The 250,197-nt window shown below is 37.8% G+C and overlaps 14 protein-coding genes and 1 long non-coding RNA gene across 23 annotated transcripts; 8 read left to right on the top strand and 7 right to left on the bottom strand.

Moving 5' to 3' along the window:
* The first annotated feature begins 17,407 nt into the window (after positions 1-17,407).
* Positions 17,408-20,650, top strand: LOC109043768 (succinate dehydrogenase assembly factor 2, mitochondrial). Its single transcript, XM_019061080.2, has 3 exons — positions 17,408-17,580; positions 18,537-18,667; positions 19,292-20,650. The coding sequence occupies exons 1-3, from the start codon at positions 17,530-17,532 to the stop codon at positions 19,569-19,571; spliced, it is 462 nt and encodes a 153-aa protein (XP_018916625.2). The 5' UTR covers positions 17,408-17,529; the 3' UTR covers positions 19,572-20,650.
* Positions 20,651-22,669: 2,019 nt separating this feature from the next.
* LOC109043752 (poly(A) RNA polymerase gld-2 homolog A) lies at positions 22,670-39,346 on the top strand. 5 transcript variants are annotated; one of them, XM_072299958.1, is made up of 14 exons: positions 22,670-23,060; positions 24,683-24,828; positions 25,640-26,694; positions 27,702-27,890; positions 29,295-29,436; positions 30,109-30,230; positions 30,995-31,094; positions 32,387-32,488; positions 33,302-33,470; positions 33,836-33,979; positions 34,471-34,599; positions 35,270-35,447; positions 36,226-36,341; positions 36,855-39,346. In XM_072299958.1, exons 3-14 carry the CDS (start codon positions 26,321-26,323, stop codon positions 36,998-37,000), a joined length of 1,911 nt encoding a protein of 636 aa, XP_072156059.1. In that variant the 5' UTR covers positions 22,670-23,060; positions 24,683-24,828; positions 25,640-26,320; the 3' UTR covers positions 37,001-39,346. The 5 variants fall into 5 exon arrangements, with proteins under 5 accessions (XP_072156059.1, XP_018916601.1, XP_072156057.1 ...); XM_019061056.2 differs by having other exon boundaries at positions 22,670-23,153; XM_072299956.1 differs by lacking the exon at positions 22,670-23,060 and adding an exon at positions 23,269-23,287.
* Positions 39,347-42,133: 2,787 nt separating this feature from the next.
* LOC109043753 (putative odorant-binding protein A10) lies at positions 42,134-74,419 on the bottom strand. The gene is made up of 3 exons (XM_019061058.2): positions 74,190-74,419; positions 47,417-47,600; positions 42,134-43,666 (listed from the first exon to the last, which is right to left on the bottom strand). The coding sequence occupies exons 1-3, from the start codon at positions 74,202-74,204 to the stop codon at positions 43,527-43,529; spliced, it is 339 nt and encodes a 112-aa protein (XP_018916603.1). The 5' UTR covers positions 74,205-74,419; the 3' UTR covers positions 42,134-43,526.
* Positions 74,420-82,350: 7,931 nt separating this feature from the next.
* Positions 82,351-90,713, top strand: LOC109035006 (uncharacterized). Its single transcript, XM_019048452.2, has 6 exons — positions 82,351-82,375; positions 82,719-82,983; positions 83,936-84,083; positions 85,232-85,424; positions 87,434-87,611; positions 88,432-90,713. The coding sequence occupies exons 2-6, from the start codon at positions 82,740-82,742 to the stop codon at positions 89,250-89,252; spliced, it is 1,584 nt and encodes a 527-aa protein (XP_018903997.2). The 5' UTR covers positions 82,351-82,375; positions 82,719-82,739; the 3' UTR covers positions 89,253-90,713.
* Positions 90,714-91,490: 777 nt separating this feature from the next.
* On the bottom strand, positions 91,491-95,309 carry LOC140224522 (uncharacterized). Its single transcript, XM_072299955.1, has 2 exons — positions 93,797-95,309; positions 91,491-92,919 (listed from the first exon to the last, which is right to left on the bottom strand). Exons 1-2 carry the CDS (start codon positions 94,222-94,224, stop codon positions 92,760-92,762), a joined length of 588 nt encoding a protein of 195 aa, XP_072156056.1. The 5' UTR covers positions 94,225-95,309; the 3' UTR covers positions 91,491-92,759.
* A 138-nt stretch (positions 95,310-95,447) lies between these two features.
* Positions 95,448-106,117, bottom strand: LOC109035009 (epimerase family protein SDR39U1). The gene is made up of 6 exons (XM_019048459.2): positions 105,925-106,117; positions 102,544-102,650; positions 100,447-100,654; positions 99,107-99,259; positions 97,990-98,180; positions 95,448-96,634 (listed from the first exon to the last, which is right to left on the bottom strand). The coding sequence occupies exons 1-6, from the start codon at positions 105,980-105,982 to the stop codon at positions 96,389-96,391; spliced, it is 963 nt and encodes a 320-aa protein (XP_018904004.2). The 5' UTR covers positions 105,983-106,117; the 3' UTR covers positions 95,448-96,388.
* Positions 106,118-106,473: 356 nt separating this feature from the next.
* LOC109035007 (RUN domain-containing protein 1) lies at positions 106,474-124,856 on the top strand. Its single transcript, XM_019048453.2, has 14 exons — positions 106,474-106,634; positions 107,889-108,021; positions 108,617-108,722; positions 109,657-109,791; positions 112,401-112,563; positions 113,363-113,457; positions 115,354-115,444; positions 116,727-116,872; positions 117,284-117,417; positions 118,501-118,699; positions 120,011-120,217; positions 121,932-122,029; positions 122,654-122,748; positions 124,641-124,856. Exons 2-14 carry the CDS (start codon positions 107,894-107,896, stop codon positions 124,745-124,747), a joined length of 1,704 nt encoding a protein of 567 aa, XP_018903998.1. The 5' UTR covers positions 106,474-106,634; positions 107,889-107,893; the 3' UTR covers positions 124,748-124,856.
* A 287-nt stretch (positions 124,857-125,143) lies between these two features.
* Positions 125,144-136,188, bottom strand: Coq6 (ubiquinone biosynthesis protein COQ6, mitochondrial). Of its 2 annotated transcripts, none has more exons than XM_019048457.2 (9): positions 135,896-136,188; positions 133,251-133,441; positions 132,233-132,472; positions 131,263-131,370; positions 130,624-130,689; positions 129,273-129,380; positions 128,421-128,730; positions 127,398-127,564; positions 125,144-127,075 (listed from the first exon to the last, which is right to left on the bottom strand). In XM_019048457.2, the coding sequence occupies exons 1-9, from the start codon at positions 135,996-135,998 to the stop codon at positions 127,049-127,051; spliced, it is 1,320 nt and encodes a 439-aa protein (XP_018904002.2). In that variant the 5' UTR covers positions 135,999-136,188; the 3' UTR covers positions 125,144-127,048. The 2 variants fall into 2 exon arrangements, with proteins under 2 accessions (XP_018904002.2, XP_018904000.2); XM_019048455.2 differs by having other exon boundaries at positions 128,409-128,730; positions 135,896-136,184.
* A 1,659-nt stretch (positions 136,189-137,847) lies between these two features.
* On the bottom strand, positions 137,848-158,774 carry LOC109035021 (vesicle-fusing ATPase 1). Of its 2 annotated transcripts, XR_011899792.1 has the most exons (15): positions 158,540-158,774; positions 156,525-156,616; positions 155,323-155,538; positions 154,637-154,782; positions 154,336-154,474; positions 153,741-153,883; positions 152,548-152,747; positions 151,110-151,334; positions 149,620-149,919; positions 147,922-148,078; positions 147,102-147,235; positions 146,049-146,233; positions 144,275-144,433; positions 138,506-142,970; positions 137,848-138,254 (listed from the first exon to the last, which is right to left on the bottom strand). XR_011899792.1 is itself a non-coding variant. In XM_019048479.2 (14 exons), exons 1-14 carry the CDS (start codon positions 158,540-158,542, stop codon positions 142,832-142,834), a joined length of 2,238 nt encoding a protein of 745 aa, XP_018904024.2. In that variant the 5' UTR covers positions 158,543-158,774; the 3' UTR covers positions 137,848-142,831. The 2 variants fall into 2 exon arrangements, 1 of the variants encoding a protein (XP_018904024.2); XM_019048479.2 differs by having other exon boundaries at positions 137,848-142,970.
* A 541-nt stretch (positions 158,775-159,315) lies between these two features.
* Positions 159,316-172,122, top strand: LOC109035027 (histone H2A deubiquitinase MYSM1). Its single transcript, XM_019048488.2, has 13 exons — positions 159,316-159,530; positions 160,595-160,832; positions 162,314-162,523; positions 163,486-163,622; positions 164,139-164,367; positions 165,747-166,103; positions 166,828-166,978; positions 167,513-167,679; positions 168,627-168,803; positions 169,641-169,833; positions 170,516-170,735; positions 171,241-171,412; positions 171,879-172,122. The coding sequence occupies exons 1-13, from the start codon at positions 159,460-159,462 to the stop codon at positions 171,993-171,995; spliced, it is 2,439 nt and encodes an 812-aa protein (XP_018904033.2). The 5' UTR covers positions 159,316-159,459; the 3' UTR covers positions 171,996-172,122.
* A 1,855-nt stretch (positions 172,123-173,977) lies between these two features.
* On the top strand, positions 173,978-184,078 carry Tango4 (transport and golgi organization 4). Its single transcript, XM_019048500.2, has 10 exons — positions 173,978-174,126; positions 175,256-175,362; positions 176,024-176,151; positions 177,250-177,473; positions 178,300-178,449; positions 179,522-179,716; positions 180,421-180,539; positions 180,996-181,197; positions 182,446-182,577; positions 183,847-184,078. Exons 1-10 carry the CDS (start codon positions 174,118-174,120, stop codon positions 183,904-183,906), a joined length of 1,326 nt encoding a protein of 441 aa, XP_018904045.1. The 5' UTR covers positions 173,978-174,117; the 3' UTR covers positions 183,907-184,078.
* A 1,962-nt stretch (positions 184,079-186,040) lies between these two features.
* On the bottom strand, positions 186,041-191,736 carry RpS9 (ribosomal protein S9). Of its 2 annotated transcripts, XR_011899789.1 has the most exons (6): positions 191,578-191,736; positions 190,180-190,422; positions 189,190-189,308; positions 188,485-188,552; positions 187,491-187,847; positions 186,163-186,292 (listed from the first exon to the last, which is right to left on the bottom strand). XR_011899789.1 is itself a non-coding variant. In XM_019048475.2 (5 exons), exons 2-5 carry the CDS (start codon positions 190,400-190,402, stop codon positions 186,118-186,120), a joined length of 585 nt encoding a protein of 194 aa, XP_018904020.1. In that variant the 5' UTR covers positions 190,403-190,422; positions 191,578-191,736; the 3' UTR covers positions 186,041-186,117. The 2 variants fall into 2 exon arrangements, 1 of the variants encoding a protein (XP_018904020.1); XM_019048475.2 differs by lacking the exon at positions 187,491-187,847 and having other exon boundaries at positions 186,041-186,292.
* A 1,342-nt stretch (positions 191,737-193,078) lies between these two features.
* Positions 193,079-196,692, top strand: LOC140224520 (uncharacterized). Its single transcript, XR_011899790.1, has 2 exons — positions 193,079-194,233; positions 195,901-196,692. It is a non-coding gene; the product is annotated as an uncharacterized lncRNA (long non-coding RNA).
* A 2,123-nt stretch (positions 196,693-198,815) lies between these two features.
* Positions 198,816-211,706, top strand: TyrRS (Tyrosyl-tRNA synthetase). Of its 2 annotated transcripts, XM_019048472.2 has the most exons (9): positions 198,816-198,971; positions 200,207-200,420; positions 201,501-201,939; positions 202,879-203,064; positions 204,132-204,353; positions 206,505-206,654; positions 208,011-208,161; positions 209,025-209,169; positions 210,239-211,706. In XM_019048472.2, exons 2-9 carry the CDS (start codon positions 200,214-200,216, stop codon positions 210,350-210,352), a joined length of 1,614 nt encoding a protein of 537 aa, XP_018904017.2. In that variant the 5' UTR covers positions 198,816-198,971; positions 200,207-200,213; the 3' UTR covers positions 210,353-211,706. The 2 variants fall into 2 exon arrangements, with proteins under 2 accessions (XP_018904017.2, XP_018904018.2); XM_019048473.2 differs by lacking the exon at positions 200,207-200,420 and having other exon boundaries at positions 198,845-198,971.
* Positions 211,707-212,513: 807 nt separating this feature from the next.
* Positions 212,514-227,138, bottom strand: LOC109035017 (uncharacterized). The gene is made up of 3 exons (XM_019048474.2): positions 226,534-227,138; positions 215,832-216,312; positions 212,514-213,966 (listed from the first exon to the last, which is right to left on the bottom strand). The coding sequence occupies exons 2-3, from the start codon at positions 216,251-216,253 to the stop codon at positions 213,564-213,566; spliced, it is 825 nt and encodes a 274-aa protein (XP_018904019.1). The 5' UTR covers positions 216,254-216,312; positions 226,534-227,138; the 3' UTR covers positions 212,514-213,563.
* Positions 227,139-250,197: the final 23,059 nt, after the last annotated feature.

Here is a 250,197-nt window from a genome sequence, read left to right as displayed (position 1 = left end):
TTTATTTTTTTTTGTTTTTTGTTTTTTTTGTTTTTTTTGTTTTTTTGTTTTTTTTTTTGTTTTTTTTTTTGTTTTTTTGTTTTTTTTTTTGTTTTTTTTGTTTTTTTTGTTTTTTTTTTTTTTTTTTTTTGTTTTTTTTTTTGTTTTTTTGTTTTTTTCGTTTTTTTTTTCTTCGGCAAATTCACTTCACTTATCGGGTTCCACGCTGTGATCATCCGCACCACTGACCATCCAAATCCTATGCAGTGACCATCCTCTTCTCCTTTTCCCATCTCGAGTGTACTACTAGGGTGTTTTTCTTGATCCATCGTTGACATTTGTTGCAGAAAAGTCACAGTCCTGGCTGTTAACAGCTAGCACATTTGAGTAAATTAAGGTGCTTCTGACAGAGGTAAGTCCTTACAGGCTACAAAAACTCTCCATTCCAGCCGTCGAATTCATCGACAAATTCCTCAGAAAAGTACTGGATACGCTCATCGAATTGGTGGCTCTGCAGCAAATATTTTTAAAGTGAAACGCTCATGATGACATGTAGTCCACGGCGAAGAGCGCCGGTCTTGCTGAAATTACGAATAAAAGGTCCATGGACGTTGAAAAGTATCAGTGGATGCGCATTTTCTCCAAGCGACTAAATTGTGGAGTCTCTGATATTTCAGACGTAAGTTAGCGAGCTGATGTTATTTGTCTGAAAAAATATGGCTCGCCGTGATTCCAATTCATCGTGCTGTGTCACCAGCAGTTGCTACAGTCCATGTTGGGGCCATGTTTACAAGGGCAATTTGCAATCAACTATTGCTTGTTCCTTAAAAGGAAAAAGAAAAGGCCGCAGCGCTCGGCTTGCCTGTGTAAAACAGAAAAAGGCCACTATTCTAAGTCAGCTTGCCTGTTGACAGGGAGAGGCTGCTTCAATTAAGGGACCAGCATGCCTGTCAACGGGGAGAGGCTGGCTTAGCGCACAGTGCCCTCAAGTTTCTGTCGTTTTGTGTTGATTTGATCAATGGTCCATGTGTCACCAGCCGCTGCTACAGCCTATGTTGAGGCTCTATTTACGAGGAATCTTTGCAGCCCACTTGCTTGTTTTTTGAAAGTAAGAAGGAAAGGCCGCAACGCTCAGCTTGCCTGTGAAAAACAGAAAAAGGCCGCTATTCTAAGTCAGCATGCCTGTTGACAGGGAGAGGCTGCTTCAATTAAGGGACCAGCATGCCTGTCAACGGGGAGAGGCTGGCTTGGCGCACAATGCTCACAGGTTTCTAGACGGTTATGGCTGCAAGGGCGCTTCTAGAAATCGCAAGGAAGGAAGAAAACAGGATCTTATCCAAGGACGTTGATGAATGTTTGTAGATGTGCGGAGCATTTTTTCCGTGCGATGAAATTGCGGCGTCAATGAAATTTTTGACGAGTCTCGGCGAGCTGAAGTTCGATTTCAGGAAATAACGTGCGTTGATTTCAATATATTGTGCTGCATTGATTTGATCAACAGTTCGTGCGTCATTGGTCGTTACTACGGCCCAGTCAGCTGAAACCTCGGGCCTAGAATTCAGTAGACTTAAATTCCTGGACCAGTTATATTTTTCAGCGCACAGAGTTGGCAAATGCGAAATTTCAATTTTCCAATTGACATTTCAAAAAAAATTTGACGGACTTGAATGCCTCGAGAAATGCACGATCAACAATTTGATGAAAACAGAAAAATCTCGGGATGAAGTTCGGGACCCGTCTCGTCTCCTGTCCGGATGCCGTGATTTTGCACAGTCATGCAAAATACCAACGAAGTGAAGTCAACATGAACTGTTTGGAGCGTCTGCAACATCGTATGAGGACCTCCAACATTGTACCATCGAACGCGAAGATGCGCCAATTGCCTCACCATCGAGGCTACGTCAGCGTGTACCGTTTGGAGCGCCTGCAAAGTCTAATGAATACTTCAAGCATAGCGTCATCGAACGCAAGGATGCGCCTCGAGTAACGCCATTACCGGCGAAGGCTGCTATCTGAACAGGATATGTTCACAATGCTTGTGAATTTTTCGCCACCTCGATGATTTTCCGCGACAATTTGACTTTGACTTGAAAAGAATTTCACAAGATTTAGCGTGAAATTCAACCAACTGGAGATCAGAATATATCCTTGTAGTGTTCACATGAATTTTGTAAGAAACGCATTTCGTGAATTTGTGAACGAATGTGATCTTACGACCATTCCTTCTACTAAGAGCTTGACAACGGAAAATATCTTCTTCAGGATACGTTCATTGACCAAATTGAATCCAGTTGCCTTCTTCGAATAAAAATTCAAATAATTGTTGCAACGAAGTCCGGTTAAAACTCCCGTGAGCACACGTCAAGAGATGGGAAAAGGGCTGGAAACGTTGCGACGATAGGGATGATTGGCATGAAACCCACGGACCGAGAATAAACGACACTTATTTATACACAATTTACAACACTGCCATGGGAAGGGAAAATAGCCGCATGACCATCCAAATGTTGCCTCACCTCCCCCTTTTAAACATTCATTTTCGGGGAAAGTTATCGAAATTTGTTTTTGAAATTTTCAGAGAGAGTAAATTAAGTTGCGAATGAAATTCCCTGGGGAATTGAAAGAAAAATATCCACAAGCTTCCTTGAAAACTGGTACTTTAACGGAGGAGATTTGGCAACATCAGAGGGCTTATACGGCATTATTCTTCAGCAAGGCAGAAAAATGAAGCTGCAGACAGCCCCTGCAGACTATAGGCATTTATACACTTCAAAGCCACGAGTACACGAGAATGGAACTTAATTTTGGAAACACGAGCTAATTTCTGGCTTTTTTTCAAAGACAACGTGCGTGCCATTATAGTTCCCTCATCTAGATAAGGTGCATTAACAAAATATTTAGAGATATTGATACTTAGTAATTGCAATCAAAAATAATAAACATAGATTAGACAGACTCTTCCCTCCAAAATTAATTTAAGCAATTTTTTCAAGCTCGTAGTGAAAGGTCTCAAGTTATGTTTGAGCTAAAACCCTCTCTGGTTGTCATAATCAAAATCGCTTTCTGTACTGTATGTCAGAGGGTTCTTTGATGTGTGAATTACATTGCTTTACTTAGGTACTATTTTTTTTTTTTATTTTTTTTTTTTTTTTTTTTTTTTTTTTTTTGGGCCGTAAAAATGTTGCGTTTTGGAAAGAGCAGGAAAGAAAATTTTTCTTTTGAAAAAAAAAAAATCTTCCTTAAATAATAAAGCAAGCAATTATGATCATTATGAGACTAATCCCTTGTCCTAAGCTCATTCTGAACTCGAACCATTACTCGCATAAATTACGTCTAAAACATGATCAAATTTTAATTTAGGTATGTCTATGTACTGCGCCAGGTTGCGACCAGTTTTGACCAAAATTCCGGCAAATTTAATTCATAGGTGTTTCATATCAAAAGAAGAAAAAAAGAAAAAAAGGCCAGCTATCTGACAAAAAAAATTAAAGTTGATTAAAAGCTGGAGAAAGTAACCCTTAAGCGTGGCAGATGGGAAAAATTAGCTTACAATTAGAAGCGCCGTTATCAACACTGGTAAAAAAAAAACCTCTTGGTTCAAGAGTGCAGTTTCTTGTCGCCGGATTTAAGAGTCTGGACTCTTGTTTCAATGCAAAATCCGCTTGAAACAAGAGTTCAAGACTCTTAAATCCGGCGACAAGAAACTGTAGGTACTCTTAAGTCAATGCAATGCGGCATTGGTCCAAGAGGTTTTTTTTTACCGGTGAGCCTTCACTGAATGCGCGAACAACTGAACGTACAACATGCGTTACTTAATGTACAACATTGAGCATTGACGAATTTTTATTTTAAGTGGAAGAAATAAACTTTTTGCAAGTTTTCATAGATACTTCAGTTAAAATCATACATTACAAACATTGCACACATATTTTAAAATCATAAACATAATCAGTTTCAGTAATGCCGCAACGTGGCAGAGAAATTCATCATCACCATAAGTACGAAACTTGTTTGAACGTTACGATTTGCATAACTTGCCTGCCGTCTACTCTACATTTCCCTCGAAATTTTAACAACCGCGTTTGAGTATACGCACAGAAAAAACATACTTATAGCTGATGTTTGCATTATTCGCAGAGCGAAAACTTGACGAGGAAAATTAGGCGTCTGAGTCAGTGTCAGGCTTGCTATGTCGGAATAAAACGCAAGACTTAAAAAAAAAATTAAGAGTCTATTCATGCATAATGTCAGTTACATTACGATTACCAACAACAGTGTAATGTAACACGATTATATGATTAAAGTAATTTTCTTGCAGACTGAGTTGCAATATTTTTTGACAGCGAGGCGTCAATAAACTAAAGGAGTTGCTAGCACCGAGAGGATCCTGACAAACATTAGAGTTGCTAAACAAGGGTTGGAAGGGGAACATTTTGCTAGGGGGAGGGGGGGGGGGGGTTGTTGCAAAAGGATACCTCGTAGAGGGAAGTCAAGGGACCTTAAAAAACACCCCGCCATGGAGAATGGGTGGGATTCCGCAGATCTATAGAGACGCTCGGGGGATTTCTCGAGCCTTAAAGGGGATCTGGGGGGGGGGGGCCTCCCCGCAAGAATTTGAAAAATAGAGTCGTCTCAGGAGCAATTCTGAGCTGTTTTTACGATCAAATTACACAACACCCGATCTTATGTAAATTCCGCTCATGCTTTAATGATTTCTAAACAACGGAAACGCCTTCCGAATTGAGAGCGAGGAGGGCAGGGAAGGGAGTAAATTTTTAGTTCAAAATTCTCAGATTTGAAAGTCTAGAAAACCAACGATATTAAGAAAACCCCAAAAAACTACCCTCTGTCAAATCGACAGCCAATCTATGTTTGTTTAGATTCCTAAGCTTAAAAGTCATGTTGAAAATTAAGGATGTCCTTCCTTGAAGAACTTGATCCATATAAAATTTACTCTAAAATAATTATTCTCGCCAATTAAGTTCAAACTTTATCCTAAACTAAGTGAGTTCCAAACGCAAAAAGGGTCTAGTTTCATGATGCAATTTGGTATAACTAAGTTTGAAATAAAATTCCTGATTCACATTAAATCATTGACAGAACAAAAGCTCCGACACCGATGACACGAAATACTTCATAGTAACCTAGAAAACTTTGAGCGTAAGAAGACGCGTGACCAAAAGTTAAAGGCGGCTGAAACTAAAGGCGGCTAGAAAGTCGAAAAATCACCCAGGAATGTCCCTGTCTATGATAAAAGATAAGAGGGGGAAAATTCTGATTTTCCTAAATTGTTTACTCATTTTTCCTTGATAAAAGGATGGACTTAGCCATTCTACTAATATTTCTAGGGGCAAAATTCTGATTTTCCTGAATTTGCGACTCGTGTTTCCTTGATAAAGGATCGACTTAGTCATTTTACGAGTATTTCCATCCTAAATCATGAATTGGGTTCAAGGCAATTAAACGACAGTTGATCGAAATCAGAACCATCCGAGTGATCAAAGATAGAAACTTTTTTAAAAAACAAAATGAAACGTTCCGATCCCTTCTCCATAGGCGACCTTGAATGATACTAAGTACTTGGGATTTTTGCCACCTTCTTTGAGCCTCAAGGTGTTTAAATTCAATTTTTTAAAGTTTGACAATATTCCGCTTATCTCTGCCTTTCTTAAATTCATTATTGAAGTCCGGGGCGTGGATGTCCATTAAGCATCAGGATGCAAATCGGTGTAATACAACTATTCCTCGTTGACAAGTTTTAAAGTCTTTGGGAGCGTTCATAAATTTTGTAACGATCTAGGGGAAGGATGGGGGAGAGGGGGAGTTATGAGTTTGCGTCACGCTGTGTTATAAGAGAGAGGGGGGCCAGTGCCAGTGTTAATAAACCCTCTCTGTTGGTTAACAACACAGAAAATCTTAAATGTATCATTCTCAATTCTTCACGGTTCTTTGTCACACTATGTATCTTTACAAATAATTCAGTTATCCAGCTATATATTCAACAGTCTCCCACAATTTTTGGATATTAAAGGGGGGGCGGGTCCTGTGAAGAGTTACGTAATGATTAAAAAGGCCCGTGGTTGCGTTATAAAGCATTACAGGGGGAAGGGGGGGGGGGGTAAAAGTCGGAAAAGTCGTTACGTAACTTATGAACGCTTCCTGCACTACAACTCAAGATCATTGGAAAAAAGTTTCAAGTGAGCTACGATCTCTCAAATCAATTTAAACTGATTAATTGAGTTATTTGTTTTAAAAAAAAGAAAGGAATTCCGGGTTAAAATTGGAAATATGTTACCTACATGAGCTATTAACTTTGTTCTAACTTTAAGTCCATGTAAATTTGTCTATCGCGCTATTAAATTAGCGAAAATTAAAAGGACCAAATCAAGCTTATCTACATATTAATCCAAACTAGCAAGTACACGTGTTCAGGAAATGCGTAGTGCTAAGAGACTCTTCGGTGGACAGTGCAAGAAGCAAAATACATATATGAACTGCATGTCTAACGAAGTCGTCATCGGTCAAGGTCCAGAACAATGGCGAACCCAATAAACTGTCTTGAACTGGAATCTATGATAATGAATCTCTTAAAGAGCGTCGCGGACGACTCGAAAGTTTGAAAAAACTTAAAAATTCTCGTGGAATGAAAAATAATCGTGATGATTTGGAAGAGCGATACTTCAGTCACCGCATTCATTCTAGATGACTTGTTAGATGGATATCACGAGAGTATGCGCTTTGAAAGATGTGTTACATTTAAAAACTATGACATTCATTTTTATATAAACCACTTCTTGTAGGGACCAATATTTAGTGGGGAAATAAAGTGCCGGGAACGGAAATTAAGTAGCGGGAAAGTTCAAGCAAACGTTTCCGGGAACGTTCACAGCTGCCTGGAGAATTTGCACGAAAACATTTTACCTATTGCTTCCACTAAGAATGCTTAGTGAGCCGAACTCGTAGTATTTTTCTTGTATGGGATATTGTTGAAAACAAGATTTAAAATTGAAAAATTAAACGCTTTGTGATGTTATCAGGCGGCAATTCCCAATTAAACACAATGATATTAGCAGATTGGGCCATTTGATTATCATGTCTCCTCCAACAACTGTTCAATTTAATAACCAACAGTATTCTCGTGCTCAGTTTGGTCAGTAGTTTCCTCTTAAATAAGAAATTTATCAAATTTTAGATACCCGCGAATTGTCCACTACCGGTATAAGATAAAATAAGGTAGAGTCTCAGAGTAAGGAGAACAGGGCCGCCGAAATACAAGATGGGCCCTGGGACGAATTGAAGTGACGGGCCACTTGTGGGTCGGGGGGGGGGGGGGGGGAGCCCCCGCCTAAAAAAGGGGAGGTCTAGTGAAACTCTCCCCGTGTACATTTTTGTATTGAGGTAAAAATAGATGCAATTTTGAACTTTCTCGGTGTTAAATATTTCAAACCTTTTCGATAGCCCTGATTGCCAACCATGGCTAACATGAATTTAGAGATGGATCAGAGGGGCCCGTAAGACTGCAAGTGAGGGCCCGTACTTAAGACTGCAAGTGAGGACCCCAAACTTAGTTAATACGCAAAAATTGTGCTTACTCAAAAGACTCAGAGACGGATGAACAAATTGTTCCGGTGCCTCAAAAATTTCAGAGCCACTTCGACCCCAGGCCCCAAGATTAGAGACCCTATTGCCCCCCTCCCCCTCCGCATTCACCTCCTAGGTGGCCCTGAGTAAGTGTTGGTAAAGTAATAATGGTATTTGTAGTAGTTGTAGTTGCAGCAGTAGTAGTAATAGTAGCAGTAAAAAGTGTACACAAATATGTAAAAATTAATATCGGAATAAGAAGACAAATTCAATAAAATGTTTAAACAAATATTTCTTCAAGGGCTGCATCCGACTTAGGACTCACTTGCGTCCCGAGTTCCAAAATAGAAAATGCGAGTAGCTGCAAGGCTACATCTACCGCGTGACGCAAGTGAATTTTCCCATTATTTTTAAGTCGGGACGCGAGTGAGTCGTCGCTCTTTTTCCCTAGGACACAGGTGTGACAGTTAAAACTACGGACGCAAGTCGGATGCAGAATTTTTATGAAAGTAAAATTTGGTGCCTTAGTAACATAGAGTACAATAGAGTCGCAATGTACTGGAGCGCCGATGAAGTCAATCCAGGAACGAGCCTCTCCGAGCCGCTTGTGCTCCGAAAAGTGTGACCCAAGTGTGAACCCAACGGCACCTATTATCACGGTGGCATATGGAGCAATCAAGAGCTGCTTGTGTTTTTTCGACATTTTTTAATTCAATCAGCATTAATTTTTGCAAATTTTGCTATTAACAGGTAGTCAAAACCATAGTGGATCTATTAATATATCATACTCCTGGTTAATATTCAAAAAGGGACGTAAATTAAGACTTAAAGTGTGAACCGACCAGCATTTTATATCACGGCGGCTTACGGGAAGAGCAACGACTGCTCGTGTCTTTCCGACATTTCTTAATTTAATCGATATTAATTTGTACAAATTTTACCATAATTAGACAGTCAAAGCCATAATGAATCCATTGATAAGTTCCTGATCCATTGATAAGTTTCCATTCCTTTCACTCCTGGATAATATTCATACAGGAATTTAATTTCTGACTTATACCAATAGTGTGAACCAACCGGCATTTTTTAACACGGTGGCTTACAGGGTTGCCAGCCAAATTATTTTTTTCCATTCCCTGACTTTTCCCTGACTTTTAAGTATGGATCTGACGCAGTCTGTTAAAGTGAAAATGAGAGCTATTTACGAACGCAGTAGTCAGTTGATCCCGCAACGCGAGCCAGAGACCGCCCGCGCCTAATTCCACGAAAAATCAGAAAAATCCCTGACCAACACCGAAATTCCCTGACTTTCCCTGACTTTTCCCGGTTTTCCCGGTCGCTGGCAACCCTGGGCTTATGGAGAAATCATCGACTGCTTGTGTTTTTCCGACTTTTTTTAATTCCATCGATATTATTTTTTGCAAATTTTGCTTGAAATAGATATTCAAAGCTGTAATGAATCCATTAATGTATGTTACTCCAGGATAATATGCTAATATGGACTCAATTGCAGACTTATTACCGGCCTGCTTAGCTGGTTCTCAATGTGTGTCTGACTGAGACGTTCTGCTGTAGCGGAGCCGAGTTGGAATTGGGAAGCGCTGAGCGCGAGTCTCAGCGCATGCGTCATCGCTAGTCGCCGCACACTAGTCTCTGGAGTACCGGACAAAACGGCCTCCAAAAGTGACTTCATCGGCGCTCCAGTGCATTGCGACTCTATTGTACTCTATGCTTTGTAAAGGGTGAGAGGTGCATTCGGCCCCAGAGAAGTTCCGTTTGACCCGCGTTCCGTTCCGGCTCCCCCGGAACGGAACCCGGGCCTTTTCGCCGCAACTTGCAAATCACAGCAATGCCGCCCAACGAAACGATCGCAGGCCAGCGCCGGCGGGAGTTCGAACCGCAGACTTTGCCACTCGACGGCAGTGTGCCCAGGGTGGATGGTGCATAAAGAAAAACGGCTTCCCAGGTCACCACCATGCGGAGCGCTCGCTGCATCAACAGGATACGAGCACACTCCCGTCAAAATGAAGTCATCGCCGACCACATAATGATGGGAGTTTCTGATCGTAACCTGATGGTGCGACGAGAGCCAGGTGAGGCCTCGCGATTTGTCAGACCGTCAGATGGGCAGTGCGGCGAACGATCTCTCGAAAGCTTTTTCCGGGGAAAAAGCGATCGACAGATCGCTCGACCAACTGCCCACCCGACCGTCCAACAAACCACATGCACTCACCGTTTGTCAAACCGCCAGATGGACAGTACGTCGAGCGATCCCTCGAAAGCTTTTTCCGGGGAAAAAACGATCGACAGATCGCTCGACCAACTGCCCACCCGACCGTCCAACAAACCACATGCACTCACCGTTTGTCAAACCGCCAGATGGACAGTACGTCGAGCGATCCCTCGAAAGCTTTTTCCGGGGAAAAAACGATCGACAGATCGCTCGACCAACTGTCCACCCGACCGTCCAACAAACCACATACACTCACCGTTTGTCAAACTGCCAGATGGACAGTAGGTCGAGCGATCTCTCGAAAGCTTTTTCCGGGGAAAAAACGATCGACAGATCGCTCGACCAACTGTCCACCCGACCATCCAACAAACCAGACGCACTCAATCTCAGTCCTGTTTTCCTACCACCCCCCCTTCTAAGACAACATCCACGCGGGAGGGATCAACAATCACCCTCTCTTGATCTCAATGAAATCATCTGATTGTGCGTAAAATTTCGTGGAAAACAAAATGGTGCCAATTGTTTTCTCTGAAATCAATTCCCAAGCCTAAAAATACTCTCTAAGGTCAGTCCGTAATCAAGAGGATGCCCCACGCAACGTTGAGAGTCCACCTCTACATTTAGTCAAATTTTCCATGCAAGATAGGGAGCAAATGCATTAGCAGGATTGCCGTGGTTCCAACTTTGAGTCCCCAAACAAAGTGGCAATTCTGCTTATGTATTAGTCCCTTATCTTCGCATGGAAAAGACTGGATATAGAGGTGAATTCGCAACGTTGCGTGTGATATCCCCTCCATTATGGCCTCAATTTTGAGAGCTTTTTTTGAGCTTGGGAATGGATTTTAGAGAAAACCAGTGGCACCATCGTGTTTCTAGCGAAATTTTACTCAGGAATAAGTACTTAAATCTCCAATCCCTGACGCATGCAGGAGCTTCATTCCTCGGGTGTTTCTACATTTCACAATAATATTGTTTTCTATACTTGCTCCTTTAGGTACTTCATCAAAGTATCTAATTTTTTCTTCAGTTACCTAGTTGAAGTGAGAAAAGTACTTAAATCTAAGACATGCAGAAACTTAATTTAATTAATTAGTTCATTCAAAGGAATTTTTTTTAAAAATATTTAAAACACTAAACATAAGATAAGAAAAGAACAGAACAGGAAAAGAAAGAAACAAAGTCAAGAAAGATTTAATGTTGTGGGATCTCAATTGCCATTAGTGGGGAAAGTGAATATAGGAAAGGTAAAGAATGGCAAATATTGAACGCCATATTTTTTGCCAGAACGACATGCGATATATCGCATCGATTGGTTCCATTTCTTTAGCTACTCATTATTTTTCTCGAATTTAAGATCGCAATTCTGTTGTCAAGATACTAAAGAATTCACTTGCCAAATTGGACGAACAAATCAACGTAATAAAGGCGTAGTTTTTGTAGAAGAAAAATATCGCATTCGATTCTGATATCGAAACTCCACACGAATGCGATATTTGACCTCTAAAAACACCACGCCTTTATTACGTTGAATTCGTTTGTCAAAATTGATAAGTGACTTTATTAGTACCCTGACAACAGAATTGCGATACCCATCAAAATTCGAGAAAAATGACGAGTGGCTGAAAATGGAACCAATCGATGCGATATATCGCAGGTCGCTCTGACACAAAATATGGCGTCTATCAAGTCACATTAAATACGAAAAGAAAGAGGCTATGGGAGAGAAGTAAGACATGCGCGCCTACGGGAAGGGGAGGGGGGGGGGGCTACCAGTAAATTGTTAAAAATCCGAACAGTGCCATCCCATGATTGAATAGAAACAAGGAAAAGGAAAATGGGTGAGGGGGAAAAGATATGCGGGGAGGAAGTATTAAACGCTTCTTATCTGACTCTAAGGAGACTAGCAGGAAGGTTGAGCTGGGGAAAACCCATGTGTTATTGGCAAACGATGAATGAACGATTCGACGAAAAAGGGTGTGAGGTCCCAAGTCTGGCTGAAATCTGCGGAGCCTGAAAGAACTCCGGGAAAGATTTGTCTGTGTGAGTGCCTCGGCATCCGGTTCGGGCGGGCACAGGTGTGAGCTGAGCGGGGAGGCTTACCTCGCTTCCCGCCATCTCTTTACTCCCCTCTCCTTGACAAAAAAAAATCACTTTTGCACCCGGACCTAACGAAAACCCTCTTTCCATTGATGCACTGTTGTAAAATTAGAGAAGCAATAATCTAATGGAGATATATTTCCTGTGGCCTTATCTACTTGGACGTGGACAAATGTTTTAATTTTTATTTATTTTAATTTTTATTTCACTAGCTTCAATAGCCCCTTTTCGCTAATCCCACGCTTACCACCATAGCCCCAGATGACCATTGTCTGAGACTATCAAACTCAAGACAAAAATAACTTGGCCTTATGACAGCAAATTAAAATTATTAAAAAAAGCGGGGCAATTGGTGACTCCTCTCGACCTTAGAATCATCAATTTTAACATGATATGTAAGTTGCTACAACTCGCACTTTACAAGGGGGTCATTTGGGCTGGGGCAAAAGGGAGTAAAAAGGCCCTTCCCCCTAAAAGAGCAATTTTAAGCGTTCTAGATATTATCCGGAGATTTTTCTTGGCAAATTTCGCCACTTCCGAACAACCTCCCCCCGAATTTAGATGAAATGGCTCTTGACACTTTAGTCTCAATTTTCGGAAGAAATGTTATCAGAAATTTTCAGGAAAAATAGGGATAAACATTGGTGTGTATCTAGATCAAATTTCGGGGGGGGGGGGGGGGGGGGGAGCTGCTTTCTGGGAGCCCGAATCTTTCCAGCACAACGGGAAGTTTCAGAGGGACTGCTTCAGGAAATCTGGGAATTTTGAATATCTTTGAGATACAATTTGAGGCCCCTCTCACACCGAAGGCTGTAAGCAAATTTAAGGTAAAATTCTTGTGACTTTGGAGGGGCATGGATGTTCGCTCTCTCCTTCCGCCCCCCCCCCCCCCTTCGTCTTTCCTTCTATTTCTCTCTTCAATTTCACCTGATGGGTCTAGTCGACGACAGAGGACACTCATGTAATAAGTTTTAAAAATAAAAAATAGGTGATACGTAAAGAAACCTAGGGTTAATCTCTTCCAATGCTCATAGGAACCATCTCAAGATTTTTCCTTATTTTAATTACATGTACTTAGAAAATCTACTTTGGAACTTCCCAGATTGTACATGCATGAGGTGGTCAGGGGGCAAAAGAGAGGAGGGGGGGATGCTGAAAATCAAGAATTGAGTGCATATGAAAATTATCAGACTCCAGTCTCAGGAAAGGCTATTGCTGCCTAAGATTACCTATGATGTAATTAAACTGATCTGGTTCCCCAATCAAGTCGTGAACGAAGGCTCAAAGAATAGTTTTAGTGTGAACTTTGCCAAGAAAATTTCATGAACCATAGAGCGTTAAAGGAGAGGGGAATGCATCAGGTTGTTGTATAGGTACAATATACCCGAGTGCCTATTTAAAAACGTCTGGGAAAATAATCATGATCACGATAACAGTACAAATCGATGACTTGTCCGAAAATTGGAGGCATCATGTTCTTTAGTGTGGAATCATTTCCATTAATTAGTGTAAATAGACGATTGAAAACCTGAAAATTTACTACCTGTAAAATTAGAGTGTTAACAGACCTCGACTCAAAGCAGTTTAATCAGAGGTCTGGAACCCTCTCATTCTCACGAATACGTACCTACAGTTCGCTCAATGCTGTTGGAATTTTCGACTAATTTTAGATCTGAACAATCGTCTCTTGAGCTTATGCACATGTGCAAAAAGAGGTGCTAAAATAAGACGAGAAATTTCGAAAAACAGATCTCTGTAGATAACTTTGAATTGGGTTCAACTCATTGTCAAACACCTAAAAAAGATTTTCCCATTAATTATTACTTTGTCTGCACGTACAATTAAGACATTTGTCTGCCTAGAAAAAAGGGATGGCACAGTACTTAGCTTACGGATTAGAAGTACCTAGCTAAGGAACTAACATCAAGATTCACCCATGAACTAGCACTTGGCATTTATAGACGGATAAGAACTGTAAAATGAAGCACAACAGACGTAAAAAAGACAGGACGGAAATAGATAGGTGAAGGAAGACGAGAAAGAGGTGAGTAAACTATTAGTAACACACAATTTTGAAATGATGACACCTAATCTGAGCAGAATCTAAGTAAGTTATGTGCTAATAAATCTGATACCTGAATCCAGACCAACGCCAAGATATACACGCACCAAAGGAAGCTGTGGCCAGACATCTGACTCCTTCAAATGGTAAGGAACAATCAATCAAATTAATAGTGGTGGGTAGATTGCGAAGGAGACGCGGACACACTTCAAACGCGGAGCCGATACACAAGAAACACCGCAACGCGCACGCACACATAGAAATACGCCGACACGACTCACGAGGGACTGCAAACATCATCCCGAATCCCCACCCCCGCTAAACAGCACTGAACGAAACAGAAAATCCCGCACGAATATGTTCATAGGAAAATGGAGAAATTCATAGGCACGCCGAAAAAAAAAGGAAATCCCGCGCGAATTTGTTCAAAGAAAAATGGAGAGGTTCATACAGGCACACCGAAACACAGGAATCTACGAAAATCGGGGAAAATTTTGGGTATATCAAATATCAATTACCCTAATTCAGTTCACTCGAACGCCGGGCACGAATTACCGAAAATTTCGAGAAAAAGAGGAACTCTCAATGGCAGCCATTATCCAATTCAATGACAAATTGATAGACACGATCGTTTTCATGTCCTTACGAAAAGAGTTTTCTCGAAACACAGGAGGTACCGAGCCACGCACTGCGAAAGTAAATTCCGAGAACGACGATACGATATATAAAAGTAAGAAAATTGATGGTAATTTTGGACATCAGCTGCCCTCATACGATTCACTCAGACACCGGGCACGAGTCAGTGACTTTCGAGAAAATGAAAGACTCAATTCAAGCGACGAACTACTTTACACGATCGTTTCCACATACACCGCAGAGTTTTCGCGAAACAAACGAGGTAAGTTACGAGATGGAATGTAAAGAGTTCTGAAAGTCTTAAAACCTTTCATGAAAAGAAAATTACTGCAGCCATGAGGGCTTCACTCCGACCGAACGCGAGACGTTGCAACCAACTCGTGCGACCACCAACCGAACAGTGAGAGTGCCGACCGCCGAAATCTGATGAATGAATCTGCATGGAGTGGGGGGGGGGGGGGGCGCGGAGTTGACTGCTCCCGATCAACACTGATTTTGATTGGCTCGCGCGAGGGTGCCTGCACCTGCAGACTGCTGTCCTGTGTTGGCGTCGGAGTGACGCGTCGCCTGGGCTTTTGGTTTTCTTTTCCTTCGAGAACTAATTACAAACGCGTGCCGCCGCCCGAATTCAGACAGAGAGACGTCTGGACGTCTGTTTCCCCCCTCTTCAGTCTGCAAGAACCCTGTTCGCATTTTCTTTTCACTGCACGCCGCGCCGCCCGATTTTGTGAGGGAAAGCATTAGCATCCGGTGCAAACGTCGAAACCTGACAATTCGATCCGCTTATCTAGAATCTTTGAACGCCGATTTTCTGCCTGAAGTTATCTTCTTAAGTTATCTGCACTATTTTACCATTTGAGCTGTTTGCGATATCAATTTAAAAACATGCACGTCGATGGCTGTCCATGGTCGAAAAAATGCATACCTAGCTTCAGTGTACCACATTTTGAAATATTTTATATCTTCATAAAAACTAAGTAAAAATGCCTCTGATTTTTCTGTGAGTCTATCGATGCGTAGAAATAATGTGCGAAAATTTACATAAAAGCTAATGGCTGGTTTTTTCATGGAAAAATAAAATGTGGGCGGAACATGCAGTCACGCAATGTTTTTTTTTGTTTTTCTTGTTTTTTTTTTTTGTTTTTTTTTTTCTACTTTAATTACAGTATAATTGGACTGCATTTTGCGAGAGGGAAGTACCATTAATTTCTGGCTCATTCGTAAAAACCCTTATGTGCATAAGGAAATTAGTGGTACACACGTCCTTCATAACAAATTGAGCAAGACATTGTAGTTCCTAATCGCCAAATGTAGTTCAAATTATGAAACTGCCCGAGATTGATAGATTTCGTAAATTCTTACCACCTTCTAGGTAATTACGAGTGAATAAATGTAGTATAAAAGCCTTAAGTGTAGCCTAGAGTTTCGTGTGGTGACGGCGCAAAGGCTGAAACATTAGTGAAGGGGGGAGGGGGATTTGCGCTAACGAGACGACGACGGGTCTGAGCATAGTCTCTGTCCGCCTACCCAAGATTCTCCGTAGGAAAAATTCTGAAAATTACTCCTGAAGCGGAATTTTTTTTTTTGCTTTTAAAATGAAATATCATCGTGTCTTTTTCTATTTTTAAAAACAATCCTGATAAAATATAGGTCGAAAATCGATAAATAATTATTTTTTTCGTATCAATGACCACTTCGAGCTTTTTATCGATTTTCTTTTGATCGCAAATGGGGAATTAAAATCGACCATTTTTACTGTGAAAAAGCAGTTGGTTTTACTTTTGAATTCAGAGTTAATTTAAAAAATTTTTCAACATGTCTCACGTGTTGCTGTTGGCTTCACCCTGTTTATGGTCAGTTTCCAGTTTCGGTGGGGGGGGGGGGGGCACAGGAGGATGTAGAACTTGGACTAAGGGGGTCTGGGAGGACTCCTTCACCTGCAGAGGGGGGCAGGGGGACTTTCCGCCGAAAATTTTTGAAAATAGGAACGCTTTGAGAGCAATTTTAAGTCATACTCAATGACAAAAAATAATTTTTAAAGATACTACTTTTCCGGAATTCATTTCATACCCAAACTACTTACTAGAATTGAGGTAAAGGGCGTAGGGCATGTAATGTATATGAGCCTAATCCTAATATAATCGATCAAGGATGTCAGAAGATGAATATTATATAATAGAGCAGCTTCATCCGAGTAAGGAACGTGGAATGTAGTTTGACTGTATCCAGTTGTGGTTTTTCGCGCATTTTAGCGCAATACTTTTTTCCACTAGAGATACATTAAATTAAAACCCACAGTAGGATATGATATTTTTAAAAACAAGTCAGCAAAATTTCTTTCATCTGTAATATTTATTTTTTGTCATTGAGAATGGCTTAAAATTGCTCTTATAGCGTTCCTATTCTCAAAAATTTTCGGCGGAAGGCCCCCCTGCCCCCCTCTGCAGGTGAAGGAGTCCTCTCAGACCCCCTTATGGTCCAAGTTCTACATCCTCCTGTGTCCCCCCCCCCCCACCGAAAATTCCTAGTTCCGCTCATGAGTGGACAGGCAGAACCGCTGAGGGCTACGGGTTTTAAATATGTGGATTACCATTTATTGTCCCACAAGTATTCATTTTTCCACTTACATTTTCTACAACGGTTCTTTTCAGTCTATCCTTAATTTTTTTCGAGTTTTTTTCGAACACGAAAGGGGGGAGGGGAGTGCTGGCATTAGTCGCTCTGGTATTGGCTATTCCGTCGTACCCACAATGCATTGTGATATTTGGAGGTTTCACCCAATTGGCTAACCGCGTCTACTCTTCCGTCTGTGACGTCATTTTTTATTTTGATTGCGCAATCAGGCATCATTGTTCAATGTCAATGGTTTGTTTTGGTCATGCCGTTCTGATAAGCTGATAAGAAATTTCACACCTTATTTTCTCTAAAACGTCGCCGTAAAATGTCGAAGTTTACCTGTCTTGTTCCTTTCAGATCATTTTTGGTTACCAAGGTAAGAATCGCGATATCCTTATGTGAAATAACGCATCTTTTTCAACTGAGTTACAATTTTACGAATAACCTCAGTTCCTCCAAGACCAATTTCTCAACGAGAATGATCTATAGTAATGCCTGTATATAACTAAATGAAGTTTTGGCCATGGATAATACGAAGAGGAAATTTCTGAGGTTTTATATAAATTTTTCTGTCGGTTAATCCTGCTGTGTCTCGATTACTTATTTCAACTCAATGAGTGTGTACCGGAATCATCACAAGTAGGTCCAGAGAATAAGTTCACAGTACCTAATTGTGAACGAGTCGTTCAGTTAGTAAAGTAGCCCTCTTTATGAAATCTATTAATGATAGTAGATCGATTCCAATGTGTGTGGTCTCATTATATCTCTCAAGATATTTGATGGAGCCAAGGAAGAGGGTCAATAAGTGGGAAAGTAGTAGAACGAGACAACAATATCGCTGCTTTGAAGAGACAGTTAGGTTATGTGATGATAATGATATAATGAAAAATCCCAATGATGGTAACATCATCACTAAGCAACTTGAGTGGAGAGTATTTAGCATCAAGTATTGAATATAATTTTTACTTCAAATTGATCTTTTTGCTGTCCAGCGGACCGATTATTGAAATTTAAACCAGCCCGGTAAGACATCGAATTGCGATATATTGCATGGTTAAGATAGGGCTATGTCTTGTCGTGTCAGGCTGACATAGTTTCAATAATCGGGCCGCAGGGCAGCTTAAGCTCGTATCTCTATGGCCCTTTTTCCAAATATCAATCCATAAGAATCAGAAACAATACGGCTGTGATAGTACTCAATAAATTATCAGAATTCATACTCTCTCTCCAAAATGCCATTAATTTTTCATTTAATCCTGAAGTTATGCCTTCTGCATCATTTACCTCAGAGTCTCAATTTTACTACTGTTACACCTCCTTTGTCTGTAACAGGTTGATGTCCTTCCATCAGCAAAACGTGCCTTTTCCTCAACAGCTGTAAGGCGCAGCCATGACCCGATGGAGCCAGAAATTCCTCCGTACCAAGAAAAAGTTGGGGAGGCAATCAGCACCAAGAAAGCAAGGTGAGATTAATAAATTGCAACTTAAATTTTGCAAGAAACTTTATATTGCCAGAGTCATTTCATATGGCTGAACAGCTGTAATAGATTTCAGAGGTAACACCTATCTACTCAATGGGCATTTCACAAAATGCCTGCCCCTTTCACATTATAATGAATTATAAAATGAAATTGAAAAGGACGTACATAATTTCTAAAATCTTTTTTATTTCAAATCTGAGTCTAAATGAACTGCGTTGAACAGAAAGGAACCAAGCCACATCAGCTATTGCCAAATTTAACAGGGGAATTTGATTTTTTACGAGAGAACGATTGTGCGGATTCCTTTAACAATTTTAAAGAATTTGCTTTGTATTATGGAGAAAATTCGTTGAACTTTGCACAAAAATCCGCCCAACCGTTTTCATGTAAAAAATTAAATTGCCTGTTTAAATTTGGCAATAGCTGATGTGGCTTGGTTCCTTTCTGTTTAACGCGGTCCAAATGATACTGTATCTAGATAAGCAAGAGTCCAGTGCATATGAAAACTCATGGTCTGTCATCGATGACTTGCAAAATTATGCTTGAATCAACTTGTTTTGTTTTCAAACTTGCATTTAAAACATATGTTTTTTCTTACTGTTATAGATTGTTGTACCAGTCTCGAAAAAGAGGAATGCTCGAGAATGGTCTGCTATTAAGCACTTTTGCCGACCGTCATTTGAAATCTATGACCCCTGCTCTAACGGAGCAATACGATAGGCTTATAAACCTGCCCTCCAATGATTGGGATATTTTCTATTGGGCAACTAATGTGAAACCAACCCCAAAAGAATTTGATAATGAGGTGATGAAAATGTTTAAGGAGCATGTTAAGAACACAAACCGAGAAGCTCGTTACTATCAGCCAGAAGTCATTACTTTTTAATATTTAAGTTCTTGATGCTAGAACGTGTTACAGGAGTAGCCACATTCAATTTCCTCTCGAATTTTAATGAAGTCTTGTTTTGAAGTTTCGATTTTCTCATGGCACTGTAAATTATTTAATGAAACCTTTTGAAAGTATACGATATTGACGAATAATGAACATGAGAACTCTAAAATCATTATTTTTCAAATTTTAGGGTAACCTCTCACATCTTTCTGTGCATTAATTTTTGAAGCATCGGAATCCATGAAGATTTCTTTGAGTTTTCTGCTTACCAAGCAGCACTATCATTATTGTTACCGTATGTTGGATGTGTATTGTTACATTTTACAGTATCCTCAGGTTTAAATGGCAAGTGTTGAGCTTTTAATGGTTATCATTCAATACTCTAATTTTTGATCCATTAATTTTAAAAGAAGGATGATCAGTTTTGATCTGCAAACAGAATCTAATATTCCAAGTGGGTCTGTAGAAAAATACCTCTATGGTTCATGTATCGCCAGATCAATCGATTTCCTTCCCACTGCATGATGCATTGTAGAAGGTAATATGTGGCATTGAGTAACCTCAGCTATAATAATTAACAACTATGCTGTTAGAAAAAAGAAGGAAAAAAAGAGTGAAAGGTAGGTTAAGTTTATTATAGAGTCCTCACCATTCTACAAAATTATCCGAGGATTGATTTGGTTATTCGAACATTATTACAACACATTTTTAAAAGTAGTCCTGATTCCTGTAATACTTGTACCTTCTTAACCCCTCATTTTGTATCGTGATATTTTGAGAATGCAAAGATATGTGCAATTATCAATTTTAGATCCACTTTATCATGTCATGTGTGAAAGCTGAGCCAGCTTTTTTCTTGTTATGTTTAGGCTCTTTGTGAATGGTATGGTAGTTTTACTGTCATTAATACAGACTCTCTGATAAGAAGCTTGTCAGAAGCATGTTAAAAATATCCACCTTTTTAAATTTTTAATTTCCTAAGTCTTATCATTTAAAGTAAACTTGTCACTAAGGTGAAACAGTATTTTATTGTTAAAACTTTCTGAATAAATTATATAGTTTTTGTGCTTTAAGACCTGTCATGTATTTTTTCTTACTGGTCTCATAGCAGTTCCAAGAAAGTCTCATCATTTTCACTTGGTCAAAATTGTATTTTTAATGAAACTCCATTTTGTTGATGCTGTGATCTAATTTTAATTTATATTTTAAAAAAAAATAAAAAAAAAAGTCAAAGAATGTAGAAGACAAAAGAGACAAAATCCTAGAGTATAGACATTTTGAAATACCCTTTCCATCAATTGTGAAGGCTAGGAGGCAAAGTGTGCCTTAACTTCGAAACTCAAATTTTCAGTGCAGCAAACTAAGTAACCAGTCTGACATCAAAGCTATTGATTTTCAGTTTGCAATGTTGAAAACTTTCTAGAACTCTCAAGAGTAGTGGATCCCAAGCTTTCATTAGCATTATTAATGATATTGTTTATTATTATCAACCCTCCCATTTTAAACCACTTTTTACCTCACCATGTTACACTCTTTTTTTTTTCTTTTTTTTTTTTTTTAATTGGAGCATTCTCAAGTTTGGCAAAGTTACGAATTTTTCCTGGATGATGACAGGAGGGTGGTAAAAGGTACTTTGAAGTTTAAGTACTTATAACTGCAACAGGGTTATACTTCAATATATTTTAGGTTTTAACCATCAAAAGCATTGAAGCTTCAAAAATATTTTAAAACTCTTGAAGAAACTATTAAAACTCCCAAAATAAAAATGCAACCTTTTACTTCCATAGGGTTCTCATATATATTTTGATTCATAAATGCTGGGCAAATATTTTATGTGAAGTATTTGTTTTGTTCATAGCATCGAAGCTTCATTTTGCCTTTCACATCAAAATGAACGATTTTTAGAATGAATCAAAAAACAGTTGAATATAAACTGTTCTCAAACCTTTTTGTTTTCTCTTTTTTTTTTTGATTTTTAGTGATTTTATCTCATATTGTTGTAGGTAGGTAAAGCGATTGAAATGGAGAATTATAATTACTTTCGAGATCTGTTGCTTTGTTCCCTAATGTTCTACCTGTGCTGATTGGGAGCTTTAGCGACCCTGTAATGTGTCTTCAACAGCCTAATTTTATAGCAATGATGTAGAGTTTCACCTGTCAACTTATCATTTTAAAAATTTACAAGAATAATTTTCGCAGAGTCTTAAAGAAAATTCACTACGAATTTGAAAGAGAAGCTATACCGTTCTTGAGTAAATTAAATAAATTTTTCCGTGCTACTCAGCAATGTTTCAGTGCAATTTGCGATAGCGGGACGCAGTGGCGTAGACGGGGGGGGGGGGGGGGGGGGTGTGTGTGTCAATTGTACGCCTCGTCAATTGTACTTTTTTTTTTTACTTTTGGAGGGCAGACATAAAATATTATCAGGGACGTATATAAAGTAGTAAATGGACCCCCCCCCCCCCCCCCCAAGAAAGAATTCTTAGTTACGCCACTGGCGGGACGGGCAGATGGTATGAGACGATGAGAATTTCTGTATCACCGGTAGCCGTTTATAGAATTGAAGGCGCGACGAGCATTTATCAGTGACTGTGAAAGAAAACGAGATTCGTTGGAATTTCTCAGCTTTCGTAAGCCATTATGAGCGGTGATAATGTTTTTCCCTGTTCTCAATATTGGTAGCGGCTTTCCTTGAAATTAACACACCTTTACTATACCGACCTTGCCAAACGCCAATTCATACCATCGCATCGCGCAGTCATGCATTTCAAGCAGTGGTGTTAATTCGGCAACCTTGCCACCCAAGCTGTAAAGTTTCAGCTTCCGAGCAGATCCGAAGCTGATACGTGAAACAATTTATTAAAACCGGACATGTCCTTTATTTGATGAACCCTGAAAAATGGGTATGCTAGTGAAGCTGAGAGCTCATCATGAAGACGGGCATGCTCGGTTTTTCCGTATTCAAGTGTGCGTGCGGTGCGACGAATGCGAAAAAATAGGAATGGGAAAAGCTGCAAGGGAGTGGAAGTTCGCGGGGGTGTTGATGGTTTGATGAGTGCCGCAGCCACGGAAAGAGGAGGGCTACCGAAAAAGGTGGAGTCAAGTGAAGTTACATCAACCAGCCCAGCCGTGTCAGTGTCACTGATCCCTGATTTACCCATTTGACCGATTACGAAAGGGAAGCGATAGGGCACCGCGCCGCAGATCGTGATCCAAGCGTGCTTAGTGGCAGTTCATGATTTTTTTTTACACCGGTTGAATGAAATGTAAACAAGGTATTCGTGCGGGTGTGGTGTCTCAACCAGAACAAGATTCAGAGAATTTTCACGGTCTCAAATCCTCGAATCTTTTTAGAGCGAATCAAAAAATTAGGCGGAAATCAGTGCGTCCTTGATTGATCGGATTTTTTCACATTTCCTGTGATTTCGCGCCTTTCGACAACCCTATCGCTTTCCCAACCTGCGCACAAGTAACCGTTTTTAGGTTAGTGTCAGGAATTTCTCGAAGTTTTTTCAGGAATTATCTCAATTCTGTCCTGTATTTGCGTGACATTTTGATGATTGGATATTGGATCAAGTACGTATTATTCGTGAAATTATCATCCCAGATTTGATCCTTATCTCATGTCTTTTTCTGTGGACAAATTATCATCTCTCACCCCTACTGTTGAGGGTTTCTTCTCTTCTCTTCCTCGTGGACTGTTTTTCCCCGTACGTTTCTGTTTCCTAGAAGGGTTTCAAGAGGGGCAGCAGAAGATTTTTCAATCCAGCAAGCCGTTTTTCAGGGTCCATCCTGAATTCTAGATTGAACGGACAAGTGAAATGTCCTCCACCTTCATTATCACCACTGTTGGGGAGAAGTGGGTTCCTTTTTTTGACTGAACTGTAAGCCTAATAACAAGATCATTTTAATTTAAAATTTGAACCACTGCATTCATGCCTACGATGCCTGTCCACCTCGTGAATCACATCACTTACATACCAAAATGAAATTCAACCCCTCCATTTGGTACATATATTCTCGTCACTACTCATACTAACTCCTTTGGGCACATACCGTCACGTGTTTCTTCTGCTGTCCTCCACCATTATTATTCTAGTGTTCTTTTATTGTATTTCTTGGTCGTAGCTAAGCTGAGCATATCATATATTAGTCCTGTCTTGTCTATTAGACCGCAGTATCCTAAATAATGGACAGAGATCATCAAATGTATGATTTTACTTATACCATAACCAGAATTGATCGCATTGAACCTCTATCACCACATCGTTAAGTATTGTCACAAGCAGATGATGAGTCAAAAGTTTTGATTTAGCAAATAGCTGAACTCTGCACGCAGACAGAACCAAATTCCTTACTCTTGCACTACGATATTTTTTCACATTTACCCCATACACCTGTGGATCAAGCATTCTATCTAAGTGCCTTTTACTCATCTATGCCAATACAGCTACATAAGGCTGTGTCAAAGACAGCTGAAAACTCCTGAAGCACTAATCAGGTAGAGATTATTTGGATATGTGTGCATTAGGGGCATTTTGGTGAAAGAAAGATGACGCTGGAGGGGCCCAGAAATCGGTAATAGTTTTTCGCCAAGATATGGTGTTTTATGGCAAACAGTTGCATTCAAACAAGTATTTTACCTATTCAACCTCACTCATTATTTTTCAGCGTAGTAATGAATAAGAGGCATGAGATTTGCGGAAAACTATTTTACACAATTTTAATAGCAGTGCTTTTATACCGTCTCATTTTCTAACTCATTCTCAAAAGGCAACAGGTGACCAGGGGCGCAGAATGTTCCAAGTCATCTCCCATTTCTAATTCATGATCAATATCCCCTGAAGACTTCAAAAAATAAAAATAACAGCTTCTCTTGAATAATTAGGCTTTCCCTCTGCTGAGACAGGAGCCACTGTGTAAACATAAATCTCGCAAAAATTCGACAGGGCTCAGATGGCTCAACTAGGTCGGAACTTTCTGCACTCCTGCAAGTACATTGAACTGATACTTATTAAACTGAATATTTCCAGGATAATTAGGTACGCCTTTGTCTTGGTGTTCATTTACTAATGCCTCTCTGTTGTGTCTTGTTTTGTTTCTAGAGTTGCAATCAAATAATAAATCGTTGTTCTGCATTGAAAATTGCAACCATTCAACTATCGTGCTGGACAAACTCTACCTTAGTACTATTCATCGAAGCACTGATCTTGTTCCCAGCTCGTCACTCTAATCAAGCTAGGAACCTCAAGTAAGTAGATGGTTTCTTTGATTCATAATAATCCTAATCTTCTTGATCCTCAAGCCTTCCTTCATCATTTTTGATGCAGTCTCCTTATGTGAAGAGCTTACACTGATGTTTTCATCAGTTTTTGTGTTTAGCCTTATCAATATACATAATTTGAATGGAATTTTAAGGAGTTGTTAGTTTCTCTGAAAGATATAAGATCAATTTGTGCACAAGAAAATATTTTTTAACCATCTCTCCTTGCGAACTTGATTCATTTAATGTAGACTATCTCCTTTGGAACTTTCAAAGAAGACTTTTGCGCAGAGTGATCTGGGACTGCTAAGACATGTTCGATAGGGACGCTTACAGAATTACAGTTATGTAATAGAAGAACAGAGCACTAGCCGCTGAAGGGTGTGAAGCCTCCATTGAAAGTTAAAGGCAGTTAGAAGATTATGACACTCCTGTAAATAGATCTTTTTAGTTTAATGTAACTCCAAATTAAAGCAGTATTTCATGGATAAAATCTGTCCACAGTAGAAATGCGGGAAAAACCCTGTATCTGTTCCATGTTGAGTCATGTTTTTTCTCATCTTTGGCTATTTTTATGGTAGTCCTTGGACTGAAAATTAGTCTTGCACTAGCTGCCTAGCTCCAATCCTTATAGGCAAGCAATCAATCCTGTAAACAATTGAATTCTCCAACATAATTAGTAGTTTTTCAAATCAATGGGAAATGTTGTTTAATTTGAAGTAACTTTACTTATCCCTGTCTTTCTTTTCATCGCATGATTCTGTACCCTGTTAATGATTTATCTTCACTTTCTTTTCAGATTGTTCGTCTTTATTAAATTCATCCATCTGATTATTGTGCATCAATCTGTAGAAATTTGTTTGGAACTGCGTTTGCAAGCTGTCAATGGTTATTACTTTGATGATATTCTGCACAACTGTTATAAGAACTGGAACATCCTGATAAAACATCTTTGAAGTGAAATTTTGCGCCAGAAAGTCATTTATGCACACCAAGTAGTACTTTTTTTTACTTCTCTTGAATTTATTAATAATAAAAGCAATAGGTCCCAAAAAAATTTAAATAGAAGAAAATTTAATAGCACAGAAAAAATCTGGAAATTCCTTTGTGTAAATAGCTCTCATTCATAGAAAGATAATATTTTAATTTACTAGCTTTTGAGTAAATTTTGGATTTCGTTCGTTTTTCCATTCATATTTATTTTCATTTATTTATTTATTATTTTCTCTTTTTCTTTTGTGAATAATTTGTGCGTCCCTCTTTTAGTATGGTTCTATCATCGGGTGCTGACTTGTGATAAAATACAAATTAATTGTCTTTGTGAGCCCCTTGGACATTACTAGAAATGAGAAGTGATATTTTTGTGTGATATTAACTGTAGCCAAAAAAAGAAGGTAATTGTACTTATGTAGCTTAACCTCCTAGCAAGTGTAAAAAGTAAATTTTTTTTTTAAAAAAAAGATTCTAGTGGAGTCACTCCATGATGTTTCACACTACGTATCAGCCCCACTTTGTGTTTCAAATGCCAGGACATCATCCTAATCATTTCAACGATCGCTTGCCGCGTCCTCCTCTTGATATCTATCCAATGATGGGATATGAAATCACGCCAGTACGCCAAAGGCAGTACTGGTCAGCCCAGCCAAAAGTCAATGGCCGATGGCGGGAGTTCGAGATGCCACCACCTGCCTCTGCTCCAGGGCCGCGCCACTCTAAATTTACAAAACCCATGAATCATCATCATTGGAATCATCAGAATCATGGCAACAACAACAATTCAAACAATTTAAACCATGTTAATCATCAAAACCGTAGTGATATCCGCAATTTCAAATCCTCTAATCACTCAACGAGGTCAGTGCTCAATTTTTTTATTTTATTTAACATTTTTGTGTCAAATCTGAAAATGGATTTAACTCAAAAGAAATGTGCTAAGTCGTATTAAGATAAGAAAGAAAAAATAAGTTGAAAGACTTCTCCATCTAGGTGACACTCCAGTAATAATTGAATGTCTTCATGGCTGCACTAAAAAATTTTCTTGTTTTTGTTTATATTTAAGAAGAAAAAAACAGAATTTCAGTTAAGTAGGTAAGCTCATAGTTACTTATTACCCTATTTTTCCGAAAATTTGACTTTCGAAGTTTAAAGCTGGTTATTTGGAATACATCCCAAAAAATGCTCAATTATCTAACTGCATGGAATTCTGAAATCATGATCAAGTACAGCTGAAAATATGGAAACCAGGGATAGTATTTCCTGTTTTGTTTAACTACATGTTCCAAAGTGCCTCCAGGAATACATTCAATTCTTTTCTTGTCTTTTTTTTATCTTGCTGAAGCAAATTAACCTGCTGGTGGATCAATTAAGGCTTCCATCAATTCTTGTTTCTCATCTGACATAGTTTTTTTAATAGCTCAACACATTCAGAAGGGATACCTACAATTGTTTCTTTATCCTTCTTCTTATGTCCCAACTTCACTGGTGATGATGCTGTAAGATTTTCTGTAAGTAATGGCACACAATAGGGGTAGCCAGAGTCATCACCTTAAACAGTTTGAGGGAAAGGCGGTTTTTAAAAGGAGGAAGCTACTTCGAAAAATAGGGAAGCTTAGAATTTACTGCGACTCAGTTTTTTGCTGCGGACAAGTTCAAGTGCGGACTCTTGTTTTAATCGTAATATGGCCTCTAACTCAATGAAGTTTAGAATATCCGAAAGTAATTACTCCTTCAATTTTTTCATAGTGTATAACAAGTATATCATTAGACTCAGAATGCCGCTTTGAATAAATTTTGCTCTCTAACTGATTTTAATTTTGTTTATCACTCATCTATTAATTTTCATTAACTGATTCAATTTTCAGAACAAATCAGACTCATGCAAACAACAATAACAACCAAAATCAGAATCGAGGAGATGATTCAAGCGACAGTGGTGTCTCATCAAGATCCCCAACGCCAAACAACTGCACATACCTTGGCTGTAGTGAAGGTGATCGCCTCGACAATACCTCAGAAGACTCTACGTCTGCTGACTCATCCAAAGATGTCAAGTACGTGTTTTTTAACATTTTTCCATGTTTTTGTGTCCAATGAGACAGCCCAATGGAGATGTTGCGTGTCGGAGGAATTTGCGATTGGACTATTGATTACCATGTAAAAGTTTGTGAGAAACATGATGGTGCCACTGGTTTCTCCTGAAATCAACTCCCAAGCTCAAAAAAAGCTCTCAAGTTGAGGCCAAAATGGAGGGGATACCCCATGCTATCCTAAGAGTCCACCTCTACATCAAAACAAACTCTTCATGCAAAGATAGGGAGCAAATACATTGACAGGGCTGCCACTTTATTTGGGGACTCCAAAACTGAAAACACGGCATCCCTGCTAATGTATTTGCCCCCTACCTTGGCATGGAGAGTTTGTTTTGATGTAGAGGTGGACTCTCAGGATAGCGTGGGATATCCCCTCCATTTTGGCCTCAACCTGAGAGCTTTTTTTGAGCTTGGGAGTTGATTTCAGAGAAAAACAGTGGCACCATTGTGTTTCTGGCAAACTTTTACATAAGAACCAACAGTCAAATCGCAAATTCCTCACACATGCAACATCTCCATTGCATGTGTATGTTTCAATCTGAAAACATATCTCAAAATGCAGCATTACAAATTTTCTACGTCATCATATTTTTTTCACAGAAAAGTAATTTTTCACTTTTCTTGAAATTTTCTCTCTGTTTTTGGCCTGTCCTAATGTTTCTGTAAAATTCTCAAGCCGTAATATTTGTTGATTTTTTATTAAGAAAAACAAGCTGTGGACAGAGATTCTGAAATCTTAATATTGTATTACATGTTCTTAAAATTTAGCCATTTCATTTACCAATGCCTAATTTCCTTCTCTTTTTTATTTTTTCAACCAATATGCAAACAATGTGACGCCTACCAATTTTCTGTAAATTTTCTTCAGGTCTTTTTCCCATCAAAACATGAAACATCATTGATCAGAGGGTTCTTTTTTAGTAAAATAGAGTAGAGTCTTCTTCGAAAAATATCCGAATGTTCCCAGATTTAAGTTTAATGTAATTTTCGGAATCGTTTAATTTGCTAGAACTTCTCCCGGATGCTGTAGAATCAAAGTTACTCTGACAGTTTTTTCGCCATTTGTGTAACATGTGGGACTCTCTTCTAACGCTTTCAGAGGTTCCTGCATTTTTCCATGAAATTCTTCAGAAAAATACCCTAGCCATTAATCCAGCCAGCCATGCCATTGCCGGTAATCGTAAAGAGAGGTCAAATCGAGCTGTATAAGGAAGGGGGAGGGAGCAGAATATACTTAACTTAAGATAATATTCTTCCCACGAAAAATATGGGTAACAATCCAGTAACCAACTACAGTTTTTCCCTGATCCAAAGAAGTATGTCTCATTCTATTCTTTATGACTATGTTTTTTGTTTTTTTTCTAGACGATTAAATGAACTGAACGGTTCAGCACCAAATAAAATTATGAATGGTGAGCTGCACTTCAACGGCTCTAACCCACAGTATCGCAACTTCTCGGTGAATCGAGGCTATAGTCATTCGAATATCCTTCACATGAATTATCAGGTTTGTCAGAATTAGATGTATTGTTTCTGTCATAACTTTTTTAATTATTTTAATCATGTTAGTATCGGAATAATACCAGAAAATAATTATAAATATGTTGACAACTGAAATGGTCCGAAATCATTGTATCAAAGGAAGGGAAGTCCTTTTAATTCAAGAGCCAGGTGTTTTTCATGTCATATTGTGTGCCCAATGGTATTTTAGTCAAGAAATCACTTAATTGAAACGTAGACCATTTGATTAGGAATGTTCACGAATGAATCAAGAAAAAAATCTCTTGGTTTCTGCTCACGTCTGAATGATGCTTGGTAAAGGAATTAAATGAGGCTACCTGTTTCCTTTAAAGGTCTGCAAGGGGAAATTGTCAAAAATTGCTGGGTACTTGGCAAGCATCTTGTGGTAACTGGCTGTATTAAATAAATCAATCTAAAAAATATTTACAAAACAAAAAAGATGGAAAAAATTTTCCAAATAGAGCCTTAACTGCTCTGTTTTTCTGGTTACTTATCAGTCGGCATTTTCTACTGTAGTTTCATTCGGCAAATTTTTTCCTTAAAATTAGTCCTCTCCCAACTGCTTAGTATGTATTCAAGTGAATAAGGACCAATTGAACTAATTTGAACAATTTGAACCAATTTGAACTAATTTTGTAATCACTGTTGCCTTTTCTAGGGTCAACCTAAAAAACGTGTTCTTGTTCAGTATCATCCACCTTTTCAACAAAATAACCGTCCGCCCCCTCTGCGAAAAATATCCAGCATGGGATTTCACACTCCGCCTCCAATAGTATCAAAGTAAGTCACTTCAATACCTAAAAACAGGAATAAATATTGAACTAATAATGGAAGTAGTTAGTCTGGAGTTCAATTAAATTTAGCATAATGTTGTATTACTTGAAGGCAAACTAAGAACACACGAGCTTCAAAAGGGCCCTTTTTCTTTCCTACAGTCAATTTCAACCAATCTAAGTGTTCATCTCTGATAGTTTAGGCCCCAAAGTTTCAATTTTTCATGTTATCTGATGTTTTGTTTGGATTCACCTCAGATCTCAGGAGAGATGCAGAGCATAATTGAATCCATTAAGTCGCTGAGAGGTGCTATCTGTTGTCGAAGTATTGATTTTGCACTTTCTGAGATAGTTAAAAAATGTCAAATAAAGCATTGATAATGCCTATTGAAGTATTAAGGTACTATGATGATGTTCTCTTTTGATAAAAAAATTAAAGGAATGTGCAATCTTGCTTAAAAATTCGTAAATATTATACTTCATACTTGAATTTTGGTTTTTCAAAATTCCATGAACTTTTCTAAGCACCTAGGAGAAAACAAAAATGTTGATTGATGTCTTTTAAATCTCCACTAATTGACTGGTCATTAACTGACAGATAACAGTCTCTTTGAAAACTATTTAAATGTGATCTCTCACGCTCTTCATCTCCATCAAAATGAAACTAACACTGCTTTCTTGATGTCTTCCAATGATCTTTTGATGGTACAGAATGCAAATATGCATTTGTATCAATGAAATCACATTGACCGGTTAACTTTTAAATTTCAGATCGCCCATATCTTACTACTCACCTGATAGATTTCTTGCAAGATCTCATTTAATGGAAATCAAAGATCAACCGAAGCATTTAATAGCAACAAATGACAATGTAAGTTCCATTTTCAATTTTTTAGCATCAGAATTTCTTGGTATCCTTCTTTCAGCATAACCATGAAAGTAATCCTTTCAAGCGTGCCCATGCGTATGGTACACTTATTGCCATCGCCAAGAACTCAGCTGTACGATATCTGCAGGTCGATCGTTGAATTGTTATCGAATTATCATCGTAGCAATGCTTTTTATCGATCATAGTCATTCAATATCGATTCAAAAATTGAGCGGCTGTATCGAGTCTCATAGCTTGTTTGATTATTTTTAAGCCATTTTTGTGGTGGGAACATACTTGAATTTTCGCATCGTGATGTATAATTCTTGAGAGCATTTAGATTGCTGGTAATTATTTTTTAATCAATGCTGTTATTGATAGAACCGTTCAGATCTTTTTCTGTGCCTGTAAAGTTCTTTAATTTTTACTTTTTTGAGTATTCATTTGCTTCAAGCAAATCGCGTTTTAAAAAACTATGAGCAAAATTTAGGTTAGGATAAAGAAATTCGGCTCCCATAGTTTCATTGGACACTTACAGTGCATTATGTGCGAAATGAACGATTGTTCGCTGCTTTCAAATATATGAACTCGCTTATTGTTTCCGATTATAAATAAAAAAAAGCTACACCTTCCAATACGGAACTGAGTGTCCAGATTCCAGTGAGTTTCATGGGATTGTACAATTTTAGTACCTTTGTTCTTTTCCAAGTGACTAGTAGTTGAAAGTCACCTTTAACTTTCATTCATACCCATTCCTGCTGGCCTGCTGAACCGTCGCAATGCCTGTAGAGAGACTCAAAAATCTGTGTGAAAATACTTTCACAGTTGAATGCAATGAATTTTTTATTTTTTAACTGAAATTGCAAGATTTTTACACCATCTGGTCAGTAAGTGCAAGAAGTAAACATTCAATCAAACCTATTCCGCACACTAGAAAGGTAGGCAATCTGGAGTAAAAAAGAGCCTAGGGTGTCTATTAGAGCAGTGAAGTATTAATAAAGACTACCTCAAGATTTTAGGGCGATTATAATTTGTTAGCCAGTTAGGAAAAGCTTAATACTGAGTATGATAATATAGATATATTTTTAAGGCGTGCTCTTCCAACACGACGTGTTGGATTTACCTGCTTGTTTTCCTCCTTAAATCTCAAGATAGTCATTTTTTTTCTTTCTAAAAAGAATCTAGTGGCATGAAAGAGCTCAAATGATCACATAATATGATCTGAACCAATTCTTTTGGCTCTTCCCTCTTTTTTGTCGTGCGGTTAAATCTCAATTTTGCTCTCTCTGTTTCAGTTATCCAAAGCCATTTGGGAAAAATTTGTGTTCAATCAGCAGTCAGAGGACTTGTACAGACGAAAAGTTTCTTTTTGGAAATATCTCTACCAGTTCATTCAGGTATTAATTAGTCGCATTCTTTACCTGTAATTGTTTAAAAAATTACAAAGGAACAAGCTAGGTTGGTTTGGTTTAAGAACAGTTCTCTAATTTCATTTTACATCAATTCATGTCTCCGCCTGATTTCTGATCTTCTTATTCTCGTTTTCTTAACTTATTCATGATCTTTTAAAGGTTCTCAACATTTACAGACTTCCTGTGTCAGGAAAATACAGTAAGACCTCGAATTAGTGGATCGTAATTTAACGGATTTGGCCCCAGGTCCCGTGGAATCCGAAAAATGGAGGTCTTACTGTAGAAGTTTTCCTTCACCTCGGGGACAGGCAGAATCTATAATCTCACTCCTGTCCCATTTTTTCATTTTTAAGACAACACTCCGTACAGTATCCTGAAAGGCCATTTTAGTGGAAAATTTGTATTTTGTATAAAATTACCGTGAAATAAACAGTCCCCCCAAACTTCCTGCTGAATAGTAGTATAACTGCAAATATTTACAATAAATATAAAGACTTTAACTTCAATTTACATTGTATTACTGTACCCCTGACTTAATTTGCTTCCTCCTCCCATTGTATCTAGTAAAGGCACTGTGAAATGGGACTGTGCAGCAGATGCAGCTGGTTTTTACATGCTGGGCAAGAGATTATCTGAAAGAATAAATTTGTGTAGTTTTTCCTTTTTTTGCTAATGCAGTTGGTGTCAAATTGTAATTTTATCCAACTGCGTCTACTATTCCTTAAGGTGTCTTTTCAGGTGTGTTGTTTTGAGGACAAGAATATTTATCAGATTTTATTTTGTTTTCTGTTGTTTTAGAACAAGTTCCCAAGCTATGGCCTGTGTTTAGTGGGCTCGACCATGACTGGCTTCGGAACTAATAAAAGTGATATAGATATGTGCTTAGTAGTTCATAATTCCGAAATAGACCAGCGGAATGAAGCTGTTTACCATCTCGGAAATTTACTCGAGTACCTGTACAAACTGCGTAAGTAATTCTTAATCCATTGACAAGAACTACCGAAGAGCCCCAATTTTTCCACCTATCATTTTTGCCGGAGTTGACAACATGATCCTCATTATGAATTGAGTTACAGCTTTGACGATTGCGATTTCATCCAGATTCACTTAAGACAACACTAACAAACTATGACCTTGGAGCAGGAAGGAGGTACAGTTCATCAGTAAATTTCAATCAGTGATGATGTTCAAAACCTAGTGCTGTCAGTCGATATCTATGTATCATTCGGCAGAGGCAGAGATGAAATTAAGTAAAAATCTTCCATTTATTTTTCCGCCCACCAAAGTTTACATTTTTAATAATCTCTTTTCTTTTTCTGTCTTGTTTTATAGATTTTGTGGAAAAATTAGATTTAATTCATGCCAAAGTACCTATTTTGAAGTTCCGGGTTGCTAAAGAAGGAATTGATGTTGATTTGAACTGCAACAATGCTGTTGGTATTCGTAATACCCACCTCCTTTACTGTTACGCACAAGGTAAGTAACCCTCTTTATTTTTGTCAACTAGCAATAACTCAACTCTCATTAAGCTGAGTGACATGAAAATAATCTTATCTAGGTAGCTGAAAAAGTGTCTGATTTTGATCTCTGCTCCAATTTCAGAATTAGCTTTGAGACTAAATCATGTAAACCAGCATTTCAGCTTAATGAAACAAAATCTTTAGTGAAAGAAAGTCAGAAAATATTTTTTTTTTTTTTTTGTATAAAATCTAAAGATACTTGCACAAGCTTGACTTTTCCATAAAATAAATCAATTATTGACTTTGGACAACATATTCTTAAGGTAAAAAATGTAAATTCATCAGCGCATGTTTTTCTCCTTTGAAGGATTTACTGATTTTCCTTTTTGATTTATATTTCCAACTGAAAAACTTTTTATTCTGTGTAATCATCCTCTTCAGTAAGTAATAGCTATTTAAATAGACCTATTAAGACCAAATCTCATTATTTTTCTGTTTGCTTTTTAGCTGACTGGCGAGTGAGGCCTCTTGTGATGATCATCAAATTATGGGCGCACCATCACAACATCAATGATGCCAAAAACATGACTATCTCAAGTTACTCCCTATCCTTGATGGTCATCCATTTTTTGCAATGTAAGGAAAAATGTTCTCTTCCTCATAATTTATTAATTTTGATATTGATGGAGGTCCTTAAGAAAAGGAAACTTTGTGCCAAACAATACCAAATTAAGACTTCAGCACCTCATCATAGTCCAAAATATAAAATCATAAGAGCGCCGCATAATGCCCAAGGCATGAAGCGAATTAAAGGGTTAGACTGCCAAGCTGTCTCATTTGGTTTTTTGTTCAATTTTATTAATTGACTCAGCATTGACTTACTTTTGGCTCATTTCAATCGTTTCACCAGCCTTACCCTTCCTGAGGACTTCGTTTCGTGCATAAAAAAATGTTGTCAGCAAAAATAGTGGATGTCAAATTTTTTTCAAATCGCTGTTACTCCTTCAATTTTTCTTTTTCATAAATCTTGAAACGCATGTCTTTTACAGGAAGAGTTGCTTTTCATGAAAATCTCTATCAGTCTTCTCTCAGTTCTACGGGCAGCTAAGTGCAAAGCTTTGAAAACTTCAAATTGGATTTTCTCACAATGTGAAAACTCGACACCCGCTATTGTTACATTTAAGTCCTCTTGTACCTACGTTTCACAGGATGTTTGCAAATTTAATGCATTTGTAGATGCTATTTATCTCTTCTTCTTTGTTTTTTTATTTTTATTTCTAAATCCATTTTGACTTGATTTTTTTAGGTGGTGTAAACCCTCCCGTCCTTCCTTGCCTGCACAAAATGTATCCAGGAAAGTTTTCACCTCAAATAGACATATCGCAAGTTGATATGCACGAAGACCTCCCGCCTTACAAATCAGCAAATAAGATGACGTTGGGTGAACTTCTCATAAAATTCTTCCATTACTACGATACTTTTGAGTAAGTTGTCTTCTTTCTCAGGAATGATCTCCCACTTTCTCCTTGAAGATGTGCTGTCAAATCTTCTTTTTCTCCCATGCCCAATTTTCAATTCTTGAGTTTTAATCTTGCAAGCTTTCTCAGTTGGAACATGGCACCATGAATGAACTGTTATGCTCATTGTTTATAAAATGTTTGAATATTCCATGCAACCATTATAAAGTTTTTATATCACATCACTGAATGTTTTAAATTTCTTGGAAGCAACAATCATACAAACCTGAAAAGTAATTTGGCTGATTTCAAGTTTCAAAAATCAATCAATTTATTTCCAAGGACTATGAAGCTTTTGAAATGAAATGGTAAAATTGTTTGAATACATTGATTAAGGGTTCTGAAAAATGTTCATTTCTACTTCACCAGAGGCCTCAGGCTTAGCTCACTAAAAGAACTTGTATTTATTTCCCATAATGCAGCAAAATTGGGAGATGTATTTGCCAGCCTAAAAAAGACCAATATTTCAGCACACATTATCTTTAAAGAAAATGTGTCTGCTCCTTTTGACAAAATTAAAAACGAAGCTAGGGATTTGCTGCTTTCATTTTTTAACTTGTGAATACATTTGTAAATCCTCGACTGTAAGTCATTAAATTTTTGAAGAAAAGAAAGAGATAAAGAAGAATACTTGTCCATCTTTCAAAATGTTTGTACCTAATGGAAAACCTTCATAGTATGTACCTCCTCACTCACCCCATTTATTACTCCTTCCTGACGTAATATTTTGTCTCATTCATTTCAGTTTTGTTCACTCTGCCATCTCAGTTAGACTTGGTTGTCGCATTCCCGCAGAAGATTGTAGGAAAAATCGCTCTCTCAAAAATGAACCTCATTCATGGAAGTACTTATGTATTGAAGGTAAGCTCTCACTTTTTCAGTGTTAAACGTCTTGAAAAGTCCCTAAGTATTATTGATTTAATTTTTAGAATTAGCAAGTCGTTAAATATCCTTGAAGTTTTGGCGATTACCCAAATCCATAATTTGAAAGTCCTCTGTTCTCAGTTCTTCAGGAGCTCTTTTATTTAGAGTGGCAAAAAGCTCTCAGCATTCCTATTTTTCATTCAGCCTTTTCATTTTCAAAAACAGTAAGTTTTCTAGTGGCAACATTTCTTTTTTGTTCTATCCTTAAAATTACAAGTGAACTCACCAGTTTAAGGCATGATTGAGGCTACCCTGCAAATCAGGTTCCCTACTTTAACTTGCAAACATCAAAAAGTTTCTGCACCCCTGCTATTATTGTACCCAGGCTCTAATTATATCTGTCAAATTGTTCCTTACAAAAACACATTTGTTAAGTATTTAAGCTTCCTCCATCATGTATACTTAACACTCTGTGCCGTTTTGTGATTTCTTGTTCTCCATGTGTTTCAGAGCCGTTCGATTTAACCAACACTGCTCGGTCCGTTTTTGACGCAGAAGTATTTGATCGAATCAGGAATGTAATCAACTCATCCCACAAAGCCCTGAAGAACACGCGCAAATTGGACTCCATCTTTAGGTTAAATTTTCTCAAATGATCTCATAATTTTATTTCTTTCTCTGCTCCTCTCTATTTATTTATTTCTTCGTTCGTATATTTATTTATTCTTTATTTCCATCATCTTGCCTCTTTTCTTTACTCTTTCTTTTCCAGTGAGGACCTCAAGTTTCTATTCCAAATCGGTGGTTTCTCACTGCCTCAGGCTTAAACTTTCCTTGAAATTCTGTATGCATCATATAAATAAAATAAAATAAAAAATGAACAAAAAAAGTACCCAAAAATGTATGCATGTACGCATCAAAAAGATCAAAAAGTTTAAAAAAAAATTAGGAATTCCTAAGAAAAAAATAATGGGAAAAAAAATTACAAATTTTGGCAGTATATAATAATAACTTCAGGAAAAGCACTTTTCTTGGCATTTTATAAAGACATTTTTTTTTATTTTTACTGCAGAGAAATCAATTATTATTGGTAAAGTTTTTCTCAAAATACCACTTTAGTATTCTGGCTGTCTTCTCTTTTCTTTTATTTTATTTTCTCTGCCTATCTGTATTGTTATGTTCAGCTTTCTTCTTTCTCTCCCTTTAGTATAGTTTTTATTGTTCGAAGACTGATTTTTCTGGTACGTAGGTGCTCCTCAAAATGCAATTTTCCGATTTTTTTTTCTTTTTTTTTCCCAATGGAGATTATTTTTATTATCATTATTTTTCTTCTTCTAGAGCTATTAATTTCAACTTGCTCCAATAGCCAGTATTCGTAGAAAATTGAATTTGAGGTGTGTGCTCTCTTTCAATGTATATCTTCAACATTAGTTTTTATTTCATCATGATGTTATTTTTCATGGAATACCTGAAAAACGTACAATTCAAAACTTTCAAATTGCAAATGGATATTCTTAAATGAAGTCTGCTTTCTGAAAACAGTCAAATAACTAACAGTCAGAAAACCCATAAATGTTATAAAAAAAATTAAAACACTTTTGAAAAATGTTAAAAAAAAATTAAAATATAAAAAAAACATTTTAGAAAAAAAGTATGTAAAAAAACACAGAAAAAAACTTAAAAAAACAAAAAACTAAAAACTTAAAAAAAAAATAATAAATTAAAGAAGTTTACCTTCGCCCAACTTTTAAAATCTACTGTTTTTTTGTTTGTACCAGGACTCGGGCTTCTGTAGTCCCAAAACGTTATGTACAGCTGTAGCTGTTTCTTTAATCATTGCCAAGATCTTTAAAACTCGATGCCTTTATTATTTATTGATTTTTTATCGTCCAGGCTGAGAGAACTGGGCCTTGCTTGTGCCCTGTATCTTAATCATTTCTCTTTCTTTTTCTTCTTCACCAACCTCCCTTCAATGGCACCTATGATGAGGCGGAATTGGTGGTAAACAATTTTTGCAATCATCGATCCTCGTCTCATCAAATTCGTTCTAGTCGTTTTTGTGTCCGACAAATGAAAATGAACCAAACATCTCCTAGAACAGACCCACTCTTACATTCCTAGAGCATTGTGCTCAAAATAAACCAGTGTCCAGTTTTTGCCATCAATTTTCAATAGCCCTCCTCCCGGTGTTCCTCAGTTTTTGAGCTTAACGAAGACCTTGTAGGATCATCATAAAAACAGTATCCGTTGATTTGCAGGAAAGACAAAAAACTGGCACTTCCTCGCAAAAGCTTAGTCTTTTGGATTAGAATCTTATTTTTTTTATCAAAAATCACCATTCCTCAGGGCTCTTGCCTCCAACCATTGGGGCATTGCAAAACAAGATTTGCATTACTTACTCCTAGACACAAACTTTAGTCATGATGAAAATTCAGGATCCGAAGGAATTAAATTGTTGTTCAGCCCATTTTAATTCATTTCATTCTACAATATTTTGATTTCTTCAGTTCTCTCCTCTGTAGTTGACAACAAGTCTACATTTCCTCTTAATTTGTATCGGTGGAAATCAAACAGTCTGAACGCAACTCAGTGCTGAACCGGTTTATTGTATCACAGATAATTTATTTTTTATTTCATTTTTTTTTGCTTCGTTTAAAGCATGACAGATCCGTATCAGCACTATTTTTTTCTGCTCTCCCCGTTTCAAAACCAAGCAACGCAGTTATTTTTATCAATCATGAAGTTGAGATTTGCATTTATTTGTAGTCCCCAGTCTCATCAAACTGCTCTCGCTCATTCCATGATGGGGCCTAATCTGCGCTGTGAAGTGTTTATTAAAATTGTTTAAGTTTTAAATACTCTATCTGTTCCATGTTGAAAGTATTAGTCCCTGTATTTGTTTTCAAGTTGTCATAGTTGAAATCTTTTGTATCATCTTTTTTACTCAACTTGTTGCAAAAAATGAACCCAAAAACAAATAAAGGAAGATAATAACTACATAAGCTTTTCTTTAGAACTCTCTCTCTCCTTTGTTCAAAGTGAAATCGATTGAAGTATAGGAAGGTTGAAAATCAGGTGTAGCCAGGAAGTAAAGTTTGGTTTAGAAAAATGGAAGGGTCAGTATCTAAGTTTAAAACTAAAAATGTTCATACATACATACGAGTCGCTGTTATAGCGCTCTTTGGCGCTTTGCGACACCTAATCGCCACAAAGCTCGGTCTTCCCACAGGTTATCAGGGAGTTGACACTCCCTCATCTCACTTAACACCCCCTGTCGCCAACCTCTCACTGGGCGTCCCCTACGTCTCCTCCCAGGAGGAACCCAATCAAGCATCTTTTTTGGCAGCCTCTCTTCCGTCATCCTATTGACATGACCATACCAAACAAGTTGTTTGGTCATGACGTCGAACACGATGTCATTTTCGACTTCCATTATCTGACGCACTCTATCATTACGGACCCGATCTCTCCTAGAAATTCCTGCTGACCTTCTCCAGAAATCCATCTCCGTTGCTCTTAGCATATCCTGTGTCCGTTTCTTCAGCTGCCAAACTTCACATCCGTATGTTAATATACTTTTGACTACAGCGTTGTATATCCTCCTCTTGTTATCTTTGGAAATCCGCTGATCCCAGAGGATTCCATTTAACATCGCTATAGCCTTCCTTGCTAAGGTGTTCCTTTCCCTGATAGCTTGATCCGTCCTTCCATCCTGGGTCAACCGCACTCCCAAGTACTTAAAGTGCTCGCAGCCTTTGATCTGCTGCCCATCATCCAACTCAATGCTTTGCTGATCACCGCCAAAAGTCATCTTCTCAGATTTGGATATGCTGACTTCCAGACCCCACTTCCGATACTCTTCTACTAGCTTGCGCATCATGTATTCCGCGTCATCTTGATCTTGAGCAACCACCACCTGGTCATCAGCAAAGCACAGAGTAAACAGAGTTTCGAGATCACCCAAGGGGACACCCATACCAGAGCATTTCTTTTTCCATTCTTTCAGCACGCACTCGAGATAAATTTTAAATAATGTTGGCGACAAACAACATCCCTGTTTTAAACCCTTAGTCACATAAAATCCCGCTGACAACCCCCCATGATACTTAATTTTGGTAAAACTCCCTTTATAAAATCGCTTGACCGCATCAATCAACCCCCCGTTAAAATTCGATTTTTCCAAGGCCTCCCAAAGTTTCACCAACGGCACACTGTCATACGCTTTCTGGAGATCCACGAAAATTAAATGCAGCTCCTGAGCTACGGCCATTTTCTTCTCAATGACCTGGACAATAACAAAGAGGTGATCTATCGTAGACCTGCCAGCTCTAAAACCAGCCTGCTCCTCTGCTTCGTGATCCTGCCATTCGTCCTCGATCTTCGCTTTCAGTATCTTCCCGATTCAGATAAATCTCAAGAGGCAAAAACATCTTATATTTCTGTCGTCTAAAAAGGCTGAAGATAAAGTTGCTTACAGGAAAGCTCAGTCTAAAGTTAGGAGCCTCATAACACGGAAGAAGAATGAAGCTTGGGAAAGCAACTGTTCTAGAATTAACACCTACCTAGGGGGAGAAAAAGTGCTGAGAGCTGGAAGTTAATTAAAGGTTTACGTAGAGACATGAAGCGCGACATCGTTTCTCCGATATCACTTAAAAAACTGGAGGATCATTTTAAAGATCTTTTGACGGAAAGGCGCCCAGAGTTTCGAGACAGCAGCACGGACAACGGAAGAATGAACAACTTGGAGATTCACACTTGTGACATAATTAAAGCGGTTAAAGAGCTAATTAATGATAAAGCGCCGGGTCCTGGCGGGATTCCTGTTGAGTTGGTCAAGTACGGGACTGCCAAGCTCTTTGAGTGCCTCAGGAAACTGATGCAGCAATGCATCAGGGGTGACGAGGTACCAAGGGAGTGGAAGGAGTCCTGGATCAAGGCCATCTACAAAAAGAAGGGAAGGAAGGACGACTGTAACAACTACCGGGGGCTCTCAGTGACCGGGACAATAAGCAAAGTGTACGGGAAGAAAATGTTCATACCCTGTGTTAATAATGTCTTTACGAATAGGCTACATCTGTCTCTCTCTTCTCAAGTTTCAGTGATGAAGATGAAACCTATTCTGCAGGCAAAAATTCTTAAGTTGGACTGCAAGATAGTAATTTTGTGATGAAAGCATTTGGAAAGCTATTGTAGTAAAACTCGCATTTTATAGGGAAAAGATTATAGTATTTTTCAGAGAACAGATTGTCTTCTCTAGATGGTTCAAACACAGAAATGCCATTTTAAAGATTTGTGCGAGAGGCTGTGAACCGTTTAACTAAGGCTTACCAAAAACCGATATACCCCTTGTTTGATGCACTCATTATAAGCATCGAAAGAACGAATTACTAGTAGTTTTTGTGTAACAAAACATCTTTCTACGTCAGAGAAAAATGAGGTTTGGAGTCATGGCATTTTTACACAAGATGGAAATGCTTGTCGGTTTTTTTTTAAAAACATATCTTTTAATGTGCATTTCGCACTCTGATTTTTTATTAAGTTCATTTAATTTTGCCTTTGGAGTGCCTACCTAATAATAACTTTTATTTCACAGCATGAACCCCTTTTTTTGGTTCACCTGTGGTGTAGTGGTCTTTTTTGTCAGGAAATCAACCTGAGTTTGATAGTTTCAAATGGGTTGCTGAACAAGGATTGAAAGAGATAGGACTGTAAGTGCAGGATTACCTGGGTAAAGCTGCAGAAAATGGTAATGCTTATTTTAGTGGATTAATCAACTCTCACAATACTAATAATAATTAAATAATGGTATATTGACTAAAAATTATTTTACAAAATTGCTGTCTTAAAATTTAAAAAGATTATGTACATAAAGTATTCTCTTAAATGAGGCACCTGAAAGATGGAAACAGCACTTTAATTCACAAACTGACGATGAGAATCAAAATTCAGCTCATGATTTTTAATGCTCCAAACAGTTTTGTCACATAAAATCATTTAGTGTCTCAGACTTCAGCTCAGTTTTTCTCTGAGGAAGGAACTGACTGTACAAATGAACCACATCAAGCAAGCAGGAAGGAACAAAGATGCATAAGCAATTGCCACACATTGGATGACTTATTTTCTATGGGAATACGGTAGCGCAGATTCTTTTGAAAAAGTCTGGGAATTTCCTGTGTGATGCGAATCAAATGCCCTGAAATTTTCAAAAGAATCCATTCATACCACAGATCTCCTGTAAAACAATAAACTGTCAGTAGTATCTAGCAATGACTCACATGACCTGGTTCCTTCCCGCTTAGTGCGGTCCAAATGAGAACATAGAATTAGCATGCACAAACCCCAATCTTTATCTAAAATGAGCGTCTCACAACTTTTTGAGGTATGCTCGCAGCAATGCAGCATGCGTGCGATAGGGTGGGGACGAGACCCTCTAGTGTTGACCTTACCTCTCAGAATAAGTTTCTTTAGTTTTGAATCCAGCACTGTTTTTTTTTTACATACTAGCCTTTTTGGAGTAGATTTCTGATTAGATTCGACAGTTCAAAAGTATCTAGAATTCTTAATACCAATTTCATAAATAAATTTGCTCTAGCAACTAAGTTATTGTACAATTGTTGGAGTTGTAACTTAACCTTAAGCACTTTTAACTGCATTTCATTGCGTTTTTAGAAGAAAAAGCTCTAGGATTAAAAAATTGCAATGCACCGGCAAGGGAAACGTTAAGGAAGGAACATTTAAAGTTAGCTCTATCCTTTAGAGGTAAGGAAAGACCATAGATTTCCTCCATCTTTTTGAATAAAATGGTTTGCCCTAGGATTGGATTAATTGGAATTTCCAACTCTAAAACGAAATGCCTCCATTTTTTTTTTTCCCAAGAAAATTTTACTAACATCTCACTTCTACTTTTTCTATAATTTTTCCAGTGTAAGGAAAAATAATCAGCAAGCACTCTTACTTTCAACTTTAAAGATTTCATGTGTTTGAAGGCAACGCTTTGAAAAATTATAGTCAAAATTTTCTTTTAATAAATTCGAATGGAAGAAAAAGTACTTTTCCAACGGTCAGCGCTTGTTCTTAATGCTGTTTCAGCAGTAAATTTTCCTTGGGACATTCTGTTTCTTTATTTTTCCCAGAAATATTGAAGTAATAAATTGCCGCTTCGTTGTCTATCCATCAAGTTCCTCAGCTTGTGAATTGTTTGACTATTTTTGACCATTCTTTTGGATGATGCCGCTGAATGTGTGAAAGGACCTTCTGGATCTGTCGGGTCTCAGTTGGGGAGCATTGTGGGCAGGCACCTCGCAGAACGAGCGGCGCGAATGCTGCAATAAGAAAGCAATTCATTAGTTGTTACTCGAGGATTATTCTGACCAAGACTAACAGCAATTGAGTGCTATGTTAAATTTCAATGGTTAAGATTTTGCAACTTCCTCCAGCAAAAAAGCCCGAAAGTTTAATAAGTTCAAGCAGGGTAGCCAAAAGTCTGGAAAACCGGGAATTGTCAGGGAATTTGTAACGACCGGGAAAATCAGGGAATTTTAATCCGATTGCGTTTTTGTCCTCTGGCACCCAAAAGCTTTTTTCTGACTACCTATCTCCTTCCCCCACTGTGCAATTTTTCATGTCACTTGGACTTTTTCATTTTTCCGAGTTGGTTCTTTTTCATTCTAACGAATTCAATTATTTCATGCAGTGACGGGAAGTGTAGGTAAGTCTGGTCCAACCATGGGAAGGTGAAGGTTTTTAATTTCCCAACTTTGTTTTTTTCTGCTGTCTTACCTCTTAAGCTAAGTGCGCATCGCAATTTCACTCAAAAAGTCGGAAAATTTCTCATGGAAGGTCTAGGAATTTTAAGATTTAAATTTAGGGACTTCTGACCACCTTGTGAGCTCATCATTTCAAAGGAAGAAGAAGAAAAAAATACAAAATTGAGAGAAATTAAAGCAGGATTCTTCTTGGAATAAATCGTTTTATTTGATGCGAAGGTCGACAACTGTAACAAATGCTACGTTATTTTAAGGAAGACTCCTGGGTTCATTAGTCAAAATTTTGCCATTTTTTTGGTCGAGAATGATCTTGTAGGCTCATGCGCAGGGGCCATCGTCCCTTATTTTGGCTAAAAAGTCAAAATCTGCCGAAATTTTTGACTCAATCGATGCGATGTATCACGCGCCAGGTGGACTACGTCAAGAACCAGGGACGAATCGTCTAAGGTGTTGCACCCGGTTGGTTTGTCGCGCGTCCAACTTGGCGTCGCGCGCTTGTCTATGGAACCGTAGCCTCACCGTCCCTAAAGTCGCTTCGACGCCGAGTCCTGATTTCTAGCATCTATAGCTATCAATCTGTGTGACAATTTAAGTGCCTGGAGCTGTTAATACCCTTGTCAAGCCGTTAGTGTGGCCCGTGTTTTGAAGCTCATTATCTCCAGTCGAAAGGGAGCGGATAGCCCTCGTGGCCTCCTTATTTTAATTCGGTCGCTCGGAAAAGGGGTCAGCAATCCTGTTTGGAAGACCTTAGGTAACGTAGGTACCTTGCCCGATTGAACACTAGATTCACTGAGAAATCAAGCATTTTAAAGGCAGGTTCTCTCATCAAAATATTAACTTTAGCAACGCGACGTGGTGTCTTTTCCGGAAATAACGCTGCAGACTCCCTTGAAATCACATCAGGGACTAACTTCAGCCGGAGCACAGTGGAGCGAGTCAGTAGGAGAGGTCGGACAAAAATTGGAAACTTTAAACGCTTATAACTCCGTTCATTCAAATTCTTGGGGTTCTGAAAGTGGTTCTATTGGTTTTCTTGTGAAATTTTTTTCCAGAGGCTCCCCTTAAAATTAAAAGTTTGACTAATTAAACATCAAAATTTGCAGTTTTAGTCAAAAATTTCATGTCCGACCTCTCTAATTGACTCAATCCACTGTGCGGAGGCACAAAAAATCCCTATCTTGCTTTCCACGAATCGCGGCAAACGTGAGGCAATTTCCAAGTGATAATCTTTTTACTCCTTTTCTTTTTACTTTTACTTACCTATATATTTATTTTTTGCTTTTTGTTTTAAAAAAAGTGGGGCACATCGAAAATTTTCAGGAAACATGTTCTTTTCATTAAATCGGATATTTTCTCGTCAGGCCGAGACTCCAAGAAAGGAAAAGAATCGCGGGAAACTGTCGGCATTTTAGAACTTTGTTTCGCCCCTGATAAATGCTCGGATCTAGCTCCAAAGGCAAACTAGACCGAGTTTAAGAGAAACACACCAAGTCGGACTTCGAATGAAAAATCAGTTAAGAGAAGTTTAGAATTCTACTGATCGTAAATTTTCTCTGTCAAAAGTTCAAAGTCGGAAATTTTTTTTTTTTTTTTTTTTTTTTTTTTATGAACGTAAAAATTCGCAGTTACTGAACTCAGACCTTCTAATATTGAGTCCCATAGACGTACAAAACCTTAAACCATCTTTCCTTGCCTCAAACTTGATGTGACTAGGTCGTTTTTGTTTAAATCGGTCAGTAGTGCGTCTTGTCACCTTGATCAGCCGGCTTATTATCGAAATTGATAGACAAATGGGAAATGGTGACATCCTGTCGGTGGAGATGGATGGTTGCAATGGACAAATGAGCTCAGTAATAGACTAAGTAACTAACGGCAGCCTACTAGAGACCCCATAGTTAGTCCATTATTTCCCCCGTAGTCTCCAAAAACTATTCGACGGTGAAACTACCAAACCACGTATCTCGGTTTGCGACGTCGCAGACTTCCTGTCATTCTTTATTTTTTAAATGAAAAACTACTTAACGTCCAGTCTTGAAAATTTCTGTGATTTTTCCTCTTCGTGCGGAGAATATTCTGTGAAAATTTCAAGGAATGATATTGATTTGGTCTACTTCAAAAAAATAAAATGCGAGCGTAGATTTTTAAACACCGCAAACGAGATACGTGGTTTGGTAGTTTCACCGTCGTAACTCGTTTCGACCAATGTACTGCCATGCCAAGGAAGAACGCCGTATGAGCCTTTAGGCGTCGCCAATTTCATTTGATGAAACGCGAATTTCCCGGTAAACATATGAATATTTTTTTTCCTAATTTTTCCGATAATTTTGTTCGCAATTTCACCTAAAGCTCCTGAAAATCTCAAGGAAAAATATGCATCACTTTCCTTAAAAATAAACGTTTCATCGAAATCGTTTGGCAAGTCTCGAACGTTCATACGGCGTTCTTCCTTAGCACTGCAGTATAGGATCACTCCATTTTCTCTTTATCTATGAATTTCAATCATCAGCCCTCCCTCCTGCCCGCACACGGAGAAAAAAACTTCGTGCGTGGGACCCGAAGTTTAGGTCATATGGACCTCTGAAGTTTTCGGATTGCGACGGTGAAACTACCAAACCACGTATCTCGTTTGCGGTGTTTAAAAATCTACGCTCACATTTTATTTTTTTGAAGTAGACCAAATCAATATCATTCCTTGAAATTTTCACAGAATTTTCTCCGCACGAAGAGGAAAAATCACAGAAATGTTTAAGACTGGACGTTAAGTAGTTTTTCTTTTAAAAAATAAAGTATGACAGGAAGTCTGCGACGTCGCAAACCGAGATACGTGGTTTGGTAGTTTCACCGTCGATTGAGCATCTGAACACTGCTAAGGTTTGGATCACACATCTGAAGTACTTCGGTTTTCACATCCGAACAACTTCGGTTCTCACATCCGAAAAACTTCGGTTCTCACATTGAAGCACTTCAGATGTAAGAACTGGAGTTTCAGATGTGTGATCCGAACCTCGACAGCTAGACCTAAAAAGTTCAGATGCTCAATCCGAAAACTTCAGAGATCCATATGACCTAAACTTCGGGTCCCACGCACGAGGTTTTTTTCTCCGTGCAGGATAGCTTTTAGAGCGAACTCGGGCGAGGCACCATAGGAAAGGTTCAACGAAACCCTTTCATCTAAACCTTATGGTGGTAGGTCATGTCGAGATGGGTGAATCGAGTGCGGGGAGTTACGTCGCTGTCGGCAGGAAGTGGAATGAAGCACGGAGAGGACTTAATGGCCTCGGATAATAAAAAGTGTCGGTGACTCACTTTTAAGCCGTCGGCCAACTGGGTCACAGACCCCTTCTCCGAGCGCGCATTTGAGCTGGCGCATGAGGTAGCGCTTGTCGTTGAGCGCCGATTCCAAAGCCTCGTCCGAAATCGTCGCCCTCGTCGTCTGAGGGGCCGGCATAGCCTCCGCCAGTAAGACCGACAGGCACAGGAAGCTCAAAATCTGAAACAGATCAAAATCAAACCATATTAATTTAAATCAGGAAAAGTAAGCCATGTTGGCCAGAATTACTTTTATGGAGAGGAAAATTGAGATACCTATGCCTATAGGTTAAATGATTTCAATTTCCGCCGCGCCACGCAGACCGCACCGTGTTTGGCGTAATGCGTGAAGTATTCCGGCAGTCTTGTAGGTATTATGATTTTCACGCCGACCGCTGCTGAACGCACTGTGTTTGACGCAATGCGTGAGGTATTCATGCATTCTTGCAGGCGCTATCCGTTTCACGCTGACCGCAGTGACCGCACTGTGTTTGATGCAGTGCGTGAAGTATTCGTGCAGTCTTGTAGGCGCTAATATGTGTTACATGCCGATCGATCGCCGCGCCGAGGGCTTCTCGTTTTCATCTCAAGTCCTCGTCATCATTTCTCTCCAAGTCGCGCCGTTCCAGGCCAAATTGCGTGTTTGGTTTCTCTCTTAACTCGACTAATTAAAGGTGCTGTCACTTGTATCACTGAAAAAGGACAAAATTAGAAATTACTATACTCTCAGGAAATGAGAGATTTTGTCGCCTTTTTTCGTTTGTAATTTTTTTTTTTTTTTCTGAATCCGATTTTTTTATACCTACGTTTAAAAAAAATTGCAAAATTTGCCGCCCCCTAGATTTGCCGCCATGGGCCGCGGCCCATGTGGCCATCCCCTTAATCCGGCCCTGCAGTTCATTTGATAACACGATCGCTTCCAGCTACTGCGGCTAAACCGCGACTCGGTTTTTGCTGAATACCTTCAAATGGATGCCCAGCGGGCTGATTGTTAAAATTGATAGACTAAGTAATAGATGAAGAAAATATATAGTATGGAACGATTCTATCGGTTGAAATGGTTGGTTTCAATAGACTAAGGGGTAAAATGATGGACTAACTATTTTAAAATTTTAAAATACCGATTTCCCGGACCCTCTTATTACGGCCGCCATTTTCAATTTTAACTTTCCTGAGGGGTGCTCCGGGGTCAGGCCATTTTTAACTTTTAGGAAGTTGTTCAGGGGGACCTACTGATGACGATTACATAGGGAAAGTTTGTTACGCAATTTTTCCCGGTCAAACCGCACTTTCCCTTACTATTATAGCACGATCCTGCTTCTCGAGCCGTACACTTTTTGGAGGATTGTGCAAAATTGTTGGAATTTTTTTTGAAACTGAGGAAGTTCTGATGACATTTGCATCCTTAACACTTGCCTGCAGTTCATTTATACCCTCTTTCGACTTATTTTCGTGAAAAATTAGTCTTTTAAACCTCTACTTTGTAGGACCTCGGAAATTCTGAGGACCAAAAAAATAAATACCGAGTTGAGTTTTTCTAGTTCAATTTGATTTTTATCGGTTATAAAGACCTTCCCCTAGTGTAAAATTTCATCCTCTACAAGTCGAGTTCTTTGGCATTTTTCTCGTAAACGCACGATTTCAGCGTAAAATCGAGTTTTTTGTACGAAATCTAGGTCTAAACCAAAATATCATAATTTCATCACAAAATTGACCTTTGGCACCATTAAAAATGGTTGAAATTGGCCCAAATTTTGGCAAACATGTTTTTTACCAAACGTCATCGATTGCCGCCTGGGGAGCGGAACATTTCAGACTTTCATTTTTTTTGACGCACCCTAAGGATCCCTCTATATCTCTTCAGTCTTCTCTGTCCATGGCTTTCTATCAATTTCAACAATCAGCCCGCAGCTTCAATTATTAATTAGAAACGAGCGATGCGTCCAACTGTCAGGCCTAAACCTGAACCATGTCCTTTTTCCCATGGAGCGTCCTCTGGTTTCCCGGGGCTAACTCCGTCGCCGAAATTCCCCACTGGCGCAACGCACCTCTACGCGGCGCGCGGTTCGGCGGCCTAGATGTCGCGCACGTTCGAGTTTTAGTAAATGGCTATTATGTCCACTGCATATTATGATCGCCACTGCCACCACAGCCACACAGCCCCTTTCATCAGAGCGCCAGCGCGCCCGCGCCCGCTTGCGTAATCGCAGCCTTCGCCGCCGACGCGACACCATCGTGGCTTTCCTCGCACGCTTGTACTCCCGGGGTACAATCGGGGGTCGAATTTCCTTGGGAAAAACGGGAGTTCTTGGATATTCTTGGTAGTTCTCTACCTTCCTTGGGCGCCATGCGCGTGCAGGGTTGTCGGCGGTTTGGAAAACCGGGAAAATCAGGGAAAGCTCTGGATTTGCGGCTACCGGGAAAAGTCAGGGAACTTCTGACACAACTACTGATCATTAAAACATTTATCTATAATCGTCCAACTGTTTTTTCCCCGCATGGCTTTTTTAAGGCTTGTCATCTTTTATGCTGAATACTTTTTTCCATGCTTTGATCGATCTCTAAACAAGGAAATTAAGTCCAAAGTTTAGCAAAAGTCAACTTTTTTTTCTCTTTTTTTCTTGAAGTGGAAGTTTTGTCCGAAAGTCGGGGAAGTAGAATAAGTAGATAATTTAAAAGTCGGAAAAAAGTGGGGGCTAAAGTCAGGGAAAGTCAGGAAATTTGAAGATGAAGAAATTATGGCAAGCACGCATGCGCCAAATATGCCTCAAAATCGAGCTTTTTTGGCGCCTAAAAAATTGAGGGACTGGGCGGCATCGTGGCACTTAGAAAAGTTGACGTACCCCGTCGATTCATTCAAACTCGCATAATTGCAAAACAGCGGTAGCACATGATGCGTTTGCATAAAATTATTTTGCGGCCCAAAAAACTGTATATGACTTCTAAAAGTTGGACTTTCCGGCCAAGGTACCTCCTAAAATTTAATGGGGGAAGCCAGAACGCGGTTCTAAAGATGGGTCGCGGCCACACTAAAGTCCGTTTTGAGGTTTCCGATTGGCCGACGCTACATTGTGCCAGCTTATCAGTGAATGTTGGACTTCAGTGCAAGTGCAGACAAATTTCGGCCCTAAGCGACTTCAGCAACATACGTCGTCCACAATGATGACGTCAAGCCTCTTTTTTCCGTCCTCGCCGCTACTTCAGGTATATACATACAAGTTGCGCAGTGACTGATCCCACTTCGAATTACCCTTGGTCGACCTTCCCTCCCACCCCCATATCACTCGCTGAAAAGCGGCGCTTTACGTCATTTTCGATCGGGATTCTCTTTAAATTGGGCGCTTCGTGTGACCGTGGCCTAATGTCAGTCCTCGATGTCTTATGTTACATTGCCGTAATGTTAATGCAATATTACCAATCAAGTATTGCTAGGCAATTCTTTTGGCGATTCTAGAGTCATTGCTCGTGCCGGATGACATGGTGCTTTTGTAATCGTGGATCTCCAAGTTCTTTTTTTATTCATTTGCAGGTAGGTATCTAATTAGCTCATTAATGAACCCGCGTAGGCTGAGTTTGAATCATCTGGCCGATGCTCGTCCGTTCGGGTTATCGTGATTTGTGGCCGTAAATAATGAATCGAGACAGCATAAAATCCTCGTAAAATAGTAATGATTCGCCTGTCTCTCTCGGGTTTTGATGAAATCTTCGCCTGTTCTTTTGACCAGATGACTGAGTTCCCAATCCCTAGTAGCAGAACAAATTTTTGTTTCTCTAAAAAAAAGTAAATAAAATATATCTGTTATCTAAATGGCAGTTTTATATAAAAAACGTGTAACGCATGTATAAAAAAAATCAAAGTTCACACCTGACCATAATACATAGGGTGTCCCAAAACAACTGAGACCAAGTCTGTAATTCGGAAAGTATGATAGATATCGAAATGCGGTTTGTGAGAGGTTGTAGTCCATACTATTAGCTATCAAACCTCAAAATTTGAGCTTATTCGGTTGAAAACTCACCGAGTTATAACATTTTTTCGGGGACGAGTTGAACAGAACCCTCCACTATTTTCGAGTAATATTTTTCATTTCGCGAACTGTTCGTGAGTGGCGCTGCAGATCGCGACGCTGTGGATCAGGTGGAGGGATGAAGTGGTCACTGTTCTGGATGCAGGTTTTATCCTGTTAACATGTGTTTTCATCGCAATCGTCCGCGGGAAAGCTCAGTGCAGCCGAAACCGTCAAGCGTGACCGAGTGTTTTCTCGCGAAGCGCAATGAGTTCGCCCGCTGAGTTGAAACAAGAACAACGTTATGCCATTCGCTATTGCGTTCGCCGTGGCCTTTCTGCCTTCGATACTTTAAATGAGATGACAGTTGCTTATGGACTAAATCGACTTGGAAAAGTACCATTCTTCGTTGGCATAAATGCTTTTCCGAGGTCGAGAGTCGGCAGCTTGTTTCAACTCAGCGGGCGAACTCATTGCGCTTCGCGAGAAAACACTCGGTCACGCTTGACGGTTTCGGCTGCACTGAGCTTTCCCGCGGACGATTGCGATGAAAACACATGTTAACAGGATAAAACCTGCATCCAGAACAGTGACCACTTCATCCCTCCACCTGATCCACAGCGTCGCGATCTGCAGCGCCACTCACGAACAGTTCGCGAAATGAAAAATATCACTCGAAAATAGTGGAGGGTTCTGTTCAACTCGTCCCCGAAAAAATGTTATAACTCGGTGAGTTTTCAACCGAATAAGCTCAAATTTTGAGGTTTGATAGCTAATAGTATGGGCTACAACCTCTCACAAACCGCATTTCGATATCTATCATACTTTCCGAATTACAGACTTGGTCTCAGTTGTTTTGGGACACCCTATGTATATGAAAAATGACAAAAGCTAGATACCTAAGGTATTTTTTTTTTATACACAATTTGTTTATTTTTTTTTATATAACGCACGCATACGAAAGTGTTAAAAGTGAACATTATTATGTAACTATTAGTATATAAAAAAAGGTCATCATTTTCGTGAGCTGTGTCCGGGCCTCTTTTTTAACTTTTCTCCCGAATCTGAGCGATACCTCATTGGCAGCATATAGCAGGGCATTGAGAACTCACGCTTCGCGTCATCGCGCCTTCAATTTTTCATATGCAGCACGGACGTCCATCGAGTACGAATAGTTGTATCTCTGCGCCGTCGTTAACGCGCATCCTTTCCCTCGTTTTATTTCCATATTGTGTTTGTTTGCGTTTGTCTTATTCGTAATGGTGCTTCAAGCACTACGTGAATAACACAGCCGAAGGTAGGAGAGATGTGTTCGGGCCTCTTTTTTAACTTTTCTCCCGAATCTGAGCGATACCTCATTGGCAGCATACAGCAGGGCATTGAGAACTCACGCTTCGCGTCATCGCGCCTTCAATTTTTCAGATGCAGCACGGACGTCCATCAAGTACGAATAGTTGTATCTCTGCGCCGTCGTTAACGCGCATCCTTTCCCTCCCTGTATTTCCATGTTGTGTTTGTTTCCGTTTGTCTTATTTGTATAATGTTGCTTCAAACTAGAGCAGAGCATTGCGAGTTTACGACTTACGCCATCGCGTCTTACATTTTTCATATGCAATGTGGACATCCATCTTGCGAGAACAGTTGTATCGCGTTTACACTGTAGATGTCTCTTACTATTGAATTTCGAAATAAAGTAAGGTTAAGTTTGCCCGAGATATGCTATGATATGTCCAAATCAATAGTCATTTTGAAAAGGAAGAAATATGTTTAAGGTCTCTCAAGAGGTCTAATAAAGTGTGCGTATGTCTAAAATCGGACCGGCTATCGCTTCTACGGGAGTTACATGTAGAGAATGAAGGAGGGGGATGATAAAGCGCCTGTATGTCAACAAAAAGGTGACAATTTCACAGAAAAGTGTTTCTTCAGGAAGTAGTTCTTAGACCTCTGTTCACCACTATGCGTAAAAGCACCTCTCTTCACTCCTAACTCTCTCTTCTTCTGTTCATTTAAGAAATTTGCCGCATTCTCGGTCGTAATTTTTTTTTCTCTTCTTATTTTGCTATCTGTCAGAGGGGCGCGTTTTTGGCGCGCCAAGGGGGCGTATCTGCCAATGGCAGATTGGCCTTATGGCCAGTCCGAGCCTGCGCACTGTCTAGGTATCAATTTCAATAATTGCGCTGGTCTTGGGATGAAGACCCGCTCGGCGAAAAAGTCAACCTACGTTCGATTTTCGCCACGAGGATGCAAACGTTGAACTCCTTGGCGATGTTCGGGAGATTGAACGCGTGTGATGGAGGATGGCGACCCTTAGACGAATGCATAATCGTGTCCTGGTCACAGCCTCAGGTGTCGAGGCAACAGTATGTGTGTAAGTATGTGCACAGTCCACTCTACCGCATGGGCTTGGGCTTGGGGGAATACCAGATTAAGAGAAAGTCCTCTTGAGTTGAGTCGTCGCGTCGCGTCGTTGTTGATCGCGCGCAATGTTTGTATTCACGCTCCGACCGAGGAAGTCCAATGAGAATCGAGCAACTTCCACGTAATGAAAATCACCTGCCCACTCACTTACGTCATGGCGCAACTTCCAAAACCAGCGGCTTGATCAATAGAATTGATAGACAAAGCGATAGGTGAAGAAGACGAATGGAAGATGAGGCCATGCTTGTATCACGAGACAAACCAGTGAGCGCCTTCGTGGTTGCATGTATGCAATACGGACGGTCGTAGAACAGGAATATCTGCATCCAGCGTTTCAATCCCGGTGTCCAAAAAAAAAAACTAAATTAAAGTTTCCTTATATAGAAGAAAAACCAGCGAGCGCCTTCATGATTTCACGTATGTATTAAGAGCAGTCTTATAGATCAGGATTTAGTCGCTTTCATCATTTTAGTTCCTATGGGAAGGGGCAGTATTTAAAGCTCCCTAACGAAAGAGAAAAACTAGTCTCTTCCCTCATATTTTCTCGATTGTATACGGACAATTGGTAGGCAGGATTAGAATCTAACTTTCAGATCCCATGTCGGAAAGAACTTTATTTTAAAAAACAAGTGGCCGGAGAAAATATCCTTTGAAGGATAACACCAACTTTTCAATCTCGAGATTATCCGTATCGAAGTGTCTTCTCCAATTGACGGTTACATATTCTCTAACTCACAGCCTTTTCCCCCTTTTTAAATCATTTACTTTGTTTTTAACTCTATCATCGCCTGATTAAACGCCCTTGACTTCCAAATCCAAGAAAAAACAACGAAAAAATACATCCATCAAAAGGTAAATCAAAGCATGTTGGTAGCAGTCTGCCGACTCGTTTCGAATAAAAATATTTGCTTTTTGTCTCGACTTGGCTGCATACCTATAACAATCGACCTCGGCGAAATTTAAAAGAATTTCTCTAATGCTTCTGTTGGAGATAAGAAGAATACAGTTTGAGATCTAAGTGCCCCTGAAATATAACCGCGAGGCCATGCTCGACAAATTATTTCCGATTAATCGCGGTTTTTGGTGACCTAATTTGGTTGGTCAGTATCCAACTGTGCAGCGTTGCGTGGACTTTTGGAGTCGTCCGAAAAATTCGCGGTATGATCAATATTTTAAGCGGACTCAGGATCCTGGGGAGATTCTCAATGATAAACTCGCGATAGCCAAAATTGGAACTAAAATTCTCTGAAATTGAAAAAAGAATCCTGTTGGAAACAGAAAGTTCGGTTCGTTTTGGAGACCAAACTGTTTTAGTTACCTGGACCGAAAAAATTCGATACTGCTCAATTTGAACCAAAGCTCAGTAAGTATCTACTACTGAACTTTGCCTGTCAGCGCTCCATCTCGATATTCGCGTTGTTCCATTTTATGAAGGGCCGTCCTCATAGTCGCTCCATACAGACCTCTATTTCACTTTTACCCATTTTGTAATCAAGAAAAATAGCCGCATCCCATCTCGGGCCCTGGTACCAGTTTTAGGGCCGGGACCTCAGCACAGAGCCTCCGGGGGTTCGAGACGCCTCCTCCGGGAAATTTTCGATTTTTCAAAATCTATTTGGACGCATTTTGAAGCTCTCATGACGGAGATTTTTCATCAATTTCTGCAGAACGAGTTACGCATTCTTTTTTACTTTCAGCACAAAATACTTTCGAATCGTTATATTCAAAACATCTAGATTTTTTTTTTTTTTTTTTTTTTTTTTTTTTTTTTTTTTTTAAGGGGGGGGGGGATAATACCATTTTCAATTCTAGGGGGAGCACGTCAGGGCCGGATTTATCTACTTGCCGCCCATGGGCCGCCTGTATTTTGCCGCCTCCCTCTCATTCGTTTTGAAACATCAATAAAAACCATCTGATGAACGTGCCAGGGGGAGGGGTGCATAAGACGCGTTTAATCGTGTTTAACACATTTTTTGGGAAAGCCCTGCCAACACTACTAGCAAAAGTTCACCGAACTTTGCGCGAAAGTTAAGTTTCGTAAACCTATCTCTGTGTGGACAAAGCCTTGCATTCATAAGAAATGAACGAACAAATTATGAAAGAACAAACGATGTGGATTAATGATTTTAACTTTCGCTGCTGCGCCGTGCAGAACGCACTGTGGTTCTTGTTGGCGCAATGCATGAAGTATTCCGACAGTCTTGTAGGCGCTATACGTTTCACGCCGACCATTGCTGAACGCACTGTGTTGGACGCAACGCGTGAAGTATTCACGCAGTCTTGAAGGCGCTATGCGTTTCACGCTGACCGCACTGTGTTTGCCGCAATGCGTGAAGTATTCATGCATTCTTGTAGGCGCTATCCGTTTCACGCTGACCGCAACGACCGCACTGAGTTTGATGCAATGCGTGAAGTGTTCGTGCAGTCTTGTAGGCGGAGTCATCGAAAACCTGGAAAATCCAGGAAACTCTACCTAGCCCCGCGAAAAGATCGCGAAAATTTAGAAAATATCACTGCGGAGCCTTTACATTCTTCCTTTCGGTTGAAACGTTTAAATACAGAACGTTTGCCTTTGGTTGTGAGTTCTCAAATTTTTACTTTTATCAATTTCATTAGACTTCGTGCTAAAAGTTTGCCGAGAATATTCTTTTTTTTATAGTAATGCCCTAAAAAAAATGAAAAGTTGAGAACTTTAAGTTCAAGCTACCAGAAAAATCACAGACAATAAGTCATGCAGGAAAGTTTCAAATCCAAGGAAACTTAAAACCCTGAGGTAGATATCATAGGATTTCCCCCTCCGCCCCCCTTTATCGCCCCCTACATCTCGCTCCTCCTGCCCCCTCCTCTTGCATGAAACAAACTTGACAACAACGGCGCCAAAGTATTGAATGAACTTGGTCTTCTAGACGGATTACCGTAAGTTGCTGCTACCGTAATAGGCAGGTGTGACACAATTATATCTTTTCGACCTCGGGCACCGATGCGATGAGACGGATGCCATAGCCATATCAATTACTGCCGCGCCACGGCTACTGTCTTCCAGATCCGTACATTAATCAATTCGGAGCTTCGTTCCGCAGCTATCCCAGTCATTCGAAGAGTCAAAGTTCCGATTCAGGCAAAAATCTGAGAAGACCCAAGAGGGGGACGCTTACACAGGGTGTTTCGAAACAGCGTCAGGATCAGAGTTCTAACTTCAACTGGCACTATGCACTGAAAAAAAATTCCCGGCGTTTTTACCACGGTCCGTTGGTACCTTTACCAACTCACTTTTTTTACCAATTATTGGTAATTTTACCAAGACAGACTGGTAATGCATACCTAAAAACCGGTATTTTTACTGGGTTTTTTTTCAGGTAAGAATACCTACCACTTTTATTGGTAATCAATTCCCGGTAACTTTGCCATTTTATCTCGGTAATTCTACTACTGTCGATAAAAAATATTGGCGTTTTTACCAAGGTCCAGTAAAATTACCGAGAAAGTTCAATAATTTCACCGAGCTTTCTCGATAAAATTATCAATTCCAAAAATGATAATTTTACCGAGAAAAAACTGGGATCAAATAGAACCCTGAATTCTTGGTAATTTTACCCTTTTCTTAGGAAATACACCGAGATTTTTTTTTCAGTGTGCAGGTCCCAAGCGCTCCTGAAGTTCAGGCTTCGATGCTTGATAATGAGGTGCACTGCATTAAACGGGGCGCCTAAAAAAATCAGCGCAGTATTCCCAAGTATAGCACGGGTTGCGATAAATTGCGAGCACATGGGGAAATCTATGATACTGCATCGGAGTGTTGAGTATATTGCCTATACTTTAACTGAAGGGGCTTTTTTAAAATCGTAAAATTGAAATACGGTACGGTAGTATGGACTCTCGATTATCTGAAACTCGATCATCCGACACTTATTTCACTGGTTCAGCGTGGAAATTCCGGACACGACACGTCGAAAGCCGTTTTTTTTTTGCTAAAATTGAATGTATGTATGGTTTTTTGTATCATTTTTCAATTGAAAGACCATGTTTTACCCATACGATAGAAAAGTTGAAAGAATGCTTTCTGGCTATAAACAGAGCCTGAAATGGCACTTCATCATTATTTTTATATGGTCGTTTTGATGATCCGACATCCCCGACCACCACATTGGGTCAGTGGCGTGGCGTACTTTGGGATACATAGATTGATCCGCCATTTATATCTATGGAAAAGGATTGATATACAGGGTGTTCGTGACGAACACCTTAATAATCGATTCTTTCCTATGGCTCCAAATTGGGAAATATCGATGATCGATCATTTACGCCTCGCCACCTCATTGTGTCGGATGATCGAGAGTCTATTGTAAGTTGCAATTTTTCTTCACATTGCAAAGTGTCCATCATTTTGATACAATTTTTGTCGCTAATTTCAAATCTCCATTTACTGTTCAAATAGTATAAATATATCGGAATTTTATAGTAAAAAAAATTAAATTAACGAAAAATAGTGAAATTTTCAATAGAATACAACTTCATTTCAATATCATTATTTCACTGTGCTACCTCGGTCGATTCCTATTGTACATTTGGATTACATTTTGCAATGAGGAACCACTATTTCTGGCTCTCCCATAAAAGCACTTATCTGCATAGGAAAACCAATGGCATGTATGTTGTTTCTAAAATGGACCAGAAATAACGGTTCCTTGTTGCAAAATGTAATCCATTCGATCCTCGCAAAATTTTCCAAGTTGAATTTTCCACTAATCCGAGTATGGCGTTAGTTAAATCTTCTGCGTGGGACCTCTTCTTGAGATCATTGGTCGGACCAGACTGGCCGACCAGACTCAATATAGTAGTGAACGGTCATTTTTAGGAATAGATAACGCACATTATCATTAAAACTAAATCAACAGCGTCGCGATCATTACGGTGCGTTGACTTGCCTGCTTCCAGCTACAGTGTGATCCAGAACTGAACCGAGTTTAGCAGAAAAGAACCGAGTGCGCGGACCGATGTATTAAAGCTTTACCATGCATAGGAAAATTAATGACGAATTGAGTAGGTATTTGGGGGTAGGTAAACGGAGGAGGCACAATTTCGAAAGTCGGGAGACATTGTGCCCCCCCCCCCCCCCCGTTTACCCCAATGGGAGGTTAGGGGGGCTTCGGGACCATGAAAATCGGATTCCTCGGGAAACCCTCTTTTTCCGGAGGATTTACGTCATTTTTTGACCAATGGGAATATATGGAGGGGGCGGTTGTCCCCCTCTTTAAGGAATCATTTTTGGGCGTAAAGTGGTTCGATTTTGAATTTTTAGATTTCAATTTCACGTGAAATTCTCCGTAATCTTCAATTTTAATGCAATTCTATCGAGAACCTCGACTTCGGGGATCGTAAACCCCACCCTTTAACCCCAATGGGTGTTAAGGAGGTTTCGGGACCATGAAATTCGGATTCCTTGGGGTCGATTCCCTATTCAACCCCGCGGTCCCCGACTTCGTGCGACCTAAACCAACCGAGAAAAATGCCTAGTACGGGTGGTCTGGGGTACCCTATAGACTGGATGAAAAACAATTTCCAGCAAAATGAAGTTCCCGTTGAAATTGAGAGTGCCCAGGAAAGAGTAGTGAATACCTTAAGTCAAAAACAGCCCCCAGAGTTTCTTCCCTCGTACAACTAATATAATCAATACGAGGGCCAGTGGGGCGGGGTGAGGGGGGTGAAGAGGTTAACCAAACTTCAGGATCACCCTATACAGTACACTGCGGGAACAAGTTTGTTTACAGGAAATAAAGACATTAGCAGTTACCGGGGTTATGCAATTAGTCTCAAACGTACGACTGCCAAAAATTGCCTTTGCGTAATATCGGTGACCGGCCACTCGTCAACGAACGCCCGTTTTGGCCGTCGTGTCCGATCGCTACTTCCGTCGAAAATCAGTCGTTAATTGTACTTTAAATACAAGAGCATTCTTGTTTATCGTGCATCTGCAAATACGCGCCGAGGTGATAATGGGTCAACATTTCCTGGGATGCAATCGCGTCGCTCGCTGTCGAATTCAAAGATTCTCAAATCCGTGAAAACGAACTCGTTCATCTTGGATCGAGATAATGAACGACCGTCATGTGCCGAATCCACTGTTTCTACGGAGAGCACAGAAGCTACCGATTTTTCAAAATCGAAATTTCTTGAAAATCCCAAGTAGCAATGATCTTTCACAACATTATTCAAAAACTGTTAAAAAACGGTAAAAATGCTCGTATTAGGAAACCCTTTTTAAATATTTTTTTTAGTAAAATTTAAGGAATAAGGTGTTAAAAAACTCTTAAAATATCTTTGCAGCTTTTATCACATTTTTCAAACATTTTTAGTGTTGAAAAACGACAATTGAGTGTTCAGGAGTTTTTCAGCTCTTTTTTACTTGAATTGTATCGCTCGTAAATTTTGCTTTAAAAAATACACCTAAAGAGTTTCCTAAAACGAACATTTTAACAGTTATTTTAAGAGTTGTCTTTTTTAAATTTAAAATTTTTTTGAGGGTTCTTTTGACGGTCGTTGCCAATAGAGATTCGACCAAATGATGGGTATAATTTAAATGAAATCTATACTAAATTACGAAATTAGTTCTGATTTGCAAAATAGGTAACGGGAGTTACCAGATAGGAGCTGTTGTACTAATAAGGTGTGCAAAATTGAAATCATTTTGACTTGAGGACAGTAAGTCCTCGAGAGAGGTTTTGCTGGAAACACAGAGTCATTGCTTCACTTGTTCCTCTATTTCAAATGTAGTTAATACGCGTAATATTTAATATTTGAGATTTCTGTTTTAACGCCACGGATTTATTTCATTTCCTTTTTTTCATTTTTTTCTTTCATTATTATTGTTATATTGTTCAATTTCGTTCAAATTGGTCCAACTTTTAAGGGGTGGCCTCCTAGCGAGCTTAGTAGGTGCCTAACGCAGAGAAAGGGTCAGAAAATCGGGATCAGTACCTGATAGCAATAGTTGGCGGCCTCTCATCACTACTAACAGCGATCTTTTACAAATTGAGCAGGCGTTTAGAATACCTATGACCTCACACTGAAGCGCAACCTCTCAGATTTCACATTAACGTCTATGTTTTTAATGCACTAACGCCATGCTAACGCAAAGCTTACTCCCTTGCATGTGTATTTATTTTTAAAGTTTTCCCAGAGAGCGTTTGATTGTGTCCCAACGTAAAACGTATTGCTGTAATTAAAGCTCATTATAATCCGGCTCATTAACTTCCATCAATGATTTTCATTCCTGATCAAGCGCATGTCTCAAGCCACCTCTATCATGCATTCGCATTTTTTTCTTTCTTTCTATTTCTCACTTGAGAAATGCCACTGGTAAAAATTGGCGATACGAGCTGCGTTTCAAAATACCATAGGAGTTCTTATAACCGACTGAAGAGGGCGATAGAAAATCATATAGCTGGCTGTAGAAAGTGGAAAAAATCATACGGCCGGGCTACACGAAGCGATAAAAAATTATACAGCCGGGCTATAGTTCCTATCGCCGGGCTTTGCACTTTATCGCCTGGCCATTGCTTTTTCGCCATCGGCTATAAAAGGCTATAAGAAAGTGAGTAGAAATTCTTGTGCTTTGTAAATCCATAAGTTTGTACGGAATCACCTTAATATTTACAAAACGCACATTATATTTTCCTTTACTACATATTTTCTTTCATCAATTAAAATGAGAATAATCCATACAGAGTGTGCAAACATTTCAAAGTCATGAGTTGAAAAACGCTGACTCCGCGAGATTAAATTTTAGAGCCTAACACAAAGCGGAGCGGCGGCGCACCGGCGCCTACAAACCTAACAGGAATACTTCACGCATTGCGCAATGCGTGAAGTATCCCTGTTAGGTTTGCAGGCGCCAATGCGCGTTCAGCGCTGGCTGCCCGCCCGCCGCACCGCGCCGCAGCGTACCGCGGCACTTGAAGCAACTATTTCACACCATAGGTATTGCACAGTATCATATGAAAGTGAAGGCGCTCCAACATATTAGGAATGTCAGGCATCCTTCAAAAGAACGGAGCTTCCCTCGGAAATTAAATCAAGACACTGCGGCTCAAAAAGAGAGCGGTAGTCCAAAAACTCACTAAGTCCTAGCATCCGTAGTTAGTAACGTTTAGCATACACTTTATCGCCATCGGCTATAAAAGGCTATAAGAAATTGTGTTGCCAGCTGTAGAAGCTATTGGAAATCTTACAGCCGGCTGTAGGTCTATGGTATTTTGGAACACGGATTCTACTGCCAATTTTTACCAGGGGCAGAATTGTCATTTCTACAGGGAGAAAAAAAACTCGTGCGTGGGACCCGAAGTTTAGGTCATATGGATCTCTGAAGTTTTCGGATTGAGCATCTGAACACTTTAGGTCTAGCTGTCGAGATTCGGATCTTACATCTGAAACTTCAGTTTTTACATCTGAAGTACTTCAGATGTGAGAATCGAAGTTTTTCGGGTGTGAGAATCGAAGTTGTTCGAATGTGTAAACCGAAGTACTTCAGATGTAAGAACTGAAGTTTCAGATGTGTGATCCAAACCTCAGCAGCTGGACCTAAAGAGTTCAGATGCTCAATCCGAGAACTTCAAAGATCCATATGACCTAAACTTCGGGTCCTACGCACGAAGTTTTTTTCTCCGTGTAACAAAATCTGCTTCTAACCCCCGTAGCACATAAGAGTATTTTTTGATGGGAACAGTAAGAAGCCAAAAGCGCGCACTGCAAACTGATTATTGAAATTGATAGACAGAGCCATAGACAAAGAAGACTAAGGGTAAACGCAGCGATCAAATTTATTGAAACGCGGGTGGTTGTTATAGACGAAGGTGAAAAATTATGACATTATGGATCTTGCTTAGCAAAAAGGAACCAGCGCGATTACAGTGTTGTAAAATGTTGCTTCTTCATAAGTATTTAAAAACCCTCCGAGAATAGCGAATGATTTAGCTTTCCACCGAAAAATTGTTAATTTTAAAGTTAAATAATTGTGTAAATTGTAATACTGTACATTTATTAAGTATTTTGAAGAGAAAAGGAGAAGTTGCACGATTTTGAAAACAGTCATCGCGCTGGTTATTTTTTTCCAAATGCGATCCATATGGTCTCTCATGGTTCCCCTACAGTTAACTCGCCTCTTTTGTCCACTGTAACTGCATCCACCAATACAGGATCGCTCCATTTTCCCTTTTTGTCCAGTGGCGCGGCGTGATTCGATATATATCGATATTTTCACATTTGAGGCTACGGTGAAGAATCGATTATTAAGGTGTTCGCTGCGAACGCCCTGTTTATCGATCCTTTCCTTAGGTTTAAATGGCATAACAATCGATATATCGCAACTCACGCCACGCCACCGTTTTGTACTTTACCTACAGTTTTGTCCATCAATTTCAGCACTTCCGGCGGCTGCAGGCTGAGGATTTTCCGGCACGACCTCCGATTTCCGGCCGTGACGCAAGCGCGATCGGGCGAGAAAGCCCGGATCGCGGAGCCGGGAAGAGGAAGCGGAGACTTGCGGTTTGGCGCGCTGAGCGAAACGGAAAGTGAAAAGAGCATCTGGACTTGCGTGGGTGCTAGCTGCGCCCCCCCCCCCCTTCTGGCACCCGGGAATTCTTAAATGCCGCGTGCTGAGCTGAGCTGATCTCGTTACAGCATTGCTGACGCTGGACCGCGAGGCAGTGCGGAAGAGCACCGCGGGAGCCGCCGCACAGTGGATCGAGTCGAGGGAAGAGCTCGGACAAAATTTGGAAACTTTAAACGCTCATAACTTTGTATGTACACAATTTTGAGGTTCTAAAAGTGGTTCCAACGGTTTCCTTGTGAAATTGTATTCTACAAGCACCTCTTGAAATTTAAAATGTGACGATATAAACATTAAAATTTGCAGTTTTAGAAAAAAATTTCATGTCCGACCTCTCACTGGAAAAAAAAAAAAAAACACATTGGATCTAGAGTCCAGACTCTTAAAAACATCGACAAGAAAAAAATACTCTTGATTCAATCGGATTTTTGCTTCCATCAAGAACCAAGCCTCTTAATTTGAGCGGATTTCCTTTTGATTTAAGCTTAAATCTGATTGAATCAAGAGCATTTTTTCTTGTCAATGTTTCCAAGAGTCTGGACTCTAGATCCAATGTGTTTTTTTTTTTTTTTTTCAGTGAGGGGAGAGGTCGGACAAAATTTGGAAACTTTAAACGCTCATAACTTCGCATATACACAATTTTGAGGTTCTAAAAGTGATTACAACGGTTTTCTTGTTAAATTTTCGTCTACGAGCACCCCTTGAAGTTTAAAATGTGACGAAATAAACATTAAAATTTGCAGTTTTAGTAAAAAATTTCATGTCCGGCCTTCCCAATTGACTCGATCCACTATGTGCGCCGTGCTAAGTAAAAACGCCGCGTGAGCACTCTAATCTTACCTAATTTCTCGGCGAAAATAGTTATTTCTGAAGGAGGTTATGAATATTTTCTCTCGAGCTATTCAGACTATTTGGATCAAATCACGAGAAAAATTATCCGGAAATTTGGAGGAAAAATATGTAAAAGTTTTTCCGGAAGTTCGTGATTTGTCTGAGGAAATTTGGCAACATTCGCTGGTTCATACGGCGTTCCTACTTAGCACGGCAGTATTGGCGGAAGACGCCGGCGGCGGCGCGCAGTAGCGTGGGTCAATGGGAGAAGACAGATATATGATGCGTATGAAGTCAAATTCTTATATGCTCGTTTACACGAAACTTGGAAGTTTAAAATGGGTTCCAGTAAATCTTTAGGGAAATCTTTTTAAAGCGTCATCTCGTATTTATGTATAAACATCGAAGTGTTTAGTTTGAGTTAAAAATGTCTCGTTCGACTTCTCCCGGTGAGTCGTTTTCTGTGCGGCCTGCGGCGGAGACTTGAACGCGCGGTTAGGAAGAAGGCGACGACGGTTGCATCTGCATCTGAAGAGTAGCGGATTTTTAGCGCCACCACCGCACTGTGACACGAGCCACCAGGAGAAGTTAGACAAGATGTTTGACTAAAATTGCAAGTTTTGATGTTTATTTCATCATATTGTATATCGACGGTGAAACTACCAAACCACGTATCTCGGTTTGCGACGTCGCAGACTTCCTGTCATACTTTATTTTTTAAATGAAAAACTACGTAATGTCCAGTCTTGAGAATTTCTGTGATTTTTCCTCTTCGTGCGAAGAAAATTCTGTGAAAATTTCAAGGAATGATATTGATTTGGTCTATTTCAAAAAAATAAAATGTGAGCGTAGATTTTTAAACACCGCAAACGAGATACGTGGTTTGGTAATTTCACCGTCGATATGTTAAAGAGTGCCATACTTGAGAGAAGAAAATCTTACAAGACAACCCATGGATCCACTTTTAATCCTCTACGTTTTGTATTCACGAAGATATAAGCAGCAGTGGAGTTAATTGGAGGAGGGGGAGGTTAGGCAGAGGGGGCTACTCTCCTTCCCTACGTTTCAGGAGGTCTGAATGGAAAACGAGGAAAATGATCTAACTTGCCAAAAAATTGATTTTTGAATCTAAACTTGAATCAAAGCGACGAGAGAAGCTCTCGTTGCGACGTAGACGGGAAAGAAGCAAGCTAATTTTTTTTGGAGCATTATACTTACATATTTTTTACGTTTATGAAAAAGTGGAAGTAGAAGTCTATAAGATTTATTAGGCTCTTGGATTTACTAAGGGGGGCCTGGAGCCCCCTACTCCCAGAACTGAAATTAGTATCATATCTACCCCCCCCCCCCCCCAGGATTTTGGTTGGTGGAAAAAAACCTTCTTCGAGGATATTTATCTCTTTTAGTGTAGAGTTTTAAATGAAGGCACCATGCTCATTCAGTTAGTATTTTTTAAAATTTGCATCATGGAAACCTCAAAATGCGTCCAACTCCAAATAGAGTTAAAATTTCAAACATGTTTCGGAATTGTTAACTCATAGCACGATTTTGCGCTGGAAGTAAAAGCACAGTGAAATTTTTTATCCAAAACTAATGGAAAATCTGCGTCTTGGAAGCCTCAAAATCCGTACAATTAGATTTAAAATTAGAAAAAATTTCCGGATCTATTTAATACAGCAATTCGAAAGTATTTTATGCCGAACTTATGTAAAGAGTATAATTTCTCCGCAGAAATGGAAATTCTGCGTGGCGGAAGCCTCAAAATGCGTCCAAACAGAGTTAAAATTTCCGAAAGAGGCCACTCGGCCTCCCCTCTGAACTGGGGGTATGGCAATTATGGCATACCCTCCAAACTCTCCGGTGGTAGAGGGGTCAGGTCCCCCCAGCAAAATGACCTGATTGGACCGGCAAATGTTTAGACTCCAAATAAAGCAACTAATTGCTATAAGACACCTGAAGTAGTCTGAATAAATGTTATAAACCCTAGTTACACGGTTTATTCACTTCGGTATCATGTTGACAATCCCAAAGAAAGGTCACCCCCCCCCCCCCACGCCAGGTTTTGGTGGAGTGACGCCATTGGTGAAAAGCTTTCTAAGTTTCCAAATTTTGTTCGACTTCTCCGAAAGGCCCGTTCCACTATGCGGCGGCGCGGCGGAGACTCGAACGCGCGGGTAGGAAGACGGCGACGATGGTTGCATCTGCATTTAACGAGTCTCCTTGCGCCGCCGCACGGAGGATCGAATCAATCAGTGAGATCGGACATGAAATGTTTGACTAAAACTGTAAATTTTCATGTTTGATTGGTCAAATTTTAAATATTGAGGGGCGAATCTGAAAGAAAACTTTACGAGAAAACCAATGGAACCATTCTTAAGACCTCAAAATGTTGTAAAATCGGAGTAATGAGCTTTTAAAGATTCTAAATTTTGTCCACCCTCTCCCATCGACTCGATCCACTGTGCGTCGCCCACGGCCCGGGACGATTTCGTGGACGCCTCAGCCGCTTAATTATCGAGCCCTTACGACCGGATCCGGATGCAGCAGCGAGACCGTTCCAACGTTACGTCATCGAGCTCTTCGAGGAATAGCTGGCAGTACAGAATGAGCTCGTTAATCACGAGCTTTTCAATTCGGAAAGTTTCATAATGCGATGGAAAAGTCGGTCTCCCAGGGAAAGTTTCCTTATTTCGTCGTTTTTCAAGCGAAAGTACGTAACTATCCTTTAACAGCAAACAATTTTTACTCGCAAATTTTAAGTTTACCAGGCAACCGTCGGACATTCTCATAAGATAATTTTACTGATTTTTCCTTCCGATCACACTAAAAAATCAGCCAAATTTTCAACAAATATTTGCACAATCATATTCTTGTAAAAAACTAAATGAATATAATTCGTTGTTCGCCGAAAGTTAGTCTATTACTCACCGGCTTGATCTATCGCAACCACCCGCTGTCATCGATACGATCGCTTCATTTCCCCTCTGTTTTCTTTGTCTATCGGCTTGTCTATCAGTTTTGATAATCAGCCCTCTATTCTTTGTCGATTTGTATTTCTCCTTCCTTCAACACGAAACCACGATTCCGTGACACAACCGGATATTAATAGATAGGATTTTCCGTACGATTACTAGGTCCAGTCATTCTCTAACTCACGCCTAGCAGCCCCCCCCCCCCCCCCCCCCGGCCCTTGGTGTCCGGCTAAGTGACTAGAAAGTCAAATCCATCCCTGAAACACCTTTCTCCTTGGTGACTGTTCTTGATGGACAAACTCGAATCTTGAGCCAAAGTGTGCGTTCAAAAAAAACCGATCATGTCTGTTAGTTGACGAATCCTAGAATACCAGCATTCCGATGGAACTCAAGGTTCATCAGAAAATTGACTCTTGAACATATACCGATGGAGTCCGCTTCCTGTATAGCGGTTCAGATCTAATGGCCGAGAGAAAGAACGTCCATCGAAGTAATTCGAGACAAACTTAATTGTTAGTGGCTTTGGTCCATGCCGCTGCAACGCACTAAGGAAAAGTGCCGTATGAACTTTCGAATGTTGCCAGTTGGCAACCATCGGTTTCTCCCATATAAAAACTCGCGGAAAACAGTCTGTGTATGCTTTGAAGCAGACAGCCGCAACGAGAAGACTTTAGGACTTCGAACATATGTCAGATGAGGACACATCATAAAACGGAAGAAGGAGAACCAGAACAAGGGGAAACCAGAGATTATAAGAACAGGAGGAACAAGAAGAGGATGGACATGGAAATGAAGACATCAAAGAATATGAACATTAAGAGAAAGGAGATACAAAAGATGAGGAAATGATGAACGAAAAGATTAGAGCAGAGTAACAAGAGGGAGAAGTACCTACTAAAAAGTAGAGAAGAATGAAGAGAAAGACGCGCGAAAAGAAAGAAACGTAGAGTGGAAGATGAAGAAAACAGAGGAAAAAAAGAACAGTAAGTAGGAGAGGAGTGCATATAGTGAAAAATGGAAAAGAAGAAATGTATTTTCCTCTTCTTTCTTCTTATTTTCACTTTTCCTTTTCTTCGTCTCCTTGCTCTCCTTCTTTTTCTCCTTTCTCTTCGCCTTCCATTTCGAAACCAGATTCAAGATAAGGAAGGAAGGAAATCTATGTTGTTAACTTGTAAGCACCGCGAGAATCTGGGAAACCAATATCCGATTTCTTGTTTTCACGAAGAACCAAAAAAGTTAGTTCATTTTAGTGCAATGCTGCTCAAGATAGGCGTTACCATGTGCACATAATTAGGTACCTACTCTCGACAAGTCCCATGTGCAAAATTACAAAATTATTTTTGTCAGGGTACCTACAATAATTAATTTCGGCCACTATCTATCGCAATATTTGCGGTTGTTAATCAACTCAACAAAAGAGAAGGGAGCGCAGAGCTCTTACAATTTTCGGCAATGTGCCGCGCCTCACTGTTCGTTGTTTCCCAATTCTTTTTGTTGACCGAATAAAATAGAATGAATGACCGGCGAGAGATGAATGGACAAGCGAAAACTCTTGCACAGTCTCGCGAAAAGAAGATTATCGGATTTTCCTATGAGGCAGCCAGTGCAGTGGCCTGTGCTAAGCTTGAAGGCATTTTCCACCAATAGAGAGCAATGATCGCGTTTTGTTGCGATCCGATCGTTATGAATTGTAGGAACCAAAAATCACGAGGTATTTCTAGAAACTTATTCTTAAAGACTCTAAGGGTATTTTGTTTTCCATCAAAAACTCAAAATTAGAATATTTTACCCAACTTGACGTGTCAAGGATAGCTCCCTTAAAAATCCCTCCCTTGTATAATACAAGGTCCCTTTTTCCACGTACGGTTCCCATGTAGCTCAGTGCGACGAAAAATCGCAATTCCGATCGTTGGCCTTTCTAATTTAATTTCTTTTTGTTTGATTCCAGTGAACAATAAAAAAATATCGTTTTCAAAGTAGGCAACCTGCAAAGCAACTCTAAGCATTAATTTAGCTCGATAAAATTGAAGCCATGTGGTATTGATTATGCTGCAAAAATTACAATCTCCAATTTTTTGTTTGTATAGGTACATGACTCTGTAACGCGTTCTACGTGGATCAAAATTGTAAGAGAGTGAGTGCGTATAATAATAACGTCAGCATCATCACAACATAAAATTATTTAGAGGGTTGGAACAATCAAGGCACCCCCGCGGCCTCGCGGCCTCTTTAGTACCTCCGAAGCGACGAACACTGCCGTGCTAAGGAAAAACGCCGCATGAACCTTTATGCGTTGCCAAATTTCCCTTGATAAAGCCCGAATTTCTTGGTCAACTTATGAATATTTTTCTTTCAATTTTTCAGATGATTTGGCTCGCAATCCCACCGAAAAGTCCTGACAATTTCAAGGGAAAATATTCATAAGTTTCCTCGGAAATGAACATTTTATCGAAGGTAATTTGGCAACCCTCGAATGTGCATACGGCGTTCTTTCCTAGCACGGCAGAAGTAACACGACAGCGATACACGCATCAATGACGATAAAGCTTTGATACAACTATTCGTGCTCAGAGGACGTGCGCGTTGCATACGTACTAAACTGAAGGCGCTTTGGATACCTATCCCATGCAGCAGTATGTACGGTAAGCCTTTAGTCCCGTACTACCCTGTCAATAAAAAATGTCGTATTATTATTTTCAGGCTGCTAACTTTCTTTTCATAAAATATCCATTTTAGAGTGAACGTATAATTACTTTTTCATTTGAATTTTCAGATAAGCAAGATTTAAATGCGAATAAAATACTCTGGAAGTTTCCATGCAAGAATATTCATAAATTCCTTAGGATATTTGTATTTTATGAGGAAAAATATGACAATGTCCAAACGATCTTACACCTGTTCTTCCTCTAGCATGGCAGCATGGGACCTCCGTGTCAAAATACACAAAACTGAGTAAGTTATTGATACCCCTTGCAATGGGATGTATTTTTCAAACACTTTCATTTGAATAAATAATGACAAATTCCAAACCCCCGCCGAATTCTATTTTTTTAAAGTTGTAGTTCAAAAAAGATGGAAGATCTTTAAACGAAAATTTCGACGTATATATAGGTATGACCGGTGTGCTTACGCTATGTCCAGTTTTTGTTATCTATGTAGAATTTCTGGATAAATGTGGCGGAGCGGCAAGAGTGGAACGGACTTTCTTCTCTTAAGCTAATAAGCTTGGTACGACGGATAACGACACGTGACCTTGCCATGCTGTTCGATAAAACGTGTGAAAATATTTCCAGCCCTACCCGAATCTGTTCTCACGAGAGGTGGACGCAGGCGACACTGGCGCCGTAACGCAGGCGTCCTGGTATCTCTGTTCGTGTCGTAACGACAAGCATTTCCAGGAACATACCATTCCGAAGAAACTCTTTCGAGTTCTTCCGTGTGGCGGGATTTTCGAAAGTGGACGGGATGTTTTTACACTGAGAATTTTTCCGAAATTCTCATGCACAATTTTAGTAGCGTTAATAAATTTTAGATAATTCGCAGAGGTAGTCGCAGTCGGTAAAGGCGTAGCGAGTAGGGTCAGAGATCAAGGAGCAAGCGAAAATCAGCCAAGATTTCACCCCAGCCGATGCAGAAATATGTACCTAGGCAATTTGAAGTTATCATGTGTGCAAAATTCTTGAATGTTCAATACTGACACGATACTTCTCAATTTTGACGATATCATTGGAGCCAACTGAAATAAAATGACGATTTTATCGATAGGAAAACATCGGGTATGATTATTTAGAACTCATGATTTTATCGGGTTAAGAGGGAATAAAATCGCAACTTTTTTCAATACTTAGTTTTTTCGTTGCAATAAATGTTTTCCAGAAAGAAGCTCATCTTAAACTGTCTCTTAGATAAAATCGTTTTGATAACAACATATATTATCACTCTGATATTTGTATATTATATTCTGATTTCACTCTGGTATCAGGCCAATGTCAGGATAAAGTCAAAAGGGCTTGAAGGACATTCAATGGATTCGCTTTTCCGTTTCATGAGAAGATGTCTGATCAATCGAACTTTGGATTATCTCACTTTTTATCATGGCATATATTCGTATGTCTCGTATTTGCTACTGCGTTTGCTTTTTGACCCAGCTCAATGTACTCATCAGCTTTTCTTTTAGAGCTTTATTCTGCTTGAACGTTGATTTTAAACAAAACCACCGACGTTTAGTGGCTTTTTTGATTGATTCGAAGGAGGCAGGATTGACACGAAGAGGGTGTGGTCGTCATGTTGCTACGTCGCCTTCAATTGTCGAGGTAGGCCAAAAACATTCTCCGCGCAGCAATAGTTATTTGTCCGAAAATTTGAGTATATTGCTATCCACAATGTTACCTCGCAGTGAATTGCGTCAAACTTCAACCCAACTATATTTTTATGCCACCTCCGGGCTCCTTCAAGTCACAGTAAATATACCCAATTAAAATACCTATCAATTTACTCCCAATTTTTAATGGGTAAAGAGATAGGTAACTTATAGGGGAGGGGAACCTCAGGTTTCCCTAGGGGAACCGACTCTTCCCCTAGGGAACAATTTTGGAAACAAGTAGGTACATCGAAATGCGATGTTCAAAGTTCTCTTCGTATTTTAATCGAGAGACCGAAATTTGGTTTCTGTGTAAAAACCGATTTTTACACAGAAACCAAATTTCGGTCTCTCGATTAAAATACGAAGAGAACTTTGAACATCGCATTTTGATGTACTTTTTTTCAAAATTATTCGTCTTCAACGCACGTACCTAGGTGCGTACGTACGTCATACCGACGTAAGTATTGAAAAGTTCAATTTTTGTAGCCTGCAAACGATACAGCACCTGCGGACTGATTATTGAAATTGATAGACAAAGCGATAGACAAAGAAGACATAGAGAGTAAGAAGCGATCCTATTGGTGGAAGCGGGTGGCTCTTATAGACTAAGGGAGAAAATGATGAACTAATTATCGGGTCTCTCGTGGGTTGCCGTTAGTTAGTCTATCACCTACGTCTTTTGTCCATTGCAACCATGGTCAATCATCTACCCTCTTCGTCCATTGCAACCACCCGTTTCCACCAAAAGGATCCCTCCACATCCCCTCTATCTTCATAGCTTCGTCTCAACAATCAGCCTGCTGGACGTGTTTTGCAATCGGTTACGGAATAAACAATCAATGAAAGTGTCCCGTCATCCTCTCAGTCATTAAGAACCCATAACCAAGGACGTAACGAGAGCCGAACGCGCAAGCGATTAGTCCCAAAGCTCTTGAAACCGGATATTGAAACTAGAAAGGCCGCAGTTCTGAATGTAAACCTCTGCGGTGAGAATACAGTATCGAGGTATTCGACGTATTAAAATATATACGAAATGATGCTAAGTAATCTGCAATCACAAATTGCATATTATGCTTCCGTAAACAATGCGGAGGAAAAACTCAAAACATAGTCCCAATTGGACTTCATTTTGCAGTAAAGAACCACTGTATTTCTAGTGCATACTACAGGGTGTCTACAAGTCCGGAAAGTCCAAAAATAGTACTGATTTTTTAAGGGCAGTCCGGAAGTCCTGAAAAAGTGCGGAAATTTCGCAAGGAGTCCGGAATTTTGTTTCATTTTTTGGGCATTTTTGTCGCAATTTGAGCGAGAAATTCAATTTTTTTAAATTTGTCGAATTTCGTCAAATTAAGGTACTGAAAAAGGTCTGAATTTTTCTGTCGAGGAGGTACTGCATTTTTTGGGAATGTCCTGAAAAAGTATTGTAAAAGCAGTACTGATTTTTGACCAGCCTGTCTTGGTAGACACCCTGTTAGAAACTATCCATAAAAAGTGCTACGATAGTTTCCGCTCATAGATATAGGTGCTTTTATGGGTGAGCTAGAAATAAAGTCTTCTAATAGCAAAATTTAATTCAACTTTCAGATGATTCGAACGTGTCAGTTGTAAGAATTAGATATTTTGCTTCGTAAAAATGTTCTGCGATAGCTCGAGGTGTCTCCGAACTGAGGAAAAGGTCGATATTTTTCAGTGGTAGATTAAGTCAAGTTTACGTGTTTTTTCTCCTTATTTCCTCGTCTTTAAAGTGTGAAAAAACACAGTTTATTCAGTATTTTCAGGCACACAAACATGTGAAGGTTGTAGGAGAGGAATATCGATAAAACTCTTTCAAACACGCGCAAAGAAAAAAATCAGTATTAATCTGATTGTATATTCATAGTCGCATTACACGCCTAGTTCAAGCTGCTAACGAAAAAAAAAATAAACCTAGCTTCGAATCGCTCGAAATCTAATTTCTAGCAAACCTTGGCAAACATTGCTCCTGGAAATATTTACCTAAAAATTTAGGCAAGTCACCTCTCTCGCAAACGATCAAAATTTAAGAAATATTCTCACTAGAAGTTTTCAGCATTACCTATTATTATACATTTTATCATTTCTTCTTTTATTTATTTATTTATTTATTTTATTATCATTAATATGCGAAACACTGTCACTACTGTTACCTCTTCTGGTACCTCTCCTATAAAATCTTTTATAACCATAGGATGGTTCCAATTAATGAAGGGGTTTTACAGAAGAAGTTTCATTATATATTTTTGTTATTTTTTAATTTACTTAAATAGGTATTAAAAAAAAATATTCTACCATATCGTGGTGTGCTATTACCGCCCATATATTCATTTTGAGCTAGCCGATAGGAGGGTCCCTGATCCTAGAGATGGTCCGATGTATAAATGATGAAAAAAAAATTCCGCAATTTATTTAATTTTCTTTACAACTTAAAAAAAAAAAAAAAAAAAAAAAAAAAAAAAAAAAAAAAAAAACTACATAAAAAAAATATTAATAATATACTGCTGCGTTGTGGAAGAAAATGTCACGTTTCCAGCGGTAAAAATCGAGAAGTTGGACTGACCTGTACGTAAATCATGTTGAAGGATGCGTCTGGCGGGGAGTATAACTAGAATAAGACTGGAGGGCACGGGCTGGCTAGACCTGGTGTCGCGGAGTTACTGAGAAAGTTTATTCGTTTTAATATTTGAAGGGGAAAGTAGTGTGATTGAGAATCGGACCCCACTACTGCTCGCGACTCGATCCTAATGATCAACTGATCTGTTCATTCATCAGTCCTAACACTAGCCCGCCCCGCGTCGTCACCGCCGTAGTCGCACCACTCGGCTGCTAATGGCCAGTCGAGAACCTACTATTCGTCGCCTACGCGTAACTACACTCTGCAATGAAATTTATCCTCCATACAATTCAATGCTTTTCCGGGCTCATCTGAATGTGAAGTTACGCCCTTACGTCAGCCAAGCGACGTATTGATTCGAGGAGAAACGATCCAGACGATGCTTATGCAATCCGCCGCTCCAGTAGGTACCTACCTTAACTAAGGAATACCTTGACTACCTAAGTAGCGGATTGATTGTTGAAATTGATAGACAAAGCGATAGACAAAGAAGACATACGGAGTATGAAACGATTCTATTGGTTTCTAGCGCGGCAGTATAGACCAAGGGAGAAAAATGATCGACTAACTATAGGGTCTCTCGTGGGTTGCCGTTAGTTAGTCTATTACCTACCTCCTTTGTTCATTGCAACTACCCTTTTCTACCAACAGGATCCCTCCATACCCCGTCTTCTTTGTCTATAACTTTGTCTATCAATTTCAATAATCAGCCTGCAGATTGCAATAAATCGCGATTACCTGATGAAATTATTGCTACTGCGTCGGAGTGTTGTGTATGTTGCCTATCTACTGATTGAAGGCACACAGCTCATCGATATTTATTGCAGTAAAATTGGAACAAGTTGCAGTTTTTCATTGCGCTGCATATTGCCTACTTTTCTGATTCATGGAACTCACTTTTCTGATCGTTTAAAATCGGCATCTATTGACCAAATGGTGTAAAAAAAATCGCAATTTCAAGATAAAAAAGTTTCGATTTTATTGCATTAAATCGGAATTTTATTTCAGTTTTTTTCACTGCACTGTGCTAGTTCGGCATGTCGACGGTGAAACTACCAAACCACGTATCTCGTTTGCGGTGTTTAAAAATCTACGCTCACATTTTATTTTTTTGAAGGATACCAAATTAATATCATTCCTTGAAATTTTCACAGAATTTTCTCCGTACGAAGAGGAAAAATCACAGAAATTTTCAAGAATGGACGTTAAGTAGTTTTTCATTTAAAAAATAAAGTATGACAGGAAGTCTGCGACGTCGCAAACCGAGATACGTGGTTTGGTAGTTTCACTGTCGATGTGTCGTATATTCACGCATAGTCGTTCTTCAGACAAAACTCCTTTCCCCACATGGCTCGCATGGTTTTTCAACCCTGGTAAAAATTGGCGATAAGAGCTGCGTTTCAAAATACCATAGGAATTCTTATGGCCGGCTAAAGAAGGCTACAGAAAATCATATAGCTGGCTGTAGATTGTGGAGAAAATCATACGGCCGGGCTATACGAAGCGATAAAAAATTATGCAGCCGGGCTATAGTTCCTATCGCCGGGCTTTACACTTTATCGCCAGGCTGTTGCTTTTTCGCCATCGATTATAAAAGGCTATAAGAAATTGTGTAGAAATTCGTATGCTTTGGAAATCATTAAGTTTAATATGGAACCACCTTAATATTTACAAAACACACATTATATTTTCCTTTAGTACATATTTTTTTCATCAATTAAAATGAGAATAATCCATACAGGATGTGCAAACATTTCAAAATCATGAGTTTAATAACGCTGACTCCGCCAGATGAAATATTAGAGCCTAACACAAAGCGGAGCGGCGACGCACTGGCGCCTACAAACCTAACAGGGATACTTCACGCATTGCGCAATGCTTGAAGTATCCCTGTTAGGTTTGTAGGCGCCAATGATCTCTGCCCGCCCGCCGCGCCGCAGCGTGCCACGGTGTCTGAAGCAACTATTTCACACCAGAGGTATTGCACAGTATCATAATAAATTGAAGGCGCTCCAACATATTAAGAATGACAGGCATCCTTCAAAAGTACGGAGCTTTCCTCGCAAAATAAATCAAGATACTACGGCCCAAAAAGAGAGCAGTATTCCAAAAACTCAAAGTCCTAGCATCCGTAATTTGTAACGTTTAGCATACACTTTATCGCCTGGCTGTTGCTTAGTCGCCATCGACTATAAAAGGTTATCAGAAATCGTGTAGCCGGCTATAGAAGCTATTGGAAATCTTACAGCCAGCTGTAGGTCTATGGTATTTTGGAACACAGATTCTACTACCAATTTTTACCAGGGAAATTGTGATTAATTTTAGGGAGGCTCAAAGAATGCCTTAAAAAAGCGTCACAAAAAGGACAATTATTGCGAATCCCGAGTGAAATTCAGCGGTATAACTTTAGAAAAGAATAACCATGATTTACCACCACTAAAAATAGGTACACATTGCGGAATAAAATAAAATGCGGGTTTAGTAAATTGTAAGGTAGATTCGCACCTTACTTTAAAGTTTGTCAAAATTCTCCCGTATTTTGCACTTTTTACGGCAGCGAATCATTGTAATCCCTTGCAATAATCCATTTCTAAAGTAACCAGTTGGTAAACACTGTCAGTCGAATAGCAGTTGTTCTTTTGTCGGCTGCCTAGCTAGCTCTCGGGAAAAACCGGCAAGTGCCCCTTCATTTTTTGGGTAAGCAAATTTCACTACTAGCAAGCTCGAACAGTTTTGCGCTCGAGCCGGGCGCTACCTACATTCAAAGTCACGTTATCGTCCGTCTTTGAACGAGTTTCCCCAAGTCCTCCGTTTGTGACCTATTAAAATCTCATGTCTAGAGTTAAATCTGAAGGATTTTCTACAGATTTAACATAAAAACGATATCGCTCGCGCGCTGACGGGTAGAGAGAAAACATTGAAGAGGGGTGAGGGGGCAGATTTTTTATTGATTATTAACTATTATAATCTTTTAGGGCATTATGCCATACTCCTGGAATGAATTTTCCGTATATTTATTATAGAAACAGATAGAGAGAAGCATTATCAATATCAACGAGAAGACGGTAAAACTTCAAATAATTCAGGATGACCATTTAGGCTTATGTTTAACAGTTTTTTTTTCTTCTTTTTTTTTCATTTTGCATTAACACAAAACATCTGAATGACCATATATCATATCCCTATACACAAGTATAACTCGAGAGTCGTGAGAGGAGGTCATTGGCGGGGCGTGAATGATCGATTATCGATAATTCCCCATTTTAAGCTATGGTAAAGAATCGATTATTCAGGTATTCGTTGCGAATACCTTCTTCATCGATCCTTTTCCACAGGTTTAAATGGCAGATCAATCGCTTTATCGCAAAGCACGCCGCGCCGCGCCACCGGAAGAAGTGCATGCCAGCCTGTCATTTGGTAGATGACAGAGTGCAGAGCTGTAAAAAGTATATACAGCCAACGACTTGTCAACCTGTAATTTGGTAGAGCGCAGAAATCAGAGCTGTAAATATACTCAGCCAACGGACTCCTTCCTCTTGAGAAATAACAACGAAAGAGTTAGCAGGCACTTCTGGGTGAGAAATTTTTATTTTACATGGCACGACTCTGACACTTTTTTAACATCGCGTTTAGAAATTATTAGAATCATACCTTACTGGGATCAGACAATTTGTATGCGCAAACGGATAAATAAGTAATGAATATATAATTGAAAATATAATCCATGTAATAAATAAATAAACAAATAAAAAAAACTTTCAAGGCTTAACGTTAGGCTCCCCCCCCCCCCCCCAAATACGTTTCTGAGTGTGCTTGAGCGCTCCTCCAGATCGTGCATAACAAACAATGAAAAGCATCGATTTCTTCACAGCTTTCTCGTGAACATGCAATGCAATACGTTTAATTCCCGACCAATATTCCATTGTATTTTTGTTACCGTTTTTAATCGATTACCCAGAAATGTACAGAAAAGATAAAAACAGCCGACATAGCACACGGGAGAATTTTATGAGCCGCCCTGCGCCGTCCGCAGCGCGCATGGCGCACGATCCGCCTTTCATTTTTACACTTCATCTAGCGGTGAGAGTTCACTAATTATTTCACACGACCAATGTGTAATTTTAAAAGTCGAAAACTAAAAAATAAAAATAAAAAAATAAATTACACGATACACGGGTTTCTCCGCTAGGAAGCTCTCCCCGCAAGAAATCGGTCACCATTCGCCAGAAGGAGAGCCGCGGCTATGGCATCATTTCCGTAACCCAAGAAAGAAATATTTTACTGTGGAAAGAAAAACTTTTTCACAAGGGGAAAAACTTTTTTCACTGGGGAAGAAATTTTTTTTAGGAGAGGAAAGAAAATTTTTATGAGGGGAGAAACTTTTTCTACGAGGAGAATAACTTTTTTTTACTAGGAGAGAAATATTTTTCTTGGGCTAGAGAAAAAGTTTCTTTCTCCCACATGAGAGAAAAACATTTTCCCCCGGTCGAACAAAAATATTTCTCCCCCCGCAAGAAAAATGTTTCTCCACGCGCTACAAAAAGTATTTCTTTCCGAGCAGTGCTTCGCATAGTTGCCAAACCTAGCAGGCGGGGGTCGAGTTTAGAGAGCGCTGCCGCTCTCCGTGCTGCTACTGGCTGTCTCGTCATTTTGGGACGTCACGCGTAAGTTTTTCACGAGCAGCGGTTTGCGGATCTTCACTAGAGCAGGTCTCTGGAATTTTGCCGGAATAAGTTAGCGGAACTTTTCCGGAGCATGTTTTGAAAAATTTCGTCCTAATTTTCTACGAATAACGTTGAAAGATGAAAGACGAAATGGTCAATGGCGCTTCCTCTGCAGTCAGTAGCAATTCTCACTATAAATCCATTTTTAATGCATACATTTGGCCCAAATTTAAAACATAGGTACTGGTATTTAATGCAGATATGACAGGATATAATGGATATTTTAAAATGAAAAAAAGGTACTTGAACTTCAAAAATACAAATTTACATAAGAACACAGTTTATAGATTGAATTTGTGAGCAAAAAAATAAAATTTAAAATAAGGCCAAAAAATTTTCTCGGGATAAATGAACAATTATTATCGTATGCAATTTTTTATTTTATACCTTGAAAGCAGCATAATAGCCGCCGATTTAAAGATCCGCGGTGGTTTCATGGGTGTGCTTGGCAATTCAACGATTAACCGCCAGGCACAATGCACCTTAAACGTTCTTTAAGTCTATCCGTGATTTCTTCGCTTACATTATGCGTGTAACGAAGTTAAGTTTGCATGCGCTTATATTCAGTGGCTTGTAAAAGTTGAAGGTAGCAAGTACCCAAGTGCTACATTATTTGTTGAGATTAATACTCGAACATATGTAGTGGTGCCTTCATCCTCCCCGAAAACTTATGCATCCATACGAGTTCCTCTTTAATCTTACTTCATTGAACTCCCCTCACTGAGGGAGTTTGGAAGGTATGAAATACTCCCAGGTGAGGGGGTTGAGGGGGCTTCGCCTGGAAAATTTTGAAATTTCTTATGTTGTTTGGGGCAATTTGAGGCAATTCCTGCAGACTTTCATGTAAATTTTGAATATTTTCAGTTCATTTAACTTTCTGTTAAAAAATGAAATTAGCTTCGAGAGAGGTTCCACATTAAGACCACGCAATCCACGCAGGCACACTGAGTTATAAGGTGCAAATGGATACCTGCCTAATCTAGGCGATTATTATTGATTTTTGACATGCGGAATTTTTTGATCGAAGATCGAAGAAGAAACTCAGGAAAAAGACGAAATTCAAGGGGGAGGTCTAACAAATGTAAAGTAGGAGAACTCCGGGGGGGGGGGGGTGGCCATACTTCAGAAAAAAATCAGGGGGAGGTCTTAATCCCTAGAGGGAGAAGGTAAACCACAAGATATCTGCGATGGGTTTAACAAATTTTCCAAAAAGTAAAACGACAAGAATAAGAGGAAGAAGAAGCGCAAAAACACAGGACAATTTTTGAGGGGCGCGTGTTGTCTCTGGGCGCGTGCTGTTAATTTTCTTTTTCTTTTCACTTTTTAGGGTTAGAAATAAAAGACCGCGAACGATAAAACAACAAATGTTCCAGGAAAGTTCTGAAAAATGCAAAAGATCCGGCATAAGTTCCGGAAAATTACAAAAGTTCCGAAATTTGGGAAAAGTTCCGGGAAATGACAGCACTGATCGTTCACGTGTTCTGTTTTTGTTTTGGTTCGTTTATCATCGCGTTCCGCGGTGCGCGGTGTGTTCCACCTCCCGTTCCTCGTGTGGGAGCACTCCAGTTTCTTGTCGAGTATATCAGCTAGGTTTGGCAACTATGCGAAGCACTGCTCGGAAAGAAATACTTTCTGTAGCGCGTGGCGAAACAGTTTTCTTGCGCGGGGAGAAATATTTTTGTTCGACCGGGGGAAAATGTTTTTCTCTCATGTGGGAGAAAGAAACTTTTTCTCTAGCCCAAGAAAAATATTTCTCTCCTAGTAAAAAAGTAAAGTAAAACGACAAGAATAAGAGGAAGAAGAAGCGCAAAAACACAGGACAATTTTTGAGGGGCGCGTGTTGTCTCTGGGCGCGTGCTGTTAATTTTCTTTTTCTTTTCACTTTTTAGGGTTAGAAATAAAAGACCGCGAACGATAAAACAACAAATGTTCCAGGAAAGTTCTGAAAAATGCAAAAGATCCGGCATAAGTTCCGGAAAATTACAAAAGTTCCGAAATTTGGGAAAAGTTCCGGGAAATGACAGCACTGATCGTTCACGTGTTCTGTTTTTGTTTTGGTTCGTTTATCATCGCGTTCCGCGGTGCGCGGTGTGTTCCACCTCCCGTTCCTCGTGTGGGAGCACTCCAGTTTCTTGTCGAGTATATCAGCTAGGTTTGGCAACTATGCGAAGCACTGCTCGGAAAGAAATACTTTCTGTAGCGCGTGGCGAAACAGTTTTCTTGCGCGGGGAGAAATATTTTTGTTCGACCGGGGGAAAATATTTTTTTCTCATGCAGGAAAAAGAAACTTTTTCTCTCGCTCGAGAAAAATATTTCTCTCCCAGAAAAAAAAAGTTTTTCTCCTAGTAGAAAAAGTTTCTCCCCTCATGAAAATTTTCTTTCCTCTCGTCAAAAAAATTTCTCTCTCAGTGAAAAAAGTTTTTCCCCTTGTGAAAAAGTTTTTCTTTCCACAGGAAAATATTTCTTTCCTGGGTTACGGAAATGATGCCATACGCGGCGGCGCTGACAGCGCGAAACGCGCACTGACGCCTACAAACCTAAAGGGCTACTTCACGCATTGCGCAATGCTTGAAGTATCCCCTTAGGTTTGTAGGCGTCAGTACGCGTTTCGAGCTGACAGCACGCCGCGCCGCGCCGCGCCGCAGCGGACTTGCCCACAATTTATAGGTCAGGGTGTTAAAATGCAGGCAATTTGACATCAAATTCCAAATCAGCGACTCAAGAAAACATCAGTTTCGAAACTTTCGTGATCTTTCAGTCATTATCCCACTTACTTCTTCCTATTCATGAGTTTTGGACCATAAAGCGCCGCGGGCGGCGGCGTTCAAGAAATTCTCCCCTGTGCAGTGCTCAATCGAAAAACAGCGTTAATCCCCGTTATTTCGAATTTCGCGCCGCCATCGTTGGATAACACTGCATTGTTTATGTTGTTTGGTGGTTTGGTTGATGTATGAATCTGAGTAGGTTATGTGGTTTTAGTTCCCATGTGAGTGAATAATTATTCTTGTTGCCTTAGTGTTTCACACTATTTTCATTTCCTCCTTTTTCACCAGAATTTTCGTGAAAAAGTACATATTCGTGTTTCCCCCAACGCATTGTGCATTTAGTTTATTTTATTAATGAGGTGGCGTTTGTTTTACTCTCAATTTTTGTCACCTTATTGTCACAACAGTTTTTTCATGTCATATGTCTTTTGCTGATCTAGCTTCAATCATGATATAGTCTAATATACGGATACATTGAGACACATATCATTTTTCTAACATCAGTTGGTAAGTGAATGTCCACTGCAGTATTGTTAAAATTGTGAACATGGTTTATGAAACAGCTGCGACAGCAAGTCAAATGCCCAGATAAGTAACGGAGCATGAAGGAAGCAATTTGGAGGAGAGGTTGGGTGCAAGGCAAGTAAGAGCAGCCCTTTTTCCAAATGGAATGAATCCAATAAATTTGCTTCTATATCGGAATATTGGCATTTACAGAATACAAATGGTTCTTAGTCACATTTGGGTGATGTTTCCACTCTATCAAAGAGTCCAAGACAGTCACTACTTTAGCCTCAGTATGATTTCAAAATAAAATAAGCTTTTTGTTATATGCCTGTATGGTTTTCAATTTTTTTGTGTGGAAAGCTTCCTTATAGTATTCGTAGACCTTTTGTCTGCATCTGAATAATTCTGACTCAGTAAAATAATTCAAATAATTCAATTTGTGAGAGGTAAAAATTGTTGTTTTTATTGTATATTTTCAGAAATCTGCCTCAAAAATCATCATGTTCTCATCGAAACTACTGCCAGGCTCGACCTACATGGCTCAGTATTTCAAGTATTCACCAACTTACAGATCTACCCTTTCTCAACAATTTTCCTCTAAGCCAGGACACCTCGAGAGCAGACTTGTTAAAAGGGGCAGTTTAACTGAAAGTAGAAGAGGTCAAACTCATTTTTCAGATAATAAAGGCCATCAAAAGAGAAAGATTCAGAATCCGCTGTCTTCTTTTGCAAAAAGAAACCCAGGTTAGTACCATAGGGTTCAGTGGCAGAAAATTACTTTTCCTCACTGAGTCAGTAAGCTCTTGTACAGTAACCATCGAAACACACCTTTACCTAGTTGCACTATTACTTGGGGACCAGATGAGGAGCAGATTCCATTCTCAAACTTGTTTAACTCAAAACCAACTCGTTTCCCTTTTTTCCAGCAAAGTATTCAATTTCACATTGAATTATTCAATCTTTTGAATCATTAGCGATACATTTTGATGTTTTACACCATCTTCAGTAAAAAAATTAAGCTAAAATTCACTACAATTGCAGGGTATACTTAAATTGTAACTTTTGGACAAGAGACCCTGTTTGGGTTGGTTTTATGGTATCATGGTGTTATGCTGCAGATCATCGCAAATTTTTGACTCTGCTCTGATGGGGCATTTTCTTTATTTTTTTAATTTAAAGGCTTGGAAGACAGGTGAGATAAGTGCAGTTTTTGCTGTTCAAGGAATTCACAGGTAAAATTTTAAAATTACATGGAGCCTTACCTATGGCAGAAATCGAGTTCAGGCTCACATTTTGATGCTTCAAAATTGAATTTTAGTAATGAATTTTTCACAGAATATATTATAGGATCAGTTGTATACATGAAATCATTAATATCTCAAAAAACTGCATGTATCCCACTTGTCTTCCAAGCCCTACGATTATTTTATAATGTCAATTAATCATTTTTTATCAAATTAATTACATTTTTAGCCTCGGACTTTTCATTATCTAAGGATAACCAATTTAATTTTTTATCATAATTCTAACCATGCTCATTGTACATGTTCTTTGCATGTCCCTCTTTTTATATGATGCCGACTGGCAATCTATTTTTTTTTTTTTTTTTTTTTTTTTTTTGTGTAACAAGGAGGAAATATCTACAAGTTTGTAGGTATTATTATTGAATGAATAATCATTGTATTTATTCTCACAGGTATTGGACGCACATTGGCAGTAATGAAAGAGGAAACTGGCACGGACTATTTTGATCCACATGAAGATGATTTTGAATCGAGTGCTCCTGAATTGGAGACTGAAAGAAATTTCTTTGATGCCGATTTGGATTATGAAGATCTTAAAAGGTACTCATCTCACCTGCTACTTCCATTATTTGTTCTCCTGGCATTACATCATTTTGCCAAAACTAGTAATCTCTCATTTGAAGTTAAATTTGAGTAAGACATTATTCATTTTACAATCTGATTGAACCTGTTAATCAGTATGGTGGTGCATTTTGCATGCCGGTCATGTAACTTGGCATAACTTGGGATTCCACAGTCTCAGAAAACAGGGAAACGCTAGTGAATATCAAAAAGTCAGGGAAAACCTGGAAATGTCAGGGAAAATGACGAAAGTGTCAGGATAAAATCGGCAAGTCACCCTTATTTGCTTTCTAGATTGGGTTTAACGTTTCAAACAACAAATCCTGCCTGAAAACTATTTCTAATTATGTCTTTTTAATCATGCGAAATATCTTCAATGGACCACTAGACAAGGTACGAAGTTAGCATTCTGATACATGTTTCCTAACCAAAATTTCTCGTAGAACACAAAAATCTCGCACCAAAATTACTGACATTAATTCCTAACTGAGGTATTTAATGTTCCTTGACGCGTAGATTCAAACCTCCCGCTCATGAAAACACAATAGTCTATGTGAGTCAAATCGCACACTAAACTTTACCATGACCATCTCTGCGATATGAAAATCTGGCAACCTCAGTCTTGACGCTTTGGCTCAGCTATAGGAAATTGTTCACTTTTTGAACGATAAAGGGTGGGAAAAGAAGAATGCTTGACTGAGAAGCCTGCCAAAACTGTTGTGAGGCGTGATTTTACTCACGTAGAGAATTGAGTTTCTTGTGACCGGGCAATTCAAAATTCCCGTAACCAATGTAAAATATAAACGTTAATATCTTAGTTAGGAGTTGATTTCAGTAATTTTCAATGCAAGAATCGTATTCTACGTGAAATTCTAAGGCAGAAACATGTATCAGAATGCTTACATTTGTACCTTGTCTAGTAGCCCATTGTCAGGGAATTTTATCAAAATGTGTCAGGGAAATGTCAGGGAACTTGAATACTTAATTTCTGTGAAAACCTTGAAACTGCTGAGCAATCTCCAGCGTTGAACAGAATTCCGCCCAGATTACATAAATTACTGGATGTTATCTTAGTTTAATGTTCATCAGCAATTAAAGTTGTCAAAATTTTCTATTTTAAATTGCAGCGATGAATCTAAACATAGACACAAGGTAGCCTATAACATGGTCAAAAAGAAATATTTCAAGCGTCCTGTAGAGCCGAACATGGTAACTTACGCTGAGAAGCAGCACATCAAGTTTTTACATGATGATAAAGAAAATAACTGGACTGTAGAGTCTTTATCAGAGAGTTATCCAGCCACACCACACATCATCAAGGTAAAACACCTGCTTTATCTTCTAGAATCCACTTAGACTGTCACATCTAACTTCATTTACGTTGAAAAATGTAATTCACAGTGGAAAAAGAAGTATCATAGCATTATTTGGATTGCATTAAATAGAGGGAGCCAGTGTTTTCAAATGTTGCAACTTCTTTGCATTATAAATTACTATCTATACAGATTTGTTGGTGGCCTGGAAAACCAGAAAAGTCAGAGGATTGGTGGCAACCAGGAAAAGTCGAATTCAAGGGGAAAAGTCAAGGAATTTCTGACCCATGTACTAATCACGAAGAATGTCCTTGATCTTAAGAAGGCTTGTTATCTTAACTAGCTAATGAATACCTGTTCCCATAATTTGATCTCTATACAAGGAAATTTGGTCCAAGGTATCGGGAAAGTTAGCATAGGTACTTAAAAAAGAAAAAAAAGGTGAAAATTTTGTTGCAAGGACGAGGAAAGTCAGGGATTTTGAAGATGAAGAAATTATGGCAACCCTGAATAATAATTATGAAATTTACTCAATTGTTTTCTCTTACTATTAACAATTCTTTGGTAGGAAAGCAAAAACCATTCGCCCCTGGATGCATTTTTTTAGATTGAGATAAAGATACATGATTTTTACATCACTGTAATTGCGCTGGTTCCCTTCTACTATATGGTGTCCATCTATAGCATGCATTGCAGTATTTAAAGTAAACATTTTTTACAGTAACTGACAGAAAGATACAAGATTAACATATCAATTTCCTGTGAAAATCAAGTTCAAAGTCATTAAAAACTTGGAGATTTTTTTGTGGATGGCGTTATTCAGCGGTGCGGTGCCGCCGCAGAATATGTTATTTGGCTTCCATACAAAATTGTTTGGAGAATATTAAAAGTGACTTCCAAATCTGCTAGGATTTTAAAGAGTTTGTTGGAAAAACGTTACATATGAACTTGTGCAGCAATATTAGTTTTACTTACACCTAAAACACCAAATTTATGCAATACTTTTCTGCCCTGATGGACTATAGTCATAAGTCTTAGAAAATCAAGAAAAAAATCTTAAGCTTTTTAAGCTCTTTTCCGTGTAACAGGGCTCTCACATGGTTCGTAGGGGTCAAAATCTGTTTCCTTAGGTTCATCGGCTCCTGACCTATTAAATGAGCTGGTTGCTTGGATCTGCTGCGACTTTTGAGCTTAGTTTTAAATTTTAAGTTTTTAAAGCAGCAATCGACCTCAGCGGTGCTTTGTGAAGGCGGTGAAAAGTCAGAATTGTTAGGCGCTTTAGTTATTCCGTTACAGCTTGACCATCTGAAAATTGCAGATCTTTACCCTGCGTTACCATGCTCTCTATAGTGTTTAATGAATCCACGTACTTGTAGAATTGACAAGTGCCGTAAGTGGAAGTGAGTGATGCAATTTGCAGGGCAATGAGAAGGATCAAATTATACTTCTGTATCAATTATACCACTGACGGACATCTAAGGCGTCCGTACTGCCATTTTTCTCGGCGCAATCCTCTTCAAAACCCTGCAAGAACGCTTCTGTCCCTCAAAATTCAACTTGTGAATGAATTGCATTTTCTCTGAGGTATCAGTCATGAAACAAAGATGGATAAAATACTGGTAAATTTTCATTATTGCGCTTGAAAAGAATATGGCAGCAAAGAGCTTGATCATTGCAGTAAAAAGCACAATTGTACAATTGCAAGTACGCATCAGTAATCGGTAAAAATATTGTATACATTTGTGGTTTTAGGTGTAAGTAAAACTAATGTTGCCGCACATGCTCCTATGCAACGTTTTTCCAATAAACTCTTCAAAATCCCAGCAGATATAAAATTCTTTTTCCATATCCTCCAAACAATTTTACTATAACCTTAGAAAGCCTGGTACTGCCGAATAACATATTCTGCGGCAGTACTGCCAAATAATAACTTCAATTTTTTATTCATCTTTCAATCTGGCAGCAAAAATCTTCAGGGATTTGATTGTGTATAATGTTTTACATCTTCGATTTCAGAGCATTTTGAAGAGTAAATGGAAAGCAAAAAGCAAAGCTGAAATCATAAGGCATGATAAGAGAGTCAAAGAAAACTGGGAGGCCTACAAAAAAGGAGAGCTGAAAATTCATGATCACTTGCTCCAGGAGCATCTGAAGAAATTTTTAAGCCGAAATATCAAAGTCCCTTTGGATGAAGGTAAATTGCATTATGACTGCCTTACCATTACTATTTACCATCTGAATTCGTGAAATTCAAGTATTGTGTGTACCATTCAGACCACTCATTTAAGTTCAGAATACTTTCCCATTAACACTCACTGAAATCAGCACGAAAATTTATATTATATGATCTACATGAACAGCCTTTACAATTTCAAATAAGCTATTTTGGAGAGCAAGAATGAGTGGACAGAACCAAATACTGCATTGATAAGTTTCTAATGCCTAAAATAAACTGTTTGTGAGAAAAGAGATTTTTTCCTTCTATACTTTTCTAGGATTTATGTCAAATTGGATATAGAGATGGATAAAATGCCCAATCTCAAGATCCATGAGTTGCAATAAAGTTCCTTCCCTTCATCACATATGAAGTCCAGAACCAGGCATTTTCCCTGTTTTTTTGTGTGGTAGGTAACAGCAAACAGCCTCGAATAACAAGAAATGATTAGCCTTTCAAAAGGTTCTACTGTCGTTAAGAGTCTAGTAAAGAAAAACTCAGTTTTTTTTTTTTTTTTTTTTTTTTTTTTGTTTTTTTTAAATTTGATAGTTTTGATGCATCTTGTGTAAGTATTGTGACTCAGAACAATGACATGAGAATGAACCTCAGGCCTAAATTTTCATTATCACTGCAGGAAATAAAAACTTGTGACAGTTTTTTCATCTCATTAAAGTGGGAATTTGTGAATTGTGACAGTTTATGCTCTTTCTAATTTTGAACAGCTATCTGAAAAAGAAGAATTTTAACTGGTTCAACAATGACACCTTCCTAATTCATTTCCATCACTGTTCTGTTGTAGAAGCTGAGAGATTTCTCAAGGAGCCTGAACAGAAGCCCAGGAAAATTGATGAGTTTAGCAAGATCATTAAAAATTATCAAGCCCTGAAACCTCCAAGCACTTCGGAAGCCATCCCATTTATTGAAAGAAAAGTGTTTGAAGAGCTCCCTGAGGAAACTAGGAGATCCGAATTTACCGAAGAACACGAACCAGTCTCATCAAGGTTCGAGTACAAGCATAAAAGTAGAGACTCCAAGTCTACAAATGAACATCGTTCTCATCAGTCCACTCATCCGGAAGGGGATGAGACTGCAAGAGGCCGAGATAAAAGTCAAAACCAAACTAGACCTGCGGATGAAAATATCATCCAAGAAACAGACCGTACCAATCGTCGAGCCAAACATTTCACCTTAGACAGTTTAAGAGATAGACTAGAGGAACACTTAAAATATGAGCAACACCCGGATGAGATGGATACACAAATAATAAAATCGAGAGATTCAAGAAGTAGAGAATCAAAGGTCCAAAGTCTTGATTTTGAATCAGAACAGGAAGAGGAGGAAGAAGACAGCTTGCCTCGAAGCTTTGTTAATGTCAAAAAAAAATCCACAGCCATTGAACCACAGAATTCTGCTGATGAGATGAGTTACGTTCAGAAAGTAGACAATAAACTAGTGATGAAAACTCTAGATACAGATCTGGAAGAAGAACTTAAAATTAATGAATACATACAAATTCCCAAACATTTAAGAAAGAAGGGGGCTTTGTACAAAATCGAGGACTGTTTTTATGCTGATGATGGCCAGTTTTTGTACAGAGTACCTGGATTGACGGATAAATGAAAAATTTGTTGATGAAATTGGTTGAAGCGCATTTCTGCAGATGCTCTGTCTGTAATTGGTGAACAAGCTCATCCACATTGTCACTAACAGTTAAGGAAAGTCTCTGGCTCATACCGTCTGTATTTGATGAATACATAAATCATTTCAATGCATGTGTAGTTTGTTTTGATAAGGAAACTTCAGTCTCTGTGAGAATTCACCCAATACAATAAAACACGATCATGTATTTGATAGTTCAGCCTGCCCGATGTTAATGATAAAAATTTAGCCAGCAAAACTGTCAAATAATTAGGGGGTATTTTGATTATTTTGGTCAGGGAAAACCTGGTAAAGTCCTCAAATTTTTATTCGCAGTCAGTATTTACTCTGATTCTAGATTTAAGTATGTACTGTTGGTTTCCCTATACAGATACACTTATTGATGAGCCAGAAATAAAACTTGCTTTTTGTGGGATACATGCAGTCCAAATAGCATTATCTTCCGCTACCTACGTATTTTGAACTTTGAATTTTAAACTGTTACCAAGGTCTCCTTTTTTGCAGACGGTCTCAATCATTTATTAATGAACAAAAAGTGAAGAGTCTGCACTGCCAAGTAACTTTTTTGTCTGTCAGGTATACCTTCCATGAGAAGGTTTTGTTTTGCAAACGTGTTGTGCTGTTTTTTCCCCACATTTTAGGAGCATGCAACGAAAAGCTACAGAAATAAAAATTGCACCAATGGACCAGTAGACAAGGCACAAATTGCAGCATTCTGATATACGTTTCATAACCAAAATGTCACGTAGAACACAATGCGCACAAGGAAAATTACTGAAATCAACTCCTTACGGAGATATTTAATGAGTCTTGATGCGTGAATTCAAACCACCCGCTCATGAAAACTCAATGCTCTACGTGACTCACGTCGCGCGCTAAATGTTATCATGGCAGCCTCTGCGATATAAAAATCTGGCAACCTCAATCTTGACGCTTCGGCTCATCTATAGCAAGTGGTTTATAGTTTGAATAACACATGGCGGGAAATGAACATTGCTCGATTGAGAAGCTTGCTGAAACTGTTGTAGTGCTCGATTTGACTCAAGTAGAGGTTTGAGTTTCTTATGAGCAGGCAGTTCAAATTCCTCGTAACCAATGTGAAATAAAAACGTTAATATCTTTGTCAGGAGTTGATTTCGGTAATTTTCGTTGCGCCAATCGTGTTTTACGTGAAATTCTGGTCCAGAAACATGTATCAGAATGCTTACATACGTACCTTGTCTAGTGGTCCATTAAATCAACTTAACGAAGTGTCTCATCATTTGCAATGGGAAGAGGGACTTTCGTCTATAGCAGAAAAATCTCCAGCAGGGATTTTGGTTGAGTTTTGTCGAAAAATTGGTATTATACACTCACTATTTTTAGAATAATGTTGGGAACAGTTGTTTTCAGTTTTATATCAATAAATGGTGTAAACTTGTACTATGATGTGGTAATTTTGCATCCTAAACGTGGCAGATGGAAATTTCACATCGCTTTTTTCAAAATTGCACTCCTTGAACTGCCAACACCTAACTGCTACATTTACAGTTTGGTTTGACATTTTAACACATTTTTGTCTCAAAATAACGGTAGAACAGCACTCCATTCACTAGTATCGTTTACTTAATTTTACGTTTTGGAGGACTTTCCTGAGAATGATCACATATAATGAAGGATTGAACAGATATTTTTCAGGAGAATTTTTGACTTCTTTGTGTATCTACAATTTTGCTCTCAGGTTCATACTTTTTTGCCTCACCAAGAACTATGTGCAATACTTACACCCAAGCCTTCAAAAATTAATAGTGATCATAAACGGATTTGTGTTATTTTCTGAATAATAAATAAAGGCTTGGAGGACAAGGCGCTTAAGTGCAGTTTTTGAAAACATTGAGATATTAATAATTCCGAATAAAACTAGTCTTAATGCATATTCTGTGGAAAATTCGCTCCGAAATTCCAATTTTTAAGCATCTCGAAGTCATTTAGAACTTTCTTTTCGCCATAAGGATGGATGTAATTACAAAACTTCGAACATGTACTTCTCGAAGTAGCCAAAACTGCAGTTATGCATCTCGTCCTTCAAGCCCCTCGAATGAGTAAGGATTTCGCTGTACATTGCTAATTCTGATCGTCTTCCCTATCTTCGCCAGTCATAGTAAATTACTGCTCAAAAGTACCAGTTTCATGACACATGAAAAGAATAAAAATCATGGATCAGGAACGAAATTGTTTCTTTATTACTTAAATAAACATACTTCACAGATTAATTGTTACTTTACAAAGATAGTCAAAAATAGGGGGTTGAAGACTTTAAGAGGAAAAAAAAGAGGAACTTACTATGATATTTTCAAAATTCACTCTAAATCTGTTCAATACAATGTACCTCCAGAAATAGGTTGAATACTAAAAAGGTTCAACTGGTACTAAAATTCCTTGGTTTAAATTCTAAATTGGGAACCTTGCTGGGAGAAGGGCATATCTTCAAAATATGCCCTTTCCAGTATATTTTTTTTCAAAGCGCTAGTAGATTTCAAAACTTTAGAATATGGGTGGAGAGAATTGCCTTTTGTTGATCGATTGGCCCACTCAGGTCGTTCGGATACCATTTCAAACTTTAAAATAGGTTGTATTGTACTCAAAATGCTGTACCTATTACTTGCTCCCTTCTTCCAGCATGGTCTACAAATGAGCCTCTTGTTTTGAAATAAATCCACATGAGTGATTGAAATATTTTGAGAGGTAAGAAAAACCAAGTCACAGAACCACACATATTTCCTCATTACAGCGTCAATTTTGAAAGGAACCAAGCTGGACCCTCAAATCAAGACTCTCAGTTAAGGTTTGTAATTCTGAGTTCATCTCAATGTACAGGATTAGAACTAGGGCTGTGCGAGCCTGATTTTTTGGGTTTGAGCCGAGTTTGAGTATTTTTTCACTGTTTCGAACTTTGAAAATAACCCTTGAGCAGAGTCAAATAATTTAGAGTTTTAACACGTGATTTTATAATTAGAAATGATGGGGAGACTGAAAACATTGATAGAATGATTAAAATATAGATGGACTCTTTTGGCATTTTCGGCTCAAAAAAGCTCAACATACTCAAGAAACTCAAGTTATCCGCATTTGAGCCGAGTCGAGTACTTGATACTCGGCTCGACTCGATTCGAAATTCGAGTACTCGCACAGCCCTAATTAGAACACCAATCATTACTTTCAGGGCCTGAATTTTTGTTAGCTCAAAATGGGCAACAAATTAACAGAGAAAATCCTAAAGTTATTGAGCTTCGTCAATCAGAGGGCTTTCACTCGACTTACAGGCCGGGGCAGGGCGGTATGGAGTTGGCCGGAACTTACACTCAGCTGGTTGACAAAATTCAGGCCCGGTATTTTCTTCTGTAATCGGACTAGAGTCCTTTAAAAGTCAGCTGAGAAGCAACATTTTTTAGTCTAATTAGTCTATCTGTATCTGGTCTTGAATTCAGGTTATACTGGGTAAACAAAGGACGAAAAACCACCCTTCCTATCAGGTTTCAAAATGATGATGCCTTGTGACTTCTCTAAATTGATGGTTTCGATGAGATCCTTGGGATCCACTTGAATAGTATCATCCGCCCCCAAAAAAGTAATGCCACTGTCCATAATGCTGCACAAAAGATACAAACATTTCAGATTATTTTAAAATAACTACTGAGCCTTTTACAATCAAGTTGTTAACTTTTTAGCAAGATGCGCATGGAGTGAAGCTGGATTATTTTTTTTTTTTTTTTTTTTTTTTTTTTTTTTTTAATAAGTATAAAAAAGCAAGGTTGTTCCACAATTGGATTGCATTTTGCAAAAAGGAACCATTAGCATTGCAATGATGCTAAGATTGTGCAACTTCATCTTTTGCAATAAAATTGCGGAAATCATGAAAAACTATGAAATTTAGATGGTAACTTTTGTCTTAAATTTACAGTTTTTAACGAGTAAGATAGAAACTATTAATGGATAATCGGGTTTTTCCTCCAAGACAAAAGAAGTTGCACAATCTTAGCAACATTGCAATGCTAGTGGTTCCTTTTTGCAAAATGCAATCCAATTCTCTGCATCCAAATGGATTGGGCACTGAACTCTGGCAACTCACTAGCTTCCTTATATGTTCAAACATATTCTATGGGGATTTTTTCCTCTCGTTTGGAAATCATAAGTGACTTTAAAATATTATGTCCATCCCTTAAAACTCAAGCATTTGTAAACACGAAAATAGACAAAGAGAAAAACTTAATTATTTCATAAACAGGATTTGAATTGAATAAGTGGGCATTTTTTCACTTTCTATTTGCAGACGGCTGCGCAACCATCATCTAACAATAATAGAGATTATCCAAAAATACCGATTTTGTCTTGCTATGATGCATGAATCGATTAACTAGGGATGACAGTTTGAAGTAAACGACCGATAACTTATTTGACACGAGTCCTATATCAAACAACAAGAAAAAAACACAAAAAACAAGACCATTAAGCAGAGTATAACTTACCTGCCAACCGCATCTAGCTTCCAGTCAAATACTTTGCGCAGCTTGGCAAGACACTCGGGCAGATCATTCTCATCGCACTTATGGATATGCAAAAGCCTGTTGTACCATTTCTTCAAATTCCTCAGTTTCTGGCTGCATTTATTGGCTGCAATGGAGTCAGACTCAAGGTTCAAGGGGTAACCATATTTTTTCATTTCCTTCGCAATATTCACCCAGATTTCTTTCTTCCTGGTAGTCCTATCCTTCAAATTTTGTACATATTTTGGTTGGGTAATAATGTGGACTAACAAATCAGTGACATTCTTGCAGTGTGGGAGAGAGGAGATGTTAATGGATTGGTACCATTTGGGGATTTCTGCTTCTTTGCTTCCTGTGGGAATTTCTACTTCATTGCTTACCGTGGGGATTTCTGCTTCTTCGCTTCCCATGTGAATTTCTGCTTCTTCGCTTCCCGTGGGAATTTCTGCTTCTTTGTTTCCCTCTAAGACCTGAGCCTCAGCAAGATTCACTTCCTCTGGAATTTGAAGAAGAAGAGGTAATTATTGAAAACGTTCTCTTGAAAAAAGAATAAAAAATAAATAATTTTAAAAAATACTTGAATTTTCCGGGAGACTGCTTCTTTTCGCTTTGTGGGCAGATAATGCAAAACTTTAGAACGAGCTTGATAAGTTTTGATGAGGAATCTGAGAAGAAACTTGGGACATTTCACTGCAAAAGAAAAATAAAAATTAGTATACAAAATATGGTCCATCAAGTTAATACAATTTGTATTTGTTCAAAATATGAAAAGACTGAAGGACGTCTTTCACATGGGACACCTTTAATGACTACTGTCGTTGAAAAATAATGTTGCTCAGAAGTCAATTCCTGAGTAATACGATTTTGTATCCTCTCAGAATCTGAAACTATTGTTAAGAACATCATTAAAGTATTAAATACAATCTTTGTAGACATTTTCCAGTCAGACAAATGTCAGAGAGAACTCATTTAGTCTCAGGAAATGAGAAAAAGTGAAAATAAGAATAGGTCTAAAATAGTCCTAACTAGTTGCTGTTAAATTAGAGGGTTTCACATTGCATCTGTTAATTCACGGAATAAAATTATATTAAAAATACTTATAGTTCATGATCTAAAAAATAATTACATTAATGTGAGAGCACATTGATGGTAAGAAAATGAGAAAATTTCACTCCGCAAGGAGGCTGTGGATAAGGACGTTGATGAAAGAATAGTAAATGAGGAACACTGCAAAAAAATACATTTTAACTTAATTAAAGAACTTCAGAGATGGGACTCCACTTTGCAGGGGCCCTCTGAGGAAGACACCGACCCTATCTTTTGTGAATAAAATGGCAGCCCTTACTTTGTGATATATCATTGGAGAGGGCATTAAAAAATTTATCTGCAAGAGTTCAGGTCTCCATTCATTACTGGTTCAAAATAGCCTCCAAAAGAAGGATTTGCTTAAAACTTAGAAATCAGGAGTATTTTGGAGTGCCCAACACGAATTCAAGCCAAAAATAGTAGGGCCTAGTTGCAAACTGTAGTCAAATCTTGATAGAAAACGCTACAACTTTTTTGACAACTGCGCGCAAGGTAGGTTAAAAGGATGGTATTGTGTTACTTCATACAAATATCTGAGACTGAGACATGAACAGTGTGAATCTTTCATTATTTATGGAACAAATGTTACAAAGAGAACATCATCCTCGAACAAAGAGGAAGTAATAACATTAAAATTACAATGACTAATATCACAACATTTAAGGAGCAGTCTCGGATTGTCCAACTGAAGAGATAAAAAATCTTTTGACGTTACTGAACGCTACAATGGTAATCCTACAATTGCAATTTGCTGCAGTGATGTTAACAAAATTAAGGATGACCTTCAATATAAATGAAATATTAACAAGAGAAAAATTAATTATCTAAACTTCCTCACTTAATCTTGACTTGTTTCCAGAGAATACTTTTTTATTTTCAGCTAAACCAAGGCTAAAAACACACTTTCTGTGGAGAAAACTCTAAATCTTTGATCTCAAAGAAAAGGAAACATCAAAATATCGGAGCAAAATCCATCGCTCTCAGTATACTTTGCAAAATCATAGACCATTGAAAAAAAGGGTAAATTGTGCTTTCACATATGCATGGTAAAATAAGATTGATTTTCAATGTTTGATTTTGAAAAATAATGACTCATTAAAAATCTTGGGTTTTAATTTACCTTCTGATATAAACACAGAATAGGAAAAGAAAGAAAGGGGACGTTGTTGAATAAAAATGACTACAGTACTAGGAATGAGATACCTGAGAAAATTACCACTCGGCATCCGCAAAGGTTTCATATCCCTTCAAAAATTCAAAACAAATGGATTAGATTTTTCATGAATAAACTAAATTTCTTTTCCTCATGCTGTATCTTTCCAGTTTTTAGACACCTCTCTCAATTCCCATTAAATGTAACGGAGGGCTTCAATGAACAGGTACTGACAGAGTGAAGTATTCCATTTTTAACTACACTCTACATTAGAACTCCAAAAAATTTGAACTTGGCGATTGACTTCGCAAACTTCACAATCAGAAAAACAACGACTACAGCATATCTTTGGCAGAGGTATAAAAATTTGTGAATGTTTTACAGGCCTGGTCGATATTGTCGTATTTGAATTTATAATTTAGTTCATTAAGGCGCTTAGAGTACACTTTCTGTCCTTCAGTCATGATTTTAGATCGTTCGTCTCCAAATATGAGTCGGAGTGCCAAAGCTGGAAGAGGAATAAACGCTGGCCGATGAAGGGCTCCTGCGAATGATCTGGTGAAATCACTGTTAGTGATTATCTGAGAACAAGGAATTTATAAAGAGTTAATGAAAGCAATTTTTTTTCAGATTTCCAATGAAAAGCAGAGAAAAGGATAGTATTAAAATTAAAAAAAAAAAAAATTTTGCTTCCCATTATTTAAAATACCTGTAACCTTGAAATTAAACTCCCTTGAAGCTCTCAACTTCAACAGTGGATGACCAGACGAGGGTAGCAAATAAGGTCTGCATTTAACAATTTGCGTAAAAATCTCACGTAAATTATGTTAGGCATGTTGACAAAAACTTCACATAAAATACACAGAAATTCAGCGTCAGATAAATTTTATTATTATTTGATACCATGTTCTTTCAGACCTGCTTAGGACAATGATCTTTAGAAATCAACCTTACTGTGTGCCAATCTTGAGCAAAGTGGGGCTGACAAGAGATTTTTTCTTACCCTCTTACAGGCATTTTCTAGTGGAAATGTGAGGCTGTTGCTATGTGTGGGCATGGACGCTGCTCTGCACACTGTTATTGTTTGCAGTAATTTGATTTTTTTGTCTGTCTTATCATCCTGTTCTGCTTGGGTGCAAGAGATCTCTTTAATTACCGATTAAATGTTGCAACATTCCGCCTAGATATTGCATGTATAAATGCTGAACTATTTGATTTTAAAAGCTCACCGACAAACATTATATCAAATGATGTTGAAATTTAGACAGCTCCGCATTTCCTGGTATTGTGTGTGTAGTCCTTTTAAAATTCTACTGATTAATTAGAAATCCATGTTCCCAAGTTTTTCAACTTGAACTTTCTATTCAACAAAAAAATCAAAGTCTATTGGAGTAAAATTGAGCAATAGACAGATTGGCATCAAGCAGTATGGTACTATCAAAATTGAAAGTTTTGAAACATGACTCGAATACAATAATTCAGAATCAGTGACATATATGGAATAGGGGACACATATATTTGATTAATACGACAGTTGCGACTCAGGGCTGATTAACCGAGGCTTTTAGCTTCAAAATTATACAATTGTTCAAGATAGTTAAGAGCGATAGTTTAGCCGCCTGAAAAAGAAGACAAGAAAAATAAAGGTCCGGATACTATTGAGTAACAAGCTGGAAAAATGAATGTTTCTATCATACAGTAAGACCTTGATTTATCACGGGACAGGAGGCCGAATCCGTTAAATCGCAGAATCCGCTAAATCGTGCTAGTCGATCCTGTTGAAGGGACCGGAGGATCGATCCGTTAAATTGCTGAATACATTAAAACGCGGAATCCGTTAAATCGCAGAATCCGTTAAATCGCGATCCGATAATTCAAGGTCTTACTGTATTTATATACTCTATATAAAATGGATTGTGCCAGTATACACACATACCTGCGGAGCAACACCATTGATGATACCGGTGGCTTTATTGTTCTCAATTGCAAAAAGAAGGATATGGCACATGTCATAAATATGAATCCAAGGCATAAACTGGGTTCCAGAGCCTATGGGTCCTCCAACACAAAACCAGAATGGTAAATAAATTTGCTTTATCATTCCTCCGTTTCGCCCCAAAACAATGCCTGCAAAGTAGAGAAGAAAATGAAAATACTCGGGAAGAACCAAGTAGAATTTATTTTGAGGAAAATTTCATGATGCAAAAGGGTCATCCATTAATTACGTCCAGATGAGACCCAGAACTCAAGATCTTCCTCCTCTCTCTCCACACTAACCAGTCATACAGGTCTGCATGTACACTGAAAAATTAAGTCTTGTTTTGCTAAACCTTTTTACGTAAATTGGTATTGTCTGCCCATATGTTTTCTAAAACTATCAACGAATTTTTCTTCTTCCTTCTTCCATTCTTGCATTCTTGGAGCTAGGGGTGTTCAAACGAATTCTTACCGGAACTCTTTCGACATCGTCTCTTATTGAAACTGGCAGCAGTACCGACAGTGGCGATGATATCGACAATAGCCGGCCTTATCGGATTTTTGAGAGATTGCACTCAATGCATTGTTGCCCCTTGTGTCGGTTTATCAGATTGCCTGGCGCGGCAGCGCATGATATAGATGTACACATGGCAACAGCTTATTTTCGCCAGGTCCGAAAACTCTGATCGCTATCGGCAAGAGCGCTCTTATCGTAACTTTTCTTAACGGAACTGTTTTGGTAGCTTACCGACAACCGATAGAACAGCCCTACTTGGAGCAAGCTAAGACTACACCCTTCTCTTGAAAACGCAACATAATTCATGGAAGGTCCACTTGGGTAAAATAGAGGAAACTCAAGAACATGTGGTTAATACTAGAAGTAGCTGGCATCAATTTTATGTTGCAGAATGATGGTAAATAGGAAAATTGATACAATGATTAGTGTTGATAGTTTAATTATCTTCGACGCGGTCCAAAGAAGATACTCTTAGACTTGATTAGCGTGACACGCTACTCATATGATTTTTATATATTATAGAGTTTGATCAGAGGAAAGGAGGAACAGTAGAACTAACCAGATCTAACTATCACTTGTCGTACATCTTCAACATCGCTAGGTAAACGTGCAGCTGCCTCCCACTCAAGTGCAAGCTGAGACAGGAAATCAAAACTCTGGCTTACGTCTGAATATTCATCATAGGAGGCTTTCTCGTCAGGCTTGTAGACACCTTGAACAAAAAGAAATTGATTTGTTAAAATATTTTGCAGAACTAGTAAAAAGGTCCTCACAACAGGCTTACGGCTGGTGAAGAGGGACCAAGGTGGGACTTTTCCTTTTCCCAAAAATGAAAACTTTCAGCTGTGTTTCTTGGAATTTCTGTTGAAATCTACTCACTTGGGAAACTTCGAGGAGAAACACATGTGCACAAATTGCACAAGGTGTCAAGAATTGAGAAGCAGATACATGCAGGATTGATTCCTAAAGCCAAAAATGACCATCTTGGCTCTAAAACATATTTTTCGTTGAGCTATTCTTAGGGGAAGAAGAACCCTTAAAGTTTTATGGAGGAGAAAAAAATCGATATTTTTTTGGAGGCAGTAACAGTTATTAGCCTAAATGACATGAAATCCAGTTAACAGCGATATTTTTATGCTTCTCATCTAACTCTGGTTTGAAATAAGCAAAAACTGAGAGGCAGAAAGGTTTAAGGAGGTCTCAGATTCCAGGGAAGGAGAGTTCAGAATCCAGGGCTCCTGCAAACCCTTCTGCTCTTCGGCTGAAAATTGTTTAGTGGCTAGAAAAGGATAAAATGCACAAAAATATTCCATGGAATGAAAATGCATGCCCTTCAGCTGATAACCGTGTTTGCAATCTGAAATAGAAATGAAATTTTTTTCCTAAACTTTAAAGGACGCCATGACTTAAAAGAAGTATCACTCACTGAAAAGTTTGCAGAGTAAATAGGCTGCATGCCTAGAGATTAGACTCCTCAAGAACCTGTTCGATTTGGCCGACCCTAAAAAGTAATGCACTGGAAAATGGTGAAATTTGAGCTTTTTAAACCACAGTTTCTACTGATCGCCCAACACTACTGCTGAGTCTGGGCTACGCAGGTATTTAGTACCTACTTTTTTTTGGTACCTATGACATAGCAGTGCAATGAAACTGCACCCTAAAAAATGCTGTTCTTGTGACCGTTTTCACCCGGCCAAATCGATAAAGAAACTGTCACTATGACTAGCTTGGAAGTGAACGTATTAGAGCTTTAAATAGCTTCCTTTCAAAAGTTTGTCTCTTTAACTACAAACTCCTGACCATCATACTTCTAATTCAGTTTGATACTTTTACATGATTTTTTTTTGCCAAAAATTTCGAAAACAGAGTAAAACTTTGAAAAATTTTCATCTTTCTTACCTACACCAGACATTGAGATAAATACTTTTGGCCTTTCATCTGCATCAGCAATTGCTTGAGCAAGGGTTCGGGTTGTTTTAATCCGACTGTTCCTAACATTCTGTTTAAAAGCATCGTTCCACCGTGATGCAGGGTCCAGTATATTTTGGCCTGCTAAATTAACAACTGCTGTTATGCCTTTTGGTAAACCTTTGCTTGAAACATCAATCTGTAAAAAACCAGAACAATGCTTGTACTGTCCTGCTAACAAAGAACACAATATGTTGGGGAAACTTGATATTAACACGATGTCATTTCATTTTTAAGTATATCTTATTCTGCTTGTTTTAAAAGAGACACAATTGACCACTAGACAAGGTACAAAATTTAGCATTCTGATACATGTTTCAGAACAAAAATTTAACATAGAACTCGATTTGCACTTCAAAAATGACTGAAATTAACTCCACACCAAGATATTTAATGTTTCTTCGAGCGTGAATTCAAACCTCCCGCTCATGAAAACTCAATGGTCTACGAGAGTCAAATTGAACATTAAACGTTACCGTGGCAGTCTCCACGGTGTAAAAATATGGCGATCTCAATCTTGACGCTTTGGCTTAGCTATAGTAATTTATTTACCCTTTGGACATTGAAGAGTAGGAAAGGAACAATGCTCGATTGAAGAAGCCTGCCGAAACCGTTGTAAGGTGCGATTTGACTCATGTAGAGTATTGCGTTTCTTAAGACCGGCCAACTCAAATCTCCCGCAGCAAGTTAAAATAAAAACGTTCAAATCTTAGGCAGGAGTTAATTTCAGAAATTTTAGTTATTACAATCGAGTTCTACATAAAATTCTAGTTGAGAGACATGTATCAGAATGCTTAAATTTGTACCTTCTCTAGTGGTCCATTATGCAAAAATAATGACAAATTTGAAATATTAACCCATTCGCCTCACATAACGAGTATACTTGTCAGCGCGCGCCTAGGACATATCTCAGCTGACGAGTAAAATTGCGCCATCTGTCAGTGTTACTACGCTTGAGATGCCATCAATCAGAAAAACAAAAAAAAAATGACTAAAACAATCTGGTAGCAACACCGACAGATGGCGCAAATTGAATCGTCAACCGATCTACGTCCCAGGCGTGCACTGACTGGTATACTCGTCAAAAGGGGCAAATGGGTTAACAGGTGAGAGCTGAGGATAAACATGAGACAGATTTGTAAGATGCCATACAATTTAGCAGATATTAAAGTCAAGTTTCTCTGAGACCTCCTCTTTTTCATTGGTACACAGCTTTCCCTTCTCAAGGCAGTAGAGGTGAGGTGATAAACCAGAAGCTTCAGAATCAAGTCAAGATATTTGCAACAAAAGAATTTAGGATTGAATTTGCAGATTAAATGTTTCATGATTAACATTTCTACCTAAATCTTACTTTGTTGCTGGTTATTTCAATTTTTACTGGCAGGTTTATTACACTCAAACATTAACTTATTAGCAATGTGAATAACTATTGCTTCTAAAGAGTTTGACTCCTTGCACCTTTACATACTTTAATGTGTAAAATATCAATAGCCAACATTGAAATGTTTATACCTAAGATTGCAACATTGCAAATTTACATTCTTGTTTTAATTTTCCAAAAGGAAATAGAACATTGGTTTTTCTTAAAATTCACGGTGAATTTTCTTCTTTGAGTCAAAAAGATTCACAGAAATTATAAAAAATATTTTGGGTCGTTCCCTTCCAAAAATAAAATACATGTAATCAGAGCTTCAAAAATTATTTGAATGAGAGACAAATATTTTGACTTAAAACCCGATTCAAACAGTTTAATTTTTCATCCAACTTTTCCTCCAATTCCGTTGAGTGGGTAAGTAAGTATTTTTCCTATTTGAATTAGGTACACAGTAAAAGTTTTCATCCTGTAAAGATGGTAGAAAAGTTGAATGAGAAGTTGAACTAAGTAGGTGAATTGGGCTTCAGCTTGGACAATTATTGCAATATTATGAGGAATAAAAAATTCTGTCAGTACAGGTAACAAAAATCTACTTCTTCCGCCAGTATTGACTTTCTGCTGAAGCACACATACCCAAAGCACTGAATACATACCCATGTAATTCTATCAGGACCTGGCATTCTTGAAATGGTTGTGACTTGATAGCCATTGCAGTTCAGCAGGTATTTGAAAGCGGAGCCAATGAAACCTGTTCCACCTCCTTGAATGCAGAAAAGGTACAGAGTGATAAAAAATAGAGGCATGATAGATGCGGGAAAAAAACAAGAGAAGGTAAGAATAGAGGAGGTCAGGCTTCAGAGAACTAGGTAGACCCTGTTTCAGATAAGTTTATCATTTACATTTGCATGTGCAGATACCACAACTGCAATGAGCGAAGATGGAAGAGAGGGCTAGGCTTATCTGATATTCTGAGCGGACGCATTGTCATAGTACTTAATTTTGCTGAAAGCTCACTCATTGATCAAGGTTTCAGGTAGAGCCTCCGGAAGGGAGGTATTAAGGTGATTTGGCAGTTGCCATTTTTTGTGTCAGAGTGACGTACAATATATTGCATCAATTCGTTCCATAATTTCAGCTATTTGAGATTGCACTTCTGTTGTCATTAGACTAAAGAAAGGAGGAGTAACGTTTTGGGCCTTTTCCGGCCCCACCTGGATTTTGTTAAATGTTTCATATTTTCAAAGTACTAGTCTTAGGTAGACTCTGTGCCAAATATTAGACCGAACGGAGCCCATGCAAGGGCGCAGCAGCGCCTCAAACCCAAAATCCTGGAATCGAAAAACAATTATTTTCGTCGACTTTTTCGACTGTTATCACTCTTCCAGCACATGATTCTTATGTATTTTTTTGCGTACTTTTCGTTTCTGGCCTTTTTAAAGGCCTCCGATAAATTTTAAGGGGCCTTATGGCCCATTGTTGCCATTTTTGGCCCATTTTTAGGGGTTTTTTTCCATTTAACACATTCAAAACTCAATTTAATCCAAAAACTGTGTACATTTTTGAAAAGTACGTAAAAAAATGAATAAAAAATGTTCAGTAAAATTTTTTCCTATGTTGCCAAATTTCCGAGAAAATTGGTCCCAAAGTGTCAAAAACGGCAAAAAATCGATAAATCGCCGCGTCTAAGGTTCAAGAAAGTGGAGTACATTTTTCATACTGTACCAGATAACAGCTCTTATCCATCCATACAACATACTAAAATATCATAGTTGTACCTGGATTCCCACGATGTGAAAATTGACCGAGATGTCGATTTTAGCGGCCTTTTTATACTTGAAGGCAGCTCTTTTGAATGTTTTTCGACCTTAGTCACCCTCTATGGGTGTGTACTATATGTATTTTTCTACGTACTTTTCATATCTGGCCATAAAAATGGCTTCCTGTGAATTTTAAAAGGCCTAACGGTCCATTGTTGCCAATTTTCACCAATTTTTAGGGGTTTTTTTCAAGTTTACGTGTGTGAAACTTAATTTAATCTAGAAACCGTGTACAATTTCGGAAAGAACGTAAAAAAATACATAGGAATGTGATTTGTACCTTTTCCCTACGTTGCCAAATTTTCGAGAAAAATCGTCCTGAAGCGTCAAAAATGCCAAAAATTGGATTAATCATCACGTCGGAGGTTCCAGGAAGTGAATTTCAAGTTTTTTTTCACTACAAATAACGTATCGAAAATGGAAAATTGCAATGCATCTCAAGGAACATGTAATGGCGTAGATGAACGTGACAAAACGGGCCCTCAAGGTGCTTTTACTTTATCCTTCACTCCAGTTCACCTCTTTATTCCTGTAACCTCGAGATAATCCTTGGTTCTCAAGATGCTTGCTACAGGCCAAATATACCGAAGAACAGAAAATGCGTGGAGAAAGTGTCCCACGATCCACATGAATGTCATAATTCACTTCCTGGAACCTCCGACGTGATGATTAATCCAATTTTTGGCATTTTTGACGCTTCAGGACGATTTTTCTCGAAAATTTGGCAACGTAGGGAAAAGGTACAAATCACATTCCTATGTATTTTTTTACGTTCTTTCCGAAATTGTACACGGTTTCTAGATTAAATTAAGTTTCACACACGTAAACTTGAAAAAACCCCTAAAAATTGGTGAAAATTGGCAACAATGGACCGTTAGGCCTTTTAAAATTCACAGGAAGCCATTTTTATGGCCAGATATGAAAAGTACGTAGAAAAATACATATAGTACACACCCATAGAGGGTGACTAAGGTCGAAAAACATTCAAAAGAGCTGCCTTCAAGTATAAAAAGGCCGCTAAAATCGACATCTCGGTCAATTTTCACATCGTGGGAATCCAGGTACAACTATGATATTTTAGTATGTTGTATGGATGGATAAGAGCTGTTATCTGGTACAGTATGAAAAATGTACTCCACTTTCTTGAACCTTAGACGCGGCGATTTATCGATTTTTTGCCGCTTTTGACACTTTGGGACCAATTTTCTCGGAAATTTGGCAACATAGGAAAAAATTTTACTGAACATTTTTTATTCATTTTTTTACGTACTTTTCAAAAATGTACACAGTTTTTGGATTAAATTGAGTTTTGAATGTGTTAAATGGAAAAAAACCCCTAAAAATGGGCCAAAAATGGCAACAATGGGCCATAAGGCCCCTTAAAATTTATCGGAGGCCTTTAAAAAGGCCAGAAACGAAAAGTACGCAAAAAAATACATAAGAATCATGTGCTGGAAGAGTGATAACAGTCGAAAAAGTCGACGAAAATAATTGTTTTTCGATTCCAGGATTTTGGGTTTGAGGCGCTGCTGCGCCCTTGCATGGGCTCCGTTCGGTCTAATATTTGGCACAGAGTCTACCTAAGACTAGTACTTTGAAAATATGAAACATTTAGCAAAATCCAGGTGGGGCCGGAAAAGGCCCAAAACGTTACTCCTCCTTCCAAATAAATTCATAGTATTAAGGGCAGGGTTTTTTCAGAGGAAAAATACCGCATTTGATACTGATATCGAAGTTGCATTTGAATGCGATCCTGCATTCGAATGCAGTTACAAAATCAGTATCGAATGCGGTATTTTTCCTCTAAAAAGACTCTGCCTTCATTACGTTGAATTTCTTCGTCAAATTAGGTACATGAATTCCTTAGTCTTATGACAACAGAAGTGCAATCTCAAAATTCGAAAAAATGACAAATAGCTGAAATTATGGAACGAGTTGATGTGATATATCATACGTCGCTTTAACACAAAAAATGGCAACTGTGGAATCACCTTGACTAACTAACAACTCAACTTTTTTGAATGCGAATGCCACACAGTGAAACTTTGAGGACATGGATTCTACTAAATGTTTTATTTCTTCGCATTGAAACCAAAATGAACTTCATTTCAGCAGCAGATTGGTAGATTAAACAGTTCACGACTGAAAGTTGATGAGTGAATGGGATTGTTAACATTTTCTTAAGCTAAACAACTTTAATAAATCTTCGGAGTTTACCTAAAAGAACATGCCCAGCAGAGGCTTCTGATGACATGGTTCGAACTAGACACGCCATAGACTCAAAGATTAATCAGTTTGTAGAGGCACTGATAACTACGGTTGAAATTAAATTAAAATTATCAATTTTTGGAAGGGTTATCTCACGGTTGGTGGCTACGTTTGTTATGGTAAATACGATTTCGTCATACAACTACGAGAATTTGATCACTGCTAACATCTAAAAGTCTGTTGAAACCATGGTTGGACAGTAAAGTAAACAAGCTGACGGCTGATAATAAAATCTGCAATTCTATTGGTCAAAAAACAAATTACGTCAGTAAAGAATCATGGGTGGCGGTAGCCACCTCCGGACAAAGTCTAAACTCGACAACACTGGAAAGCCTCCAAACGAAAAAAGGTGGCAGCCAACCATAGACACACGTAACTCCCTTATTTAAAAATCAACCAATCAATCAGCTGAAAAAGAGTCGACTCCTTACGTCGTCAACCAATGGCCCTGACATGCCCTGACTTGATTGTTATGATTCTCTCACTCAGCCTCTTATCCTTCTTATCAGTGGATAAGTTCTGATGTGCTGACATAGCCATGTAATATTTCACTTGCACTTCATTTACTCAATTATATTACTTAACGTTACCAATACTGATGTAGTTTTAATGCCTTTCTAGACTGAAGAGTCCTGTGCAGATTAAATTGGTTTCCCAAAGTAAGTTTCTACTTTTTAACTCACTCTTACTCGGAATTTTATCCGAGTGGCTGTTTTAGGTTTTTCCCCGCAGCCGCATGGAATCTTTAAGTCAGTTGATTTGAACATTTTCTCTAACACATGTCGCTCTGAGACAGATATTCAAACTTCATTAGAGTCATAGAGTCAATTCTATTTCAGTTCACTTTTTATCCTCCATGGCAAACATTAATTTCCTTTGCACTGAGGGGAACAATCCTTTTTTACGCAACACTCACCTTTTACCCCAAGGAATAACTTCTAATCTCACTCGTTTTATTTTTGCCACAATTTCACTCTCATATGCACCCTTAGGGTGCAGGCAATAGATGCAGGCGCTTAACTCGAGGAATTACCAATCCGAGATGCTCTGTTCCATTTCACTCAACTGAGCTGCAAGTCGGTATTGCGGCATTATTTCTGCCAACCCATGCCTCCACCATTTCAGATTAAATGAGGGATGACTTGGCTCAAGTTATTTTGCTGTCCACTTTGCTAAGTTATGAACTGTACTTTATCATTTTCAAGCTGTGGTTTCGCAACTCCAACAGATGTTAACCACAATACATATGTAATAGGCATCATCATTCTCGCCTATCAAGTAGCTGCACAAATTTTAATCGCCGTATGTAACCCTGGAGGTTTGTGCGGATGTGCTTAGGAAACATGTAAATGCAAGAAGTAAGGTCGATAAGCATTCATGACAATGATTCTAATCTTTCACTGTGCTATGGATGCAATGTGAGTCTTCAGAATATTTGTTAATACTGTAGTTTTTTTTCGCAAGCTGTCATCATCACCTCCTCCTAGAATATCTGTCTTTTAATTTAGTTAACCATTACAGTCATTATGTTAAATAACTTGTTTTACATCTGATCAGTAAGTAAGTAGATGCACTACGTGGCTACATTACGCAATGTCAGTATATATCGATGTAGTTTCAGTTCTAATGTAAGCAGATATGTAACCTTGTTACCTATATCAGATTTATAAGTTGATTCTCAATTTATTACGAAGTAATTATGATGAACCAAAGAACCAGATTTTGAATTTAAAGTCATGTATTAATGCTTACTTATATTTAAACTGTAGTACAACGATGTTAATTATTGCAAGAATGACGCAGTCAATAAGTCAGTCTGTGCAAATGCACTGATGATCTGCGATCAAGTTTAATCTGCTCATTACAAGAGTTTTTGATAATCTTTCTTATCTTAAGTGTTTGGTTTTGTACAGGACTGATGATGGGTGAGAACGCGTCAGATGGATACGAAGACTCGGAATGCAAAGACAGTAGGTGCTCTGAAGAGTGGCCTGATCTTGATCTCGATTTCCAGAAGTACGGTGCATACTCCAACTATGATGACAGGTCAGTAAGAGGGAATGAAATGATTTATTTATTGTGATGAAGAAATTAAAGGAGTGTCAAAAAATACAGATAAAATGAAGATTATATACTCTTCATCAAAGAAAAGCCTTTCCCATATCAAGGGCTAACGAAAAATACTGCCCTAACTGACAATTTTGGTAAAAATGAGTTAGCAACTTTGCCCTGTTCTTTAGTGTAAAATACGCAAGCTGACGATTTTAGATTTTTTCAACTCTGTAGGGGAGCGCTTCAATGAAGCTATAATGCATGAGGAAAGTGAAAATCTAATCTTAAAAAATTGCTAAGTTTTCTCCTTGTTCTGCAAAATCATCAGTTTTGACAGTATTGTTCATTAGCCATCGTTATGTGAAAAGAAATAATGCAAATTTTTTAATTGATACTGTTCTGCATTGTGTAGAATAAAGAGGAACGAGGCTCCAGACAAAACCAAAATGGGCCTGTTGCAAACTTTTGCTCTTAAAAAAAAGTTTCAGCTTATTTAGCCGTAAGAAGTTGATACTTTTACAAGATTAACTTTAAATATTTTCTGTTTAAAAAATTGCACCCTTACTTTCATTTACACCTCTTATTTCAGGGATCCGTACAGTATCACCAATGAATCGGAGAAACTACAGGCTCTGGAAGAGCAACAAGAACTGCTGAATTCATCTCTGATGGCTCTTACATCTCACTTTGCTCAAGTACGTCTTTCAATGTTATCTTTTAACTTTAAATCTAGAATTTCCGAAAGCATTTAAGTTTGTCCAAGTTGATGAAAAATTGGACGTATTTCTACCAAATGGAACTATGTGCATTGAGACATGAGCCCTGAGACCCATAAGAATGTATGCATAATAGGGCTCACGTCATAATGCACATAGTGCCGTTTGACAGAAAAACGTCCAATTCTTAGGTGCCAAATTTTCAAAACTCATTTATGTCCAAAAAAAAACAAACAAAAAAAAGGGATTTAATTGTGTTTTATAGTTAATTTGTGTTCCAAGGTTTCAGCTTTGTGTCTAAAATCCAAATCAAATTGGTCTGTAGGTAGGTATGGAAACAAAACTTTCCTAAGGATAATTTCTATGAGCCAGGTATTTTTTTCTGAAACCAGATATTTTCTTCTGAACGCTTGAACAATTTTATTTATTTATTATTATTTTTATATTAATTTTATTTTATTAATCAAGGGTGAAAAAAGTTTAACATGGCGGTACTAAATCCATTGTGCTTTGTTGGAATTTGTCTCCAATAATTTATAACACCCAAAAATGCTTGTAGTGGTTTTCCAACAGTTAAAGTGCATAAGAAATGATTCTATTACAAACTATTGTTTTAAGGACGGCATTCCTTTCCTCTCATTTCTTCCTCATGAAATGATCATCACATGTGAAAACCTGGTTCTAAGGTTAAAGCCAGTTTTTAAGCCACAACTTTTCTCGCGCTTCGTCTAAAGTAGAACTCTAAACGTTGATAAACTATTGTGCCAAATATGCTTCAACCACAACAGGGTAAATTTGTGCTTGAAACTTGCTACGGTTATGTTGAATTTGGTAAACTCGGTTTCTGTCTAATTCTGTTCTCCCTGTAGTGGAGTATGTCATATTTTATTATTTAAATTTTATGTCCGTCTAGGTTCAGTTTCGTCTTCGTCAAATTGTGGATGCGCCATCGAATGAAAAAGAAACTTTACTACGAGATTTAGAAGAATTTGCCTTCCGTGGAATCCCAGAAGTACATCATAATCATGCTAGATACTCAATAACTTCGGTAAATTATTATATGAATGATTAAATATCGTCAAAAATCAATATTTGATAGCATTGCAATCTTCTTGTCATATTTTATTTTCTACCCAGCAAACTACTAAACGTCACTCTTTGAAAATTATGGTAATTTTTCTTCTCTTTGTGAGGATTACTTTGTAAAAATTTCAAGCCATGATGTCTGTTGAGTCTTCTTTTTGAAAAATAAAAGCTTTCAAAGATTTTCACAGACTGAAATGGAGATGTATATTTTGACCAAAAGTTAAGAGGTAAAGCGCTTTTTTTTTTGACAATGAAAGTTTTGGAGATAGACTTTACAAAAGCAGAAATAACCGGACAACGACCAGCAGTATCAAAAATTGAAAAAATCAGGTAACCACCATCTTGCCAAAAGAAAAAATTTTTCAAAATAAAAATCAGTTCCAGAATCCCTCATTCATGATAATAGAAGTTCTGCATGTTATCAGTTTTTTACAGAGATGAACTAATCACTGGTTTATCAGGTTAATTAAAATTGCTGTTTCAATTGTTTTTCATAAAATAATGGCTTTAATGAGCAAAATGGATACTTATGAAAACATACAGGGTTATTCAAAAGTTACGCACCACTGGCCATAACTTTAGTTCTAATTATGATATCGATTTGCGGTTTGTGGCGTCCTTCCTCATATCGAAGGGGAAACTTTTTGAGGTACTTTTCAGTTCTTCACCCCCCCCCCCAGGGGGAGGGGGGGTGGGGGGCAACTCAAAAATTTCAAATGGCAACCCCCATCATGTGATACATCGTTAGAAAGAGCACGAAAAAAGAAAATTTTTGGCGCAAACCGGAAGTCAATCTGACCCCCCTGTCAAAAGTTAGGGGGGTCCAAAGGTTATTTAGGGGGTCCGTACCTTCATTTTTTAGAGTAGCTTCGGCGGCTCTTGGACATACCATTTCTCTTTTCAAAGAGTCCTCGAATACTCCAAGTCTGATACCGAAGTCTTCATATTGCCCCCGGGCCACCACAGCCCCCCCCCCGTAGGGGGGGATGGGCCTGTTACAATGAAACATTGCATTAAAATGCGAAAAGTCACAGAAGAGCTTCAAACTTAGCATCAAATCCGAGTGGAACTTCTTGCCAATGTTAACGCAAACGCAACCTGCGACTTTAAAGTGAGTTTTCAAAATTCTTAGCCCCCTGCCCCCCCCCTCATTTTTGGTTGCAGAGCGGGTAAAAACCGGGAGATTCACTACAAATAATGCCCGAAACTAATGTCCAACTTGAGGAGGACCCTTGAAACGTTGCGATCAGTCGGAGCATTGAAATACAAGGACTGCCACCCCCTTAAAGTACGGAAACATCCAAAACACCCCCGCTGCCCCCCTCATTTTTCGTTGCGGAGCGGGTAAAAACCGGGAAAATCGCCAGAAATGATGCCCGAAACCACTATAGAACTTGACGAGAACCCTTGAAACGTTGCGCTCAGTCGGAGAACTGCAACACAGGAACTGCCGCCCACTTTAAGGACGGAAACATCCATAAAACCCCCGCTGCCCCCCTCTTTTTTCGTTGCAGAGCTGGTAAGAGCCGGGGCATCATTTCTGGCGATTTTCCCGGTTTTTACCCGCTCCGCAACGAAAAATGAGGGGGGCAGCGGGGGTGTTTTGGATGTTTCCGTACTTTAAGGGGGTGGCAGTCCTTGTATTTCAATGCTCCGACTGATCGCAACGTTTCAAGGGTCCTCCTCAAGTTGGACATTAGTTTCGGGCATTATTTGTAGTGAATCTCCCGGTTTTTCACCCGCTCTGCAACCAAAAATGAGGGGGGGGGCAGGGGGCTAAGAATTTTGAAAACTCACTTTAAAGTCGCAGGTTGCGTTTGCGTTAACATTGGCAAGAAGTTCCACTCGGATTTGATGCTAAGTTTGAAGCTCTTCTGTGACTTTTCGCATTTTAATGCAATGTTTCATTGTAACAGGCCCATCCCCCCCTACGGGGGGGGGGGGGGCTGTGGTGGCCCGGGGGCAATATGAAGACTTCGGTATCAGACTTGGAGTATTCGAGGACTCTTTGAAAAGAGAAATGGTATGTCCAAGAGCCGCCGAAGCTACTCTAAAAAATGAAGGTACGGACCCCCTAAATAACCTTTGGACCCCCCTAACTTTTGACAGGGGGGTCAGATTGACTTCCGGTTTGCGCCAAAAATTTTCTTTTTTCATGCTCTTTCTAACGATGTATCACATGATGGGGGTTGCCATTTGAAATTTTTGAGTTGCCCCCCGCCCCCCCTCCCCCTGGGGGGGTGAAGAACTGAAAAGTACCTCAAAAAGTTTCCCCTTCGATATGAGGAAGGACGCCACAAACCGCAAATCGATATCATAATTAGAACTAAAGTTATGGCCAGTGGTGCGTAACTTTTGAATAACCCTGTATGATGAATCCTCTTTTTTATTATACTTGAACCAGTCGCCACTACTTTCTTTTAACTTTAAATTTGGTCCTTATTGGGGTAAAGATAATTAATGCATACAACATTTACGATAAGATCATATATTCAGGAAGTATATTAATCTACAAATTGAAGACATTTTTCACCATCTCTGGGCAAATTGTATGTTTTCTTTTTTCAATAGGAAAAACAACTAGAAGAAACTCTTAACACTCAAAGGGAGAAACAGAAAGAGCTGATTGCGCAGCTCAAAGAACAACTTGAAGACTTGGAGAAATATGCATATGAGACTGGTGACGCAGAATTACCGCAAAGCATTGTGATAGAGCGTCAAAAAGTAATCATTGGTAAGCTCTCCAATCACTAAATCCGTTTAATCCTAGTCGATAGACCCAGATTGTAAGACCCCAAACCTTGCCCCATCTGAGGAATTTCAGAATACTAAGATATAAACTGTAAAAACGCAACTCAGTTTGCGATGTTGCAAAGATTAAGTCATATTTTATTTATTAAACAGGAAACTAATGTACATCATACGTTGGAAACTTCAGTGATTTGTTTTCAACTGTGAGAAGAGTATTCCATCAAAATTTCAAGCCATGATGTCGGTTTGTTCTCCTCAAAAAGGATGAATTAAGAGAGTGGAATCTGGAACACTGTAAATGAGAAGCACATATTTTTCATGCCTTCGCCAATAAGTAATTTAAAGAAAATAATTTTGACCATCGTTCCAGCGATCAGTGTGAAACAGAGGCATGTGAAAATATGATTCTTCAGTTTTTCTATGGAAAAAAAAACCGTTCATCTTTTCAAGTTGTTATTGCAGATATCTACTTACACGTTGTTTCAAACTTCAGTCCAAAATTGAACTCTCAAACTCAATCTGCAGATAAACTTATCACCTTAAGCCAAACCACAAGATTTTTTGCAAAAAAATTTCAAGTATATTATCACTGAACTTGTAAACTTTGAGAGGTTTTTAGTGTATTTTTTTCATTGGAGAAGGTTGTTCTGGTACTGGTAGACAGGGTACTGGTAAGTGAATGCAGTTTTAAGCAAAGGATGAGTGTTGCTGCGTTTGAAATACCTGTAGAATATTGCTGTATTTTTAATAGCTAACATTTTCGTACTTTTCTTCTTTTTCAGATCAATTAAAGGAGAAACTTAATCTAAATGTCGATCAAATAGATAAACTTACAATTGATGACTTACGGAATCAAGTGGACAGGGCAATTGGTCAAGTAAGTATCTATAATTTTATGTTTCCTCCATTTTGAATTTTTCCGTTTGCATCTTGTCTTACTCACATAATTCAACTAATCAGAATGAAATAATTCTATCGATATTGATAAAAAAAAACGGCATTGATCATAGTCATTCAAAGGGGCTGGAAAGTTCCTAACTCATTTGTGACGACTTTTTTTCTCTCATAGGCAGACGCGTGTCAAGCAGCGGCTCATCTTCGGTGCGACCGGTCGCACCGAAGATGAGTCGCTGCTCGATACGCGTCTGCCTATGAGAGAAAAAAAATCGTCGCAAGTGAGTTTTTGAAAACCTTTTATTTAAAACAAAAGCTTGTGCGGTATAATTAGCTCCCTATTTTAAATTTTAAAGTTCCTGACCACGCTTCGCCAACTTTTGATTAAGTTGTGTTAAGAACTCGAAATTTTAAGAGTGCTCTTAATTTAGAATGAACTACTTTTAGAACCATTCAAAATTTGCAGGGACCACCCTGGAGGAGGGCATGGACCGCGACATTTTTTTTCCAAATTATTTCCCTCTTCAGATTTGGGACTTTGTAAACATCCTGAATTAAGTCCACTCTTCTTTCTCTAAATCTTCTTACCATTTAACGCCTGTCAAGGGTATGGTCATTCTATTTCTAAAGTCTACAGTAGAATTCTGTTAAAATAGCGCATCAACTCTCATGTTCTGAACTTATATCAATCATAGGTCAGAAAAACTTATATGTATTCTGAAATGGTCATCGCCATCTAATCAAAAAGGAAACGTTAACCCATTGTGTCTGAAGCCATAATTAATCTCCATATCAGTGAAAATCTCAAAAAACAAACCGAATAGTCCAGGAGTGCAAATTGTTTTAGGCCTCCGCAATTTTCGTGGAGGCCTTTGCAATTTTCTGTATTGTGCTGGGTTTTTGCAAGAAGGTCACCACAACCCGCTGATCAAAATTGTATAATGTCTAAAATTGTGTTAATTTTAGAATGTGTGCCAAAGTTGCATTATTCCACAAGAGTTGAAAGTCTGGAAACTGAAAAATCCAAAGAAAAAAAATTCTCAGCCTCCACAGTTTTTAGGAAAAATCCACAATTTAATCGAGAATGATTTGCATCCCTGCTAAATACATACAAATGCAAAACAATGGGTCAGTGGCCTAACATTTCTGCAGAACATCTGACAGTTGTTCCCAGTGTCAAATTTCATGAAAAAACGAAAAAATCCATCTAAAAGTTTCAAAAACCACTTCTAAGGGGAGAAAAAGCTGATTAAAATTTGGTCAACCAAAGACTGAATGAGTCATGATGATGTAACTGGGCTTCAGCAAATCAGCGCATGCGGACTCCTTCATCTGCCTACATTTTCATCATAACAGACCGACAGAAATCGTCACCATCCAGTCAAAGTATCACCAGCGCCATGCGACATTTAAAAATTTACGCTGCCATTTTATTTTTTTAGAGAGAAATTGTTCAATGAAGCTGTCCGAAAATTTCACTGAATTTTCTTTGTGCTGCTGATAAAATTCAGTTAAATTTTCAAATAGATTCAACCAACAATTTATCTGTGAAAAAATAAAATGGCAGCGGAAATTTTTAAACATCACATGGCGACTGTGATACTGTGGCTGGAAGGTGATTAAATTTTGTTTCAAATGAGTCCAGATTCTGGTGAAGTAAATATTATATTTCTCTATCACCTCAATAAAAAAAAATTCGAAAAGTTACTGTGAGCTTGACTCACTCCCTGCTTTACAAAAATGAATTGAAAATAAGCGCCACCGAACCTTTAAAGTGTAAATGAGGTAGAAAATATCTCTCTTCATTCAACCGAATTTAACTAACTTCCTATCTTTTCATCTCTCACTTTTAAAACCTACTAACCCTTCAATTTTGTAGTTGGTTAACCCTCTGAAGATGAAAGAGCAACTAGTCGTCCAGTTGAAAACTCAGATTTCAGACTTGGAACGTTTCATTGAATTTTTACAAGGTACATCTATTCTAACAACCTTCTCCTCTTGCTCTATATTTGTATAGCTAGTGAGCCGTATTTCTTTGGTAAATGAATGAAGAAAAGGCTCTTCCTTTGCTTTTCTCATCTTCATTTTTTCCTCTTTTTTCACGTCACCTCTCAATATTTTTCTTTTTTTTTATTGTTGGAATATTATTGTTTTAATTTTGTACAGTAAAGCTTCTAAGTTCTGAACTTTCTGCGCTCACTCTTTTTCTGTTTTTTACTTTTTGTCTCACCGTGTCCTTAAAATTGCTTTTTTTCCTGGCCATCGTTATGAATTGTAAATGAAAAGGAACTTTTTTCTTGTCTCAGTATTATTTCATTATTATCTTGTACTCAGTCCCATCGAACGTTTCATTTTGAATTGTACCTAATTTTATACTAGCAGTGTTTCCAAGCACCTCTTTTGCAGCAAATTCAATTGAATCACTTCCGTTTCATATGTATGTTTGCATGTGATTTTATTGTGATCTGCGTAGGTTATCAAGATACACTTTGATTTGCATTAAAAGAGAATATACCAGTTCAGATTCAGAATGAGTTCAAAAACTTCTACGAATGTAGAATTCAAACACCTCATACAAAGTACTCACTCAGCTCAGAATCAGAAATCCTGACTAAAAAATTAAATATCTTTCTTCTATTTTTGCACAAATTTCGAACCTGAAAAATTTGAGTCTCTTTAAAGGTAATTTATTCAGAAACTTTAAAAATTCATCTGCTTGTGAAATTCTGAAAAGCCAGGTGCACCTCAGACTGCAGGTCCACACTGGACCCTGAAGATTGACCAGTATGGCAGTCCTACAAGCATCTAGCTTTTCAGGATTCTAAATACAAGTGAGTTTTTACAGTTTTTTAATAAATTTAAACAGTTTCTTGTGCGGTCTAGCTCAGCTCACATCTTATTTACTGTAAATTCAGGTTGCATGTTCCTCTTGAGTCGGTAAAAGTAGGAGCATTCTAACGGTTTCCTTTCCCTGAGTTCTCATGTTCCTATACTGACTTTTTTTTCTTGTCAAAAGTTAAAATATTGGACAAAAGGTGTTTTTTTTTGTCGTCTAAAGCATCGCTCATTAGTTTTATTGATGTGCGTTCCTTTATTTTCACATGGGTTTGAAGGATTTTATTTTGTCATTGTCATGTTAGAAGAGGTACTTACTGTCGTTTTTTGTCCTGTAACAGATTAACATTCTTATTTTTAGTTAGGCACTTGGTCCATTTTTTATCTTTTTCTAATTATTTTTTTGTCTTTTTCCAGGTGGCTCTCCGGCAGATTTGAATTTCAAAGTATCTGACTACAAGTGCAATTGCAATGCCCACGAAACAGAACACAAACGCTCATCTTGTAAATCAAGCCGTAAATCCCAGTACTCCAGTAGCACTAGGAAAAAAACAGAAGAGGAGGTAACGAAACTTAACTTTTGTGATCATGTAGCTTTGGGCAAAGTCGAAACTAAAGCATTGGTTGATGGAAAGTATGTCAATGCAATATTCATTGTTGGAAATGTATGATAAAATTGGGATTTGTAAATGTACAATTAAACGGAGGGTCGTAAATACATAGTGAATCTAGGCAAGGTAGTTTCTTTTGTCCTTAGCTTGTTGATTTGCATACTTGATAGGAACATATGTATCAATTTAAGTTCTGTCTGGTTAGCAACCAAGAAAAAAAAAAATTGCCGAAGAAGTTAATGAATGTTGGTGTGATTGCCCTAAGTTAATGAAACTTTCTCACATTCAGCTCTCATAATTATAGCCTGTTCAGAATGTGCTTTTGGGAATGTACCAATGATTTTTCTGGGATGTATGTTGCAGCTTCGGACAAAGACTTTAAATGTAATGAAAAGGATGTCAGCATTACTCCACTTTTTTGCACGAACGCAATTCGGCTGCGAGGAGCATTTCAAAAAGAACACTCTGAAGAAAACAATGAAGATCAACCATTGGGGGTAAGAAATCAATTCTAACTTTCAACTTGTCCCACACGCATGTGATTGTTTTATAGCAAAAAAGGGGACAGTGCTGCACAATGACTCATCAGTACACCTCATTTCAATAACTCTGACAAAGTGAGAGAAAATCTCTAATCTCAGGAACAGCTAACTTTATTGAAACCATTAGACTTTTAGTTTTGCTCATTAATGGACCACATGTCTCTTTCCCAAATTCTCAACATCTCAGTCGTGAAGTGAGTCGGCCTTATTCCAACTATAGCCTTCATAATGTTTATCTCTTACTACTTTTCAACACCAAAAAGCTTTTTCCTGAATTTATTTGTTCACTTCAAGCCCAGTTTTCTCGTGTCTCAAACATTTTAAGCGTTAGACTTGGCGTGTTTCTATACGCTATGGTTTAATCAAGATGCAGGTTCCATCAGGTAAATACTACATATACCTCATACAAACATATTACCCAACTAGCAGTTGTAGTAGTAGCACAGCTACTGGAAAAGCACCCTATCGAAGCCTATGTAATGGCAGAACTGCAGTCATACTAATATATTCATCACTTAAACTAAAGGAATCAAGAACGATACACAACTATAACACCAGGAATAAAAAAGATAGTCTCATCCAAAATTTAATCAAACATCGACTCAGGGCCATAGATTTTATTATGAATCACCAACTAACAAAAAAAAAAAAGAATTTAAGAGGAGTCCAGAAGCCACAATACCCTGATCAAACAACATCTAAGTGAGCAATGCTTGTATTCTCTTGCTAACCTTATAGAAGGGACCAGTTAAGGTTCATATATTGTTATTATATTCTTTTTATTTGTTGGAGACTTGCAGTGACATATTTAAACGAACCATCTGTGCACTTCTTCAAGCAAAGATTACTATCATTATAGGAATGGGTTGTTCTTTCTCGGTCATGATGATGGTTTCTCAAGTCCCCCAGAAATTTGTCACTTCCGTGGATTAAACGCAGGATTTTAGTGTTGGCAGCGAATTGTCTTGTTTTATCTTCTACACCACTGAAACTGGCTGTATTCCATAACGTAATCATCATCATGTTTTATTTTTTCAGAGATCTGCGAGCACAATTGGAGTTAGCTGTTGTAGAAGTGCTTCAGCTCATCAGCGAACCGGAAGTGTTACCTGATAGCGACTACATGTCTGATAGTGAAGGTGCAGCATCAGTGCAATGTAATGGAAAACTAGCATCTGCTGTCCGGAAACACTTAGCAATGGGCATCCAAAACTTGATGCAACACGGACTAATGCCGGTAAAGAAAAGAGTCTTTTTGATGAACTCCAGTCTGCAAAATTGCTTTATATTTCTGTCTTTGAGATGAAAGGGGACAAAATTAAATATATATTTTTGGGTGATCCTTTTCATATCTAATCACATGTTTGTATATTTATAAAATTCGTATATAACACAAGGAAAAAGGGGCATTACCTAGCTCACAAATACTCAGAATTGAGTTATAAATGCCAAAGGACTAGCAGCACTCTAAAAAATGTGTGCAAAACCGCCAAGTTGGTCAAGCCTTGTTAAAAAATTCTTATTAATGCCAGAGCCTAGATGAGTATTATTGGAACATATTGTCCCACAAAACGCTGAATCGTATCAATCGAATTGAAGTTACGGCAGTAGGTAGTTTGTAGCTCGAAAAAAGCAATTTCAAGAAAATTTTGTCACAAATGCCAAACTGCCATGTTGCGTTAATTAATTAATTACATAAGCATGTTGTCCTCACTGTTCGCATGTGTATTAAAACTGACCTGTACTCATCATTTCAAAGATTGTATATACTATGTACTTTTATCTCTTTATTCATGACCAGGACACTAAATGGGTAGTGCTAAGCAAAAAATAACCAAGTGATATAAACTTGGAACAGGTTTGAAGTTTCATTCCTCCAGAAGGCTCATTGTAAACACAAACCTCAAATTTTATTCTTGGTATCATTCATTTTCTTTGCAGACGTTAGATTTTTGACTGGAGAACATATTGACGATTGAAGTAAATGAAGCAATGAAGTTTTTTTATGTGGATTTCCATGAGAATAGTGTTTCAAAGTCACCAATACTGCAGAATTTTTCAACACGAAACTAACTGAAACATTTCCTTGGAATTTTCTTTGAATATTTCTGACTGGGTATGGAAAGTTTGTAGAAAATTTCAGGAAAAACCGAGATTTGCAACATCACAATTGGCCCTACACATTTTTCGACTTTGACCATCGATACGTTTCTAGACATGCTCAAAACTGCCTGAAATACAATTCATTTAGAATTTCAAATGGTTCTCTTTCTGAAAACTCTGCCCAAATATAAACGAAATCCAAAAGATGAAGGTTCAATACCTTGTTAAATTGACTCAGAATGACCCTGCTTCAGCTTTAAGCAAAGTATCTGTTGAAATCACATGATTTCATCATTTAGTAAACTATCTTTAAATTCGTTTTATGACAGCTTCTTTTGAGTTCATTGAATACCCTTCAAATTCAAATCTTGAAATGAGGCTGTTTTGAAATAGAGCTGTCTTAATGCTCTTTGTTCATTCGTTTATCCTTCTCTGAAACTTGCAGGTCGGTCAGTCAATGAGCTTAGTACCTTTTATTAGTTGTTTCCCTGTACGACAATCCACTCAACAAGAGACAATGCATGCGTGGGAACTGATTTTGAAGTATTACGAAATGAAAAATGGAGAAGAATTCAATTCACGACCCGCTCGCAAGCTGTCTCAAAGTTTCAATCTGAATATTGGCGGAGACACAAGTGTTTCGATTAAGCAGGTAGTTAAAAGCTTTATTCTGATCATGATCTCTCCAAGCTGTGAGGCTCACATGCCAGTTTAAAACGAATTTGAAAACTTGGCGCTCTGCGATCTTTTTCCTCCTATCTTTTGATCTCCCTTTCTTTCTTCATAAAAAATTCATTCATGAAGCCTTTTGAAGTAAAATTTATTGTAAACATCTAGTAAGTGAAATTATTACAATGGGCCTGTTGCAAACTTTTGCCCGAGCAAAAGTAGGAGTTGATCCTTATAGATAATGTCTCAAAAATCACGATGAGCGCATTGGCAAACCCTGAAATGCATCTCTAACTTCGCAATCTGCGTAAGAAATTTGCGTTTTTTTAAACTCCCCGCTTCAAAAAGGATACTACAGCACAGGTGAACATTTTGTCAGAGGAGTCGTTCCATTCAATCCCTGCTCAACATGGCCGACACTTTCGTCACAAGTAGAGGAGAGCATGAGGTCAATCAAGGCGGATATCTATCAACGTGAGAAACATGTGAATGTAAACACACCAATTGTTATCAGGTGGTTAGAATCATCGTCCCGTCACATATGTTTTGGCGGATTGGCGTCAGCTATGTTGAATATTGTGTAGTATCCTTGTGAGCAGGGGTTGGATGGAATGACTCCTCTAACGAAATGTACACCTGTGCCATGGTATCATTTTTGAAGCGGGAAGCTCAAAAAACCCAAATTTCTTATGCAAATGATGAAGTAAGAAGCGCATTTCAGACTTTGCGCTCATCGAGATTTTTGAGACATTTTCTATGAGAAACAAATCTTATTCTTGCTCTAGCAAAAGATTGCAATAGGCCCATTGCATGGTTTCCTAATGGAAATTTCTATTTTGGGCACAGGCATTCTAAAAAATGTAATCAACTTGCTCTTTGGAAATCGTCAATGCATTGGAAAGCCTTTTTTAAGAGGTATAATTTTAAGTGGTTAAACGGAAAAATATACTCAGCTAAATCGGTGCATGTTTTCAAATTAAACATTGCAAAATTGAATAGCTGCACTTAGAGAATTCAACCTTCTTTTCAGATTTTAGAGTTTTAATACAAAGATTCACAATATTTTCATTTCATATTCTAGCCATTTTTGGATACTTCTGCTGGCATTCTGATTTTATTTTAAGTTCAAAACCTAATTACATAAGAGAAGCAACATTAAGAGAGAACTTTGTTGTAAGAGTCCTCTTTTTGAACAGTCAAACTCGATTTGAAGTCCAAGGTTTTTATCTCTTTTCTGGAACTTATTACAGCATGTGCATGGCTGTTCATGAAATACATTTTGCTATAAATCAGATATTTCCTCTTGTAATAAGACTGTAACCAAGTGCTGCACCTTGTTAAAAAAATTATGAAATGTTTTGTCAGACCTCTTCCTCAAATTTACATTTTGTGATGAATATTGGATGGAATATTGTCACCTTGCAACCATTTTTTTCTTAGATTTTCGAAAAATGGGCACTTTGTGCCTATATCAAGGTTATGTAATGCAGTCCTAAATGCTCCCTGTAATGCACCTATATTTTGGGCCCAGGCCTTCCTCCCACCGAAACCTTTGAATTTTATTAATGGCTTCTGACAAATTTCTTTCGTATGAGGTCCTTTTTAAATGACCTCAGTACCGTTTACCTAGCATGTCTCTGAAGCTCAAAACTCGTTCATGTGGAAAATTACCCTCGAAAATTTTCTTCTCTTTTCAGACATTGCTGAGCACAATAGGGAATATAATTCTTTCCCATTCTCAGTACAAAAGAAGCTTTGACTCACATTTCAAGGCTTTTGTGTGTGCAGGACTGAAGTAAGTAATATCGTTATTACTATCATCATACTACTGAATACTGAATGTAGGATTTTGGGTTCATGACTTCTCGAGGCTTATTATGGTTTTTTTTTCCTTTTTGCATATCATTAGTTATAATTTGTGAACATGTCCCATTATATCTATGAAAGGATGTATTAACTCATAAATCTCAAAAAGGTTCAAGCGCAAAAAAATCAAATATTGCTTCATTAATAATTTTTAATTGCTAAGGCAAGAAATCAGGTTTTTTTGCTACTACTAACGTGACTCTAAAATGGAGCAAAAATGTATAAATTTATCTGCTCATTTTCAATGAGGCTCAGACGCCACTTTTTCTTGGGGGGGGGGGGGGAGGTCTTGATCAAATTTTGATATCAAAAATGTCTTGTGGTATTCTCATCCATCTTCAAACCTTTCATTTATTCTAGTCTTTTCAATTGTTTGTGATGTTTGTCAGTATTTTCGGTAACCCTTGGAGGAAAATTATTTTTGAAGAGCGTGCTTTGTCTTCTTAGCAAATAAAAAAAAGCTGCCCTCAATCTTTGCACTGCCTGAAGTTGAGAGGCTTCATTTCATCATGACCGCTCTAGGGAGTAATTTTTTACGTCTCTTTAATTTCAGTCACAAAATGCTAGTTCCATGGTTACGACTCATATTCCGATTCCAGCCGTTAATTGAAAATTTCTACCAGCCTTGGAGCTATGTTGCAAAAACTGGTAAGTGTACTCATATTGCCTTTCAATATCTCCACAATATTTTCTTATATTTATGTTTAGAGTACCAAAATATTATGGTATCTATTAATTTTCATCTTTTTTGACCTGTTTTGTTCTGAGTTTTTCTCTTTCCTTAATTGAGAAGGTCAAATCAACATTCCAGGCAATATTCAAGCGTTTCTTTTGCTTGAGTATTTGCCACATCATTCATTATACTTAAAAAGCAGAGATCTTTTATGCTATTTCAATTAATTTCTTCAAGTGAATTGTGCGCTCATTAATTCACTGATTAATTGGACGTATGTAACAAAAAACAGCCTAACCACATAAAGTTTGTTTTTTTTTGGACTAAAACTAAGCTGCATTCAGACTTGATATGCTCTCTCAATATTTTCTCTAACATGGTGATAAAAAAGTTCTGGGTCCACACTATTTTGCAAAGAAAGCAAGGCCAAAATAGTGTGGAACCAGCACTATTTTACCACCTTATTACGTACAGCCTAGGCTACATTTTTAGAGGTTTTCTTTTATTCCCTGTATCCCACCAAAAATTTGCAGAAAATTTCAAGGCATTGCTCGGATCTCTGGAAGGAAATGAGTGGAAATCGTAAGGGCATCAGGACTCTTTTTGATGAGTGGAACGACTTAGAAATGCAGTCCAGCTGATGCTGGCCAAATCTGTTTAATGATTGGGTGTGTTTTCAAGTAACATGATGGTATATTTCCTGGCAAAGTACCTTATCGGTGGCCCAAGAAACTTAATATGCCTACAGTGCAGGCTCTTAGTTGTCTGTAAAACAAAAACAATCTGTCCAACCATAGTGATTTTTATATATGTGTGCTGTTTATTCAATCTCTTTGAGAGGTGATCCTGTATCATTTCCTCTCTTGGCTTTCTCAGTCGAATGTGGTAGACATTACAGGGTTTCTATAATTTTTTTTGGATTCCCTCGCTCTGCAATTCTGATCCCAACTTTCCCTGACATCCAATTAAGACTTCTGCCTTGTTTTTTTTATTTATTTTTCATTACACTTACATTTGCTAAACGCTGTTCGTGAAATTCCCTGACTTTCCTTGTTGCCGTCAATTCCCTTACCTTCCAGACTTTCCAGACTGTCAGAAACCCTGCAGCACCAATTGGTTTAAGGTGATTTGATGGACGCCATATTTTGTGTCAGAACGGCATACGATATATCGCATCAAGTGGTTCCATTTTTTCAGTTCCTCGTCATTCTTCTCCAATTTTGAGATCGCAATTCTGTTGTCAGGAGACTAAAGCACTCACTTACCAATTTTAACAAAGAAATTCAACGTAATAAAGGCGTGGTTTTTTCAGAGAGAAAACATCGCATTCAATACTGAAATCGAAACTGCACTTGGATGCGATATTTTCCCTCTAAAAAAACCTTGCCTTTATTACAATGAATTTCTTTGTTAAAATTGGTAAGTAGGTGCTTTAGTCTCCTGACAACAGAATTGCGATCTCAAAATTGGAGAAGAATGACGAGTAACTGAAAAAATGGAACCAATTGATGCGATATATCGTATGCCGTTCTGACACAAAATATGGCGTCCATCGAATCACCTTAAACCCAAGACGAATGTCCTGCTGCAGGAAGTTTTAATTTATCGTCTTGGTAGCAGTTCGTGTCATCTTCTTGATTTTTGAATTGACCCTCCAAGGCGGATTCAAAATTGAATTGTTGCAATCAATGTTCAAAAAGCTACGATTAGTCCTTGACTCCTTTCTGCCATTTTATTTACAAAATCGGTAGAAGTTGGATTTCATTTTCAGTCGGTTTCAAAGAAATTATATTATGATAGTGTGATTTTTTGCCCTCTGATATTCTCTGCTTTGGTTCTAATTGATTTTTAACTTTCTTTTTTGTAGGATTTGAAGATAGTCTGAAAAGCTTAGATAAGTTATCACACTACCAGTTTGATCTTCCTGTCGATTTGGCCATTAGCCAATTACAAAACATAAAAGATGCTTTTTAAAAAACCGAAATTATTTGTCAGTTATCGTCAGTTACCATTGTGTTTTTTGTTTGTTTTGTTTTTCATTGTTCAACTTTCTTAATTAATTATAAGAGAATTACGGAAGTTATTTCTGGTCATTCTTTTTTTTATTCCCATCTTAGTTTCTGATTGATTCCTCATGTGTCTTGTGCTCTTCGTTGGATAGTAATTTTTCAACTTTGACCTCTTTTTTTTCAAAATCACCAACATGACATTCAACTCCTCCATTAGTCGATCTATCAATTTATTTACCTCAAGGGCATATCTTTTGTCAAAAGTTGGCAGGAACAAAACTAATTTTCGTCAAGTATTACAAAGCAATGAGTGGCAGGGAACTCAAGTTTGAGGTAGGAAGTCAGGAAAAACTAGAATCACTTCATAGGTACAAACAAAAATTTTATTCAGGTTTCTAGCCTACCTGTAAAAATTAATACTTTTGTAGAAACAAGCTGAGTACAAGACGGGAATTCGATCTGTTCACTAAGAAATAAACATTTGTAATGGCTGGAGTTCACTCTTATTCTTTTTTGCTAACTGCCATTAATTTTTTCCTCTTTTTCAACTACCATGATCAACATTAAATGGAATATTTATAATTGGACTGAGTTAAGCAGAAAGGAACCAACCCACATTTTTGGAAAAATTGAGTTATGAGTGGTTTTGAACTCAACCACTGCTCTACTATCTATCGCCAAAAATTCAAAGTTTTTGTTGGAGCAAATTTTACAGAAATTGAACTTAAAGTTTACCTTTTACATTGAGCCTTATGCAGGAGCTAAACTTTAAACCTCTTTTTCTCGGTTCGATCCCGATGTGGCTTGGTTCCTTTCTGTTTAACTCCGTCCAATTCAATTGTATATCTTCGTGACTCAAATAGGTTTTTTGAAAACTTCCACTTAGATTTTATTTTTCCAAGGGAATGCTGCTCGACATTTTCCTGCACAATATTCAGAGAATACTGTTGAAAGAACGAAGGAAAGTCAGAGTGAATCTTTTGTAAAAATGATGATCAGACCTTTAAAGAATTAAAAGTGACAGGAGATTTGCAACTTTGCAAACCAAGATACATGGTTTAGTACTTTCTCCACCCATAAACTTGGATTGAGAGAACTCATGGTTGGACTGACAATTTGTCAACCATAACGTAAAAGGAGGGACACAGAGACATGATAGGAAGCACTTTACAACATGTTGCCTTCCTCCTGTTTGATCCATTTCTTCATAACTGTGTTCTTATTTTACTTATTCTTCCGTTGTCCAATCAAAAAATAATTTCTTGCAGGGGAAAATCTTCATTGTGCTGCAGTTAGACAGAACGCTAAAATCATGCTTTTATTATGCAGTTTAATTGCGGAATTGAGGAGGATTCTGGAAGAAGGGCCCATGAAACATGAGCAAGTTTGTTTCTCCGATCTCTCTTAATACATGGAGAAGCAGGTAGCAATGGTCTCAGCTACACAACTGTTTCTCAGACAGTCGCTGTTGGAGGAAACAAGCACACCTAAACTATTTTGAGCCCTTCTTCAGGAACCCAACTCAACTGCATACACAGCAAAAAAAAAAAAAAAGAAGGAAGAAGAAAAGGCATCTCACCTTCAAGCTTTAAAGTCATTACATTACTGAACATACAGTCAAAATAAAATAATATTGATCAAGTTTTTGGGATCAAAAGACATGTGATTGGCTTTGGAGACAATTTTCCCAGATAGAATTGACCGTTAAAATAGAAAAAACAAACCAACCTAAATTTTAAAGAGGAAAAAAACGCAGTGACCGTTCGGGTATTTGAATTAAGATACCCTTCACATTTTTTTCCTTTTACATAAAATTGCCACCTTGCACATGTAATACTGGTTTTTTTATCTTTTGATTTTTGTAAATATTGACAAAAGTTTATGTATGTTGCAAAGACGCATTGCATCATACAGTCCATTTTGCATTAGCACTTGCACTTGCATTTAAGCATACATTTTTCTGCTTACTTATTCTCTCTTAAGTTTCTTTTGCAAAAGTTTATATAGAGTTTTCAGGGGAATCTCAAAAAGTTCCCCTACTTAATTGGAAAATTTTGATAGTTTTTCTACGTCCTAATTTAACAGTCTGAGCTATTGGGGTAGCTGGTGTTTCACAACTCAAGCCTCGAAAAGCAAACACAAAACCACTCATCTGACTAGAATAAAACTGATTGGGATGCTTTTGAAACAAAACTTCCTGAGTTCATTTGGACATTGACCAATTTCCGATAGTAATTCATTGTATCAGGTATCAGATGAAGTTTCTTCACGATGCTTGTTGCATGAGAAATTTCTGAAACAGTAAATTGCACAGAAATTAAGAGGTAAGAACAGCTAACTATGGAGTGTAACAGGAGAGATTAAATTTGTTTTCAAAATTACTTTTGGATGGGTGGGAAATTTATTTTTTCCACTAAAGAAAGTTTCTCACTATTTTCCTTTACTTGCCAATACAGAAAATCTTAAAAAAAGTATCTTTCATGGAATCTTGAATTATTCTTTAAATGTCAGACATTAACTGGATCCGTCATCCAAATGAAGAAAAAAATGGAAATTATCTGAATCTACTTGAAAAACTGATTCCTTCTCTTAGCTGGATAAATGCAATTTCTTACCTTAATAGGGCTTACGTTATTGGCAACTTGCCAACTCAGATTAGTGAGCACTTGCAAAGCTGGATTTTGGGAGCCATATATTCGATAAACCAGATCTATGCCCAGCATGATCGGCACATTTGCTCGTTGCCGCTCTGTCTCGTATGCCAACAGAGCATTTTTGCAACCTGTAATTTTCATCAAGTGATCAGTTACTTTTCATAGAGGATGATTCCTCGATTTCCGTGGATTTCATTTCGGGGTGAAACTAGAAGTTATTTTATTAGACATAAAATTTTTTTCAATGTAGGAAATATTCCAAGTTTTGTGTAGCTTGGTTTTTGTTTACAAAAACGGACTTCATTTTGCCATCGGATTACATTTTGCAATTCGGAACTACAATTTCTGGCTCAGTTTAGAAAGATAGTATGAACCATTAGTTTCCCTGAGTACATGAGTGTTTTAAGGATGAGTCATAAATTTTAGCCTATAATTGAAAAGTCATGTTCAATTAGGAACTACAATTTCTGACTGATTTGTAAAAGCACAGATCTGCATATGGAAACTGTTCCTAAGTTGAACTGGCTATTGTAGTTCCTAATTACAAAATGTAGTGCAATTCAGCTGCTTCCAGTTAAATCCATCCTGGTAATTTTTGAGGTAAAAGGGAGTGATTTTACTTTTGAGCATTACTTAAAATGTATTTTAAAATTTGGAATCTCTAGATTTGTATATATCAAAGTAACATCAAAGTTGTCGCTAAATTCTAAATTAAAGCACATACTGCAAACCCTTTTCGATACACTCGAGAGGCAAGTATTTATTCCCTATGGAATTCTGGGAGTACATTATGCACAAATTATAATGACACTATCACCAGATTAAAAGAATTGTGAAAATGCGGAAATTTTGACTCTATTGTTGGATTTTCTAGGCCAAGTGAGTCCAATAAATGCAACTTGCACAATTTTACTAAAGGTTTTGTGAACGTGACTTAGATCATATGAGAGGAACTGGAAAAAAATTGCTAACCTAGCTTTTCACCTCTGGATAGAGCTTCTTCGAGTTTACTGATGAGGCAAATAATATCCCCGAAGCCTAAATTCACTCCTTGACCAGCAAGAGGGTGAACTTTATGTGCTGAGTCTCCGACGAGGGCTGTTTGGTTTCCTACATAATTTGCTGAGTGACCGAAAGATAGGGGAAAAGCTGCTCTGCTTCCTTGAAGAACGTTTTTCACGAATGGAGGTGAAACGATGCTATCTCCTGATGGAGTGAACTGTAGAAAATCCAGGGCTTTTTTCATGAGATCCGAACTGTAGTCAATTGGAGAGCTGCCTTTAAATTTTTCAGTCTGAAAATGTATAAGGAATAGATTTGATGAATGGAGTTATATGTCTGCAACAGGTCTGTTGCGCCCAAGAGTTACAGCCTAATGAGTAGGAATCAGGGAGGAAAATAACACAAAAATGATTATAAGCAAACCAGAGATGTTTGAAAAACGCTTCATTACATACAATTTGAGGAGCTTTTTGTGCCCACGTTCAAAATCACATCTGCAGGCACTTTTTTCTCAGTTGCAGGCAATTACGTGTTCTTTCAAAGATAGACTTAGGAAAACCTGATCCAACTACAAAATCTGTTTCTCTTTATGATTTCCATTATTAAATGGTATCATTAATAGTCGATCAATCATAAAAAAAATATTTTCTTAAAATTTCAAACAATTATGTTAATTTGTATTTCCTTAAAAAAATAAAATAACAGACATATTTTGAAATGCAGCGATCAATTTATGTGTTTTACGACTTTTATCACCATTAATAAGTTTGAACAAGAGAAATGAGAAAGGGATATTGCAGGAAAAATGTAAACGAGTAATAATTAGATACTCACGAATGCAGTGTTCAGGGCATCAACAAAGGAATCTTCTGGTAGTTTAAGTAAACTTTTAGCTTTTTCAATGGTTGTTGACCATACTAGGGAACTCAAATTATCTGATAACTGAAAAAGTCAAAAGTGGGTAGGTAAAAACAAAGTAGAAAATTCAAAAAGGGTACCTTGAATGTTCCTCAATTCACAAGCATCAATGGCTACAATTGAAAAATGCGTACCTCCGCTACAAATTAATTTATTTTTAACAAAACAAACCAACAGATTTTCTTAAAATTATCTGTAAATTTGAATCGATTAACAAAAAATTTCAAGGAGGTATTTTAGTTAGTTTTCTCTAGAAAAATAAATCATAATCGGCAATTTTGAAACGATGCAACAAAGATATGCATTTTTCCACTTCAGACGTTAATAGTGTGATGCGAGTGTATCAAATAAAGGAAGTATTTTAATGATTGCATGCGATATAAATCTGGAGAAAAGTTAACACCAGACAGTTTCCCCTCTTTCTTGACAGAAAGGTTCGTAATTCAAAAGAAAGTTCGCCAAATTGTTGTGCAAGGAAAAAAATAACACGTGCGGAGTTGAGAGCCTGATGAACTGTCTCCGTCGCAAAGAGTAAAAATATTAATTACAAGGTTGGTTTTTGTTATACAGATAATTTTACTACTTCAGCCATTAAATGAATGATTAATGTAAAATGAGCCGACTACAATCATCTCTGAGCATGATTTAAATAGTAAGATATTTTTTTAATCACACTACTTAATAAACGATTTCAACCTTACACCTCTCACGAAATAGAACAAAAACATTTTGACATGCTAAAAGAGAAAAGGACAAAAAAAAAAAAAAAAAAAAAAAAAAAAAAAAAATCTAAACCGTTCAGTGCCATAACTTGCTAAGCCCATTGCTATGTTTAGCTTCTCCTTCAATGGTTCATTTCTGAGAGAAATTACAACGAAGACACTTTTTTTAAAAATACCTCTCATTTTTCTTCACACATAAGTGAAATTTAAGAGAGAATTTCTGGTTAAAATGATTGGTTTGGGTTTCTGATGCGTTTTTAAAATTGAATATTGGAAAGGGAGACTAGGTCAAGATGGATGATGTAGGTTTTGGAAACAAAAATTCAAATACTTGCAAGAGCTGAAAGAAGCAAAAGGAACTTAAAACCACTGTAGTCAATGTCGCAAAAGAGACATGTAGCTGCTTTAAAAATATTCAGAGGTAATCAGGGAACTTTCTCCCCCCTGAATATTTTAGAGTCTTAAAAAAATGCCATGCAGCTTGGCTCAAAAACCATTCTTAGAATGACAAAGGATCAAATTATTAAGGTCTGGCTGGCAATTACCGGCAAGAGAGCAACAGGACCAGTTGGAATGAATCTTTGCCAAGCATAGTCATTTGTGCCAACGGACTGAAAAAAGAAGAAAAAAGATACAGATTAAGTTATTGTTCTCCAGGACAAGATTCGATACTTTAATCACTAATTAAATGAATTTGAAAAAGATTCATATGGGGGTCATTCTGTAGCTACTCTCTGATCAAGTTTCAATCAAAATGTTTGATAACAGCAGAAGTTATTAAAAAATCTTTTGAAAGATAGTTTTTTGGAGCATAAGGACGATTAAGATATTATAAGCACACAACATTCTGAGGTGAGCACTGCCTCTGCTATGATGTGATGGGAAATTAAGAAAAGTTTTGGACCCATAAGTACCTTCCAATGTTATGTGTCTTCCAATGAAAATGGACCATTTATCATTATCAAGCTAAATTTTGTGATACTTTTTTATTCCATCATTTAGAAAGTTAACAGTTCTGTGCAAAAATTATAGTTTTTATTTTCAGGAAAAAATTAAAAGTCAGCTAAGATTTTAAAACACCACAATGAATTTACATTTTTCTTCAGATTCACCACTTACAGTGTATCTTTCAAAATGAAAAACAAAAACAAGAGAAATTAAATGTAAGATTAAAATTTACTCACATCTTCAACCTCCACGGTACCAACAATTGCCATCTGATCATAACTCCAGGATAAATACTGACAACCAATTGTTTTGCGAACTTGGGAATTAGCACCGTCAGCTCCTATCTGAATAACAAATCATAGATAATAGAAATCTGTAGGTAAAAAATTTTCAGTGTGACGATTCATTGATAATGCATCTCCTTAGAAAAGGAACCATAATGTCAAAACATAGAAAATGAGGCACTGTGACTGCTGTTTTGAAATTAGGGGGAAAATAGCAGAAAGTTTAAAACACTTGAACTATAGGATTTTAACTTTACTATGCATGAACACTAAGAATGCCAAATTTCATCTAATTCTGAAGAAGTCATCTTTTCAAAGTAGAACGCGATGACATGGAATGGCCCTAGAGGGGTATCTTTAACAGTTTGACACAAAAATGCCCAAGATTCTAGGACCAAATCAGAGTAAAGATGATTTGCGTTTAAAAATATATTTTGAAGGAAAATCAATTTAACAGTTCCATTTGCCATGTTCAAGGCTCAAGTTTGTTGGATGAAAAAATACATCAAAACCATCTATAAACCGCTCAGTTGTTAGTAAAACGAATTTTTTGCGGCTTAGTGAACTATTTATTGTAGTTTCACACCTGCTTTAGAAATTATCTGTCTCATTTCCAAGCTGAATATTGCCATTTAGTATCAGACTAGTCAATGAATTCAAAATCATGTCCTCTAAACAATTCAAGTTTTCATATAAAAAGTCAGCCTATTCGTATCAGTATTTCATTTGGGACTTAAATAATGCATTTACTGTTTAAGCAATGGGCAAAGTCCTCGGCAATAAATTGATTCGAATCTCTTGTAATAATGATAAATAATTCCTTGGTTTTTAAGAAGACTTTTAATTACTAAGCCTCATGTTTAATTATCTTGACCTGACTTTGAAAGAAGATTCCTCTAGGGCTATAAATAAAATGACTCACCAGTAAGTTACATTTATATTCTGTTCCATTTTCAAGGAACACAGACACAGGCTCCTCTCCTTTTGGAAGGCTGTACTCTTTGACTTTGTTAGAATCAACTATTGTGATGTTTGGTTCTTTTTCAATCAGCTCCGTGACAGTATTAATGACTAGATCGTTCTCCACGATGTGAGAAATGATGTTGGAACTATTCTCTTCTGCTCTGAATGAAACTGCTATGTCAGGGCTATCACTCCAAACCTAGGTACATTGGAGACAAGGAAATTGTATTTATACTTGCATCAGCAACACATCAAGAGGGGCAGAGACGAAGTAAGGAGGTGAACTTGGATAGCATTATGGACATCAATCAAATCTACATCAGGCCTTATTATAAAGAGTATATCTGTTCAACTAAAGAATTTGGGTTGAAGTTACTCAAATGGAGGTTGAATTTTCAGTAATTCTGTACAAGACCCACATAATGAAAGATTAAACTTTGAACAGCCTTGAAGGAGGGTTTGAATTGATGGGATGCTTTTCGATCAACATTCAGCGATGGTGCGTTACTAAACTGTGTTCGAGTTGGCATCACATTAAGCATTAATTGGGTACAAAAATTAGTCTGTTTGGATCAATGTAAAATTCATGCACTTAAAAAATTCGAAAATAACTTAGAGATAAGAGCAAAAAAGGGACAATATTTTTAAGAAAAATAAAAAATCTTTTGGAGGCTTAAACTTTTGGGAAAATGGGGGTTCCTTAAATCAGAATACTTAAATGGAAGTAAAGCTATGCTCTCCTCTGATTGGCTTGAGCTGCGTGGAATGTAAAATAATATGAAGAAATATTCCTCAGCATGCTTCCAGGACCTCCCTTCTTTTTTCGCCTTAGCTTAGCTCATTTTATGGTTTTCCAATTTCTTAATTTTTTAGACTAATTTTCAATGATCAGCATTCCTTTTTTTTTACTCTTCAGGCACTGCATCTGTTCTAAGAGTGTCACATTCTTACAAGGTACAAATAATGTTGTAATTTACCTTCATGCCTCTGACATTCTTCTGTCGGCTATTCTCAATAGTATCCCATGCTCCAATTGAGTTTAAGAAGCTTTGCGTGCGTTTATTGATAGAGATTGTACGATTGCTAAAATTAGGAGGAAGTGACCATTTCTTTTTCGGATTATTCTCCAGGAGGAGAATGGAGCAACTTGAGAGAACAGGATTTTTTGCTGGAAAAAAAAAACAGAACATTTTCAGCCTTAATTCAATGATTCCTTGTAAAAATATGTACATGATGCTGACATTGAAAGGTCAATTCATGTCAAATAAGTGAAACAAGTATTACCATTTTTAAGACTACCTCTGATTTGGATGTTTGTTGAAGTTCTAAGTGATAATCAAGTTAAGAAATTTTAAAAATTGCAGCCTTTTATGTACAACAGAACAGAGGTTGCAGGGGTTCACGGATCGGGAGAGCCCTACTGATTTTATGACTACCATCACTTTAAATGGTTAAAACTCCTGTTCTGATTCACATAAATGGTTATATTTGGACTCAAATAAAGTTTCTGAAATTGCTCTACCTACTGATTTTAAAATTTTAATGTGTAAAGTGAATGGGCACCTGCGCATCCTATTTCAAAATTTTGGGAATCAACACCCAACAACTCCATCTCACATTTTTGAAATTTTGTCCGAGATGGAAAATATCTTGAAGCATTGAATAACTTAAAAATTGTTCTGGTACATGAAACACTGTTTAATGTTAAGCAATGGATGGTAAAAATTGCACTGATGAGAACGGCAATTTTTTGTAGAGATGGAAGAAGCAAGGATTTCGTAGATATTCCTTGCATTGAAAAGCAACTGCCTTAGATTTTGAGATAAACCTTGACAGTTGCTAACCAATCAAAAGCTAAATAGTTCTGAATGATTGGATATTAAGGCATAGTATTATATGGGTGATTTCACGATAACAGGAATAGTTAAAATGTGAAATACCTGAGAAATAAAAGTGCACCAATTTTAACAGGATTTCATTACCTCATTCTAAAGGTATTAAACTTCCTTTTTCCAGCTTTGGCACGCTCTATTTTGATTCAGTGCAAAGTTAAAGTGATTGATAAACAAGCCATTGAATCAGGTATCAGCGCTTTCCGCGGGACTGCTGGAGGTCCACGCAAACATGGCGGCCCTGCCAAATTGTGTCGGTTACGTAACAGACACAGCGTAACCGACACTCAAAAATGTGAGATTAAAGATGATACAAAAGATGAAACTTGGCAATTCTTGAGTTATGAGGTGGAATTAATGCTGCCTTAAAAGTTTTCTAAACTTTGGAGACTTCGTTTTAGTTTAATACTATTAAATTGAGGTTTTTGCGTAGTGAGGAATTAGTGCTACACACGTAAAAATCACTGGTTTTCATAATAATTTAAGTTTTCATTGTAAAAAAAACTGACTTATCAGTAATGGTTTTGTCAAGAAGACTTCAGCGAACAATTTGATGGCAGTTTTGAAACTCCTGACTCCATCTGGCGAGATAAACACTGCACTTAATACAACTGCAAAAATTTGTTGCCAAATGTGGCGACACCTCTTTCTTATGACTTTTCTCGCTCAATAATAAACATTTCAGTTCAAACTGGCAATTTTCTTGAACACTAGAGTCTCTTTTCAGCAAATATTGCCAAAGAGTTCATGATCAGTACTGATATGTTACCGCAAATTGCTCTTTTGCTTCAAAATCGGGGTTGGCGACGCGTAACCGACCGGACATTTTCGGCCTTTAAAGTCTCATATTATTAAATATAATAATAATTCATCATATTTTTTAGCATGGATAGGTTCAGGGACATCATTCCTATTGATTAATTAATTTGGTTTTCAATCGTTTTGCCCTATGTCGTTCATAACCCACGGCGACACGACTATTCCTATTATCGTGAAATCACCCATATCAACTTCTTTCTGCTCTCTTGAGCTATAGCCAACTTCAAAGGTGCTGAGCTGACTGCTGAGTAGCCATGACAGTCACCTCATAGGCTCAATGAGTGTCAAAGGAGTTCGTCAAATTCTAAACAGGTGACTGTCATTCAAGCATGCCACCTCCCATAAATTGATCTCAATGTAAGGAATAGGTGGGTGAATTTTGAGCCAAGCTGCAAAAAGCGCTGAGAAGGTAATCATTTTCTCATTGTTTAGAATAAATAAAAAAACAACTTGAAATGTAACAGAGTGACAATTCTGTCAGAAAAGTGTGAGCTAATTATAAGGTGTATTTCCCATGATGTGATGCACATTGACCGTAAAACTACCATACCCTGTATCTCGTCTGCCGTGCTTAAAAATCTCCGCTCCCATTTAATTTTTTTAAAGGAGAAAAAATCAATAGTATTGCATAAAGTTTATAAACAATTTTCTTTGCACAGAGAAGAAAAATCACAAAAGGTTTCAAAAAATGGCGTAGAGTAGGTTCCCATTTGAAAAATGAAGTATGACAGGAAGTCTGCAATGATGCAAACTGAGATGTGAGGTCTGGTAGTTTCACCGTCGACATGCTTTTACTAGTGTGAGCTTAACCGATCCATTCATGAGAATTCATGACACACGCCTCTCAAACTTGTGAGCGGGAGAAGCTAAGGATGGAGTGAAATATAAGAACTTTAGAAAGCTCTGCTTACATATTGCACATGCCATTGATGAGCCAATTAATCCACCACCAGTGATGATTACATCATAATGTTTCGCAGAGCTTGTTGAGTATTGCAATTTTCTTAACATCATTGTTCGACTTCACTGTGTCACCTCAATAAATTTCCATAAAGTAAAAGACTGTAGATTTGATAAGATACAAAATATTGCACAATGATAAGCAATTAGGTAGCAAATAATGATTAATTAGAGTAGGGAATAGTAGAACTTCCGACAACACTCAGACGGTCGTGTTATCACGGTTATCAGAGACATAACCTAAGAAAACAATAACAATGTTGAATGATGCAATATTACGTCAGGACTAGCTCAACGGATAAGCGCGTATTTTAAAATGAAGCGCTTTTTTTTTGGGAGTGTGAGTGCGATCATGTCTAGGAATAAGTACGTAGAAATTAAAAATTCATCGCCAATCTTTATTTGAATTAAAATAAAAGTAACACCCTTGTTTACAAAAAACTAATGCGGCAACAAAAATTAGATATTTGAGCTACCACCGATAATACATACTGGTGACCCTTCAAAATGAGTGTAAAAAGAAACTGCAGACTTTTTTTAGTTCGCTTGTTTTAAAATGTACCCAATTACTAGGGGAAGGAAGAGGGAGGGACAGAGAGGAAAATCTGGAGAGGAAAAATTGGGAGAAAAATCTAGAAAGAGAAAAACTAAAGTCAGCAAAAAACCAACGTTTTTTGGCGAATATTAATTAGGTCCTCATTAGAGCCTTGTAACTAAAAGTATGAGACTTTTCAGTCTTCTGACAGAGAAGTATGACTGTGCCATAGACCTCGAAGTCTCGAAATTGGGTACTTTTCAAATAAACGAGATTCATTCAAGTACCTGGAAATAAATTTAAAAAAATGAACAGTGTGTGTGACCGTTGAAACCACTTTTGGGGCGTAAAACGGAATTTCACTTGTTCAAGGCAAGATACAGAATTTTTAACAGCATATGCCAGTTACACACTGCAAGAATCAGCACTTGTATTTTACAAATTGAAAACAAATAAGAAAAAAAAGAAAAGAAAAAAGAAAAAAACCGAGATCATTCTATAACACATCAGGCGAAGAAACTTGTGATTTTTATTTTGTTAATAAATGAAATTCCGATTCGCACACTGCAAATTAGCAATCTGGTTGATTGTTCTAATGGACAGGTCCAAAGGTCCAAGCCCAACTAGTTTGGATATAACTAACCAGTCCTAATATTTATTCCTCAACATTTTTACACAATATGCATTTTATGTATGTGTATCATGCTTCCACTTTCCTAATTTTAACTATTTTAGGTTCGTGCAACCTACACCAAGGCTCCTAGGGGATGATATTCTGATATAAGTACGAAGTTGATGCCAATAATAGGAAAACATGAATTTCTATTGCAGTAGCTCAAAATTTCTACTCCTATTTTGTCATGCCGAGGAAAAACGCCACAAGAGCATTTGAATCACGCTATATTTCTTTACTGACACAAATTATCTGGAAAAATTGACAACTTTATTCACTGTAGGTTTTGTAGAATTAAACTGGCAATTTAATAAAAAAAAAAAAGAAACAGGAAAATTAAAGAAAAACAATTCATATGTTTCTGGAGCGTGATAATTTATAAGGGGAAATTTAGCAGCATTTGATTGTTCATACAGTACGTTTCCTTGACACCACAGTATTTTACTTTTAAGGAAGAAACTGGATTGCTTTAAAATTCCAAAGAATTTTCTTCCCAAAATTAAGGAAATTTTCAAGAGATCACATTGATCAATTTTAGCACGAAAAGTTAAAGTGCGACAGAAAGCCTCCACCATTAAAAACAGAGATTTTTTGTTTTTAAGTATATAGCCAAACATGTGTAATTTAATATTTCATTATCTATTAGAGATCTCAATTCAAAAATTGTAGATGGGGGGGAAAGAAAAGAGGCTGAATCAAAGGGTTGAATAGTTTGTATGTTCAAAGATTTGAAATGGTACAGTCACAACAAATGAAATAAATAACAAGGCAGTTAAAACCGCAAAATAAAGTTTACATACAGCAAATTAAGCTTGCTAAACAAGGTCTAAAGACAACATTTTAACAATGAGTGCTTATATTTACTATAGGAGAAAACGATAACAATCTATTCCTTTAGTAGTAAAGTGCCTGGAGTAGGTGAATAGTAACCTACTTTAATTCAAAATATGAACAGCAAGAATTCTTGTAATAATAAATTATGGATACTTCTAATATGATTTGCCATATTGAATAATGACTACTCGTAAATGTTCACAAACATTTCAATGAATGATAGCCATAGAAGTAAAAATGACCCATTGAGAACTATCTGATATTTGGACTGAGTTAAGCAGAAAGGAACCAACCCACATTTTGGGAAAAATTGAGTTATGAGTGGTTTTGAACTCAACCACTGCTCTACTATCCATCACCAAAAATTCAAAGTTTTTGTTGGAGCAAATTTTGCAGAAATTGAACTTGAAGTTTCTCTTATACATCGAGTCTTATGCAGGAACCAAACTTTAAACCTCTTTTTCTTGGTTCGATCCCGATGTGGCTTGGTTCCTTTCTGTTTAACTCCGTCCATTTAACCTAATTACTCGCTGAGAATTTTACGGATCATCATCCTCGTGCTTTGATGAGAGAGCTACAAATATCACAAAGTATGCTTCAACCCCAAAGATGTTCCTCACATTTCTAGTTTTCTTAGCCTCTTATCTAAAGAAGCTACTGAATAAGACTCAGTACAAAATTAAGGACCACAATACATGTACCTTCATCAAAAAAGCAAGTGAAATACTGTAAATACATTAAAAAATTCAAAATTTAGCTGGACAGCTTTTTTCGTATACATCAATTATTCAAAGTTTCCACTCACAAAAGACCGAAGTGTACACGCGTTAAATTCAGCATTAAACTAACTTTTGTACCTTTTAAGACATGCAGTAATTTTTTTTGCGTGCTGTAATTCGTTTTGAATGGTTCACAAGTTTTCCTTGATTAAACCATACACTGGTCATTTGCTAAGAGGATAGATTGTATCCAACGGTGGAATATACTAGTATTGATTTTGGTTTTTTTGAGAGCTATAAGTTCCAATGTACTAATTTTAATGAAAATGACCAACATCAATTTTTTTATTTGTGAGTGAATTCTGGAAGTTTTTGACACGTTCAACGTTTTCTTCATAAAATTTTGGAAACAAAACATGTCTTGAGGAGATTTAAGTAATTCAAAAATTTCTAATCATCCATTCTTGACTTTATCCTCTTCTTGATACTGAAACTTAAATGAGAGAACACATAATCCGCCACATAAATTCCAGAGAGCTATTGATGTCATGAGAAACGAAACAATGATTTTTAATGTAAGAACTTATCGGACTTTCTAGAAAAACAATAACCTATACAAGCTTTAAAAATATGACTCTGTTGTCCAATGATTGATATCTAGGTAGATGATGACATGGCTTTAACAGCAAACACATTTTTTTCTTTCTACCCAGTCATTAAAAATAACAAAAAGGTCTCTTTGGCATTCAGTGGCTTGTGATTGCGAATTATAAGCGTACTGCTCACTCCTTCTTAGAAATTAATAAAGGCTGAACACATTTGCTAACAACTGGATTGAATTTTAAACCTTTATTTATAAATTTTTTCTTTCTCTTTTTTGCTACTTTCAACCAAATTTTTTGTTGTCAATATCTTTGAAAAGTATTGACAACCAGATATTGTTCCTGAGGTGCTATAAACTTCTTGGTACTTGAGTATTCACTGTAGTAAATGATAAAGAGGAATCACGGATAAAAATACAAATGTAAGATGAAAATTACCACATTAGCGAGAATTACAGACAAAATTTTTAATATTCTTTGATTGCTTGTCATTGTGGAAAAGTAGACCAATTATACATAGCTACGATACAATAATAGATTTATACATGATGAGAGAGTAAGAAATGCATGACTAAAGATAAAGGTAAAGATAAAGTTTGGCTTTACAGGAAGAAATTACTCCAAAAAAGAAAAAAATAAATAAATGGATGTCGAAATTAATGGCTCGCATTCTTTTCAACACACATAAAAAAAGAGGAAATTATAATTATTTACAGGTTCATGAAATGATGTTTGAAATACTTGAGATTCCAACAAGGATTGGATTTTAAGAAACAAATTGACCAACTATGAAAGAATAAAATTGACAATGTAAAATCATGGAATTCACAAATCAGGGTAAAAAAAACCCAAATTCTCAAATGAAGTCGCCATTGTAAGTGCTTAAGGAGATAGGACCTGTGCACTTTTATGATGCTGTCTTATGAAAGGTCAAAGTTTTCGAAACAGGCAAGCAGTTGTTGATAGCACTAGGTCAACTTTTGCATTCAGCAAAACAGCTAATGAAGTACAGTTTCAAAGTACTGAGAAAAAACTCTTAGAATTTTTATTACAGCCAAAATCATAAAATTTTAAGTACTCAGTTTTTTTTCAAATAGAAAAGCATGTACATTATATTCTTAAAATTAAGGTAGGCGGGTGCAGTTCATTTGGGAAGTCACTTATTTGGACCAAAATTCTGGAGACTGAAGCTTATTATTTAGTTAATGATAAAGTATGTGAGTTGTTACATATACCTACTTTTTTACTAAGAGTAAGTTGGACGTATTTCTATCAAACGGAACTAAGCGCCATAGGGGGAGGAAGGGAGAAGGGGGCTTGGATTGGCGGGTGATGCGGAACGCGATGCTCATTCCGTCCTATACTTGCAATGCTTTTCCATGGCGCTTAGTTCTGTTGAAAGAATGCGCTATTCGCAATTCTAAAATCGTCAAAAGAAACCCAATTTGGCGCTTAGTACTGTTTAACAGAAATACGTCCAGTTGATACAAAGACTTCAACAATTCTAAAACTGAAGAAATTATACAGAAAATTCCTGTAAGTATTAGTTCTATCATCATCTTACTTTGGTGTTTTTAATGATTTTTCAAGGAACAGTAAATAAAAAGAGTCCTTTCTGAGTCTAACAGATTAAGTTTTCTTTCGTCTTGATGAAATTTCAACAATTCTGAAGAGGTGTTTATGAGCGCACACCTTTGGATATATGGCACCAATAACGAACATACAACACAAAAACTTTGCTCTATTATATGAAGATCGTACTTAGCAATATACACTAGCAGTTACAGGTGTCTCAAGGGTTTCCTGTAAGCTATCAAAACAATTCGATTATAAAATAGTGATGATTAGAGGACTCCTGCCGATGGGTATCAGAGTTTTCTGAGCTGGCAAAAATGAGTTTCTGCCAGTGTTTAAATTTTTCCGGGCTAATCAAATCAATGGTCAGACAAATGGGGCAACATTGCATTAGCTTGGAGCTCTCGCACTTCCAGTAGTCCCGGTCATTTTCTTAAAGAGGCCTTGTTGGAGTGTATCTTTATTTCTGATAGCTTACAGTAGAGAATTCATTTGAAAACCCCTACAAGCAGTATTGACAAACTTAATAAAAGATACAGGTGATACAAATGTTACCGAGATTATATACCTATAAATAGTGTTTTGTTATTGACCAAAAATTAAAGCAGTACAAATTGAGAAGCTTTTGAATGGATAAAATTATGATAAAAGAGGGACTAATCTTGTTGGCAGGATGGTTTTTGTATGAGGATCCAAAAAAATTTGAACATGCTACAGACCGCTGAAAAATTCAGTTATTTTCCTTCTTGCTCTCTGGAGATGAGAGAACCCTATGAAGTCTAGAACCTCTGTACAGAAACCATACACGCAAAAAAGAATGTCTTACTCTGATTATGAAGCACCTTCATTTCAGCTGTTGATAAAAGTTAAAGTACAAACTCATACAGCAAACTCATTAAGCAAAAAATAAACGGTATCAGAATAGAGTAAAATAGACGAAGATTAAAATTTTTAAGGAATAACGAATCTTGAGTGCTCAGGGCCCCTTTCAAAATAAGGAAGCATTGAGGCAGAAAAAAGTTCAAAAAAGCTATAAGTTTGTGGGTTACAAATTCTACAGTTAAAAAGCAATTTTGCTTTTCAATAACATCGTCTTCTAGGATCAACAAAAAAAAATCTCATTGACACAAAATACTTGATTTAGTGCATAAAAACTCTACTGATAGTTCGGAAGTGATGGAGTCCACTATGATAGTAGTGCATCAATAAATAGAAATGCAAAAGCCGTGAGATGAGCTTAAAACACTTCAGGAGGAAAAATTGATACTTGGCTTCGTGATGAAAAGCTATATGTATTTGTCGAACTGTGTCTTACTACTTACTACAGATAAACAAATTCAGTGGCTTAGAGTAGAAGGGTATTGACTTCATTTTCCTCTTTTGAAATTTCATGAAAAGACTGCTCACCAGCCGAATTACTTCCAATAGGGTTCGTAATTCAATGAAGTTTTGTATCTGGCATCAAGAATAAGATATCAAACCAAAATTTGTTTACACGTAGAGCTCCTCCTAAAGGATAAGGAGAACTTAATTTTTCCAAAATTGTTACTAATTGCTCTTTTAGTTCTGAGGAACCTCATTAATTGTGCAAACTACCCTCTGCATAAATTTGATTTTTTCTACTTTCTCATTACTTTCATATTGTAATTAGCAAGCAATATGGCTGATTATGACAAAAAAACAAATCTTAAAATATGAAAACAATAATTCATCCTTCCTTTGCCACGGAAAATTAGATTCTAATTGACTAAGCGGGGGCTGAGCACTCGGAGGATGAAAAAAATACAGATGATCACAATTCATAAATCACACAGTGCAATGAGATCAACAAATAATACCATGAGGCGAGGTCCTCATTACTAAAATTAAATACATTCAAATTACTCCATCAGCAAATAATTGCAGAGCTATGGAAAAAAATAATAATTTATTTTAGGAATGTTTGATACTTAATGATGGACGCTCGTTCCCGAGTCCAAACCTCCTTCTTCTTCCAGCCTACATAGGAATTTGTTCACTTTGTGCTGGGCATCAATCTGTCGAGCCATGTCAATCATCGCTAATAATTTCTTGATGCCGATGAACACTCTGCAAGAAATTAAAAATAATTAGTTCCATGCGAACTGGAGTTATGAACGAAACAAAGAAAAAAAATTTGGAAATGTCTCCTCAAATATAACTATGGAGAGTTACTTGTTGCACTTGTGAGAGTATTGTCATGCCTGTGCTGCGCTCTGATAGGATCATCAGTTGCAGCATTGCATGGAGATCAAAAACCAACGTAAACAAACCCAATCAAAAGGAATTTACATTATCAAGCGAGAAATAAATTATAAAATACGAAAATACAAAGAAAAATACGAGGGGCTACCAAAAAAAAAAAAAAAAAAAAAAATAGAAATTTGACGTGACTTGGCAATGGTGGGAATTTTTGGGATTCTAGTGCTAGGAGGTGTAACTAGGAGCTGTGAGGAGTAACTAGGCCAAATTTCCAACGTTGTAGTATGCTTTGTTCCATTTTGGAAAGCCTTCACATGAGGGGTCTATGGCGAGCTCATCAATTTTTAAAATATGTGATTTTCAAGGGCAACTCGCGGCTAACCCTATTAGTATTTTGACCAAATCTTGCATAGAACATGCTTCATCAATAAATTAAGTGGGCAAATATCTTTTTTCGTTTTAAAATGTGATTTGTTGTTCAAACATCGGCCGGGCTCCAAACGGCCGTCAATGGCTACAATAGTAAGTAGGGGATCAATTCCACAACAATGTGTTTTAGACCCAATTTTCTCACAGCAATGTTTTAAATATTTCTGTACGACAATTCAGTGATATTTGCTGGTTAACTAAATGGTCTCCAACGATTTTCGATCGCAAAAACGCGACTTTTTTAAAAAAAATTTCATCGTCTTTAGCCGTTGACAGCAGTTTGGAGCCAGGAAGACATTTCGGGCGATACAGCACTACTTTTAAAGCAAGAAAACCACACTTAAAGTTAAGTTTTTGATGAGACTCGTCCTTCATAAGCAGCACTTCAAAAGATTGACAGAGGAAGCCATGATTTCACCGAGTGAGACAGAAAACTTTGAGTGCCAAGTGTTGCTAATGAAATTGACCCATCTTCAAAAATGACAAACTCGTCAACTTCTAAAGCTAAGTCTCACCAAAACGAAAGAAAACGTGCTATGACATTACAATTTGGCCAAACAACTCTTCATAGTCCCAGTTACACCTCCTGGCGGTGGAACCCAGCAATTTTCCACCGTTCACAAATTACAGCAAAATTCCAGGTTTTTTTGGGTTCCCCTCGTACTGTATCAACTAACGCAAATAAAAATCGAAGTAAGCTATGTAATAGAGGAGGGTAGAAAAAGACAGGAAAGCATCCTTACCTGGCACCTCTGATTTTCTTCCTGATCTGCTCAATTTCATCTCTGGTAAAGGCATCGGACTCCTCTAGGACTGCACACAGATGTTCTGGTTTACTCAAATTGGGGACATGAAGAACAGCTGTGAATGCAGCCAACATTTCCATATCGGATAAGACTTGCCTGAAAGCGTATATTAAAGATGTAAGAAGCAGCATGAAATAAAATATTTCATATACAAGAATATAGAAACTCAAGGGTAAAATCTTTCTGACATTCTCAGGTTTTTTCTGAACGGAAGTAAAAAAATTAACTAAATTATCAAGGTCAGAGAGGTATTTAACTGATAGGATTCCACAGCTTGGACAGCCATCAAATTTTCAATTAAAGTAGCAAGAGGGAAAATGAAAAATTCATTTGTTGACTAATCTCTAGCAATAATTTGTTGAACCAAGCGCTATAACGGTCTAGATTTGTTAGAGAGATCTTTAATGAAGTTAGAAAATAACATGAGTGAAAATATTAATGGTTTGCAAATGATGGAAATCATGACTTCAACAGTTTGATATCATGATCTATCAGGTCAACATATGAGGACTTATCTGTAACAATAGGGGATGTGAAAAATTACCTTTTCGATACACATTCAAAAAACTGTTTTGGCATCGAGAAAATTTTGAGAAAATAATTGAGATGTGATCTTCAAGATCTGTACATTATGCCAGAGCCAAACATATTAAAATTTTGTGTGAACAAAACAGTTTTTTAAGCGTGTTTCGAAAAGGTAATTTTTCACATCCGCTATTGTTACAGATAAGTCCTCATATGAGTCAGTATGATCATTATGCAGAGAGCATGAGTAGGGGGCTCTGACTTTATTGATGGTTTGGTACTTTCCCATGATTCCTGTTATTTTCTTTCTTTCTTTTTTCTTGTAATTAATAAGACTTCTAATATAATATTATTGTTTTCTCTCTGGTTGATTTACTTCTACATCCTACGTTATTTTGCAAACACTTTCGCAGAAATTTCATTACTATGATTGCACGTACCTTATATTTTATAAGCCTATTTTGGCATCATTAAATAGATGAATTAAGAAATAAACAGAGAAACATAAATTTTATTCATAAAACATTTACATAATATCCTATTTCAGGGGACACAGGAAAAAATGAAAAAAATCACTTGTGAATTGAGAAATTTTCAGGGTACCATAGTCTTTCAGAACTGATTTTTGAAAAATGGTGAGATTCAATAAAATTTGGAAAAGGTGAAAAAGGTCGATTTAAAAGGTTCATGACTTACCCTGTAAACAAACTAATAAAAATATTTTGTTATTTTTTAAAAAAAAAAAAAAGGTTCATGACCTGTAGTAAAATTCAGTTTCATTTTTGGGGGCCCCTTCACATTTAGAAATAAAGATCTTTGAATAACAATTACACAATAATGGTGAAACTGCAAAAGCACGTATCTTGATTTCAATATTTCAAAATCTTCACTCCCATTTTACTTCATCAAAGGTGAACAAACCAATTCTATGACTAGAAATTTTCATAGACTATTTTGCATAGAGAGGAATAAAATCAGAGAAGTTTTTAAGAAATAACATAGAATGTTTTTCTGTTAAAAAAAAAAAAAAAAAAAAAAAAAAAAAAAAAAAAAAAAAAAAAAAATTAGCAAAGGTTTGCAAGTTGCTAAGAAAGATGCGCATTGCTGCAGTTTATACTGTTGATAAGTGTACTCGTTAACTAAATAAAACTTTAATATATGAAACAAAAAAAGGACAAATACATACCGCTGACTAGTGGTGCAAAGTATGAGCAACTTTTTGCCTTTTGGAGGTTCTTTCTTCAACAGAACGAGGAGGGCTTGCAAAGTGAGATTCGAATACCGAGGCCCGATGGAGCCATAGTCTAACAACCGTTCAATGTTATCTACTAAAATGCAACTGAATTGGGACCTGTATGCATCATCAAACACCTAAACAAGCACAGAGAAAAAACAAATGTTGAATCGGTATTAAAGTCATCCTAGGGATTGGATAAATCATAAGTATCTACTTTATCAATGTGTACAATGAGTGATTGAATAAACCAAAGCTATGTAAATTTTAGTGCTAAAGGCTTTTTGACTTGACAGTCATCATCAGAGCATAATTACATGCGTCACATTATAAAAACAGAATATTGTTATAATTTGAGGTGTGTAATTATGCTCTGATGACGAGTATCAAGTCGAAAAGCTTTTAACGATAAAATAAGTTACAAATTCGAATAGCTTTGGTTCATTCCATCACTTACTACAATTTTGGCGATGTTCGACATCAATTCACTAAACATTGTATACAGTTCCTTTTTAATTTCTGTAGGACTACGAATAAAAATAAATAGAAACCCCCAGAGATGGTAGCAAAAGATGTAACAATATTAAGAAATTAATTAATGAGATAAACAGAAGGGATAAAATATTTTTTATAATGTGAGGAAGGCTGCTTGATGACAAGAAGAAAAAGTAATTCTTCTTAAACTGCAGTTTACAAATTATGTTCATTCCCTCTTTCAAAATAATTTTTAAAGGCTCTGTAGTTACCTTCAAGTGACAACATGAAATACGGTTGTTGAAAAGCATTTATGAGCTGAACTCGTCATAGCAACCAAAGAATAAAAAAAGTTTCTTCCTAAAATAACTTATCTCTTTACATTCTGTTCCATGAGCTTATCTGATATGAAAATTATGTTTTTATTTACTTTCCAGCATTTAAGCAAGATATGGACTCAGTACTTTGAAATGTATGAAGCAGTGGAGAGAAGAAATATATTGGAGTAAGTTATTGATCGAACAGACTAACCTTGCGAATTTGAAGACACTTGGCTTGTTCGGTGAATCCAACCATTTCTTCAGGGGAGCAAATTTTGACAAAAGGAAAGTCCGATATTTTAGCTATATGAGCTGCCAGGGCAGTTTTTCCTGAGTTTGGAGCACCTGTTGGACAGAGGATGATCATGTAAAAACACAGAAAATCTGTACAAAAACTTCATGTTTATTTATTACATTTGAAAAATTTGCTGCATATATATTTGGAAGAAACAAAAACAAAAAAAGAAAGAAAAAGAAATACTTTCAAAATATCTTGGCGACATCTAGACAATATCAGGGGTGCAAAAAATGCCAGATTTCACAATCTCCGGTAAACTTGAAGTAAACCTAGGAACACTCGACTAATCTTGATAAGTGAGGAAAATGAAAAGTCCTCAAAAGAAGTTCAAGGAATTGAAGGGTTCTCTATCATTAGGTAAAAGGGAGACAAATCACAATTTTTACCATGAGGTTAAAATGCCAGAATGCCAGATCATGAGAAACGGTTAGCATTTTGAAACTTTTACACCAATATACAGCATCTAGGAAGTACTTGTATTGGTTCCCAAGAGCAGGTTGAGAAAAATGGGCATGAAACATCATTACTAAGAGCTCTCTGACCCCCTAAATTTTCTTTTTTTTTGCCATTATATGGGCTGAATTTTCATGATTTTTGCGGCTTGAGCCTGCTCTATTTAGATTAACTCCTGTGGGCTTGTGAGAGCTCTCTGGGGATTGGGCTACATGGCGGCCAGTGGGCGTAGCCCCTAAATATTACAGAAAAATAGAGAGAAGATGAAGTCTAAAGTTACCTTCAAATAAGACAGAAACAAGACCGGATGCATCGGTGAGACGAGCTTGCTGAATTAGAAGTTTGCCATCGTCAATGATTCCACTGATAGCTGAACCCCAAATAGTAATCCCACGTCCCAAGAAATGTTGTAAAGCTTCATCACTAGCTCCAAAAGCCTGCAAAATTGAGAGAAAATATGAAGAAACTAGGCGCTGAGAATGTTGTGCAGGAGTAAATAACTTAACTTTTACTTCATTGGAACTGAGTGGTTTCTCTTTAACAATGGGCCTGTTGCATGCAAGAGATACAGCCGTGCGAATAGACTTTTTAGAGGTTAAATGAAATGAAAATTACGATGGTCACATTAAAAAAGTCTGAAATACACTTCTTACTGCGCAATTTGCGTTGTTAGAAGCGCGCTTTTTCAAATTTCCCGCGTCGGGGGGCAGTTTTCTTACGGAGACAATTAATGGCAACTCGCAGCTATTTCCGGTCAACTAAAACTGACAACATAACCTAAAAATCGGAGCTCGTGATATCGTGAAATGAAATGTAGAAGGATTGCGTTGGATATTTAAAAATTGATCGATTTGGTGACCGCATAAAGCGTATATGGACCACTATAAGAGATCACGTTGGGTTTGTGAACAAACTGAAGGAAAAAATAACAACAACAACGACTCGGCATCTTCCGGAAATCACCGAGCCTGCCGTTTGCTCGTTTCCGGTGATTAGAAAACTGCCCCCAGACGCGGGAAATTTTAAAAAGCGCGCTCCCAACAACGCAAATTGCGCAGTAAGGAGTGTATTTCAGACTTTTTTAATGTGACCATCGTAATTTTCGTGTCATTTAACCTCTGCAAAGTCTATTCGCGCGGCTGTATCTCTTGCATGCAACAGGCCCATTCTTTAATGCACTAAAATTTGAAGATGAATCGTCATTCAAAATTGTCAACAGATAATATGATGCCAACTTAAAAATTTATAAATCGATGACTGATGTCGGAAAATACGTTTCTCAGATTACGATGAAAGTCTCCGCTAACGTTTATTTTTATTATATTTTTTTTTCAAACTTACTGTGAATTTCTTTCACTCATTCTAGAAAAATCACACAAAATATTTTGATTATTCTTTCTTGAAAAAATAAATCATAATTGAAGACCTTTAAACGTTGCAATTAAATATGCATTTTTGGCATTCAGCCATTGACATGCTCCTTTAATGCGTCATTTGAAAAAGTTATTAAAAACCATTAAACTTTCAGGAAAAACGATCTTAGTGCAAAAATAACTCAAAATCAAGTTTCGTTCTGCCTTGCATGATGGAGCATTTTACAAAAAATGTGGCTTAAAAATGTCAAACCAAACCAGAATTATAACCTTTTGAAAACTAGAATTAAATGTGTAATCTTGAAGAAAAGGAACTGGAAATTTTGATCTGCCAAATTCAGTGCTCTAGAATGTCATATGAGAAGAAAACTTCATGGTCCTTTTGGCACAAAAATGGATTAAACCACTCACATATTATTTTTTGGGAGACCAAGAAGTTCCGAGACTCAGTAATAGACTTAGTAAGGCTCATAAGTTTCTTCTCTTCTTCTTCATCAGATTTCTGATGGGTCTGCATTTCACATATTTAAGTAGTCTTGCAATGTGAGTCTGTAAGATTTGGGTTAAATATTACAGGAAGAGTTATAAACAAATTTGAAACTAACCGGTTTGATATCTGTTTCCAGGGCGTGGAGAAAATCACTTCTAGAGACCAAGAGCTTCTCCATTGCCTCTGGGTCCACTTCAACTTTGCTTGACGCTTTGATGAGGCGATTCATTGCTGTTGACTGCGCGGCACGAACTAGACCTTCCAGTTCTGCACCACTGAAATTCTTTGTGAGAGTCGCTAGTTCACAAATATCAACATCATCGGCTAGTTTTTTGTATGTTTTCATCCTTGATGTGTGGATGTTCAAAATTTGAACACGACCTTCTTCATTGGGAAGACTAATTTCCATTTGCACCTGGAAAATAAACCACATGGAAAATCAGACACAGTAGAGGTAATTGAAACGAAATGGAACCAGATTTTCTGAATGAGCAAAAAGTCAACTTTCTATCCATCAGCCAGCAAGATTTTGAGTAAAAACTTTTTTTTATTTAAACAGATTTGATTTAAACATGATAACTGCTACAAGTTCTATATGCCGTGTATCTTTAGTAAAAGTTACCGGCTTTTCCGGGAACAGCCAGGAAACCTGGTAAAACGAAAATCGGTTCTTTATATTGGCAATGGTGCAAAATTTGAAATCCGATTTTATATTAAAAACAATTGCATCTATTTGATGTAATTTTCGGGGGGAGCTTTGAACAAGGTTGGATACATCTTTTTCGCGTTTATGCTGCGTAATTAGCGGAAAAAACTTAGTAACCTATTACTAAATTAAGTCAGAATTTTTTTTAAGTTTGAGGTCCCTACTTCGGTGATTTAAGGTGGCTTTGAGCTGAATAGTTCTGTATCATTGAATTCAGATGGTTCTATAAAAAAAAGATTGGATTTCTTCAAAAATACCCATTTTAGGTGCTAAAAATGACAGTTGGAAATTGAACCGATTTTTCTCTTAAGGGCCCAAGCATTATGATCCACTTTTTGGGAAAATCAGGAAAAATTTTGGCATTTAGTGAGCATTCTATCCTTTGAACCCAAAAAAGAAGAATATCTATTGAAACTTGATCATGGTTGTTTCGATAATATTCTTTTAATCAGCGAGTGTGAAAAAATAAGACAAGTTTTGGTGCTTGGGCCCTTTTGTATAACTTGAAAAATGCTTCATAGTTTGAAAGGCCTTTATCTATTGAATCTTCTAGAACTCAAGAGTTTTTGGCGCTAAGGTAGTCAACAGCATTTCTAAAAGAAAAACTGATTCATTGAGGAGAAATAATCTTAATTTACAAAGCAATAAAGAGGAAAATATACATAGATTTGTTGATGGTCGTCAATTAGCATCCGCAGTTTTTTATAGGGTATAAATCACTGATCATTATGGTCATATGTTTTGGCAATTAAAGTGAGAATCTCTGTTGGAGAGGGTCTGGTTTAGTCTAAAAATACAATGACAAAATGAAGAAAAGAAAAAAAACTGAAAACTGTTTCCCAGAAAAAGGATACTTCAGAGTGGCATATTGCTTTTTGGTAGATGTATCAAAATGTTACCTCTAATCGACCGGGCCTGAGAAGAGCTTCGTCAATCATATCACGTCTGTTGGTCATGCCAATGACTAGAATATTGTTCAACTGCTCAACACCATCGATCTTTGCTAGGAGCTGGTTCACCACAGTGTCGTGTACTCCGGTGTTGCCGCCAACTGACCCTCTCGCTTTGCAAATGGCATCAATCTCATCAAAGATAATGATGTGCAGCCCGCTGTATGGGCCTGCCTGTAAACAAAAAGTTAAAGTTATCAGAGCATACATTAAATTGATATAATATTTGTAATAAAGTCAGACAAAATGGCCTGTAATGTTGAAACTCTGATTGATCAGTGCAGCAAAAAACCGATTTGTGGTAAAAATTGTTCATTTCCCGTTTTCGATGCTAAACTCTTTGTGATATTCTTAGAATAACTGAATTAAAATTTCAAGGCATAGTTTGTATTTTCGATGATGCTATAAGCATTTGAAATGAATCATTGCAAAAACTGACAACAGCGTTGGCAAATTTCATGCGTGGTTCTTCTAAGATTCATTCTTTCTATTATCTGACTTCGACAGGCTCCAAGGAGTCAATTTTCTGCCCAGGTTTATGGATACTTTTGACACCCTCAGATGCACAAAGAACCTCTCCAAGCTGCGGTACAGTCATCTTAGTTTATTTTGCTTCCACTATAAGGGCGTTTTTGCCTAGTGACATTATATTTTTCACTGAGGCATCTAAGTCAGTTTTTTGGAGCTGAAGTGGGCGAGTTTAAAGTCATTGAGCGTGATAGACTTTTCAGCCACATGGAGGGTCCAAACCTCAAAAAAAATTAAATAGAATTCTGAGAGCCAAGATATCCTCCCATGCAGGGGTCGATAATATTCCCAATCACACAAGCCAAGCTCCAGCAAAAATTGTTGGAAGCTCTTAGCTATTTTTTTTTACCACTTCCCGCATAGAAATAGTAAAATAAGCATTGAATAAGCCTCTCTTACTACCATTTTGAAATTTTCTTCCCACCCGTCAATAAAATACCGACGATCCAAAAAACTGGACGACTAAAACAAAAAAGATGTACACTTTTTGTGGAAGCACCTTTTTGGCTCGCAAAAAATTGTGGCAAGCAGGAATTTCTATAGATTCCTAGTCCCATATTAGCTCATATACCAGCGGCACCGTTTGCTTTGCGATGTATCAATTGATCTGTCATTTAAACCTATGGAAAAGGATCGATGAATAGGTGTTCACAACGAATACCTTAATAATCGATTCTTTTCCATAGCTTTAAATAGGGAGTATCGATAATCGATTAGTCATGCCTTGTCACTGTTGTATACCTATCTAAAGTTGTAGTTTAGAGAAAAATAGAGAAAGCTACTGTGAGTGGTTTCTACCTCTGAAAAATTAATCTGGTGAGGTTGATAAAGTTATATTTGTCGCATGTAGTGTGATTACCTTCTTCTCCTCTTCTTCTGCGTCTGCAAACAGCCGCCGGATATTGGCTTCAGATTCACCAACATATTTGTCTAAAATCTGAGGACCATTAACGATTTTTGGTTCACGGGCATTTAACATGTTGCCAATCTGACGAGCCATCAGTGTTTTACCAGTGCCAGGAGGTCCATACAGCAGGATACCTTTTACATGCTTGCATCCTAAAAGAAAACAGAGACCACTGAAAGTGAAAAAACTTGCAAGACATACTCATGAAGAGGAATTATAGAACTTGATTGAAAGCAAAATCTGAATGGCTGTGTAGATGGTTAAGTTTCCATTTTAGAGGCATTAAGTAGACATGCTGTATAAATTAGGTCTTAACGAACGTAAATAAAAAACAACACACTAAAAACATGGTTTGAGCAGTCTCAAGAATAAAAAATCAAGCATTTTTCAAAGAACTTTTAGCAACCACTGTCAAAATTGTTTCCTGAATGCATAAGTAGCTTTCTCCCCCAAGCTAGAGTTTGAGTCAGAAATGAAAGGGTAGTTTGCAATTTCTTTTGTACGTAGAGTCCTCGCCAAATGAGTTTACGCACTGTCTGACTGCGATAGAAAATCGTTTAACATTACTTTTGCATGGAGAATAAGTGCAAGAGGTAAGATGGTGGATCGTCTGTCACGGTCTAAAAGCACGTTAACTTAGTTGGCACAAACTCTTCTCGAATGATTTATTTAAAATCAAATACAATGTTATTTATTAAATCGGCAATAATTTACTCCTGAAAATTCATGAAGATGAAAGTTCCATCATCTTCCAAGAAATAAAACACTTTCAACGCCTTGAAGAAAAATGTCAAAATCAAGCAATTTTTGAGGCCAGACAAGCCATGAGGAATATTTCTTCCAATGCTAAGTAAAAACAGGATAAAAAGTCTTAGAAATTCCAACATTTGGATTCTTTCAAACTTTCAATTTATTGACAGAGGACTATGCAGTGATGTCTTCTATTCCAACAATATGTAATTTGTCTTTTGTACCAGGTTTTTTTTTTCTTTCGTCTTTTCTAGTTTCCCCATTTAGAGTAATAAAAAAAAATATTGTGATGAGACTTGTTATCACATACATATATATGATCAATAAAGCTCATTCATAAAAAATGAGAGAAAAAAAATTAAAGGAATGATGGAGCAAGAAATGAAGAAACGCACCTAACTGTTCAACAACTTCTGGTGGAAATACTCGAGATGCGAACGCTCTCCGGAAAATGGCATTGAATTCTTTGTCTAGACCACCGATTCCAATCTTTGCAAAATCCCAATCAGGATTTATGATGGCTTGTCTGACTTGCTTCCTGTAAACAAGGTGAAAAAAGCAAGTTAAAAAGACGACTTTATTGATATTAGTCAGTCTTTTTGTCATGACACATTTTCTAAATATTCTGATTGAGTTTCTATCGCCCAGGCTCATGGATTTGGCTGCCTTTGAGAAGACCAATTTCTCACACACCATCCCCTGTTTTTGTGGGTTTTTCTTTTTAAAAAATTAACAACTGAATGAGACATTTTATCAAATAAATTTTAAAATGTAACTTCATTTCTAGCATTTTACTAAATACCCAATTTCTCTTCGAGTTCTTAATAAATAAGTTTACGCACTTTTAGAGTGAAAAATCTAGAAACAGTTATTTGGCGCAGACTCTACTTCTTGAAATCTATTAAAAAATAAAATGAATCCTGATTCAAACTGAAAATCTCCTTTTAAAAAAGGAATAAAAAAAGGACTTAAATTTACGAGGCTACATACCCTTTGTATTTGCCTTGAAGATTCACCGCAGAGCCTTCAGATTTTTCAAAGAAAACGATCGTGTTTCCTTGAGTATAACCAAAATTAACCTTCCTCGGCTTGCCTTCAACTCCTTTTTTGATTGCATTCAAATCCGGCACTGGAAAAGAAAAAGAGGGACACTTAAATACCAGTGATATTGATCAAATTGTAGGGAATGGAAGTAAAAAGTCTCATCAAAATGTGAAGAAGCCAAAAACTTGGGATATCAATGAAATTCAAAGGTAAATAAGAAATACAATAGTCTTTTAATTCAACAAACCTTCCAGATCCTTTACAACAGCTTGTAACAATTTTCTATCATTTGGTTGAAATGCAATCATTTGACCGACGGTCAGAGCATGGCCTGGGAACATATTGAGGAATTCTTGTGCCATCGTGTCAGTGTCATATTTTTCATTGTAGGGCCTGAAACGAAAAAGAAAATTGACTTTTAACAGGTGGAATGCTGCAGATAACATTTAAATTCATGATTTGAAATGTCGATTTTGGAGAAGATGTATTTCACTCATTTAGGGATGAGATTCAACAATACTGTATCGAGTTCTGTGCCCTTGCTGTTCCGGAGGTTCATCTGTAAGGTTTTACTTTAAAGCTTGCAAAGTTTTTTTAAGGACCAGGGTCACCTGGACAAAGAGAGGGGGTCCTCTAATATCCTGTGAGGGTCAACTAATCAGAAAATGGACGGAAATGGACAGTGGTAACATGACTGTAACCGCTGGCAATGCTATTTCTAATACACACAGAAGTGATGCACAATGGTTTGAATACTTCCATGGGCAGTAACTTGAAAAACCCTGGATTTTACTTCTGGACCATTTGTGAAATTGAAGTTTGAGCAGCCCAAAATTTTCAGTTTATAAAAACTGAAAAATAGTACTGAGTAATTTATGGATGATCCATTACGGTTTGGTATCTTGGTATCAACTAATCACACATACTACTTACTGCTTTTTATTGAGGAAGTCCACCTCTAAAGTTACAGAGCTGAGACAGTCATCAGCTTTGAACGTAAACGGCGCCACTCTGATCACTTGATTCAGCGACAAGGTAGCCCACTTCCTCTGGAGAAGAGTGAAACCAAGATATCCTCTTTCCATGGCTTGGGTCCTTGTAAGCATGAAAATGAATGTCCGGTGGCCATCTGTTTGGACTTGAATGCTCCTGAAAAATTTGTTCAACAATTTACTAAACTATCAGTATGTTGTCCATTGTTTCTTGAAAAAACATCCCTCAAAAATTATGAAGAAGCTGAGCTCTCAAAAAACTTGATTTTTCTTCCAAATCATGCCCTACTGCAAGATTAATTTCTTTAGGTGTCGGTCGTAACTCGAATAAGAGGCCTCAGTTTAATTTAGGAAAGAGTCAAATGGAAAAGAGATGTGATTTTGAACTAGAGTACTCCCTTAAAAAACCCCCCACACTCCTGATAGGAATGTGTGCCCTGTTTGATTTCCAATCTTTGTAAGGCATTAAAGTTGTACATGAATGCAGATCAGAAGTCATGATTGGATCAAGTTTCAGCAAGCCACCATTTTCGCACAGTCCGCAATTGAAGTTTCGATAATTTCCAGAACGGGACGGCTGAAATCAAAACACAGCGCGTGGCTGTCTGGTGAAGACAATAGAGTAGGAGGGAGAAAGAAACTAATTAGGACGGTGAAAAGAAATGGCATGCGGAATCCGAGATAAGACTGTCGCAAGGCTGCCGATTGGTTTTCTGGTCTATGTTGTTTACACACACCTGACCGACCCGAACCATACTTGAGTGCTACATTAGGTACCTTCATTTGTGCAAGGAATTATGGAAACATCAACTGCGGATTGTGCAAAAACGGTGCACGATGTTAGCGCAATGATGACTCTTGATCAACATCCAGAGACAAGTTTCACGCAATGAAAAAATTGGAAATCGAACAGGGTACACATTCCCATAAGGAGTGTGCAGGGTCCTTTTATACTGAAATAATTCAATTGCTAAAACGACATTTCTCCTTGTATTTTCGACTGTATTTTCTATTTTTTCTTTCCTTCTCATCACATTTAGTTATGAATAAGCCAATTATTGTGCACTTGAGATGTATTGCATAAAGACTAGAGGATTGGGTTTTAAAATATATACATAAAAAAAACCATTATCCAGTTCATACCTCACATCTGGCGCAAAATCATTGATGTTTGCCGCGACAAGATTGACAAGCGCAAGGCTGTCTTCTGGACATTTGCCCACTTTCAACTCCATCTAGAAAAATCAAGAACACACAAATTCGAATCAATTTTATTGGAGGATCACACAATTATTGATAGGTAAGTAAATGCTTGAAAAAAAAAAAAAAACCCTGAATTCGGCAATATTAATGGACCACAAAAATTTAGAAATATACATGATTGTTCACAGAAAAAGGGACCTTTATTCGCGAAAAATCAAAATTCAGGTACTGGGAAATTCAGATGAAAAATTTGAGACTCACAACGGAGGGAGAGACTTGAGATATAGCAGGGCATAAAATCCACTACCAAAAGAATTAGTGAAAACTGCTTAAGAAACATAATACACATGAGGTGGCGAAGTGAACTGAGGAACAGGATGCAATGCTAATGATGAGTATATTGCTCCAGTTTAAAATGAAAGACCATGTGATCAAGTCCTTTGCAACTCACCACCTACATTTCGTTTACAAGACAGACTTTTCCTCATGGCTTCTGTATTATGCTCCTGGCTTCCTAATGCTCTCTCTGCTTCACCTTGGAGCTGTCAACCACATAGATTATGTGGTTTCTGATTTTGATGGCCATGAAAAGAGATGATTGATCTACCCAAGACCAATCTACACAGGTCAGTCATTGCGCATCCTTTTGAAATCCACTTTCCCGCCCAGCCATAACTCGGCGGCACTCAATGCTACGTCACAGCCAGTGCTCCCATAAGAAATACATTGCAGGCACTCAATACTACATCACTGCGCGGTAGAGTTCCAAAACTCGTCCTCAGGAATGACACACCTGTGTGGATTGATCTTGGATCTACCAGATAAGGATGCAGAAAGTTCTAAGCTTTCCAATTTGGAAAATTTGCCTTCCAATTTTCCAGAGTATTGTCAGAGTTACAACTGCTTGATTTCTTTCTCTTTGGCCATCTCTAAGGAGACTGCTACAATTTGGCAAATAACACCTTGCTTTTTACTGCTTAGTACTGCTAAAGAGAGCAGGCTTTCCTTTTCTTATGCGCAACTAATACATCATCAAATGGTTGGGAAGTTTTGACATTTCCATCACCCATAGGATAAGACTTTCTATTTGAACTTTTACCAATGAGGCTTATACCACCTCTTAGCGTTCAAAAAGTCATTCTACTGCATTTAATTTTCCCTGAAACCTACAGTTTAGCTGGGGAGATTTGAAGTCAGTTGGACTAAATTCAGCCCAATCCTTATCATTTTGTCAGAGATTTCACTCTTGATGGGTGATGTCAATACTTGGTAGGATGTGGCCTTATCCAGACGCTCAATCATTGGTCCAAAAATTCTAGACCCAGTGCAACAAAGCAAATTTAACTCAGCTAAAACTAGTTTGATGAAACGGTAGGATTCACTGAACCATGGCAAAAAGTTCCGCTGCGTGAGCCAGGCCTTGGAGGATAAGAATCTTGGCTTCTTAACATTCCTCATGTGACGGCAACTAATCTGGCATAAGAGCTACCTTTTACCCTTATAAGACGCCTAAGCCTTCTTGTGATGCAATTCAACAAATTATATTGTTCAGCATTCACACTCATAACAACATAAGATGTGTCAGTATTGATTCTGGCCAATACTTTATTATGCCTTTGTAGAAGATTGAGAAGAATGCATAATTGTCTCTCATTTCGGAACTTTGGGGCACAGTTAAAGAATTATCAGTTGAGCCGTAAGATAAGTGAATTAGCGAACTTTACCTTCAATTCCGAAGTGGAAAAAAAAAGCCATCCTTACCCTGTATAAGTGTTAAATTGATAATGAGGTTAACTATTTTCAGCCAGAAAAATGAAACATGAGTGTGCATGAGTGATAAGCACCCCAAAAATGATTAGTGTCCAAGTGTTCTTTTGCAGACATACTTAGTTTTAAAATGAGTATCTATGATAAGAGGCAAATATTGAGGAAATGTTTTGAAATTGAGCACTTACCATAGAAGCTGATAAGAACCCTGAATCAAGAATAGAACTTTATACGAGGGAGCACTAATTGAATTATGGAATCCTCATTGATGAAAAGTATAACTTAGTACAATCACAGAATTACACAAAAATAAACCCAAGAGAACTGATGGAATGAAGCAAATGAGGATAATCGATTTTGCACGAGTGATACGAGGACTTGAAAGGGGACACGTAGATAACAGACTTTACTCACAACTCCATTCAAGCATGATTCAAACCGTTGAGAAAGCGATGAGATTGACCTACATATCGCCCAAGCGAATATGCGCTCAAAAAGTTATCGATTGCCTCAACAGGATTTCACCGTTGACTCAGCACTTTCAACAAAAAAAGTTGGAAGTCGCAAAATTCAAAAAAGTGAGCTGATAAAAGTGGGGTGTTCATAAAGATTGTTCGATTTGGCAATTCTGCAAGATGTCGACTTCAGACTAAAGTTGAACTTACGGTGCGGTAGGGTAGGGTAGGGGCAGGGGTGGGGTAGGCAGGCAACATTTTCGTACTTCTTGAAAATTTTTTGTGTCTTTGGCAAATGAAGGCGTTTCTGGAGCATTTCATCTGATGCCTACACAGATTCCAGTATTTCCAGTTTACAAAAGAATGTTGCTACAGCTGTGCATACAGCGTTTTTTTATTCGCCTTCAATTCGCTAAGCAACAATTTATAATACAAAAATGTTATGCGTGTTACTTTACATATTCACTTTTTTGAAGGCGTTTCACATGCTGATTTGGCACTTACGCACGCAAACATAGTGGCAAGTGTCATTTTTGAGGTTAATCGGTAAACTACAACTCAAGTTTGGAAACGATATTCGTGCTGACTTGGCTTCTACAGCAAAAGTTAGTTTTAGTGGCATGTGCGTGTATCATGTATTTCTTAACTGAAAAATGGATGATTATGACGAAGTTTTAAGTGATTTCAACTTTGAGAACCTGTTCCTGAAAGCTGACAGTTCTTTGTGAGTGTTTATTATGAGCTTTTCTCTCCAGACATCACACCTTTCTTTCACATTCATTACATCATAATGAAGCCTTTTTTCTGATATTATCCTTCCCTCTCTTATTTTAGGAGAATCAGTGCTTTTGTCGCACAAAAAATCACAAAATTAAATCCACATTCACAATTAACCGGTGCAAACTGGGAGTGAAAAATTAATTGGGAATATCAGCAGTCGAGTGCCTGAACTAGCCCATATTAGTTAATTTTTTGTCAAATAAAAAAGGAAAACCGCCCCAAATTACCCTGAATACTGATCAACCAACCAGTATTTGTCCTGTTGCTCCCCCCTGCCTATCTGTCTCAGATAACTAAGTTGATCATCAACGACAGTCACTCTGCGAAAAAGTGCCTTTTTATATTCTCATTTTTTATTTAAATTGCCTCGGATTATTTACCAGTATTTCAAACTCTTGGGAATCAAATATCTCTGTTTGCTACAGTTGAAACTTGACATTATGGAATAATTGAGATATTTTCTGCAGAGAGGGTGCATAGCAGCTTACGCCCTTTCTTGCGGAAATGTTTACTCTGAAGCCTTACTTAGGATGTTACTGATCCTATAATATAACATTTGTTCTTTGAGGTTTTCTCGGACATTAAGGTACAGTAGTTTACACTATTTCATAACGATGAATACATATCGATGGTGAAACTACCAAACCACGTATCTCGGTTTGCGACGTCGCAGACTTGCTGTCATACTTTATTTTTTAAATAGAAAACTACTCAACGTCAATTCGTGAAAACTTGCGTGATTTTTCCTCTTTGTGCGGAGAAAAATCTGTGAAAATTGTAAGGAATGATATTGATTTGATCTCCTTCAAAAAAATAAAACGTGAGTGGAGATTTTTAAACACCGCAAACGAGATACGTGGTCTGGTAGTTTCGCCGTCGATATTTTAAATCCTTAAAGTGCTATCTATCCAAAAATATGTATTACTCACTGCCACTTCTTTTTTTGTCTGTATTTCATGATGCCTAAGTTTTAATATATAATTTTTCTTTCTCTTTTTTCATTTTCAGACATGCAAATTATGATTCAGTAGAGTTACTCCACAACAACTCACCGCCTGGTGGCCACTGGTTTCTAGAGTCAAATTTAAATGCATTTTGGTCCAAAACTTTGGGTTCTGACCCGGAGGATAAAGGTTCCTTCTCATGTTTCTCAACCAGTCCGCAGAGTAAATTTTTGGACTCCCTAAGCATAGCTAACAACAATGCCTGGTCAAGCAAGGAGAAATACCTCCTAGAGAAAGGATTGGTAAGATACATGATTTTTACTTGTGATCTGAATTCTGAGTAGTTTTACATTTTGCAGCCAATAGAAACTCAGTCCGAATGGATTATTGACTCCGTAACTCTTTATTTTCCGTCTAAGATATTTTTGTGTGATCATACTTGGATTACATTTTGCAATAAGGAGCCACTATTTCTGGCCCATTTTAGAAACAACATACATGCCATGGGTTTCCCCAGGCAGATATGTGGTTTTATGGGAGAGCCAGAGATAGTGGTTCCTTATTGCAAAATGTAATCCACTTATTGTCTGACCTATCCATTTCTCTTCTAATATCTGCCATACTGATATATGTTCAAGCATATACTTTTGAAAAAACTACTATTTTAAAAACTTCACTCATGTGGAAGTAAGTGAAGTTTTAACATTTTAATTTTAACTAACAATCAGTTTGTCTGGGGGTTCTTGTTGTTTTATTTTGTGTACATATTTTTAAAACAGGAAAATTGCAGAGATGAAGGTAATAAGCAGGATCATTATTGCAATTTTACTGCCTTAAGGTTTTTTTTAATTTTGTGCATTTATTTGTTAAAATAATCATTGAAGGTAGTCTCCCTTAATTTATGTCGCATAGCATGATGGGAGGGGGGGGGGATGCGAGTGGACTTTCTCACTCTGGAGAGCTGCCCTGTGGAAGTGGACACCGCTGCGCCAGCTTTGAAAAATCATAACTCCGAGACAAATCGTTTCCCCAAGATGATCTTGGCCTCATCTTAACTGTCTGAGAGAGGACTTTAAGTTGGACAGTTTTTTGTTCATGTGCGTACGATCCGGGCTGCTGTAAACCACAAAAATCTGATTTTTGGACTCCTGGAAAATTTTTGACAGGCCACAAATTGGTCAAAAATTGACTAAACTGTACGACATTTTATACCGAAAAAGTAGCTCTTCCACAACTTTTCATGTTAAAAATTCAAATTGATATCTTAAACTGTTCAAAAGGTATAAGCAAAAGCAGTGTTTTGTATGAACCCCCCTTCCCCTTCAGGAGGAAATTTGAAAAAAATTCAACCATTTTTGGGTGTCTCTTTCAGTACCTGAATAGATGAGGAGGTTTCATTCCGGGTCCAGTTGCAATGGCAGATGGAACAATCTCTTTGTCCTTAACATTGAGTCTCATGGATGATTAAAATTCCAAACCTTTTTTTCTCAGCTCAAACGCACTTTTTTGAGGTCTGATCCTTTGTTCAACAATAGATCGGACCTAAAAAAAGTGAGAACAAAACCAAATTAGGGCAGCCGACAAAGTGAACCTCCCTCCCCCTTCCCCATTTTTATTCTGGTTCTTTATGTATTTTATCTCTCTTTGGGTGATTCATTCAGGTAAAAGGTTGAATTTGCCCTCCTAGGCTCCTTCATATCATCCATGTTCATGTAGTAATTAATTATCTATTCAATAGTCCCTTCTTACTCTTAACGCTCATTGCCAATGACACTTTGTCTAGGAATTATTTGGCCGTAGTTGGATACGTCTTTCTCAATACATTGGATCAAAAACATCGAGTCAGATAAAAGCTTACGTCTTGAGCATGGAGCAAAACACCGGTCATAACACAGCGGCAGTGATGAATCCCACCTCAAGTTACATCGACTTTACAGAGCTCGGTGAAACTGAGATTATAAATGAAATGCAGATTCCAGCATCCATGGAAGAGGTATTATTCTCTCTTAATTTATTCATATCTTGTATTTCTCCGTTGGTCAGCAACTAATCTTCTTATGTACAAGAGTTACTAAAATCAGTCAAATGTGGCAGATCTTATTTAAATGCTTGTTAGACAACACAGTACGTTCTTACTGACTACAGTGCCGATGATGTCAAAATTGAGGTATTGAAACAACTGCCTAGAAGAAAGTTTTGAAAACTATCAAGTGCATAAAATATGCTGAAATGTCAGATGAAATCAAAGCCATGATGGTTTGTTTAGCATAGGAAAAATTGTTAGAGGGTTTTGAGGAAGAGCAATTTACAGTTTTTGTCGGCCCTGTGCTAGCTTTGTAAAATTTTCAGATTAAAATTCAACTTTATACAGTTGATTGGATTAAGAATTATTTAAAAAAACCTCCAACCTAATTCTCTGTTATAGGAAAAGCGTTCTTTGTTGAAAATCCAGATTTTAATTTATTGACTAAGATGATAAAAATTACACTCTAAAAAGTATACCGCCGTTCACCAAGGTCCCTTTTCTTACATACCGTAAAAAATCATCGTTTCTTAGGCAAAGGAATGTAACCTCATTCAAAGGTTTCAATATTGACCAAGTAAAAACATTCTATTTTTACGAGAATATAATGCAATTTCTGCATGAAACTTTCTCGATTGGTGGAATCGGTGAAATTTTCAGTCAATTCCTTATTGCAAAATGTAATCCAATTATCTCTCTATTTTTATTTTTTCTACCAAATAACTTTTTGAAATTTTTTGTACATTTCCCCTGGCCCAGAATACACTTACAAAATTTTTAGTCAGAATACTGATCACTTCTCCATCGAAAAAATAAAACTTGAAAGAAAATTAGGCAACATCTGATGTAGTTAGGCTGTTGCTGTTTCAATTCGTCCTACATATTAGTAGCTCAATTTTCCTCGCAAATTATCTTATTGCATTTGCTTACAGGTCATTACTGCCGTTAGCACAGGACAACCAACAATTCCATCCGTCTCCAATCGCTGTGGACAGCGCCAAAGATTTAACTCAACATCTTCAAGTGATTCTGAAAGCAGAAATGGTTCACCGAATTTAAGGATTGATTTGTAAGCATTTTCGATCTTATATTCTGCGAAAAAATTGTGTTGCATCATCCCTACATGAAGACCATTTTTAAGTTTTCAACACATATTTTTGCAAAACTTCTTGAACTGAAAGCCTCACACAGGGTGTGCAAAAGTTATGGATACTTTTTAATATCAGGATGGTAGAATAGTGCAAGGTACACACTAATTTGTAAGGAAATCAAGGCCAAACATTTTTAATTAGGGTCCAAAATGTGAATTCTAATGAATCAATGCAAGACAAAAGGGGAGAATGTACAGCTCGAGCAGATTCACTGGAATTGGTACTAGCTGGGGCACACCGAGAGATTTATATCTCTGAACTCAAAACATTATGGCATGTAATGTGTTCAACTAAAATATTGAGTCCTCACCCTTGAAGAGTTTTGCTCAAAATCACTTAGGTCTCTATTTTTAAAGAAAATTCGCATAACTATTTAATCTGAGACACTTCTCAATTATTTTTTTACAGAGTATGTTAATTTTTTTAAATTACAGGGAATTTGGTTCCAGTGTCAAAAACAAACCTCAAAGAAAGCGTTGTCGGACAACACTAAAGAGGAATAAATCGATTCCTGTTCGTAAACATCAGCGGCGGAAAACTCGTCAGAAATCACCAAACATAATTTTTATCAAGCCCAAAGAAGAAGTTTCTCAGTTTCATATCAAAATAGCTGAATCAGGCCACAATAAAAATAAAGTCATCTTACCCAGTGGAGAGGAAGTGGTAAGTTATCCTCTTACCTGTGTACATGAATCCGTCCAATTGTTTCTAGATAAAATCGATGACTAAATTTGAAAAATATGTATTTCAATTGCAACGTTTCAAAATCACTGCTTGTGTTTTAATGTTAAAACGTAAAACCAACCAAAATATCTCCTTGAATTTTTTGTGAATAAGTTTTCACAAGTGAAGAAAATCCGCCGAAAATTTTAAGAAATACCACCAGTTCGTTTGCCTTAAGAAAATGAAACATGATCAGAGATTTGCAACATTAAATTGGAGCTACACATTCTTCAATTTTTCGTCAACGTTTTTGGAGACCAGACATCCATCAGGGTATCATCTTTTTACAAAGTGGAGGATATGTTAAGTTGTTGTAATACAGGTGTGCGTAATATATTTTTATGCAGGAAAGAATTCTGAGCAATTGAGAAATTATTTTATTTACACCAAGATTTTTAGCATTTAACATAAAAATCTGCGAATAATTTTGAAAAGAGGCGGCCATGTATCTCCATTCTAATATCTACCCTCTCTTCAGCATCAGTATTCATTAAGATATCTAGTTTTGCTCTGACTTTACTCATTACAATCACATACAACATGCATAAAACATTCAGTCTCACATTAAAAAATTGGACATGGCCCCTTTTCGAGATAATAGATTTAAATGTTTAATGGCTCTTCGCCAATTAATAATCGTAATTTAAAATCTTATCTTATTTTTTTATTTTGCTAAAGTAAGTGATCACTATTAGTCTGTGTGATATAATTAAATCTGAAAAATAGATAGGACTCCACGTTTGCTGTAATTTTTCTATCCCTTAAAAGTCAGAAAAAGTATTTCAAATTTTTCCTATCTCTCCAGAGCCTTTCGTGCAAGGAAGCACTAATTAGCAAGAACCTTTAGTGGTTCGTTGTGTAGGTAGCCATACAGGAATTGCCCATAAAGCATTTGCCATCAAGTTCCAGGTTATCAAAAAACAGCAGAATGTAAGGGATAATAGCTTCTAGGATCACCTTAACATGCTCTTTGTCAATATACTTCCATGTTATTGTTCCTGTTGGGCCAGAAAAACGCCCCAAAAAACAGCAAAATGTGAATGCTTTAAACCACACTTATCTCTAATTGCCGTGACACCAGCAATTCCTCTTGATAACTCATGCAATTAGTCAGTAGAGAACCTGCAGAAAGCACAGCAGGGTAATGCACCAATCGCTGATGATTTGACCGTTTTAGCCTGATGTGATTAATAAAAAAGTGGTCATTATGACTGGCCAAGCAGTAAATATTTTAATTAAAATACTTTGTTTTAGAAGTGCAAAAGTAGGTATTAAGTATTTTAAAACACCAACTGAATTTTCGAAATTTATGTTGACAGGTAAAGATTAAAAATGAATCGCCCTCAGATAACAGTGATGTCGATATAGATATTGAGGATACTTCAGATTCCGAGGTAAAGCCTATCGTGAAAGTGGAATTTGAAGAAAATGATAGTATAACCAATGCAAGCAATGCTCCGGACATTAAAAAAACTTCTATCGACTCGAAACTATCGTCACCAATCCAGGTCAGGATGAACAACCTTCGAGAGAAAATTTGCGCCATTCATGAATTGCCTCCGCCAAGCTGTGAAAGGAAACTAAGCGAAGAGGGACATGTAACGGAAGATGAGAAGAAGTTCCATCCAGAGTTTTTTGAGAAAAATGACCCGATTCTAATGAGCAGATATTTGAAGGTAATCCTTTCATCGATAGAAATGGTGTATTCGATGTGACTATGAACATTTTTGCAAATGAATGATCTTTTTTTGTCATTGGATCAAGGTACTTTGACAGTGAAACAACAAGATCATGTATCTCAGTTTGTAACATTGCAGACTACCTGTCGTACTTTATTTTTAAATGGGAAACTGATCAATATCAATTTGTGAAAACCTTAGTGATTTTTCCTCTCTGTGCTGAAAAAAAATAATTAAAAATTGAAGGAATGACATAGATTTGTTCTCCTTCAAAAAAATAAAATGGGACTGGAGATTTTCAAACAGCACAAACTAGATACGTTGTCTTGTAGTTCACAGTTTAAATGAATCATGATTAAATGAATGTCTCAATTTCAGCCTCAATTCTAATACTTTTTTGAGCATCAGAGTTGATTATTGAAAAAATTTTCAGCACGATCAAGTTGCTTGTGAAATAAGATCGAAAATTACTGATTACATTGAAACTTTCTTACATGCAATAACTTCACTGTTTTAACATTCTACGCTGGCGATTGCTTTAAGCAGTATTGCTGTGATTAATCCTGAACTAAACTTCTTACAAATGCCTTCTGCTTTTAGAAGGTAAGGAATAAAAGTACAAAACACTGAAATTGCTCTCCCTTCTAAAATAACTTTTTTGTTTTTAGTAGACGAAAATATTGTCTCTTTCTATTCTTTCTTCCTCTCTCTCTTTTTTCAGATCCGAAACCACATATACAAGGCGTGGTTGGCAAATAAACCAAATTACGTGTACAAATCGGCAATTCGAGCTGGACTGAAAGGCGATGTAAATTTAATCAGCCGTGTTCACACTTATTTGGAGCAGTGTGGATACATCAACTTTGGATGTGGTAAGATGTCAAAGGTTTCAAATAATCATGAATGTTACTGTCTATTGTATGAGAGATCTCATTACTAAAAATCTAAAAATTGAGATTTTTGACTACCACCTTGAGGAGCGGTTTTTCTAAAATGTATGCTGTTAAAAGCTGCTTAATGAAACTATAGTTGTGAGAATTTTAAGTTTTCTGTTCAAGCGCTCAAGAAAAAGCTCTTTATAATCAAAGGATTATTCAGAAAAAGTCAGTCAGTAGCCAGTCTCACTAAAACAATGCAGTAAGAACAAATTTTTTGTATTTTTTCACTTCTTTAGATTTGAGTCTAATTCAGCTAAGAAAAGTGACTTTTTTTCTGATAGAAGATAAAGTAATGTGCCACACCACACCTACAACTGAAAGATGCAACATGTCTCTGTCATAATGGTAAAATTGAGAGGTCTATTATATAAGTGTTAATCTCACTAACTTCATGAATTCATAACTATTTCCCCTGCATTAGGGTGTCCAAAAATGTTATTTCATGTAGAAATACTTTCCATTTTTCAGGGCAATGTCACTACAACCAACGGAGAGATTTGATTAATGTTAAAATAGAGCCAGACGAGTCAGATGACCCACTTTCATCACCCAGGGGTAAATCAGACAGTGCACTCTCACCTATCCGAAGGAAAACATCAAGAAATTGCAGTAGAATATCTTCTTACTCCACTATGGTAATCATTCATGTTTTTCCTTTTTTTTTCGAAATTTTAAAGGGTGGAGGCGTTAAGCAAAATCCAAAGATGGAAAAACAAAATTTTGGAATCAATTATCAGCCCGCTGTCATTTTTGAGGTTTTGAATGCCTTAATACCTAGAGGAGAGATAAGTAATTATTCAAGTGGGAGAGCAAGGGACGAAAAGAAAATACTGAAGCAAGGAACCAAGATACCAGAAGGACGAGAATTGCATATGTGCCAGACATAGGTCTTGATTGAAAAAGACCAAGAGAGTTGGGAAGCCCATGCTTATATGGACTAAATTTTGCATTTAGAAACTACAATTTCTGACTCACCGATAAAAACACCTATGCATCCAGGAAATTTAATGGTACATACGTTGTTTCTAAACTGAGCCAGAAATTTTAGTTCCAAATCGCAAAATTTAGTCCATATAGGCTACAAATTATGAGATAGAAACAACAAGTGTACGCGTGATTGACCGGCTACAATCGATGGAGCCATCAGCTACAAGTCTAGTCCTTAAACAAATTGACTGTGAAAGTACCAGACCTCATATCTTGTTTGCGGTTTTTAAAAATTTCTTCTTTCATTTTATTTTATTTTTTGAAGGAGAATAACATCAATATCATTCCTTGAAGTTTTCACAGAGTTTTTTTTTGCCGAGAGAAGAAAAATCATGGAAGTTTCTGAGAACTGACGTTGAGTAGTTTTCCATTTTAAAAATGGACAAAGATAGAAAGTCTGAGTCAGTTTACGTTGCAAACTGAGGTATTTGGTGTGGTAGTTTCACCATCGAAATATGATACGCTGGAAGATATGAGAAAAACTGTCCGGATCCAGTCACATCCAGCTCCAGCACATCAATGGACCGTCGACTCTCCCATGCAGTTTAGCCTTTGAAAAATACTTAAACTTGTTTTGTATATTTCCATAATACAGCTGGAGCCACTACCAAAATTTGAGGTTATCGATGAAGGTGGATGCACAATACAGCACATGAACTCCAACGAAACTGTCATTTCCTGTTTTGGAAGTGGAAATCTGCCGGAAGTGGAAAGTACCGACAAATCGATCGTCGAACTTATCTCCTGCAAACAATATGCAGAAACTCATGCTGTAAGTTTCCTCAGGTTTTATTCAGGTGGTTGAAGTGCAAAACTACACAGAGAGGGAGAATTTTAATTCACTGCTAGGGTTAAGCAGTTTCTCTTTCAAAATTATGTTGATCCAACCCACCCAAAATAATTCCCTTTATTTTAAAAAAATTCCATCTCCCGCGTAAAGCACCAAAGAACATTCACCAGCAGCAAGTTATCTTGGAAACACGAGGATAAGTTTCTGAAGAAAGGACAAGTTTCTATCCATACCGAATAACTGATTTTCAGAATTAAGAGAAATTTCTTAAAATGCCCTACTACATGCCAACTGTTCATTGAAAAAAAAAATCCAATCAAAAGGGAAGGAATTTAAAAATGTATAATTCTGATCAGTATGTTTATTTATTCATTTGAACAAAGTATCTCTTTTTTCAAGAGAATTAACCATTATTACCATGGGACCATTAGACAGGATAAGAAATCCGTTAAAATCCGGGCAAATAGAAATTGGCTCAACCGAATAGGTGGATTTTTTCACTTATAGACAAACATTGAAAAATTTTACTATGTTATAGGTGCAATTTTGATGAGAAAACTTGTATTACAAGGCTTGATTCAGTCCATGCTTTTCTAACACAGTGGTCCATTAAACTATACTGGATTGATTGCAAAAATTCACACCAAATAAGTTTTCACACTTTCCAACTGCAACAGAAGATCTTCCATCTTGATTCATGCATTTACTTTCAATGCAAAACTGATGGCATACAATTTTCTGTCGCAGTCTGAAAGTGCAAAAAACTTTTTTAGCAAGGATTCGATTTTTTTACATAATTTTTATTTTTCTTTACTGTAGGTGCCGATCAATGTCAAAATGAGTCTTGAGTCATTGCTTCTGATTGATATTCACTCACACTCAAGTAAAGAGAGAGAGGTCATTGGTCTGCTTGGAGGGCGCTATGATGCAAACTCATCAACACTATTTATCGTCAGTGCTTCAGCCTGCAAGACCGACAGTAGCTCCAATGTCCACTGTGACATGTGTCCTGGTGAATAAATGTTTTTGAACCTTACCTTCACTTTCAAATGTTTAGCCTTTCATAACCCAGTCATTCAATTTACTACTGTGCAGAAGTTTTGCCTTCTTTTTATTTGAAAAAAGGAGATTTCTTAAGCGTACAGGAACTTGGTCCATCCATCATGCAATTGCTTTTTCATTTTTCTTCGTCACCCACTTGAAGGAATGTATCTTCTCTGCACTGTTTTAATTTTTCAATGAACATTTATTTCTTCATGAGAAAATTGTCTCATGAATTAGTCTGAAAATTTTTGAGTCCATTCTCTTGCGGGTAAAAAAAAATCACTAGATATTTCTTGAAGATTCATGGAACAGCTTTCCCATGAACAGATAAAATGTAAGTAAGAAATACCAAAACAGTGCAATTGAGTCAGAGACAGCAATTTATGCAGTTGAGGTGTGAAGTGTAGTAACAGGGAACTTTCAATTTTCAAGACTTTTTTAAGGCCATTCAAACTGTTTACTTTTTCTTGAAAGTATACCTTCTTGAAAAATTTTCTTGAAGCCCTACAGAGATCTTTGATTATAATAAATACAACTGCATTAAAAGTCTTTGATACGTTCTCTGTCATTATCCCAGAAATATATACTGTAAGGGGAGAAACAAATACTTTTTGTACTCTTTTATAATGTTAGATTCTTGGATTTTTCAGTATCTCAATCGGATTGTAGTGAGAGAATCTATGCAATGGGGCAAGAGATCGTTGGTTGGTATCATTCTCATCCAACGTTTTTGCCTGACCCATCACATCAGGATATTGAGACACAACAAGGGCTCCAGTCATGGTTCTGGGGTTCAGCTGGTCTTCCATTTGTCGGTTTCATTTTATCACCCTTTTTGAAGGAATCGCAGCATCAGGCCTCCATGCTAAGGTTTGTACTTAGGATTTTGGATTGAATATGTGTCTCATACTTCAAAATTGCTCCCATCTTCTTACTTTTAAGAGTATATTACTCAATTTTCAGACAATATTCTCAATAAGGTCAAAATCATCCCGAAAAATTGGGACATGAAATATGCCATGCCAATGCGATAAACCAAGATATATTGTAATCCCACCATCAATAATGATGGCTTAGGTCTGAAAATGTGTATTCTCAATTGCAATCTTGCAATTTTTGCTCATATTCTATGTTTTTTGAAGGAGAACTAAGCGATAGTTCATCTTCGAAATTTCGGTTAAATTTTTTTCACATTAAAAAATATTCATGGAACATTTCAAAGACGTTCTTACTCTCAAAAATAAAGATAACAAATTAGAAAATTTTAAATGCTGCAATGGAGGTATGCATTTTTTGACTTAAGCCATCAATATGTTAATTTTATACCGATGCTATTTCCAAATGTGTAAGCAACTGCTTTGATGAATAATTTCAGGTGTTTGACGGTGGAGAAAAGTGAAGACGGTGAAATCACCCCTTTTGAACTGAATGTAGAGCTCTATTGTGACTTGACCGTTGATATATGCTTTGCGCTATCGGAGCAACTCAAATTCATGCTGCTTAACATGCAAAACAACGCATCTTTCTCCAACCCTCTAAACCATCAGGTACATTTACTGCAATTTAATCGAAATAGTAATTTTTTATTCTTATACAAATGCACAGTTAGCTTTTTTTTCACGCCTGTATGTGTATGTCTGTATAGGGTATTCAAGTTTTAAATAGCCTTAGGGGGCACAATCTGTGAATCCAAAGAAGATATTTTTCTAGTTCCATATGTTTCCAAAAAACTCTTTTGAGTGGAGTAACAGTCCTGTTCCTAGTTGCTCAGGAAAAAAAAAAAAAAATTGTTTTTCTTTCGAGGTAATGGTGAAAGTTTTGGACCAAGTCTCATGAAAAGTTTTAGCCCCGAGCATCTCTTCACCTTAATTCTTTGCACCTAGAGTCCATAGTTCATCTCAAAAAATGAATAAATATTACTAGTGAGAGATTACAGCCTCCATTATTAAGAAGAACAAAGAAGAAATCTGTAAAGATGAGATTTAATATTTCTCAATTACATTTTTGTTTCAGTGCATGGAAAGTGTTCTTCACCACATAAAAAGTATCGAGCCAGCTGTGCCGGAAGAATTTGTTGAACAGATATCGAAGAGTATACTTCAAACATTATGTACTTTAGACCAAAAATAAAATTTAGATAATTCAGTTTTGATATTTTTTTAAGTGTTTCGCTGGTTTCGATTAACCACTAATGATGCCTATTTTCAAGAATTTATATTTTAGACTTAAAATAAAATCTAGATAATTCAGTAAGCAATATTACATACGTTTTTCAATTACTCTCTGAAGTAGCTATCTCCCTGGCTTCAATACTTTTAACTCAAAAGTTCACGCTAAGAAGAAAATTGAAGTTACTAAAGTACTAAAACACTTTTGCCGGTCAATTTTTCTCTCTGCTGAGGAAAATGACTCTTGGGGTCAAGGAAATGACTTAAATTAGAAATTGACTTGAATTAAAATTTTAGCTGTTAAAGCAAAAGTTCCCTTCAATAATCAAAGTAATCCAGAATATTCGAATGATACAAACATCTATGCTAATGAGCTCATTTCGTTACTCTTTCGAGTAAAGGGCGTATCTTCATTTCCACATGAAATGTAATTGCGCACTTACATCAGAGGAGCAATGATTTTGAGCTCATCATTCATGGAACATTATTAAATAAATGAAAATTATGCTATAAAGAGCTCTTCAATCCATCTTTGATAATTACTTGCATAACACATAATTACTATGTATAAATTAAGAATAAGAAAGGGTCATGATTTTACCATATCTGCCAAAAGAAAACTAATAGAGTAGTGGTAAAAAAAATAAAAAACAGCTAGGTATTCCGCTAGTTGATCCAAAAAAAAGTATTCAGCTAAACTTCTGCCGGTCAGGGAAACTTGAAGAGAGTGAGTGATGTAATTTCAATAATGTAGATAGTTGGAATCAATTTGAAACTACACCTATTTTCATTGAAAGAAATATGTAATTAAAAAAGTTTTCTGTATCCAAGTCCAGGTGTCAGCTTATTTTGTATAAGAGCGTCTTTCATAATCATCACTTAAATTCTTGGAGTAGATATGCAATAAAAAACACTTCAATAAAAAACACATTCAGCACATAATGCCATTCTGTAACTTCTTAAGCTTGGGAGTGAAGTTTTGATCAAAGCTAGTGGTATAAAAAGTTTTCTCCTAACTTTTCTAGAGGAAAATTTGCTCCAGTTGTAGTGATACGATTTTGAAGCTTCATTCAAGCAAACAAGCTCATAAAAATACATCTTTTTTCATGTTGTTAAGGAGCACAATCTACCCAGTTCAATTTCAATGTCTGTTTGAAAGTTTCCCTCCCTTTTTTAGGTTGTAGGGATATCAAAAAAACCGGAAGGTTGGATGACGAATGCAGAAATAATTCTGGACAGGATAATTTTGAAAATGTTCAATTACAGAACACATCAAAATTGTTTACAGCCTTATGATTGAGAATTTGATTACCTACTCACTCAGAAGCGAAAAATCTCTAGAGGCAGTCTTGAAAAAACGCCTCATTGAAACACAAGATAATATAATTATAATCCATGGTGACAAAAGGGTTTTTTCTTTACTTTCTGCTCAATTCCTGTACCCATTGAACATCATCATGAAAGAGACTCTTTCATGATATCACTCAGACACACAAGCTTTGTTTTTATATTTTGCAATACATCAGGTGTATGTATTGCCACTTATGAATACGTACAATTGCAATGTGAAGGTAAATGTCCCCACTCCAGACGTGAAATGAAATAACAAATATTTCTTCGAATAAATCAGAAATTTTGACAGAATACAGGAAAAAAAGTACGTATTTCAAAAAATAATGAAAAGGTCACATCTGATTGGCTGAAACGCGCGGCGGGAAATCTGCGAAGGCAGTGAAAATTCATGAGGCATTTTCCTGTAGAATGCGAGTTGTGTGACCTCTTCTGAAATGAATTGTTAATAGTCAGCACTAACTCAGCTTCGTGTTTTCAGGACCTTGTGAAAATTAGTGAAATATTTCATAGAATTTCAATTTTTCCCGCCTTTCAGTCAACGAGATTTCCACCAATCGCGTACTGATACAAATTCCCGGTAGGTAGCCAATCAGAGACAACTTTTTCCCCGTCGCCGTTTGTTTTCGTTTTGACCTAACCTAAAAATTCTGTTGATGCATCAAGCCGACTCCGAGAAACGAATAAATAATTTTTAAGTTTTAATTTTTTAACTTTAGACGCAGGACGCCACAATGACAGAGGTTTGTGCTTATGAATATTTCCATTCCGTTTCGTTTGATTATTCAACTTTTATTCAATTTTGTAAATTCTTCACAGCATACAATGAATTGACTTAGTGTTCAGCTGGTAGTAATGAGTTATCCTCATTTTCCAACAGTTTTACCAATTCGAAGTAGCTTCTGTCATTTTTGAATCTACTCACAATAAAAGTCAAGCAGTTGGGTATCCCTGCGGCCCGATTATTGAAACTATGTCAGCCTGACACGACAAGACATAGCCCTATCTCAACCATGCAATATATTGCAATTCGATGTCTTATCGGGCTGGTTTAAATTTCAGTAATCGGCCTGCTGGCATACATTAAGCGTTGATATTGTTCATTATTGCATTGGCTCAGCACAACATTGGATGCTTTTTTCCAACAAATTTTAAAGCGTTTTTGCTGTTACCGCCAGGGCCTTATTCAATTTCGGGCCTCTTATGGTGTGGTGGGTGTACCTCATGCTCTATATCTAGGAGGTCTCAGGTTTGATTCCGTGATTTATGACCTGAGAATGATAGTCTGAAATAATGGTTGCCTTAGGCTGGTTTTGCTGTAGGAACTGAGGGGGAGAGGACTTTAAATAAAAGTGCAGGATCATCCATACGTAGCATTCGAAGTAGTCTAAGAAACCTTTATAAGCAGTTGCAGTCAGTTAATCATGCAGGGCTGCAAAAACTTCTTGACCATATGACTGGCTGGTCCCATGTAAAAATGGAGAGGCTACTATCTCGGAAGACTCTTGAAATAGGGAGGCTAGCTCAAGTTAACTTGGAATTTTTTCGCATATCACAGAATCGTGATTAAACTCTCAACATACTTAATCTGTAACTGTCATGAAGGACTGTTGCTAGTTAATAGGTCTGATGCCATGATCAGGATAGGAGCTTAAATTGGATAAGATCCATACTCATTGCTAATATATGTAGCATTTACATCTAGAGAATGAACCTGTGACAAACTTTTATGTAATATCTATTAACAGTTATAAATACTAAGTCTTAAATATATTTTGAAGTTTGCCTCTGTTTCAAGATTTTTTTTAGATTTTACAGCTATTGTATCTTTGCTCTAAAAAATTAGACTAACTGACTTTATTTCTGTTGCAGGAAGTTCAAAAACACTCGGTCCATACCTTAGTTTTTCGCTCCTTGAAGAGGACACATGATATGTTCGTTTCCAATCAAAGTAACCTTCCCCCTATAGATGAGCTAGCGTAAGTAATAGTTGTGAATTACACTATATATTTTCTTATATTTATTTGTTTATTTATTTTTTCTTAGAAAATTGTGAAGCCTTGAGAGCAGCAGAAAATTGAACATTTCAAAAACTCTGCCTTATTTTGTATAATTTTAAAAAAGCAAATTACCTTAGATTTGAAATTTGTCTGATTAATATTGACCCCTATAATATTAATAAATGATGGCCTTGATTGGCTTGATGGTGTTCCAAAAGCAATTTGAACTCCTTTTATGTCTGGAAAAAACGATTATTATTCTCTTTTAAAACTAATGATGGAAACGAAAATGAAAATGTTTAGTTACAGGAGGTTGTTGCAAAGAGATTTCCTGGTGCTGTATAAGATAAAGGCTCCTAGTAGGGCAGATCAAATTGACCAAAAAAATGTGTGGTTACCAACTTTCAAGTCTTTTTCACTTTTGTCCCTAAAGAAAAAAGTGAGTTCTTTGTTTGATTTTAATAAATTTACAGCTTCAAAGTGCAATATTCTTGACGATTACATCTTTTCAGCCTACTATTACTTTTGTTTTTATTGACGAGGCCTGTAAGTATTTCCACTTCTGATTTAACAATGGTTTTACAAATATGTTTATTTTTCAAAGTATCCTAGTTTTTACGTTAACTTTCTTGGTTTTCAGTGAAAGCATCAAAAAGAAAATAAAAACACGAGACTGTTATGGCGCTGTACGAGAAATTGTTGAGAAGAATAAAGCCCAAAAAATGTTGCAGAGTGCCAAACAGTTAGAGCTGCAGGAATCTGAGCGAGGTAAGTCTTTTTTCACCACTCCAAGTAATTTTCCTTTTTTCTTTTAGGAGTGACGATCCACAAAAAAAGAGATCTTTAAGTGTTGAAACTTTTTTAGGAGAGCAACTTTGTTCAGGGTGTGAAGAAAAAACGTGTTTCGAGCTTTCAATGAAAAATGCTGTCTACTATAAAAAGAATTAATCGCAAATATTATATTTATATTCGACAGTAGCATAAAATCTTCAATAATTGCTTTTAAAACTATGTTTTTTGAACTGTAGGCGCCAAACTTGTTTGGTTAATTCAAGTTCACATTTACATCAATTTAATCTTGTGCTTGCATGAAAGATAGACCTTCCGCAAAAATTTTGGTCGAAGTAAATCTTAATCGAAGAAAAATTTAACCCATAAGACAGGGTGTCCTATGGGTGAGATTTTTCTTTGGTACCTACCCGCATAACATGTGAAGCAAAACAGCAAATTTGACTACTTCTGCCCTTGAGTCTCAGTTAATTTTTGTATTATTATTATTTTTATCATAACAAAATATAAATAGTTAAACTGGGTGAAATTTCTCCATCAAGTGTTGACTTTTTTCCAAAAGAAAAAGTTAAAGTCAATGGTGAATATTATATGGTACAATGAATGCTTGACATTTAATTTGCTTGTCTTAAGCTTTTTAATTGTACACTGGCCACAAAAGACCCACAGATTATTAGCTTTTAAATAATCTGCACCCATAGCAATCTGTGAACTGCAGCAAACATGAGGTACAGCTAGCAATTCAAGGAAGTATTAAATGAAGATTGTCTTTTCCTGAGAAACTCGGAAAATGTATGCAGAGTTGTTTTGGAAAAATAAGAAATTTCTTGCAAACATTTTGAGGGAATGTGAAATCATTACAATAATTTAGACTTTAGTAATTTCAAATAATTTGTAAAGATTAAGTGCTTGATTGTGGCAAGGGGCGATTGTCTTGGAAGTTCCCCGACCCCTAATTATGATAAGTCATTCAAAAACTTTTAGCTTCTTGATTCATCAACTCGAATGGATTCATGTGAGATTTAAACTGCCAAGTTTCACCCTTGTTACATGTTTGTCTTTATAATATCATTGCAGATGACGATTTACAATCAAATCATGAAGGAGAAATGGCAGTTGTGCCGGTAGCTCAAAATCAAGCCCTTGTTCCGAAACAGCCGCCGGCCATGCCTAAACCCAAGTGGCATCCTCCTTGGAAATTGTACCGAGTCATCTCAGGTCATTTGGGTTGGGTCAGGAGTGTCGCTGTTGAGCCTGGCAATGAATGGTTTGCCACTGGCTCTGCAGATCGAGTTATTAAGGTAATTTATCAAAAATTTTGATTTTTAAAAGAAGGTCCCTCAATATTTTCTAGATTACCTCTCGTTTTCGAAAAAGGGCTTTTGTAATGTTATCCATTCATCATTGAGGCTAGTAAAAATCATTTGTATTTGTTTTGAATCATATTACCCTCAACCGCTGGGTTTTCCAGTTTCAGTGAACATACCTGCTCTTGAATGTCCTAGAGAAGAATGTCGCATGAGTATTGGACATCACCAAATTACCTCTGATTTTAAAAGAATTTTCCAAATTTGCGAATTCTTCTCTCTGAATATTTAGAGAATTCATTTGCAATTCAATCCAGTGGTGTGTACTGCAAATGTGATAGAAAAATATTTGCACCTTTTCTCATGAATAAATATTTTATCAGGGCAAATTTGAAAACACTCACAAGCTTATGTAGTATTTTTCTTGCTGTTTCACTTCTGACCTCATTGCTGATGCTATAAATAAACATAGCAGATCTGAAAGTTTGGCGCAGTTTGTGAGTTTAGGTAATTCACATGGTTAAATTATTAGATAGTGAGGGCATATTACCTCCTTCATGCTTGAGAAATTAAAATCGATTTTACGTAAGTTCAAGATACTAATTGGTCATCCCGTCAAAGTAAGCATCAATGGAGGTGATCAAACCACTGAACTATCGAACAATGGGCATCTGTCTAGTCTCCCATTAAGTTCTTACAAATGTACCTGTTAGCAACCAGTCCACAAGATTGAAGTGAAAACTAAAAACTAGTCTTCATATTTTGGCTTTTAAAACATTTCTTTCCTGAGAATTTATTTTGTTCCGTTTCTTTCTGGCAGATATGGGAGTTGGCGAGTGGGCGATTAAAAGTATCTCTCACAGGACATATTAGCAGCGTCAGAGGACTGGCTGTAAGCGCCAAGCATCCGTACCTATTTAGTTGTGGTGAGGATCGTCAAGTCAAATGCTGGGACTTGGAGTACAACAAGGTAACTACAACTCTTAAACTTAGAGGGTCACTAAGTAATTCTTAGCCCATGGAGGAAGTGAAAGAAACTGTCTGACAGTAGGCTGTACAAGTGGCAGACATTTGTGGAGGGAGCAGGTGTACAGACTCATTCATTCTGCAAAAGAGTATTTTGTTTGGAGTTTGCAGTGTGATATGAATTTTAGTCTCTGCTAATGGCTAATATTCAATATTAGCCGTATAGTTAAGCCATAATTTCATAATTAAACTTTTTTGTTTTATATGAGATGATGAGATAAGGCAATGTGACTATCAAATGTCACCATTTCAATGTAAATTGGACCAGATTTAACAGAATTGCACCAAGTTGCATTTTGAGTGATTTTAAATTCAAATTTTCATACATTTTCTCCTGTTGAATACTCAAGTCGGGTATATTTACACATATTTTGAATGTGAATATATTTATTTAAGTTAGTCCTTGACATTAAGTCTTATGGAGGACTAAAACTTTGAATCTCCTTTTCTTGGTTCAATCTTGATGCGACTTGGTATGTTCCTTTTGAACTTAGATTAATGCTTCCCCATTTTCTAAATTTTTATGCATGTAAGAGGTGAGCATAAACAGTGTGTTGTTACATATTTATTTTTCTGAACATTTTTCAAGAAAAAAAGAGGAAGGAGAAGAGGATAGTTTTTCCCCCTTAATGGCTGTAGGTGCCAACAAAAGTCATTCAAAGTTGCCATATTTTCATCCCCTGAAAAATGTTGATGTCCTGTCCTCCTGAAGCATTTATTTATTCATTTTTGGCTATTTTCTCATAGTTGAGTATGATCATTTTTTCAAATTGTTGAGCAAAAAAAAAAAAAAATTTTTAATAACCTCTTCAAAAGATCCTGCAAACACTTGAAAGTAAAACAATTACAATGTTTACCCTCTCGTGTTCTTAGTTGAAAAGCAGCCCCGAGCTTAGTAATTGCTTAAGGGCACCTGAATTTTTTGTTAACTCTTTGAGTATGTTTAAATAATCAAATTTAATGTGAATACGTAAATGCTCCGACAGCTTTAATTCGTGTTGTTTCGTTTTTTTTAGGTGATAAGGCACTATCACGGCCATCTGAGCGCAGTGTACACTCTGGCTCTTCACCCTACAATAGATGTTCTCATTACAGCAGGGCGAGACTCAACAGCAAGGGTCTGGGATATGCGTACCAAAGCTAATGTACACACACTTGTTGGACACACCAATACAATTGCAAGCGTCATCACTCAAGCCGCAGAACCACAGGTGCGTAACAATTTACATGCACAATTTTTTCAATGGAAAATTCGGAATTTAAGTTTTTGACAAAAAACTTTTCCCAATACCCCATAGAATATTTCGTGAGTAGTTTAATTCATTTTTATATGAACTGATGGCTTGAAGTTGCATTTTAATCAATTGGTTTTAAGCCTCAAACATAGCAGATTAAAATTTTTGATAGTTTTTACTCAAAATAACGTATTTTTAACTCCAAACTTCAAACCACTATTTCTTGGTTTTGTCGGACCTTTTTTGGCGTTAATTCTGCTAAAATGTCTACAAAAGGTGATTCCATTGCTATGTGTGTGACAGCAATTTTACTTGAAAACACAATTTTATTTTTTTCTGAAGTAAGGCCTCACAGTGTTTCACAGAGGCACAGGGAGGATTATCAAAAGATCATTTAGAATCATCACCTCTTGCATACAAGCCTAAAATATTGCCAATATCTCAATTTAGAGGTTTTTTTCCCCTTTAGGACTGAAGTTTGTCTCACTGTGAACAGTCACATATTATGTCGACATGATTTAAAATTAATAGGGGAAAAATGTAAATTTCATTGTGCCATAAAATTTGGATGGAAGGCAGCTTTTTTCTTGCATTTATTTTACAAAACTGTCTGAAGAAAGTTGAGACTCATATTGTCTCATGCCATTCTAATTTGCATTTTGCTTTTTTTTCATTGTCAGGTTATAACAGGATCTCATGATTGCACAATTCGTTTGTGGGACTTAGCAGCGGGAAAATCACGAGCAACTTTAACCAACCATAAGAAATCTGTTAGATCCGTGATTTTCCATCCCACACTGTGAGTGCTCACCTCAATTTTCCTTCAACCTCAATTTCTTTAACCTCAATTTCTTTAACCTCATTTTCTTTAACCTCAATTTTGGTCAAAGTAATCAAAAAGTATCTCTAAGCTCTGAAGATGGACTTCAACTTGGTATTTCCAGCCGGAAGCTCATGTTACAGTTAAATAATTATTGCCGTGGTCACCATTTAATGCAGTAATAAATGGAAAAGTTGAATTTTTTCTTAGAGATAAAAGAAAGACCTGAAACCTAACTATTGAATTTGTAGCTTAATAATAAGGACCTTGCAAGGCACATTAAATTCTCTTTCACAATCTTGCTTTTAATGTAGAGTTAGGGTTTTTTGAGTCCCAATTATATCGTTGCTCATTGAAGGCGCAAAAACCCTCTAAAAATTTGTATTATTTTTCTGCTATCTTGTAAAATTTCCACATTTTTTCTCCTTTCTTTAGATACATGTTTGCCAGTGCAAGTCCTGATAACATCAAACAGTGGAAGTGTCCGGATGGTAATTTTGTTCAGAATCTAGTCGGTCACAACGCAATTGTCAACTGTCTCGCTGTCAATCCAGAGGGTGTTCTAGTTTCTGGTGCCGATAATGGTACGATTCATTGTTGGGACTGGAGAACAGGCTATAACTTCCAGAGGCTCCAGGTAATCATCCATGCTCAAGCATTAACGATCGTTTATCGAAGAGAAAGACCCTTGTTCGCATCGCCAATATGTATCCTCAGTGGAGCAATGTTTGTCGAGTTGGATGAGAAATTGTATTTTGATTGGAAAATCTTTTTAGTATCCTGTAGTATGAGTTGCTGGTAGTTAAATTCATTTTTGTGCAGATTAGAATGTCAGGCATTTCTGTGTTGTTGACTAAACCACTTAAAATTTTGAACACATAGCTTTTCTTCGAAATTTTTTCTGACCTACAAACTTCAAACTGTTACACGTTTTTTAAGTATTTTTCGTCCAGAAAACTCCTCTATACTCTGTATATAATGACTCAATTTTAAGTTTCTGATCACCAAGGTTTCTTTTCCCCTAGAGAGTCACATTTAGAGACAAACTTTTCAATGTTCCTTATAATGACTCGATTATGGATCATGCAGTTTTTTTTTCCAGGGTTTATTTTTCTGCTTTCATTGAGGCTACTTATACTCGCAATGTTGTGACGGAATCATAGGACTCCAATGATTATAGCATTGAAGTTACCAACCGCAGTTCATAAATCAGACAGGGCCTAACTAATGGAGACAGTGTTCAAAACTCACAGGCGCCAAATGCGCCCAGGAAATCGGTCATGGCGCCTAAAAAATGAAGGCTCTGCGCCATCGTGGCCCCTATAAATTGCCCCCCCCCCCCCCCCCAAAAAAAAAATCATAGTTTTTCTGTTCGGTGATTTTTCGAAATTTCCCCCATGTAACAGCTACTAGTTCTGTAACTAAAATATGCATCCAACTTGTCACTAAATGCACTGTGATACACAGGCAAAAAGTCAATTTGGCCCCTAAAAAATCTTTAATGGCTCCTAAAAATCGACCTTGATGTGCAACATGGCTCCTGAAACTCCAATGTGAGTTTCGAACACTGAATGGAGATGGTCCTGGTATTATGTTTGAACAAAATATTTTCTTCACGGATGATATTTTTCGTTAGAAGAAAATAATTTGAAGGATGATTTTTGTTCTGTCAAGCTTTTAGCCTCTGTACCACTGTGAAAGCCTGAAACTTTTGAGCAGTCATTAGGAGCATTTGATAAACATAACTAATTTCATTCACTTATTTGAATTTTGACGGAAGAATTCCCTGTAATAAATTCAAACTATGTACAAATTGTAATATTGTCAAACTAATTTGCTTTCGTCATTTTGATGAGTTTCATAGCCAATGCTTTTTTAATTTTAGGCTCCAGTTCAACCAGGCTCAATGGACAGTGAATCTGGTATATTTGCGATGACATTTGATCAGAGTGGGAGTCGCCTCATAACAACAGAAGCCGACAAAACAATAAAAATTTATAAAGAAGATGATAACGCTGTAAGTGCACTGTCTGTTTTCTTAATTCTGATGTCTGTAAAAGCGCTGAGTTAGAAGAAGTTCGACAGAGTTTGTTTCATAGTCAAAATCATGTAGTGACTCAGCACAAAGTGTCAATTTGTTTAGAATGGTGAAGTTGCTTTTAATAAGAACAATGCGCCCAATGCACACAATAGGTACAGATGGATTAAGAGCATTTTTCTCTGAAAAGTCTCTAAAACCTCTAAAACAGTGTATGAAAACCATGATAATCATGGCAAAAAAAGTTCAAAATTCCGTCCGTAATATTCAACTTGCAGTCTGCATCATATGTTTACAAATTTTCAGCAGGCATTTTCTTCTTCATTGTCAGCAAACAGGTTTGCCCAGAGAGAGATGCAAGGAAATTTGACATAAGTAGGCATACTAATAATTTGGCAAACTATTACGTATCATAGTTTGATGGTTATTTATTTATTTATTTTATTTATTTATTACATTTTGATACACGGGAGCCGTGAGGCTATAGTATAGGTCAATTCAGGTACAATAAAGTTTTTTTTTAATCAACTAAAAAGTATTAAATTTCTAAGATAACAATCCGAAAGCACAGACTATTGTTTACAAACTTCGAGAGAGGGCTGGAATTACCTCAGTAGTACCAAGAGAAGCAGAGTCAGCTATTCAACCAGGAGGGTGGTCTGGGTTATACCATTCAGCAATTCATCGATACTGTAGAAAGCATTTCTTAGGAGATGTTCCAAGAGCTTACTTAGAAAATATTGAACACGGCCTTCACGAAAAAGAGATTTTAGTTCCCAAGGCAAGGCATTAAATAATTGGATAGAAGAATACTTTACGCTTCGCATTGTTGAAGTCAGCCTGATCTTTGAATTTTTTATGCTTTTAAATCTGCTATTATAAGAGTGGGAAGTAAAAAAAAAAATTTTTTTTTTATTGAGGGGGGGGGGAAGAAAGGAGGGGGGGGATGGTTGGCTTTGGCAGACAGCTCACAGCCACTAGCAAGAGTCGAATGTAGAATTTGAACTTGAGGTTATGTTAAATTACGTAAATACGAACCATTGAAATTTTGCTTACTTACTTACTTGGAAAAATGTTGTAGCCTCTTCATCAGTCTGTCCATGGTACATACTTGTAAATGTTTATCAGAGAGCAGAATGCAGTTGGTACACTCTCTAAAATAATGAGGAAAAATTTGAAAAAAAATACCTGGATGCTTTTGAATAGAGATCAATTTTTTAACTCTAGTCTTTATTTTTTCTGTTTCAGACTGAAGAATCTCATCCAGTTCAGTGGCGCCCTGATATTTTGAAAAGGAAGAAATTTTAATCTCCACACTGTTTCCATACCCTGCAGAATATTTGTATTGTTTTGTAAAAATGAATCCTAAGTTTGTAAATATTTATGTTTTGACTATTTTTGTAAAGAGTTTGTCAATATATTCTGGCCACATTGGTCAAATTGTGATGATATACTTGATCAGTAAAAGGACTATTTTTAACTCTTTGTCGCTCTCATTTCTTTATTAAGAAGGGAAAAGGGCTGTAAGATCGGAAACACACCCTAATATCAAGCCTTTCCTCATCATTTGAGGGAGAAGGAGGGGGCGTTGGACTTTTTCAGGGCTGGTAGGTTATATAACACTTCTCTGAAGTAATTAGTACCATCAACGAAAATATTTGACAGAAAACGAACACTGAAAAGAGAAAAGAAATAAAGTACTTCACAGTATTGACCAGTTTCAGGCCTATCAAGAGTTGAGGCAACCATCCGATTTCGTGGAGTTTTTTTTCCGGTTTGATATACCGTGTATCAATAAGTAATGAAAATATCAGAGGGTTTCATGTGAAAAATGAAAAATTTTCAGGGCAAACCATGAAAAATCATGGTCTCAAAGTCGGTTAGAACGAAAACACTTGAACTCGGAAACTTTAACACGCATAATTCTGTCATTCAACATGGCGCATCTGACGTAACTTGGTCTATTACAATGTAGCCAAATATTTGTCCCTCAGCACCAAAAAGCTTTTGCTTAAACCAACTTCTTTACCTGCTGCGCAGTTTTTTTGTCCCTTGAACATTTTACTTTTTCTGAGTTGGTGTGTTTTCATTCTCTTTAATTCACTTTCTCTTCATTAAGATCATTCTTCTACCGGTGAACATTACCTCACAAGAGATATTTACATGTGACTCTAAGAATGGAATGCAGTTCCTAAGGGTGATTCTTCTGAAGTACTTCCTTAGCAAACGACACATGTAAAATAATGCAGTAAATGATAGCTATTCCCCCAGATGTTATTCATACTTTTCATGTTAATAGAAATTAGAAAGAGCCCTCACTTTCAAAAATTGATTCTTATTGCACCAACATAAGTAAAGTAGAAACAAAGGGCCTTCCTCTTGAGAAACATTTTCACATGCCAAAAATCCTTATGAGATATCTTGAAGGCCAGCTTCGGCTCAAAATTAATTATTTAATTGGCAAACTAAAACTTTTTACTCATTGTTCCTCTTTCTTCAAAGTCCATGTCCTTTGATTCGGTTTCATGTAGGCATCTTGTCATTTCTAGGATGTGATATTGAGTTTTTTTACTATGATAACTTTCCGATTACATTTGGCAATGGCCGATGTGAGTTTGTTCCTTTCAGTAGGGTGTGGTCTAATTAAAGTACTGAAACTCTTATATCCTCATAAAAATTCCACAAAGAGAAAGATTCACTTATGTAAGAAGTTCAAAATCAATTTGCAGGTGAGAAATTAAAGTTTATAGTTTACCCTAATGTCCGTGAATTTGGAAGTCCCTGTTGTAGAGACCATGATCAACGTACGTGGATTGGATTTTGTGAAAAAACTTGGTACATATGTGGAAAACAGGGAGTTCTTTCCTAAAAGTCTACTTCCTTCTTGGATACATTAAACTTTTTTAAATGTGAAGAAAAATTGAGCTCACTGGAGAGATTCAATGATTGCAAAGCACGCTGAAATTAATTCTGCCATGACCAACTTGATTCAAGTAGATTTGATTTTATCCGCTAGCAATAAGTTTGATTTTCCACCAGTGGCAGAAAACGCTTATTCCTCACCTATGAGATAAATTTGTTTACTGCGTTATTCCTGATGAGAAAATATGTTTAAAAAAGCTGAGTTACTGACTAAGTAGAGAAATACATTACTAAATACCAATAGATATGAATGGTAAGATGTTTAATGACCTCTGACAAAATATTGATTTCTAAACGTCTTTCACTTCTTACAATATTTATTTATTGAGTTGGTCTTTATTATGGTGAGGTTCGAGGTAATCATCTATTTTGTGCAGTGGTTTTTTTTTGTAGGAATAAGAAAAATGCTTCCTCATTGATGATTTCGAGGTCTCTTTAAAGTGAATGCATGCGCCACTTGCGTTCAACTAATAGTGTTCAATGAAAAAGGAAATCGAATGAGAACAAATGAAAGCAAAAATTTTTGTACAAGGTTTTTGTTTTTATTAAAAAATTAAAACAAACAGGAAGTCATAACGTAAGATTACAGTTCTGAGTTTAATCTTCTTCGTCTTCTGCTTCTCCACCGCCAGATTTCTGTGCTTTGGCCTTCTTACGCTGGACACGCCCAGGTTTGCCACCTCCAAGAGGTGAGTTGAGGGAGAAATCGATGTGTTTCTGGGAGTCTAATCTTACAATGAAGCTGGGTACATTAACCAACTGCTTGCGGACTCTGAAAAAAACAACAAAAAAAAGCTCAGTAAATGAAATTTTGTGAGAACTAAGTAGAGACCAACCGATGATTGGAGTAAAAATAGGCGAGCTGGCATGTAAAATAGTGAATAAAATACTTGCAAAAATTTAACTACCAGAAATAAAACGGGGAATCAGGATGTCTTTTTCGCACAGCCCTTTCTGGCACCCATTAATCATGAATTTATTTTTAGTAGAACTGAATTGAACAAGCGTTCGTTTGGAGATCCCTTTTAGACTAACTGATGGTGGCATGAGCATTTAAAACACATAGCAAAGAGGTTCTAGGCATTGATCTGGATGTTCTTAGCTACATAGAGGCAGTTAAAAGGACAGAGTTTTTAGGGATGGTCTCAAAGAAGCAGAAAGCTCTTGGTCCTCCCCATTCTTTTGCTGTGGCCCCTCCATTAAAAAAAAACCTCTTTTCCTAGGAATGCTGGAAGTGAAGAACCCGCTCCCCACCCCCTGCTCTTTTTGCTGAAAACATGCCATTTTAAACCTAATAAATAAGAAAGCACAATTATGGACACTTGTCATGAAAAAATTAATATTTTTAGGAACTTTTAGAAAAACTTGAACTCATCCTGTCACATAAGCACCACCAACAAGAGGCTGACATCTTACATGATTTCAGGAAATTTTGCAAGGCTCCATATTTTCCATTTATTTAAAAAATATTGGATTACTTGCATGCAAGTATATTGATTAGTTTGCAATTCTCTGAAAAATTATCTTTTCACTGTATTTCTTGTGAGAATGTACGGAAAAGGTGAACAATGCCTTAAAGAAGGACGCGCACTCTGCAGTGTGCGTTGGACTTTACTCAGGGAGCACCGAATACTTGTCTAGACTTGCTTGATATGGATGGCTTGGTACAGCATGGCATTTGCCGTTTCCACTTGAAACTGATGTTTGTAACACAAATCAGAGGGATTTTGCTCCTATAGCCAAAGATTTTCATACAAAAACAAGCAAATAGCTTCAGTTGCAAGTTGTGTGGATGAGACATTTGTGGACTTGCTCTCTATTCATCTTAACTCCTAAGTCTGTTGCCACGCTTGCAATTAGGCAAATGCAGCATAGTGAGGCACCACTTTAAAAGTAAATTGATAATTGCCAAATAAATGACGACTCCTCCAATTGAAAAATTTAAGTTTCTAACACACAAATGCTCATACCAGATATATCTTTTCCATCACAAGGGATAGCTCAGACGTTAGGAGCCAAGGGTAGACCTTAGACTCCTAAGTGGCCTGAGAGGCTAGATCTTGCCGATCACAATCAGGTGATATCAGACGTTAGGAGCCAAGGGTATACCTTAGACTCCTAAGTGGCCTGAAAGGCTAATGAGGAAATAGATTTAGCCACTTAATTCCAACATTCTAAGAGGAAAAGCTTCCATCTTTGAAGTGGCAAGAAGGGCAAAATTAACTCCTCTGGGATTATTCGTGGAATCTGAGGGGTTTCACTGCTCCACAGTTTGGGTAACTGAACAATGGATGTAAGGATCTTTGCAATGTCACCTTGAGGGTAGCCTGTTGACACAACATGATCAGTTATAGAGACCATCCATTGAATAATGCTAATTAGAAATGCTTAGTATTCCTACTTGCTTACAGAATTTTCACTACTGAGTGCGGGTGATGGTGGTTTTAAAAACGTTGCATGCCAAGTCTAGCTTATGAGGCCAACACAAGCAAATCAATTCCATCTGCTGGCCACTGTGTACAAATGCAGGACAAAACATTTTTTTGACTCCAGTTTCAAAGTTTTATCAATTGATTTTCGGAGTATGAGCTTTTCGTCAGTATTTCTACATTGCACCAAATGTATGGACACATCAAAATCTATTTATGAAGAAGTTTCTGTATTCTTACTTTCTTTTCTACCTTGGATATCGGTTCGTGACATGGTGCCTAAAGCTCCTCACAAGAACAACACAGTAACCTTACGTAAAGACCACTGATGTCACAAGTTTCCGCAAAGAAAACCCCCTATAGATTAGGAACCTAACCGCTCAATTACAGAAATGTAGAGAATTTTTTACTTGATTCAGGTAGGTTTATATGAAGAAATTGGGAATCATGGAGAGTAACAAATGGTCTTGAGTCTGGCATTAGTGCCTCAGCTCTCAAGCTAATTAAGAAAAAGTCTCGAGAGAATGATACTTACAAAATATGCCTTTGAAGGATGAGAACTCGGGCATGATGAATAGACTTGGCTAATCCTAATTTGAAAACCTGCAAGGAGAGAAAATGTATTTCTTAGTTAAATAATAAATCTTGAAATGAGGAAAGGGCTTCATAGAGAAGGCTGGCATTATCTTACAAATTTTAAGGAACATAGGGACAAATAACAATCAGAAAAGTGAAGATCACCACAGCTCATCTGACGAGAGGTGTCATAAGTAAAGTATTCATCATCAGTTTCATACAATGTTTTTGAAAAATCAATTTGTTTCTGAGAAATTAGAGAGATAGGATACAACCAACCATCAGAGAAAAGTCATCAACAAAAGTTATTCTGTCGAGAGGTGTCAGAAAAAAAATAGATAAATTTGTCATCATTCGATTGGTCATACATTCAAATAACTGCAGACAATTGCAAATAATTGTACGACAGATAAGATTACACAGTAAGAGAGGATGCAGCTTAAATGAAAGAGTGATTGATGCCTGTTACATCCTGACCTTTTGAAACTAGGAATTTGACAAGGAAAAACAGATAAATAAGATAGTTCCAATGTTCTGATTCTTATTCCATGCTGCTCTAAAGCAAAAAGAGGGAAATAGTGGTCAACTTGTCTCTTCTAATAGGTTAGTTGACTGAAATCTGTAGTATCAACTGAAATTCATTGACTCATTCGAGATATCTCACCTGGGTTTGCAATCTGCGCTCTAAGAAATCTTCGATCTTCAGACCCAATACGTAATCGAGCTTCATTTTGCTTTCGTCTAACACACCAATGCGTACTAACCTACGTAGAAGAGCATTACCTACAGGCGAAAAAGACAAAAATAATTAATGATTGTAAAAATGCTTTTCTCAAGGAAATATTGATGGAGTAAACAGAAAAAGTGTTCTGTGGTCCCTTTGATTAGGTACGGTCCTGAAAGAAACGGGACTGCTAAAAGTAAAATCCACTTCTAATCTTCCTCCTCCTGATGGGATACGAACTCACACTTGGTGGAGAACAGGAGCAGGTAGCCCAGTTCTAACATAGTTCCTTCTGGGCTGAATATGAAAAATAATATTAAGTCCCGCTGCTGAGGATGATCTCAGAGTATAAAATCACGTAATGCATCTTAGGGATCAGAGTATGGCACACGTAAGTTCATCATCATCGAATCACCCATTAAGTATCTTGATCATAGCATAAATTCTGTTCCTGATGGGGTCAAAAGCCTGTAAGAGAATGGGAGCAGCTAATCTTAGCCTAAAAATCATTACTATGAGACAGAATGTAAACAACTCAATGCAGCTGGTCAGGATAATCTCAGAGTTAAAAATTACGTAATACATCTTTCGGATCAGAGTATGGCACACGTAAATTCATCATCATTGAATATCGAACTGGGCTGCTCCTGGTGTAAGGGTAACAATCAATAAACTGAGATTAGGGCACATTGCAAGTATCTCTTAGAAACATCGAAGTAGTGAGAAGAAGCTAACACTCGACATCAATAATAGAGCTCTTTAAAAAGAGGGATATATTATTTTTTGACAACACCGATAATGCACGTAGCAGTTGGAACCCTGCGCCTCCATTGATACATTGCTCTTCCTTGAGGAACACAAAATAATTTTACAACAATTCGGGCTGCGCTTCTGAGTACTGACATTATGAGGAGAAAAAATTAGCTATACCTTCGAACAACCTCTTGGGGTCTTTTTCTTCCAAGGTAAGAAGAGTTCGAGCTGCTTTACGGATTTTGGCCAGCGCGAATTTCACTCTCCAGACTTCACGCTTGTTCCTGAGTCCATATTCACCGATAACTTTCAACTCAGCATCCAGTCGAGGCTTTTCATATGGTCGCCGAGGCGTAGAGTAGGTCTTACTCAATACTGAGGGGACTCTGTTGTTCACCATTGTGGATCACTTGCAACAACCTAAAAATAAAAAAGATAGGAGAAAGATAAGGCGAGGCATGTCTTTTAGTATGAGTGTAAATTCTTTGTCAAAGAAAATTCTTTCATTCAACTGGAATGAAAACACAAGCATTACAGGGGTGCGAACTATGTCTGATGTGAGGCTCCACCACGGGAAGGCAGCACAAAAACTGAGTGAAGACAATGAACGGACAAAGATGACATTGACAGTGATACCTCACAAATTGGTAGTGGAAGGTGTGCTACCATGGAAAACACCAAAATGCAGCACACTAACTGGACGTCTTTCTATCAAACAGAACTATGTGCATTGTGACGTTAGCCCTGTTATGCCAAGGCGGATAAAGAATGGTGGTCGCATTTCGTACCCTCTGGACATCACACGGTATCGGGTACATGGGCCGGCCGAGGCCGGGGGAGCCGGCTCAACCTCGAATTGCATGGCAAAAACTGAACCCTCTTGACGTCACAGCGCTTCAAGATGGCAGCCAAAATCGAAATGCGACCACCATTCTTTATCCGCCTGGCTGTTATGCATGCATGCTTATGTGTCTCAGGGCTCATGCTTTAATGCACATAGTTCCGTTAGGCAGAATTACGTCCAACTGGAACTTCATGAAATCCAACAACTTTCAGGCATTTCTTACATGAAAGGATGGGCTACCATTACCTTGAGATAGTGTGATACTGAGCCTTACTGGAGTCAGCCATTGTACCCCTGCATTTAGGGTATGCTATGGTAAAATGAAGCGCTTTTTCTTCATTACCGCCATGAGCACATAGAATGGCCAAACGAATAATGGAAAGAGAACCTAACATGAGGGCATACAGGGGCAGTCTTCCGATGGCCACTGATATTCGCCTCCCAGGTGCATGCGTGTACGCGCTGCGCCTAGGAGGTAGGATGCCGAGGATGAGAGTAAAGCAAATGAGAGGAACTGAAAAATGAAATTTAGGTGAAACATAATGAGGTGAAAGGGTCAATATACAGCTTGGTAGCCATGTGCATGGCGATTACGACAAGTTAAGAAGGTGAGACGTGGACACGTGGTAGATGAGGGCCTAAGAAGCACATGGCCCGGAGATGGTGAGAAAAGGCGGTTCAATAGTTTCCAATTTCGGAGGGTTACAAGATAAAACGAGAAAAATACTTACGCAATCGAAAATCAAATAAAAGCGAAGAGAATCACGACGATTTAAGAATTCCACACATAAGACAATCGCGAAGACCCTCCTCGTTCCCGGCGGTCAAGAGAAACAGAAACAGAAAAGAAAATGGCGCTGGGCGAAAATCCAGATGGCGGAATAGATCGTATTCGAGGGAATACTGCATTACCTCCAACGGCATTACCTCCACAAGACTCCCCTGCGATATATCGAATCGATTGTGGCAATGTGACCCAAGAGGGGTTGCGGCCAAAAGCCGACAGAGAGCGCTGAAACTCATACAATGTTGCCAGTCTGTGGTTTATGATGTGTTGCTTGTTAAACGAAATGAAGGCGCGAAACCAATCAGCAAATGCCCGTTCTTCTCAACAAGCCAGTTGTACGGTGGATTAATCGCAATGAAAATTGAAGGCGATACATTGTTCAAAACAAATAGTTTTCTCGACTGACCCCTTTAGTCCACATAACTCTGCCGAAACGACCCCGAACTGTGTTGCTTTTCTTGTGTGAGTCGCTTTGTTGATCTTTAGTTTGATTTTCTCGGACCGATAATGGCCCAGCCCATATATGAAGGATATCAATGAAATGAAGCGACATTTGGACTCTCTTAATAAATGTTCAACGATACTACAGAACATGAATGATCGGATGGAAATGCCGAGATTGTGGCAGTTGGTCGATATCAGTCCGTCGACAGCAAAATATATTCCCCTGCTCTCTGCTCTCATCAGCCGGTAAAAAAACGGTGACGTTACGTCCCTCTGCGGTTTTGGGCGTTGGTCGCAGAGATGTTAAACTTCATGAGTTTTTATCATGACGTGGTCGAACTGGCATGCGATCATGCGATACATCGCATCGATTAAGTCCAAAATCTCTGTAACAGAGGCGTGCGAAGGGGGGCCGCCCCCCCCCAGAATTTGAAATAGTCTCATTTGCCCCCCCCCCCCCAGAAATTCTGGATGGTGTAAAAACACCTTCTTTGATGCACGAATAACTTGTTAAATGCAACAATTTGAAAGTATTTTAACCTGTAACTGCATAAAATTGGGTAACTTGGTATAAAAATTGTAGGAAGATTAGCGCCACGGATACCTATAGAGATGCGCTCAAATAGAGTTATTTCAAAAATATTCCCCCTTCCGATGGGGGGGGGGGGGGAGAGATAGCGAGTAGTGCGGGAAATGATCGATATTTATCCCCCCCCCCCTCAAAAAAATAAAAATAATTTCAAAGATCCCGGAAATTCTCATACTAAACTTAATAAATTGAGAATGTCTGTCCTTGAAACTGGATAGTTTCAAAACTTTAATCGGCCGCCATTTTGAAATGATGTTAGACAGATTTGATCTTCCAGTATGCGCAATAAGCCCCTTTTATGCCAATTCTAACCATATGGACCGAAAAAACGATATTTGAAAATGCTGACCCCCCCCCCCCCCCCCCCCCCCCCCCCCCCCCCCCCAGCACCGTGACTCATTTTTCTTCAATAAGAATTCTCCCTTACTGCAATGAACTATACGGAAATACACTGTACTTGGGTTTTTTTTTTTAAATGTTAACCCCCTCCCACCCCCTCCAAAAAAAAACACGTGCACCAAAAAATAAAAATCCGCATCACCAAATAAGTGCTGAATAAGAACTAAAGAAAGCAAGCTGTGTTCAGATGCGTAAATTTTTTGCGCTCGGCTTGTTTTTTCTTCCTTACTAATGATTTATCGCCTTTAAAAGTGTTTTTTTCCGATTCCTCGTGAAAAATAGTGCATATTCGTCGACCCGGATGGGCTTTTAAACAATTAAAACACCCCCGTTCGTCAGATAAAATTGAAAATGTTCATTGCGTGAATTTAAGTATCAGAGGATTTCCCGCTAAAAAAATCCCCGCGATCTCAGTGTAGCCAACCTCATTAAAATATTACATCCATTGAATCTCTAAATTTTCACTTTATCTACGACTAAGGGCTTACTAAGATCGACTTTTATTAATCAGCTGAAGATTTTTGGCATAAACTTGTTGTTTCTTTGTAGAATTAAGTGATGAGCTGATGAGCTCGGCAAATCGTATGGTGCACATCTGATTTGGAAGGTTGGGAAAGCAAAAATAACAGTGGAGCCAAATTGGAGGTAGTGGCATGGACCAAATAAAAGAAGCTTTTATTTGGTCCATGGTAGTGGGCTACAGATAGATTTTGTAATTTCAACACAAATGGCATGTACTTACTGCGATTACAGTGAGACATGTCAGTAATAAAGTTAAATTTACATTAGTTATGTCTAAAGTTGACTTATTACCTCTCAAAGAGCTTTTACAGGAATTACCATATGGCAACAGCGAAACGAGAAAACATCAACATAACCTAAAACTCTCTGCGTTACTCGTAGCTTACTAAATACTAACTTCATGCTGGCTGGCCCGAAACTCAGTGTTTATAATTATCTGGGCATTACTTTTTTGTTGTGATAATTTAAAATCAATTTTTCAACTCTTCCTCGTTTATGGTCCTTATTTTATACCCACTTTGAAGGAAATCTAAGCTTCTTCATTCTTATGAAAGAATCGATAAGTGCACTTAGAAACTGCAACTAGTTTCGCAACGACAATTCGAAATTCTTCTGAAAAGACGGGCATTTCATGCAGTTTCTGATGGTAAGCAAGTATTCCTTTTAATCAAGTATCTCAAGTTCAACATGAACATAATAATAGGAATCTGATGTTTTGCACATTGTAAGTAGATACTCCCTCTGGCAGTAGTCGAAGTACCTATGCGCAGTGCAAAGACCATGATCCCCACTAGATGATACAGTGTTCTGATTCTGTAACTTATTGCAAGCCCTGGAATTGTACAGGCTATGGTGCAATGTGGCATACATCTTGATGCCACAATAGTCCTCAACAGAAATCCAAAAAGAATGCCTGTGGCTGCACCAACACATGCTCAAACGCTTTTTTGCAAGCTTGAAACTGTGTAATGGCTGGTACAACCTGCTTAGAAGTCCAACCTTAAGTTGACCATACATTGATTTTTAAGTTTAGATGGTAGTTATTTTTATAACAGTTAAAAATCAGTTGGCAGTAAACATAAAGTAGTACTCTAACCAGCCTGTGGCAGATTTCACCTAGATGAAAGAGACCTGAAATTTGTGATCATACCTGGTGCATGGTGCACACACTGTAGTGCATTTTCCAGATTACTATGGTGATCTTGAGCGTGATGCACAGATCTGTGGCACATCGCGCCATAGTCTGGTGATTTACCAATTTTGTCAAACGTTCAGCCTCAAATGATTATGAATATTGTGTGGAAAATGCTCATCTGCGAATTTTGGGTTCAATTATAGATTATCTGGAGTGAATTTCCTGAACCCTCACTCCCTAACTCTATCACCTCTACTGCTATGCTCATGCCCTACCCCTCCTCCATTCAATGAATCTCTCATTAAGTTCCTGAAAATGCTCAGTAGCCCAAATCGACGGTGTAAGTCCGCAATCACATATATTGTTTGCGGTGTCTGGAAATCTCCGGCTCTATGAAATTTTTTGAAAGGAGAACAAATGGACATCATTCCTTGAAGTTTATGCTGAATTTTCTTCCCACTGAGAAGAAAAATCTCGGCAGTTTTAAAGAATTGCCTTTGACTAGTGTTCTTTTTAAAAAATAAAGTATGACAGGAAGTCTGCGATGTCGCAAACCGAGTTATGTGATTGCCGACTCACACTGTCGAAATACTTCGAGTGTGATCGAGTAAATGTAGGTTTACATGAATCCAATTGTAGTAGATACAATGAGATTTTCCTGACAATAAATTACATGGTTTAAATATTGACTAAGTCACAGATAAGATCATAAAAAGCTGAAGGGATTGCTCCTAGAAGCTGAGGTTGGGCTCTCAATTTTCACTATGCTTACCAGTGGTACTTATCAGTCAATTGTCAAACATTAGGTTTCAATTATTTTAAGTAGAAAAATTCTGTGACGGGACTTTCATTTAGGAAAATGAATTGAATATTAAAAATAGAAACGCAAGAAAAAATTCAAATACAGAAATTTACCTATCATACTTAACAACAAATTTATTCTTTATTTAGCATGACTTAAAAATCCAGCAGTCACTTATTTTTGCCTCATGTATGCCCTCTATCTGTAGTTCTCAATGTTATGGATGTTTATTTTTTTGGTCACTCACTTCATTCTGTATCCAACATGCCAAGGTGTAAACATTTCAAACGATGGAAGCTATTTTGCAATTTCTTAAAATTGTTTGTTCAATGAGGAAATAATCACTAATGCCTGTTTTTTTATTCTTTTTTTCTAGAACTTCTTTACGAAGTGCTTGGTTTGCTGGGATCCTCATGGAAAAATGAAAGCTACTAGCACTCTGTGATTCAACTGATTTTTCCGCATTAGATCAGTTATTAACAGAGATTTAGCAGCAAAATCACATCATCAAGTTCTTGAAAATCTACCTTAAAATTTATTGAAAGATTGACAGAAAAACAATGCACTGCATCATAAAAGTGCAATCTCCTGGAAGGCATTTGTTTCAAAGAAATAGCATGTAGGATTTTTTTTTTATTATTATTACTTTCTTCCAAAAGTACAAAGACCAGAAATAACTTTGAATGAGCTTATTAACTTTCCTATTAATAGAAAGGGAAGAAATTGGAAGTGTTGGGAATCCTGTGAAGTGCGATTCTGAAAGTGTTTTTAAAATATAGGACGATTGGAATTGAAATATCTTACCTCTTCAGGAGAACTAGACACAGTGAATGTTGAGTTGCTGCAAACTGTTTTTTTCTTACATGAAGTTTTTAGAAGAAATAGACCAGGCTGTTGAGTAGAAACTCCAAGGAATGGAAAATGTCGTTCAGAATTTTATGATGACTTTGAAAGAATCTAACTTTATGAAAAATCAGCAATTTAATTTGCGGGGGAATGAAACTCTAAATTTTTTGGTGCGGGGCTGTGAAACAATTTTATTTCATTCCTGCGGGGGATTGCAAAAATTTGGTTTCATTGCCCCGCACTAATTTTTTAGTTGCATTGCCCCGCGCAACAGCAACAGGCTGAGTTTCACGGGGCAATAAACTGCGGGGCATTGCTGTGATACCATATCTTAATTTTTTCAAAAACTGCATTTATGCGCCTTGTCCTCCAAGCTCCTCATTTGGAACAAGTCGGACAGTTTGTAAGTACAAAACTGTTAAATAAGCAATTTAATTTTTTCGGTGGATATTCCCATGCATTTAAACTTAGGTACTTTTTACGGGTTGGTTCCGCAGCCTGTAACAATAATCACGCCGACGATTTGCAAGTTCAACTAACAATGTTTTTTTTCCAACGAAGTTTATCTCATAAAAAATTCAAAATTGAATTTTCATTTTTTTTGTTGGTTCATAAGCAGCCTCATTCATTCGCATAAGTTTCATAAGTTTTACGTGAAAATGCCACAATATCCCCCTTGAAATTTTCCGTCACTCGGCGGAGCTCTTATATATGCCGAGCGATACCTAATTTATTAACCAACTATTCCTATTTTTTTTTCCCCCAAATTTTACGAGAATCGCTGATTTTTTTCCGTATGTAAGAAATCAACTTTCAAAAAAACCTCTAATCAGGCTGCAATGATGGTATAGTTCTTAGGGGTTCGGGTTCTATACGGGAGAGTTTACCTCTAACTACTCTTACTCTATGCTGCTATCTCTTCTATCTCTGTGTAAAAGTAAAAGAAGAAAGTGAGGTTATGTTTACTTGATGTTTACAGTTTACTGGAACATCTGAAAGGATTCTAAAAAAGGTAGATCATTGTCTGACAATGCAGAATTGGTCTATTTGTCAGAAAACTGGCGCTCTAAGATGTGCTGATAGGTGGAAGGCTGGTACATGACTTACTTTAAGCCAGACTTGACAAACCTTCCTACAAATGTACTTCTCCTTCGATGCTTGGACGGACTATCGACGTGCTTTTCCACAACATTGTCGAACATTAATTAACGGAGCCCATTAATTGTTTAAACAACAAGAGTTGTGGAAGAGCATGGTGACATCCTGGATGAACTGGGTAACTAATCAAGCTACAGTCAAGTCAAGCACATCATGAAATCTATTAGCTCAGAGAGAAAACTGGATTGTTTCATAGCCGCAAGAGAGATGCTGTGTTCTTCAGCTGCAAAATATTATTTTGCGTACATTGAAGTAGAGAAATTCCAACCGGAGAGAACTTAGGTATGATTAGACTTTCCACAGGGGGCAGACTTAGCAAGCGATCTGCATAGCTAGGGAACACGGCAGCCTTGTGATTTCGGAGCGGAGATGCCAAAACATAAAATTTAGAGAAAGAGTACTTAACAACTGAAGTAACCACTTTTATTCATCATGTGCCTTCATAAGGGTGCGGTCGTGTAGTAGAGGAAACTAACTGATGACAATCATTGCATCAAAACCATAAGCGCTAGTTAAAAGCAAGCAATAAGGTTACACTTTTTCACGAATCTAATCACATCACCCATACTCCTTAAATTACAAGTCTCCCGATTTACGAGTATTAGGGGAAAAGTCTACGAGAAACTAATTGATCCTGTGATTCAATGCCTTTTAATACATACATTTCTACCAATTTCACTTAATGGATTCTAACCTCTAACTCTTAATTCACGCTCATGCTGCTCATGTTTCGAGAGCGATTATCAGATTATCTCACAACCCGCACAATCTCACAGACACAGACCATCGACAGTGGTAGAAAGTGAGAAACACCTATAAAGAAATCTCATGCTTACTTTTTGGTTTGGCAACATCGTAAAATTCGAGACAGCCTTACATCTCGAAACCTCGACCGATCGATTTGGGCACATTGCCAAAGTTTCGATCTCTCGCTCGACCATGTTGGATTTTTGGAGGTAATGCCGTTGTAGGTAATGTCCTGCCCCCCGTATTCGATACATCAAACGGCTGAGATTGTATCGATATCGATTGGTTCAAAACATAAACATAGCCTCAAAAGTAAATTCAGAAATGTAAGAGAACGGGTCTTTTGTAACAGATTTTTCATTCTTTTGAGCACCAAATGCCAATTCAAAGTGAAATTGTCAGGAAATTTCTCATTTTCAGCTTTTCCAACTTAAATCCCTACTGTTTGGTTTGAGGTTATGTTCTATTGTTTTGAACCAAACGATACACCGAACCGTTATCGAATACGGTCTATTTTGTTTACAATCGTGACGTCAGTGGTTTGATTGCACTGCACTTGGAGGTTATGTTTACCAAATTTCGTTCCTTTTCTTGCGTGGCCACTGCCACAATCTCACGTGTGCCCCTTGTGCCGTGAATTTCGTTGCACTCATCACAAATTTAGCGCTTTTCTCTCAATTTTATCATCATCTAAAGGTAATAACATTGGTTTTCTTTTTATCCGTAACTTTCCTTTAACTCTCACGTCCACCATCATTTAATTATGGGTTTCCATACTGGAAGATCAGCATTGCCATTTTCTGTCTTGCATTAGTTTTTTTTTTCTGATCGTTATTTAGTATTACTTATTAGATAATATTGCGTGGTACCATTAATTATCTGCTCTGCCTGTAAGTAATTTACCATTACTTTGCTTTCCAATTCCTTGCATACTTAGAGAAATGAACAGACAAGCATGCGCCTTGTCAGTTGCCCTGAGTATATCTTTCTCTGTACTGTGGCGCATCTTATTCAATTATGCTAAGTCTTCTCCTACCTGTATTATTACTGTGACCTGTCCAAAAATTCTGAATAGCTAAATAAGCTGTCAGCTTTTGCACTGTCACCTTAATATCAGTGTAGGTAGTAAGTATCTTGACGTATTGAGTGCCTTCAGGGTTTTTGTGATGTGACCTTGTTTTAACAAGTAATTATCCTATCTAGATGGTGTGAAGGATTATAATATTGTCATGTTGTCCACTCAGGAGTAGACCAGTATCTCAAACAAAAATTTGAACATCACTGTCAATTTTTTGTTAATAAGTATGATGACTTGCTAGAGTAGTAACTCAACCCAGAAATTTCTCAAATTAAGTAACTCACAAGCGAGAAATAAAATGAGTTTACTAGGCAAAGTCTCATTGACTTTTAAAGGGAGGGAGAAATTTACTGTTTGAAGACGATAAACACTGTCCAATTGTGCCAGCTTTAGATATGCCTTTTTTAACTTAAAAACATAACTTAATTTTTAATTAAATTTCGGCCCATTGTCCTTGAATGGGCTCATTATTGAACATTTTTTATAAAATATTGAAAAATTGATTTTTCTGACCCCAATTCTTTTTTTTGTTGTTACCGAACAATTTCAGTTACACACTTGAAGGAACCCCTCTGCCTAATTCCACCTAGGTAAATTAATTCAATGAATGAGTAAAATTTTGATTTCTCATGTATGAGTTGATTTTGGAAATTTTCACCATGTCTGCATGTCTCACTATTAATTTCCACAAGGAAACATGTATTTAACACTCGAGTTTCTATTGACTTATGTGATCCAGCAAGATTCAACTCTGAATTTTCAATTTGGGCTAGGAGTATTTTACACCAAAACTGATATGCTAAGTTCCCTATCATGTTGTTTTCTCCTCTAATGAAAATAATTCACTGTCTAGGAACAAGATGGGTGTAGCCGAGCTAGATTTTGAGACCAAGAAAAACTTGATCACCCGTAATCTGCAAGAGGTGCTGGGTGAGGACAAGTTGGATGCTGTCTTAAAGGAAAGAAATCTAAAAATATATTGGGGAACTGCAACCACAGGAAGACCACATATTGCTTACTTTGTTCCTATGTCCAAAATTGCTGATTTTTTGAGGGCGGGTTGTGAGGTAGATATATATGCCTTCTATTCTTCATTTATTTCAACCTTTTTTTTTAAAAAATCAGTCTGTAGGCTGAAACACATCTTTTTCCTATACAATTTACATTGTCGTAGAGAATGGGTCAGTGACAGGAGTTGGAATTTTCACATTTTTTGTTTAAATATGAAAATTACCTACTTACTTGAGACAAAAATTATGAATTAAGATGAAATACATCAATGTATTCAAATACACAGGCTTAAATAGGAAATGTTGCTCAGTTACGCACAAGGGGATCTATTTCCTCAACTTGAAAGCATCTTTTCTTCAAGATCTCATGGCATAAAAAAACTGAAAAATGTTCTGAACTCAGCTCATTTATTGTTTTTACATGAGCAATTAAATTTCCTGAAGCCACTGACACATTCTTACTTATCCTTCAAGATTTTCCTTGTCATCAATGATCTTGATAAAGCTTCACTGATGTCTGAAGTCTCCTCTTGTCATATTAGTAGCAATGCCAACAGAAAACAAAGCCAGGCTTTGCCCCAAAATTTGTGAATTGACTAAGTAGCAAACGTTAGAATATTAGTCATGGCAGAAAAATACTTGTATCAGGAAAGGTAGACAAGCTGACATATATGTGGAAGGAGGGGGAAGAAGCGCTTTTTGTTGCTGCAACTAAAATGAATTAAGTTTTAACATAAGCTGTCATTTCATTTTGAAGGGAAATCAACAAAATTTTCATTAAGTTGAGGACAAGATGTCTGAGGCCCAGAAAATCCAGAAACTTTGTGATTTCATCAAGTAATCTTAAGGAATATCATGAATTTTATCAATTTGACAGTTGAACTTTTCTCCTTGTTTCACTCAGAAATAATGTCAGTTTTTTTAGCGTCCGCTGATATATTAATAAATTCGAACTTTGGGTTTGAAAATTACTTTAACTCCCCAAAAATCTAGAAGAAAATTTGAAGAAAAATTTGGTTTTTCCCCCCTGAAAATCAAAGAATGAAAAAATGTAAGATGTTAGACCCAATAGTTGAAACACATGTTCCTAGTAAATTAGGATGTATATTTTTCAAGTGTTGTAAAATTTTTTTCCAGGTGACAATATTATTCGCTGATTTGCACGCATTTTTGGACAATATGAAAGCTCCATGGGATCTACTAAAACTGCGTGCCCAATACTATGAGCACTCAATCAAAGCTATGTTGACCTCCATCGGTGTGCCCCTGGAGAAACTGAAGTTTGTACATGGCACAGGCTACCAGCTCTCTGAAAAATTCACGCTAGATGTTTACCGCTTTTGTTCTGTAATCACAGAGCATGATGCCAAGAAAGCAGGGGCAGAAGTTGTTAAGCAGGTAGAACACCCTCTTTTGTCTGGTCTTCTCTATCCATGTTTGCAAGCCTTGGACGAAGAATACTTGGGAGTTGACGCCCAGTTTGGTGGGGTTGACCAGCGCAAGATCTTCACCATGTCAGAGAAGTACCTTCCGCAGTTAGGATACGCTAAAAGGATACATCTTATGAATCCCATGGGTAAGTAAACCGTTATTTTTATTAGTTGAAGCAGGGTTCTTTAAAATTGGGTTCTTAATGCAATACATACCTATCTCCAAAAGGAAACAATCTCAAACCAACTCAATACTTAATTTTGAAAAAACATCCAAATTAACACAATTAGCAATTTTCTTGAAACAGCTGCTTCAATAATCATTTCATTTATTTATTGTTAGGTGAATAAAAAGTGGTCATGAGTATCTAATTTTCTGATAATTTTTTATTTTTTCTTTTTAAGTATAATTTATTTTTATATTCATAGGTAAATAGTAGAAGATAATATTGGTTTCAAAATCTGCTGGGCTGGTTGCAGCTTTGGTATAGTGTTAGATGAACCACTATGCAACCTCATGGTTAACATACATCTAGGTATCTTTTTAATTTTGCACTGTGATCGGCCATGTTCACAGCTGCTACGGCATTACTGTGGCATCGGTTGGACACATGGACCAATCACAGAGCACCATATTCATCTCTGGCTGTCGGAGCTAGCTATGGAAAGGTTGCAGGACCAATTCTCGCGATCTTCCAATTTACTATCATTTCCTTAACTTTTATCTTCCTCTATTGTGACGACCCCATTATAGTGGTAATAAAATCGTGTTTGTAACATATGCACATCTCTAAGCAAAGTTCTCATGAAGAGAGGTGACAAATATTTATTTTAGTAATACTTAACAAGATCAAATGGACGAAGAATAATGAAGAAAACATTTTTTTGTGGAAGGCATCTGAATAGTGCTCTCCTAAATTCTGTTCATTACTTATTAGAGTGAAGTAAACCTCATTAGAAGCGAAGCATAGTCAAACTGTGTTAGGATATCTATCTAACTAGTCAATGTAGCCAATCAGTTCATTGTAACATTTAAAATTACTAAAAGACGTCAGTGTACTGTAATCTTTGTAATTTCAATTCAGTGCCAGGTCTTGCTGGAGGAAAGATGTCATCATCAGTTGAAGATAGCAAAATCGATCTGTTGGACCCACCTGATGCTGTTAAGAGGAAACTGAAAAAAGCATTCTGTGAGCCAGGCAACATTGCTGACAATGGAGTCTTGGCGTTTTTGAAGCATGTCCTTTTTAGTCTGTTGAAACCAGATGAAAGTAAGTTCATAAATCATTTCAGACTGTCTTTCATTCTTCAAAGTGATTATGAAGTGCCTTAGGGTCATAAGTAATTGTTAGATTTAGCTATTTTCCAAATTTAAGCCTTCGGTGAAGGTCAGTTTCATTTGTATGATTTCAAAAACCGCTACTTGTCTGTCTGAAAATTTCATGAAGTTTGATGGCCAATGAACTATCTTTCACAGTTTAAAATTTTTATGGAAAGTTTTTGTTGATTTTAAGGAGCTGAAACTTCAGTATCCGAGATCAAATTTCTCGCTTCAAAAGTTTATTTCAAAACAAATTCTGTTCAAAATTTCCAACACCTCAAATCTTTCAAGAATTTGAATTACTTCTCCTATTCTTTGAATACTTTAATTATCATCATAAAAAATAATTATCATCTTAAAAAATTCCTTTTAGGCTCTGTTTTCAATAGTTCGTCTTCTAATCATGTAGTCTGCCAAAATTAGCTTTGCCTCCTTTTTTCACCAACCTTTGAACCTCTCTCAGTATTAGTGCTTTGACTCAGCCGTTGGATGTTGTTTACACTTTTAACAACACTGAGTGAGGAAGGAATACTGCTTCTTGAGGAGCATACCAAAACCGTTGAAGTGCGGGTTTGTTTCAGGGAGACTCTGGTTTCTCGTGTGAACGGAAAATTCAAAATTTTGATAATCAATAAAAAAATTCATATTGATCTCGCAAATTAATGTTTGTGAAATTTTGAAGAGAAAACATTTGTCAGAATGGTTGAATTCAAACCTTGTTCAGTGGTTCGTTGGTTTTCTATACTTTTTTAAAAGTTTGATTTCAGTAGAGTGTCCCAACTATTCAGATGAAGCATTATCTACCCTGGTTTTCCCAAGTATCGTCACCCAAATTCATAGCACAAAGCTACAATTACCATCAAGTGACTCACGCTCGGTTGTCTCTGTCGTACTATGAATGTAATTGCTATGTAGCATGACCTAGGTTGCTTTGTATTATCATTATCACTTTAATTAAAACAAACTCTTATTTGATTTTTATTTTCCATGCTAATAACTGATGCAATTTTTTTGCAGCTTTCGTAGTGTCAAGAGATGAGAAAAATGGTGGTAACTTAATCTTCAAGAATTATGAAGAGGTTGAAGTTGCTTTTGCGGAGCAAAAACTGCACCCAGCAGACCTAAAGGCAGCTGTCGAGACTCAAATCAATAAATTACTGGCGCCAATCCAAGAAGTATTCAAGAGCAAGGAAATGCGGACCTTGGTTACGCAAGCGTATCCTCCACCAGGCAAACAAAGTGAGTTGCCCTCATCACTTTTATTTTTTTCTCTCTTTTTTTTAGCATTTCATTTTTGAATCTTTTGAGCAAGAATCATGGCCTATATTGAATTGCAATTTTTGTCTGAAAGTTCCCCTGCAGCTCTGTCGTTAAGCCATGTATCAGATATCATCTATAGTGCTATCTGTTGGAGAGATCATAGAAAATAACTTCTGACTGTCTTCTTTATGTTGCACTGCAGTTTGTCAATATACATAAAATAACCTTGTAATTATTGGTGAGAAAATTTACTGTAGCTCAGGGGGTATAGGTGGTAGATAAATAATGTATTGCTAGAAGGTTAATGAAAGCGCTTTGACAGTGAAATTATAAAAATAGTGCATCTCGATCTGCAATATTGCAGATTTTTTGACATATCTTAGATCCTCAGAAGGTGGTTATTAGTGCTAATTGCACAAAGTTTTGTGCAATTTTATTTTGTTTTGTTCTAGAATACTTTCTCAAAATTTTGTCTGAACTTGCCTTACAACATTCTCTCTAAAATGGAAAATGAAGTGGAAATTTTGGAACATCCTACAAAAGATGCATATTTTTGTAGTTTCACTGTTGATAAGCAATCAGTATAATTCGATTTGTTTGATAGCAGTAACAGAAGCACCATGTTCAGCATTTTTCTGCCTCCAATTTTTTCATGGTGGGGTGTTCAACAGCATGCAAAACAGGGAAAAATAGAAATACATCTTGCATTATAGCTTTCTTTATCAAATCGCAAGTTGAGTTACCTTTTATCTTTTTTGCCGTGAGAGATTCACAGTTTTCACAAAAAAATTACCGACTCCACTGCAACCATTTCAGCTAATTTATTAGGCATCAGCAGGTAAAAATGATGAAAATCACATGAAATACATGAAAATAAATAACAAACTAAAGTTAAGACCTTAGGAGCTTATCTCTGCACTATGGTCTGGAAGTGCCAAATCGTGTTCAAAAATCCGATTTTTGAAAGTGCGAGAATCTAGCAACCCAGCATACAGCCCTTATCTACATCATGTGGCAGTTGTGAAACGATCTATCAAATTTTATGTAAGCCTATTTAAGATCAAATTATGGTGGCGAACTTCACATGCTCCGAGGTAATTAAAGAAATGTGAGAATTCGAGGTGCAAGTCATCACATATTACCTTGTGCTGTGCTGTTAAAAGTCAGCATAGATCCTCGATCAAATATGGAACAGAAGGCTCAAAGTAAGCACTTTTTGATGGTTAATATTTTTAGTATTAAGATTAATTTTTCTGGCCACTACAAGACTCCAAAGTTTTGTCTGATATTGGGCCAAGAATGACCTTGACCTCAACTTTTCATTATCACTAGCTATTGCTGGTGCGTTCTTATCTATGTAAGAATGTAGCTCATATTTTCCTACAACCGAATATGGCAAGTTTTTTTGCGTATTTTTACATCTGGGGCCTTTTTCGGTCATTGTAGCGAAAGGTTTATACAATTTTTGGAGCAATCTGATTTCAATGTATTAGGAGATAAAACACCAATAGATCAAAAACATAAAGCAAATTTTATCCAATGACAATAATTTATTATCTTTCTCTGGGAAAAATACCAATTTTTAAGGCTTTTGCCCTGGTAGACTCGTCATTTTTGAAAAACTGAGCTGGTAGAGTGTAGTTTCGTAACCTGTAAAACACTAAACTGTCATTTAATATGGTATCCAAATCATAGTTAGAATTTTTTCCAATTTTTTGGTTTTAAAGGTCTGTCGTCATCTTGGATTTCAGAATTTTGTAAAACTAAGATCTTATTTGAACTCAGTGACTCATAAATCATGGGCACAAGAAATTTCACGATATTTTGATCATTTCCTGATTTTTGGTCACATTTTGGGGCTCTCGGACCGTAAAGCACTGCTGGGACGAAGAGTAAGGGCGATAATGTCATCGTGATTCATTCTTCTACGAGCAGCTGTTCGGGTTACATCATGGGGTATACTCACATAATGCCAAGATTTTTTGGTTTTCGGCTACTCATAATGCAAAAACTTAATAATTTGAAAACTTAACTTGAAAATTTAATAAACCTAACATAATACGTTAAATACTCACAGCTGAAGTTTAAGACACTATCCAAATTTGTAAAATTAGTAACTTTGAATTTCAGAGCCAGGTGGTGGTGGCAACAAGAATGCAAACAATGCCAATGTTCCGGATGAATTAGTGCCCAGCCGATTGGACATCAGAGTGGGCAAGATCGTTGAGGTCTCTCGACATCCTGATGCAGACTCTTTGTATGTTGAGAAAATTGACCTTGGTGAGTTGGAAGCTCTGCCTTTGAAGGAAAGCTTGCATGGTTATTTATCTATTGATTTAATGTTTATTATTTGTGGCTGTCCATGGAAGAAAGTATCTTAACTCTAAAGCTCAAAATCCGGTCATTGATATCAGAGCATGGAGGAGTGCTCTACTTTACGATCATTTTTGGATAAAATCCATGATGAAACAACACACCAAACTGAAATTATAGCGGCTTAAAGTTTGCCGTGTAAGTATGCTAGATTACAATCCAATGACACCTAATGACGCTGCAATGAACTAGACCGTTTCCAGCGTACCTTTTAGGAAAACAAAGCGAGTTTTCTGTCAAAATTTAAAAATATGATTTTCCCCCCGAATTGAACAAAAATCGCTAAACGGAAAACTTTGACTCCATGAATTAAAGTCTTTCCCACGTTGATAGTTACAAATAGTATTTGCTACTTACATACACATATTATTTAACATTCATAAAATTTCAGTCAACCGAAAGAGACATTTCAATCCCAAAGCAACCTTCTATGTTGCTGTGCTGAGGAATTATGAACACTGTACAAGCACTGGAACATTGCTAAATTTCCTCAAATGAAACCTTTAGTTTTAATTGATGATGTACATATTTCTCCTGGAAATTTTCAAATGTGTTCGACCGATTTGTTGGTAAGATTCCTTTGAAAATTTTCAGGAAAAATATTTACGAGTTTTCATTGAAATTATCATTGCATGTAAGCATCGGATGACGTATGACATTGTTTGATTTTGTGATTTTCCTTGAGGATGGAAGCAACTGAGGAAAAATCTCATCGTCGAAAATTTACAGTAAACCTGGCCGAAAGAAATAAAGTAACAATTTCTTGAGCTTTCGTATTTAGTGTGCTTTACATTGTACTTTAAGTTACTCATGAGGATTTTAATATTTTAAACCTCAATCAAAAGAAATTCATTCTAGATTCTCCTCTTTCTCTCGGTAGTGGAATCATTTATGAAAAAATACATACAGTTGAACTGATGGAAAACTGGGCATTTATACTGAGCTGAGATATTTGACTCAAGATTTCTCACCAAGCTTTTTAAAGTTGATAGTGAAGCTCACAAAGTCTTTAACTGGGGTAAAAAGAAACTCTCTGAAAGTTCTCTTTGTTCCAGAATAAAATAATTTTGAACCTCAATCTTTTTAACGTGAGCAAAGAGAGATTAAGTGTAAAGATCTTATCATTTCGACAGGTCAAATTATGGGATGACAAGTGGAGCAGTGGCTAGGTTTCAAATGCTAGCGATCCTATTTTTGGGCAAGTTTTTATGTAGCTAAGTATCAGTCAACTCAACTATTCTAAAAAAAATGTCTTATTTATAGGTGAAGAATCGCCGAGGACAATTGTTAGTGGCCTGGTCAACTACGTCCCAATCGAACAAATGCAAGACCGGTGGGTTGTCGTCCTTTGCAACTTGAAACCAGCCAAAATGCGCGGTGTTGAGTCTTGTGGCATGGTTCTTTGTGCATCTGTGTAAGTACCTCTTTTCCAACTTTATATTTTTAATCATTGAATATTTTGTCATTTGTGAATCATCCTAACATCATGTTATATTATACAGTATTCTCTTGCTATAATGACACTCATTACAACGAAAGTCTCTCTTTTGCGAAGGAATCCCCCGGTCCCTTGCCGATTCGTTACAGTGAAAGAGTACTCTAGTACTTGTAAATGCAATTCTGATATACCTTTAAGGTGCGTTGCTTCGTTTTTAGGTGCGAAAATTTTATTTTTAGACAAGTATGGTATTTGAGCAGAATACAAAAAATAGGTATGTGTCGGAGCTATGCTTTTTCATTTTGACAACTTACAAGCAGCCGTAAAATTTTAACCAAATAAATGCAATGAGAGCCCATTTGAAAGGTAGTAGAACAAGCTGCTAGCCCCTACTAACCAAATTTTTTAGTAATTTTGTTAAAACGGGTCAACTCTCAGTTATTTTAGAATAGCCTTTGTATCAGGTAAAAATTAAGGACAAACTATGGAGCACACGATTTTACTGGATTTGCATCTATATCATGATGTTACAGAAATGAAGTGTGCAAATTAAGCTAGCCAGTAAGGGCCTCTTGATGATCTTAATTTTTTCCATTCATATCAGCTGACTGAGACAAAAACTTTGAAAGTCTGTTGCCAAGGTTTACTGTACTGAGATTACTTTAAAAATAATCAATCAGCAATCAAAATTTCCATGTTTCATTTGATTCAAGTGTTAGTTAAATAAAATTTGTACTTAGACTGTTAAAGTGCTCAACGGTATTCATCGGTAGCTAAGATCTATTGAAATTTTTTCTTTTTCAAATTTGTATGTAACTTTTTCCTCTCCTGAATTTCAGTGATACGGAAGGTGCCAAAAATGTCGAACCTTTAGATCCTCCAGAAAACTGCACCCCTGGAGAGCGAGTTATTGTTGAGGGTTACGAGACTGGGAACCCTGATGATGTTCTCAACCCTAAGAAGAAAGTTTGGGAAAAGTTACAGGTAAGAAAACGAATTAATAACTCCTATCTCAAGCACATAAGTTGTTACTTCAGGAAATATACAGAAACTGAGGATAAAGAAAATTTTGTCCTGAGGTTTGGGACTTTTTTTTTGGAGGTTCTTACTTTTCTTTATCATTCACTATCAACCTGGATTTAGTCTTTGTCAGCTGGGTCCAGCCTGGATTGTTAAAATTTAATGATCATCAATGGCAGAGAGCTTTCTTAGAGAACAACTTTTCAAGCTAGGTTCAAATTAACCCATCAAGAACTTGGAACAGTCGCAAATTGGCAACATCTCCAAAGTGGCTTGAAATTCAAATTAAATGCACAACTGTGAGGGTCAAAATTTCAAACACCCTTGTCTTGGAAAAGTAATATTCTTGTTTGTAGGATAGCCAAAGTGTCTGAATGTGTCTCTAAAAGGATTAGGGTGATTTTTCGATTTAAAAAGAATTCCAACATCCTAGTTTGTGTATATGTATTATTTGATATCTAACATTTGCAGAGCTTTTGTAACTTAGATTACTGCTCTCCTGTAACTTACTCCTTGTTATGGTCCCAGCTTGTTTCAAGACCAATCCTTAGCTTTTAAATATCAGCGCAAAATCTATTGCTAGCAGCCTCAACGATTGGCCTGTTTCTATTTTTAGTTTATTTATTTATTTAATTTTTTTATTATTATTATATTTTTTATGACAGAAATTATTTAACTTACAATAAGGGAATAATGTGCCACCTTATTTTACCAAATGCAAATAAGTGATTCTCAGTTTGTAGGAAACAAATTAACTTGTGATGAAAATCTTTGGTGTGAAGCTCTATATAGGTTGAAGCAGATCCAGTGTATTAAAATGTATTTAAGACAACTTTCACGGTTAAATCGAGAAAAAAATCACTGATTTATCGCAGCAGAGCAGCTCTGGTCCAGTGGCCAAATTGTTCTGTGATAACTTTCACTCATCTCAAATTGGTCCAATTTAATTTTCTCTCAGTTTGGTTTAATTGTTTAGCTTGCCCAGTATTTCATCTTTACATTGTACAAATAAACTTGTCCTTTGTGATTGCAGGTAGATCTTAAAACGTCTGCTGAGTGTGAGGCACAGTGGCAGGGTAATATTCTTCGCACAAAAACAGGCGGCAAAATCACTTGCAAGTCCATGAAAAACTCCCCCATCAGATAATACCAGTGTCATCGAGTACATCTAATTTTTTTATTTCAAATCTCTAGCTGTAAGTTTTTTATTTATTTATTTTTATTATTTTTTTTTCTTTCCTTTGCTGTGAATTAATACTTACAAAGAGGGTGAAGTCCAAAGCACCTGTTTTTCATAAAAACAGAAAAAGACTGTTACAACTTAGCATACTTTTTGAATTTTAATGAATCTCTGTTCATTACTAAATTTTATCCATCATGAAAAAATATTTGCTGGTTTTTTCCTGACAGAGGTTAATAACAACTCCAAAATCCTGGAAAAGAAGAAATCATGGGACAGTTTCAACTCTTTGTGTGAGTAATTGTCCTCACATATGTCTGAATATCTTTGCATCAGATTGAGTCAGTGTGTGGATGATGAAACTTAAAGAAAAATTGTATCTTGGTTGTAGTGCTTCAGGGTGCAAAAAATACCCGATCTTGAATTGGGCAAACTCAAGACAGATCTTTGAATGTGAGGCAAAGTTATAACCTCATAAATGAGGTCTTGAAAATTAAGAGTCACGCAGAGTCAAAAGTGCGGCAATCACTAATTTTCTTTGAGGTAGAGATGTCAGATCACAAGAAATGGTTCTTTTTTCGGAACTTCTTGCACCCTTACAGTGTTTCATTATTACAGCTCTTACTTAGTTTTTTCCCCAAAAAAAATAAATATTTTCTGTATGCCATTTTTTGGCAGAGATTTTTAAATACCTGAAGAAAAATCGTGCAAAGTTAAGAAGAGATTTTAAAAGTGAGTGTGCTTTGAAATTTTTAATGTCCCAACGGAAGGTATATAATTTCTTAGTTTTGCCATCAATATGTAACAGAATCTGATTTAAATAATTGTGTAGCTCTTTTGAATGTCATAATCTCTTCACCTCAAATATTTTTTTCTTTCGTATGAAGTTCCATCTAAAATTTGATGAATGTTTGTTTCCTAGAACTTTTTAGTCCCGACTTCTTCACAAGATAAAATATTCTGAATTGTATGTTTTTTGTTACGTCTTTTGTAACTTTATCAGTTCAACAGTGTTTTTTGTTACATCTTTTGTAACTTTATCAGTTCAACAGTACTGAAAATTGTCCTGGTGTAAGACTTAGTGAAAGAAACAGGCTTTAATCTTTTAGGAGAGGAAATTGTCAAAACTGCTTTTAACTAATTATATCCCTGTGATACCTCGTAACCCTTCAATGTTTAACTTGAAGTGATTGATTGAGGCCTAGTATTTTATCCGGTATTAATTTAGCAGTAAGTAAAATCTAATGAAAAGTGTGTCAAAACGGAGTGTGTTAAAACCAAATTTGTGGATTACATGTTGAGAATGTTTTTTGAACTATAATTATTTCTTTTCATTCATTAGGTTAATGCCCCTAAAAAAATTCGAAATGTGTACTGAAACCTGAATGAGACTTTTTTTTATGCAGTGTACTCAAGTGTACTTCTAATTTAAAACCAGAAGGATCAGGAATTTTTCAAATGAAGGGAGATTTTGAATCACAGTAAGTGATTCCATTGAAAATTTGAAATTTAGAGATTTACTTAAGCTCTGTAGTACAAAGTAGGGTGGCCGGTTGTTCTTCAGTTTGAAATTACATGCCTCTTTTTCTGAATACTAAAAGTAGCAGCACCAAAACGACACCACAAAAATATTTTGAAATCATTAAGCATCGGGAAAGTATTAAGAAAATTTTATAATTTAAGGTTCTCAACAAATCTGTAAACAATTCATTTACTGTATTAGGAGATTTCTCAAAAAGTTCAGTCACTCTGGAGGGTTCAAGGAGTTTCTAATCAGTTAGTCGTGACATCACGACGTGCATCGAACATCAATAGGAATTTCAATGTAAGAAAAGACTAAATACCAAAAACCAAATGAAAAAATCCTGCTTTCTGGCAATAGAAAAAAGTATAAGCCATAATACTTCTTTTGCAATACTTTCTTACTCTTCCAAGTAATAAGGAGGAAATACATTGTGCATGGTGAAAACCAGAGTACTATTTATCTGATGCCTCAAATTTCCATCATTTACTTTTCACCAAGCACAAACTACATATTTGTGTATCTGTAACATTTTCAGGATTCAAAAAATGAATTCTTTAAAAGTGCGCAGGTTATTGTATGCCCATTTGTCAAAAAATTACTCAATTTATCGACAGTAATAACAATTTTATTCGAAGGCACTCAGAAATTTTACATTTCGTTCATAAATCACAAAGTATAACATAATAACAACCAAATAAAACCTATATTAAAATTAACTAAATCACTTTAAACAAGATAATAAAAAGCATTCTATTTTTAATGTTACTTAAAGCGCAAAATATCAGTTTTCGAGGTTGACAATTCTGAACTAAATGGAAGAGGATAAACAAAACAACAAGTTTATTCGCAACAAAAAGTCAAGGCAGACAAAATATAGTGTGGCATGCTTGTAAGTGGGAACACATCCATTGCTTTATGAGCTGTTCTTTAAGATACATCATCTCTCTATGTCAATATTTTTTTTACAATTTCAACTTTAGTATCTATTCACTCTTTAACAACTAATTTTATGGAAGAATTTTTATTTATTTTTCTAAGCAAAGATCAAGTGAAAGTGAAGGTTGGCTCCTAAACGGGAAGCACTATCAAAGTAAGACCAACTATCACAAATTATTGGTGCTTCCGGTAATATGCAGTAACTTTCAACATCTGCCAGGAAGTGAGCTCTCCAGATTCAGTAGGTAATTAAAATCTCCTAGCCACTGACATATTTTGCGCCTCTCTTTAGAATTCAGTGCATTATTCACAGTCCTCAATATTCAGTTCATTTGAGTCTGAAAATTTTAAAATGAGAACAGACTCAAAGTCCTGAACTGAATTCATATGCATTCCTCGCTTTGAGTAAATCTCTCAATTCTCCCTGTGACTCTTACATTAAGTCTAACTCCTACACTGGTATTTTTATTGTGTCTGGAAAAAGCAATTCAAATTCGAAACTGGCACCATAAAATCAAGGCAATTTTTCCCATCAGTAGTACCAAAAAATTGATGTAGGGTATTTGCAGGTTTGAAATTACCATCCTAGCTCCATGATTTCATGCAGTCACAATAACTTGATCGTATGGCTACATGAAAAATGTCCTTTTCAAAGGAAAAATGACAAATTTTGGCACAGTGCAATTCATAATGATTCTTCAACAACCATGGAACGGGCTAACTAAACTGAGTTCCAAAGACAGGAACGTCCAAGCAGGTGTCAAACACACTAGAACTCAGATTGGATTCTATGAGATCCCGCGTGGAATCATCGGAATCATGGTCTGCAAAATTGGAGGTAGAAAAGCAGGAGTTGTAAGGTGAGGGTGTCTCAAATCCAGTACCTCCGACACCTAAACTCCCGACGGAGTCATCCAGATCAAAGGTTGGTGTGAGGATGTGGTCAGAAAAGGGGTTGCTGGTATTCGATACGGTGGTCAAAGTGTCAAATGGGGTCAAGCAGTCACTGAGGAGAGATTCCGCATCACCGTCCGACTCTCCTCCGTATCCTTGGTCACATCCTCCTATTCCAGGCTCCTGCAAAATCCTTCGTAGGGCTGAGATGTACTTCATTGCAGACCTGAGTGAAAGATAGAGGACATGAACGATTAATCAGTTATTCTAAACCAGGGGAAAGATGAGACTCATTATTTTTATCTGAAGGGAGAGAAGGAAGACGTGGAAATCTTGAATAGGCCACTAGGCCATTAGACAAGGGTAAATTTGAATATTATTTCAATTGTGAAACTTTCCAAGTAGCACAGTGGACCAGAAATATCGAAGTAATGTTGCAATTTAATCCAACATAATTACAATATTTTCACACCATTTGATCCACAAATGGCGATTTTGAACAATCAATAAAATGCGTTCCATGTGTGAGAACGGTGGCAATTTGCAATGTAAAAAAATTGCAACTTATTTCAATTTTATTGCGATACATTTCAACTAGAGGAGCTTCTTCAATTATTTAATAGACAACATACACAGCATTCGCCCTATAGCAATAATTTTATCATTTAGGTAATTTCAATCAATTGCAATTCGTTTTACTTAAAAACGTACTTTGTTCGAAATGCAACCAGGCATTAAGTAATTTACTAGTGAGTAGGTAGAAGTCAAAATACATACAGATATATTGAAAGCAACGTTTCAAAAGCTCTGTATTGTTGTTTCAAATCTCAACAGAAAGATGAGTGAGCATTATTACATAATATCTCCACAGAATACAAGGTATTCCGTAGGATGGATGTAAATGATTGAAAAACCTATAAATTAATGTTTATCCTACCTATATTTCTTTTGATAAATCAAGATCTAACAAGGAATCCGCACTGTTATACATTGAGGTACGACTTTCGACTTTCACTTTTGACTTTCTCTTTCGACTTGAGCTTTCCCTGGAAAAAAGAGCTTAAATGCACAGCGAAAAAAAATTTTCAGGGAAGACTCTGAACAATTGCGGTCGAGCCACGTGTTTTTCAACTTTCACCACCTATCAACGTCCTGATGCAACTATTCGTGCTTGATGGATGTGCGTGTTGCATGTAAAAAAAATTGAAGGCGCCCCACCATTTTTCTGCAATCAATCTGAACCAAGCAGCGATCCGTTCCGTGAAAAGGAACCGAATCGACAGTCCGGTTCTTTCCAGATTCTTCAGAGGTATACACTGGAAAAAGAAAGACATTGGATCGAGAGTCCAGACTCTTGAAAACATTGACAAGAAAAAGGACTCTTGATTCAATCAGATTTAAGCTTAAATCAAAAGGAAATCCGCTCAAATTAAGAGGCTTGGTTCTTGACATAAGCTTAAATCTGATTGAATGAAGAGTATTTTTTCTTGTCGATGTTTTTACGAGTCTGGACTCTAGATCTAATGTGTTTTTTTCCAGTGTAATTTCACTTCTCTTTTCTATTCTTTTCTGTTTTTTTAATATAAACTTCCACGAGGAAAGGTACCTTAACCCGTGGACGCAAAATTTTCAGCGAGGGATTTTCGTCGAGTGCGAGGTCGTGAAATAGCGACTGGAAGCCCTCTCTCGTACATATTCTTGAAGCTCAGCACAACAGATATCCCAAAATGTCTCAATCCCAAAATCGCTCGCCGAAAAATTTAACATCTCGGAGTTGAGGTCCCTTTCTCCGTGGATCTTACAAGTTTTCATAGACTACACTGGAAAAAAAAAAAAAACACATTGGATCTAGAGTCCAGACCCTTAAAAACATGGACAAGAAATAGTACTCTTGATTCAATCAGAATCTAGCTTAAATCAAGAACCAAGCCTCTTAATTTAAGCGGATTTCGTTTTGATTCAAGCAAAAATCCGATTGAATCAAGAGTATTTTTTCTTCTCAATGTTTTCAAGAGTCTGGACTCTAGATCCAACGTGTTTTTTTTCCAGTGTACTTGAAATCTAGAGTTTTTATGTAGTTGGGTACAATACCTGAGCGTGGAAATTTTGGTAAGCTTCTCGCTGTTGTTCTCGTGAGGGTGGGCGCCCCCTTTGACGGTGGTGGCCCCGAGGTGGGGGATGATGCGGCGGAGGGCTTCGAAGGCCTCGTTGATCTCGCGCATGCGGCTCCGCTCGCGGGCGTTGGCCGTCTTGCGCCTGTACTTGCTCAGCGGCTGCGGCTTCTGCTTGAGGCGCTTCTTGCTCCTGGAGGCGTCCCCGTTGGCGCCCACCGCGGCGGCGGCGCCCCCGCGCGGCCGCCACGCGTCGTACGCCTCGAACTCCTCGTCGTCCTTCTTGGTGCCGGCGCGGGGTCGCAGCGAGTACGACTTCTCGCGCGACCGCAGCTTGTTGTTGTTGGTGTCCTGGTCCAGGCCGCTCACCCCGTCTAGTTCCATCCCTTCCTTCAGCATCATGCAAACGAGCTCGCCAACCAGTACGCTTCAAGCACCGTCAGGCGTGTCCATCTTTACAACTGCAACAGAGGATTTAACGCTTTTATTAGTCGTAGTATTTACAGGGCCGGATTTACCAATAGGCTACATAAACTATAGCCTAGGGCGCAACATTTCAAGGGGCGCAAAATTTTTGAGAATTTATTAAAAAAACGTGACTTATTAAAAAGTGTCTACGTTGTGGTTGACAAAGGTGTTTTTTTTAAGGTGAATTTGAACATTTTCCGGACACTTAACATCCTCCTTCTGATCTGGAGGGGAGGGGCGTCTGGGAGACCCCCCCCCCCCCGCTCCCCACGAGAGCGCCTACTTTTAGGGGCGCCACCCTAAGTCTAGCCTAGGGCGCTAAACATGTAAATCCGGTCCTGAGTATTTAGCGAGGAGGGATTAGTTTCCCCGGAGGGAAAAATTCCTAGGCTCATATTTGAATCAGTGAGTTCGAAAACACACCAATTCGGGTTTTCTTTGATTTTCACTTTTTAACGGTTTAGTAACACTTATGGATGGAAGCATCTGCAAGCAAAAGGAAATTTCGAAATTGCAATCGGAAGTGCTCGAAACGCGACGGGAAAAGGGGAATATCGAAGTGTTTCATTGGAAAAACCAATTTTTGGCCATTTCAAGGGAAACAGGTGACCATCCGATTTTGCGGTTTTCTTTTTTCGGTTCAGTATACCGTGTACCAACAAGTTATACAAATATTCAAGCGTTATCCAGGTCGGAAAAAATAAATTTTTCAGGGCAGACTATGAAAAATCAGTATCTGAAAGTAGGTGAGAACGAAAACACACCAACTCGGAAATTTTTAAACGCTTAATTCTCTGTCATCAAACATGGTGTTTCGAACTCACTGATTCATTTATGGTCGTTCCTTAACAGCTGCTTCCTTTAGGAAGCTTCATATCGACGCACGGTGGATCGAGTCAATAGGAGAGGTCGGACAAAATTTGGAAACTTTAAAAGCTTATAACTCCGTCTATACAAAATTTTGAGGTTCTAAATGTGGTTTCATTGATTCCCTCGTGAATTTTTTTACTTTAGTAACCCTTTAAACTTTAAAATGTGACGAAATAAACATCAAAATTCGCAGTTTTAGTAAAAAATCTTATGTCCGACCCCTCTGATTGACTCGATCCACTGTGCGACGGTGAAACAACGAGGTCATGTAGACTGTCTATCATACCTACTTTATTTTTCAAATGGAAAACTGTTCAACGTCAATCATTGAAAACCTCCGTCTTTTCTCCAGTTACAGTGTCGATATGATTTACACAGTGACTGAATGAAGTTTAAGGAAGTTTTGAAAATATCATTGTAAAGTATAGACAAGTTTTCCGAATGTAGTGTGGTGTCTACAGGTCCGGAAATAGTCCTGATTTTTTCAGGGCGGTCCGAAAGTACTGAAAAAGAGCGGAAATTCCGTAAGAGGGCCCGGAATTTTATCCATTTTTTTGTCTTTTTCATCGCAATTTGAGCGAGAAATTCAAATTTTTAATATTTTTCGAATTTCATCAAATGGAGGCTCTGAAAAATTACTGCATTTTTCTGTAGAGGAGATACCAAATTTCTTGGGAATGTACTGGAAAAGTAATGTAAAAGTACTGATTTTTGGCCAGCATCCCTCGCATAGATTTTCGGCATAGACATCCTGGAGTGAAAGTCAATAGGTATCATGACTCTGGATCCTTACAAGAGATCACAATGATTTTCCACTGCAAAAAGTAAAAAAATACGGAAGAAACAATTCCATGATTTCGACAAACCATGGGGTAGAAACAAATATACCTTGAATTTTATCACAGCCCAAAAAATATTTTGCAAATGATATTATACATATGTCCATTGACAGGCCCATTGGTTTACGCATGGCGTATTGGTTTAGAAAAGTTAATGATTGAGCGAGACAGGTGTATGCTTTTCGAATACGTAACTATTCGTGCTCGCCGGTCGCAGGCCCGGATTTACTTACTTGTCGCCCATTGGCAGCCTGTATTTTTCCGCCTTCTTCTCATTCGTTTCGAAACATGAATTAGGACCATCAAATAGACTTGCCGGGAGGGGGCGAGGGTGCATGGGTGCATAAGAACTACATTACATTACAACATTACTCGTGTTGGGCACATTTTTTGCGAAAACCCTGTCAACACTAGCAAAATTTCGTGGAAATATGCGCGAAAGTTAAGTTCTGTCAAGGCCTTCTTTGATAAGAAGAAACATAAATGTGGTTTGCGCTCCGACCGCACTGCGTTTGGCGCAATGCGTGAAGTACTCGCACAGTCTTGAAGGCGCTAATATGCGCCTTACGCCGACCACTGACCACATTACCGCACTGCGTTTGGCGCAATGCGTGAAGTACTCGCACAGTCTTGAAGGCGCTAATATGCGCCTTACGTCGACCACTGACCACATTACCGCATCCGACCACACTGCGTTTGGCGCAATGCGTGAAGTATTCGTACAGTCTTGAAGGCGCTAATATGCGACCGCCGCGATGCGCCGCTCCGAGGGCTTCTCCTATTTATCTCAAGTCCCCGTGATCATTGCTCTCTGCGCCGCGCCGCTCCAGGCCAAAGTCTCTCTTAACACAAATAATTAATGGTGCTGTCTATTGTATCACCGAAAGATGACACGATTAGAATTTACTATATTTTTACTCTCGGGAAATGAGAGATTTTGTCACCTTTTTTCGTTTGTAATTTTTTTCTGAATCCGTTTTTTTTTTTTGAAACCTACATTTAAAAAAAAATCGCAAAATTTGCTGCGGCCCATGAACTTCAAATGGACGATACCTATCAAAAGGTTAAACAATTTGATTATTGGCTTTAGCATTTTCTTGCAAAGAATTTTAATGACAAAAACATGTTTGGCTTGGAGGACATGACACTTGAGTGCATTTTTTTTTTTAAAAAAAATGGAGTTATTAATGATTTCAAGTAAAACTAGTCGTAATGCATATTTTGTGAAAAATTCGCTCCCGAATTCCAATTTTTAAAGATCAAAAAGTCAGATTGAACTTTCTTTCCACAATGAGGATCCATGCAATTTTGGAATTTCAACCAAGTATTTCTCGGACTAGCAAAAACTGCAACTTACGCGCCTTGTCCTCCAAGCCCCTCAAATTATGCCGAGAAAAAAACGCTGAAAAGTCCTGAGAAAAATAAGAAATTTTACTATTAAAGACCCTGGAAAGGCATAGGAGGTCAAGTAGGGAATTTTAAAATCCAAGAAATTCCGTCACCCTTTGTGTTAATTTCTCACTTATCAGTCAGGCAATTTTAAACGTCTTAAAAAAATCATACCGAATCGTTTCGCATGAAAATTAGAACCTAAAACATGCACTATAGTGCGTTATTCTACCTTCTGGCTCCGATTCATTTGATAGCGTCGGATCATGAGTGGCAAGTCTACCGTGGCCTGTGTGCATGTTCTCCGTGCAATCACCTTGTCGCACACCGGACAACACTGGACGCTGCCGTCCGACAATGAGCGGATCTCGAAACCAGTTTGAAATACCTAGTCTTATACGGATGATCCGTTGCAGTCCCTCGTAGGAATTCGCCTCGTCCCCCGCCCTCTCTCTCTCTTTTCCTTTTTGGGAAAATTCAATCAAAACACTCTATGACGCTCCGTCTCACAACACAGATATAGGTGAAGGATGCCCTCATCATGAAGTTCAATCGGACTCGCGAGAGAGGGACTTATTATTCGAGTGGAAGATTTTCGAGCAGCATTTTTGGTACGTGCATTAATTCATCGGGACCGACAAAATTGTGTTTCTCTGCAGCATCTTTGAATTTATCAGCGAGTTGATTTTTAAAATCAGTAGACAACGCCATAGTCAAAAGAAGGAAAATGGAGCAATTCTATTGGTGGAAGTGGCTGCCCAAGTAGCATTTTCCACTGTAAAAGTTGCAACAAGTTGAAACAATGTTGGTATTTGTTGCAACAAAGTTGCAACTTTCGGTCGACTTTTGGTCGATAAGTGCCGATTTTCGGCGATCTGATCGGAAGACAAAGTTGCAACCTGCTGAGATTGCACAATTGCTGAACCAAAGTTGTTTAAAATCTAAAGATAGGCAACCAGCAATACTTTGAAGTTGAAACATGTTTCAACTTAATTGCAACTAGTTCCGACAATGATAGCTCCTTTGGGGGAGAGAGTAGGCAATCTGCACATCAATTTATTAGTTGCAAGAATCAAACGGTTTTGTTGCAAGTTGTTGCAACCTCTGCTACTTGGGTGGTTGCAATTGATAAAGAAAGTATAAGTAATAGACTGACTAACAGCAACCCACAAGAGACCCCATTGTAAGTTCATCATTTTCTCCATTAAGCATGTAACAACCATCCATTTCAACCAATAGAATCATTTCATTTACTCTTTGTCTCCTCCTTCTACTGCTATCGATTTCGATTTATAGCTATCGAGTGTACTCTGAACATTTAATCCATGGTTGTTAAAGAGGGTTCAGGGGATGAGGGGGAGGGGGCGAATGATTTCTTTCTGCTCGAACCATCTACAGTACAAATGAAGTAGTAAAACTTTTTCTTTTTCCGCTCAATTTCATTCAGTTTTCACTTCAGGCTTTGAATCAAGGCTCACCAGCTAAGAGACTTAAACGAATGGGTATAATAATAAAACGAAGCAGCATATCTGAAGAATCACAAAAAAAAAAAAAAAAAAAAAAAAAAAAAAAAAAAAAAAAAAAAACCAAGAATAAGAAAAAAGAAGTATTTTGTCCCGTGTGTATGCTAAGCTTTTAATCCGTGGTTTTTCGAGAGGATTCAAGGGAGGAGGCGACCACCCAACCCCACCTCCCTCTCTCCAGTCAAGATTGCCTCTGCTGAGAGTAAGCTGAAATGGCGCCTATTAAAATGGTGACAGATCCTAAATCGTTGTAAGAGCGTTCATTTCTCAAGCTTTTTATATCCTTTGCTATTTCTTCACGAGATCCATCGAATGAACACTAAGGCTGGGACGAATCTAATGTAGGTACGATAGTAACCGCAATAGCATTCTGTTTGACGAAGTTCAAATCGCGACTCGCAAAGACTGCGGCTGAAAGTGTATGGACCGAGTAAGTTGAAGCCAAGTGAAGCATTCCTGTGCGTCTTAATATGGACACTTGTCTCGGCCGCCTCTTTCCATGTGTATGTTCCTCTGCCCTCTGCAAATACCGCCGATCAACATGAGGTCTGCAGTGGAGCAATGGTCGGCAGTCAAGTTGGCAGCTCTGCCTTCGTCCGTTTAACCCCAGTCTGACAGACTTGGGTACATACGTAGGATTTATAATACTGCTGTACCAAGGAAGAACGCCGTATGAACCTTCGGGCGTTGCCACATTTTCTCCGATAAAACCTTAATTTACTGGGAAAATCGTGAAATTTTTTTTTTCAATTTTTCCAGACAATTTTGTTCATAATTTCGTCTAAAATGTCTGATAATTTTACGCATAATTGTTCTCAAGAATACATGTTTTATACGGGGCAATTTGGCAACTCTCGAATGTTCATACGGCGTTCTTCCTTTGCACGGCTGAATATGTGCATGTCAGATGAGAATGTATCAGAAATCACACAAAAAGAGAGGTAGAGAAAAAAAGACGGGGAGAGATAGAGCAGGATGAACAATAGGAAACGCAGAGAGGTAGGAAGAGAGAAAGAAGAGGAAGAGGTATGAGAGGGAACGAGAAACGTAGAAGATGACGAAAAGTAAGGGGAAGAGGAGACAGAAGAAGTAGAGGAGGAGGAAGAAAGATGAAAAAGAGGAGGAAGAGGAAAAAAGGGAGGGAGAGGAATAAGGGGGATAAATAATTAATGAGAATGAAGGAGAGGAAGAAAGAAAGGAAGAGGAATGAGGGGGATAAATAATCAAGGAGAATGAAGGAGAGAAAGGAAGGAAGGAAAGAGAAATGAGGGGGATAAATAATCATAAGGAGAATGAAGGAAGGGAAGAAGAATGAAGAGAAGAAGAATAAGGAGAAGAGGAGAAAGAGGAGGAATAAGGAAAAAAAGTAGAGGAAAGTGATGAGAAGGACGTAAAAGAGGAGGATTACTATAGAGGAAGAAAAGATGGAGAGGAGAAAGAGGAAAAGGATAAAGAGGGAGAGGGGAAAGAATCGTTCATTATTCTTTTCCCTTCCTTCTTTTTCATCCTCTTCTTTGTCCTCCTTTTCCAGTTTAAAAGACTCTGACTAATGTTAAATGTATGTAAAACAATCCATATGGATAGAGGGATGCTGCCGAACCTAAAACTGATTATTTATAATGGATTTAACGTGAAGAAATACAGTGTTGCCGCGTACAAGATAAAAAAAGCTCCTGCATCGGAGCCAAGGGCTTCTAATCTTTTTCGCTCTTCCGTCCTCTGCAGCCCTTGCCTCCTGAATGTTATCTGTCTCCTCTCTCCCCTCTTCTCTCGGGTATCCGTTTTGAGTATGTTGTGGTTTTATACACCGAGAATTCCATGTCCTTATAAGTATTGTCTCAACTCATTTAGCCACTGAGGCAAGGGTTATCAGCTTCGAGTCAAGATCCAGAGAAAGCTTTGCGCGTGAAAGACACACGCAAAGCTTTCTTCGTGGACGAAGGGACGAAATTTTCGACACAATCCAAGAAGCATTTCTAACGAAAGAGTTCCGTTTTCTTGATATCAAGTTGCGGTCTTACTGTCCTCCTCCTCTTTACCGTGACACAAGTGTCAGAAAAGTGACGATTGCGTGATTTCACTCGATTTTATTGTTAATTTTCCCACTTAACGAAACTGCCATTTCAGTTTTATTTATCGGAATTTCCAACATCTATGCGGTTACATTCCTCTATATTCGGTATCGATAAAGTAACGATCATCGCAATATGTTGCGATCGTTGGCTCCAATATATTGCGATAAAATCAGGACGAATTGGCAACACTGGGTTTCTTTACTTTAAATGTATCGAAACAATCGATACTTTATGAGTTGACAGCTGCTTTACTGAAAATCGATTATTTTCGATAACTTTAAATGGAGGAAAAACAATGTTGCCAATTTTCAAGAATCACCATTGAATCAATTGTCATCGATACAGTCGTAATAATTCATAGAACGAATCGCAACCTATCCTTGGGGAAAAGGAATAAATTTGTTCGCCTGGTAAAAGAAACAACATGCATGCAGGGCCGGATCAAGGGGGTGGCCACATGGGCCGCGGCCCATGGCGGTAAATTTAGGGGGCGGCAAAATTTGAAATTTTTTTGAATGTAGGTATAAAAAAATCGGATTCAGAAAAAAAAATTATCAATGAGAAAAGGGGACAAAATCTCTCTTTCCTGAGAGTATATTAATTTCGAAATTTTTCGTTTTTCGGTGATACAAGACTGCATGAATACTTACTCATTACGTCAAACACAGTGCGGTCAGGAGCGGTTGGCGTGAAACGCATAGCGCCTACAAGACTGCAGGAATACTTCACGCATTGCGCCAAACACAGTACTATCAGCGCGGCACAGGCGCAGCGGTGGCGGAATAAGTTAAAATTATTCAACCACATTTATGTTTGTTCTTTCATATTTGTTTGGTTCATTTCTTATAAATGGAGGACCTTTTCCACACAGAGACAGGTTTACGGAACTTAACTTTTGCGCAAAGTTCCGTGCAATTTTACTAGTAGTGTTGACAGGGCTCTCGCAAAAAATGTATACAACATGAGTAGGTAAACGCGTCTTATGCACCCCTCCCCCTCCAGCATGTTCACTTGATGGTTTTTATTGATGTTTCAAAACGAATGAGAAGGGGGCGGGAAAATACAGGCGGCCCATGGGCGGCAAGTAGGTAAATCCGGCCCTGCATGCATGTCATTGATTTCCATTTCAACGATGAAACTGGATAAACGTATGTATATCTCATTTGCAGCGTTTTAATATCTCCGCTCCCATTTTATTCTTTCCAAAGTAAGCAAACCAACACTATTGCTTGAAGTTGTCACAGAATATCCTCCGCACACGGGGAACAAATCCGAGATTTTTCAAAAATTGATATCGAATATTTTTCTATTTTGAAAATTGTAAATAGCAGAAGTTCTGTGGCGCCGCAATGCTGGATACGAGCTTTTGAAGTTTCACCATCGATTTGTAGGTATGTGCATTCACAGAAAAGCCAGAAATGTCTCACTTTCATTTGGCAAAGAGCAATCTAAAAATTCTGCATGGTTTGCACTTTGTAGCTACAATACATCGAGAGATTTACATTTGTGGAACCGAGTAAGTCCTTCAGTTTTATTTAAATCAGTGAATCAAACCTACCAAGTCTACTTCCTAGTGATCTTTGAGCTCCAATGCTAATGTATGTTATTTAGGGTTCATCAGATAACGGAAATTTTAGTTTTAATATCGACCGAGTTTAGGTAGTTATCGCTTACTGATCATCCTTGCGACGGTTTCGATGGAAATTATTTAATTGAACCGCATTTTACAATAGGGAATCCAATCAAACAAAACGTGGATTTGTAGGTATATCATCATGATTATCATCATGATATCATCATCATCATCATCATCATCATCATCATCATCATCATCATCATCTTCATCATCATCATCATCATCATCATCATCTCCATCATCATCATTAGCATCACATTCATCATCATCATTATTATCGACATCATCAAAAATCATCCCCATATAGTTCTCTAAAAGTTAAATTGTATGTTTAGTCGGTCGAAATCGTCTTTACACCATTCTAATCTTTCAATTCACACCGATAAACCAGGAGACTTTAACGAGCGAGTATAAAAATAAAAAAAAAGCGACGTAACCGAGAAATTACTAAAAAAAATAAAACTAAAAATAAGAAAAAAGTGTAAGCATGTCCCGAGTGTATGCTTAGCCTTCAATGCATGGCTGTTCAAGAGGATTTAGAGGATGGGGGAGGGGGTGAGTGCTTTTTTATTGCTTGAACAATATACCCAGTACCAGTATGCATTACACATTTTTCTTTTTCAACCCTCGATTTCACTCAATTTTCACTCATGGCTTTTAATGAGGACTGCTAAGTTGGGAGACTTGAACAAACGGGTATAAAAATATAATAAAGCGGCATAACTAAAGAATCACGAAGGAAATAAAACTAAAAATAAGAAAAAGTGCTACCAATGTTCATGTCCGGCGTGTATGCTCAACTTTTAATTCATGGCTTTTCAAGAGGATTTAAGGGAGAGGGAAAGGGGGGTGAATGTCAAATCCCCCCTTGAAACATCCACCTGGTACAAATGCAATAAACCTTTTCCTTTTTTCCCTTCAATTTTTTATCTGCCTTAGCTTTTTCTTGATTATTTCCGTGTGAGAAATAACAAGTGATGCGAATGATTAATTGATAATGCCGGATAAATTTTAGGACTGGAGAAATATGATGAATTCTGATAGATATATATAGAACAACGGAAACTCAGATCAATGCCACATTGAAACCACTATTCTTTCAAAAAAAAAAAAAAAAAAAAAAAAAAAAAAAAAAAAAAAAAAAATCCAGTAGGTTTTAGTGACTTCCTATAACAGCCCTCCGTAGGTTTATAATTTCAGTCAGCATGTTGATGAAATTATCTCTCGAATCAGCAGTTCATATAACTCGTTTGTTTAGACGATTCTCAGACCATGGACAATAAAATTCACTCAGGCTGCATAATAAATTTACAACAGAAGTTAGCACAAGGCAAAGTTATCGCTGATACGTATCTTGCGTTCAGAAACAAGTCATGAGTTATAAGTTTCATTTATTAAAATCTTGAAAAATAAGTATCTAATTGCAAGAAACTGCACTGTTGCTAAGATATTGCAACTTCTACGTATGTATACAGCTAGATCATTGGAATCAGATCAATAAACGAAACTAACACGGTCATTTTTTCATTCAAACAGCAAGTGGTTCTTTACTGCAAATTACAGTCCGTCAATAGGTATTTATGGTTTAAGTAAAAAAATGCGTAACTGCATCCCAACTTACTAAAACAACCGATTACGTTAAAAAAGAGAATTAGCCCAATTATAATTTTCATATTTTCTGTAAATATTTTCAAATGAGTGAATTTGCAGAACATTTCACGAAAACCTTTCCTCTAAAATAAATAAATGAATAAAGTGCCAGCTTGGACTTTAAAGAACGTCTCAACTTTAGCCATCGGTGTTCTTATTTACAAATCAATGAAACATCGCAAAAAACCAACAGCCCACAAATTTACACAGAAACGAAACTTTCTATACGCACCTTAAATAATCATCGTACTACAAAACACCTCGCTGAATCATATCACTGCGATGCAAAACAGTCACGCGTAAAGGTATTCTTCGCCGTATCCTCACTCTTTCGGCAGCACCACGCGCGAGCGTTTCCTTTTTTGTTATCCTTGCGTTGAAGTCACCACACAACGTTATTTCTTTCGACGGTAACCGCACTGAATCCACAACTTTTCACTAAGTCCCGAACGGGAAATCCGCTGATCAAGCGCGAACGGCCGAGTAGGGGCAGAAACGGAGAGACGGAGGAACTTTTCACCTGGCGGAACTATGGGACGGAATGGGATTAAGGAGTTTCGGGTGTGTATCCGGAGCCGGGCCGGGCCGGGGTTGTGACGAGTGGGTTGGCGCGAGGTGCGTTGAGCGTTTCCCGCTGCAAGAATGAAGTCTGCGCGGTGTCGCGTGGGCCGGAGCGGAGCCGCGTCGCCCGCGTGGGAAGAACGAGCCGGCCCCGGACACCAACGCAGCCGCCGCCGCGCCGCGCCGCGCCGTCACCGCACGAGCCACCGGTCACCGGCTCATGCACCCGTCCTATCGGCTCCCCGCTGGAAGAACGGCATGGAGGACCGAAAATAAAGTCGGAAATTCTCATTAGGTTTTTTGGAATGTCCGCCCATCACTGGAAAAAAACACATTGGATCTAGAGCCCAGACTCTTAAAAACATCGAAGAGAAAAAATACTCTTGATTCAATCAGAATCTAGCTTAAATCAAGAACCAAGCCTCTTAATTTGAGCTGATTTCCTCTTGATTTAAGCTTAAATCTGATTGAATCAAGAGTCCTTTTTCTTGTCAATGTTTTAGAGTCTGGCCTCTAGATCCAATGTGTTTTATTTTAAGCGTGCCAGTAGGGCTCGCTTTTTGAAATCACTCGGATGTACCATAGTACAGCACACAGATCAACCAATGCTATTCAACGGGTCGTCCAAATACTTTTTTCCTCGCACCCGTTTCTTTGTCTTTGAACCATTACACTGTCAAGCCCTGATGGTCTTTTACCAAAAAATCTAATGAACTGCTAATTGGAAACCCTTGAGAACATTTTTCTGTCAAAACCGTATTATTCAATTTGACAGAAACGTCATAGGAGCTTTCTTACGCTCGGAGGACTCAACTCTAGAACCTTCTTTCCCGCCAAAACTCTATAGCCAATGAGCGTCTTGCACTGTAAGTGCAATCTGTGATGAGCCTCGTGACTCATTATACTATGTACTAACCATGGCCCCTGCCGAAATCCACTTAAACCACTACAGTTATCTCGCGATATAGCTTTGGGTGTCCGGTTTCGAGCAAGGCAATAAAAGACGGCGAGGCGATTAACCGATTAACCATTCACCGTGATGCCAGGATCCTCCAAATTTTCTCAAAAATTGTTTTCCGTCTATTTAGCGAGTTTTTCTTTACTTTCCGTTGAAGTACAAATAAAAAGAGACCTCATTTGTACAAATCGGCCGAATAGGAGAGAAGTTACAGTTCGAAATCCAAAGAGATTAACTGAACGCGATTTCGATGCACGTCAGTTCGCCCAAATCACGGTCGTGCGCAAATGCCGCATATCAGCTTAAAATCAAGATAATTGGACGGAATCTTTAAAATTAATTTACATTCAACGTTCATGAATCAATATTTTCTCCCAAATTTAGCAAAAAGTACCAATTGATGCAAAAAGCAAAGACGTGAAAATAAGAGGTATTTGTCCAACATTTCAGTTATTCGGCACGCTTTTCCAACATACTCATGTTGGATTTTTTCTTCTTGTTTTTTTTTTTCCAGTGATGGATCACTAGGGTTACAGGCCTTGTCTCTACTACAGTACCCTTCTAGGGAGAGTGTGAACAACCCGATTTATATAGCTCTTAGCATAGAATAAACAGACTACGTTAGTCTCTTCAGTCTATGGGCCGCAAATATAGACGCTCCCCAGACAATTAATTTCCTTAGGGAACCCTCATATTGTTTATAATGTGGCTAGGGTCGTTACGGAAGCTTTCAGTATACCTATCATTATGAAAGGACAATTTTTTCTAACCTTACGTTGAGTTCAGCAGTCTAACTTTAAAGATGGACCTTTGCAAGTGCTTAGTATGATGCGGCACCGTGAAAATTACACAATACCAAAGGAAAAATGCTACATGATGGGCTCGGAGGACATAGCGCATAAGTGCAGTTTTTTCTATCTCGAGAATTACGTGTTTGAAGTTTCGAAGTTACAAGGATCCTCATGGCCGGAAGAAAGTTCAAACTGACTTTTTGATGCTTCAGACTAGTTTAACTTGAATTCATTAATATCTCAATTCTTTAAAAAAAAAGCACTGATCTGCCTTGTCCTCCATGTCCCTCACATGATTTTGACAATCTTTAAAGCATAATATTTTGCAAAGCCCACGATACGTTTTCTTTTCCGTGAGTTCTGTTTCACTCATTGAAAGAAATTCACAGAATATTTTAAGAAATTATTATGTTTTTTTCTTTAATTTCACTGGGGAAAAAAAACACATTGGATCTAGAGTCCAGGCTCTTGAAAACATTGACAAGAAAAAATACTCTTGATTCAATCAGATTTGTGCTTAAATCAAAAGAAAATCCGCTCTAATTAAGAGGCTTGGCTCTTGATTTAAGCTTAAATCTGATTGAATCAAGAGTATTTTTTTTTGTCGATGTTTTTAAGAGTCTGGACTTAAGATCCAATGTGCTTTTTTCCAGTGTTCTTTTTTTAAAAGAAAATTTTGAAACGTTGCTATGAAAACGTGAATTTTTCGACTTTCTCCATCATCTTGTCGAATTCAGCCTTAATGCAATCCCACGATATTCTTTAAGTATTCCAAGGAGTTTTTAAAATATTTTATAAATATTCCCGATATCACTGGGCGTGTTCTGAGCAGAGCCGCGGCGTTGATGGACGGGCAGGGCACCGGGAATGCGTTCGCCCGCGATCCGATTTGCGTGGCCGCCTCGACGGATACAACCGTAGAATGTATGAATGAAATAATTTTCAATGAAATAGCGGTGCGAACGTCGGACGAAGGACGCGCGGCTCGGGTTTGCACCGCACAGTGGACCGAGTCAACAGGAGAGGTCGGACAAAATTCGGAAACTTTAAATGCGTTTAACTCCGTTCATACAAGACTTTGAAGTTATAAAAGTGGTTCCATTGAATTCCTCGTAAAATTTTCTTCCAAAAGAACCCCTTAAAGTTTAAAATGTGAGTAAATAAACATCAAAATTTGCAGTTTTAGTCAAAAATTTTATGTCCGACCTCTCTGATTGGCTCGATCCACCGTGCGCCGGTGCGGAGGGCAACTTCCGCCGCGTCAGCCGCGTGGGATGGTGTGTGGCGGCGCGGCGAGAGCGTGGTCGTGCCATTTCGTTTGGTCACCCAGCCGCCCCCCCCCCCCCCCCCCCCCAAGCCGCATCCGTCGACCACCTCCGTCTCATCAATAAGTTTACCTCACCATGCTCAACCGTGCGATATTTTTTTTTTAGATTTTTATCGGGATAGGGTAACCTAGAATCAAAGAGGGGAATTGGTTCCGGAGGCAGTGTCGATGGCGCAACAACGAAACTTGATTTCAGATGGTTTTGACGAATCTGCATAAATGAGCTGTAGGAGATGTCCACACTGGAAAAAAAAAACACATTGGATCTAGAGTCCATACTCTTAAAAACATCGACAAGAAAAAGTACTCTTGATTCAATCAGAATCTAGCTTAAATCAAGAACCAAGCCTCTTAATTTAAGCGGATTTCGTTTTGATTCAAGCAAAAATTCGATTGAATCAAGAGTATTTTTTCTTGTCAATGTTTTCAAGAGCCCGGATTCTAGATCAAATGTGTTTTTTTTTCCAGTGCATTGTCTACAATCTACATATTTTACTCGAAAAAAATTGGGTAGCTACTCAAAAATGTAATGCAATTACCGAGTATCCCAGCCCCTATGCCCAAACGCACACGCCGGCTTCTATGTGATTCTATTGACTGCATAGAAAATTAGTGTTGATAGAGAGACCAAACATAGTGACGATTCATCTGTAGCTACTCTCACTGCTACCGTTGCACTATGTGAGCTTTGTGAATGCTATTTGATCAATAATTCACCGGAATAAGAGCCCAACATCACAATTTGAGAATTTTTGGGGTTTTCTTAAGGTGCTTCCAGGGCCGGATTAAGGGGGTGGCATATAAAGGGGGTGGCAAATTTTGCAATCTTTTTTAATGTAGGTATATCAAAAAAAAAAAGAGAGGAAAAGTCGGATTCAGAAAATAAATTACAAACGAGAAAAGGCGACAAAATCTCTCATTTCCTGAGAGTAAAAGTATAGTAATTTCTAATTTTGTCGCCTTTCGGCGATACAAGAGACAACACCTTTAATTAGTCGAGTTAAGAGAGAAACCAAACTCGCAATTTGACCTGAAACGGAGCGGCGCGGCGGTCGGCATGAAACGCATATCGCCTACAAGACTGCATGAATACTTCACGCATTGCGTCAAACACACTGCGGTCGGCGTGAAACGCATAGCGCCTACAAGACTGCATGAATACTTCAAGCATTGCTTAAACACAGTGCGGTTGGCGAGGGCAGCGGCGGAAGGTAAAGTCATTAACCACATTTATGTATGTTCTTTCATAATTTGTTCGTTCGCTTTTGTGGCGTAGGTCCTTATCCTTTATCACTTAAAAACAAAAGGGCATAACGTTCTTCTTAACAATAATAACAATTTAAGCAGCGGGTAATACGGCTAATTTTCACATAAATACCACCAAAACGTTTCGGCTGAAAACTCGGCCTTTCACAGTTGGATGAAAACAGTTAAAAAAATTTGAAAACTAAAAACTTAGTACCTGGCTGTACCTTTCAAAGCGAGAAAAATGTTGTTATGAAAAAAAAAGTGATAACACTTGACAATTTGAGGTGTTATCAAAAAATTTCATTCACAGCAACATTTTTCTCGCTTTGAAAGGTACAGCCAAGTACTAAGTTTTTAGAGTTTTAAAATGTTTTGGGGGTATTTATGTGAAAATTAGCCTTGTTACTCGCTGTTTAAATTATTATTATTGTATATTTTGTTACGGGCTGAGAATAATCAAACATGTCTCATGTAAATTTCATCAGTGCAACTTTGAAGATGGATCCTTCCAAGAAAATTCAATGATTTGCCACTGGGAAAAATTGATAATGCAATTTTTCTTTTTAAATTTGACAAAGTGTGAGGTATAAATTGTCATTTTTATGATCCAAAAAAAGTTTAAATTGTTATTAATGTATATCTTGTCACGGGCTGCGGAGCATCAAACATATCTCAGTTCCTCTCGACCCCCTCCCCCCTGGAGCGTTGCGTAATTCATGGAGGGCTTGGATTTGGATTTTCGCTTTTGACGTAGAGTACCTGTATGGGGAGAGTACCGACAGATCGGTTCATGGAGGGCTTAGGGCTCAAAAGTGCAGCCACCCTTCTAACCAACTTCTAACGCACAAAATTTCACTGCCAGTCTGCAGATTCCAATTCTAACCATGGCCAAGAATGTACAGAAATGAGCGTTCTTCCGCGAAATTGAGTAAATTTATGCAAAAACTGAGTCAAACACGTGCTTAATAAAGGACGGTTCGTAACAATAGTATCAGTAAATCGCTCTGGATAATTGAAATTCATAGGTTGGCTGCCCTTTTGGGCCCTAACTTTATTCGCGGAGGCATCGGTGAAGGCCTGATGGACTTTCGGAGTTTCAGATCTCGACGGTGAAACTACCAAACCACGTATCTCGTTTGCGGTGTTTAAAAATCTACGCTCGCATTTTATTTTTTTGAAGTAGACCAAATCAATATCATTCCTTGACATTTTCACAGAATTTTCTCCGCACGATGAGGAAAAATCACAAAAATTTTCAAGACTGGACGTTAAGTAGTTTTTCATTTAAAAAATAAAGTATGACAGGAAGTCTGCGACGTCGCAAACCGAGATACGTGGTTTGGTAGTTTCACCGTCGATCTGTCGGTACTCTCCCTATACAGGTACTCTATTTTGACGGTAAGATTTTTGTATGTTGTGTTTGGGGACTCTAGGCTGGCTAGGCCCGAGTTTCACCTGACGGGGAGTCGAAGACGACGGAGCAAGAGCGGAACGCTCTGGCGTCTCGGTCTGGCAATGGGAGTAGTGAGGAAATCGTGGACTTCCATATAGGGTCGGTCGGTCGGCGCCAGCCCCGAGCCGCGAGCGGGGCTCTCGAGGAACAGTTGGGCAGAGTTAGGCCGCCGCCGCCGCCGCCGTCTCGCATCTCGTCATCTTCCATCTCGGCCCCGGCTCCGACCCACATGCCACGGGCCACGGGCCACAAGCTTCTCGTCCGTGTATTCGGCATATATGGTCAACGGACGGCTCCCCTATAAGGCAACTGGCCCATATGTCCCGAGCCGGGCTCCAAGTCCAACAACACCGCCGCCCGCCGTCCCGCCGCGCCAACCCGTGTCGCCGAGCGCTGCCCTAGACTAGAGTACCGTCGTAGAGAGAGTACGCCACTCTGGGGCCTCTCAGAGACCCTTAGCACCCAGGAAAACGGCTCTTTGCTCTCTGCGGCAGGCTATGGACACTCAGGCTTTGCAGACTTTTTATTGAAATTGATAGACAAAGCTATAGATAAAGAAGACATAGGTAAAATGAGCGGTTCTTTGCTCTCTACGGCAGAGTATGGACACCGAGGCTTTGCAGGCTTCTTATTGAAATCGATAGACAAAGCTATAGACAAGGAAGACATAGGTAAGATGAGCGGCTCTTTGCTCTCTACGGCAGGGTATGGACACTGAGGCTTTGTAGACTTCTTATTGAAATTAAAAGACAAAGCTATAGACAAAGAAGACATAGGTAAAATGAGCGGTTCTTTGCTCTCTACGGCAGGATATGGACACTGAGGCTTTGTAGACTTCTTATTGAAATTGATAGACAAAGCTATAGACAAAGAAGACATAGGTAAAATGAGCGGCTCTTTGCTCTCTACGGCAGGGTATGGACACTGAGGCTTTGCAGGCTTCTTATTGAAATGGATAGACAAAGCTATAGACAAAGAAGACCTAGGGAAAATGACTCTACTGGTGAGGGCGGGTATTAGTCATAGACTAAGGGGTTGTCCCTAAATTACGTATCTCTGGGAAGGTGGGGGCGTGGAGAGCGTTACGCAATTTTGTTTTTACGTGTTGAAAGATAGGGACCATGGGACAGGGGCTTAGAATTGGGCGTTACAAGGGAGGGGAGGGGGGTAAACATGTCGAAAAGTTCGTTGCGTAATTTAGGGACGGCCCCTTAGGGAAAAATGATGGACCAACTATTCGGTTTCTTGTGGGTTGCAGTTAGATAGTATATGACAACTCTTCTTGGTGCATTGCTTGCAACCACTCGCTTCCACCATAGGACCCCTCAGCTTTCCCTAAGTCACCTTTGTCTATCGCTTTGTTTATCGCTTTGTCTACATCAATTTCAACAATCAGCCCGCATGGTCGTATTTATCGTCGTTTCTTGAGTAGCCTCTCTTATCTCTTTAGGAGCTTCCATTTGTTTTTCATCGTGATATATATGGAAAGGTTGAAACAAGCTCTCAAAGTCGTATCATAAAAAGGACATTTCTTGCAAACCTCTGCTAAAATTATGCAGTATATTTGAAGAAATAGATCTTTGAAAGTGGTGACAATGATTTGCCACCGAAGAAATGCAAAATACGAAAGAAACTATAATGAGGGTTTTCTGTATTGTAGGTATGGTGGGTAATCCAACTGAAAATTTATCAAAATCATATACTTTTTTCTCCGGCATTTTGGAGTTTTCTCAATTGCGAATCATTTTCATTTTTTTCACGGATTCATTTCCAAAGTTAAACTGCTGAATTTTACACGAGGTCGGCAAACATTTCCTGTTCATAGAGTGCCGTTATGAGGGTTTCCTTCAACCCTCCCTGAATCATAACGTAAAGCGCATAAGGCCTCCCGGGGAAAGGAGCTTAAGGAGCCAGAATGAATGCCCTGCGGAAGTTGAATTCTTACCTGTCTAATGGTCCATTCATTTCTCCTCGAGGCTCTCCCATACGCTGTGATTGAAATTCAAATCATTCCTTAAATTCGACAAAATTGTGAGGAATTTTTCCGGAGGCACCAGCGCCGAAGGAACAACACATTCGAGCGGAGCATAACATTTGTGCTCAGTGAGAGATTGCTGGAGATGAGAAACGTCGGTTGTCTCCGAAAAAGGCTTCGGTTCTTGGGCCGGGCCGAGCGGGTGGGGGGCGGGGGCGAGGAAGGGGGCTTTCCATTTTCAGAGATGCTAATACGCAACACCCGGGGCCCGTTATCCATAAACACTATTCCCTCTTGCCTCTTGGACCGCACCGCGACTTTTCGCTCTCTCGACAGACGCCAGTGCTGCGGCCTTTTTGGCCTCCGCGCCACGACAGTGCTTGCCAATTCTCAGCCGCCGGAGCTTGGATACAGGGTCATTCTATATTGGCCACCGTCGAAAGAAAAAAATTATTAACGTTATCTGCAGAGCTGATACGTTCTAGAGACCCCTCATTAATAATCCAAGCAATGTAATTCGGTCGGGGAAAAGTTGAATTTGGAGGCGCATGGCCGGATTTACCTACTTGCCGCCCTCTTCTCATTCATTTTGAAACATCAATAAAAACCATCAAGTGAACGTGCCGGAGGGAGAAGGGTGCATGAGACGCGTTCGCTCGTGTTGGACACATTTTTTGCGTAAGCCCTGTCAACACTACTAGCAAAAGTTCACGGGACTTCGCGCGAAAGTTCAGTTCCGTAAACCTATCTCTGTGGGGACAAGGCCTTTCATTTGTAAGAAATGAACTAAAAAATTAAGAAAGAACAAACATAAATGTGGTTTAATAATTTTAACTTCCGCCGCCGTGCCGCGCTGACCACACTGTGTTTGGCGCAAGGCGTGAAGTATTCATGTAGTCTTGTAGGCACTGTGCGTTTCACGCCGCGCCGACCGCTGTTGACCGTACTGCGTTTGACGCAATGCGTGAAGTATTCATGCAGTCTCGTAGGCGCTAATGTGTGTTACATGCCGACCGCCGCGTCGAGGGCTTCTCCTTTTCATCTCAAGTCCTCGTCATCATTTCTCTTTGCGCCGCGCCGCTCCAGGCCAAATTACGTGTTGGGTTTCTCTCTTAACTCAACTAATTAAAGGTGCGCAGTCTTTTGTATCACCGAAATACGACAAAATTAGAAATTAATGAACTCTCAGGAAATGAGAGATTTTGTCACATTTTCTTGTTTGTAATTTTTTTCTGAATCCGATTTTTTTGTACCTGCATTTAAAAAAATTGCAAAATTTGCCACCCCCTAATTTTGCCGCCATGGGCCGCGGCCCATGTGGCCACCCCCTTAATCCGGCCCTGTGGAGGTGAACACTATTTTTCACCTAATGATGACTGATAAGCAACTTGTTGCGCAAAAATCATTCAAGGTTCCATTAAAAGCGAGACGTAGGTGATGGGATTTCAGCTCTCCCTGATTCCTGCAGTGCATAATTGCCGCTGCAGGAGCAGCACTCAAGTCTGTCTCGGTGCGATTTTGGGGAGAATGCCCCCATCTGCCCGAGGCAGAGTCGAGCTGTTCACACCTTGGCTCTTCGTCCCTAGTAGCCATTGGGCAAAAATTAGCCGTGAATTGGTTTTCTACCCTATAATGCGAAACATCCTTCTAGGTAGGCTCTTACTTTGGTGTTTCGCTTTCGATGGACACCTTTGCATCAGTGCGTCAATTTGCCTTCAATTGTCAACAATTGACCCTAAAGAGCACCCAAATGAATTCACTTTTTCACATTGACCTCAAGAAAAAGATGGACACTATTTCATGTTAACGTTTAGAGATGTTGAATTTTGGTTTTAGTCTCATTGAGGCTAAATATTCCTCTCCCACACTCACACACACCCACAACACAATGGCATTATCCTCTCTATAAGGTTAAGAATTAGTTAAAATAAACGTCTACCAAAACAAAACTCATTTTATTGCAAATAATTAATTCCTAAAATCCTATTTGAAATTATTATCGAATCACCCTGTACAATCCCGAATTACGCGTAAGGAATCGAAGAGTACTTGGGCGGCGATTTTTTTTCAGAAGGGGAGGAGGAGGAGGAAAGGATTTGCTCGTCTGCTGTCTGGCAAAATTTTTCACGAAAATCATTACGGATCAATAAGAAGTCTGTCCCCTTCTCGGAATTTAATTTCTCTTTTAAGAGGTCTGAGGTTGAGCCAACTGTCGGTTTGGTTAGTCTCTGTGATTAATTTCAGCTCCTTTTATTGCAACAAGTAGGCAGGAACCATACAGAGACAATAAATTTATTATAGAGACTCAGCACTACTCTCTTCCCGGCTGTGTAAGAGTGATTTTCGGAGGTCAACACTCGAATCTGTCTTATGATAACTGATGACAAAAGTGAGGAGAGATTCATTCAGCAAACAAGACCTAGCTTCGCGAACTTGCTTCGCGAACTGCTCGATCTAACATTCATAAGTTAAGATTAGGTCAATGGAATGCTCAACGGGTTGCTGATCAATTATCAAGAAGCAGAAAATAATGTTGATCCTCGAATTTAATTTTTGCCTCACGAGAATATATTGCATGAATTCAGAGTTCGGTGTCTCCGTATACAAGGTGTCCCAAAAGAGGATTAAATAGTCAGACTGCAGAAGTTTGCTCAATGTGGGGGGGGGGGGGGGATAATAATTTTTTCTTCTGTAAAGTTCTTTTCACGAGTGATTTTAGTCATAGCTACGATACTGGTTTCAGGACATTTCGTCAACGATTCTTTGTCCGTGTAACTGTTTTGTACAGTAGTGTACGTCCACGCGGAAAATGAGCAACAGTGACTTGGTTCAGGCTTGTTATTTTATTCCTTGTGTAAAATTATATTGAAATGAGATAATTGAGAAGGAATTAGGTGTTGTTATGGTTAGTCTTTTTTTTAAATAAAATGTTATTTTCTTCTTTTGATTCATTTTTTTAAATTGTCATTGGTAAATACTTGATTTTATTTCTATTTTTTAAAATTTTCGATTTAAAATATACCTACCTTAAATATAATTTTTTCCTCTTTTTTTAAATGAAAATATTACTTCCTTTTAAACAAATTTACATTTTTAAAACGTGGCACATATTTGTAAAACCTTTTCCAAGCGATCGCATCAATATCAATCTCAATGAGCCGTACTTTATTATAATACATATCATTAATGGATACTTTTTTCATCAGATTAAGTGAGAAAATTCCATGCAAAGAGTGCAAAAATTTCAAAATCATGAGTTGAAAAACGCTGACTCCGCGATTGAAAATGTTGGAGCGAAACAGCGAAGCGGCGCGGCTCGCTGCCAGCTCGAAAAGCGCATTGGCGCCTACAAACCTAACAGGGATACTTCACGCATTGCGCAATGCGAGAAGTATCCCTGTTAGGTTTGTAGGCGCCAATGTGCGTGTCGCGCTGGTCGCCCTCGCCCGCCGCTCCAAGTCGCGGCGCTTCAAGCAACTATTTCGCTACGGAGGTATTGCACAGTATCGTACGAAATTGACGGCACTCCAACACACTAAATATGACAGTCATACTTTAAGAGTACAGAGCTTTCCTCGCAAAATAAATACAGATACTACGGCACAAAAAGAGGGCGGTTTTCCAAATACTCACCAAGTCCTACCATCCGAATTTAATAACTTCTAGCATACTTTTTGAATTGCATTAGAGAAAAAAGTGACTTGATTCAAGCAGAAACATTCTTTAGTATGCCGTCACGAAGATTTTATTTTGAACCAAGAATAAAATTGCTGAATGAAAGTGGGGTTTTCAATTGATATAAGTGACTTTTCTTTGCATATAAGTATCTTCTATTCTTTAAACAAGCATTATTTTCTTTATTAATTCAAAAGGAAATCTTTTCTGTGGTAAATTTGAGCATAATTCTGTTTGAACCAAGTCACTTTTTCCTCTAATGAAGTTCAAAAATCATGATAAACATTATTGAATACGGATACCAAGACTTAGTAAGTTTTTCGACTACCGCGCTCTTTCTGTCGTCGTCTCTCGATTTAAGTTGCGAGGGAACTTTGTGCTTTTGAAAGAAGCCATGGATCATGATACGTTGGGGTGCCTTCAATCTCGTACGATACTGTACAACACCTCCGTCACAAAATACCAGCGTTGCGGCACGCCGGCGCCGTACATCGGAGTATCGTAAGCTGAAACAATTTAAGAGCCTTTAGCATGAGGCAAATCAATAGGTTTATCCAGGTCAGGTATAAAAAGATGGGATTTTCATGAAAGCTACTTCAGTCCTGTTGCATCAAAGAGGTGTGGAGAGTTTTAGTGAATTTTCTGCCGTAGAGTTGATGCCCCCTCCCCCCCATTTTTACCAAAAATCTCAGTTATACATTTTTCTCTGTTGGGACGAAAAAAAACCCCTCATTCTTCCGGGACATTATACATTTTCATCCAAAAACGTTGTGAGCAATTATCATTTCGTCACCTTCCAGGCAAAGTATCACAAGCGCCATGCGACGTTTAAAAGTTTCCACCGCTATTTTATTTTTTTACAGAGAATTAGTCGGTTGTAGTTGTCCGAAAATTTCACTGAATTTTTTTGTGCTGCCCATAAAATTCAGTGAAATTTTCAAACAGATTCAACCAATAATTTCTATGTAAGAAAATAAAATGGCGGCGAAAATTTTTAAACGTCGCATGGCGCTTGTGATACTTTGCCTGGAAGGTGACGATTTGTATTTACATGGGGACCAATTAACTTTGGGTCTCCATTGGTAGGTGGACCAAAACTCCCCTGCTGGAAAAACGCGTTGACGTGAACTACTAGAAGAATCATGTGCGCGGACAAAAATCGTTGACAAAATGTCCTATAACCACGATACTCGAGACATGTAAATACTTTTTTTTTGAATGATGGAGTCACCTTAGGTAAGATTCCAGTTGAATATATTGTTGCCAGTAAGGGTCGGGCAAATCATACACCTGCTTGGAACACATCAAAATGACGCTGTACATCCCTTGCTCATGAAGACATAATTTTTACGGGCGACATGCAATGGATCGCCTTGCCGCGCTTCGCTGTGAGGGCAAGAGAGGACAAAACGCCTTCAGCTTTCAGCTTATGCAACTCAGATATCCACAAAGCACGTTTAGTTGCATCCAGGTGTCAACATAGCTTTCATGCTGCGATCGTCAGTCCGTTACCCAAAAGACTGACCAACAGCGCAATGGCATGGCACCGAGCAATGTACATATAAAAAGTAGTCACTCCAATCTTCGTGAATGACGCCTGAATAATATTAAGTCTACCTCTTTTTTGTCCGATGTGAGGTCTGAAGCTGTTGTAGGAGGATATTTTTTGCAAGGATTTTGATGCCTAATCTGATTATCCTTTATCTCATGTTTTTTATACCATTTTTTACTCCCTACGAATTCTCGGAAAGTGCACACCAGCCCGAGGACGCCGTTGTTGCACATGCATGATAATAAAAGAACTTTCATTGTTTTTGGAGAAACTTAGCGCCACGCGAGCCGGCGCACAGTGGATCGTCTCAATGGACCACCAGACAAGGTACGAATTTAAGCAATCTGATACATGTTTCTTTATCAGAATTTTACGTAAAACACGACTCGCACAAAGAAAATTACTGACACCAACTCCTAACGAAGATATTAACCTTTTTATTTCACATTGGTTACGAGGAATTTGAACTGCTCGCTCACAAGAAACTCAAAGCTCTACGTGAGTCAAATCGCGCACTACAACGGTTTCAGCAAGCTTCTCAATCGAGCAATGTTCATTTCCCACCATGTGTTGTTCAAACTTTTAGCCATTTGATGTAGCTGAGCCAAAGCGTCAAGATTGAGGATGCTAGATTTTTATATCGCAGAGACTGTCATGATAACGTCTAGTGCGCAATGTGAATCACGTAGTGCATTGAGTTTTCATGAGCGGGTGGTTTGAATTCATGCATCAGGAATCATTAAATATGTTTGTAAGGAGTTGATTTCGGCAATTTTGATTGTGCGCATCGTGTTCTACGTGAAATTTTAGTCACGAGACATGTATCAGTATGCTTAAATTCGTATCTTGTTTAGTGGTCCACTAGAGAGGTCGGACAAAATTTGGAAACTTTAAACGCTTTTAACTCCGTTTACCTATACATTTTTTTTTTTTTTTTTAATTTATTCTTGAATTACGCGTACATAGAGTATTAAGTAATTACCTATACAAAACTTTGAGGTTATAAAAGTGGTTCCATTGGTTTCCTCGTGAAATTTTCCTCTGGGAGCACTCTTTAAAATATAAAATGTGACGAAATAAACATCAAAATTTGCAGTTTTAGTCAAAAATTTCATGTCCGATCTTCCTAATTGACTCGACCCTTTGTGCGGCGTCCATCGCGCAGATCGGAAGGACTTCTGACACGGTGACAACGCAACCGGTGGATCCGTCTGCCAAACGACGGTGCCAGTCAGCCGAAACAAACGGAATTAATGACGGATTTTCAAGTCTCGATTTCTTTACTTTCCCCCACCGTGCTTTGCAGCTTACGGAGTCACGACGGCGCAAGAGCCGTTGTTTCCCCCTTTGCTTTTTTTCTCTCTCTTTTTCTCTAAACGATACCACCTCTTCATGACTGAGACATCACCGCCCAGTCCGGATTTGCTCTATCATCTGGACCTATTTCTACCAAACGGAACTATGTGCATTATAGCATGAGCCCTGTTATGCATATATTCTTATGGGTCTCAGGGCTCAAATTTTAATGCGCATGGTTCTGTTTGGTAGAAATGCGTCCATCTGAGGCAGAGACAATATATCGATGGCACAATGTGAGAAACCACACGTATCCCCGCAGCTTTTTGCCGTTTCCGCTCCCATCTTATATTTTCGAATAAAAACAAGTCAACTTCATAACTTTAAATTTACGCAGAATACTCTACCAACAGCGCAGAAAAATAAAGAAAGTTTTCAAGAAATCACCTTAACCAGCTTCTGAAAAAATGAAGTAATGACAGGACAGGAAGTCTGCAACGCAACGTCGCAAACGGAGGTACGTGGTTTCGCACTTCAGCCGTCGATATATTTTGAGACCCCGCACTAAAACAGTGGCGCGGCGTGCTTTGCGATCAATCGATATTTCCCCATTTGAAGCTATGGTGAATAATCGATTATTAAGGTGTTCGTAGCGAACACCCTGTTTACCGATACTTTTCCATAGGTTTAAATGGCCGGTCAATCGATATATCGAAAGCACGCCACGCCACTGCACTAAAAATATAAGCAATCTAGTCGGGTGACGTCAAAGTTAAGTTCAGAGGTCAATAATACTTTTCGCTAAGTGAAGAAAAGACATGGACAGACAGTCAGTCGTTTTCCAGAATCTTGGATCGAAACTTTGTGGAGATACGAACAAGTCATTTTGCCCCACATTAAATACAAAATGCTCTAGCAAAATGTGTTATTTTGTTACTTGCGGTAACATAAGACGTTGAACTATGTGAGCGAAGGTACGGGCAGAGAATTCGCAAACGGTTCGCCTTCAACCTGCGCGACCCGACGAGTGATCTGTGCCTTTGTGTGATTGGAGACTTCACTCTGTAATATATTTCCTGGATTTTACGGGAAACCTAGACGATCCGTGTAAACTCAGCAGGAATTTGCGCCCTATATCAGATCAATGATTTTTCAAACACTTACGCCGGACCAACAAAATGATAAAAAATTACAAAAAGTCACTAATAAAAGGATCAACAGATATATAGGCGTTGGGTGCAGAAAAGGCATTCCTTGGTTACAGTGTCTCAAAATCTCCGCTTACGTTTCATTCATTATAATTAAAGCAGATGTATATGTAATTTATTGTAGACATGACTGAATATTCTTTATGAGTATACAGTGCTGGAAGCGTACAATTTCAGAAAATTCACCTCACAGTTTCCTCTGTAAAATAAAAATTAGCACTGCACTGGAAAAAAAACCACATTGGATCTAGAGTCCAGACTCTTGAAAACATCGACAAGAATAAATACTCTTGACTCAATCAGATTTTTGCTTGAATCAAAACAAAATCCGCTTAAATTAAGAGGTTTGGTTCTTGATTTAAGCTAGATTCTGATTGAATCAAGAGTACTTTTTCTTGTCGATGTTTTTAAGAGTCTGGACTCTAGATCCAACGTGTTCCCCCTCCCCCCCCCCCCCCAGTGTGGAGATTCTGAAACACCGCAACCAAGAAATGCCCTTTCTGCACCCAACGCTTCAATCGCAGGGCGTTGTATGAGTTGGCAACAATGGAGGTGAATTAGTGAATGAAAGCGGATTACGATGAAGGTTGTGTGGGTTGCCGCGTTGTCGGGCGTGGGCGCAGTTCCTCGGCCTCCTGAATCGTGGTCGTGCTACCCCCTCAATGCAAAACCTCGTAACTGCAGTTAGATCTACCACTCAGATGCGCGGTTTTTGTCGATGAGGTGTGACGTTGTCGTCGCGTTGGTCGTAAGCGTAGTAAAGGTGCAGCCCCCCCCCCCCCCCCCCCGCTTCCCCCACATCTCTACTCCACACCTTCACCCGATTCTCATCCATGAATGAATGAGTTCCCCCCACCCAAAAACTGAGAGAGCTGGCATTTTGTCACCTACATTGCCAGACTATATTTCACAGACATTGTTTCAGCTGTATTGCCTACATATTGAGCCTGAGACATTGATGTGATTAATGTGGCTAATTGAGGCACTGGAAAAAAAAAACACATCGGATCTAGAGTTTAGACTCTTAAAAACATCGACAAGAAAAAATACTCTTGATTCAATCAGATTTAAGCTTAAATCAAGAACCAAGCCTCTTAGTTTGAGCGGATTTCCATTTGATTTAAGCTTGAATCTGATTGAATCAAGAGTCCGTTTTCTTGTCAATGTTTTCAAGAGTCTGGACTCTAGATCCAATGTGTTTTTTTTCCAGTGTGTCTGAATTGTTTCCAATAGACACTATTTAAGCAGTATCGCCTCGGCATTGTTTTCATGGTATTGAGAAAATTCAATCAATAATCATATTTTCGATTTTACCCAATAATATTTCATAAATAATTGTTTAGCAACATTGCCTTGACATTTTTTCTTTTGAGGCGTTGCATACAATGTGAGTATTTGGTTGTCTGAAATGTTTTCCGAAAATCTTTCAGAGGTAATATTTTAATGACATTGCCTTAGAATTAAGTTTTAGGCACTAAAAAAATGGAGCCAGTGTTAATACTCGTATTGTCTAAGTTATGGCCAGACAATCTTTCCCGGACGAAAAGCAATATTGAAGAACAACACCGTGATTCTCGTTATGATTCCGCAGCTATGAGAGCCTAATATTTTGCGATAGGTACAATATTTCACCCACAGCATTAGGCATCAATTTTAATATGTTGCTATTTTTTTTGCAATGTTCCGGTTTTTAGTTGTTGTTCAATATTCTTGCAACATCGTCTTAAAATTGATGTCAAGGCATTGAAATAATGTGGCGCGCAATGTTGTCTACAAACTTTCAGATAATCTTTCCCAGCCAATACGACACAATCTAGCGAAATAAAATCAGAAATATTGCCGCACAATACATAGTCGACAAAGTCAAAATCCACCGAATTATGGCACAAACAACTCACTTACAATATTAGTCAAAATTTCATTCATCGCCTCAACAAGCGAGACACTGATTGTAAGTTTTGAACGTATCTCAATCTGATCGTTCTATTCATAATTTTCCAATGGCGAGTGGAGCATTTGAATATTTTGCAGTCAATGCTAATAAATTTGGGTTGTGGTGCACAATTTAAACTACCTACGCAGGCAGTCTTCAAAGCAAACTTTAATGAGAAAATATGTTAAGTATGCATGAGATCCGATTCTGTACCGCATATCCACGAGATTTGTCCATCAATGATGTAAAAGTATGATCGTTGACGTATGCGGGAAGAGGAATTTTTGTAAGATATGGGGTAAATAAATTAAGTATCTGAGTCTCCACCAACAAGTGCTCCCTAGTCCTCTGACGAGTAAGTTGTGAGTGGACTGGTTCTTTTTTGCACCATTAAATGTAATAACACATCTACTCTAAAATCTAGGAGTTGCCGTAAGCTTAACTGATGGATTCATATCGCTCGGATTCTCTAGACGCTACATGCTACATATTGCAATAAGCTTCAGTAAATGGGGCCCCTTCAAATAGGAGCTAGGCAACATATAAAACACTCAGTTGAATAGCAATATTTACATTATGTAATTTCTATGTATTGCAATCTGTGCTACTTGGGGCCCCTTTGACGGTTCGAGTTCGGGGGGGTTCGGGTTCGGTTCGGTTCGGTTCGGTTCGAGCCCTTTTTCGAGTTCAGCTATGAAGATGTGACCGTCCAAGGGGCCCCAAGTAGCACAGATTGAAATGCGTTTTTCAGTTTGCGACGAAAAGTCTCCGATCATGTTTTATTTTTTGAGTGAATATCAACCAACATACTTATGATCATGTATTCTAAGTAAGTCATAGAAAACTTCAAGGAACCATTCCGGTTAGTAATCCTTGCAGAGAATAAAACATATAATCGGAGGTTTTTAAAACGCTTAAATTGAGATACATCTTTTTCGCATTTAGCCATCGATACGTATGACGAGCAGAGATTCAAAACCTGACGAGCGTCATCAGGTTATTGCTAAAATATGTATGTCACTCCTCAGCGTAAAAGATCCTAAATGCTCCGTCTTCATGAGAAAATTTTCTCTGAATTTGGTCTATTAGAAACTTAGAACATAGCAACACCTGATAACACTTACAAGATTTTGAATTTTTGCTCTGAATATAAAAAAAAAAAAAAAATTCACACTTCTACAGCTTCGTGTTGCTCTCATCTGAAAATTTCAGTTTCGCACGGTTCAATAAAAAGATTCTCAGGTTTTGACGTTACTTATTTATGTTTTTCATGTGTACAGCTAGAAACTAGAAAGCACAACTCGAAAAGGAATGGGGAAACAACTTTTGAAAGTTTTGTCACCTGTTGCTAATCATGCTAATAATTCTTGATTTGCCTTGTTTGTTTCAGATGCGGCTGAAGAAACGGGCTTGGGGGGAGGGATCGCTGATTGATCGTGTTTTTGAAAATCTATTCACCTTTTGCGAAATTTTTAGGGTAAATTTTTCACTTTTTCTTACGGAACAAGGGTTGCATGTGAATTCGTAGTGGTTTTTCACGGGTAACACGGGACCCCTCCGGGCCCCGGTACCAGGGACCCAGTATCCCACCCATGGGGCGGGCCTGCCTTCATGCACGTTGGGCTTGTCGATTTCCTTTGACATTTTTGCAGTGATGAATGCATAGCTGAAGTGCGCTCCAGCTAGAATTGTATTTACAAATGGGTGGTTTTTTTACGAGGATTAAAAATAAACGAGTGGTACGGAATATAACAAAAGAATATGAATTATGCAAAACGATAATCCGGGTATCGGAACTTGGCTGATTTGAAAACGCCTTCAAATGCGGCGTCATACCTCACGCATTCCGGAGAGTTCAAATAATTGTATCATTGCGCCTTAGAAACGCCTAAAATAGCCTTCATGCAGGCTCGCCACATCCCATCTCGGGCCCTGGTACCAGTTTTAAGGTCCGAGCCCCAAGCACGGAGGGAGGGGGGGTCTGAGGGGCATCCCCCGAGAAATTTTAGAATGTATACGACTAATCGGACGCATTTTGAAGCTTCCATAAATAATTTTTTCAACAATTTCTGCGGAATAATTATGTTTTTCTTTTCTACTTTCAGCACAAAATACTTGCGAATTGTTGCATTCAAAACATCTGGAACATTTTTTTTTTTTTTTTTTTTTTTTTTTTTTTTTTTTTTGGGGGGGGGCATATGATATTATTTTCAGTTCTAAGAGGGCGAGGCCCCCTGGACTCCCCCTTCGTTTGTCTATGGCAAGGGAGTTGAGCCATGAGCGATTGAAGTCGAGGACGCCCAGACTGGAGACTCTTAGCAACTGACGATGGAAGAAAATGATACGCAGTTACTAAAAATATCCCTCCGTACTGAAAATCTTGAAAATAGATAGAAATTTTCCAGGAAGTATGCTTCTTTGAAAATTTAAGAAGAATTCTACAGTGCCCCAGCGTGTTTTTGAAAATCTTTTCACCTTTTGCGAAATTTTTAGGGTCAATTTTTCACTTTTTCTTATACGAAACAAGGGTTGCATGTGAATGCGTAGTGGTTTTCCACGGTTAACACGGGCCCCCTCCGGGGCCCGGGCCCTGATACGAGGGACCCAGTATCCCCCCCCCTTGTGGCGGGCCTGCGTGAGAAGATGTAAATTTAAATAATACTGCAATGTTTGCATTAAATATTATTTTAGAAGGTGCCGCGGAAATACTAAACAAATGATGAAACGCTTAATTTTACGACCCGGCAATTAAGCGCAAAGTCAAAGTCAAACTTCCATTGATCATTTAAAAAACAAGAAAGCTCCATTATGATTCTCGTCCGCGGCAACGATTTCAAAATATGGAAGCAGCAAGCTCTGTAAAAAACGTTCTGTATGGACAATCCCGAGTTGCGTAAACGCTTTGCTGTGAGAGCTTGCTGCGCCTGCAATCTGCAGGGACGCAATTTTCAATGCTGTAGCGTTCACAAGTTATTGAAAAAGAAGGAGTCGTAAATCAAGATCAGCAAAATATTTTCTATCATTTTAGGACGTTACGCGAGCAGGATTTTCGTTTTTTTCGCAATCAATTTTTTTCGCTCTGACTCTTCCGATTCCCTGTTTAACAATAAGTGCCTAGGCCACGAAGCTTCAGGGAAAAATTCCATCCTCTTATCAATCCTAGAGGAATATGTATGAATTTGGAACACATGAGGCATGAAATCAACTATTTTTAAGGCATAATCATCATAGGAAAATCATACTTTGGCCGGCCCGCTCCTAATATACACCGCTCAATAGATTACACTCCAAATTTGACCGAGACCTTCTATAGTTTTATTTTTAGGTATTATTTCATCTCTCAGATTTGAAAATGCTCTTTGAGGTGATTCAGAGTATAAATAAACTGGTCAGACGCTGACATTAAAAGACTGCATTTGGAGTAGGTAGACCACAACATGACAAGTGAATTTCTGGTGACAAATAAGCAATAAATTGATAAACTAGCCAAAATGGAAGGTTTGAAGCATCCTGGAATTTGAAAGCTTCAAGAATTCCGAATAGGATAGTGCTAGTGAAACTGTGAGGATGAAAAAATAAACTATTGGTGAAAACTTACAGATCTTTGAAAGCGCCCACCTTAAGGCGATGACTTTGATTATTAATGGAGATTGAATGAGGGAACACTAAATTGAATACTATTTGGAGGGTTGCGGTTGAGATAGGCAAATAAAAACTAGGAATGAATATTCATGCGCGGAGTGCTTACCAATTTTCGGTTGTTTTAGGTCGTGCGAAGTCAGGGATCGCGAGGTCGACTATAAGGAACCGACCCCAAGAAACCCGAATTTCATGTTCCTGACAGGACCCCCTCCCCACTCTTCTTGGCAGGGCCGGATTTACCTACTTGCCGCCCATGGGCCGCCTGTATTTTTCCGCCCCCTTCTCATTCGTTTTGAAACATCAATAGATCGTATTCGACAGTGGTTCAAACCCCTGGTGGTGGTGGTGTTTGGTTCAAAGCAATAGAACATGACCTCAAACAAAAATTTTAGGATTTAATTCGGAAAAGCTGAAAATGATAAAATTCCTAGCAATTTCACTTTTCATTGCCATTTGGTACTAGAGAATAACAATTCGATCACATAAGACCCGTTACCTCATGCAGATTTCTAAATTGACTTTTGAGGCTGTGGTTACATATTGAACCAATCGATATCATTATAATCTCACCTGTGTGATCTGTCGAATACGATCTATAAATTCCATCAAGTGAACGTGCCGGTGGAGGAGGGGTGTATGAGACGCGTTTACTCGTGTTGGCCACATTTTTTGTGAAAGCCCTGTCAACACTTACAAAAGTTCAGTTCCGTAAATCCACCCCTGTATGGACAAGGCCTTCTATTTATAAAAAAACGTACGAAAAAATTATGAAGGACAAAGAACAAACATAAACGTGGTTAATAATTTTAACTGCCGCCGCTGCCCGACCGCACTGTATTGGCGCAATGCGTGAAGTATTCATGCAGTCTTGTAGGCGCTATGCGTTTCACGCCGACCGCTGCTGACACTGTTTGGCGCAATGCGTGAAGTATTCATGTAGTCTTGTAGGCGCTATGCGTTTCATACCGACCGCCGCACAGCTCCGTTGCAGGTCAAATTGTGTGTTTGGTTTCTCTCTTAACTCGACAAATTAAAGGTGTTGTCTCTCGTATCACCGAAAGACGACAAAATTAGAAATTACTATACTCCCACTCTTAAGAAATGAGTCATTTTGTCGCCTTTTCTCGTTTGTAATTTATTTTCCGAATCCGATTTTTCTCTCTCTTTTTTTGATACCTACCTTCAAAATTGATATTCAACGGATTGAAAAATATAAATCCAAATTTCATGGTCCCGAAGCCCTGAAGCGGTAGCTTTCCTTGGAAGGTAAACAGGGAGAGCTTAGTTTTAAAAGTCGGCCCCCCCTTTCGAATTGCAAATTGATTGCATCAAAAGTGAAGAGTACAAAGAATTGAAACCTTGGTTTATTGATCTCCAAGAATTAAAATTGACCCATTCATCGCCCAAAAGAGGAGTCAGTGCCCCCACCAAAATTTTCTTTTTGTAAATTTACTTACATTCTCCGGAGATTGGTGGTATGTTAGGTAATTGACAACATGGAATCCGAGTTCCACGGTCTCCAAGCTCCGCCGACCATTATCGGGAAAAGTTTAGGAGGGCTGCATCTGTGCATCAATTTCGGGGGTTTTTGGCGGGAAGTGGAGTTTCAGATCTTCGAGTTCAGATTCAGCCGATTTTTTATTCAAGTACAAAGTCAGGTAGAGTCTTTCCATATTTCATTTTGATGATAAAATTTCAAAATCTTGAAGGAAAATCCCTATTTTAGGTGCGGGCCCCCTGAAATTTGGTATCAATTAACTTAAAATAAAAACGAAAAAAAAACTTTTTCGCTTTTGGGCGGCCGCCTAAGAAATTATCAACAATTTTAAAAAAGCACTCACTTACATGTTGATTAATTGACATGTTAATTAATAAACGTCCCGTCTAAATTACTTTTTCTTGCAGCCTGTACCCCGTGTTCCTCTCATTTCATTTACATATTTTGGGCTGATTAAATTGTTACCTATATTAATTAATTGACGTGCAAGTGAGTACTTTTTTTAAAATTGTTGGTGTCGATTACGTAGGATATCACCCTTTTCCGGAGAATCTAAGTCAATTTTGTGACCAATGAGACATTTTTGGCAGGGGCATCTCGGCACCGCTCCCTCTATAAGAGGTTATTTTTCGGTGATAAATTTGTCAATTTGAACTTTTGGGGATTAATTCAGGTGTTAGATCTTTTGCACTCTTAAATTTTGATGTAATCAATTTGCGATTTGGAAACGCAGCCCGGACTTTTAAAATTGAGCCCTCCCCGTTTACCACCCTAGGAGG

The sequence above is a fragment of the Bemisia tabaci genome, chromosome 4, assembly GCF_918797505.1.
Source record: "Bemisia tabaci chromosome 4, PGI_BMITA_v3".
NCBI lineage: Eukaryota > Metazoa > Arthropoda > Insecta > Hemiptera > Aleyrodidae > Bemisia > Bemisia tabaci.
Note: the sequence above shows the minus strand (reverse complement) of the source record. Positions and strands in the feature narration are given on the sequence as shown.

Bases quoted from the DNA above. Each gene is read 5' to 3' on its own strand.
- LOC109043768 (XM_019061080.2), top strand. From the start codon at position 17,530: ATGTCGAAGTTTACCTGTCTTGTTCCTTTCAGATCATTTTTGGTTACC. The intron at 17,581-18,536 runs GTAAGAATCGCG...TGTCTGTAACAG, and splicing joins GATCATTTTTGGTTACCAAG to GTTGATGTCCTTCCATCAGC. The intron at 18,668-19,291 runs GTGAGATTAATA...TTACTGTTATAG, and splicing joins ATCAGCACCAAGAAAGCAAG to ATTGTTGTACCAGTCTCGAA.
- LOC109043752 (XM_072299958.1), top strand. From the start codon at position 26,321: ATGATGTTTCACACTACGTATCAGCCCCACTTTGTGTTTCAAATGCCA. The intron at 35,448-36,225 runs GTAAGTTGTCTT...CATTCATTTCAG, and splicing joins CATTACTACGATACTTTTGA to TTTTGTTCACTCTGCCATCT. The intron at 36,342-36,854 runs GTAAGCTCTCAC...CATGTGTTTCAG, and splicing joins GAAGTACTTATGTATTGAAG to AGCCGTTCGATTTAACCAAC.
- LOC109043753 (XM_019061058.2), bottom strand. The intron at 43,667-47,416 runs GTGAGTCACCGA...TTCTTATTGCAG, and splicing joins AGTTGGCCGACGGCTTAAAA to CATTCGCGCCGCTCGTTCTG.
- LOC109035006 (XM_019048452.2), top strand. From the start codon at position 82,740: ATGTTCTCATCGAAACTACTGCCAGGCTCGACCTACATGGCTCAGTAT. The intron at 82,984-83,935 runs GTTAGTACCATA...TTATTCTCACAG, and splicing joins TTTTGCAAAAAGAAACCCAG to GTATTGGACGCACATTGGCA. The intron at 85,425-87,433 runs GTAAAACACCTG...CTTCGATTTCAG, and splicing joins CCACACCACACATCATCAAG to AGCATTTTGAAGAGTAAATG.
- LOC140224522 (XM_072299955.1), bottom strand. From the start codon at position 94,224: ATGGGAAGCGAAGAAGCAGAAATCCCCACGGTAAGCAATGAAGTAGAA. The intron at 92,920-93,796 runs GTAAGTTATACT...TCTTTTGTGCAG, and splicing joins AAGCTAGATGCGGTTGGCAG to CATTATGGACAGTGGCATTA.
- LOC109035009 (XM_019048459.2), bottom strand. From the start codon at position 105,982: ATGGCGTGTCTAGTTCGAACCATGTCATCAGAAGCCTCTGCTGGGCAT. The intron at 102,651-105,924 runs GTAAACTCCGAA...TCTGCATTCAAG, and splicing joins TGCTGGGCATGTTCTTTTAG to GAGGTGGAACAGGTTTCATT. The intron at 98,181-99,106 runs GTTAGTTCTACT...TCTACTTTGCAG, and splicing joins ACAAGTGATAGTTAGATCTG to GCATTGTTTTGGGGCGAAAC.
- LOC109035007 (XM_019048453.2), top strand. From the start codon at position 107,894: ATGATGGGTGAGAACGCGTCAGATGGATACGAAGACTCGGAATGCAAA. The intron at 108,022-108,616 runs GTCAGTAAGAGG...CTCTTATTTCAG, and splicing joins TACTCCAACTATGATGACAG to GGATCCGTACAGTATCACCA. The intron at 122,030-122,653 runs GTAAGTAATATC...CTTTAATTTCAG, and splicing joins TTTGTGTGTGCAGGACTGAA to TCACAAAATGCTAGTTCCAT.
- Coq6 (XM_019048455.2), bottom strand. From the start codon at position 135,998: ATGATGTTAAGAAAATTGCAATACTCAACAAGCTCTGCGAAACATTAT. The intron at 127,565-128,408 runs GTTAGCAATTTT...TGAAAATTACAG, and splicing joins ATCCAGAGGTGAAAAGCTAG to GTTGCAAAAATGCTCTGTTG. The intron at 127,076-127,397 runs GTAAGAAATTGC...TTACTGTTTCAG, and splicing joins ATAACGTAAGCCCTATTAAG to AAATTTCTCATGCAACAAGC.
- LOC109035021 (XM_019048479.2), bottom strand. The intron at 153,884-154,335 runs GTATGTAGCCTC...CCTTGTTTACAG, and splicing joins CTTCAAGGCAAATACAAAGG to GAAGCAAGTCAGACAAGCCA. The intron at 148,079-149,619 runs GTTAGTTTCAAA...TCAATTTTGCAG, and splicing joins TGGAAACAGATATCAAACCG to GCTTTTGGAGCTAGTGATGA.
- LOC109035027 (XM_019048488.2), top strand. From the start codon at position 159,460: ATGGATGATTATGACGAAGTTTTAAGTGATTTCAACTTTGAGAACCTG. The intron at 163,623-164,138 runs GTAAGCATTTTC...TTTAAATTACAG, and splicing joins CCGAATTTAAGGATTGATTT to GGAATTTGGTTCCAGTGTCA. The intron at 170,736-171,240 runs GTTTGTACTTAG...GAATAATTTCAG, and splicing joins CATCAGGCCTCCATGCTAAG to GTGTTTGACGGTGGAGAAAA.
- Tango4 (XM_019048500.2), top strand. The intron at 176,152-177,249 runs GTAAGTCTTTTT...ATATCATTGCAG, and splicing joins GCTGCAGGAATCTGAGCGAG to ATGACGATTTACAATCAAAT. The intron at 182,578-183,846 runs GTAAGTGCACTG...TTTCTGTTTCAG, and splicing joins ATAAAGAAGATGATAACGCT to ACTGAAGAATCTCATCCAGT.
- RpS9 (XM_019048475.2), bottom strand. From the start codon at position 190,402: ATGGTGAACAACAGAGTCCCCTCAGTATTGAGTAAGACCTACTCTACG. The intron at 188,553-189,189 runs GTGAGATATCTC...CTCTCCTTGCAG, and splicing joins AGCGCAGATTGCAAACCCAG to GTTTTCAAATTAGGATTAGC. The intron at 186,293-188,484 runs GTAAGTATCATT...TGTTTTTTTCAG, and splicing joins ATCCTTCAAAGGCATATTTT to AGTCCGCAAGCAGTTGGTTA.
- TyrRS (XM_019048472.2), top strand. From the start codon at position 200,214: ATGGGTGTAGCCGAGCTAGATTTTGAGACCAAGAAAAACTTGATCACC. The intron at 203,065-204,131 runs GTAAGTTCATAA...ATTTTTTTGCAG, and splicing joins TCTGTTGAAACCAGATGAAA to CTTTCGTAGTGTCAAGAGAT. The intron at 208,162-209,024 runs GTAAGTACCTCT...CCTGAATTTCAG, and splicing joins ATGGTTCTTTGTGCATCTGT to TGATACGGAAGGTGCCAAAA.
- LOC109035017 (XM_019048474.2), bottom strand. From the start codon at position 216,253: ATGATGCTGAAGGAAGGGATGGAACTAGACGGGGTGAGCGGCCTGGAC. The intron at 213,967-215,831 runs GTATTGTACCCA...TCTTTCACTCAG, and splicing joins ACCAAAATTTCCACGCTCAG to GTCTGCAATGAAGTACATCT.